Here is a 288,358-nt window from a genome sequence, read left to right as displayed (position 1 = left end):
AATCTACTTTTGATCTCTATGAATTTGCTTATTTTAAATATTTCATATTTGTAGAATTATACAATATTTGTCCTTTTGTGTGTGGCTCATTTCACTTAGCATAATGTCTACAAGCTTCATTCATGTTGTGGCATATATCAGAACTTCATTCCTTTTTATGGCTGAATCATATTCCATTGTATGGACAGATCATACTTTGTTTATTCATCTGTTAATGGACAGTTGGGTTGTTTTCACCTTTTTGCTATTGTGAATAATGCTCCTATGAACAAGTATAAAAGTATCCCCTTGAGTCTCTCCTTTCAATTCTCTTGTTTATATACCTAAGAGTGGAATTACTGGATAAAGTAATAGTTCTATGTTTAACTTTTTGAAGAATTACCAAACTTTGTGGCTTCACCATTTTACATTCCCACAGGCAGTATACACGTGTTCCAATTTCTCCACATCCTCACCAACACTTGTTATTATTTTTAAATGGAAGCAAAATCAAACATCAAAAAATTACCTATGGGAAGACAAAGAATGGGGTGGAGGTGAACATATCCCCATATCTACCTTGTTTTGCAGTTTTAACTTTGTACCATGTGAATACATTAAATAACTTTTGAATAAAAATTAAAACAATCTCTAAAAACAAAAAACAATTTTTTGAATTATGAACTCGACTGTGTATTGACTTGATGGCATATACAAATAAAGAGGAATTATTTCAGATGAATGCCTCATGAGATATCTCCAAAGTACAAAAAGAACTGAATAAATTATTAGTATTTAAGATAGGATCTCACTCTTTCACTCAGGCTGGAGTGCAGTGTTGTAATCATAGCACACTGCTGCAGCCTTGAACTCCTGAGCTCAAGCAATCCTCCTGCTGCAGCCTCCCAAGTAGCTGGGACTACAGGCATGTGCCACCATGCCTGACTAATTTTTGAAACTTTTTGTAGAAATGAGGTCTCACTATGTTGCTCAGGCTGGTCTCAAACTCCTGTCCTCAAGAAGTCCTCCCACTTCAACCTCCCAAAGTGCTGGGATTATAGGCATGAGCCACTGCACCAAGCGAGAATTGAAGAAATTCTGAAACTGCTTTAGTAATCATATTGTTAGCAGTAGTGTTGGGTATTGTCACTGGAGATTGTTCTGTAGATGAATTGTGCGAAAAAGCAAATGATTAATTATGGTGATGTCACTGAAAAATTGAATTAGTTGGTCACGGAAGAAAGGAAATACAAATCAAAGAGTTTAAATAAGAATCTATAGTCTTGAATTTGAATCTGAAGTATCAATATAAACTCATGGTGTATGAGAGGCTTTTTAAAAAAATATATATATATATAAAACATTTCTTAATTTTGTGTCCTAAGGAGATCTGGAGAAAACAAATCGTGATGAGTACACTGTTGTCCTAGTGTTGACCATTCTCACTAAAGGGAACCAGGGTAACTGGGAGAAATGGCTGATTCCTGACCTGGGAAAGGAAATTAAAGATGAATCTGGAATGTCCTGTCACATCAGAAAGTAAGAAAATTATCAAGGACACTAAGCCCAGACAAAAGAACACAGGAGCCAATGGGAAGAGGCTTTCAATTGCCAAAAATAAGATTATACTTGTATCATAAAAATAATAACTGCAGATTGCTGGCAAGATGGTTGAATAGGAACAGCTCCGGTCTGCAGCTCCCCGCTAGACTGACGCAGAAGGCGGGTGATTTCTGCACATCCAACTGAGGTACCCAGTTCATCTCATTGGGACTGGTTGGACACGGGTGCAGCCCACAGAAGGTGAGCTGAAGCAGGGTGGAGTGTTGCCTCACCCACCAAGTGCAAGGAGTCAGGGAATTTTCTCCCCTACCCAAGGGAAGCCATGAAGGACTGAACCTGAGGAACCGTGCACTCCAGCCCAGATACTGCACTATTCCCACAGTCTTTGCAACCCGCAGAACAGGAGATTCCCTCTGGTGCCTACCCCACCAGGGCCCTAGGTTTCAAGCACAAAACTGGGTGGCCATCTAGGCAGACACCGAACTAGCTGCAGAAGTTTTTTTTTTTTTTCCATACCCCAGTGGCACCTGAAAGCCAGTGAGACAGAACCATTCACTCCCCTGGAAAGGGGTGCTGAAGCCAGGGAGCCAAGTGGTCTGGCTCAGTGGGTCCCACCCCCACGAAGCCCAGCAAACTAAGATCCACTGGCTTGAAATTCTTGCTGCCTGCACAGCAGCAGTCTGAGATTGACTTAGGACTCTCAAGCTTGGTGGGAGGAGGGGCGTCTGCCATTGCTGAGGCTTGAGTAGGCAGTTTTACCCTCACAGTGTAAACAAAGCCACTGGGAAGTTGGAACTGGGCAGAGCCCACTGCAGCTCAACCAGGCCGCTGTGGCCAGACTGCCAGATTTCCCCTCTCTGGGCAGGGCATCTCTGAAAAAAAGGCAGCAGTCCCAGTCAGGGACTTAAAGATAAAGCCCCCATCTCCTTCAGACAGAACACCTGGGGGAAGGGGCAGCTGTGGGCGCAGCTTCAGCAGACTTAAACGTCCCTGCCTGATGGCTCTGAAGAGAGAGCGATCTGATCCTCGAGCTCTGCTGAGGATCAAACTGCCTCCTCAAGTGGGTCCTTCACCCCTTTGTATCCTGACTGGGAGATGCCTCCCAGTAGAGGCTGACAGACACCTCATACAGGAGAGCTCTGGCTGGCATCTGGCAGGTGCCCCTCTGGGATGAAGCTTCCAGAGGAAAGAACCGGCAGCAATCTTTGCTGTTCTGCAGCCTCCGCTGGTGATACCCAGGCAAACAGGGTCTGGAGTAGACCTCCAACAAACTCCAGCAGACCTGCAGAAGAGGGGTCTGAGTATTAGAAGGAAAATTAACAGAAAGGAATAGCATGTCCACTCAAAGACCCCATCCACAGATCACCAACATCAAAGACCAAAGGTAGATAAATCCACAAAGATTGGGAGAAACCAGCTCAAAAAGCCAGAAAATGCCGAAAACCAGAATGCCTCTTTTCCTCCAAAGGATCACAACTCCTTGCCAGCAAGGGAACAAAACTGGACAGAGAATGAGTTTGACAAATTGACAGAAGTAGGCTTCAGAAGGTGGGTAATAACAAACTCCTCCCAGCTATAGGAGCATGTTGTAACCCAATGCAAAGAAGCTAAGAACCTTGAAAAAAGGTTAGACAAATTGCTAACTAGAATAAGCAGTTTAGACAAGAAAATAAATGGCCTGATGGAGCTGAAAAACACAGCATGAGAACTTTGTGAAGCATACACAAGTATCAACAGCTGAATCGATCCAGCAGAAGAAAGGATATCAGAGATTGAAGATCAACTTAATGAAATCAAGCGAGAAGACAAGATTAGAGAAAAAAGAATAAAAAGGAACAAACGAAGCCTCCAAGAAATATGGGAATATGTGAAAAGACCAAATCTACGTTTGATTGGTGTACCTAAAAGTGACAGGGAGAATGGAACCAAGTAGGAAAACACTCTTCAAGATATTATCCAGGAGAACTTCCCCAACCTAGCAAGACAGGCCAACATTCAAATTCAGGAAATACAGAGAACATCATAAAGATACTCCTCGGGAAGAGCAACTCCAAGACATATAATCATCGGATTCATCAATGTTGAAATGAAGGAAAAAATGTTGAAGGCAGCCAGACAGAAAGGTCGGGTTACCCACAAAAGGAAGCCCATCAGATTAACAGCAGATCTCTCGGCAGAAACCCTATAAGCCAGAAGAGACTGGGGGCCAATAGTCAACATTCTTAAAGAAAATAATTTTCAACTCAGAATTTCATATCCAGCCAAACGAAACTTAATAAGTGAAGGAAAAATAAAATCCTTTACAAACAAGTGGTGAGAGATTTTGTCACCACCAGGCCTGCCTTATAAGAGCTCCTGAAGGAAGCACTAAACATGGAAAGGAACAACTGGTACCAGCCCACTGCAAAAACATACCAAATTTTAAAGACCATAAATATGAAAAAAACTGCATCAACTAATGGGCAAAATAACCAGCGAGCATCATGACAGGATCAAATTCAAACATAACAATATTAACCTTAAATGTAAATGGGCTAAATGCCCCAATTAAAAGACACAGACTGGCAAATTGGATATAAAGTCAAGACCCATTGGTGTGCTGTATTAAGGAGACCCGTCTCACATGCAAAGACAGAAATAGGCTCAAAATTAAGGGATGGAGGAATATTTACCAAGCAAATGGAAAGCAAAAAAAAGCAGGAATTGCAATCCTAATCTCTTATAAAACAGACTTTAAACCAAAAAAGAGCAAAAGAGACCAGGGCATTACATAACGGTAAAGGGATCAATGCAACAAGAAGACCTAACAATCCTAAACTTATATGCACACAACACAGGAGCATCCAGATTCATAAAGCAAGTTCTTAGAGACCAAAAAAGAGACTTAGACACTCACACAATAATAGTGGGAGGCTTTAACACTCCACTGTCAATGAGACAGAAAATTAACAAGGATATTCAGGACTTGAACTCAGCTCTGCACTAAGCAGACCTAATAGAAACCTACAGAACTCTCCACCCCAAATCAACAGAATATACATTCTTCTCAGCACCAAACAGCACTTATTCTAAAATTGACCACGTAATTGGAAGTAAAACACTCCGCAGCAAATATATAAGAACAGAAATCATAACAAACAGTCTCTCAGACCACAGTACAATCAAATTAGAACTCAGGACTAAGAAACTCACTCAAAACCACACAACTATGTGGAAACTGAACAACCTGCTCCTGAATGAATACTGGGTAAATAATTAAATGAAGGCAGAAATAAAGATGTTCTTTTAAAGCAATGAGAATGAAGACACAACATACCAGAATCTCTGGGACACATTTAAAGCAGTATGTAGAGGGAAACTTATAGCACTAAATGCCCACAAGAGAAAGCAAGAAAGATCTAAAATTGACACCCTAACATCACAATTAAAAGACCTACAGAAGCAACAGCAAACACATTCAAAAGCTAGCAGAAGACAAGAAATAACTAAGATCAGAGCAGAACTGAAGGAGATAGAGATACAAAAAACCCTTCAAAAAATCAATGAATCCAGGAGCTTGTTTTTTGAAAAGATCAACAAAATTGATGTACTGCTAGCTAGACTAATTAAGAAGAAAAGAGAAGAATCAAATAGACACAACAAAAAATGATATAGGGGATATCACCACTGATCCCACAGAAATACAAATTACCATCAGAGAATACTATAAACACCTCTATGCAAATAAACTAGAAAATCTAGAAGAAATGGATAAGTTCCTGGAAGCATACACCCTCCCAAGTCTAAACCAGGAAGAAGTCAAATCCCTGAATAGACCAATAACAAGTTCTGAAATTGAGGCAGTAATTAATAGCCTACCAACCAAAAAAAAATCCAGGAACAGATGAATTCACAGCTGAATTCTACCAGAGGTACAAAAAGGAGCTGGTACCATTCTTTTTGAAACTATTCCAATCAATAGAAAAAGAGGGAATCCTCCCTAACATTTTATGAGGCCAGCATCATCCTGATACCAAAGCCGGGCAGAGACACAACAACAACAAAAAAATTCAGGCCAATATCCCTGATGAACATCAATGCAAAAATCCTCAATAAAATACTGGAAAACCAAATCCAGCAGCACATCAAAAAGCTTATACACCATGATCAAGTCGGCTTCATACCTGGGATGCAAGTTTGGTTCAACATGTGCAAATCAATAAATGTAATCCATGGTATAAGCAGAACCAATGACAAAAACCACATAATTATCTCAATAGATGCAGAAAGGCCTTTGACAAAATTCAACATCCTTTCATGCTAAAAACTCTCAATAAACTAGGTATTGATGGAATGCATCTCAAAATAATAAGAGATATTTATGACAAACCCACAGCCAATAACATACTGAATGGGCAAAAACTGGAAGCATTCCCTTTGAAAACTGGCACAAGAGAAGGATGCCCTCTTTTACCACTCCTATTCAACATAGTATTGGAAGTTCTGGCCAGGGCAGTCAGGCAAGAGAAAGAAATAAAGAGTATTCAATTAGGAAAAGAGGAAGTCAAATTGTCTCTGTTTGCAGATGACATGATTGTATATTTGGAAAACCCCATTGTCTCAGCCCAAAATCTCCTTAAGCTGATAAGCAACTTCAGCAAAGTCTCAGGATACAAAATCAATGTGCAAAAATCACAAGCATTCCTATACACCAATAACAGACAAACAGAGAGCCAAATCATGAGTGGACTCCCATTCACAACTGCTACAAAGAGAATAAAATACCTAGGAATCCAACTTAAAAGGGATGTGAAGGACCTCTTCAAGGAGAACAACAAACCACTGCTCAAGGAAATAAGAAAGGACACAAACAAATGGAAGACCATTCCATGCTCATGGATAGGAAGAATCAATATTGTGAAAATGGCCATTCTGCCCAAAGTAATTTATAGATTCAATGCTATCCCCATCAAGCTACCATTAACTTTCTTCACAGAATTGGAAAAAGCTACTTTAAACTTCAAATGGAACCAAAAAAGAGGCCACATAGCCAAGACAATCCTAAGCAAAAGGAACAAAGCTGGAAGCATCACGCTATCTAACTTCAAACTATACCTCAAGGCTACAGTAACCAAAACAGCATGGTACTTGTACCAAAACAGATATATAGACCAATGAAACAGAGCAGAGGTTTCAGAAATAGCACCACACATCTACAGCTATCTGATCTTTAACAAACCTGACACAAGCAATGGGGAAAGGATTCCCTATCTAATAAATGGTGCTGGGAAAACTGGCTAGCCATATGCAGAAAATTGAAACTGGACCCCTTCTTTACACCTCATACAAAAATCAACTCAAAGTGGATTAAAGACTTAAACATAAGACATAAAACCACAAAAACCCTACAAGAAAACCTAGGCAATACCATTCAGGACATAGGCATGGGGAAAGACTTCATGTCTAAAACACCAAAAGCAATGGCAACAAAAGCCAAAATTAACTAATGGGATCTAATTAAACCGAAGAGCTTCTGCACAGCAAAAGAAACTGTCATCAGAGTGAACAGGTAACCTATAGAATGGCAGAACAATTTTGCAGTCTATCCATCTGACAAAGGGCTAATGTCCAGAATCTACAAAGAGCTTAAACAAATGTACAAGAAAAAAGCAAACAACCCCATCAAAAAGTGGGCAAAGGATATAAACACACACATCTCAAAAGAAGACATTTATGCAGCCAACAAACATATGAAAAAATGCTCATCATCACTGGTCATCAGAGAAATGCAAATCAAAACCACAATGTGATACCTCAGACCAGTTAGAATGGTGATCATTAAAAAGTCGGAAACAACAGATGTTGGAGAGGATGTGGAGAAATAGGAAAACTTTTACACTGTTTGTGGGAGTGTAAATTAGTTCAACCATTGTGGAAGTCAGTGTAGCGATTTCTCAAGGATCTAGAACTTAGAAATGCCATTTGACCCAACAATTTCATTACTGGGTATATACCCAAAGGACTATAAATCATTCTACTATAAAGACACATGTACACGTATGTTTATTGTGGCGCTATTCACAATAGCAAAGACCAACCCAAATGTCCATCAATGACTGACTTGATAAAGAAAATGTGGCACATATACGCCATGGAATACTATGCAGCCATATAAAAGGATGAATTTATGTCCTTTGCAGGGACATGGATGAAGCTGGAAACCATCATTCTCAGCAAACTATCCCAAGAACAGAAAACCAAACACCGCATTTTCTCACTCATAAGTGGGAGTTGAACAATGAGCACACATGGACACAGGGAGGGGAATATCACACACAGGGGTCTGTTGGAGGGTTGGGGGACAGAGGAAGGATAGCATTAGGAGAAATACCTAATGTAGATGATGGGTTGATGGGTGCAGCAAACCACCATGGCATGTGTATACCTAGGTAACAAACCTCCAAGTTCTGCACATGTACCCCAGAACTTAAAGTACAATAAAAATTAATTAAAATAATAATAACTGCAACAATTTAAAAACATTTATTGTCCAGGCAGTATGGCCCACACCTGTAATCCCAGCACTGTGGGAGGCCAAGTTACGAGGATCCCTTGAAGCCAGGAGTTCTGGACCTCAATACCAACCTGGGCAACATAGTGAGACTCTACCTCTACAAAAAATTAAATAATTGGCCAGGCATGTTAGCCCATGCCTGTAGCCCCAGCTACTTGGGAGGCTGAGGAAGGAGGACCGCTTGAGCCCAGGAATTCGAAGTTGCAGTGTGCTATGATTATGCCACTGCACTCCAGCCTAGGCAACAGAATGAGATTCTGCTCTAAAATCAATCAATCAATATTCAATGAGTTCCTATCACACTTGGAAAAAAAGTCCTCATTCCTTACCTGAGCCCTTCAAAGCCTTTCAAAAACTGCCTGTGCCCACCTCTAAGACCAATCCCACACCATATGATCATCATACATGCAATTCCCTCGGGCTGAGTACTCTTCCTGCTGGTCCCCTCATGGCTTCTTCTACTTCTGCTCACAGCCTCACCTGGTCACTTTCTATCACTTCCTATCAGCCTATTTTTTAAAATATATTTTGTTGTCTTGTCTTGTTATCTAACTTCTCTACTATACTTACATATGACAGTATCTGTAGAGCCTAATGACCACTGGCATACAGTATGTACTCAATAAATATTTGTTGATGAAATATTTAAATGAGGAGGTTGCCTACTAAGGAAAGCTTAATAATGACCTGAAACCAACATTATAAATTTTCTTAGCAAAACCAAGGAGGTATTTTATTTGCTCATTTATTTGGCATGGAGTGTCAGATGAAGGGGATCAGGCTAGTAACAGAGATTGGGGAAATAAAAATGTTCTGAAGCCTTAATGTGGAAAGGGAATGGGAAATAAAATTTTCTAGCTGGGGAAAGATACAAGTGTTTTATTCTGTCATATGTATGGAGAAATAATGACTTAACTATGGCTATTTGAAGTAGTAGGATAAAACTTTAGATAAAAGCCTCTAAGGAAAAAAAATAGCTACCCACTAATTACAAATAGATAGTAGATCTTTTAAGATACAAGAAAGATTTTAAAAATTAAAAGCATGGTCAATGCAAACAAAAGCAGAGACAGAAAAAAGATGATTTTAAACAAAGCATGATAAATAATAAACATTAAATAAGATGAAATTAATAAAACAAAAACACAATAAATATTAATGAATTAAACTTCCCTAACAGGAGAGTGTAAGTTTGATTATTTACAAAATCTTAACCATATGCTATTTATAGAGAGGACAAAGAAAGACTGAAATAAAAATTAAGATAAATGTGAAAGGTTTAAGACTACTGTGAAGATGTTTCAGGAACATTCCATTGCTCTCAAATATGCAAACACATATCCAAAGAATTGGGGACAATGAAATGGTGGCTTTTACCCCACTGGAAAGGGATGATACTACTCAACCTGCCTATAGCCCTTGCAGTTCCAGGAATACACCACACTCTCCTGCCTCAACCTTGCCCAGGTTGTTTATCTTCCTAGAACAGCCTCTCTTCCCTCCTCCTTTTCCCTGAATCCTAGTAGACCCTTTGTTTAGAAGTTCCCCTCCCATGAAGACTTCCCTGATTCCTAAATATAGAAGCCCTCCAACAGACTCCATAACGTCTTGTGCTTGTCCCTATTGTAGCACTTGTCACACTGACTCATAATTGCCTATTTACTTGTCTGTCTTTCTCTATACCTATACATTCCTGGAAAGAGGGAATGTGTCATGTTCACTTGCATATCCCCAGGGCCCAACCAAAGAGTAGCTACTTAATAAATATTTGTTGAGAGGTGAGTATGATTTTCTCTCACCTATGACTTCTTTTAAAATCCTTAATGCAATTTCTGTCCTAGGAGGATGTAGGAGGCACCTTAAAGTTTACCAGACACAACCTCCTATTTAGGACTTAAATTCCCTGCAGTCACCTACACCAGGTGGTTATTTAGCCTCTGCTTAGAGCCTCTAATGATGAGAATGTCATTCCTATGAAAAGAGAATTTTGAAATCTTTGAGTTGCTCTAACTATAGGAAACATGGTTTAGAGTTTACACTGCCTGCCTATATCAGATTGTTAAAGACTCTCACTGTTGTTACCTTTACTTTTACTCTTTCATTCTGGGTGTTTCCTTCCTTACCCATACATATTTGAGTGGAGTAGATGATTTAGGTAAATAATGTTGAGTAGTAAGGCAGGAGGAAAAAAGCAAGGCAAGAAAAAAGAGGAAATGATTTTAAAAGTAGCTATAATGCCATTTTAATTTGAAATTTCCTAAAAAAGAATCTGTAATTTATATTGGGCAAATACAAATCAGAGGGCTACTGGTTCTAGGTAAGATGATGCAAGCATACTCCACCCTGTCTCTCAGTAAATGCAGCTATGAAATCTGGAAAGAATGCATGAAGTGGCCACTTGGCCCAGAGAAGTTGCATCCCCATGAAAGGTTTAAAAGAGACCCTTAGCATCTCTAGCCAGATTGGTTGGTAAAGGTGTCTTCAACATGAAGCCAGTTCATAAATACTGGGAGAGGTAGCTATTTTTTCAAATGCAAAAATGATAACAAAATAAAGCATAAAAAGAATCAGGGAAACATGGCCCAATCAAAGAATCAAAATAAATCTCTAGAAACCAACCCTAAAGAAACATAGAACCATGAATTACCCAACAAAGAATTGAAAACAATCATCTTAAGGAAGCTCAATGTATTACAAGGGAACATAGACAATTAAAATCAGAAAAATGTCAGATCAACAAATGAGGATAACAACAAAGAGATGGAAACTACAGAAAAGTGCCAAACAGAAATTCTGGAGCTGAAGAATCCAACAACTAAATTGAAAAATTCCCTAAAGGGAAATCAAGAAAGAATCATCAAAACAGGTCATTTGAAATTATTAAGTCAGAGGAACAAAAAGAAAAATAATGAGGAAAACTGAAGAAAGCCTAAGCATTAAGCAGACCAATTTACATATTATGGGCAACTCAGAAGGAGAAGAGAGAAAAAGAATGGGTAGAAAGCTGATTTTAAGAAATAATGGCCAAAAATGTCCCGAATCTGAGGAAGAAAATAGACATCCAAATTCAAGAAACTCAACACTAGGATGAACCCAAAGAGGCTCACACTAAGACACATTATAATCAAACTGTCAAGAGTTAAACACAAAGAATCTTGAAAGCAGCAAAAGAAAAGTGATTTGTAACAAACAAGTTGAGATTTCATAGATTTCTCAGTGCAGCATTACAAACCAGAAGGGAGTGGACTGATATATTCAAAGACCTGAAAGAAAAAGAACTGCTAGCCAGGCGCGGTGGCTTACGCCTGTAATGCCAGCACTTTGGGAGGCTGAGGCGGGCAGATCACGAGGTCAGGAGATCGAGACCTTCCTGGCTAACATGGTGAAATCCCATCTCTACTAAAAATACAAAAAATTAGCCAGGCATGGTGGCGGGCACCTGTAGTCCCAGCTACTCAGAAGGCTGAGGCAGGAGAATGGCGTGAACCCAGGAGGCAGAGTTTGCAGTGAGCCGAGATTGCACCACTGCACTCCAGCCTGGGTGACAGAGCAAGACTCCTTCTCAAAAAAAAAAAATGAAAAAGAAAAAGAACTGCCAACCAAGAATACTATCTCTAGCAAAAACGTCCTCTAAAAATGAAGGAGAAATAAAGTTCTTCCTGAATAAACAAAAGCTGAAGAAATGTATCACCACTAAACCTGCCTTACAAGAATTGTAAAAGGCAGCCCTTCAAGTTGAAGTGAAAGAATGCTAGCAGCAACATGAAAGTATATGAAAATATAAAGCCTTTGGTAAAGGTAAGTATGTAAACAAATACAGAATTCTGTAAATACTATAGTGATCGTGCATAAATCATTCTCAATTCAGATACAGAGTTTAAAAGACAAAAGCATAAGAAATAGCTACAACTATAAAACTGTGTGTTTCCATCCATTTGGTGCTACTATAACAAAATACCTGAGACTGGGTAATTTATAATGAACAGAAATATATTGGCAGCTCTCAGTTCCGAAAGCTGGGAAGTCCAATATCAAGGTGCCAGCATCCAACAAGGGCCTTCTTCCTGCGCCATCCCTTGGCAGAAAGTAACAGAGTGAGAGGGGGCAAGAGAGGGCAAGAGGGGGCCAACCAAACTCACCCTATCATAACAGCACCAATTCCACCCATGAGTGCAGAACCCTCATTGTCTAATCACCTCTTAAAAGTCCCACCTCTTAACACTATTACAATGGCAATTAAGTTTTAACATGAGTTTTGAAGGGGACAAACATTTAACCATAGCTCTATGGTAATAAATACCAAATATAAAAACATAATTTGTGACACTGATAACATTAAGTGAGGAGAGGTAAAGAAGTACAGATGTGTATGCAATTGAAGTTATTATTATAAGATGTTTTATGTAATTCTCATCATAACCACAAGGAAAATATCTATAGAAGATGCACAAAAGAAAATGAGAAAGGAATCAAAGCATGTCACTATTAAAAATTCAACAAAACACAAAGGAAGGCAGCAAGAGAGAAAAAGGGGAACAAAATAACTACAAGACATATAGAAAACTATGAACAAAGTGTCAATAGTAAATCATTATCATTCCCTAACAATAATTACTTTAAGTGTAAATTAATTAAACTATCCAATCAAAAGGAATAGAGTGGCTGAATGGATTTTTAAAAATCAAAATTCAACTATATGTTGTCTACAAGAGACTCACATTAGACATAAAGGCATTCTCTACTTTCAGTAATGGGTAGATCAACCAAATAGATGACCAACAAGGAAAGAGAGGACTTGATTGACACTATAGACCAATTAGACCTAACAGACAAACAGAACATTCTACCCAACAACAGCAGAATACACACCCTTTTCCAGAATAGATTATCTGTTAGGTCATGGAATAAGTATTAACAAACTTAAGAATGAAATCATACCAAGACTCTTTTCCAACCACAATGTAGTAAAACTAAAAAATCAATAGCAAAAGGCAAAATGGAAAATCCAAAATATGTGGAAATGAAACAACACATAATTTAACAACCAATGGGTCAAAGAAGAAATCACAAGGGAAATTAGAAAATATCTTGAGACAAATTAAAATAAATACATAACATCTCAAAAATTATGGGATACATCAAAGGCAATAGTAAGAGAAATTAATAACAGTAAACACCTAAAGTTAAAAAGAAGAATGATCTCGAATTAACAAGCTAACTTTACATCTCAATCTACTATAAAAAGAAGAACAAACTAAACCCAAAGTTAGTAGAAGGATAGAAATAATAAAGATTAGTTAGAGCCAAAAACCTTCCATTGCAAAAATCCCAGAACCTGATGGCTTCACTGGAGAATTCCACCAAACTTTGAAGAAGAATGAACACCAGTCCTTCTCAAATTATTCCCAAAAATTGAAAAGAAGAGAATACTTCCAAATTCAATCAATGAAGTCAGCATTACACTGATACCAAAATCAGACAAAGATACTATAAGAAAACTAAAGATCAATATTCCTATTGACTATTGATGCAAAAATCCTCAGCAAATATGAGCACAATAAATTCAACAACACATTAAAAGGATAATATATCATAACAAAAGGTGACTTATTCCTGAAATGCAAGGACAGCTCAATATATGGAAATTAATGTAATACATTACACTGACAGAATGAAGGATAAAAAGCATCTGAATAAATACAAAAAGCATTTGAAAAAATTCAACACAATTTTTTGATTTAAAAAACCCAACAAACTAGAAATAGAAGAAATTACCTCACCATACTAAAGGCCATATATGAAAAGGCCATAATAACATCATACTCAATGGTGAAAATCTGAATTTTCCATTTAAGATCAGGAACAAGGCAAAGACACCCTTTCTTGCCACTTCTATTCAACGTAATACTGGAAGTCCTAGTCAGAACACTCAGGCAAGATAAAGAAATAAAATGCATCCAAATAGGAAAGAAATAAGTAAAATTTTCTCTGTTTGCAGATGACAGGATCTTATATGTAGAAAACTCTAAAGATTACACAAAAAACTTACACCTAATGAACAAATTCAGCAAAGTAGCATATGAAATCAACAGATAAAAGGCAGCTGCATTTCTATACATAATGAACAATCTGAATAGGAAATTTACAAATGATCCCATCTACAATAGCATCAAAAAGAATAAAATAGGAATAAAAACCAAGAAGTCTAAAGATTTGTACACAGAAAACTACAAAACATTACTGAAAGATATCGAGGAAGATAGAAATAAATAGAAAGACATACTGTGTTCATGGACTGAAAGACTTAATGTTGTCAAAATATCCATACTATCCACAGCAATCTACAGATTCAACACACTCTTCACCAAAATATCAATGGCACTTTTGCAGAAATAGAAAAAAATCCTAATATTCATATGGAATCTCAACCCTGAAGAGCCAAACCAATCTTGAGAAAGAAATACAAAGCTGGAAGCCTCCCATTTCCTGATTTCAAAACATTATAAAGCTACAATATGGTGCTGGCATTAAGATAGACATGTACACCAAAGGACAGAATTGAAAACCCAGAAATAAATGCTCATGTGTATGGTCACATGATCTTCAACAAAGGTGCCAAGGCTACACAATGGGGAAAAGATAGTCTCTTCAACAAATGATGTTGGTAAAACTTAATATCCACATAACAAATGAATGAAGTTGGACCCCTACCTTACACCATAGGCAAAAATTAAGATGGATTCAAGTCCTCAATATATAATTTGAAAACTGTAAAAATCCTAGAAGAAAACAATGAAAGGCTGCATAACATTGGATTGGCAATGATTTCTTGGATATGTCATCAACAGCACAGACAACAAAAGCACAAATGCACAAACGGGAGTACATCAAACTGAAAAATTCCTGCAAAGCAAAAAGGCAACCACTGGAGGGAAAAGTCAACCTGTGAAATGGCAAAAAATATTTGCAAACCATATCTGATAATGAGTTAATGTCCTGAATATATAAAGAACTTCTGCAACTGAAAACACACAAAACAAACAACTCAAAATGGGCAAAAGACTTGGATTGACATTTCTCTGACGAAGATATACAAATGGCCAACAAGAATCTGAAGAATCCCCAAATCATTAATTGCTGTGATTGGAATGTATCACCTCTAAAATTCAAATGTTGCCAGTGTGACAGTGGGGGATGGGTGGGTCTAAGAGGTGATTAGACCATGAAGGCTCCTCCCTCACGAATGAAATTAAGGAAAAGCTTGAGGGAGAAGGTTCATCCATTTTTGACTTCCAGCTTCTGGCACGTGAGGACACAGCATTCTTTTTTGTTGTTGTTAAAAAAAACAAAATATGAAAATTTTGTGAATTTAGATTTCTTTTTTTTTATTATACTTTAAGTTTTAGTGTACATGTGCACAATGTGCAGGTTTGTTACATGTGTATACGTGTGCCATGTTGGTGTGCTGCACCCATTAACTTGTCATTTACATTAGGTATATCTCCTAATGCTATCCCTCCTCCCTCCCCCCACCCCATGACAGTCCCCGGTGTGTGATGTTCCCCTTCCTCTGTCCATGTGTTCTCATTGTTCAATTCCCACCCATTAGTGAGAACATGCGGTGTTTGGTTTTCTGTCCTTGTGCTAGTTTGCTCAGAATGATGGTTTCCAGCTTCATCCATGTCCCTACAAAGGACATGAACTCATCCTTTTTTATGGCTGCACAGTACTCCATGGTGTATATGTGCCACATTTTCTTAATCCAGTCTATCATTGATGGACATTTGGGTTGGTTCCAAGTCTTTGGTATTGTAAATAATGCTGCAATAAACATACATGTGCATCTGTCTTTATAGCAGCATGATTTATAATCCTTTGGGTATATACCCAGTAATGGGATGGCTGGGTCAAATGGTATTTCTAGTTCTAGATCCCTGAGGAATCACCACACTGACTTCCACAATGGTTGAACTAGTTTACAGTCCCACCAACAGTATAAAAGTGTTCCTATCTCTCCATATCCTCTCCAGCACCTATTGTTTCCTGACTTTTTAATGATCACCATTCTAACTGGTGTGAGATGGTATCTCATTGTGGTTTTGATTTGCATTTCTCTGATGGCTAGTAATGATGAGCATTTTTTCATGTGTCTTTTGGCTGCATAAATGTCTTCTTTTGAGTTGGGTCTGTTCATATCCTTTGCTCACTTATTGATGGGGTGTTTGTTTTTTTCTTGTAAATTTGTTTAAGTTCTTTGTAGATTCTGGATATTAGCCGTTTGTCAGATGAGTAGATTGCAAAAATTTTCTCCCATTCTGTAGGTTGCCTGTTCACTCTGATGGTAGTTTCTTTTGCCGTGCAGAAGCTCTTTAGTTTAATTAGATCCCATTTGTCAATTTTGGCTTTTGTTGCCATTGCTTTTGGTGTTTTAGTCATGAAGTCCTTGCCTATGCCTCTGTCCTGAATGGTATTGCTTAGGTATTCTTCTAGGGTTTTTATGGTTTTAAGTCTAACATTTAAGTCTTTAATCCATCTTAAATTAATTGTTGTATAAGGTGTGAGGAAGGGATCCAGTTCAGCTTTCTATATATGGCTAGCCAGTTTTCCCAGCACCATTTATTAACTAGGGAATCCTTTCCCCATTTCTTGTTTTTGTCAGATTTGTTAAAGATCAGATACTTGTAGATATGTGGCATTATTTCTGAGGGCTCTGTTCTGTTCCATTGGTCTATATCTCCGTTTTGGTAGCAGTACCATGCTGTTTTGGTTACTGTAGCCTTGTAGTATAGTTTGAAGTCAGGTAGCGTGATGCCTCCAGCTTTGTTCTTTTGGCTTCAGATTGACTTGGCGATGCGGGCTCTTTTTCGGTTCCATATGAACTTTAAAGTAGTTTTTTCCAATTCTGTGTAGAAAGTCATTGGTAGCTTGATGGGGATGGCATTGAATCTATAAATTACCTTGGGCAGTATGGCCATTTTCACGATATTGATTTTTCCTACCCATGAGCATGGAATGTTCTTCCATTTGTTTGTATCCTCTTTTATTTCCTTGAGCAGTGGTTTGTAGTTCTCCTTGAAGAGGTCCTTCACATTCCTTGTAAGTTGAATTCCTAGGTATTTTATTCTCTTTGAAGCAATTGTGAATGGGAGTTCACTGATGATTTGGCTCTCTGTCTGTTATTGGTGTATAAGAATGCTTGTGGTTTTTGCACATTGATTTTGTATCCTGAGACTTTGCTGAAGTTGCTTATCAGTTTAAGGAGATTTGGGGATGAGACGATGGGGTTTTCTAGATATACAATCATGTCATCTGCAAACAGAGACAATTTGACTTCCTTTTTTCCTAATTGAATACCCTTTATTTCTTTCTCCTGCCTGACTGCCCTGGCCAGAGCTTCAAACACTATGTTGACTAGGAATGGTGAGAGAGGGCATCCCTGTCTTGTACCAGTTTTCAAAGGGAATGCTTCCAGTTTTTGCCCATTCAGTATGATATTGGCTGTGGGTTTGTCATAGATAGCTCTTATTATTTTGAGATACGTCCCAACAATACCTAATTTATTGAGAGTTTTTAGTGTGAAGGGCTGTTGAATTTTGCCAAAGGCCTTTTCTGCATCTATTGAGATAATCATGTGGTTTTTGTCATTGGTTCTGTTTATATGCTGGATTACGTTTATTGATTTGCATATGTTGAACCAGCCTTGCATCCCAGGGATGAAGCCAACTTGATCATGGTGGATAAGCTTTTTGATGTGCTGCTGAATTCAGTTTGCCACTATCTTATTGAGGACTTTTGCATTGATGTTCATCAGGGATATTGGTCTAAAATTCTCTTTTTCTGTTGTGTCTCTGCCGGGCTTTGGTATCAGGATGATGCTGGTCTCATAAAATGAGTTAGGGAGGATTCCCTCTTTTTCTATTGATTGGAATAGTTTCAGAAGGGATGGTACAATCTCCTCCTTGTACCTCTGGTAGAATTCAGCTGTGAATCCATCTGGTCCTTGACTTTTTTTTTGTTGGTAGGCTATTATTGCCTCAATTTCAGAGCCTGTTATTGGTCTATTCAGGGAATCACTTTCTTCTTGGTTTAGTCTTGGGAGGGTGTATGTGTCGAGGAATTTATCCATTTCTTCTAGATTTTCTGGTTTATTTGCATAGAGGTGTTTATAGTATTCTCTGATGGTAGTTTGTATTTCTGTGGGATCGGTGGTGATATCCCCTTTATCATTTTTTATTGTGTCTATTTGATTTTTCTCTCTTTTCTTCTTTATTAGTCGTGCTAGTGGTCTATCAATTTTGTGGATCTTTTCAAAAAACCAGCTCCTGGATTCATTGATTTTTTTAAGGGTTTTTTGTGTCTCTATCTCCTTCAGTTCTGCTCTGGTCTTAGTTATTTCTTGCCTTCTGCTAGCTTTTGAATGTGTTTGTTCTTGCTTCTCTAGTTCTTTTAATTGTGATGTTAGGGTGTCAATTTTAGATCTTTTCTGCTTTCTCTTGTGGGCATTTAGTGCTATAAATTTCCCTCTACACACTGCTTTGAATGTGTCCCAGAGACTCTGGTATGTTGTGTCTTTGTTCTCATTGGTTTCAAAGAACATCTTTATTTCTGCCTTCATTTCGTTATGTACCCAGTAGTCATTCAGGAGCAGGTGGTTCAGTTTCCATGTAGTTGTGTGGTTTTGAGTGATTTTCTTAATCCTGAGTTCTAGTTTGATTGTACTGTGGTCTGAGAGACAATTTGTTATAATTTCTGTTCTTTTACATTTGCTGAGGAGTTCTTTACTTCCAACTATGTGGTCAATTTTGGAATAAGTACGATGTGGTGCTGAGAAGAATGTATATTCTGTTGATTTGGGGTGGAGAGTTCTGTAGATGTCTATTAGGTCCTCTTGGTGCAGAGCTGAGTTCAATTCCTGGATATCCTTGTTAACTTTCTGTCTCGTTGATCTGTCTAATGTTGACAGTGGTGTGTTAAAGTCTCCCATTATTATTGTGTGGGAGTCTAAGTCTCTTTGTAGGTCTCTAAGGACTTGTTTTATAAATCTGGGTGCTCCTGTATTGGGTGCATATATATTTAGGATAGTTAGCTCTTCTTGTTGAATTGATCCCTTTACCATATGTAATGGCCTTCTTTGTCTCTTTTGGTTTTTGTTGGCTTAAAGTCTGTTTTATCAGAGACTAGGTTTGCAACCCCTGCCTTTTTTTGCTTTCCGTTTGCTTGCTAGATCTTCCTCTATCCCTTTATTTTGAGCCTATGTGTATCTCTGCACGTGAGATGGGTTTCCTGAATACAGCACACTGATGGGTCTTGAGTCTTTATCCAATTTGCCAGTCTGTGTCTTTTCACTGGAGCATTTAGCCAATTTACATTTAAGATGAATATTGTTATATGTGAATTTGATCCTTTCATTATGATGTTAGCTAGTTATCGTGCTCATTAGTTGATGCAGTTTCTTCCTAGCCTTGATGGTCTTTACAATTTGGCATGATTTTGCAGTGGCTGGTACCGGTTGTTCCTTTCCATGTTTAGTGCTTCCTTCAAGCGCTCTTGTAGGGCAGGCCTGGTGCTGACAAAATCTCTCAGCATTTGCTTGTCTATAAAGGATTTTATTTCTCCTTCACTTGTGAAGCTTAGTTTGGCTGGATATGAAATTCTGGGTTGAAAATTCTTTTCTTTAAGAACGTTGAATATTGGTCCCCACTCTCTTCTGGCTTGTAGAGTTTCTGCCAAGAGGTCAGCTGTTAGGCTGATGGGCTTCCCCTTGTGGGTAACCCAACCTTTCTCTCTGGCTGCCCTTAACATTTTTTCCTTCATTTCAACTTTGGTGAATCTGACAGTTATGTGTCTTGGAGCTGCTCTTCTCGAGGAGTATCTCTGTGGTGTTGTCTGTATTTCCTGAACTTGAATATTGGCCTGCCTTGCTAGATTGGGGAAGTTCTCCTGGATAATATCCTGCAGAGTGTTTTCCAACTTGATTCCATTCTCCCCGTCACTTTCAGGTACACCGATCAGACGTAGATTTGGTCTTTTCACATAGTCCCATATTTCTTGGAGGCTTTGTTCATTTCTTTTTATTCTTTTTTCTCTAAACTTCTCTTCCCACTTCATTTCATTCATTTCATCTTCCATCACTGATATCCTTTCTTCCAGTTGATCGAATCGACTACTGAGGCTTGTGCATTCATCACGTAGTTCTCATGCCGTGGTTTTCAGCTCCATCAGGTCCTTTAAGGACTTCTCTGCATTGGTTTTTCTAGTTAGCCATTCATCTAATTTTTTTTTCAATGTTTTTAACTTCCTTGCCATGGGTTCGAACTTCCTCCTTTAGCTCAGGGTAGTTTGACCGTCTGAAGCCTTCTTTTCTCAGCTCATCAAAGTCATTCCCCGTCCAGCTTTGTTCCATTGCTGGTGAAGAGCTGCATTCCTTTGGAGGAGGGGAGGCCCTATGATTTTTAGAGTTTCCAGTTTTTCTGCTCTGTTTTTTCCCCATCTTTGTGGTTTTATCTACCTTTGGTCTTTGATGATGGTGACGCACAGATGGGGTTTTGGTGTGGATGTCCTGTCTATTTGTTAGTTTTCCTTCTAACAGTCAGGACCCTCAGCTGCAGATCTGTTGGAATTTGCTGGAGGTCCACTCCAGACCCTGTTTGCCTGGGTATCAGCAGCGGAGTCTGCAGAACAGTGAATATTGGTGAATAGCAAATGTTGCTGCCTGATCATTCCTCTGGAAATTTTGTCTCAGAGGAGTACCCAGCTGTGTGAGGTGTCAGTTTGCCCCTACTGGGGTGTGCCTCCCAGTTAGGCTACTTGGGGGTCAGGGACCCACTTGAGGAGGCAGTCTGTCCATTCTCAGATCTCAAACTGCGTTCTGGGAGAACCACTACTGTCTTCCAAGCTGTCAGACAGGGACATTTAAGTCTGCAGAGGTTTCTGCTGCCTTTTGTTCGGCTATGCCCTGCCCCCAGAGGTGGAGTCTACAGAGGCAGGCAGGCCTCCTTGAGCTGCAGTTTGAGCTTCCTGGCCACTTTGTTTACCTACTCAAGCCTCAGCCATGGCAGATGTCCCTCCCCCAGCCTCACTGCAGCCTTGCAGTTTGATCTCAGACTGCTGTGCTAGCAATGAGCAAGGCTCCATGGGTGTAGGACCCTCCGAGCCAGGCACGGGATATAATCTCTTGGTGTGCCATTTGCTAAGACCATTGGAAAAGCGCAATATTAGGGTGGGAGTGACCCAATTTTCCAGGTGCCATCTGTCACCCCTTTCCTTGGCTAGGAAAGGGAATTCCCTGACCCCTTGCGCTTCCCAGGTGTGGCAATGCCTCACCCTGCTTTGGCTAAGGCTCAGTGTGCTGCTCCCACTGTCCTGCACCCACTGTTTGACAATCCCCAGTGAGATGAACCCGGTACCTCAGTTGGAAATGCAGAAATCATCCGTCTTCCACGTTGCTCACTCTGGGAGATGTAGACTGGAGCTGTTCCTATTCGGCCATCTTGGACCTGAGACACAGCATTCTTCTCCTCCAGAGGACATAGTTAAAGCCTCCATCTTGGAAGCAGAGACCAGGCACCTGTTTGTGCCTTCCCAGGCACTGGAACTGTGGGAAATAAATTTCTGTTCTTTATAAAGTATTCAGTCTATGGAATTTTTACCAACAGCCCAAAACAGACGAAGACACTTACGCCTGTATTTCCAGCACTTTGGGAAGCCAAGACAGGAGGATCGCTTGGGCCCAGGAGTTCAAGACAAGCCTGGACAACATAGTGAGACACCATCTTTACAAAAAATAAAAATAAAAATAAAATAAAATAAGATAAAAATTAGTCAGGCATGGTGGTGCATGCCTATAGTCCCAGCTACTCAACAGACTGAGTTGGGGTAATTGCCTGATCCCAGGAGCTCAAGGCTGCAGTAAGCCATGACTGTGACACTGCACTCCAGCCTGGGTGACAGAGTAAGACCCAGTCTCAAAAAACAAAAACCCAAACCACAGTGAGATATCACCTTACGCTCATTAGGATATTTAGAATTAAAGAAAATAACAAGTGTTGGTGAGGATGTGGAGAATTTGGAAGTCATGCCCTGTTGGTGGGAATGTAAAATAGTTTCAGCTGCTATGGGAAATGGTATCAAGACTCCTCAAAAAATTGAAAACAGAATTACCGTGTGATCCACCAACTGCACTTTTGGGAATATATCCAAAAGAATTGAAAAGAAGATCTTAAAGAGATATTTGCACTTCATGTTCATTGCAGTATTATTCACAATAGCTAACAGGTGAAAGCAACCTAAATGTCCATCAAACAGATGAATAAAGAAAATGTGACATATACATACAATGGAATATTATTCCACCTTAAAAGGAAGGAAATTCTGTCCTATATGACCCTTGAGAACATTATGCTGAGTGAAATAAGCCAATCACAAAAGGTTAAATACTACATGATTCTACTTATATGAAATATCTAAAGTCGTTAAACTCTTAGAAACAGAAATCAGAATGGTGGTTTCCAGGGGCTGTGGGAATCAGGGAAAAGGAAATTGGCGTTCAATGGCTATAGAGTATCAGTATTGCAAGCTGATAAATTTGAAGATATCCACTGCACTGAAATTCTAGAGATCCGTTACACTTAAATCTATGTGCATATAGTTAATATTATTGTACTGTACACTTAAAAAAAGGTCACAATGGTGAATTTTACATGATGTGTTTTTAACTACAATAAAAAAATACACCTCAAAGGACAAAAGAGACATTAGATAATGTATGTTTCTATTTACATAACATCTCAAAGAGGCAGAACTATAGGAACAGAGAACATAAGTGATTGCCAGAGGCTTGGAGTGGGAAGAGGGATATGAAAGGAAGTGTTTTACAGATGGAACTCTTCTGTCACCTAAGTGTGGTGGTTACAGGAATCTAAACATGTGTTCAAATTCATATAGTTGTTGGCCCCCTAAAAAACTTCAGTCTTTCTATCTGTTGATTTTTCAGTAAAATCAATAAAAATTAAGTGCAAAAATGTATGAATTTGTGCATGTGATTTTATAACTCACATAAACATCTTAATAGTTCTGTGTCTTATTGGTACTTAGGTCAGCAATTTATGTGCCTCCCATGAGAAAAATCACAGAATCATTTTAAGAGAACTCTATAAAATAATGACCATTTTAGCTTCCATACCACATTCAAGTTGCTTTCTATGGCCTCCTTTCGACATTGTTCTTCCTTTACTCATGTTTTTTTCTCCTTTTAGTAACTTGCCATAAATTTGTTCTCATGCTAAACTATCATTTCATACTTTTCCTGATTAATGAAAAACAAGTTTATCATTTTATCTATTCACCTCTTCTAGTCCTTTTCCTCATATCATGTTTAACACTTCCCAGCTTGAAGTCACTTAAACATGTAATTATAGGGTTTTTAAAAATATGTCTTCCAGATTATTTATGAAGATGTTAAACAAAACTGAGTTTGACCTTAAACTCTGCCAGGTCTGCTAATCTAAACCAAGTTCGTTCATCCACATGCTACTTCATTTTAAACTGTACATTGTTTATAGTCCCAAGATTCATTTCATGGTATCAATAACCAAAGGCATGCATTTCCATTTCTCTAATGCATATGCTACCAAATGCTTACCCAAAAGTCCAGATGTTTTATGTCATTTTGTCTATTCATTTGATAATTTTATGAAAAATTTGATCTCACATCCTCTTACTGGCCACCTACGAGGATGCAAACAGCAGTGTGAGTCCATTAGAATGAGTTTGTTCTTAAGATTAGATAATAACTCAGTAAGTAAACAGAAGAAATGAGTAATAAAGTCAGATTCCTTATACAGATAAGCAGTTCTTCAGCTTGGAGTAACAGCATGCCTTAAAAAAACGAAAGAAAGAAAAAACAGGCAGAGAAGTTTCTTATTATGAAAGAATGCTACATTGTTCACAGACACAATCAGAATTAAGTAAAGCCTGTGATTAAAAGCCATAAAATAAATTCTGTGATAGATGACACAATGTGGTGTTTGGCTATAGAGACAAAGAAACAACAGAGAAATAGAATCAAAGCTGCACTTTAAAGAGAAATATGAAATGTGAAGGCTTTGAGCTAGATTTATGTAATGATGAAAGAAAATCATTGAAAAGAAAGAGCATTTGGACTCGTTAAATCCAGACATAAATAAAATGGTGTCCCCAATAAAATGGAGGAAGCTCAAAAATGACAAGCTAAAAAACTAAGAAGAAGCTGAAACAGGGAAATTAAAAAATAACTTCAATCTATATGGTGTCCAAAAGTCTGGTATACAAGGGAATATAGAAAATATGGCCAAAGATGAAAAGAAAGGAAGTGAAATGAAATAACATAAAAACATGTTTCTATATATGAGCTACTGGTAACTCGGCCGGGCGCGGTGGCTCGTGCCTGTAATCCCAGCACTTTCGGAGGCTGAGGAGGGTGGATCACGAGGTCAGGAGATCAAGTCCATCCTGGCTAACACAGTGAAACCCCGTCTCTACTAAAACTACAAAAAATTAGCCAGGCATGGTGGCAGGCACCTGTAGTCCCAGCTACTTGGTAGGCTGAAGCAGAAGGATGGTGTGAACCCGGGAGGCAGAGCTTGCAGTGAGCCGAGATCGTGCCACTGTACTCCAGCCTGGGCGACAGAGCAAGACTCCATCTCAAAAAAAAAAAAAAAAAAAAGGACATACGGGTAACCCAGTTTATGGGAGGAGAATGGTAATATTTGTCACTAACAATGGTAAGTATGCCACGTGACTAGTGAATTACACCGGTCTGATTATGTAACCTTAACTGGATGACCTTCAAAGCCCTTTGCCAAAAGGACTCATCCTCTAGCACCATGACATCTATACCTAATAACTATCTTATTCATTAAGATAAGGTGCCTCATTACTGCCCCATAACATCTTGCTGGAGAGTTAATAATACAGAGTATCTAATATCTAACACATAATAATGTTTACAAGTGCTAATTCTCTTACTTTTCAATTCCCTTTCCTGGGAGCCCTATCATTATGTACACACCATACTGAGATCATGCTGTGCTCATAACAGTTGTGTCTTTTTTCATATCCACTCTCTGAAATATGTTCTTGTCCCTTGCTTTTTTTTTTTTTTTTTTAAGATGGAGTCTCACTCTATTGCCAAGGCTGGAGTGTAATGGTGCAGTCTCGGCTCACTGCAACATCCGCCTCCTGGGTTCAAGCAATTCTCCCACCTCAGCCTCCCGAGTAGCTGGGATTACAGGCACCCGCCATCATGCCTGGCTAATTTTTGTATTTTTGTAGAGAGGAGATTTCCCCATGTTGGCCAAGCTGGTCTTGAACTGCTGACCTCAGGTGATCCACCCACCTTGACCTCCCAAATTGCGGGCATTAAAGGTATGAGCCACCACACCTGGCCCTTGTTCCTTGTTTTTAATTTGGAAAAATGTCATTTATCATAGAGGGCTACCTTCAATGTCAATCTTTTTACCTTGCCAGGCAGAAATGATCACTACTTCTTAACTGTTCCCGTAGCACTCTGGTCCTATTGCCAGAATTTCACTTATTTCATGGTTGTCTCTCCCACTGACTCCAAGTTCCCTGAAGGCAGCAAAGGTGTCTGTTCTCTGCATATCCAGCATTTAGCAAAGTTGATCATTGATGAATTTCATTATTAAACACTAATTAGGCACTATGTTCTAAGCAACATGATCATTGATTCATTTCATTATTAAACACTAATAATGAAGCACTTGATTCATTTCATTATTAAACACTAATTAAGCAATTACTATGTTCTAAGCAACATAGTTGCCAAGTGAAGAAGAAATAGTTACTACTCTTAAAGAATTCCAGTCTACCTACATTCTGGTGAGAAAAGAATGAATGAGCCAGAGTCACTGTCCTCAGAGAACTCACATCCTAGCCAACAGAGGCTTCCGTAGAAGAATAACTTCAGGTCTGTAGATCATGATACAATAATTTCTTACAGGATGTAGTAGTGAAACTCTAGACACCAAAGTTATAATGAGATGTGATCACAAAAAAATGTAATTTGCATGAATTGTTTTTAAGATCAAATATTTTTAAAAAGAAGAGATTTCCATTTAATGAAATAAATACACTTGGACATGATAGAAAGGAAATGTCACTAATTGATATGATTTTCTATATTGATATCTATTTTGTATGAACTTTCAACATAAATTTCACATGCTTTGATATTAAAGTAACATAGTATGCAATTTTATCACCTTCATAAAGAGGATTGTATTATTTCAGAATTGTGTGCTTCACTTTGCTTTTCCTATACTCTTATTTATTTAGAAATATTGCTATATTTTTGAAAATATAAATCAGTGTTACATTTTAACTTTTAAAGTCATGAGCAAAAAGCTTATTTTGTAAATTAGGACAATATTTAAGATAACTGCTTAAGGGTAGTAGAAATTCATCTTATATAAGTTGTGTTGCTCAAAAGGCACATGGAGGTTTCTTCACAAAAATGAAGAGGGCTGACATAATGTTTCAACTACAAATTGTACTCTCCTATTTAGTTTGCTTACAGGATGAGTATATAACTTTAATCTGCATTTATGGAATTAAAAAAATCTACACAATAAAGTTCTCTCAATTGCTTATGGTTTTCAATTTAATGAAACTATTTGCAGCTCTTGGATAGCTTTCTTCCACTGTGCACTTCTCTTTATGTAACTTCTTCCAGCAAGCATGTGGACCGTGCTGAAAAAGAAGGCTAGCCATTCTGCATACTAGGCTACACCAGGCAAAGCACTATTGGGAAGAGCAATTTCCTGTTACTGAAGAAAACTACTCAGTCATGCTATGGTGGAGCCACTAGAGTGGGTTTGGGTAAATGGGATCGAGTAGAAAGAACACTGCAAGACAAGAGCACAATGGATACTATTCAGCCTTAAAAGAAAAAAGAAGGAAATCCTGTCATTTGCAACATCATGGATGAACCTGGGCGATATATGTTAAGTGAAATAAGCCAGTCTCGAAGGTCAAATACCACATGATCTCACTTGTGTGGAATTTTAAAAAGTCAGACTCACAGAAGCAGAGTGAGATGGTGGTTACCAGAGGCTGAGGAGGGGAGAGGCTGAGGGATGGGGAGAGGTAGGTCAACAGGAACAAAATTAAAGATAGATAGGAGGAGTAAGTTCAAGAGATCTAGTATGCAACATGGTGACTATACTAATAACAGTGTATTGCATACTTGAAAATGCTTAGAGTAGATCATAAGTCTTCTAACTACAAAAATGTATATGTGTAATGCATATGTTAATTAGCTTGATTTAGCCAAATTCTACAGTGTATACATATATCAGAACATCATGTTCTGATAACACAAATATATACAATTTTTATTTGTCAATTAAAAAAGGAAAAAAAAATTGGAGGAGAGGTTAGGTAAGTGTGAAGACTAAGCCCTCATCAGACCCCAAATCTGTCAGCTCACTTGCTCTTGGACTTTCCAGTCTCTGGGACTATAAGTAATACATTTCCATTATTTATAAATGATCCAGCCTGTGGTATTTTGTTATAGCAGCAGGAACTAAGACAATAGAGAAAATCAGAAAGACCCAGAGACGTGTCAGCATAGTCCAGCCTCACTGGAGATTGGGGAGCATTGGTCAAGACATGACAGACTTACCATCGCAGTAGTTATTCCTGGTGTTCAATACGTCTGGAGACGTGGCTCCAAGTAGACTTGCACTGCCCCCTATTCTGGTGACTCCACCACATTCATGACACAGCTTCTCTCTGTCGCTTCCTCTTCACTTCTACTCTGTGGGTATCTTGAACACAAGTTCTCAGTGAGGAAGAACCTGACTGGGCTGGGTAATCCCATTTTAGTATGAAGAGCCCTTAATGACGTGTTTTGAAAATTTCCAGAGTCTAATTGATTGTGGCCAAGGCAACAGGACCAGATGGCCCAAAGCATGGCAACTTATGCATAGGCAACAGCTAGAGCCACTTTATCCCAAGACATTTACAAGTATGTCAGGTATCTAGAGTTTTACCGTCTGTCTAGTTCACTTGTATAGCTGGCTTTCATCCCATAACTGTGGCATTATTTATTTTACAGCAGGAACTATCCGGGATGCTAGGCTTTGAATTATTTAGTATAGACTGGAACAAATACCATATTTGATTCAAGAACAAACCACATGTGGCAGTACCCCGAGGGAACTGAATCTTTAGGATGACTCTGGTAGTAAAAATAATAACAGGGAGAGTATTATAAAACAAGGTATCAAAATAGAAAAATCTACCAAACTAGGTTCCATAAAAGGGGGTATTTTATTTTAAATCTAAGTCTTTGGAAAAGTAAAGATACAATTGACAGCATTAATACTGTAGTAAATATAAACTCTTGCTTAAGCCTATATCTGGAAGGGTGTGAAGGCACAATTTCTTACCAGACAGAAAAGTCTTATTAAATAAGCAGATCACAAATATACAAAGACCAAATTAAGTCACAGAACAGATGTTCGGGTTTTTGTGGTGGTGTTTTTTGTTTGTTTGTTTGTTTGTTTGTTTGTTTTGGCCTCAAGTTCCCTCCCAGTACTTAAAGGACGCATCAGACAGGTGTTAGTTAATCTCATCTTTCTGTCTTTTTTCCCTCAGCATTCTTACCCCTATCTCTTCCTCTCTCCATCTTCCAATTCCAGTCAATTGATTAATTTTGTTTCCCCTCGAGAAGGCTAGAGGGGCAGCATCTGTCCTTTGGGAGAGGATCTTAAGTCCCTTGGAGAAGGAAAAACCTACACTACTGTAATGCTCCTCTCTTTGTAACCACACCAGACCAATCTGGGTCAACTTTTATGTAACAAAGTTGTGAGTTGTTTTTTAGTTTCCATGGACTCCCAGGTTGAAGGTCACATAACTTGAGCATGCCCAGTTAAACCAAGCATGCAATCGCAGAGGGAATCTAAGTACTTGCACCAAGGAACTGAATAAACAAGGGGACACTGCATGGCAGGACCTGGGATCCAATCAGACCAAGCTCTAGCATCACCCCATGGCAGGATCCAGTCAGACCATGCCTCCTGGCATCGCCTCATTGCAAGAGCCAATCAGATCACACCTCATTACCCTATGCTTATAAAATCCAACCCAAACTCCAGCTTGGGGAGACAGATTAGAGTGTTTCTTCCGGTCTCCTTGCCAGTTGACTCACAATAAAGCTTTTCTTTTCTCAAAAGCTGATGCCGTGGTATTGGCCTCTATGTGCATCAGACAGTGAGCCCATTGATTGCTCAGTAATATCTTCTCTTGTGGACACTGATCACCTTGATAGCACACATGCATAGTGTCCTTATGCTCTGCTTCTCTTCCCTGATAAAAAAAAAAAAAGACCCCTCCTGGGATGGAGGCTGGGGAGAGAAAGGGAATGAGGGGAGAAGGAAAGCCTGATCTGCCTCGCAATCTTAATGAAAATGAATGGAGAGTAGAATCTGTGAGGCCCTGGCATTGCAATTGCTTCTTTCACATTAAATTAGCTTCCTCTCCCCTAGTGCATGTGTAATTTCCATTAAAGTTGACTCAGTCCCAAACAGGAAAGGGTGAACAGATTATATTATGTTAAAGCCTAGATTCGTGAATGATCCAGGAGCTATTGCAAATATATTGGGAATTTCTTTTGGTTTAAAAAGTAAGTCCAGTTGTGAAGTTTCTACAGTTTTATGTACATGGCTATAAATTTAAGTCAAAGTGAATACCATTGCCTTCATTTGGTGGGTTTTGTATTTAATTTAGTAAAATTTGGATTATAGTAGGAGTTTATAAAACCAAGAGTTTTTATTTAAAAAGGTAAAAATTCACAGGCAGTTAAATGGAAAAAATATAACTCTAAAGCTCATGATATTTTCAAAATCTATCACTGACAAAAAATTGAATATAATGATATTGATTTTCGGTTAAAATGAAAAGCATTTAGAGAGGAGGGATAAAGGAAGTCAATGTGTTAAAGGTAAATTTTCTTTAATATAAGAGATGTGAATTCAAACTATACTATAAGACCTAAGTCATTTTTACTGAAGTAATGTCATCTAATACAGTTATTGAGCCTTCTACCATGAAGATGTATGTGTCCTAATTAGACTTAATATGATTTTATTGTTAGCTTTAATTGTATAGTTATATTTCATTATTAACATCTTTGCTCACCAATCCAATCCAGCTTTCTTATTATCAATCCATCACAAAGCCCTGCCAATTCCAATTTTGAAGTGTCTTTGTCTCTGCTGCTAACATCACCTCTACCATCAGGTCTCACTCAGAGATTATTGGCATAGTCTCCACATTGCAGACAGAAGCAGGGGCTCTCAAATGCACACACATGAAGATAAAGACATACTCTTTCTTGACTGTGGCTTACAGTGACCCTGTGATCTGACCCTTACCTGCTGCCCCGATCTCAGCTTGCAGAAGCTCCTGCTCAGTGTGTTATTTTTCGGAACCTCACGTGGTTCCAGTCATAGGGCCTAAACATGCGTTTAGGACCCTCTGCCCAGAATCTTCTTCCCTCCTCTCTCTCTCTCTCTCTTTTTTTTTTAAGACAGAGCCTAGCTCTGTCGCCCAGGCTGGAGTGCAGTGGCACGATCTTGGTTCACTGCAACCTCTGCCTCCCAGGTTCAAACGATTCTCCTGCCTCAGCTTCCCAAGCAGCTGGGATTACAGGCACAAGCCACCATGCTGGGCTAATTTTTTTTTTTTTTTTTTTTTTTTTTTTGTATTTTTGGTAGAGACAGGGATTTACCATTTTGGCCAGGCTGGCCTCAAACTCCTGAACTCAAGTGATCCACCCGCCTCAGTCTCTCAAAGTGCTGGGATTGCAGGCCCTCCTTTCTTAACCTAATTAACTCCAAGATCTTTAGATCTTCAACCCAAGGGCCATTTCCTCCAAGAAGCCTACCCTGACCTCCTTCCTTGACTAGATCAAATGCCCCTCCTAAGTTAGTACTGCATGATCTCCTTTTTAGCTCTTGTCAGTTAAACTGCTTTCTTGGTTTGGTAATATTATTTTTTAGAGAGACAGGGTCTCACTTTGTTACCCAGGCTGGAGTGTAGCAGCATGATAATAGCTCACTGTAACTTCAAATTCCTGGCCTCCTGGCCTCAAGCAATCCTCCCACCTCAGCCTCCCAAGTAGCCAGGACTACAAGCGGTCACCACTATGCCTGGCTATTTTTTAAACATTTTTGTAGAAATAGAGTCTTGCTGTGTTGCCCAGGCTAGTCTTGAACTGCTAGCCTCAAGTGATCCTCCCATGTTGCCCTCCCAAACAGCTGAGATTACAGGCGTGAGCCACCACACCCAACTAGTAATTATTTAACTAATGTCTGTCTCCCCTACTGAACTAAAAGTTAAATAAAAATAGGTATCACACGTGCTTTTGCTCACACTAAACCTAGAAGAGTATCTGGCACATAATTGGCACTCAATAAGTGTATGTTGTATAAATAACATGAAAATAGCAAAAAGTAAATATAAGTACATTTAGTATATGAATTGAAATATACACATGCAAAATTATTATGTCACAAATCCAACTATTTTAACAATTAAGAGGAAAATTACAAAACCCAGTTTTGGTGTTTGTTTGTCAAAACATTCAAAGAGTTCTTTTACTAAAATATATAGTTTTTCATGCCATCCATGACTATCAAATGATCAAACTATGTGTGTCAACTTCAAACTCCTATGACACCATTTCAACACTCCAAAGTTGTAAAATTTATTGGTTCATGACTCAAATTTAAAGTGACTCCAAATTTTAGCTTTGAGTTTTACAGCTTTTTTAAAAATAAAAAAAATACTGCAAAAAAAAACCCTTAAAATGGAACGTGTTTCTGATGGTAATTATAGTAGGAGAAACAGCACAAATTTAATAAAACATGGAGTCCTGTGTTCTATTTTAAGGTGTCTAGGTGGTTTCTCATAATTTACATTTTTACCTCAATAAATATTGGCGTTTGTGAATTTTTCCTTGCCTGGACCATGTGCAAGTTTAAATGTGGTTAAAGATTTGGATAGTTAACTTTTATGGTCAGAAATATTTGATTCTAAATTTGTAATCCTTGGTGCCTTCAGGGAAGGAGACATGTGTGAACAGTCTGGAATACAAAATTCCATTACAACACTGAACAGAAATGGAATTAACTCCTTAATTTTCTATGCAATCTTTGAGGAGATTTTCCCCTTGCACAGTGTACTATGCAGCCACTAATAGCTTGACTTATTGAAATAGAAATATTTTGCCTAAGTCAGACATTAGCAATTGGATACTTTGATGATGTAAGACAGTACTCTTAAAACAAATCATGCTAATGATTCAAGAGCACTTTGTGTTTCTCGCTTACAGCTTATCTGTATCATCTGAAAATAGTGCCTGGCATAGAGTAGGCATTTAATATTTGTTGACTGATAAAATGTCTATGCACATCTAACTTCAAATATAAATCCTTCTTTTTTGAAATTAATTCTTAATTCCGCTAATCTTAATGGCGGTGCAATGAGTACATCCATAGGTCTTGTCCTTTAGAGGCAATAGAAGCATATTTCATTTGTATGGAAGAGTAATTTTCAGTGGGTTTTTAATGTCTAAAATGGCTGTGGGCCAGAATGAAATACAGTTACATGCAATTTAATTAATATTTAGTTTATTCGGCCTTTAAATTCAGCTTATATATATTGATGTTTTATTTATAAATCTCATATTCATGTGTTCAAATACAAAATAATGGCTTTTACTTTTCCTTTGATTGACAGTTTCATTTCTGCTACTTATTTATTTATTACTCATTCTTTAAATACCAAAGATTCAAATAATGATATAATTACAGCAGTCCCCAACCTTTTTGGTACCAGGGACCAGTTTTTGGGTAGGGGCTGCAAGGATGGTTTCAAGATGAAACTGTTCCACCTCAGACCATCAGGAATCAGTTAGATTCTCATAAGGAGCGTACAACCTAGATTCCCTCACATGTGTAATTCACCATAGGGTTCACACTGCTATAACAATCTAATGCCACCACTGATCCAACAGGAGGCAGGGCAAATGCAGTAATGCTCACTGGCTCCCCATTCACCTGCCACTCACCTCCTGCTGTGTGGCCCTCTTCCTAACAGACCATGGACTGGTACTGGCCCATGGACCTGGGGTTGGGGAGCCCTGACATAATACATACCCACACCCACCATTGGCTTAAGGAATAAAGTATTACAAATGCTTCTGAAGTCCTAGACAACCCCTCCCAAAATGTATCTCCTACCCAACACACCACCGCTATTCTGAATTATATTCTATAAACAATACAGTACATTATTTTGTATGAAACTTTAGATAAAGAGATCATGTTATAGGATGAGCTCTCTAGAAGCAGATGCTAACATTGAGTTTGGGATGTTTCTGTGGCTTGTCTTTTCACTCTTTTTTAAATACTGGAATTTAATTTTTTTACATTTTTATGTAGTCAAATTTATCATGTTTCCTTCATGGTTTGTATTTTTTGTATCTTCTTTTAAAAACCTCTCTCTAGGCCAGGTGCAGTGGCTCATGCCTGTAATCCCAACACTTTGGGAGCCCAAGGTGGGTGGATCACCTGAGGTCAGGAGTTCGAGACCAGCCTGACCAACATGGAGAAATCTCGTTTCTACTAAAAATACAAAATTAGCCAGGCATAGTGGCACATGCCTGTAATCCCAGCTACTCGGGAGGCTGAGGCAGGAGAATCACTTGAACCTGGAGGCAGAGGTTGCAGTGAGCCGAAATTGCACCATTGCACTCCAGCCTGGGTAACAAGAGTGAAACTCCATCTCAAAAAAAATTAAAAAAACTCTCTCTACCTAAGGGTCATAAAGATATCCTCCTACATATTGGATTCCATGTAACGTCTGTGATGGTTAATTTTATGTGTCGATTTGGCTGGGCCATGGAGTGCCCAAATAGTTGGCCAAACATTTTTGTGGGTGTTTCTGTGAGGGTGTTTTTGGATGACATTAACATTTAAATCCATGAACTTTGAGTAAAGCAGACTGCCTTTCCAATGAGGGTGGGCCTCATCTAATCAGTTGAAGGCCTGGATAGAACAAAAAGACCAATCCTCCCCCAACTAAGAAAAAATTCTTCAGCTGATGGTCTTCAGAGTTCAACTGCATCATTGGCTCTTCCTGCTTGACAGCCCTCAAATAGAAATGTTGGCTCTCCCTGGGGTCTCCCACATCATCACCCCATCTTGTAGATTTCAAACTTAGCCTCTATAATTGTGTGAGCCAATGCCTTATCATCTCTCTCTCCCACCAGATATGTATGTGTGTGTGTGTGGCGTGTATGCACTATCGGTTCTATTTCTCTGGAGATCCCTAGCTAATACAATCCCCCTGGAAATAATTTTTGTATTAATATATGTATGGAAGATAAGAATTCAATATTACATTTGTACAATTGGAAATTCATCACTCATTAAACAGTCCATTCTTGGCTCACTGGTCTGCAATGCTACCTCTGTCAAAATCAGTCCAGTGTAGGAAGAGTGTCTTAATTGATGCAGTTTTAAAATGAGTCTTGATATATGGTACAACAAGATCCCCGCTCCCATTTTCTTCTAGTTATTTGGGGACCTTTTCTCTTCTCTCATACATATTTTAGTAGACTTTTCAAGTCTACTAAAAGATATGTCTTTTTTATTATAACTTTATTGTATTTTATTAATTGAGAGATAATTGACATAATTACTAAGTTTTCCTATTCCCAAATTTATTTAGGCCATAACATTCTTACACATCTGTTTTTAATATTTATTAATAAGTATATTTTTTGTATTTTGTTTTGTTGCTGGTATATAAAAATATCACTGATTTTTAAAAAAAAAAATTGACTTAAATTGAATAACCTTATTGAACTCACTTTTTAAGTCTAATAATTTGCCTGTTGATATTTCTTGGATTTTCTTTGTAGACGTCTATGAATAATGTCAGGATTTGTTTGTTTTGTTTTGTTTTACATTCTTTCCAATCTTCATACATTTGATTTATTTTTCTTGTCTTACCACAAAGGTTATTCCTGTCACCCAAGGTGAAAGAGAAGCAACAATTGAAGCTATTCTTACCTCATACTTAATTTTAAAGGGAGTTTTTCCTATGTCTTATCATTAAATATGATGTATGCTATAGATTTTTTTCTATATATCTTTTAGCAGGTTAAGAATGTTTCTTTTTTCTGTACTAATTTACTGTCTTTTTAAATTTAAATAATAGCTTTTATTTTATCAAATGCTTTTCCTGTGTCTATTGAGATAATATGGGTTTTTCACCTTTAATCTGTTAATATGGTACATTAATAAGTGTTATTTTTCTGCATCATTAATTTTTTTTTTTTTACTGTTGAGAGATAATACCCTTAGAAAAAAGTGCATAGCTCCTATATGTATGATTTAAATAATAATTAGAAAACAAATACCTGAGCCAGATGTGGTGGCTCACCCCTGTAATCCCATCATTTTGGGAGGCTGATGCAGATAGATTGCCTGAACCTAAGAGTTTGAAAAGAGCCTAGGCAATATAGTGAGACTCTATCTCTATTAAAACATAAAATAAAATAAAATAAAATAAAATAAAATAAAATAAAATAAAATAAAATAAAATAAAATAAAAAATAAAATAGGTAGGCGCAGTGGCGTGTGCCTGTGGCCTGGCTATTTGGAAGGCTGAGGGGCTGAGGTGGGAGGATCACTTGAGCCTAGGAGGTCAAGGCTGCAGTGAGCCATGATCACACCACTGCAATCCAGTCTGGATGACAGAGGGGAAAGCCTGTCTCAGAACAAAAAAAAAAAAAAAAGGAAAACAAGCACCTGTGTAATTACTGGTTGGGTCAAGATACAGAACAGTGTCTTAAGTTTAGAAGCTGCCTGTGAGCCGTAACACCTGCCTCCTACTTCCATATGCATCACTATCCTGACGCATGTGATGGCCAATTCCTTGCTTGTCTTTATGGTTTGCCACCTGTGTATGAATCTGTAAACAATATAGTTTATTTTCACCTACTTTTGATTTCTTTTCATTTATGATTGTTGCATGAGGCTGTAGTTTGTTCATTTTCATTGCTTTTAAGGGCATCTTCTTTCATTCTTGTTTGCAAAATTTTTAAATAAATTATCAATGCATGCTGAATTTCATCAAACACTGTTGTATGTTTGCTGAGATGACCATATAAATTTTTCCTTTAATGTGGTGGAATTCATTAGTTGATTTTTCTCGTGTCAAACCAGGTTTTCATTCCTGGAACACATACATGTTGGTTATTGTATATATTAGTTATCTATTGCTCCAAAACAAGTTACTCCAAAATGCAACAGCTTAAATAACAAGTATTTATGGTCTCACGCAGCTTCTGTGGGTCAGGAATCTAGAAGGTCCCACATAAGGTTTCAAGTCAGGATGTCAGCCATTGCTGCAGTTCCAAGCTCATCAACATGGCAGTTGGCAGGAGGCTTATACCTCATCACGCAGTCCTCTCAATAGGGCTGCTCGTGACATGGCGGTTGGTTTCCTCCAGAGTGAATGATCTGAGAGAGAAATTAATAAAGATAGAAGCCACCATGTCTTTAATAACCAAATCTCAGAAGTGGCATACCATCATGTCTACTGTATTCTGTTGGTCACATACCTAATAGAATGTGGGAGGGGATGACCCAGAGGTGGTGAACACTGGGGCCTATTTTAGAGACTGGCTACCACAGTCATATTGCTTTATACTTTTTATGTATTGCTAGATTCAGTTTGCTGATTTTTTTTACAATTTTTTATCTATATTCTTGAGTGACACTGACCTATAATTTTTCTCTCTTGCTATCAACTTTATGCTAACTTTATAAAATGAGACTAGCAGCATGCTTTTTTTACTCTCAGAGTTTGTGCATAATATGAAAATAGATCAGAATTATTTGTTCCTTGAATGTCAGAATTCAATGTGAAGCCATCGAAGCCTGAAATTTTCCTTAATTCAATTCTTCAAATGTATTGAAAGGCCATTCAGATTTTAGCACCATTCTGTTTTTCTATTTCAATAGTTTGTGTAAATTGTGCTTTGCTAGAATATGTTCATTTCATCTGCATTTTCAAACTTACTGGCATAAAATTGTTCAAATGACTTTTTATTTTTTTTAATATTTCTAACTTTTTTAGTAATGTCCTCTTTTTCTTTTCTGATACTAGTTATTTGTGTGTTTGTGCTATCACTCTTTTTTGGTCTCACGAGAAGTTCGTTAATTTTATTAGGTATTTCAGAGAATCACTCTGGCATTATTGTCTCCATAGTGTATGGAAACTATTTAATTAGTTTCTGTTCTTATTTCTATCATGTCCTTCTTTCCACCTTCTTTGTTGCTGTTGAGGTTTTGTGTTTTGTTTTTGTTTTTGTTTTTTTGCTATTCTTTTTCTATTTTCTTGAATTATTAATTTTTAGTCATTAATTTTTAGCCTTTTTCTAATATATGCATCTAATATACTTTTCCTTTAAATGTTGCTTTAGCTAAATCTCATAAGTTTTGTTAGGCAGTATTTTCATTATTGCTCAGTTCAAACTATTTTTTTAACACCACTGTAATTTCTTACTTAACCCATGAGATACTTAGATGTGTATTTAATTAATTTCCAAACATATGAAGGTTTTCTTGATGTCTTTTTGTTGTTACTGAGGTCTAACTTGTTGTATTTTGTTAGGAAATATGCTTATGATTATTTCATTTTTGTGACATTTGTTGACACCTGCTTTACAATCCAGTAAATGGTGAATCTCTGTGAATGTGCTTGTTACATGCAGTATTCAATATCTGTTTATTAGATCAAGTTTATTAATCATGATGCTTAAATTATACATATTTTTAGGAATTATTTTCCCATTTGCTCTATCAACTACTGAGTAGCTATATTAAATGCCACATTATGAGTGTGGATTTGTCTATTTCTCTTCATCTGTCAATTTTTAAGGCTAGGTTATTAAGTGCATTCAAATTTAAAATTACCAAAGCTACCATTTGAAACGAACCTTTCATTATTATAAATTATTCCTGTTTATCTTGAGTAACACAGTTTATCTTTGAGGCGATTTAGTCTAAAAGCAATTTGGTTACCTGGGCCCTCTAATTTTCCAATTATACTACAGGTGAATTCTCCCCTTCCTTCCTTATCAAGGCGCAAGTTGGCATCTTCCCTTCATAATAAGCTTCAGCTTATTTCCCTGTTACTTAGTAAAATCATGCTCATCTTTTTCTCCATTTCCCTAAATAATACTGAACTCCACGGGTCTGATTTTTTGCTTTAAATTACAAGTAAAATTCCAGAGTTGGCTCTTAAAAAAGGAAATCTTCATAATTCACAAAAAAGAATCTAAAAGACAGAGGAAGGAAATGTGCTTTCTCCTCTGCAGCTGCAGAAGACTAACCATCTTTGTGTCATAAAACAAATCCAAAGAATCTGATTCGATGTGGCATTGAGACATGTGAATATTTATAACTATACTCGCTAATTCTGTTCTTTAGCCTTACAAATTTATCCTTGGAAGGAAAATACAAACAAAGGCTCTAGAAATCCTTGCCATTTCCTTAAAAGTAATCTCCAAAGAGCCCTGTGATTCTGATGAGTCGTCTTACTCAGTAGCCTGATGCTGTCTTCATGTCATGATTGACGTTTCTGTGTTCCTATATATTATGAATACTCGTAAGATTGTTCTGTCAAAGCAGCAGAAGATTGCTAGCATTTTTTTCTACCCTCACCTGCATGATAAAAAGAATAAATGCGTGTAATTCTACTAGATTTCTTGTTAACAGAGAGATTAATAGTCTTATCTCATTTGTGGCTGGGCTTGGGACAGTTCTGGGGTCTGTGTTCTGCCTGCACTAGAGTTTATTCCTCTAGATCGGGTGTACTTCTGTCTGTTCTGATACTTGAGGAAGGGGTGCTAGGGGAAGGGAAAGCCTCTATTTCCTGATTATGCCTCTAATTCAGGTGTTGCTAAACTTTGGCTACTGTCAGAAGCTGTTAGCCCTAAGGGAGTATTTGCTGTCCGCTCTTTATAACCAAAGCTTTTTTCCTCGCTAAGTAAGGGGAAAAGGAAAGGACAAAGGTAGGGCTTCTAGTTCAGGCTAAGGCACTATTGGTGTGGACAATGAAAGACTGGTTTCACGTGGGACTTTCTATGCACCCAGTATGTCTCTAGCAGTTTTAATTGATTTTTTTTCCATTTTATTTTGTCAAGACTTTTCTTTTTAATGTTTAGGGATAGTTCATATTATACCTCAATTCTTCTCCTGTCTTCCTCCCAGCAAGAGAAAAACAAACCGATGTGATTGGCAGTGTGTGTGGCTTTTGCTAAGTCACCACCACCCTGCTGTGAGGTGCAGATTTCCGGGGCAACTTTCTGTGTCTTTCCTTCTGGGCTGCCTATCCACAACCTGTCACCATCAGCTCTGCTCAACCCCAATGTGGAGGTGTTAGCACAGAGGAGAATTTTGTCTCAACACCTTCCCCTTGCTTTTTTCTCTCTCTCACTCTTGCATATGCAAAATCTATCACGGGTCTAGTATTCCAGCACGTAGCAAGCATTCAATAAATCTTTGGTGAATGGGTGACTAGGGAAATGATGAACACTATTTCTGAATAAGCAACTGAGGATTTGCCTATTAATTCCTACAACTCTCTGTGTCTGGCAACACTTTTCCAAGTTCTTAGAGAAGTGTTTGCTCCTCTCTAGTTTAATAATTCTCTGTGTGGGCATGCTATTTCTATATCTTATTCATTTATTGAGAGGTGAGTGGGAGAAAAGTTCCATGATCTCATCATCTTTCTCTGGAAGTAAAATAATAAACATATACTTTTTATTATAAATTATAAAAGAAAATATGGATTGAAATTAATTTAGAACCTTTCTGGAGGGCAATTTGGCAGAATCTAGCCAACTTTTTTTTGACCTAGTATTTTCACAGTAGGAATTTATCCAAAAGACATACTCATACAGGTAAAAAATGGCACAGGAATAGGGTAATTCATTGTAGTATTATTTGTATTTGCAAAAGATCTGAAAAAAACATGAATATCCATGAAAAGGAAATTTCTCAGATAAATCCTGATATATCTATGCAACTGGATGATACACAGAAGTAAAAAAAAAAAAAGAGATAGCGGGAGAAAGTCCTTTGTGGATTGATATGAAAAATCTCCAAGATTTATGGTTAAGTAAAAAATAATAAGTTGCACAACAATGTGTACAGTATGCTATAGTTTCTGAAAAAAAGAAAAAGGGAAAACTACATGTATCTGTTTTTATATACACATATTAGCTCTGGAATGATTTGGAAAAATACATGAGAAATATACATTGCTTGTTTCCAGCTGGCAGAACTCCATGCCTAGGTGACTGGGGTGTGTTTTTTGTAACGTCGAATTTTTGAACCATGTGAATGTATTACCTAATCAAAATTGAAAAGATAGGAAAAAAAAAGAAATACACCAAAATGTTAATTATCTTTTGTTGCGTAGAATCTGAGCAATCTTTATTCTCTTTTCATGTTCATCAATATTTTCCTAACTTTCTACATTGTATGCATTACATTTATAACAAGGAAAGACAATTTTAAGAATAACAATAATCATGTCTGATAATTTATTTACCAGTGAGTCCCTTTTCCTATGGTTTAAGCATAATTCCTGCCGAGGAATGGAAAGAAAGAATGTGGGTTTAAGAGATGTATGCTTGGCTGGGCGCAGTGGCTCACACCTGTAATCCCAGCACTTTTGGAGGCTGAGGCAGGCGGATCACGAGATCAGGAGATCAAAACCATCCTGGCTAACATAGTGGAACCCCGTATGGTGGCACTTGCCTGTAGTCCCAGCTACTCCCGAGGCTAAGGCAGAAGAATCGCTTGAACCTGGGAGGGAGGGGTTGCAGTGAGCCGAGATCACAGCACTGCAGTCTAGCCTGGTAGACTGGGTGACAAAGTGAGACTCCGTCTCAAGAAAAAAAAAAAAAAAAAAAGATGTATGCTCTTCTACCTTTCTTAACATTTCAAATTAAGAACAGGATACCATCGGTTTTATTTTCTCCCAGCTAAACAATCTAAATCATTCTAATTTTTTGCTTCACTATCTCTAAAGGTAGGTTACAACTATGTATGAAACACAGTACTAAGACATCTTCACTTTCTTTGTGTCCTCACTTGCCTCAGATCTCCACTTTATTTTGACTAAGTTCTAGACCAAGGAAGAATCTAAATATATTCACAATTTTTCCTTTGCACATTAAATCATATGATGATATGCTATTACACCCACATTTTAAAACTTTAAAATTTATGTGAGTTTATCTTCTTAGCACTGGGCCATTGTGACTGATTAATATATTTTAATTAATATATTTTAATTTTAATTAATGTATTTTAATTATCCTCACATAATAAAATTTGACAAAAAGTTGTTGTTCTAAGTAACTTAAATCACTTGTTTATACAGATACTCCATTTGGCATATGAAGTCTTTGAACTGTAGTTACAGAGGTGACAGTTTAGCCAAATGGCTAGGAGTCCTGCCTTCTTATTTATTTATTTTATTTATTTGTTTATTGGGGAGGGGTATGGGGGCTGGTAAGACAGGGTCTCACTATGTCACTCAGGCTGGTCTCAAACTTCTGGCTTCAAGCAATCCTCCCACCTCAACCTCCCAAAGTCCTGAGATTACAGGTGTGAGCCACCATGTCCAGTCTGAGTCCTGCCTTCTTAAGGGAGGCTATGGGCAGGGTAGTCCAAGTGGACACATGTAGAAACTTCCTTCCCCCTGAGACCTTGAGAGAGATGAGGGTACAATGCCCAGTGTTGGCAGAGAATGCTAAGGCTCAGAACATCAACATGGTCTCGTCAGTGGTGGAATTACTGCCATAATTGGTAGACTAAGTTGTCTATGCTTGCTGAATACCAACATGACTGGTGGTATAAAGGCAGCAAGCACACAGTTTGATGCACCTCCAACCAGGCAAATATCTCCGTCACAGCTTGCCCAGCCCTTGGAGCCTCTAGCATGTCTCCACAAAAAATAAGGAAGGTGCCAGCTGCTACGTCCGCTCGCCTGAACACTTATCTCAACATCTTCTGCACCTTGCCACTGGGGCAAACCTAAATAAAAGCTGCTCCAGACTAATCAAAGTCAAAATTCTCACCGATTGTCATCCCAGAACCAGACTCTGTCGTCTGGTCCAGCCCATTCTTAAGTTTAGAAACCAGAAACCACACCCTGTGGAGTTAGATCATAAAATCAGGCAGATCTGAGCTGAACTGGGACTCCCACCACTTACTGTTTTGGTGACCTGAAAAAATTACTTAACATCTCTGAACCTCCATGTTCTTTTCCATAAAATCGCGATAATAATATTTACCTCATGATATAGTTGGGAAATTAAATATATTTGTATAAAGTAGGACATCCTTCTTAATAGTCAATATTTCATTAGTTACTTTCCTACCTGGTGGTTAAATTATAGAGCAGTGTAATCCTAGAATTAAAAAAGCTAAATATATATATTTTATTTAAAGTATTTTTCATACTTGAACCTGAACAGTGATAACATTTAGCTAAATGCCACCAGTTCTACAACTTTACTTTCAGTTCTGTCTCTTTCTTTCACAAATTATTTTTCTAATATTTATTGCTCTGTTTTTAGAAGTTTAAAAAAAGAATACATAGAGAACACCTTTTAGTTTCTAAATATAATATTACACTGGCAACCCATTTTAAAACTGAGTTTGGAGTTGTATTTATTTTCACATTTTCCAAAAATACTCTTCTATTGTGATGTGAAGCAAACAAAAATTCAACCCCCAATTATCTCTTCCTGTAATCAGGTAAATAAAACAGGCTTCTGAGCGACATACAAAAGCATACTAAAATATTAATAGGACTGTTTTTCAGATTTGGTTCTACAAAAACTAACTAAGGTCAGTTTCCCTGGGAAACAGACTGAAATGGAGATTTATGTACAGTCATTTGTTGGGGAGGGCCCTGGGCCACAACACCTGTGGGAAAAGTGAAGGAAATAGGATTGGGCCGTGGAAGAAGCAGAGATGTGGTACAGCCCCATAGGCAGCTCCGGAGCTGGGAGGGCCCTTTAGAGTTCTCCTGACTTGAGTTAGTCAGTATGGTTCCACCTTGTCCAGTCCTCCTCTATAAACTGTTCCAGGAAGAAAGGTAGGGGGCTCAGCTGAGAGCAATTCCCAGAGAGGATGCCACTGAGAGCTGGGGAGTGGTTGGGATGGTAGGGAGGCCTGAGTATTGACCACAACATCCACTGCATGCTTAAAATATATTCAGACTTTCTTAAACTCGTATTTTAGGTGTGTATTGCAAACTAATGTCTACTGAAGAGTTAACAGCAACAACCAAATTCAAGGCAGAGTACTTTTTTAAATCATCAAGAAGAAAATGAAAAGAGAATAAAATGTTTGTTCATTGGCATGGAAATAGCCTTGCAGTGAGCAACATAATTGTTTACCATGCCAATTATTTATAAAACAAGACTATTTCCAAATATACATAGCCCTCTTACTATTGTGCTAGTTTTATTAGTGTATGTCTTGAATATTTAACATTAGAATTACGTAACTCGCCACTCCCTAATGCCCCAGAAGAGAAGCATAGATTTGATACACGTAGCTTCATGTCCAAGGATTATTCATGCAGAATCTCTGACAGTCAAAAGACATGAGGCTTTCAGTGACTGGTGAGGTATTCCATGGTCCAAGAGAGATGAACTTGGGCTAAACCCTTTTGAGGGAATGTATCACTTTCTTAAATTCATGCTAAAGAAAAGCAACGAGGAAAAGCAAAGAGTTGGGGAAGCAGGAATGAAAAGCTCTTTTCAATGGAATGTCAATTAATAAATGCAGAAGGAATCACAGAGTTAGAAAACCCACCATTTTGCAACCATCGTGGTAATTATTTAGTGCTAAAGCTATTGGTTGGTAGTTTAAGGGGAGCAGGATTTTTACACAATCGCAAAGTATCTCCTTAGAGATTATTAACTACAGAGAAGAACACAGGAACCACAGGGAAGAAATCTGGTAGTCTCCACCTTAACTGAATTTGATTAAACTTAATATCACCAATAATGGGAACCAGGTTTAGTTGTGATGCACCAAAAATTACGTCATCATTAATGTAAAATTCCTATCAAAATGCATAATCTTCCATTTAAACATGAGAAAACAATCAAGCAACCCAAATGTAAAAGCAAGCTACAAAGTAACTGGCTTTCATTCTTCAAAACTGCCAATGACATGAAAACAAGAAAGGTTCAGGAATTGTTCCAGATTAAAGGAAATCAAAGTACGTGAGTACTAAATACAATGCATAATCCTGATCTGGCTCTTGAATTAGGAAAAAAATTGCTATGAAGGATATTGTTAAGACATTTTGAAAAATTTAAACATGGAATTTACCATAGATAAAAGTACTATGTCAATGTTAAATTTCCTGGATTTTATTATAGTCTAATAATGTAAAAGAATGTCCTTATTCTGAAGAAGTATATACTGAAGTATTTAGGGATTAATGTTTATGGTCTCTGTAACTTAATATCTCATTAAGTTCAGCTTAATAATATTGACAGTATTAATGTTAATAAATGTATGTACACATAAAATAAGAGAGTGATAAATGCAGCCAAATGTTAACAATTGGTTAATTTAGAAAATAGGTATAAAAAGTTTAAAATAGGTGAAGATATAGATATATTCTAGCTCTGCCTACTGAAAATGGCCTGGGAGTAATCTAACACCTTCAATACAAACTGGATCTGTTCCTCTAGGGTCTGGAATTTGGTCCTTAATACCATTTTCCATTACACATACCTAGAATCCTTGGAAAAAAATGACTGATTCTGTATCTGCTGCACAGAAGGTATAATATAAGTCTGGGATACCTTATCAGGTCAGAAAGAAAGAAAATTTTCATATTATAAAGCTGGGTCCAAAGGACCCAATAAACAGCTAAAAGAATTAAACATTGGCTAGGATAAAACAATTAGAACATCAAAGAAAATGATCGTATGTGAAATAGGTTTTATAGAAAAATTCACGAATTCGTAATAGTACTCAAAAAAGAATATTTAGCATTAAGTTTAAAAAAAGAAAGTAATTACTCTAGAATACATGACTGTTGAAACATATTACTTGACTTACCTTGTTATCACATTAGTATTATTGATTCATTTATTGAATCAGTGAAGGAAGATCTGGGTTGATAGTTTTCTTTTTTCTTTTAGTGCTGTAGCAATGCCACTTTATTGTCAATTGGTCTGCATAGTTTCTGACTAGAAGTCTGCTATAATTTTTACCTTTGTTCTGTACATAATGTGTATTATTTTTCCTCCAGCTATCTTCAAAGTTTTTCTCTTTTTTGTTGGTTTCTGGCAATTGAACATGACGCTTATGTATCTGTAATTCCTGTTTCATTTTGTTTACTTATATGTACTTACTGGTGTTCATTGAGACTCCTAGAGTGTTGATTTGGTATCTCATTAATTTTGGAAAATTCTCAGCCATCATTTCCTCATATACTTATTTTGCCCTGTTCACTCACTCTTCTTCTGGGGTTCCAAATAGATGCTTGATTTTTTCCCCCACAATGCTTGCATGCTCTACGTTGTCTTTTTTGCTCCCTTCTTTGTGTTTTATTTTGGGAGATTTTTATTAACTCATCTTCATATTTAGTGATTATTTAACTGAGTCTGCTGATAAACCTCTTAAAGGTATTCTTCATCTCTGTTAACATGCTACCAATCATTTCCATTTCATTTGTTTTTATAATTTTTATGTCTTTACTGAAATGACTATCTGTCATCGAGGCTGAAGTGGAGTGGCACAATTATAACTCACTGCAGCCTCAAACTTTTGGGTTCCATCAATCCTTACGCCTCAGCCTCCCAGGTAGCCATGACTACAGGCACAAACCACCATGTCTGGTCCACCACTCTATCAATCCAGCTGCTTCAGGATGATGGTGAACACCTGGCTAATTTTTTTTTTTTTTTCTTGTAGAGACAGGATCTTGCCATGTTGACCAGGCTGGCTTCAAATTTCTGGCCTAAAGCAATCCTCCCACCTCAGCTTTCCAAAGTGCTGGGATTACAGGAATGAGCCACTGTGCCAGGCCAGTCATCACTATCTTTAATTCCCTGACTGATAATTCCAACATCTGTGACATATCTGAGCCTAGTTTTGTTGACTGTTTTGTTTCTTCACAGGGTAGTGTTTCTTATTCTTCTACTGAAAAAGACATCATGTGCAGGACAGTAGAAACTGAGGTAAACACTATTTAAGCCTGGAAATAGGCATACCTCATCTTTACTAGGCAATTAGTTTGGGGAGCTGAGTCAATCTAGTCATGAGATAGCCTAAGTTTAAGTTTTGTCATTATGACAGTTATTTTCAATGTGCCACTCTCAATTTTAAATCCCTCCGGAATTAACTTGGGTTTAGAGTGTGGGTTTGGGGGCTGATTTACCAGAGGGTTTTTGTTTGTCTGTAATGACAGCTGCAGCCTCAGCTTCAGATTTTCTCTTTGTGCCTGTGTATGAGCGAAGATCTCTTTCCATTCTCATGAGCTTCCCTCAGAAGTCGACTGTTGGTCAGCATGTACTAGCCTTGTAGTGAGGGACATTTTCTATTGTTCTAGTTCAACTGTAGTCTTAGGCAGGAGCTGTAAATCTGGGTCTCTACATGAGTCCTCCTATCCCTCTCGCATCTGGAAGAAACCTCTAATGGGCCAAACCCAAGATATATTTCTGTCCCTACCCCCAAATTAAAGTTGTTTGTTTTTTTTTTTCTGTTCCGCTCCACCAACTGTAATAGATCTTCACCTACCATAGCCAGATATGGCAGGCGTCCTTTCCTCGCTTTCTATCAGTACAAAACTTTCTTCACTAGGTAATTTGTAATAACTGGTCCTATTATATATTAATAGATAATACATGCATTTGAAAATCCCTGATCTCTTTTAAAAAATCCTGGCACTCAAATCTCTCTCTCTGTCTGTCTGTCTCTCTCTTTGAATTCAAAAAAGAAGTCATCCTTAGGACACGAAGCTGGGAAATGCCCTATTTGTTCTCTACCTGTGGTCTCTTTCCCTGAGATGATTAGGCTTATGGCTCAAACTTGGAGATGGATGGGATGTCATTTAGAGAGGTTTGATATTTTAAAGTGGTGTCTTTATAATAATTATACAGAAAAGCAAGACAATGAAACAACCGTTGGATCCACAAAATGAACAATTAAACTCTTGGCAAATCAGAAAAGCAAAGCAAGAGTAATGAATTACTGAACACTACACAATACAGAGGTTGGGTGTAGCCAGATTGTTCTTAGAGCAGCTCTCAATTCAAGGCAATAGATCCCCTTTAATACATCCAGGGATTTCCAATAGGCAAGAAAATGACCATAAAAGCAGAGAGGCTTGAGAAAGAGGGAGACAGAAGAGCATTGACCCAGTGTGGAGCCCTGTGTAACTGCATGGGTCACAGGCCCGTGAAGCTAACCCAGAATGGCTATTTCAGAGGATATCATGTACTAAGCTATGCAAACCAAGAAAGATAATTTCAAATATTCAGAAAATACTTCCATTTCTTTTGGAATGTAAATCTGAAGAAAATGAATTATCAATTCGATTAATAAACCCAATTCAACGAAAAGCCAGTTTCCTAGCATCTTACTATAGCAAAGAAATATTGACTATCCAGGCAGTTTCTCCAGCATTTGGGCCAAGAATCAGGACTCAGTAAGGGCCTCCTAGGTTTGGCTACATTTTTTTGAAATGAGGAGAAAAAAATATATAGAGAACTACAACAAAGACTAACCCCCTCCCAATGCATATTTGCTCCTCCCTTACAGAAATAGAGATACTGATTCTTAGCTGGATATAAGGCTACTGAGAATAAAGACTACAGTCTCCACAGCAGACTAAGTTTTGTTTTTTTATAAAGACAGAGTCTGGCCACGTTGCCCAGGCTGGTCTTGAACTCCTAGGCTCAAACAGTCCTCCCTCTTTGGCCTCCCAAACTGCTGGGATTACAGGTATGAGCTACCATGCCTGGCCTTGATAAAATTTTACAATGAGAAGTGAATGGAAATGTTTTGTACAATTTACATAATGTATCCTTAAATAGAGTCTATGTGTGGCTTTCCCATCTCTTCCTCCTTCCTGCTGCTTGGAATAAATATATATATAATAGAGACCCATTGTGGATCATTCAGAAAAGGACAACACACTTTAGAAATCATAGCAACAAATTAGAGGAAGCCTCATTACCTGGACAAATCTTCTGAGTAAAAGATCCCTGAGGCCTCCCCAGAAGCAGAAGCCACCACGCTTCCTGTACACACTGCTGAACTATGAGTGTATTAGTCCATTTTCACACTGCTAATAAAGACATCCCTGAGATTGGATAATTTATATAGTTAAAAGGTTTAATGGACTCACAGTTCCACATGGCTGGGGAGGCCTCACAATCATGGCAGAAGGCAAGGAGGAGCAAGTCATGTCTTACATGGATGGCAGCAGGCAAAGAGAAAGAGCTTGTGCAGGGGAACTCCTCTTTATAAAACCATCAGATCTCGTGAGATTTATTCACTATCATGAGAACAGCATGGGAAAGACTTGCCCCCATGATTCAATTACCTCCCACTGGGTCCCTCCCACAACATGAGGGAATTCAAGATGAGACTTGGGTGGGGACACAGCCAAACCATATCAGTGAGCCAACTAAACCGCTTTTCTTTATAAATTACCCAGTCTCAGGTGTTTTTTGTGTTTTTTTGTTGGTTTGTTTGTTTGTTTTTGAGACGGAGTCTCACTTTGTCGCCCAGGCTGGAGTACAGTGGCAAAATCTTGGCTCACTGCAACCTCTGCCTCCTGGGTTCGAGCAATTCTCCTGTCTCAGCCCCCCCAGTAGCTGGGAACTACAGGCACACGCCACCACGCTTGGCTAATTTTTTTGTATTTTTAGTAGAGATGGGATTTCACCATAGTGGTCAGGCTGGTCTCGAACTCCTGACCTCAAATGATCCACCCACCTTGGCCTCCCAAAGTGCTAGGATTACAGGCATGAGCCTCCGCACCCTGCTTTCAGGTATTTTTTTAAATAGCAATGTGGAAACAAACTAAAATGGAAAATTGGTACCAAGGAATGGGGCATTGCTACAAAGATATCTGAAAATGTGGAAGTGACTTTGGAACTTGGTAACAAGCAGACATTGGAATCTAAATCTCCTACTTTCAGAATCTTGAGTAATAAATAAGTAAATTAATTTCTCTCTTTCTAACCTGTTTCTTATACACAGCAAAACATATAATCTAATGAATATAAGAATAATACTCAAGAAGCTCACATATTTGAGAAACTTTTAGAGCAGCAAAAAGTCATTTATTAATTCACTCAACAAATTTGAAACTACTCAGTGTCAGGCACTGTTTTAGACATTGAGGATGCAGCTGTAAACAAGATACATAAAGTCTGCTTTCATGAGCTTACCTTCTAGAAGGGGGAGGCATCCAATCCACAAATAAATATGAAATATAGTGGGAGGTGGTAATATGACCACCAAGTAGGATGAGATCGTTAAGGAGAGTCAGGAAATGCTTTTCTAATAATATTATATTTGGGCAGCGACGTGAAACTACTTTGTTATCTGGGAGAAGAACATTCCAGACAGACATACCAACAAATATTAAGTGGGAAGTGGAAGCAGGATTGACAGGTTTGAATGACAGCAAGGCCACTCTGGCTGGGGCTGAGGGAGCAAGGGGAAGAGTGTAGGAGACCAGAGGGCTTAGATGGTAAAGACCTGTGATTTTCCTCTGCATGAATGATTAGAGGGTTTGGGGATGAGGAATGAAGCAATCTGAGTTATATTTTAGAAGCATTTCTGCAGAGATTAGGTGAGAGGAGGCAAGGGTGGAACCAGAAATTCCAGATGAGAGTTGATGGTGGCATGGATTAGGGTGATGGTTGTGGAGAAATAGTCAGATTCTGGGAAAATTTTGAGTTAGAGAAGACATGATTTGCTGCTGAATTGAATGGGGGGAAGAGAATAAGGACTCAGGAATGACTCTAAGATTTGGCCTGATCTACACTGTCTTGATAAATATCCCTCTATGAATTCCAGGGTGTGGATACAGATCTGGGAAAAGGAAAGGCTTTGTACTTCTTATGACACTTGCTGTAGACTTAACTGCATTCACTATGACCTTGTATGTGCTAAACATACATGTATTATTTAATTTTTACAGCATTCCTATTAGATGGCTGTTATCATCCTCACTTTTATAGATGAGGACACTGAGGTTTAAACAGGTTGTATAACTTGCCCAAGGTCATACACCTAGTGAGTGGAAGAGCCAGTATTCAAACTCATATCTGCCTGATACCAAGTCACAACTTCCAAACCACTCTTCTGTACAGCCTATGATGTTTTTACTCTTCCATCAGTTAGAGCAGGAGCTGACAGACTAAGCCCCACAGGCCAAATCTGGCTCCATCCCTGTTTCTGTAGAGTCCGTGAACTAAGAAAATAATTTTTTTGAAAAAAAAATCAAAACAACATTTTTATAACAGTGCAAATTGATATAAAATTCAAACTTCAGTGTTCACAAATAAAGCTTTGTTGGAACACAGTCATACCTCTTCATTTACTTATTATCTATGGCTGTGTTTGGGCTACAATGGCAGAATAGATTAGTTTCAACAGAGACTACGTGGTCCACAGAATCTAAAATAGTTAATATCTAGCCCATTACAGAAAACGTTTGCCAACCCTGGTTTAGAGAATGAACTCTGTTCTGACGTTCATGAAATACCACGTTTGTGAAACATTTCTACTGTAGTTAATATCTCTAAAGTCAGAGAAGGTAATGCTCTGTGAGAGAGAGTTTATTTAGCCAGTTAAGGATTAATTACTCTTGCAGTTTTGTTCTACTGTGAAAGTGCAACACACAATGGGCAGGAACCCAGTGTCAGAGTAACGGCAAATAACCTTTGGCCTCTCTCTCTCTCTCTCTCTCTCCTTTTCTCTCTCAAATAGAGACCATTCAAATAAGCTATGTATCTCAGAAAATTGTGAGTTCTTGATATTTTGAAATTATTAAAGGATTTGCCTTTAGGAGCTCTTTTTGAAAATGTTCAATTCTCAAATTTCTAGCTTTGAAACTATATCATGCACTGATCTACAGAGGCTAATTGCAATCAAGCTTACTTCTACTGAATGCTGATTGATGGTGAGTAACCACGATAACATTGATCAAGGGACAGCGTTCTATAGTTGAATGAGTCACTCTATTTCTACCAGAAAATAATTACATAAGGTCTAGAAACATGTCTCTCCCATTAGAAAGCTTTGTAATGACCTAGTGTGGAGGGAAGTAAAAGTACAAAACAAGATAAGAGCCACATATGAGGGTGTTTAATCTCTGTGCCAAGTACAGAAAGGAACTCTGCTCTATGGTTTTTATCTGTGAATTTAGAAGCAGCTGAGGTGGTGAACCTCAGTGTATGTATAAATTTCTATCATTGTTATTGGCTTTCTCTTCCAATAAAAGCCTTATCTGAATTGAGCTGAAACAGCTTATTTTCATCCATCCCATTTGGGTCCAGTTCCAGAAAGAGTTGAGAAATCTCATCCTTGGAGTAGACTTGAAAAGAGACCCACCTGGACTGTATTTGTATGTGCATGGTAATGCCACCTAGACTCCTCTGAGAGCTGGCAGGTTCTCCCCTTCCTTCCGACCATGCCAAGTGACCCCTTACCACACTCAACTATGATAGCTCATATCTAACTTTTCTGTACTGTATTATTATGTATCTACTACCTCTGCAACAGATACTTTCTCTGGGACTAAACTTTTGCTTTAAAATGATAGGACCAGTCTCAGAGAGTCACCTATTGTCTGACTCTATTTCTATTGCATTCTTTTTTTAAAAAACACCTTTATTGAGATATAGTTCACGTGCCATGTAATTCACCCATTTAAAGTGTACAATTCAATGGCTTTTAGTATATTCACAGAGGTACAACCATCACCACAATCAATCTTAGAACATTTTTATTAAGCCCTCCCCTCTGGATCACTTAGCCATCACCAACAATTCCCCCTCATCCCACCCAGCCCAGGTCAACTACTAATCTCCTTTCTGTCTCTAAAGATTTGTCTATTCTGGACATTTCAAAAAGAAATGGGGTCACCCATTGTGTGATCCTTTGTGCTTGGCTTCTTTCACGTGGCATATTTTCAAGGTTCATGCATGTTGTGCCATGTGTCAGTACTTTATTTCTTTTAATTGCCAAATGATATTTCAGTGAATGATATACTTCATGACACTCTTGAGATGACATTATAGACTTGGAGAACAGATGTTAGGGGTGGTGGTTTGGAGAAGACTTGACATGCCTGGCTATGAAAGAATAAAGAATAACATGAAGGATCCCTGTGATAGAACCATTATGTAACTTAACTGTGGTAAAATTGCATAGAACTAAACACACCTACTTACGCATACACACACATACACCACATATACACAAGTGAATGTATGCAAATCTGGTAACATCTGAATAAAGTCAATGGATTGCAGCAGTATAAGTTTTCTGGTTAGGATATTGTACTCTAGTTATGCAAGCTGTTACCATAAAAAAAAAAGTGAGTAAAAGGTATATGAGATTTCTTTGTATTACTTCCTACAACTGCAGGTGATTTCATAATTTTGTCAAAATAAAAAGTTAAAAAAATAATAATAGGACCTGGACAATGGTTCAAGGATGGCAGAGTAAGAACCTCTGAAAATTTATTTCTGCATAAAAGCAACAAGAACACTGGCAAAAAAAAAAAAAAAAAAAAAAAACTGTGAAATTCAACTTTTCATAACTCTGAAAATTAACCAAAGGCTTGCAACAATTTGAGGGCTTAGGCCAGAAAAATGGCTGAATCCTGGTAAGAACAGGAGGCTCGATGGCATTTTAACCTACTCTGTCCTCATCCTCCTCTCCCCAGCTCTAGAGTAGCCTTGAAAACAAAGAGAACTGCGATCATGGTGAAAGCTAACAATCTAGAAGCCACTGGAGGGAACAGAATGTTGAAGCCCCATTCCTAGATAATGGTCATTACGTGACCTGTCTGGCAGGTTCCTGGAAAATCTCACTCATAAGACTTGTCTTTATTTGACCTGACTCAGGGAGCACTCACCATGAACAGCATTTTACCCAAAGATATTTGTCAAAAACAATTAGTGGCAATTATTTAACATCACAGCTGCATGAGGCTTGTGATGATAACAGCTAGGACAAACAATAAGCTGACCAAAAACTTAAAAGGAAATGCTGGGGAATAAGATATTAATAATAAGCTTTGAAAAGCTCTGATATATTCCTGGGAAACTAGAAGGCTACACATATGCACAGGGCTGTGTGCATACGCATGCCCAGGAAATAGCCGAGATGGTCCTAAACCCTCACCTCTGACTAACTATCAGTCTCCGTGCAAGCAGGAAGTGAAATTTGAAGCAGAATTGTAAACTGCCTGTCTGAACATTGGAGGCATGTCCCAATATGCACACAACACCCCTCAGCAAAGGCTGGCAGACTTACTGGTTCCAAGAGTTTAAGGAAATCTCTGTATAGTCATTAACTGCCCATTAAGATAACCAAGAACAGATACCGGTGGTCAAACATGAAAAAAATCAGACTTCAGAGAATGAATTCAGGAAACTCACTAAAAAACAAATAGCAACAAGGAACCCTGAGAATTGAAGGGAAATCTGATTTCCAGATTTGTCACATTATATAATTTAAAACATTCCATTTTTAACCAAAAATTATGAGAAATGCAAAGAAATAAGAAAGTATGGACCGACCGCACACAGGAAAAAAGGAGGCAATAGAAATTTTCCCTGAGGAAACTCAGATGTTGGAATAACTAGACAAATACTTTAAATCAACTATTTTAAATATACTCAAAGAACTCAAGGAAACTATGTCTAAAAAAAAAACCAAAAGAAAGTATGTGAATGTCTCACCAAATGGAGAATATAAAAAAGAGGTAGAAATTATATTACAAAAATAAAAAAATTCTGAAGCTGAAAAGTATAATAACTGAAAAGAAAATTAGCCTCTGGGGCTCAACAGAACATTTTAGCTGGCACAAGAGTCTGCAAAACCGAAGACAGTTCATTTCAGATTATCTAGTCCAAGGAACAGAAAGAAAAAAAGAACAAAGAAAAATGAACAGAAACTCAAAGACCTGTAAGACACCAGAAGGATACTGACATACACATAATGAGAATTCCAAGGAAAAAGAAAAAAGGGAAAAACAAATGATGGAAGAAATAATAGCCAAACTTCTAAAATTTGATGTAAACCATTAATCTACACATCCCAGTAGCTCAAGAAACTCTAAGGAGGATAAATTCAAAGAGATATACACCCAGACACATTATAACAAAAGGGACTAAAAGCAAAGACAGAGATAATCTTGAAAGCAGCAAGAGTGAAGAGACATGTCAAGTACAAGGAATCTTCAAAGAGATTAACAGCTGGTTATATATCGGAAATCGTGGAGGCCAGAAGGCAGTGGAATGATATATTCAAAGTGCTGAAAGAAAACACTGTCAATCAAGCATTTTTTCAGAAACACTATCCTTCAAAAATGAAAGAGAAATTAAACATCCTCAGATAAATAAAAATTGAGAGAATATTTATAGCAATATTGTTTATATATTCCCAAAATAGGAATAACTCAAATGTCCATCTACCAATGAATGGATAGGCAAAAGTGATATATCCATACAATGGAACATTATTTGGCCTGAATGAAGTACTGATATATGCTACAACCTGGTTGAACCTTGAAAGCATTATGCTAAGTGAAAGAGCCAGTCACAGAAGACCACAAATGTGATTCCAGTTATATGAAATTTCTAGAATAGGCAGATCTATGGAGACTGAAAGTAGATTAGCAGTTGCCTCAGGCTGGGGAGTTGGGTTGAGAAAAATAGGACATGATAGCTAAATGGTACAGGACGTTTTTTGGAGGTGATGAAAATGTTCTAAAATTAATTGATGGTTACACAACTCTGTGACTGTACTAAATACTATTGAATTGTATACTTTAAATAGATGAATTGTATGGCATATGAATTATATCTCAATAAAGCTATTACCAAAACGGGGGGAAAGGACTAAAATATAAAACTCTTAGAAGGAAACATAGGCATAAATCTTTATGACCGTGGATTAGGCTATGGGTTCCAGAAACACAGCAAGAAAAAAACACAAATTGTACTTCATCATAATTAAAATCTTTTGTGCTTCAAAGGGTACCATCAAGAAAGTGAAAAAGGCCGGGTGTGGTGGCTCACGCTTGTAATCCCAGCACTTTGGGAGGCCAAGGCGGGCGGATCACGAGGTCAGGAGATTGAGACCACGGTGAAACCCCATCTCTAACAAAAATACAAAAAACTTAGCCGGGCATGGTGGCAGGCGCCTGTAGTCCCAGCTACTCGGAGAGGCTGAGGCAGGAGAATGGTGTGAACCCAGGAGGCGGAGCTTGCAGTGAGCCGAGATTGCGCCACTGCACTCCAGCCTGGGAGACAGAGCAAGACTCCGTCTCAAAAAAAAAAAGAGTGGAAAAACACCCACAGAATAAAGAAAATATTTGTATATCTCAGATGAGGAAATTATGTTTGGAATATATAAAGAATTCTTATAACTCATTAATAAAAAGACTACTCAATTTAAAATAAGCAAATGATTTAAGTAGACATTTTTCCAAAGAACATATGCAAATATATAATAAGCATATGAAAAGATGCTTAGTGGCATTAGTCACTAGGAAAATGCAATTAAAACCAAAATGAGATACCACTTCACACCTACTAGGATAGCTATAATTTTAAAAAACAGAAGATAATAAGTGTTGGTGAGGATATAAAATGGGAACCCTCATATATTGCTGGTAGAGAAGTGGAATGATACAACCACTTGGAAAACAGCTTGGCAATTCCTTAAAAACTTAAACATAGAGTGATTAAATGACCTAGAAATTTCACTGATAGCTATGTATGCATCTTGGTCCATTTGTGCTGTTATAACAGAATACCACAGACTGGGTAATTTATAAAGAAAATGAGTTCATTTTTTGACAGTTGCAGAGGCTGGGAAGTCTAAGCTCAAGACACCAGCAGATTTGGTTATCTGGTAAGGGCTGCATCCTCTGGAGGGGAGGAACACTGTGTTCTTACATCACAGAAGGCTGAAAGACAAGAGAGCCCAAGGCTGTGTGAAGCCTCTTGTATAAGAACCTCAATCTCATTCACTAGGGAGAGGTCCTCATGGTTCATGGTCTAACCACCTCTTAAAGGCCCCATATCTTAATACTATCACATTGGCAACTCCTGCATTTTGGAGCGGACACATTCAAACCATACCAGTTATGTTTTGGTTTTAAAATGTACCATGACTCACATTTTAACCAGCCATATGTTAGGGGGATAGGGGAGTTTACGAATGATATATCATGAGATCCAGAGGTCACAGCAGAAGACTCTGGGAAGACAGAAAAAGGTGGGAAGACAGGTCAAATTAGTAGACGTATGATTAATTCAATAGTTATTCTTCTCACCATTTCAGACGTTTCGGGGGGGAAATTTAAATGTTCAACCAGTGATTTTAGAAAGATACATGAATCAACCAAAGTTGATATGGTTGGCAAGCAAGAGTCTCCCCTGAAGGTGGGAAGCACCTTCCTGAGAAGCAGCAGATCCCTTTTTCTATGGGAACAGCCCATCCTGGTTGACCATATACTGAACTGAGCACAGTAGGAGAATTAAAAGTTAGTATGTGTTAGAAGGAACCCCTCTATCCTCCTCTTCATATTTTCAAAGAAAGGAGAAAATGTCCACTCAGTAAGAAAGAGAAATATGGGAGGAACCTTCAGGGTTTTCTCTGTCCCTTCACTCACTTCTCCCCAAACTTGGGAAGTAATTTGTTTTTGAAAGGACAGAGCATGTGTGGTCCAGTCTTCTCTAAACTCTCTTTGTTGATGAAGGTCAACTACTCCTTGCCTGCCTTTCCTGAACCTTTCCAAGGTCAGCATAACCCTGTAGAGAAGGGGACCTTTTAGGGATACTGATAATGGCTATAGCTCAGATTGTGATCTTCAGTTAAGTCTTACCAGTAATAAAGCTGGTATTTTTATGTCAGTATGCTTGATTCTAGCATCTATTTCTTATTTGGTTTTCAGCTAAGAGGGAGAACAAAGGTTTATTACTTAATGGCCTGCAAAATTCCCCAAAACTCTTAACAATGGAAAGCCAGATCAATCAGAAGGACAGGGAACGCTTGAGTAATTATCTTCTGTTGCTGCTAGAGGTAATGGGAGCTAAGAGGTGAGCAAAGGGCATAATCAGGTGCTGTTATTGGTGCTCTGTTGGGCATCAGGAATATGTACAAGGCTCCAGGAAGGTTCTTTGTTCCCCCTGACGGTCATATCTCCTGGGTCAGTGAGATAGAGACTGTCATTTCTTCCGAAGAGTGATGGGGTTGTGGCATGTGACTGAAATATAAATACTAGATTCAGTTAACTTCCCTTCCACTTACTCAGTACACATTTGTTGAGCACACATCATGCACTCATTGCATTGTACAAGGTGCTGGAGATGTGAAGTTGAACATGACAGACAGAGGATCTTGTTCCTTATAGACCTTTCCATCTGCAATGGGAATCTCTTTGCCTCCTGATAACAGCATTTTACCTCCAAAGTGCAGACTGTTTATCCCTCTTAAGCTTCAGACACCTGGGACCTGGAGGAGGAGAGAATCCTCTTTGCGCCCCAAATGCTGTCTCCAGGCTTTATGACTCCTACTGTCCTTCAAAGTTCACGTCATCAAACTTACCATCTGCTGCCCCTCTGCTGCTGGCATCTATCTGTCTTGATCCTCCCCCTCAATCGCTGATGACTTTCACACTGAGCACACTCTCTTCCACGTCTACTCCTGTCTTCATTTTTTGATGACTCCAATGGCCTTGTGGATAATGCATCTGAGACAGGGTGCATCTCTAATTTCCTGAGTGTTTTCTGTGTATTTCTCTCCTCTTTTTGCTCTCTCTAAAAGCCTGAAGGCAGTTTTCCTCTATCCCAGCACACAATGAAGAAGCAAAGACTCAGAGATGCCTCTGCTGTGAATACAAGACAAAAAGATTCTGACACAGGTTTACCTAGAAAGAGAGGGTAATGGAAATGGTTTGCAAAGAAGAGGAAAGCCTAGAAAGAACAGAGTTCTTGAAATGGAAAGGCGGCAGGGGGGGGGGGGGGGGTGCAAGACAGACTCACAGTTGCAAGAACCAGGAAGTGGAGTAGACAGGACTCAGTGCCGAACAAGCATCAAGTGGGAAGGAAGCTCCCACCCACTGGGGACATCCTGTTGTTTCTGGACATTTACTAATGTCCTTGATCAGAAGGTGGAGAACTTGGTCATCTTGTGTAGGGATAGAGGCATGGAGCAAAAATCACATCTCTGGCCAAGGTGGAACTGTGGAGGATCAGATTTGACTGTCCTAAGCCCTGTGCTGCAGTGACATAGCCCCACTGCCACACATTTGTACCATGGCCTCTCAGTCTTGACTTCTCGCCTCCAAATAATCTCTTCCTCAACCCACTTCAGATACCCACTGTTATGATAATGACCTTTTCATCAACAAGGACCCAACCCTGTCTGCACCCTAATATTCTGTTACTACCTTTCACCAATGCACACTTTACAAACCTCATTAACTTCCTCCTTGTCTCTCTCCTCTGCTGTACTTTGGCAAAGCCCAAATCTGGTTAAGACCAACCATCTGGCCTGGCACGGTGGCTCACACTTGTAATCCCAGCACTTTGGGAGGCCGAGGCAGGTGGATCATGAGGTCAGGAGATCGAGACCATGGTGAAACCCCGTCTCTACTAAAAATACAAAAAATTAGCTGGGTGTGGTGGCGGGCGCCTGTAGTCCCAGCTACTCGGAGAGGCTGAGGCAGGAGAATGGCGTGAACCCGGGAGGCGGAGCTTACAGCGAGCCGAGATTGCGCCACTGCACTCCAGCCTGGGCGACAGAGCGAGACTCCGTCTCAAAAAAAAAAAAAAAAGACCAACCATCTGCCTGTGCTGTGCCTGTCCCTGAGTAGCCGAGTGTTGCTGAAGAAAAACACATGGCCCTGCTGAACAGTCTCCCTGTAAATCTGTAACTGCAGATCTCAAAGGGTACTCAGTACTTCCCAGGATCCTCTTACATCCCTGAAATATTTCCTCTTCCAACTCCAAGCTGGGTATGTAATACCTTCTTTCCCATCATGTAACCTATGTACAGCCCTCCTTCCTTCACCTCACTTCATCGGACAAGACCTTCTTCAACCCTCCTTCACCAAAGTCACTGTATTACCTGTCCACACCCCACCCCACTCCTCTCTCTGCCATCTCCTCCCAGTGGCTCTGGACCCTGTCCTCTTTCTTGTGCTCAAGAACTCTGCTTCTACAGTTCCCCTAGATTTTTCCTGCCAGCATCCAAACATGCTGTAATCTGCCATAATAAAACAACAATAACAGGTCGGGCACAGTGACTCATGCCTGTAATCCCAGCACTTCAGGAGGCTGAGGCGGGCAGATCATTTTAGGTCAGGAGATTGAAACCAGCCTGGCCAATATGGTGAAACCACGTCTCTACTTAAAAATACAAAAATTAGCTGGATGTGGTGGCAGGTGCCTGTCATCCCAGCTACTCCCAGCTACTCTGGAGGCTGACAGGAGAATTGCTTTAACCTGGGGGGGGGCGGAGGTTGCAGTGAGCTGAGATCATGCCACTGCACTCCAGCCTGGGCGACAGAGCGAGATTCAGTCTCAAAAAATAAATAAATAAACAAAACAACAACAACATCTAATTTAGCATCATGGCACCTTTCAAATTCCCCTCTCATTCCTGTGCTCCCTTTCAAAGCACAGCATTTTGAAGGCAGTGATATAATTATTGTTTCCACTTCTTCCTGTCATACCCTGTCTTCAATCCACTCCATCCGGTTTCCATCCATATCACACCATGGAGATCACTCTTGCCGAGATCTCTGCTGTCCTTTATGTTGCTAACCCCAGGATCCCATCTCTGCACTTATTATTTTTTAATTTTTAATTTTTAATTTATTAGAGATGGGGTCTCTATTGCCCAGGCTGGAGTGCAGTGGTGCAATCATAGCTCACTGCAACCTTGAACTCCTGGGCTTCAGTGATCCTCCCACCTCAGCCTCCCAAGTAGCTGGGACTACAGGCCTGTGCCACCACACCTGGCTGATTTTGTATTTTTTGTAGAGATGAGGTTTTGCCATGTTGTCCAGGCTGGTCTCCAACTCCTGGGCTCCAGCAATCCTCCAGCTTCGGCCTCCCAAAGTACTGGGATTACAGGCTTGAGCCACCGCACCTGGTACTGCATTTAACTTACTCTCCTGCAAACAGCATTGTACACAGTGAACTACTCTATCTCCCTTTCTTCCTTTTGCTTCCAAGGCACATGCTGTTTTTGTTATTCTCAGACCTTGCTCACTATACCTTGTCAGTCTTTGTTGGCCTCTCTTTTCTTCCTTTCCTTTAAACAAATGGTCCCTCCGAAAGGGTACAGTCCAAGAAGAAAACATTAGGCTTCTATTTTTTTCCTCTGAAAAAAATAAAGAATTAAGCTTTATGTAATATGTAATACACATTTTATGCTGATGCCCTTTCTTGATTGAGATTTCAGAGAACTGCATATCACATATGCCACACAGGGCATGCTGAGGGAAGAGTGGATTTTCCACAGTCAGAGTGGTTACAATGGTATGCTGTAGTTTCTGAGTGCACAGTTGCATGAATTTATGGATTATATATTTTTTAATTTTCTTATTGTGATAAAATATACATAATGTGGAATGTACCATTTTAGGCAATTTTTATTTTTTTGAGATGGAGTTTCGCTCTTGTTGCCCAGGCTGGAGTAAAATGGCATGGTCTCGGCTCACCGTAACCTCTGCCTCCCGGGTTCAAACAAGTATTCTGCCTCAGCCTCCTGAGTAGCTAAGATTACAGTCACGCACCATGGTGCCCGGCTAATTTTGTATTTTTAGTAGAGACAGGGTTTCTACATATTGGTCAGGCTGTTCTCAAACTCCCAATCTCAGGTGATCTACCCAACTCGGCCTCCCAAAGTGCTGAGATTACAGGCATGAGCCACTGTGCCCGGCCTTTTAGGCATTTTTAAGTGTACAGTTCAGTGGCATTAAGTACATTCACATTGTTGTTTGACCATACCACCATCCATCTCCAGAACTCTTTTATCTTATCCACCCGTATCAATTAAACACTAACTCTCCATTCTCCTTTCCCCCAACCCCCTGGCAACCACCATTTTACATTCTGTCCCTATGAATTTGACTACTCTAGGTACCCGTATGGTGTACAAATCATGCAGTATTTGTATTTTTGTGCTTGACTTATTTCACTTAGCATAATGTCTTCAAGGTTCGTCTATGTTGTAGTATGTGTCAGAATTTCATTTCTTTTTGAGGCTGAATGATATTCCACTTTATGTATATGCCACATTTTGTTTATCCATTCATCCATCAATAGACATTTGGATTTCTTCCACTAATTGGTTATTGTGAATAATTGTGCTATGTAAATGGATATACAAATATCTGTTTTAGTCCTTGCTTTAAGTTCTTTTGGGTGTAGACCCAGGAGTGGAATTACTAGATCATTTGTTAATTCTGTTTTGAATGAAGAACTGCTATACCGTTTCCTACAGCAGTTGAACCATTTTACATTCCCACCAGTAATGCATAAAGGTTCCAATGTCTCCACATTCTCACAATACTTCTATTTTCCTTTTTGTTTTGTTTATAACAGGCATACCAATGGGTGTGAAGGGATTTCTCATTGCAGTTTTGATTTGCATTTCCCTAATGATAAGTGATGCTGGACCTCTTTTCATGTGCTTGTGGCCATCTATATATCTTCTTTGAAGAAATATCCATTCAAATCCTTAGCCCATTTTGGGGGTTGTTTTTGCTGTTGTTATTGTAGAATTGCTCCTTATATATTCTGGATATTAATCCCTTATCAGGTATATGATTTGCCTTTTCACTTTGTTGATGGTAACCTTTAATGCACAAAAGGTTTTAATTTTGATAAATTCCAATTTACCTATTTTTCTCCTTTGTTGCCTATACTATTGGTGTCATGTCCAAGAAATAATTGCCAAACCCTCTGTATTTTAAGAGTTATAGTTTTAGCTATTATGTTTAGATCTTTGATTCATTTTTGAGATTGAGTCTCGCTCTATCGCCCAGGTTGGAGTGCAGTGGGGCGATCTCAGCCCCCTGCAACCTGTGCCTCCCGGGTTCAAGTGATTCTTGTGCCTCAGCCTCCTGAGTAGCTGGGATTATAGGCACACACCACCATGCTGGGATAATGGGATAATTTTTGTATTTTTAGTAGAGACGGGGTTTCACCATGTTGGGCAGGCTGGTCTAGAACTCCTGACCTCAGGTGATCCGTCTGCCTCAGTCTCCCAAAGTGCTGGGATTACATGTGTGAGCCACCATGCCCGGCTGATTCATTTTAAGCTAATATTTTATGTGATGTGAAGGAAGGGGTTAACCTTATTATTTGCATGTAGATATCCAGCTTTCCCTGCACTATTTGTTGAAGACTGTTCTTCTCCCATTGAATGGTCTTAGCACCCTTGTGGAATATCATTTGACCATATGGTATATGAGAAGGGTTATTTCTGGCACCATTTGACAATATGGTACATGGGAAGGGTTATTTCATATACCATAAGGTATATGAGAAGGGTTATTTCTCTCTTTTATTCCATTGGTCTATATGTCTGTCTTTATGCCAGTACCACACTGTTTTGATTGCTGTAGCTTTATGGTAAATTTTGAAATCAGGAATTGTGAGTCCTCCAACTCTGTTCTTTTTAAAGATTGTTTTGGCTATTTGGAGTCCTTTGAGATTCCATCTGAATTTTAGTATGGATTTTTCTCCTTTTGCAAAAATCACTGGTGGGATTTTGATAGGGATTACATTGCCTCTGTAGATCACATTGAATAGTATTGACATCTTCACAATATTGTCTTCCAATCCATGAACACAGGATGTCTTTCCATTGATTAGTTTTGTCTTTCATTTCTTTCAGCAATGTTTTATAGTTTTTATAATTCTTTTCCCTTGGCTTGGTTAAGTTTATTCCTAAATTTTTTATTGTTTTTGATGCTATTGAAAATAGAACTGTTTTATAAATTTCCTTTTTAGGTTTTTTATTGTTAGTGTTTAGAAACACAATCAATTTTTGTGTGATTATTTTGTATCCTGCAACTTTGCTGAATTTACTAGTTCTAATAGGGTGTGTGTGTGTATATGTGTGTGTGTGTGTATCTGTAATCTTTAGCCTTGCATTTATCTTTGATTTTTCCCTTTCTCTCTTCTCTCTTGCCTATACATGCAAATAATCACCAGCTCATTTCAGTTTGTTTTGATTTCACAATGTTTCTGATCTTTGACTCTCTCTTTAGTCTTGTTGCAATCCAATGTGATCAAATGACATTTGTATCCAGAATGTCTGGGACGGTGTGTGAAGAATTCATTTTCTAAAATAGTCATTTTATCTTGCTTTCCCACTCAAAACTCTAGGAGTTTCATGTAACAGTAGAGCTTCCAGTCTACTCTCCCCCTCATCTCAGAGGTAGCTCTAGTAGTTAAAAGCTTAGGCTCTGGGGTCAGGAGGACCTGGTGGAGGTGGAGATGCTGCTTACTGGCTGTGTAGCCATAGTTACGTTCCTCAGACCTGCTCATTCTTTTTTCAACTGGAAACTGGTGATCATAATAATAACTCGCTTGTAGGGTTATTGGGAGGCTTAAATGGAATAATGAATGTAAAGCATTTAGTGAAATACTCTCTTTCTTGTCCTCTCTCCCTTTGAGGCCTTTAGCTTGACTGTTTCTCCAGAGACACAGATGAAACTGATCTCCTGGCTCCTCTTATCTGTGTTACTCTTTTGGCACTTACCACCTACTTCCTTGTACTGTTTATTATCTTTTTGTGTGTATCCGTGTTATCTTTCCTATGAAATTGTAAATTCTCCAAGGGCTGAGAGATGGTCTTTTTTTTTTCTCTTCTTGTGTTTGTGGCATGTTGTAATACAATGACTTACAACATGGTAAAAGCTGAGTCAATATTTGCTGTTTAATTGTTTGACATAATGAAATCCTTTGGTGGCCTGATTTCCAACGTCTTGAGAACTGATATTTCATTTATTTTATCTGGGTTTTTTTTTTCAGTGTTTCAGACTTCCGATATTCATCCTGGTCAGAAGTATGAGTTCCCTACTTTGATTTTTAAAAGCTGACAACATTTAAAGTTCACTAACAAGAAAGTAATAAAGATGTCGTCACTTCCTGGAAACCATCTGAGTATATTTCAACCTATGTCTCTATCTAAAGTGGGAAAAACGAAGACAGACCAGGGTGGGCAGATAACATACCCAGTTATATCTGAATGTCAGATAAACAATGAATGATTTTTTCATATAAGTATGTCTCATGCAATAGTTGCTTATCTGACATTCAAATTTAATTAGGTATCCTGTATTTTTATTTGCTAAATCTGACAACCCTACCATGAAGCTTTAAGTTTCAGGGAAAAAGAAAAATGGGAATAAGCATTATTCTTTGTGGAAATGAGACTATTGCTCTGTACTTAAAACAAAAAATTTCTGTGTCAAAAGAATAGAGCTTGAGAGGTCATTATGAAACAACTCTTTACTACAACTATGACCTTACCTAAGATATGTGATGATAAAGCTAATGAAAGATAACATTAACCGAAATATTAACAAACATTGCTTTTGAATATAAATGAAAACATTGTTTCTGTGAAATGCAATTGTGTACCAAATCAAAGAACTGGTTGGGCTTAAAAATCTTTTCTAATGAGTATATGAAATTGTCATAGCATTTGCATAGCTCTGTCTTCCTGAAAATACTGCTGCTCAGTCTGTTGAAAGCATGACCTCGAACTTGCAGGACAAATCTGAGAAATTATCTGTGGCAAGTCCTACTGCAACTGAGAAGAACATAATATAAATCAGAATTTCTTGGCTATATTTACTCACGATGGCAATGAGAATTTTTATGTGATTGAAGAACTTTTGGACATATTATTCATTATGGCACCATCTTAGTATCTAACTTGTTTTTAAGTCATGAATAGTTTAATACATACTAATCAAAAATGAGTAATTGCAAGCAGTGTTTCTGTGGAGTCAGAGTTAACCTTGGACTTGTCACCAATGTAACCAATGATTTTCATCAATACAGCCGGTGAGTCAATTCATCACATCTTTTACCAAGTCCTTCACTTGGCCCTGGGTGGTGAAACATGGACGTCATCTTGGAAGTAGTAGCTTACTCAGAGCTGGATACTTTACTGTAGCTTGAACATGAACAATTCTCCAGTTTACTTGATTGTTTTTTCGTAGGAATCTGATGTAATACAGTCATATATCTGGCAGGAATCTGACATAATACCATCGGTTATAACTCTCAGAGAGAGACAGGAGTCTTCATTTTTAAATTCAATAATATTTATTGAAAGCCCAATGTAAGCTAGCCACTAGTTAGAGGAATGAACAAGATAAAGTCCTCGCTATCATGGAGCTTGCATTCTAGTGAGCAAATCAGACAATAAACAAATGATGCATGAACAAGGGAAATTAACCAAGAGGTAGCAGAGAAGTGCTATGCAGAGAATTTAATAAGGTAGTGATGTTTTTTTAAGTTAGGTGATGTTGGGGCTCAGAAACAGATACCCCAAAATATGGTGCTTTGACATGTGGAACTGAAGACGAAGCCTCAAGGTCTCTCTGACTATCCCCCCACCTTCTGTCTCTCATCTGCTGTCTCTGTCAAAGCAAAGGATGAAGTTATTCTCTGAAGTTCCCTTATCTGCTTAAAATTTGGGCCTGCCAAAGAAAATAGTTACCTCTGGTTCCTTCCCTGAGTTTTCATTAACTGAACTCATAAGGCCGGAAGAAAGACTGAAGTCTGTAAACACACCTGGACAGACTTGTCACAAACCCTTGTCTGTTCTGCAGGCCCAACAGACTTTGTCCCAGGCCATTGTATTTTCTTCAAGACTGTTGAATTCCCCTAAAAATAATTTGCCACTCCCCTAAAATCATTCACACTTCTCCACCTCCCTTTCCCCTAAGAGGAAGGGTATATAACCATCCATACCCCATTGTGTGGTGAGTTAATCACTCAGTGATTCTCCCCCATGCACATGCCTTTTCTCCTATTCATCTGACTTTTGTCCACTGATTTTCAGGAAGCTGGGCCTTTAGAGGGTGAAGGGAAAGTTTTCCCTTGGCCCCTGCAGTGATTAGGGTTGGCCTATGCGGGGTGATGAAATTTAAACGCAGGCCTGAATGAAGGGAAGAAGCCGGTCATGCAAAGATCAGGAAGCAGAGCTTTGGAGCAGAGGAAGTGTGAAGGCCCCAAGACAGATGAGCTTGGTGTGCTCCGAAGGAAGACCAGTGCAGGGAGAGGAAGGCTGGAAAGAGATAAAGCTGAAGGTAGGCAGGAGCCAGGTTATATAGGATTTTAAAGAACAGGAATTTATGGCCAGGCACAGTGGCTCACGCCTGTAATCCTAGCACTTTGGGAGGCCGAGGCGGGCGGATCACGAGGTCAGGAGATCGAGACCATCCTGGTTAACACGGTGAAACCCCGTCTCTACTAAAAATACAAAAAATTAGCCGGGCACGGTGGCGGGCGCCTGTAGTCCCAGCTACTTGGGAGGCTGAGGCAGGAGAATGGCGTGAACTCGGGAGGCGGAGCTTGCAGGGAGCCAAGATCACACCGCTGCACTCCAGCCTGGGCGAAAAGAGCGAGACTCCGTCTCAAAAAACAACAACAACAACAACAAAAAACAGGAATTTATTCTTAGTGTGATGGGAAGCCACAAGGCTTTTCAATTAAATATTAAATAAACATATTTTGAAGCTGGGCATGGTGCCTCATGCATGTAATCCCAGAGCTTTGGGAGGCCAAGGTGGGAAGATTGCTTGAGCCTAGGAGTTTGAGACCAGCCTGGGTAAGATAACAAGATCCCATCTCTACAAAAAATTTAAAAATTAGCTAACTGTTGTGGCACTCACCTGTAGTCCCAGCTACCTGGGAGGCTGAGAGGTAAGAGAATTGCTGGAGTTCACGAGTTTGAAATTACAGTGAGCTATGATAGTGCCACTACATTCCACCCTGGGTGAAAGGGTGAAACCTCATCTCTTAAAAATAAAAAACAAGGTCCAGGTGCGGTGCCTCACACCTGTAATCCCAGCACTTTGGGGGGCCGAGGCAGGTAGATCCCAAGGTCAGGAATTCGAAACCAGCCTGGCCAACACAGTGAAACCCCGTCTCCACTAAAAATACAAAATTAGCCGGACATGGTGGTGGGAGCCTGTAGTCCCAGATACTTGGGAGGCTGAGGCAGGAGAATCCCTTGATCCCAGGAGGCAGAGGTTGCAGTGAGCTGAGATGGCACCACTGCACTCCAGCCTGGGCAACAGAGCAAGACTCTGTCTCAAAAATAAAAAAATTTAAAAAAAGTAAACAAATAAATACACTTCGTGTATTCTTTTGAGATAAAGGGGATGTTCTAACAATGAGAAAAAAGTAGATGTTTTGAAAGAAAATTGAACAATGGATAAAGTACTTTTTGAAAATAAATCAACCTTAAGATCAACCTTCTAATTATTGTATTACAAAGTATTCGTTAAACAGGATTTTCCCAAAAAGTGAAGAATATTACTATCATTTTTTTAAAGAGTGACATGGTTAAAAAATGATGTGTTAATTTTGAAATCTGATTTAACACTTTGTGATAAAGTAAAGGTCTGAGTCCAATTCCAATTTATTTAGATGCCTAGTTTTAGTGGCTGTGGTAGGGAAGAAATATTTCTTGCAAAGAGGTCTAGATCCCAGTGAAAGAAGTGTATGGCTGGCTCTGCCACTAAGCCATAGATTCGTTTTTCAGTTCCATTCAGCAACCCTGTAAAGGTTTTCGCTAAAATTTAGCTTAGTTATTTTCCATCCTCCCTAATGTCAAATAATTGTTCTTCTCATGGACATAGAGAATAGAAGGATGGTTACCAGAGCCTGGGAAGGGTAGTGGGGTGTTGGGGTGGGTTGGGAATGGTTAACGGGTACCAAAAAAATAAAAAGAATGAATAATACCTACTATCTGATAGCACAATAGGGTGGCTATAGTCAATAGTAACTTAATTGTCTATTTTTAAATAACTTAAAGAGTGTAATTGGATTGTTTGTAACTCAAAGGATAAAGGCTTGAGGGGTGGATACCCCATTCCCCGTGACGTATTTATTTCACATTGCATGGTTGATATGCATGCCATATCAAAACATCTCAAGTATCCCATAAACACCTACTATGTATCCACAAAAATTAAAAATAAGAAAAAAATTTTAAAAATTGATTTTGCAAACTAGTTGAAAAGTGAGAATTTCTTATATTTTGAATAAATGGATTTTAATGTTACTGAAAATCTTCATTTGGAAGATTTTAAACAAGTTGTTGGGGACCCAAATATGAGATTGTTTATTGGTGGCATATATCACTTTTGATAAATAAAAAAATCTTATGATAATGGAAATACTTTCAAACATCTGTTTCCATGCTCTCACTATAGTATGAGCTTCTTTGTCATTCATTGTTAAAATATTTCTTATCTTAGCAAAATTCTGTAAGTGCAATTAAACTTTTTAAGAAAATGCCAGGTAGCATATTATTGACAACTATTTGCCATCAAAAAGAGGTCAGAAAATTTGCCCCAAGGCAAAGTGCTGTCAGAGTACACTTACAGGAGCTGGTGTAAGTCAGCATGGGAATGGTCACTTGGCTGAGGCTAGTTTCTGTATGAAGTGGAGAAGGATTAAAAAGATGCTCGGGGGTCACTAAAACAAGATATGATGTACTGGAGTGAAAAGTTTAGCCTTTGAGCAATTGGTGTCTAGGCAACAGCTTAAGGACCCACTCAGTGACAAAAAGCTGATTTTGTCATTTCACACTAAAACGATCTTTTAAAAACCCAATCAACAACAGAGAAAACAAACAAACAAACAAAATAACCCTTTATCTCTAAGTTCCCCTCCATCGCTAATATAACAGGCAGTAGGTCATAGAATGTTTTTTAGTGTGCCTCTAAATAAACCCTTAATACTGACTTTTGCAGCTTCTTTTTCTCCTTATATTTGCTTTCAACATTTATTTCAGTATGACGTCATCTGGATAGAAATGGATTTCACCTGGATTTCATCTTTAGGTGAACAACTCAATTCTGCAGCCCATAGTGACAGCCCTAATGCCAGGGGGCGACAGTGGAAATGATGGCCAGGCTTGGGAGAGCAGTAAAGAGAAAGAAAAAGTAGCAGATCTTGCCAGGCCACTGTGACATCTTCATTCTCCTCCAGCTCTAATTTGAAATAGTGGCATCATTATAATCGATTCAGGGAAATGTGGTCTCAGTGGGTACTTAGGAGCAGGAAGAAGGGAAAACGAACTAAACCAAGAGAAATAAAATGTGGTTGTTTTCCTGTACCACAGATACCTTGATTTAAAAACTCTATTTTGCTTCCATTGATAGAATTTTTTACCAAGTTACAAATCAGAAGTAATCAAATATCCTGAAACTTCAGAATACGATGGACCAAAATTTTCACTAAAGTTATTCTTATCATTGCCTACTACTGATAATATATTATACTGATAATTTTGTTTTTTGTGGTAGTTATTCACAACTCTGGTACTTTATCAAGTTCGGTGTATCAAGCTCTCAAAGGAGATAATTTGTGATTTGATATGTTTATCAGTTATTATCATTTCAGTTATAAAATTAACAAATGGCAAAGCAGTAATCAAAACAAGAGACAATAAATCCAATTTTAGAAGGAGGTAGAAGGCTGGGTGCGGTGGCTCACGCCTTTAATCCCAGCACTTTGGGAGGCTGAGACAGATGGGTCACGAGGTCAGGAGTTCAAGACCAGCCTGGCCAAGATGCTGAAACCCCGTCTCTACTAAAGATACAAAAATTACCTGGGTGTGTTGGTATGCTGCCTGTAATCCCAGCTACTCAGGAGGCTGAGGCAGCAGAATCACTTGAACCTGGGCGGCAGAGGTTGCAATGAGCCGAGATCATGCCACTGCACTCTAGCCTGGGCAACAGAGCAAGACCCTGTCCCCCCAACCCTGCAAAAAAAAAAAAAAAAAAAAAAAAAGAAAAGGAAGAAGTAGACATCTGAGTATATGAGTTAATCATATTAAATTAACAAAGAAAGCAGAGCTGAAATACATGCTTAGAAAGCCAGTAACCAAAATATACTATGTACTAAAAGCAATGTAAAGGCCACCACAAACAAAGGCTACATGGGCATTAAAAAAGTTAAATTCTATTTTTCTGCCTTATGTGCAAATATATGAAAGAAAAGGGTAAAAGGGAGGAAATTTTTTTAAAGCATCTAAAAATTATAGTAAATGGAAAAGCAACAGGTTAATGGTGACTTGTACAATTTTCTTTTATAAACATGATTTCTCCTTAAATTTAAAGGTTTAGGTTCGAATTGGTGTCTTTTAACTTGAAGCTATTGCAATGGTAACAACAACAAAAAATATGTTCACACAAGATCATTCCTTTAGAAAGTTAAAAATATCCTTGGCCTATAAAAATGTTGTTTGCCCCCTGGTGGTGAAATTATTATTATTTAATTTTTTTTTTTTTAAGTTAAAAGACTTTAATTATGGAGTCTTGGCACTAAACATCCTTCTATCACAAGCAAAAATAATACAGCATTCCAATATATATTGGAAGTGGAGAGAGATGAAGTTGGGCTGCTGTATGGATTAGCAAAATGAGAATGATCCAATAGTCATATTTAGGACAGCAAATTTAAATTTCCCATATCTTATCATTTGGAACTAAGTTTTCCTGAATCTATCTCTATTTGTTTCTGTGTTGGTCATATTGCTAGTGCAGTATTGTAAAGAATGCTGCCTCCTTTTAGTAAATGTAATAACAGGTATTTATGAGGCATGGAATTTCTATACATAAACTAGACCTTTGCTGGGACCTGTTGATCGTGGTGAACAGCAACTTTGTACTGTTTTGCCTTGTGTTCCAATTTGGCATCACAAACAATATTAGGGCTCAGCGGCAGAATGCCAAAATCAAGCTGTAAGGCCTGAAAGAATGGATGATGAAGAGGTCTGCAAAAATTTCCTTTTGCAGACTAATTGGAGCCTTTGTATATGAGGAAATGCAATGATTGCTGTGTTCAGGCTGAATTGAGGAGAGTAGAAGAGAATATCTGGGTTGGTTAAAGGAACAAGAACAAAAACTAATTTTGAAATTTTCAAGAGATTTAAGCGAGTTACTAGACAACTTTGAAAAATTAATGATAATTCTGGAACTGTAGATGTTAGAAGAAAGAAATTTTAACATGGATTTTATTGTGACACATTAAAGTCCAGGGAAAGGAGAAAACCTCACTGTCTGAAAATACAGAGCTAAACCAGAGGAAAATGATGACAGCGGCCAACTCTTTAGTGGCTAAATTGCTGAATGTGAATATTTTCCCTTCCTTTTGATCACTTGGGTGCCTGCTCTTAATACAGCATCTACTGTTTAACCTTAAGCTGAATTTAGCAGGGAAATAATGAATAATATGTTTTTATAAAGCCGGAGCAAAAAAAAAAAATTGACTTTTACAACCAGTCATTATTTGGTAAAAATAAAACAAAACTTGTCTCCCACCATCCTGGGCAAACAAGTGATTGGATACATTTTTGATGAAGTAGGCAATTACAGCCCAAGTTTGATAACAAACGCTTTTTTTTTTTTCTTGAGACAGAGTCTCGCTCTGTCACCCAGGCTGGAGTGCAATGGCAGGATCTCAGCTCACAGCAACCTCCGCCTCCCGGGTTAAAGTGATTCTCCTGCCTCAGTCTCCTGAGTAGCTGGCACTACAGGCGCATGCCACCACACCTGACTAATTTTTGTATTTTTTTTTTTTTTTTTTAGTAGAGACAGGGTTTCACCATGTTTGCCAGGCTGGTCTTGAACTCCTGACCTCATGATCCGCCCATCTCGGCCTCCCAAAGTGCTAGGATTACAGGCATGAGCCACCGCACCCAGCAACAAATGCCTTTAAAGACACATCTAAACATTTAAAAACAGATGAGTTATTTATAGAAACCTTAATACGGTATAGATGGAGACTTCCCATAAAATAACAGTAACATTTAAACAGCAATTACTATATACCAGGCACTAATTATTCCACTTCATTCCCACAAGAACCTTATGATTCGGGGAGTAGTCTGATTCTAATTTTAGAGATGTGGAAACTGAAACTCGGAGATCACCCTAAGTGGTAGAGCGGGGGTGCAAATGTAATCAATCTGGCTCTAGAATCTGTGCTCCTCTTCACCAGGAGATTATTTAAGTAAATAGTACATTATTCAGGGAAGTGAAAACCATAGTGTCAACATGTTAGAAACATATTTATTATTTATAACATGAAGAGCATCTGTATTTATTTATGAAGACCTTCAAAATGATTAAAATTCAATACTGCAATACAAAAGGGATTATTTTCTAAGAAGGTGCTCCACCAAAACAGTATTTTTCTAACCTTTGTCAACTCAATGTAAGCTAGTGAATGGTGTTTGGATAAATACGTTACTGAGTGAAGATAATGTTCCATTAAAGAACAATGATATCTTAGAATTTCAAGCTCATATATTTGAGAAACAGCCATATAGGAGCTAATGAGAATATTTTAAGATGTAATGAGGGCCAGGATTTTTAAAATCATGGGGTAAACAGGACACTAATGATGATTTAAGGAGACATTTGGACTTAGTCAATTATATATATTCAATTTTGTTTGATATAGTTAAATTTGATCTTACCCAAAAGCGAAGGATAGACTACCAGACGGTTTATTTAAACCTCTTTGAGTCCTACTGGTCTATTAAATTACCAGTATTCTTTCACCTTTTTCTCCAGAAAGTGGTGGTCATTATGATGTTGAAGTTCTCATGTAACAAGATCAAAACTCCCATCAACCTTTATGTGAGTGACCCACCCAACACTCTGGATTCTCCCTCCTCTCCTCATTGCCAATGGCATATTCTTCCAATGTATCTTAGCCATACATGATCATAGCCACACCTTGAATGTTGGCAATACCAGAACCTACAAAATGATGACATAAAAAAAAAATTATGCATGAGCTGATATGCTCCCAGCTCACCTGCATAAGCACCATGATAAAAACAACTAGATGTCTTCACTGAAATATTCACTTGAATTTATCCTGTAGTTATTTGTGTAACTCCTTATGATGAACACATAGCTCATTAATTTTCTGCCTTCCTTCCTTAAGACATTTAAGGGTACAAATGTTTTTGTTTGTTTGTTTGTTTGTTTTTACAAGACAGAGTCTCACTCTGTGGCCCAGGCTGGAGTGCAGTGGCACACTCTCACCTCACTGCAATCTCCATCTCCCAGGTTCAAGCAATTCTGGTGACTCAGCCTCCCTAGTAGCTAGGATTACAGGCGCACGCCACCATGCCCAGCTAATTTTCTTTTGTAATTTTGGTAAAGATGGGGTTTCACCATGCTGGCCAGGCTGGTCTCAAACTCCTGACCTCAAGTGATCTGCCCCACCTTGGCCTCCCAAAGTGCTAGGATTACAGGCGTGAGCCACAGTGCCCTGCCACAAATGTTCTTTGAAGTTACTGCCTTCACTACATCCCACAAGCTTTGCTACAGTTTGGCGATGATATACTTAGATTTGCTTTGCTTTGTTGCATTTATCCATTTTGGGGTTTGTTGAGCGTATTGTATTTGTGAGTGGTTGTTTCGTTCTTTCTGTTTTAACAGCCTTAGTGAGATATAATTGACATACCACACAATTCACCTATTTAAAGTATATTTAGGTCAGTGTTATTTTAGTATTTAATATACTAAACTGGGTTATACAATCATTGCCATAATCCAATTTTAGAACATTTTCATATCCCCTAAAAGAAATCTTACAGCCATTAGCAGTAATCTGTAACCTTATCTACTCCCTATCCCTAAGTAACCACTAACCTACTTTCTGTCTTTATAAGTTTGTCTATTCTGGACATTTCATATAACTGGAATTATACAATAGATAATTTTTTTGTGACTGGCTTGTTTCACATGGCATAATGTTTTCAAGATTCATCAATGTCACAGCATATATCCATACTTCATTTCATTTTATTGCCGAATAATATTCCACTGCATAGATATACCACACTTTGTTTATTCCTTCTTCAGTTGAGCATTTGGATTGTTTACAAACTTTTTGATTATTGTGAATAATGCTGCTATGAACATTTGTGTACAAGTTTTGGTGTGGCCATATATTTCTTTTCTCTAGAAGTGGAATTGTTGGGTAATATAGTAACTCTACATTTAGCTTTTGGAGGAACTGTCAAATTGTTTTCCTAAGGGGCTCCATCATTTTGAGTTCCTAGCAGTAATGTGAGAGGGTTCCAATTTCTCCACATGTTTAACACTTTTTATTGTCTATCTTTTTTATTATAGCCGTCCTACTTGGTGAGAAGTAGCATGTCATTGTAGTCTTGATTTGCATTTCCCTGATGACTACAGATGCTGAGCATCTTTTCATATGATTATTGGTCATTTCCATATTTTTGAAGAAATGTCTATTCAACTCGTTTGCCCATTAACAAAAAGAGGGGGGTTGTTTTAGTTGTTGAGTTGTAAGAATCTTTTATTACAAATTCTGAATCTAGGTCCCTTATCAAGTATGTGATTAACAAATATTGTCTCCCATTCTCTTGTCTTTTTACTTTGTTGATAATATTGTTTGCGGCATAAAGGCTTTTAATTTCTATGCAGTCCAATTTATCTATTTTTTTTCTTTTGTCATTTATGTTTCTGTGTCATATATAAGAAACCATTGGCTAACCCAAGGTCACTAAGATTTACTCCTGTTTTTTTTTTTTTACAAGAGTTTGGTAGCATTAACTCATACATTCAGGTCTAGGATTCATTTTGAGTTATTTTTCTCATCTGTGGTTTTATGTCTTTCATTACTTTTGTAAAATTCTTGGCTATTATATCTTCAAATATTGCTTCTGCTTCATTCTCTCTCCCCTCTTTTTCTAGGGCTCCAGTTACACTTATCCTGGGTTTAGTCACAGTGCACATGCCTATTAAGCTCTGTTCTATTCTTTCCATTTGTTTTTCTCTCTGTCCTTGAGTTTAGGTATTTTTTTCTTGCCCAGTCTCCAAATTTACTAACCCTCTGTTCTGCTGTGTCCAGGTTGCTATTAAACTGATCCATTGAAATATTCCTTTCAGAAATTACATTTGTCAGTTAAATATTTTCCATTGATTATTTTTTATGGATTTTAATACTCTTAAAATTCTGCATATTTTAATCCATCTTGTTCATGTTTTCTTCTATTTTATAATCTATGGCTTTATTTCATAATAGTTATTTTAAAGTTCTTATCTAAACTTCAATATCTGGTTTATCTGTGGATCTTCTATTACTTATTTTCTTGATTATTGGTCAAATTTTCCTGCTCTTCTCACACCTCATAATTTTTTTTTTACAAACGTTAGACTTTTATATTAAAGATCTATAGACAATTTAGATGATGTTATTTTCTTCTAGGGATAAACACAGACAAATAGGGTGATGTTCTGATTACCTCTGTCTAATCAAGGACGAGCTGGGTTGGGATTGGGGTGCGGTTTCAGTAAGACGGTTCTCTTATGGTTTCTCTCTCTTCTTCATGTGTGATTCCTCTGGGCTTTTGATCAAGAGCCTGGACGGCTCCTGTCTCCTCTGCTCTGAGATTCAGTCCTGCCTTTGAGAGGTTTTAAACGTAGATTTTCAGCCTCCTCATACAACTTCAAAAATAGTGTAAATGTCTTGAAGTGGGAGAATGCTTGTATATTTGAGGCAGGCTCCTTCTAAGCAGAATTAGCTTTCTATGCACTAGAACATGGGGTAATTTTACTCTGCCTATCACGCACAGCTGCTCAGCCTCCTGCACCACCCCAGAACTTAGCGAATGTCCTGTGGGAAAACTGGCTATATGTTTGGGGCTCCTCTATATTTCCAATCCATTACACAACTCACATGATGGTTAAACATCTCACTGGTTCCTCTTTTTCTGTGTAAACTCCCTCTGCCCAGGCCAAACTGGATGAGTCTATGCCCAGAATTAGTACATGTCACCAGGGAAGAAAACAGTGGATATTGTCACTCAGTTCAGACCTCAGCAAAAGATTTATTCAATTGCATTGTAATTTTTGGGACAATGACTGCATAGGTAAAGAGGCCAAGCTAGAAGTCTAAATATGAATATCACTGTGGTCTTTGCAGGAACCTAGACAAGCAAGAAGATCATTTCAGGGTGGACAAGTTTCATTGGAGCTGGGCAGGATGAATCTTCAAGTAATACCTTATGTCCATGATAAGTATTATTAATAGAATCCAATTCTGTTTCAGCATGGCCTTAGAAAGAGGATGGGCTATCTTTAGACGGAGTAAGTCCCCGAGGTTCTCAGACAACATAAAGGTAAAATTCAAAAAAGGAAATACTAGACTGTCTGCTAAAAGATCAGGGTAAGAATCCTAGATTTGTGGCAATATGGCACCAGTATCAAATGTTTTATTGCACTTAATCTAATGATCAAATTAGGAGAAAAGATGAATGTTACTATAATATGTAAAAGTAATGCTTCAGATCATTAATTTCATCTTATTTCGATGTTTTGTTCATTGAATAAACAGTAACCTAATTTAGGGACTTGGTGATGACATTCAAGACGACATTCACTTTAAGAAAACTGATATAACAAAAAATAAAATAGGCTGGGGGTGGTGGCTCATGCCTATAATCCCAGCACTTTGGGAGGCCGAGGTGGGTGGATGACATCATGTGAGGTCAGGAGTTTGAGACCAGTCTGGCCAACATGGTGAAACCCCGTCTCTACTAAAAATACAAAAAATTAGCCAGGCATGGTGGCAGGAGTGTGTAATCCTAGCTACTCGGGAGGCTGAGGCAGGAGAATCGCTTGAACGTGGGAGGCTGAGGTTGCAGTGAGCCGAGATGGCGTCATTGCACTCCAGCCTGGGCAACAAGAGCAAAACTCCGTCTCTAAATAAATAAATAAATAAACTAAAAATCTGTGGTAGGGGGAATGGTGGTAGGGAAGTAGTCACAGGATTCAGTTCAACTAATTGAGTGCTCTCATGTGCTATGCATTGTGCTAAGCACTGGAGATACCCAGAAAAGGCAATGCCGCTTGCTATGGACTGAATGTTTGGATCCTTCCAAAATTCATGTGTTGAAGTTCTAATCTACAGTGTGATGATATTTGGAGGCTGGGCCTTTGGGAGATAATTAGGTTTAGATGAACTTATGGAGGTGAAGCCCCCATAAAGGGATTAGTGCACTTATAAGAAGAGACATGAGAATTTTTTTCTTTTTTTGAGACAGAGTCCCACTCTGTCACTGAGGCTGGAGTGCAGTGGTGTGAGATCTCTACTCACTGCAACCTCTGCCTCCCGGTTTCAAGCGATTCTCCTGCCTCAGCCTCCTGAGTAGCTGGGACTACAGGCGTGAGCTAACCCCAGCTAATTTTTGTATTTCTAGTAGAAACAGGGTTTCATCATATTGATAAGGCTGGTCTCAAACTCCTGGCCTCAAGTGATCCGCCTGCCTCAGCCTCTCAAAGTTCTGGGATTACAGGCATGAGCCAGCAGGCCTGGCGGAGAACTCTTATTTATCTACCCATCCATCCATCACCCCTTCTTCCCTGGCCACCTGAGGATACATCAAGAAGACAGCCATCTGCAAACCAGGAAGAAGGCTTCATCAGCACCCAACCATGCTGGCACCCTGACCCTGGACTTCTCAGCCTCCAAAAGTGTGAGAAATAAATATCTTGTTTAAGTCACCCAGTCTAAAGTATTTTGTTATAGCAGCCCTCATGATAGATTAAAATGTGAGTAATTCAAGCATACCTATTATTTTTAAGCAAGATATACTTGCATTCATTTATGAATTCATTCAAAAATATTTCTAAAACTCCATACCAAGATTTGCATTTATCTATGACTTTATTTAAAAATATTTTTAAAACTCCATATTAGGATTTTCTCAGTAAGATTTGCTTCCTAGTGTTTTTCTAACCTTTATCAAACATAGTATATTCTGACTATGAGAGGGAAGTAGCTTTATCATTACGCTATTGAGCTTGATTAACTAACTAGATCCAAGATGGAAAGAGCATGAGGTCAAACTTTCAAAATTGAGCCAACTTTCTGAGTTTTACTAGCTATTTTGCTTCCTTCTTCCTCAACAAGAGTAGAGAGTTCAGGGAAGAGAAATGTGAGACAGCCAAAAGGAAAATAAAGTCCACACAACAGAATTGTGGTGGAGAAAATAACTTGAAAAGAGATTGAACAGAAGCAATGCAAGACTAGGAGGTGAGACATTGCTATGGGAGGAGAGGTTTTTAGCCTGTCTTTTAAAACAGAAACATCTCAATTGAGGTCTGTTTTCAAAGGAACCCCAACTGGAGGTGGGCTAAGGTGGATAAACTACATTTCTCCTCCAACTATGATTGAGTCACCATTATTAACTATTAATTCTACCAGGCCATTTTATGGTATTATGCCTGTAAATCTTAATTCATAATTAGAAGTATACTTTTTGTTTTGAATTCTTTTCTGCTCTACATCTCTCTACTTACTAGATTTGCCCCTTTTAGAACCTGGTTCAACTTGTCCTGTCTTCTTTGCTGATGGACTAATTAAATGCATGGAAGCCATAATCAATTAATCAGGCTTCAAATATGCTTTTAGTGTTCGATAGCTAGGGGAGAGGAAGACAGTAGCTATTTCGGGGGAAGTCCACGTGGAGCGTTCCAGCTAGACGCGTGATGGCTATAACCGTCCCTGTCTCTCAGCCCGTTTGGGCGCAGGTACAGTTCCTCGGTGTGCGCAACCGATTGAGAGGCATTTCACCCAGGCCCAGATCTGGGGCGCCAGGCGTCCAGGCTTCCGGCCACGCCCCCTTCCCGCGGTTGCTAGGAGACATGATGTCACCGGAAGCGAGGCCTGGGATAGGCTGAGGCGAAGGGAAGCCTCACCCCCTGTGCAGCCCAGGCGCCGGGCGCTGGCTCTCCAGCTGTGTGTAGGCCTGGGGGCGAGGGTCCGTGGAACGTAGCGCCTGCTGCGGCCCCGCCCGCCCGCCGGTCTGGCCGCCGGCTCCCGCCACCTCCGCGCGCTGTCCGGGACCAGCCGCCTGGCGGGCCGCTCCGGTGCGCCTGCCCGCGCTTTTCACTGACAGGCGCTGTTCCCCACAGCCAGCGCCGCCCGCCACGTCCCAGCTCTCGGCCAACGGAGCGGCGCGGCGGGTGACCTTTTTGAGCCCAGCGCGATGAGGGCTCCTTGCTCCCGGCCGGCGCAGCTTCCTGGGCGCCGCCAGCTCGGGCTGGTGCGGTTCCCGCCGCCGCCGCCGCGGACGCCGCTGCTGTGGCCGCCGCTGCTGCTGCTGCTGGCCGCCGTGGCGCCGGCGCGCGGCTGGGAGAGCGGAGACCTGGAGTTGTTTGACTTGGTGGAGGAGGTGCAGCTCAACTTCTACCAGTTCCTCAGGGTGCAGCAGGTAAACAAGAAGGCGCGCGGGGCCGGGCGGAGACGGGCCAGGGCAGGCGGCAGGCGACCCCGGTTCCTCAGAGAGAGCCGGACACGGAGGGCAGAGCTTGGTCATCCCGGGCTCTGTTAGCCCTCAGCCTGGGTCACCGGGGTCCTCAGCCTCGGAAGGACGTGTCCGTCTTCCCCAGATCCTTACTCCTGCTTCAACTTTTCTAGTCCCAGCCCCAGTGACAGGCTGGACCGCGCCGCTAGGCTGGGGTGGCGATGTCTTCTCTCTGCTCTGGCGTTCTGGGGAAGAGCCTTCCCCCTCCAGCTGTGCTGGAGGAAGAAGGAAGAGTGGTGTGGGTAGACTTTTTTTTTTTTTAACACCTACCTTTTGCCTTCCTGTCCCCCTGAATGTGAGAAAGGGCAGCCACTTCTCACCCTAAACTGTCATCTTCCACCGATACTTACCTTATCCTTATTCTTATTTCAGCTGCCTCCCCTCCTCTTCCCTTTTGGGAAAGTAGGAATGCACTGTGGCCAGTGTCTGCGTTGCAAAAGTTTTTCTTACCTTGTACTTTGTCATCTTTTTAGCCTGTTAGATAGATGTTTGTTTCGCAGTTTAGAAATCTGGAGGAATCTGAAGCCTCTACCAGGTTGGAGGTGTTAAGTTTTTTGAGCAGCAAAGGACTTGGGGTGCGATTGGAAGAGAAGCCCCCAATCAGTAATGTAGGAATGGGTTTTTTTTTCCTTTTCCTTTTGTTTCATTTCGTTTTCTTTTTTAGCTTGAAACATTAACTTGTAAAATCCATTTGTTGCTTTTTAGTTCTACCATCGAGGGTGGTTGAGTGAGGGTAGATATCCAGTCTCTACCTGAAGCCTTGTGGGAAGGAAAAGATAACATTTCGCTGATTTCAGGCTTATGGGGTGAAAAATGTACATTTCACACTATCTGATTGAGCCCTTTGTACAATGCTTTGAATAGTTATGGGAGTAAAAAATTAATGTTTACGATAGTTGTCATTCAAGGCACACTTCACGTGACTAGATATGAAATGCACATCCCCCTCCCCCATAGGTTATCATAAATGTGGGTGAACTCTTGAACTTTTACTGAATTTTAATTTTCAGACATTTCATTTTCATTCCATCACTGAATATAAAATTGCTGGGTTGCCAGAGTACCATGAGTCTAGCAATTTTTTATTTTTGTAAGAGTTATAAAGTATAGGCATTTCACACTTCAGATTCATATGTGCAAGCAACTTTGTAATAACTATATTTATGATCTGTTACCTGGAGCCCCTCCCTGCTCATAGACACACTATATATCTCATTTTCAAAGCAAATGATGGAGTATGTGTAAAAATAATTAGTGAAGCTCTGATGACTTTTAAGAATTATTTTAATACTGGGAATAATTAGAATTTATCATCATTGATTACATTCTGTAGGTAAAGCGTCTTAAACATAACCTATCCAAAAATCTTGAAGATCCAGTTATTCATGAAAAATTAAGTGCCTTTAAGAGAACAGAAATTTAGTAGCAGTTTAAAATTTAGATTATGTAATCTAGCTTTGCATGTGAACACTCATAGAATTTTCATTTATAATTTCATGTAACTTGATTTGCATAGTTAATTAGGCAGTATGAACAACCAGAGCACTTGATTCTCTGGACAAAGATGAGAAAATAAAGAAGCATAGATAATCAAGAAGATTCTTTGTCAAGGTAGAATCTGAAAAGAAGGATCCAGAAAATTGTTTTAACCTGTGTTTCTCTATCCAGCTGTATTAAAATTGGAAAGAATGCCAGAAGGAATTTTATTCTGTCCAAGCAGAGAAACTGAATGGAACGAGTTTTTTTCTTTACATTGAATCTTAACTTTGTTAGATGACTTTCAGGGACCAGAAATTTGGTGGAGACAAACGCAACCTGTCCAGGGTCTTTCATGTGCAGTTTTCAAGCTAGAGCCATTTGGTGACTAGTCAAACATGAGGGACCAGAACAAAGTAGGTAGGCTACTGAAAGTGGTGACCTGGCTCTATGCACTAATGTCTTCTTGTTCACGCAGCAGAGATTTATTTGGTGCCTATTGGATTTTAAGCATTGGGAGTTGACCTTTATATAAAACAAAACCCTTAACCTTATAATTCAGTAGGGAGAAACAGACAGTAAACAGCCAGGTAAGTAAATATAAATGTTATATGGTCAGAGCAGGCCTCTGAGAGAAGTTAGGGAGTAAGCCATGTGGGTAATTGTGTTGTAGGCCATTTGGGCTGCCATAGCAAAATGCCATGAACTGGACAACTTTTCAACAGCAGAACTTGATTTCTCACAATTGTGGAGGCTAGGAAATCCAAGATTAAGGCACTGGCAGATTCTGTTTCTGGTGAGGGCCTTCTGGTTCATAGATGGCACCATCTTGCTGTGTCCTCACATGGTGGTAGGGGCAGGGCAGCTTTCTGGGGCTTCTTTTATAAGGACACTAATCTCATCCATTAGGACTCCACCTTCGTGATATAGTCACCTCACAGAGGCCCCACCTTGTATTACTGTCACACTGGGGATTAGATTTCAACATAAGAATTTTGAGGGACGAAAACATTCAGACCATAGCATAGTAGAAGGACATTCAAGGAAGAGCAGACAGTAAGCACAAAGGCCAGGAGGCAGGAGCTTGCTTAGCGTTTGAGGAATAGCAAGGCAGGCAGTGTGGCTGGAGCAGAGTGATCAAGGAGAACAGTAACAGGAGACGAGATCTGAGTCATAGGTGGAAAGGGAAGACCATGTAGGGCTTTGTAGGCCATTGTAAGGACTTCAGCTTTTACTTATAAGTGAGTTGGGGGAGGTGGTGTTTGAACAGAAAAGATACATGGTTTGACTTGAATTTCAAAATGATCTCTTTAGTGTGCTGAGTATAGTCTGTGAGGCATTAGTTGCTTAGAGGGATAGATTGGACCTGGGTGGTAGCAGTGGAGGTGGTGCAAAGTGGTCAGATTCTGGATTTAATTTCAACATGGAGTGAACAGAATTTTACTGATGGCTTGAATGTGGTATGTGAGAGAAAAAGAGAAACTGAAGATAATTCTAAAGATTTTGGCTTCAGTAACTGGAAGGATGCAATTGCCATTTATTGAGATGGAGAAACCTGGACTAGGAGCCTGGTTTGGAGAACATCAGTAATTTGGTTTTTGGACATGCTAAATTTGGGGTGTCTATTAAACATTGAAGTTGAGCTGGTATGTAGGCAATTGGTTATTCAGGTGTAGAGTTACAAGAAGAAAGGTTAGGGCTGTAGATAGGAATTTGGGAGTCCGAGGCACTTAGAGAGTAACTTGAAGCCACAAAATTGGATGAGTTCACCAAGGGAGTGAATGTAAAAGAGAAGAGAAGAGATCTGGGAGCTAAGCCTTGGGGATTCCAGACTTTAAGAGTCAAGGAGCTGGGTGTTTACAGGCTCACGCCTGTAATCCCAGCACTTTGGGAGGCTGAGGCAGGTGGATCACGAGGTTAGGTGTTCAAGACCAGCCTGAACAACATGGTAAAACCCCGTCTTTACTAAAAAGATAAAAATTAGCCAGGCGTGGTGGCAGGCTCCTGTAATCCCAGCTACTCGGGAGGCTGAGTTAGAGAATTGCTTGAACCCGGGAGGCGGAGGTTGCAGTGAGCCAAGATCGTGCCACTGCACTCCAGCCTGGGCAACAGAGCGAGACTCCGTCTCAAAAAAAAAAGAGTCAAGGAGATGGAGGGGAATCAACAAAGGAGATAGAGCAGGAACGACCAGTAAGGTAGGAGGCAAACCAATAGAAGGTTCTCTTCAGTCAAGTGAAAAAAGTGTTTCAAAGAGAAAGGAATCAGCTGAGTTAAATGATGATGATAATTCAAATAAGATGAGCTCTGAGACTTCACCGTTGGAATTAACCATATGGAGGTCACAGGCTACCTCAGTAAGAACTGTTTCGATGAGGTGGTGAGATCAATAGTCTGGATAGATTGGGTTCAGGAGAGAATGAAAGGGAAGCATTGGAGACAATTAATATAGAACATTCTTTTGAGATATCCATATCCTAAACTAGAAGCCAGAGATGGTAGTGACTGACTGTGGCATCTTCTTTATCCCCTTATCCACCAGGTCTATGATAACTCAGTTACTCTCTAAGCTCTGTAATTTGAATAACAGATGACTTAGAACTTGGACCAGACCACCTTATGACCTTGGACAAGTTAGTTGCCTTACTTTTAGGACAGATGGTAGCTTTTTATTTTCTTCATAGTAAGGCACATAGTAGACACCTAAATATTTATTGAATCAAACATTGTAAACATTGTAACTAACTGTAAACTGTAATTCCCCAAACAAGTAGTTGCTTGACAATTTTTACTCAACAGGTTTTACTTCTATGTAATCTTTCACAGCCTTCAGGCAGCAGAAGAATCTTCTTCCATGTATTCTTAGATTTCACATCCATTCTAGAAGTCTAGAAAGGGGTTGCAGAAGTCTTTGTTGGGGGATATATACAGATGATTTATTAGTCATTCATACCATGTTTAGAATGACTTTAATAATAGGGCATTCCAATTTGGATATTGCATCTTTTCAGAGGAGATGGGGGGAAGATGAGAGAGGAGTGTAGGAAAAAAGATGTGCTATTGAAAGATCTTTCGTTACCAACTTAAATTATAGGTTCCTGCACAGTATTTATGTTTTGTGTAATGGCACTTGCTTCTTGGACACCTGTACTTCTTGTGGGGTCAGTGGCCATTTTGTATTTCTTTTTTTTTTTTTTTTTTTTTTTTTTTTTGAGATGGAGTCTCGCTCTGTCGCCCAGGCTGGAGTGCAGTGGCACGATCTTGGCTCATTGCAACCTCTGCCTCCTGGGTTCAAGCAATTCTCCTGCCTCAGCCTCCCGAGTAACTGGGATTACAGGCACCTGCCACCATGCCTGGCTAATTTTGTATTTTTAGTAGGGATGGGGTTTTGCCATGTTGGTCAGGCCGATCTTGCACTCCTGACCACGGGTGATCCACCCACCTCGGCCTCCCAAAGTGTTGAGATTACAGCCGTGAACCACTGCGCCCAGCCTCTATATTTCTTTTAATTGTCTTTTGGGACCACGACTTTCCTTATCCTTTGTATACAGTAATTCTAGCCAACAGTAAACACTTCATATTCATTTAAAAAATCTGTGAGTTGAAATAATGACAAGCTAAATTATCTTAAATTTTGTAGTATTTACTTTATGCTGAAGTCAGAGTTGTCTTCATGGTGCCAGTCAGTCATTACAGACTTCTATTTATATAGCTAGAAAATGTGCTTCATTCTCTTTCTCTCGTGTTTTATAACTGAATCCTTATATTCAAAGGAATGCTGAAACTTGGTTAACAGAAGAAAAGCAGAACAGGAATGTGCTTATAAAATATTTGGATTTTAATTTTTAAATAGGAATTAATAAACCTTTTAAGCCTGTATTTTCAAATGTACAGATTAGCCAGCCTGTTTAGAGGAGGGACAATTATTGCCCATTCATCCGTGCCCCATGGTTGGGAGAAACTTCCTGAAAAAAACACCACTGATCACTAGACCCATCTCTCACATCTTACCATGGCGGTGTGAGTTACCTTGCTGGAGGGTGTTTGCCTTTGCTCTGTTTTGCTTGATTAGGAAGAGCTAATCAATCAGAAAGCTATGAGCAGTGGGAATCAGTCTCTTTGCACCTCTCTGCCCAGACCAATAAGGCAATTATCCTAACCAGACTTACCCTTGAGCATACTGTCTCAAAGTCTAGAACGTAGAGGAGAGGGCACAAATTGCTAGCAAGCCCGTTTGGCCATCACATCTAACCTGTATTCTTCAATAGCTGTATCAGTTATAAAGGTTCATCTCTTGTCTGCACGACTCCTGTGTCCACTCAGTTTTTTGAATGGGAAAAACCAGTTAATGGGTCCTCTCCAAAGCCCATCACAGTCCTTTTTAGAAATGAAGATGATGATTTCATTCATGAATGATGGTGAATTTGTACTGTGATTATCAATTTTGTCCAGTGATTCTTGCAGTGGAATCCACTGAGCTTGTGGTGTTGAGTGTAGTTCAGTCTTTCTCTGTGGAGTCTATTCCTTTGTATATGTGTGTTGTGTAATAATAGCTTCCCCATTTTTATTGTAGGATCCATTCTTTTTTAATTTGGAGAAAGAGATACACAAAATCTAGAATGGTAGATAACCTTTCAGTCATTTATATTTCTGATGTAGGCATGCATAGCGTTAGAGCTGAATAAGTACTTGTTTAATTGTATACATCTTTGAATTAGATAGAATTATAAAATTAGTTTTCTTATATACACACTCATTTTGTGATATGTGTAGTTTAGTGGAAGTTGCCTGAGCCAATTTTGTGGGATAAAGCAGGTCTATTGTGGAAATTTTGCCACGTGTAATCTAGAGCTGATGGAACAGAGACTTTCTTTTTTTAAGTTTCCTTTTTCCTTTTATGCTATTCTCAGTTTTTTCTTTACGCTTATTATGAGAACACTCTTAGAATATTGTATCTTTTGTTGTTCATAGACACTAGCTTAAGTTGAACTGGGAAAGTGGAATGGCTTCTGCTATTACAATTATTCCTAGAAATATATTCTAAAATATTATATGGGTCACCATTTTACCTAGTGAATCGTTTAATGTGGTTAATTTCACAATCATATTTTGTTCAATGTTAAGAATAAAACAGAGGTTAAGGTTATTTGACTTGATTGCTGAGAGGAGAATTTATATGGCAGTTGTAAGTAATGCCAATAAAAGTTGTTTGATAAAATGCCTAGTGTCTATAATAAACCTTTTCTCAGCTTTGTTATGCTCTCTCTCAGGAAACTGCTTATTCCACAAATGGTACTATGTGACTTTCAGAACTGTTTTCTACTGTGGGCATTATTGGGTCTATTTAGACAGTAATGATACCAGTTAATTCCACCTAGTTAAAAACAATTCCAAAGCCTTTCTTACAGAGTTATACAAAAATAAAGGAAAGGAATTGCAGTGGAAAGAGATTTCTGATTGGATGAAGCAGGACTCTAGATCATTTTGTAATGAAGTCACAGTCATATTTTCAGAAATCTTTATTTTCATCAAAACACTTAATTGTAAAAGATGGGCCCTATAGTAATGAATGTAAAAGTATGATTACATGTTTTAAATAACAGCATAGTATTTCATTTTAAGAACTGAATAGTTGATATTTAAGTATTACTTATATTTACTGAAATTTTTTGTCTAAAGGTGTCATTAGGACCTAATTAGAAATTTAATCTAGAATTTATGTTTCATTCCGAATCTATCTTATGTAATACTAAATTAAGCAAGGTTAGGATTCATTCACCATATTTGATAAGTGTTTCTGATTACGTCATCCAGCAACTGAAATCTCATATGTAACCAGGCATATTGCAAAAGCAAGGGTGTGCCACGTTCTACATTTTCGTTAGAATATGTGTATAAAACAATATACTTCATTATCAGATAGATGCCTGTTTTATTGCTACTGAGGCAGTAGGCATTAAGCTCTGTACAGCTACACAGTCAACTAATAGTATTTGAGTTGTTTAATATTAAAGCTAATAATCTGAGATCAAGAATTAAAGGACATGCCATAGTATATGCAGCAGCGTTAAAATGGAGAAAAGCAACATTAAGGTGCCACTAAGAGCAAATGCTAGAATTCTAAAACGTAGTAATTTCCTTGTTTAAACACATTCTGGAATACATACAACTCCTGGTTATAGAAGGAACAAGAATTTTAAACTGTTACATGAAACCCAACTGTGGCATGTATAGTGAGCGGTAGTCAAAATGAGTTATGACCAGAAAGAAAAAGATCATTGTTGCCATTTACGGGGAAAGTATGAATAGACCATGAAGAAATCTTAGGGTCCATACACATGAGGAAGGTAGAAACTTCTTATTTCTAGTCAATCCTTAAGGACTTTATTTATACCATTAAAACAGGTCAGGTTAAGGAATCTATTCCATGACCAACTGAATTTATACTTTAAAAAGAAACCTCTGACTTTTAGAAAAAATTTTTTAATTGTAAATCTTATTAGCAGTTATTTTCAATTACCACACTTTTCGTTAACAGATAAGATTACTATTTAGGTTATTTTCTGGCTTTAAGTGGTGTTTTGTATTGATAGTTGGTGATTAAATTTGATTTGCAGAAGTTAACATGTATAAATATATATAATATATTAATATATATAAGTATATATAATATAAATATATATAAAGTAGGAAGTCTGGAAATTGTGATTTAATTATATCATACAGTGTATTTCTTTATGGATCTTTTATATGTAGTAGGAAATAGACTTCTTGTGTGTTTTTTTGTTTGTTTTTTTTGAGATGGAGTCTCGCTTTGTCACCCAGGCTGGAGTGCAATGGCGCAATCTCGGCTCACTGCAAGCTCCACCTCCCAGGTTCATGCCATTCTCCTGCCTCAGCCTCCCGAGTAGCTGGGAGTACAGGCGCCCGCCACCATGCCTGGCTAATTTTTTTTTGTATTTTTAGTGTAGACGGGGTTTCACCGTGTTAGCCAGGATGGTCTCGATCTCCTGACCTCGTGATCCACCTGTCTCGGCCTCCCAAAGTGCTGGGATTACAGGTGTGAGCCACCGCACCCGGCCGACTTCTTGTGTTTAAAGCATTTTAGTTTAGACATTTGATAAAGTTCAAATGACAGCCATATTGTGCAGTTCTATAGTAGTTTTATGCAATCAATGTGTGACTTGTTATGTCACACGTTTGGAAGTATATAAGATTTAACTTAAAGTAAATTAGATTGATTTTGCAAGTGTTTATTGTGGAAAGCTTCACAGTTTTTCAACATGCTGCCATCTCTTAAAACATCACTGAAGCTTCTTGTTTTGAATTGCCTTCAAAGCTTGCTGCATATTCTTCACATTAGTCTCATTAGTAGTAAATCTTAAAGTTCGGTTTGATTTTTGGCTATAGCTAATAGTCATTTGGAGCTAAATTTGGTGACTAAATTAGGTTAGCAAGCTCGGATAAATAGTTTGTATTGATAAAAAGATCTGAATATAAATTTCATGTAGTGCTCAAAGACTGCCTTGAGGACTGTTCTCAAAGAAAAGTTCCAGAGAAGTTTTGAGTGATATTGACACAAAGTAATAAATCTGTAGCTTTACAAGGTAATAGAATGTATTAGAGCAAATGACTCATGGACTACTTATTACTTCGTGGGTAGCAATTTTTTTTTAAAAAGTTTGCCCGCAGGATAAAAATGTGTAAATAAAAGTGATCTTAATTTTAGAGAAGTGGGAAAATATAGAGCTAGAAAAAAAATTTCAATTATCTGCCTGCTTTTAATAAAAAACAAAGATCATGATAGTATTCATTATATATTTTTATAATAAAGCAAGTTAAAACCGAGTGGCAGAGGAATTAGAATAAATGTTAGAGATAGAGGCAGTAGCTGAGAATACCACTGAGGAAGAAAGCAGGATACACAGAGAGAGAAAACGTATACAGAAAAATGCATAAATACAAATATAAATGAAAATGGAGTAATATCTCCATCTTGTGGCCTTCTTTGGATATTGCTGTTAAAAATGTTGAGGGGTTGTATTTTCACAACTGTAGGCATAAGTAAGAATAAAATATGAGACAGATGAAAACAAAACATGAGTCAGAGAGAGTTCTTGCAGTATTTTGCAGGGCCTTTTAAGACCGAGCTTCCCAACTGGTGTGCTGCAAGCGTGCTGAGATAGTGATGCCCTCCCTTGAGCAGCCTTAACAGTTTACTCCAGTCTGTCTTACAAATACAATTTTCTGTTACGTGCCATGGAATGAAAGAAGTTGGGAAAGCACTGCTAAGGCATGCAGTTCTGATGCTTTTCTTCCAGGGGAAAATTTGTGAGAGAGAGAGGGTGCATGTGTGTGTGTGTATTCATTTATATACTTGTAAGTATGTGTGTATAGTAAATATATTTATAAATTTATGAGTGTATAGGCTGAGTATATAAATTTATGAGTATAAAATGTTCAGCTTGTAAAGTATATATATATGGTGAATATAAAAGTATATATGTAAACATAAAATTGTTTTGTAAAATGATTCTTATCAAAATCTTTCCTATACTAAAGATCCTTGTTTAGCTCTTGTAGAAACAAAAGTATTGTTAAAGTATGGGTGAGGGAATTTAGATAGAGACGAAATCAGTAAGTCTTTGATTAATTAGCATTCCTTACTTGATTACTTAGCCTGGATGTCGGAATGGCCATTAAATGTTACCAAAGTTTACAATAACTCTAGAGTAATACTTTAATGATCTGTAATGATCCGCTGTATGAAGAGGATACAAATGACTTTGAAATGTATAAGTATTCAAATTCTGGGTAGCCTAATGAAATATTTTGTGACACTAGGGGATAAGATAATATTTTACATACAAATCTTGACTGACAGATATTTCAGATTTTTGACAGCTGACAGACTTTTTCAAGCCATTGATCCCTTAGAGCAGCACTGTGCAATAGATTTGTGATACAAAACACAGAGGTGATGTTAAATTTTCTAAAAGTCACATTTAAGAATGTAAAAAACAGGTGAAATTAATTTTTTTTTTGGAAATGGAGTCTTTCTCTGTTGCCCAGGCTGGAGTGCAGTGGCACAATCTCTGCTCACTGCAACCTCCTCCTACTGGGTTCAAGCGATTCTCCTACCTCAGCCTCCCTAGTAGCTAGGATTACAGGAGTGTACCACCATGCCCAGCCTGAAATTAATTTTGATAATGTATTTTATTTAACCCAATATACTAAAATATTATTCCAACATGGAGTCACATTTTCAAAAATTATTATTATTTTTTGATACAGAGTCTCGTTCTGTTGCCCAGGCTGGAGTGCAATGGCACGATCTCAGATCACTGCAACCTCCGCCTCCCGGGTTCAAGCAATTCTCCTGTCTCAGCCTCCCAAGTAACTGGGACTATGGGCACATACCACCACGCCCAGCTAATTTTTGTATTTTTAGTAGAGACGGGGTTTCACCATATTGGTCAGGGTGGTCTCGAACTCCTGACGTCAGGTGATCTGCCCACCTTGGCTTCCCAGAGTGCTGGGATTACAGGCGTGAGCCACTGTGTCCAGCCAAAAATTATTAATGAAGTATTTCACATTTTAGTTTTTTGTACTAAGTCAGCAAAATCCGTGTATTTTACATTTATACTTCTAGCACACCTTAATTTGGAAGCCAAATTTTGATTGAAAATACTTGATCTGTATTGAGATTTCATAAGGCATATAGCTAACAGGTACATTCACGTACCCAAATCGTTATAAGCAAGTTTCCAGTAACTCAATAGAATATCAGTTTTTCAATTTAAATATAAATTAATTAAAATTAAAATTTTGGTTTCTCAGTTGTACTGGCACATTTTAAGTGCTTAAATATGTCTAATGCTTATTGGATAGCATACATTGGATAGCCTTAGGGAATTAACATTTATATATTGTGTAGATATAGCTAAATGTTTTTGGATAAAATCACTGATTATTGTTTCCACTGATGATTGTTTCCATTTTGTTAGGGACATAGTTTGTAGTTTTAATATTTTTTTAAACGCAGTGTAGCTTTTGTTGTTTTGTTTTTAGGTTGTTCCAATTGTGCTAGCTATCATATTCCTAGTTAGTTATCTATAGTGTACATTTTGACCATGCTTTGTTCTGTAAAGGCTATTGGTATAAAGTTCATGCTGTTCTAGGAACATTGGTTGTCTGAACTTCCATGCATAGGCTTGTCTGCTAAGGGTGGTTTCAGGTAATCACTTTAATTAAAGTTGGTCATTTGCTTTTGCTAGCTCATCTATTATATTTTATAATTCTTTAAGTGTTATTTATTAACAATATATTAGGTCGTTAGTGATATTTTGACCAAGAAATCACTGGAGTTCCTATTTTGTAGTTTTAGCTTTCAGGGTGCCCATTCTCCCTATTCTGAAACTCATACATCTTATATATTGCTAGCTATGAAATATTCACTATATTCTCTCCTGTCATCTGTTTTGATTATTATAGTATCTTTAATTAAATGATTTAAAATAGAGATTGCTAGGTGCATTTCTGTTTGTGTGCCAGTCTGTTGGCTCTTCATAATACCAATCAGGGATTCTAACATCACCCTTTTTTACTAGCTGCCTCTGCTACCTTTTCATAACTCCTAATGATTACAGCTTTCCTTTGAACTGAATGATTAATTAATGATCTTTTTGCCTTTACCTTTTGTAATTTCTTAAATAGCTGAGAAAAAGAAGTAGATTTTACTGTTGACAGTTCTTACACATACTTAGCTCCTGTTACTTCAAATGGATCTGGTACATCCAGGAAATTGTACTGGTGTCCAAGATCTTAAACATTCTATGCTGAGGGAAAAACAACAACAAAACAAAAATTTTAAAACTGACAATAGAGTCCTGAAGTTTGTGGAGACCTCACGAGTATCTGTTTCCTTACATAGGAGTCTCTTCTGTAGCACTCCCAGCAGATGGTCTTCTAGCCTGCTTGATGGTGTCTAACAATAGGGATTATGAAACAACCTGTTAAGTTTTTGTATACTACTCCTCAGTGGAAATTTTATTCTTAAAGCCCAAATCGTAATTCTTATCTACTTTCAACATACTCACTGTCTTCTGGAGTACCCCTGAATGTATACTTCTTCTAAATAATTTTTCTGTGTGCCTTAAAATAAAATGCACAAGGGAAATAATTATTTGTTGATTTTCTCCATGCAGTAAGGCCTTTTTTTAAAAAAAATACAGCCAGACTGAGGGGGCTACTTGTTTTCATTGACTTTAGATATGTACCAAGGCCACCCTAAAGAAGGCTCAAGCCACCATAGTTATAGTTGTCTTGGCACGGCATTAGGCATGATTTGTGGTTACTATATACAATTCCCAGGGTTTATCAAAGTCAGCAATAGGAAATTTATGGAAGATTGAAAAATAAGATGATTTCTTGTATGACATCTTTGATAACAGAGGCCACAGAATAAACTTAATTAAAAATGTAGCCAGAAATTGCTATAGACTCTTGAAGCAGCACCCCTGTGTACAGTTGTGCAGTTTGTGTATCTGCTTCAAACCTGTCACTGTGTTATAAAAATGTTTTAGACTTTGGCATTGTTAAGAATTGCACATAGGTGGTTAAACTGTGAAGTAAATAATTTCTCTTTGATAATTGAAATATTGTATTTCTGCAGGTGGAATTTTAATTTTCAGGCCCGTCTTGAGTGTGAGTTTCTCTCTCCTCTCTCTTCACCTCTCCCTAGTGGCTTTATAGATGTTTTTACTCTTTTCTCTGAGACACCTAGGCAAGAACTAGGTCTTAAATAGGTGGCTTAGGGCTCCCTCCTGAGGTTACATTGGAGCCATTGCAGATCCAGATACCAAGCCTGCAGGTCCCTTGGCCTGGTCTGGACTGTGGGGCTAAAACCATTGCCTCTTAACATCTCAGATACATAATGTTTTATAAGTTGTAGCCTCAGGCAGTGTCCTTCTCACTTTTCACATTTTTTTTTCCCCACAGGCGGTGGATTGCCACTGCAACCCCTGATTTCAAGCAGCAAGCCTGGCTGTGATCTCAGGCCTTGGCAGAGTACTTTCAGTCCTCACCACTCTATGGGAGTCAGACTTCTGGTTTCGTCTGCCTGCTTGTAGTCATGGAGCCCAGGACGCCTATAGCTTAACCCCTGTTTATGGCTACAGGTTTTCATTTGTTTTTGTCTATAGAGATGCTTAACAAGTTTTTGATCATGGCTATGTGTTTATAATTTTCTCTCTTTAAATTTTAACATTGGTGTATGTTTGGAGTGGGGTTTCGGAGGAAGTCTCTCAAATACTTAGAGTGCAGTTTTCATGTTGGAACATTTTTAAAAGTTATGTTTATTTTATAATTTTTTTTAATGTTCATTTTCTTATTTTTTTTTATTATACTTTAGGTTTTAGGGTACATGTGCACAATGTGCAGGTTTGTTACATATGTATCCATGTGCCATGTTGATTTCCTGCACCCATTAACTCATCATTTAGCATTAGGTATATCTCCTAATGCTGTCCCTCCCCCCTCCTCCAACCCCACAACAGTCCCCGGAGTGTGATGTTCCCCTTCCTGTGTCCATGAGTTCTCATTGTTCAATTCCCACCTATGAGTGAGAACATGCAGTGTTTGGTTTTTTGTCCTTGCGATAGTTTACTGAGAATGATGTTTTCCAGGTTCATCCATGTCCCTACAAAGGACACGAACTCATCATTTTTTATGGCTGCATAGTATTCCATGGTGTATATGTGCCACATTTTCTTAATCCAGTCTATCATTGTTGGACATGTGGGTTGGTTCCAAGTCTTTGCTATTGTGAATAGTGCCGCAATAAACATACGTGTGCATGTGTCTTTATAGCAGCATGATTTATAGTCCTTTAGGTATATACCCAGTAATGGGATGGCTGGGTCAAATGGTGTTTCTAGTTCTAGATCCTTGAGGAATCGCCACACTGACTTCCACAATGGTTGAACTAGTTTACAGTCTCACCAACAGTGTAAAAGTGTTCCTATTTCTCCACATCCTTTCCAGCACCTGTTGTTTCCTGATTTTTTTAATGATGGCCATTCTAACTGGTGTGAGATGGTATCTCACTGTGGTTTTGATTTGCATTTCTCTGATGGCCAGTGATGATGAGCATTTCTTCATGTGTTTTTTGAATGCATAAATGTCTTCTTTTGAGAAGTGTCTGTTCATGTTCTTTGCCCACTTTTTGATGGGGTTGTTTGTTTTTTTCTTGTAAATTTGTTTGAGTTCATTGTAGATTCTGGATATTAGCCCTTTGTCAGATGAGTAGGTTGCAAAAATTTTCTCCCATTCTGTAGGTTGCCTGTTCACTCTGATGGTAGTTTCTTTTGCCGTGCAGAAGCTCTTTAGTTTAATTAGATCCCATTTGTCAATTTTGGCTTTTGTTGCCATTAGTTTTGGTGTTTTAGACATGAAGTCCTTGCCCATGCCTATGTCCTGAATGGTATTGCCTAGGTTTTCTTGTAGGATTTTAATGGTTTTAGGTCTAACATTTAAGTCTTTAATCCATCTCGAATTAATTTTTGTATAAGGTGTAAGGAAGGGATCCAGTTTCAGCTTTCTACATATGGCTAGCCAGTTTTCCCAGCACCATTTATTAAATAGGGAATCCTTTCCCCATTTCTTGTTTTTGTCAGGTTTGTCAAAGATCAGATAGTTGTAGATATGCGGCATCATTTCTGAGGGCTCTGTTCTGTTCCATTTATCTGTGTCTCTGTTGTGGTACCAGTACCATGCTGTTTTGGTTACTGTAGCCTTGTAGTATAGTTTGAAGTCAGGTAGCGTGATGCCTCCAGCTTTGTTCTTTGGGCTTAGGATTGACTTGGTGATGCGGGCTCTTTTTTGGTTCCATATGAACTTTAAAGTAGTTTTTTCCAATTCTGTGAAGAAAGTCATTGGTAGCTTGATGGGGATGGCATTGAATCTATAAATTACCTTGGGCAGTATGGCCATTTTCACGATATTGATTCTTCCAACCCATGAGCATGGAATGTTCTTCCATTTGTTTGTATCCTCTTTTATTTCATTGAGCAGTGGTTTGTAGTTCTCCTTGAAGAGGTCCTTCACATCCCTTGTAAGTTGGATTCCTAGGTATTTTATTCTCTTTGAAGCAATTGTGAATGGGAGTTCACTCATGATTTGGCTCTCTGTTTGTCTGTGGTTGGTGTACAAGAATGCTTGTGATTTTTGTACATTGATTTTGTATCCTGAGACTTTGCTGAAGTTGCTAATCAGCTTCAGGAGATTTTGGGCTGAGACGATGGGGTTTTCTAGATATACAATCATGTCATCTGCAAACAGGGACAATTTGACTTCCTCTTTTCCTAATTGAATACCCTTTATTTCCTTCTCCTGCCTGATTGCTCTGGCCAGAACTTCCAGCACTATGTTGAATAGGAGTGGTGAGAGAGGGCATCCCTGTCTTGTGCCAGTTTTCAGAGGTAATGCTTCCAGTTTTTGCCCATTCAGTATGATATTGGCTGTGGGTTTGTCATAGATAGCTCTTATGATTTTGAGATACGTCCCATCAATACCTAATTTATTGAGAGTTTTTAGCATGAAGGGTTGTTGAATTTTGTCAAAGGCCTTTTCTGCATCTATTGAGATTATCATGTGGTTTTTGTCTTTGGTTCTGTTTATATGCTGGATTACATTTATTGATTTGCATATGTTGAACCAGCCTTGCATCCCAGGGATGAAGCCCAGTTGATTATGGTGGATAAGCTTTTTGATGTGGTGCTGGATTCGGTTTGCCAGTATTTTATTGAGGATTTTTGCATCAATGTTTATCAAGGATATTGGTCTGAAATTCTCTTTTTTGGTTATGTCTCTGCCAGGCTTTGGTATCAGGACGATGCTGGCTTCATAAAATGTGTTAGGGAGGATTCCCTCTTTTTCTGTCGATTGGAATAGTTTCAGAAGGAATGGTACCAGTTCCTCCTTGTACCTCTGGTAGAATTCGGCTGTGAATCCATCTGGTCCTGGACTCTTTTTGGTTGGTAAGCTATTGATTATTGCCACAATTTCAGAACCTGTTATTGGTCTATTCAGAGATTCAACTTCTTCCTGATTTAGTCTTGGGAGGGTGTATTTGTCGAGGAATTTATCCATTTCTTCTAGATTTTCTAGTTTATTTGCATAGAGGTGTTTGTAGTATTCTCTGATGGTAGATTGTATTTCTGTGGGATCAGTGGTGATATCGCCTTTTTCATTTTTTATTGCATCTATTTCATTCTTCTCTCTTTTCTTCTTTATTAGTCTTGCTAGCGGTCTATCAATTTTGTTGATCTTTTCAAAAAGCCAGCTCCTGGATTCATTAATTTTTTGAAGGGTTTTTTGTGTCTCTATTTCCTTCAGTTCTGTTCTGATTTTAGTTATTTCTAGCCTTCTGCTAGCTTTTGAATGTGTTTGCTCTTGCTTTTCTAGTTCTTTTAATTGTGATGTTAGGGTGTCAATTTTGGATCTTTCCTGCTTTCTCTTGTGGGCATTTAGTGCTATAAATTTCCCTCTACACACTGCTTTAAATGTGTCCCAGAGATTCTGGTATGTTGTGTCTTTGTTCTCATTGGTTTCAAAGAACATCTTTATTTCTGCCTTCATTTCATTATGTACCCAATAGTCATTCAGGAGCAGGTTGTTGAGTTTCCATGTAGTTGAGCGGTTTTGAGTGAGTTTCTTAATCCTGAGTTCTAGTTTGATTGCACTGTAGTCTGAGAGACAGTTTGTTATAATTTCTGTTCTTTTACATTTGCCAAGGAGAGCTTTACTTCCAACTATGTGGACAATTTTGGAATAGGTGTGGTGTGGTTCTGAAAAAAATGTATATTCTGTTGATTTGGGGTGGAGAGTTCTGTAGATGTCTATTAGGTCCACTTTGTGCAGAGCTGAGTTCAATTCATGGATATCCTTGTTAACTTTCTGTCTCGTTGATCTGTCTAATGTTGACAGTGGGGTGTTAAAATCTCCCATTATTATTGTGTGGGAGTTTAAGTCCCTTTGTAGGTCACTCAGGAGTTGCTTTATGAATCTGGGTGCTCCTGTGTTGGGTGCATATATATTTAGGATAGTTAGCTCTTCTTGTTGAATTGATCCCTTTACCATTATATAATGGCCATCTTTGTCTCTTTTGATCTTTGTTGGTTTAAAGTCTATTTTATCAGAGACTAGGATTGCAACCCCTGCCTTTTTTTGTTTTCCATTTGCTTGATAGATCTTCCTCCATCCCTTTATTTTGAGTCTATGTGTGTCTCTGCACGTGAGATGGGTTTCCTGAATACAGCACACTGATGGGTCCTGACTCCTTATCCAGTTTGCCAGTCTGTGTCTTTTAATTGGAGCATTTAGCCCATTTACATTTAATGTTAATATTGTTATGTGTGAATATGATCCTGTCATTATGATGTTAGTTGGTTATTTTGCTCGTTAGTTGATGCAGTTTCTTCCTAGCTTTGATGGTCTTTACAATTTGGCATGTTTTTGCAGTGGCTGGTACCAGTTGTTCCTTTCCATGTTTAGTGCTTCCTTCAGGAGCTCTTTTAGGGCAGGCCTGGTGGTGACAAAATCACTCAGCGTTTGCTTATCTGTAAAGTATTTTATTTCTCCTTCACTTATGAAGCTTAGTTTGGCTGGATATGAAATTCTGGATTGAAAATTCTTTTCTTTAAGAATGTTGAATATCGGCCCCCACTCTCTTCTGGCTTGTAGAGTTTCTGCCGAGAGATCAGCTGTTAGTCTGATGGGCTTCCCTTTGTGGGTAACCCAACCTTTCTCTCTGGCTGCCCTTAACATTTTTTCCTTCATTTCAACTTTGGCGAATCTGACAATTATGTGTCTTGGAGTTGCTCTTCTCGAGGAGTATCTTTGTGGCGTTCTCTGTATTTCCTGAATCTGAATGTTGGCCTGCCTTGCTAGATTGGGGAAGTTCTCCTGGATAATATCTTGCAGAGTGTTTTCCAACTTGGTTCCATTCTCCCCGTCATTTTCAGGTACACCAATCAGACGTAGGTTTGGTCTTTTCACATAGTCCCAAATTTCTTGGAGGCTTTGTTCATTTCTTTTTATTCTTTTTTCTCTAAACTTCCCTTCTCGCTTCATTTTATTCATTTCATCTTCCATCAGCGATACCCTTTCTTCCAGTTGATCGCATCTGCTACTGAGGCTTCTGCAATCTTCGCGTAGTTCTCGAAACTTGGCTTTCAGCTCCATCAGCTCCTTTAAGCCCTTCTCTCCATTGGTTATTCTAGTTATCCATTCTTCTAATTTTTTTTTCAAAGTTTTTAACTTCTTTGCTATTGTTTTGAATTTCCTCTCATAGCTCAGAGTAGTTTGATCGTCTGAAGCCTTCTTCTCTCAACTCGTCAAAGTCATCCTCCATCCAGCTTTGTTCCGTTGCTGGTGAGGAACTGCGTTCCTTTGGAGGAGGAGAGGTGTTCTGCTTTTTAGAGTTTCCAGTTTTTCTGCTCTGTTTTTTCCCCATCTTTGTGGTTTTATCTACTTTTGGTCTTTGATGATGGTGATGTACAGGTGGGTTTTTGGTGTGGATGTCCTTTCTGTTTGTTAGTTTTCCTTCTACCAGACAGGACCCTCAGCTGCAGGTCTGTTGGAGTTTACTAGAGGTCCACTCCAGACCCTGTTTGGCTGGGCATCAGCAGCAGTGGCTGCAGAACAGCGGATTTTCGTGAGACCACAAATTCAGCTGTCTGATAGTTCCTCTGGAAGTTTTGTCTCAGAGGAGCACCTGGCCGAGTGAGGTGTCAGTCTGTCCCTACTGAGGGGGGTGCCTCCCAGTTAGGCTGCTCAGGGGTGAGGGACCCACTTTAGGAGGCAGTCTGTCTGTTCTCAGATCTCCAGCTGCATGCTGGGAGAACCACTACTCTCTTCAAAGCTGTCAGTCAGACAGGGACATTTAAGTCTGTGGAGGTTCCTGCTGACTTTTTGTTGGTCTGTGCCCTGCCCCCAGAGTTGGAGCCTACAGAGGCAGGCAGGCCTCCTTGAGCTGTGGTGGGCTCCACCCAGTTTGAGCTTCCTGGCTGCTTTGTTTACCTAAGCAAGCCTGGGCAATGGCGGCGCCCCTCCCCCAGCCTCGCTGCCGCCCTGCAGCTTGATCTCAGACTGCTGTGCTAGCAATCAGTGAGACTCCATGGGCATAGGACCTCCGAACCAGGTGCAGGACACAATCTCCTAGTGTGCCGTTTTCCAGGCCCATTGGAAAAGCGCAGTATTAGGGTGGGACTGACCCGATATTCCAGGTGCCGTCTGTTAACCTCTTTCTTTGACTAGGAAAGGGAACTCCCTGACCCCTTGCGCTTCCCGAGTGAGGCAATGCCTCGCCCTGCTTTGGCTCGCGCACAGTGCGCTTCACCGACTGTCCTGCACCCACTGTTTGGCACTCCCTAGTGAGATGAAACCGGTACCTCAAACAGAAATGCAGACATCACCCGTCTTCTGTGTCGCTCAGGCTGGGAGCTGTAGACCGGAGCTGTTCCTATTCGGCCATCTTGGCTCCTCCCCCCATTTTCTTATTATCTGAGAACCTTTTGCCACTTATCATCCATAACTATGGTCAGGTTGTTTATTCATAGTAATTTAAGAGGCTGTTACTTAGGCATTGAAAGAGACAGTCTACCATTCCATCCCTGTTCCTTTCTAGCCACTATTCCCAGACTTAATTCAAGTCTAGGGGGTAAAACAGTCAAGTAGCATTTCTAAAATAATAAATCCCACAAGGTTTTGAATATAGTGATAAATAAGTCCATTATCTCAGAATGACATATATGTCCCTGTTATTGGAGATACCCAGAGGAGAGTCCTGAACTGTTGTGAAACTATTTAGAAAAATTTGCCAGGTGGGAAAAGAGATACTGAATCTTAGGTGCGTGTCAGAAAAACATGGGCTAGAGAAAATTAATCCTCCTAAAGTTAAATTATATGCAGGCAATTTCATGTTGACCCTTTATAAATATATTTCACTTGCAAACCTCTTAGAAAGACTTTCTGGGCTAAATAACATTTTGTTTTCTTATAATCAGTCTTCAGAGATTCACAAAACAAAACAAAGGACAATGAGGCTAACCCTCACTAAAGACTGTTTTAATAATAACTTAATGGACAATACTAAAATTTTAGAATTCAATGGATATTAGCTTCATAGAATTAAGCATGATCCTTAATTGAAGCTTTAAGCAGTTTATAGAGTACACATTTGGAACATACTTTAAATGATATATTTTTAAGGAAAGAAATATGTAATTCAAATTTACAAGAGAAGATAAAGGGCCCTTTCATTTTGGCATCATAGGATTTAGTCAGTTGTTGTATAATTTGAGGAGCGCATTGATTTTTTAATTATTATTATATGCCCTTAATATTGAATTGTTAATCTAAGAGAAGTCTTTTGAGGGTAACAACATGGAAAAGAACAGTGGTGTAATGATCTTTTAAAAAGACATTTTTACTTATAGGCAGCTGATGCCTTTCTAACATGGATAACAGTACTCTATACCAGTCCTCTGTGTTTTTGTGACACAATAGAATACTCACAGCTACCTAGATTGTGTTAAGAAATTTTGATAATAAAGCCTGCTTTTCATGTTTGTTAATTCATTAGTTCTTTTCACAGTATTACTGTAAAATAGTAAAGCATAGTAAAGAATGAGAAACAATCAAATTCTAATAGTAAGGAGTGTATTTGAGTAAATTATGACACATTCTTGGTGTGTGGTGAAATCAGTAGTAATATATGTGAAAACTGCATAGCAACATGGAAAATACATACAATGTTAGTGAAAAAAAGCCAAATATCAAGTTGTATTCAGATTTTATTGTAATTTTGCAGGATTATGTGTGCACAAGGGCAAGGCAGAAACATGGGCTAATGAGAAGAGTTTGAATTGTGGGACTGGTGGAATTTTATTTATGGGCAAATATTTCAGTTAGAGTTCTGCTAATATTACTAACATATATCCGTGTAGATTATATTACTTTGGTAAGAAGAGTGTCGTACACTTAAAACACATTGTATAAATTAAAGGTTTTCATGTTTATGAGATAAATCACATGGATATTTTTAAGGCTTTAACCTATAATCTATTGAAGATTATAAATGGGAAATTAAATAAGGTAATTTTTTTTCAAACAGCCTGGGTTAAATGAAGTAGATTTGTTGTCTGTGTTCAGTAAAAGTGCTTGCAAGTATACTTACAGTAAGCTGTGGGTATAATTCTACATTCTGGTAAACACCATGTTACCCTGACCAAGAAAGCTAACCTTGAGGATGAGACCACAGTTTAATGCCTCTAATCTTTGTATTACGCTTCTGAATGCTTTCGTAGATACTGTCTCTCTTTAATTCAAATATTGTAGATACTACTGAACAACCAACTATATTATTGTATTTACTCTTTAAATCCTCATAGTGCTTATAGGTTTAGAGCTGTGCTGTCCAGCACTATAGCCACATATGGCTATAGAGCACTTGAAATGTGGCTAGACTAAGAACATTAATTTTACATTGTATTTGATTTTAACTCACTTAAAATTTGAAAAGCTGAGGGAGTATGTTTTCCCATTAAACATAATTTTATTGTTTGGTGAAGACTATATTTCATTTATTTCACTTTAACTATCAAAAATTTGGCTTCCGAATTGAGATATATTGTTAAAAACTATACACTGGGCTGGGCGTGGTGGCTTACGCCTAGTCCCAGCACTTTGGGAGGCCCAGGAGGGTGGATCACTTGAGGTCAGGAGTTTGAGACCAGCCTGGCCAACATGGTGAAACCCCATCTCTACTAAAAATACAAAAAATTGTTGGGTGTGGTGGCAGCTGTCTGTAACCCCAGCTACTTGGGAGGCTGAGGCAGGAGAATCCCTTGAACCTGGGAGGCAGAGTTTGCAGTGAGCCGAGATCGCGCCATTGCACTCCAGCCTGGGTGACAAGAGCAAGACTCTGTCTCAAGAAAAAAAACAAAAACAAAAACAAATTTCCCAGCCAAAGTGTTAGCAAACTGAATCTAGCAACATATAAAATGGATTAAACACCATGATCAAGTGGAATTTATCCTAGGAATGCAAGGTTGATTTAGTACCTAAAAATTGATTAATATAATATTACATATTTATAGAATAAAGAACAAAAAATATGATCATCCCGGCCAGGCGCGGTGGCTCATGCCTGTAATCCCAGCACTTTGGGAGGCCGAGGCGGGCGGATCACAAGGTCAGGAGATCGAGACCATCCTGGCTAACACGGTGAAACCCCGTCTCTACTAAAAATACAAAAAATTAGCTGGGCGAGGTGGTGGATGCGTATAGTCCCAGCTACTCGGGAGGCTGAGGCAGGAGAATGGCGTGAACCCCGGGGGGCGGAGCCTGCAGTGAGCCGAGATCTGGCCACTGCTCTCCAGCCTGGGCGACAGCGAGACTCCGTCTCAAAAAAAAAAAAAAAAAAAAAAAAAGGTCATCCCAGATAGAGAATAAAACTTTTGAAAGACTCAAACATTCATTAATGATGAAAACTCTCAACAAACTAGGAATAGAAGGTAATTTCCTCAGCCTAATAAAGAGAATCCAAAAGCCTATCTGAATAGACTCCTTACCCAAGAAGATATACAAATGCTAATAAGCACATGAAAAGGTACTCAATAGTAGTAGTTATTAAAGAAATGCAAATTAAATCCATAAGGAGATGACATATTATGCGCACTAGCATGGCTGTAATTAACATGAAGGACAGTAAAAAGCACTGGTGAGGATGTGGAAAAACTGAAATACTTATGCATTGATGGTGGCAAGGTAAAATGCAACTACTTTGGAAAACAGTGTGGCAGTTGTTTTTTTGAGACAGAGTCTCGCTTTGTCGCCCAGGCTGGAGTGTAGTGGCGCGATCTCGGCTCACTGCAAGCTTCGCCTCCCGGGTTCACGCCATTCTCCTGCAGTAGCTGGGACTACAGGCGCCTGCCACCACACCCGGCTAATTTTTTGTATTTTTAGTAGAGACGGGGTTTCACCATGTTAGCCAGGATGGTCTCGATCTCCTGACCTTGTGATCTGCCCGCCTCAGCTTCCCAAAGTGCTGGGATTACAGGTGTGAGCCACCGCGCCCGGCCATGGCAGTTGTTTTTTAATAAAAAAGTTAAACTTAACATTCATCTCAATTCCTCCTAGGTATCCACAGGAGAGAAGTGAAAATATATGTCCACACAAAGACTTGTACATGAGTGTTCATAGCAGCATTATTCATAATGTTAGCCAAAAATTGGAAACAATTCCAAATGCCTAGCCACCCTTGAATGGATAAACAAAATGTAGTGTATCCATTCAGTGCAATGCTATTTAATATTTGGTAGAAAAAGAAAGAATTTCTGGGATAAACCACAACATGGATGAATTCCAAGAACATTATGTTAAGTGAAAGGATTCAGACTCAAAACAACTACATGTATGATTTCAGTTATTTGAACTGTCCAGAAAAGGCAAATAATACATAGAGATGGAAAGCAGGTGGCTGGGCGCGGTGGCACATGCCTGTGATCCCAGCACTTTGGGAGGCTGAGGCAGGTGGATCACTTGATGTCAGGAGTTCGAGATCAGCCTGGCCAACATGGTGAAACCCTATCTCTGCTAAAAATACGAAATTAGCTGGGTGCTGTGGTGCATGCCTGTAATCCCAGTTACTCGAGAGGCTGAGGCAGGAGAATCGTTTGAACCTGGAGGCAGAGGTTGCAGTGAGCCAAGATCGTGCCCCTGCACTCCAGCCTGGGCAACCGAGTGAGACTCCATTTCAAAAAAAAAAAGCAGGGTAGTGGTTTGTCTGGGGATGGGGATTGATTGCACATGGATGGGAGAGATCTCTGTAGGATGATAGAAATGTTAGGTGGGATTTTGGTGATGGTTGCACAACTCTATAAATTTATTAAAATGAATTATACTCTTATAATGGGTGGATTTTATGTTATGTAAATGTACCTCAACCAAGCTGTTGGAAAAATAAGACATGTTATTTTATGGGAAATTTTCAGAATTTTCTAAATTGAGTCTTATTTGATAGATTAGTCTGTAAAAGAACTTAAATTGTGAATTATGATATATCTGAGCATTTAAACATTTTCACTCTTTGGCCTCTTCATATGTACACATGCACACACAGACACAACTCTGTGTAAACTGAGTACACAAGGTTATTTCTACTGTTGCATCTATGCTGTCAGAACTTGGTCTCACTATGTTTTTAGTTTTCATATTCATTAAAATGTAATTTCTTTAGTGTACAGTGTCTTAAAGACTGGTTAATATGTTTATATCTTTTGATTAGATTTTATACTTTCCAGAGAAGTTCCCAAATAATAATGCTGAAAGCTGAAATTTCAGAAGAAAAAATGATTTTAAATATATATGGCAGGCTAATCACCTATCCATTCTCCTTTTAGTAGAACTCCTTTATTATTGGATATTGGGGTTTAAAAAGTACATTTTTCTGCCTTCTTTACAGGTAGTGGTGGCCAATGAGCAGAAGACATGGGTTGGGCTTCTGGTAAAGCTCTTAAACGGTGACACACCATTTTACCCTTGTTTATTCCTTCTTTTCTGTTCACTGGGATTGGATAAGATGTATGTAGCTACTGTACCAGATATCTTGCAACTTGAAGTGACCTTCAGAAGCCAAGAGGATAGATATAGTAGTGGCCTGGGTCCTTGTGACCATAACTGCCCCTGGAGCTGCTTTACCTCTCTTCTTCTTCTGTGTAAGAGAAAAATAGACTTCTATCATTTTTTAAGCTGTTATTTGGGGTCTCTGTTTATAAGCAGCCTGTTTCTGATATACCCTTCTTACCTACCTGTATGAGGGGTTGTTCTTTATGTAATTTTTCTATTAAAATTTTTTATGTAAAAGCAAAGAAAAAGTAAATTTAAAAACATTAGAAGAAAACCACTTTTGATATTTTCGTCTATAGAATTTCAGGTTTTTAGTCTTCATATATCTTTTTTATTGGCCTCAGTAACTGCTTATACTGTTAACTGCACCTAAAATTTCTTTTGACTCCTTATGTGAGTTGTGAGTATAGTATGCAAACTGCTTTTTTGTTTTTTATTGTAGTAAAATATACATAATGTAAATTTTACCATTTTAACTGCTTTAAAGTATAAAAACCAGTGGCACTAAGTACATTCACAACATTGTGCAACCATCTTCATTATTCATTTCTAATACTTTTCCATCATCCCAAACAGAAACTCTGCACCGATTAAACAATTTACCGTTCTTTCCTCCCCACCAGCTCCTGGTAACCTCTCATCTACTTTCCTTTTTTGTTTGTTTGTTTGTTTGTTTGTTTGTTTGTTTTTTTGAGACAGAATCTCGCTCTGTTGCCCAGGCTGGAATGTAGTGGCGCAGTCTCTGCTCACTGCAGCCTCTGCCTCCTAGGTTCAAGTCATTCTTGTGCCTCAGCCTCCTCAGTAGCTGGGATTTACAGGCGAGTGCCACCACGCCCAGCTAATTTTTGTATTTTTAGTGGAGATAGGGCTTCGTTTGACAGGCTGGTCTCGAACTCCTGGCCTCAAGTGATCTGCCTGCCTCGGCTTCCCAACGTGCTGGTGTTACAGGTGTGAGCCACTGCATCCAGCCCCTCTAATCTACTTTCTTACTCTTGAATTTGCCTGTTATAAGCACCTGATATAAATTGAGTCATATAATATTTGCCCTTTTGTGTCTGGCTTATTTCACTTGTCTTCATAATGTCTTCAGGTTTCATTCATGTTGTAGTATATCTCAAATTTTCATTCTTTTTTAAGGCTGAATAATATTCCATTGCGTGTATATACCACTTTTATTTATCTGTTTATCTACCGATGGACATTTAGGTTTTCACCTTTGGCTATTGTGAATAATGCTGTTATGAACATTGGTATACAAGTATCTGTTTGAGCCCCTGCTTTCTTTCTTTTAGGTATATACCTAGAGGAAGAATTGCTGGATCGTATAGTAATTATATATTTAACTTCCTTTTTTTTTGAGACAGAGTCTTCCTCTCTTGCCCAGGCTGGAGTTGAGTGGCATGATCATAACTTGCTGCAGCCCCAAACTCCCAGGCTCAAGCAGTCCTCCTGCCTCAGCCTCCCAAGTAGCTGGGATTATAGATGTGTGCCATCATGCCTGGCTAATTTTTAAAAAAAATTTTTGTAGAGAAAGGGTCACACTTTGTTGCCCAGGCAGTATTTAACTTTTTGAGGAACCACCAAATTGTTTTTCATGGCTGCTATGCCATTTTACATTCCTACCAGCAATGTACAAGAGTTCTAATTTCTCCACATCCTCGTCAGCACTTACTTTTTGCTTTCTTTTTTATGATAGCTATCCTAATAGGTGAGAGGTAGTAACTGTTGTGGTTTTGATTTGCATTTCCCTAGTGACTAGTGTTATTGAGCATCTTTTCATGTGGGTTATTGGTCATTTGTCTGTCTTCTTTGGTGAAATGTCTGTTGAAATCCTTTGTCCACTTTTAATTGGATTTTTTTGTTGTTGGTTGTAGGAGTTATTCATATATTCTGGATATTAATCTCTTATCAGATAGATGATTAGCAAATATTTTCTCCCATTCTGTGGGTTGTTTATTTACTCTCTTACTAGTGTCCTTTGATGCACAAAAGGTTTTCATTTTGATTAGGTCCAATTTATTATTTTTTTCTTTTGTTTGCCTGTACTTCTGTCATATCAAAAAATCACCACCAATCTGGTATCATGAAGTTTTTTCCCATATATTTTCTTCTAAGAGTTGTATAGTTTTAACTCTTATGTTAGTCATTGATCTATTTTTTAGTCAATTTATATATATGATGTGAGGCGTCAAAGAAAAATAGAGCCTGACAGTAGTTAAAGCAGTAAAAACAAATTTTAATCAGGAATAGTTGCAGTAGGAGAAAAGAGACTTCGTTATAGAATGAAGCTTAATTCTGAATACAACCTGGAAAGTGAAGATTTATAGCCAACGAACAGGGTCAGTGGATGGAAGATTAGAGGAAACATCAGAGTTAAGGGGGTCTCTGGTGAAACCGATTTAACAAGGTTTTTGCCAAAGGCAGGCCAAGGTAATCAGGTATCGCCTGGAGGTTGGTGGGGAATGAGGAATTTGGTCAGATATATTGAGGGTGATCGGATATCAATGGTAAGGTTTCTGGCTTAACTCTCTTAGCAGAATTCTTGCTAAAATTGGACAATGCAAAGGAGGAGATAGAAGTTCAAAGGTTGAGGCCTAGCTGTGAAGATGGTTTAGAGGAGCCTGACTAGAGTTTGGTCAAGGAGACAGTCTTTGTTAAAGGTAAGGGTTCAATTTTATTCTTTTGCATGCAGATATCCAGTTTTCCTGGCACCATCTGCTGAAAAGGCTGTTTTTGAATACACATATTATCTCATTTAATCTTTAAAACAACCCTACTTAGTTAGGTATTTTATCCCCATTTTACAAATGAGGAAATTGAATTTCAGAGACTTGCCCAGTCTTAGAAAACTAACAACTAGTGGAGCTTATCTGTTAGGCTCAAAGATCATAACCATTATTTTGTAATTGTTTCTTACTATTTAAATGTTACCTGTTCTTAAAGGCCTAGCCCAAATTTAATCCCATTATTAAGATTTTCTCCATTGCTTGATCTTCCAATCAGATATGACTGCTCTCAATTCCATGGCAAATTTTTAATAGATTCTTAATTTATAGTACACCGCAAATGGTATGTGCTCAATACATGCCAAGTGAGTAAATGATAGAATTGTCATTCAGAATAATCTAACTGGTCCCCATACCATCGTAAACTATGAGTTGAAAGGATGGAAGTAATCAGGGAAAGATGTAATTCTACATTTTGCTTAAGAAAATCATTTGCACAAATATAAAACGGGGAGATCTGGTTTGACTTCAGTAAAGATAAACACTCAGGTTTTAGTTGTTTACATGCTGAATTAGGCCAACAGCATTATGCATCTGCTTTTAAAATTCAACTCTAATTTGCATTATAAACATAGAAACAGAGAGTGACTTGATCACAGAAAATGAGAAATTTAATGCAATCTACATCAATGTATTATAAACACTCCTGGTACGATACTTAAGGAGGAATATTAACAAACTGAATCTTTTTTTTAAGGGGAGCTACAAATACAGTAGGGGTTCTGGGAATCTTGCCCAGAAAGAAGAACATATTTAGTCTGAAAAGGAAAGACTAAGGAAATATGTGATCACTGACTTCAAATATTAGACTTAAGAAGTATATTTTAAAACTTTTTATTTATTATTTTTCATTTTGAAATAATTTTAGGCTTAACAAAAGGTGGCAAAAATAATACAGTTCTCATATACCTTTCACCTGGCTTTCTCAGATGTAACCTTAATAAATTGATAAAAACCAGGACATTAACACTGTTATAATGTTATCTACAGATGTTATTCATATTTTCCAGCTGTCCCATTAACATCCTTTTCCTGGTGCAGAATCACACATCTAGTTGTCTTATCTCATTTATGTCCACTCTGGGGCAGTTCCTCAGTCTTTCTTGACCTTGACACTTTTGAAGAGTATTGGACAGTTATATTTTAAAGTGTCCCACAGTTTGGGTTTGTCTAATATTTCCTCATGATTAAATTCAAGCTATGCATGTTTGTTATAAATACTATGGAAGTGCTGTGCCCTTTTCAGTGTATTGTGTCAGGAGGCACATGATATCCATATATCTCATCACAGATGATGTTAACTTTGATCATTTGGTGAAGTGTCTGCCAGGTTTCTCCACTGTAAAGTTACTATTTTCTCTTTGTTAATTTCTTTGTAGGAAATTATTTCTTAATGGACAGAACTAGGAAATATATGTGTGTATATGTGTATATAGTTTGTTCAATATCTGGATTTTGTGTCTGTTTTTGTTCACTGCCATTTCTAGCACTTGTTTAGCACTGTGGTCAGTAGATATTTGTAACTAATAATATAGAATAGTGTGAAGTTAGACTAGATAACCTAAGGACTTCCCAGCCCCACAACTCTGTTAATGTTTTGATTCTGGAAAAATAAGCTGGGGAACAAGACAAAAATAAACTCTGAACAGGGTTCATAATAAGCAGAATGCAAAAGTCATAGGAGCAGAAAACTTGGATTACTATCAAAAACAATAAAGATGTCAAAGGCCTGGAACAAACTTTACTGTGGGTAGGTAAGAAAGAGAAACTTGGTAGTCCTTTTATCCGTTGTACCTTAGCCCGATTGACTTGCAGAAGGTAAAGCCATGGTGAAAAAAAGAAAAAAAAAAAAGAAAAATTATAAATCAGGATATCTCCTTTACAGGTATTCTGTCTTTAATTTGCTTTCCATTATTTCTTACTTTATCCAGGTAGACCAGATCCGAGTACATGTATTCCCGCTGTAAAACCATATATGGCTTCATATTCTGCAAAGTCACACCCTAAAAATAACAGTACCTATGGGAAAAATAGGGTTGAAGTACAGCGTTCAAAATCTGTGGAACCTTATAAGCACTAATGAAAATAATAATACTTTAAAAAATTAATTAAATCTCCTATAGCATTTTAACCTAGCATCATAGTTCTTAAAATCCTCTAAACCCTTGTTCTCATACTTCTTTATTTGGGATATAGATTCTTTAGATCAGTTGAATAAAAATACATATGATTCAGAGAAGAGCCCTTTTGAAAATGGAGGAAATGTCTTTGCAGCTTCTTGAGCTTCACTCAGAGATTCATCAGATAGCTTTACATAGTAGAAACCGTAGAAGTTCTTGAAGCCACAAAACCAGCTACTACTTATATTAATAGAAGGCACGTCTAATAGATTTCTAGCTGGTTGTTTTTAAGATCTTCATATTTTGCTAGGGTTTTGTCTTTAATTGCAAGAAAACTTATCTTGGATTATTAAAAAAAATGAATGTGCCAGGGGGAAAAAAATCAAGTCAAACTTACGTAACTCTGCATTATAAGAATATCATTCCACTGTTTACTAATTGTATATAAGATCATTCAAATTTAAAAAGTCATAGCGGTAATTAATCTGTAATAATCTGAGTAACCGATTACACCTCAGTGACAGTGTATTTAACCAGAGTCGGTATTTCCTGTATATGTATTTTTTATAGCCTTAGATGTTTCTGATAACATTGTATAAACATATCACTTACTGAATTTACAGACTGAATAAGTGGTGGCTTCATGATACAGTTTTTAAAAGTATTTTCACCTTAGGATCCTTGGGTCTTGTATCAACTCTTACGGGAAGTTTGTGTATGTCTTCACAGTCTTTTAACTTCTTTCCCTCTTTTTCCTGTGCCTCATTCTACTTCTTCGTCTACTTTAGTAGTCACTAGCACTGCCAGGTTTTGTGGAATCTTTGACGGAAGTGTATGATTCCTGCCTTTTACATACAGGAAATAATTTGATAGTATTGGAAGACAAAATATAATCAATTGATAGACTGCTACATGTTGTCTGTAAATACTAGGCCTGTGTGTGCTATTCCCTAGCATTGTCTGGTTTTACTGAAAGCACTTCAAGCTTAAGAAATTGCTGAGCCCTGTCTTACTAGGTTCTGAGCCAATCATTTCACTTGCTAATCGACTTTCCCACTTTACTGAAAGGAGAGGCTTTCAAATTCTATACTTTATCAGTGTATTAGTTGTACAAAATCTTGCTTCAAGAAATAGTGGAAAGTCTTAAAGAGTTTGCATGTTGTTGCATGTTTCTCTCTCCCTCTGTTCAAATTTCCCTCTTGATGGAGATGTGCTTCTGGGTGACTGGTTGCCAGGAACTTTTATATTCATAAGTACTTTTTGAATATTGTATTACCTATTTAAAAAGTTAAGAAAAATCTATATATATTTGGATGATGAGGAATGAGATAGATGGAAGAACTTGTGAGGAGTAAAAGAACTTTAGGAAGAGAAACTTGAAGCTTATTTAAATTACAAAATAAGTCAAATGCCCCTATCTAAAAAATAGACATTCTTATTTTAAAAAAACTTTTTACAGTTAAATATCATCTAAATATTGGTTTGATGTGCAAATGTAGAAAAATACCTTGGGCATAGATTTTCTTTCCCTTGTCACTTTGAAAAGAAATTTACTTATTATTTTTCTGTAGGCTTTTCAAAGAATTTTTATATTAGACAATCACATCAGCTTTCCAAAAGAGAAAAAACACTGATTAGGAACCCTCACTATCTAGGTGGGGAAGTGGGGATTTAGAATGATATAATGTTCATATGCAGGGTTGCACTATAACATAAGCCTCCTGACTCTTAACTTAAATATGTATTGGATGTGTTAAGATGTTTTTCTTTTATTTAATGTGAAAAAATCTTAATAATTGACTGTTGGCTCCTGGGCATGTATATTTTGGTCTCCTGCACTGGGAGTCAATTCTAAACTCAAGTTCAAAATTGACTTCCGGAATTAGGGTGGTCAGCCTATAAATAGAGAGGTATCTGTACTTCTTTAAGCCACACAAGTCTTTCTTGGGTTTAGTTAGTAATTACTACTTTGGGAAATTATTTCTCCTTCAGAGTTGTTATTTTGATTCATATTTTAGTTCATGTGGATGTCTACAAAATAAGGAGTAAATTCTTGAAGAAAACCTGCTAATAGTTGTTTTATAGAAACTGAGCTTTGTAGATTAATTAGACTATCTAAATTGCAGCTTTTAGCTAATAATAAAAGTTTACTTGCATAGTCATTTTGTTTGTGTGTGTGTGTGTGTTTTTTTCCTTAAGTGTGGTAGTTTTCTTTTTAAAAAATTGCTAAGATAAGGCCTTGAATGTTGTTCTGGTATTTAAGTACTGAGTCCTAGGATTCTACTTTTGTGTTTGTGAGAATTGCCAGGAGAGTAAGAGGCCAGCAGTGTGAGTGTCCACCATGTTCTCTACCTATGTACAAAGAAGCCTTAGTATGCTCTGACTCATTGATGACAGCAAATTGGAGACTCTCACTGCTTTTTCCTTCTGTTGCTTACCATTGGCCCCATTGCCCCTTTACTGATGCTACTTATTTTGATTGGTTGCTTTTGCAATGTTTGTGCTGTTGTTGTTATGGGAGAAAAGAGAAATACGGGAACCTAGTGGGTGGGCCAGCGGCATTCAAGAAGACTTAGAGAAAGGCAGAAGCTGCAGTGTTTGTCTCTTCCTCCACTGATTTTAACATGGCCACAGGAGTCATTAAACATAGCCTCTGTAGCATAAGGAAGGCGGAATTCTCTAGCTCGTTTGCCTTTTGTTGCTTAGTGAGAAGAGCTGAGAAAAAAAACAGAACTGGAAAACATCCCTTACTCCTAAAATGCAAGGGTAACTTTTTCAGACTTCTATTGATTTTTGATGGGTTAAGAAATACAGTATGTACATATTCCTTTTAACTCTTCCCCACCAATATGGTCTGTTGGCATTGTCCTATTATTTGACTAGCGTCTTAAGAATTATTACTACAAAGATTCAGTGACAAATAACTGGCCAGAAGAAGATGTGGCATGTAATTTCAGATGACAGTAGGATGATGTTGGTACTTTCAGGACCTGTGGGTAGTAGGGAAAAGACAGTGAAACAGTTAATAAATGTTTGTGTAGATTGCCTTAGTTTACGACTGACCAATCACATGCTTTTATTATTGGCCCTACCTCATAGAATCAAAGCCTTTTACATATGCCAACATTTTACAATATGTTCATTACCAAATATTGCATGCCTGGTTGGTATATACTTTTCTAGATTTTGTAGAATATATAAAAAATTTGATCCTTGTTCTCAAATATGGATAAAGAAGATACATGACTGTATTTTGGAATCAGGAAGATAAATACAGTTTCCAGCAATAAATCTATTACTGTCTTTTGAAAAAAAAAATCTTATTGTATGGCCCTTCAAGATTCAAAGTTTCTCTTATAAGTAATAAACTGTAATATAGATAAAGCTGCTTATGCAGCAGCTGACTTATGGACCTCTTCAGTGCATTTTAAGATTTCCCTATTATATTTTTGCCCATCGAAATACATTACTCTTTCCCTAATTTTCCCCTGATTTATCTAGAAGAAATTTGAGGTGAATCTAACTTTTTAAAAAAACCTTAGGCCAAAAAAGTTGAGTAGTAATCAGTTCATAGTTTAATAAAGGACATGTGTAGTTTGAGTTTCTGGATAACCTCTCTTCCTTTGAAAGTGTTTCTTAATTAAAACCAGATGAGAGTAGCAAAGAAGGTATTCAGAACACTAAATAAAATTAATGTGCTTCATGGAATTTGCAGAATTCATCAATACATGTAACAATGATTTATAATTGCATTTGGTCCTAACACTTACCAGTGTAGATGTAACAGAGGCACAGTAAGTAAGATAGCTAGTATAAAACACTAAGGTGAAAGGGTTAATTGGCCTTGCACAGTTCAATTTGCCACTCTAGTGGCACTTTCTATTGTCTGTGTAAACAGAGTTGCTAAGTACTTTCCCACTAAGCTGCCACCCTTTTATTTGTACAGTTGAACCACCAATGAGGAATGGATCAGTTTACCAGTTGTTAGGCCTTTTCTTCCTGCCTTTTCAGCCCACTTCATGCTTTTTTCCCCCAGCTATTGCTGTATAGCTCCCTAATAATTCCTTAGTCTATGATTTTGGTCTCTCTCACTCTCTTTCTCATTTATTTATTTATTTATTGCAGCTTATTTTTTTCTCATATTCATTGATTTGAGCATTGGGATATTGATAACCTGGTTCTACTCCTTTATACCTCATTTCTTCTCACCTCTACTCCCATTTTACCAAGTAAATTCTCAGAACTTGCTGCAACTCTTTCAAATAACTATTTTATAGTAACATGTAAATAGCTCTTTAAAAATGAAAACATTACATATATAATGCTGAAGTCCTCTTTAACCAGCCTATACTGTATGAGTACCCCTAGTCCACGGTGAGTTAATATATTAAAATATATACTTCCATACCATTTTCATAATTTTATATCTGTGTATATATATTCATAAACATAATATGATATTGTTAGAAATTTACATAAATGATATTCTGGGAACATTGTTTCTTGTTTTTTTCACCCTGCATTATATTTTTAAGATGTATACATATTACGTAAGAAGTATACATATTTCTTTACATAGAGAAATCTACTTTAAACCATTAATTACTTCATAATATTACATTGTATTTTGCAGTTATCTACCTATTAATGAATATGTAAGTAACATAGTTTTTTCTCCATTTTAAACAATATCACAGTGAACAACCTTATAAATGTTGTCTTGTATATATTGCTACAGGTTTTTAGAGCAGTGTTTTCCAAACAGCAGGTAATGAAGGCAGTGTAGTAAGTTGGAATCTGTACTTTTAAGAATAAAATGCTGTACAAAGTGTCAGGGTAAAAGGTACTTACTTTTTCATGAAATATATGTAATTGTGTTCTGAGTTGTGATATAAAATGTATTTCCTACTGTAGGTTTCAATAAAAAAGTTTATGGTGTGATACAAAATAAATTTTGTGCTGTGTATCTTAATCATAAATTTTGTGCTGTGCATCTTAATCGGCTCTGGATTATGTACCCAGAATGGGTTAGCTGCATCACAGGTTACATAGTATTTTGAATCTTCCTAGACATAGCAAAATTACTTTCCAAAGTGGCCGTACTAATTTCACTCCCCATACCCTAATCGGTATTTGACATTCTAGTCAGACTTCTACATTTCCTATGTTCTTGAGGGTGAAAATTCCATTTTGTTTAAATTTTCATTTTAACTGATTAGGTTGAGCCTAACTTCCTCATTACTAAAAAGAAAAGTGTTAAGACCTATCTGGTTGGTAGGTTACTATTGAAAATCATATTTCTTTTCCTTTTTTTCTTTTTTCTTTTTTTTTTTTGTTTTTTGTTTTTTTGAGACGGGTCTCACTCGATTGCCCAGGCTGGAGTACAGTGGCATGATCTCGGCTCACTGCAACCTCTGCCTCCCAGGTTGAAGTGATTCTCCTGCCTCAGCCTCCCAAGTAGCTGGGATTACAGGCATGAACCTCCAGGTCTGGCCAATTTTGTATTTTTAGTAGAGATGGGGTTACACCATGTTGTCCAGTGTGGTCTTGAACTCCTGACCTCAGGCGATCTACCCCCCTCGGCCTCCCAGAGTGCTGGGATTACAGGTGTGAGCCACCACACCTGGCCAAAAATCATATTTCAAGCTAGAGAAACTTTCATCTCCAGATCTTTTCTAACACTTCTTTTTTCGTTTTTGTTTCTTTTTTAAGTAGTGAGCATAAAACTATGCAGCCTTAGTAAATAATTACCAAAAATAATTTTGTTAACTATACACATTTAGGTTTTTCACACATTTGTTTTGAAACACAGTTTTTTTACCCAAAAAATCAGGTACAACTGCATATTTGAGGAATACTGATACAGCTCATTTCAGTAATTTAGATTCATTTCATCAAAAAGTTATCATTTTCATCTGTTGTATAAGAGAAGATGGGTTCTAGCCCAGTGCTAGGAAATATTTATCCCTTTGCTAGGATCACAATAGAACAATAGAATCTTGGTATTTAATAGAACATTAGAAAATAATTTTAATCTAATGGTTGGTTATGTACCTTCAGCTGGATTTTCTCTCGTAATAGAAATATAGGACTTTCTTCCTAGACAGCCATTTTCATTGTTTGTGTGGTTATTAAAACTTAACCTAATAACTGTCAGTTTCATTCATTGGTGCTACATTTGCCTTCAGGAGTCACATAGGAAAGACTGCTGCTGTAATTATGACAGTTCAAATATTGGAAGTAACAAGTTTTCTTCTTTGGTTATAGAAATTTTGATTTTTACAGAATTGATAAACCAGAATACACATCCAATAACAGATAGCCCTGTTATTTAGGTAATGTAAATATAAATATGTATTTATTAATTTCATTTCTGGATTTATTGCTTCCTTAAGGCTTATTCACAAATTATCAGTTTTTAATATTTCTTTACTTCAGTTAACTATGTGATTTATAAAATTGTAAACAAAGCTGGAAGCTGATTTGAAAAATGGTTTCGTATTTTGAAGGGCCTTTCAGCTTTCTCTTCTTTTGAATCAAATATATTTTATTGGAAAATATTATTGTATTTAGGTTCTCTGGTTCTGTTTTCAACCTGAAATACCCTATTTTCAGTTTCTTGGTGTAGAACAGGAAATATATCAGCAACTCCTCCAGTAGTAGTTAGGGCAGAAATAGTTCTGTTTTAAAACCAGTGGGTGATCATCAGTTCATTTTATGTGAATCGTGGCTGTAACCTCCTAATCACTCATTTAGAACAAGTAATGTTTTATACTGGACAAATAGGAATTATTTATAGGACCAATTTAACAACCAGTGTTACTCTTAAGGGAAAAGTATTAGATTAATTTAACTTGTAGAGTTTATTTTATCTTCAAGGCCAAATTTTTTTCTCATTTAAATTAATTGCATGTCCAAATATCCTTCAAACTCTATTTGTCGTTAAATGTGATAAAGCTGCTGCTAATTTTGAGAAGAAAGTTATATTGTTGCATTTATTTTAGATTTAAATACGTACTCTTAAGCAGAAAATTCATAGATTATCACTTAAAGCTTTAACTACGAATTCCTAATGAATATTTTTTGTGTAATGTCTTTCTTGATCCCTATCGGGGGCAGTGCTACTCAAAATATGGTCTGTGGACTCGTGCTGGTTTGCAGATTGTTTGTTACTTGTTTGCAATAAAGTAAGTACGGAAATTGAGAATAAACATTTAGAAAATTTTATAGCAATTTTACATGGTAATTGCATGCCCATGGAATCTAATAACAATATTTGGAGTTATATTTTATATGTCTTTGTTTTGTAATTTCATTCTTTTAGTAATTTATGTTATATTTTACAAAAGTCCCCTTGAAAGCAAAACAAAGACTAGGCCACACTCCATATCAGTAAACCACTACAGTAGAATGTAGTTTTTAATTTTATGCAGATATATACAAAATAAAGAAGTTAAAGGAAAAGTGGGGTGAGAGAGGGTGAGCTTAAATTATAGAGTCCAATTTTTGAGTTTTTCTGAGAATTGGAAATTTTTTACATATTTGAAATCTGTTTACATGACACATTCAATCATGTTTTCTCTTAATATCCTCCAGTTATTCCATCAGTTGTAATACCATGAAGGCTGAGCTAAAAGTCTTAAGTTTAGAAAATGATTTAGTTATCTTTAATGTCATATATTCATATTTGTACCATTTGCTCTTTAGTTTTAATGACAGTTTTAACAGAAGTAATTTGAATTATGATGTCAAACTTCTCATTTCAGAATATTTTCAAAATAAGTTTTAGAAGAGTTTCTGACATGAGCAGAAATTTGTTGTGACAAATTATTATTTTTTTAAAGTACAGCATATTTTATGTTTCTCAAAGGAAGGAGCTTAAAGAATTGTCCCTGTTTTTCATATATCATTTATTCTAAGCAAGTATTTCTTATTAAAAGATTCTTGAAATTCTGTTTTCAGTTGCATTTTTGATTTCTCATAGGACTTAAAAACTTCTCTTAAGTTGGTCATTATTAATACATAACAAAGAGAAGAGTAAGATATGACTCTTTGTAATGATTTTAACTTCTAAAGGTAAAATATGTTTAGATAAACAATTCATTACTTGACATAAATAGAAGATATCTAAATAATTATTTATTTCATTGCCAGCTATTACTGAATTGTTGATCAGTCAAATCTAATGTTAAAAGGGAACTATTCACTAGCAGTCATTGGTTTCCTAAATATCTCTAGAGAAATTATAAATTCAAAGGTGTTATGCTACATGTAAGATTAGATAGTTATATATACTCATATATACTTATGTGTCTAGTGTCATATCAGGATAAACTAAAATACTATTTTATTCAGTATGGTATGAAAGTTTGGAAACTAAAAAAAATGTTAAAAGATACTTAGGTAAGGTGATTGATATATTAATTAGCTTGATTGCGGTGACTATTTCATAGCGTATACATATATCAGATCATCAAGTTGTATAACTTAAATATATGCAGTATTTAACTGTCAACTAGACCTCAATAAGGAGGGGGAAAGTTTAGAAGGTATATTTCAAAACTATCGGATGGAATAAAAGGTATGTAAGAGATTAGAAATATAGAAAAATTAGGGTATGATTAGAGAACTCTTTGGCTAACAATTTTTTTTTTCCTACCATAATCAGAGAACGTACTAACTATGCCTGAGAAAATAATTTCAGAATATTTTTGTGGGAGTAGCACAGCAGGCATCAAGTCAACTCTGTATTCCATTATGGTCCATGTCTGAAAATAAATCTTTGGTCTATCACCTTTAGATAGAGATGCTGACATGGGAAAGAGTTTGTCGAGATCTACAAAGGAAAACCTTCATTATAGAAGGACAGGAACAAATATTTGAACAGGATTGCAAGTATTTTCTCCCCTCTTGATAAATTTCAAATCCTTAATTTAAAAATGTTTATTAGCCTATCTTGTAACTGAGAATTTCCTGCTTCTATTTGGTTTCTGGTTCCATTGCTATTTTTAAATTTTTTGGGTTTTTTAAAAGTCATATTTTAATACCTGTTAAGAAATGTGAAATCTTTGTTGTTTTCTTCTGTTGATCTCCTTTAACAACTTAGGAAAAGATGAAAATAAGAGTATTAATTTATTAGATAATTCAGCTTTCAGAATGATACAATTTGGAAGGACACAGAGAATTTACCAAATGTATAGTGTTCGTTCCACTTTTATTAGATAGTACAAAATTATGTTAATATAAATCTGAATTACATTATTTTTAACTTTGTGTTTGTAATTTTTCCAGTCAAGAAAACTGAGAAACACCAAAATGCTGAGTAGTGAGAAATGCTAATACAAATAAATTGTTAAAAGGATAATTTAAGAAAGTAACTTAAATACTTGAAATATTTTTAGTTCTCAGTCTTACAAACTATATGTAGGTTAAGGCGTAAAGAAAATCAGGAACTTAGTAAATTGGAAACTCAGCAGATAAATATACTTTATGAATCTGAAAAAATTGGGAAAGTGCCAAGTGACAAAATGGGTTAATCACCACATTTCCATCCTACATAATGCATAAACTCATGGTCAGAAGATGGGGTTGGGGGTGGGAATATGATTTCGTTGATGTTATATCCTTGAGATATAATACCAATCATAAGGTGCTATATAGTGAATCATAGAGTAATCACTGTTCTGCTATTCATAGTTGGCTGCACCATTGTTTTATGTACTACTTAAAAAGAAAACATACTACCAATGCTTTTTAAAATTTAGAATTTTTATATTTGTTAAAATAACCCTATCAGAATTAGTAAGACATAGACTATATTATTTATAACACTTGTACATACCTGAAAATGAAAATACATTGTGAAATCAGCTGGCTGAGGAATTGCTAACATTCTTTACACTCAGAGTCCGACTCATTTGAATCACATTTTGACTCAGTCATTGGTGTTCAGTTTTTCTACATGCAGTCTTTCTCTATGCAGTATTTCTGAAGAGAATCAAGAACCACTGATGCTGAATTCGTAAGCCAACTTTGCAATTATGATGAGTTAATTTATTTTTTGTACCTATTTTGGAATGTTGCTAAATATGTCTGATATCCCCCACCCTCATCCTCTCTTCACAGTCGTTTGGATTTTAGGAGTTAAAAGATTATTCCAACTCTTTGTCCCTAGGATTTTCCTCCTTTTTTTTTTTTTTTTGAAATGGAGTCTCACTCTATTGCCCAGGTTGGCTTACAGTGGTGCAATCATGGCTCACTGCAACCTCCGCCTCCTGGGTTCAAGCATTTCTCCTGCCTCAGCCTCCTGAGTCGCTGGGATTACAGGCATGTGCTGCCACACCCAGCTAATTTTTAAATTTTTAGTAGATATGGGGTTTCACCATTGTTGGCCAGGCTGGTCTCGAATTCCTGACCCCAAGTGATCTGTCCACCTCAGCCTGGCCCAAAGTGCTGGGATTACAGGCGTGAGCCACTGTGCCCAGCCTCCTAGGATTTTCTTCCAACTCAAATTCTACAGGTTTTATGCACACACAGGGAATGACAGCTGCCTTGTTATTGCCACTTATTATTGCTACAGCAGCGTTTGTAATATGCCAACAATTTCAAGATATGTTGGCTGGGTGTGGTGGCTCACCCCTGTAATCCCAGCACTTTGCGAGGCCTAGGTGGGTGGATCACGAGATCAGGAGATTGAGACCATCCTGGCTAACACGGTGAAACCCCGTCTCTACTAAAAATACAAAAAATTAGCCGGGCGTGGTGGCGGACGCTTGTAGTCCCAGCTACTCAGGAGGCTGAGGCAGGAGAATGGCGTGAACCCAGGAGGCGGAGCTTGCAGTGAGCCGAAATCGGGCCACTGCACTCCAGCCTGGGCGACAGAGTGAGACTCCGTCTCAAAAAAGAAAAAAAAAAAAGATATGTCATGAATTTAGAGAATTTAAAGTATGGAGAAAATACTCACTTTTAAAGCGTAGTGGCTAGGAACTCAAAGTTGGGTTGCCGAAATACTAATTTTACGATCTTGGGTAACATAAGGTCTCTAATCCTTAGTTTTCTCACCTATGAGATAAGAAGCCCTTATCTTATAAGGTGATTGTGAGGTTTCAATGAAATTATATATGTAAAATACACTGCTTAACAAATGTTAGCTAATAGTTTATCTTAGGCTTTATGGCAGCGTACTTTTATTGTTGAACTCCTTGTGTATTCTTTTACTTGTTTAATCCTTTTACTTTGCGAAAGTGGTAACTTGTAGAGAGGAAAAGATACTGATAAATATAAATAATCCGTTGCAAATGGCTTAGTGAAAATCCTGGAAAATGTTTTAATTGAACTTTATTGATGTAATATAAAACTATTCAAATATCTGTCAATAAAGGGTAGGATTGTATGAAGGCTCATTTTAGAAACTTGAGACTAAGTGACTGATCTTTCTATTATTTTAGAAGGTAGTAAGTTAAGCTGTATAGATATATAGCTGTCAAGCTGGAAACAGCATGTACTAACTTTCCTTGAATGTTGGTATGGCCTCTGAGGTTTTGGCAGTGGATTGTGAATAGAAGTCATGTGTGACACCTTTGTGTTTTGCCTTAAAAAGGAATACATGAGTACTGCCCCCTACCTATGTCCTCTTCTTGGGTACTGATAATTGATGAAAACTCGAGTCCGCAGAATTTGGACCCAGAGATTGAAGTATGTGTTGACCTGCCTCACCAGCTCTACACAGCTTATTTCTAGACTGTTACTTGAGAAGGAAATCATTTTCTATCTTATTTAAGCCACGTATTTTAGGATCTCTTTGTTACAGGGTCTTAGCCTATATCCTAACTAATACCTTTTAAAGAACAGCCAAACAGATTTAAAAGGAACCAAATAGTACTTCTAAATATGAAAAAGGGAATTGAAATAAAAACTCAATGGGTAAATAGGGATGCCTAGAGAAATGGTTGATTCCAGGGCTGGGACAGGAAAAACAGAGGATGATCCTGGAACACTGTGGTGCAAGAAAGTAAGGAAGTGCTTAAAAGAATATTGCTTGGCAATTTAAAAAAAGGGAAGAACTGATACATGTGATAGTATGGATGAACCTCAAAAACATTATGCTAAATGAAACAGCCAGACACATAAGACTGCATATTGTATGAAATTTCTAGAAAAGGTAAAACTAAAGACACAGAAAGTGAATCAATGTTTGCCTGCAGTTGGGTATTGGAACAGGGATTGACTGCAGATGGACATTATAGAACTTTTGGAGTGATGAAAGTATTCTAAAACTGGATTGTGATGAATGTTGCACAGCTATATACATTTGTTAAAAATTGTACACTTAAAATTGGTGAATTGTATGTAAATTATATTTCAATAAGACTGTAAAAAATTTTGAGAGATACTGTAAAAAAAAAAGAAAAAGAAAAAGGTGGGCAAGGCCGGGTGCAGTGGCTCACACCTATAATCCCAGCACTTTGGGAGGCTGAGGCAGGTGGATCACCTAAGGTCAGGAGTTCGAGACCAGCCTGGGCAACATGGTGAAATGCTGTATCTACTCAAAATACAAAAAATGAGCTTGATGTGGTGGCACGTGCCTGTAATCCCAGCTACTTGGGAGGCTGAGGCAAGAGAATTGCTTAAATCCAGGAGGCGGAGGTTGAAGTGAGCCAAGATCGCGCCATTGCACTCCAGCCTGGGTAACAAGTGTAAAACTCCACCTCAAAAAAAAAAAAAAAAAAGAAAGAAGAAGAAGAAGAAAGAGGTGGGCAAAAGAACTCAGTAGTTAGCTTGGAGGATCTCTCAATGGCCAAATCTGGGACAACTTGAAGACAACAGAATGATGATAGTAAGGGATTTTAACTTGTAGGATAAAATAAATATCCATGAATTTATACCTACATAAATAAATAACCAAACAAATAGGGGAGAAGGCACAGCTTTTTTATAACAGTAGAATCCCAATTAACAAAGGTAAGACTGATGATGATAAAAAAAAAAATCACCACTAGATAAACACCCCAGCATTTATTGTTACAGACAAGAATGATCAATGGATGCTCAAATTAGTTGGTAAAAGTATGCCCAGAATACTTAGTAAGTATTCCCACAAAATATGTATTAATTATATAGGGAAAAATAGCAACTTCGTAGGGAAGAAACTTGGCAAATACCACTTTAACCAAGTGAACAGTGTTAATATTACCAGTAAGAACATATATCAGCATATTTACCCCCAATAGGATGCACAGAGATGGGTACAATATAACTTACATGGTTGTCTTGACCCCAAAAAAGCATAACCTAAATTTAATCATGAGAAAATGTCAGGCAAACCCAAACTATGGGACATTTCACAAATAACTCACTGGCACTCTTTAGAAGTGTCAAGATCAAGAAACACATGAAAGACTGAAGAACTGTCACAAATTGGAAGTATCCACAGAGATCTGAAAACCAAATTCAGTGATCTTAGACAAAGTCTCTAGATAATAGTGTTATAGGAAAGAGGTACCTGATCCAGACCCCAAGAGAGGGTTTTTGGACCTTGTGCAAGAAAGAATTCAGGGCGAGTCTGCAGTCTGCAAAGTTAAAGCAAGTTTATTAACAAAGTAAAGTGGTGAAAGTACAGCCACTCCATAAACAGAGTAGGACATTGCCAAAAATAGGAGGAACGCGTCCACCCTAGGTATATACTCGTATATATAGGGAGGTGTGTTCTGCTACAAGGGTTTGTGTTAAAGGATTAATTTTCTTAATTACTATATTTTGCAAAATTGATATTATTATCTTTAAAGCAAAATTAGGAATGACTTTGTTCTCCAGATATCAGGATATCTGGACACTCCCAAGTCTGGGTTTGTTTAGTAAGCATTATTAATTTGTTCCCTTAAATGTAAACATCTAGAGGCTAGGAATGCCTAATTTTCTGGGAATGCAGCCCAGCAAGTCCCAGCTTCATTTTCCTAGCCCTCACTTAAAATGTAGTCACTCTGGTTAGAATGCCTCTGACAGTAGTATTGCATCAATGTGAGTTTCCTGGTTTTAGTACTTGTAGTATGGTTAACTTTCAGGAAAGCTGAGGTAAGGGTATATGGAAACTCTGTACTATTTTCACAATTTTTCTGTAAGTCTAAAATTATTTCAAAGTAAGAAGTTTTATAAAATACAAAATAGACTAGACAGCAGATTAGACTCAGCTGAAAAGAGAGTTAGTGAACTGAAAGAGAAAACAGAAAAAATTATCTTGAATTATCTCTAGAGATACAAGGAGATGCAGACATGAGGGACTGAGATATAGAAAATGTGAGAGATAAAAGATATATCTAATTGGAGTTATGGAAGTTGTATAATATTAATAGTAAGAACTAAGAAGTGGCAAGATTGAAAGATAGTGACTGAGATATTTTTGAGAATTGTTATACAATACAATATTTTCAAGAAGCTAAATGAACCATCAACAGAAACATAATAAAAATGCAGAAGAGAGGGAGAAATTTTTGAAAGCAGTCAAAGAGAAAAGACAGATTATCTACAAAGGAATTATAGATTGATGACTTTTCCATAGCAACAGTGAAGAAAAAGAGTGTATTGTCTTCAGGGCATTGAGGAAAATAACATCAATACTGGAATTCTAGAATTCTATGCCAAGTGAAGCTGCCTTTCAAGAAAAAGAACACAATGAAGACAGTTCCTGAAAAACAACAAAAACAGAATTAATTAAAAAAAAAAAAAAACCAGCAGACTTTTTCTGAAGCAAATACCAAAGACTAAACTTCAGGGAGAAGGAAAATGATTAGCAGATGGAAAGTTTGAGATGTAACATTGAATAGTGAATAAACATAATAATAAGTGTATAGATAAATCCTAAGCAAACATTGTCTGTATAAGAGAAATACTTTATTTGTAAAGATGGTAAATAGGATAAAATTAAAATTTTGAATCTGGGCATGGTGGCTCATGCCTGTAATCCCAGCACTGTGGGAGACCAAGGCTGGCAGATGGCTTGTACCCAGGAGTTCAAGACCAGCCTGTACAACATGGCAAAACCTCTTCTAAAAATACAAAAAATGAGCCAGGTGTGGCGGCGTGTACCTGTACCCCCAGCTACTGGGGAGGCTGAGGTGGAAGGGTTGCTTCAGCCCGGGAGGTGGAGGTTGCAGTGGGCTGAGATCGTGCCACTGCACTCCATCCTGAGTGACAGAGTGAGACCCTGTCTAAAAAAATAAAATAATAAAATTCGGGGTAACAGTGGTATATGTTTGATGAGAGTCATCAGAGTTCAAATATTCTAAGGTTTTTATATTTTTCAGAAGGGAACAACATTAATTAACTTTAGACAACTTTGTTTAATATGCATCTAAAATTAACTAGAGTAGCCACTAAATAGAGCATATGACTTCCAAAAATGTATGGGGAGTAGGGATGGGGAAAGAATGCCCTAAGGCCTGTGGTCCCTAAGAGTTTAGAAAAACAAACAGAAAACACTCATTCTAAAATAAATAAAGGCAATAAATAAATAAAGTCAAGAAAGGAAAGGAAAGAAATAGAAACAAAAAAGCGAAAAGGCCCTGATACAATAAATAGGTAGAAAAAATTCAAATGTATCAATAAACACATTAAATGGAAATGAACAAAATTATCTACAGACAAAAATTGACCCAATGAAAAAATAAATGACAAAATTAATGTATGCTGTTTATAAGAGACATACTTAAAATACAAAGACACAAAAAGATAGAAGTCAAGATATGGAAATAAATTAATATGGTTGGACCCACTGGGTACTTAGAAGTAAGGCATAGACTGCACTACTCAGTAGCACTTCCTTTTATGTGTAAGTGTTCACAATTATGTAAAGCAGATTTTTACATAATAGTTTTCTTTATAAACCTTCCACAACTTGTTCAAACCTTCAGCTTTATTCTATCTAACTTAAAACAATCTTTTAACCCTTAAATCTAGGCAAAAAAAATCCACATTTTCACGCCTTTTTATAAGCTTTTACCAAAAGTATATTCTATTTTCCTTACACACCTTGCATGTAAAACTGGTCTTCAGTTATCTCAAGTACGTGTTACAGTGTTAACTCTTAGCAACTTTTACTTCTGGTGAAAACCTTGGTAAGTTTGGGATTCAAATTATGTACTGAGTGTGGAGCTAATTATAAATAGCTGTACTAATTATAAATAGCTATAGTTAGTGAGACATATCCCTATTTCTGTGTATTTCTTTTTATAAAATGTATTTGATTAAATTGACTTTTACCTGCTATATGATATTATTCTCTTTCTTTATGGTTATCAGGAAGAACCACAAAGAAACAGGTTCTTAGGAGCAAGTAGATGTTCTTTGGTCACTTGAACAAAACTGAATGTCTTTCAGCCAACTGATTGTTCTTCATGAAATACTGAATTAAATGAGGGAACTGCTTATTCTAATTCTTTTATCAGTTTAAACCATATTATTTTAAAACAAGAAAACAGAGGATAAGTTCCTAGAGAGAAAATTACATTGGAAATTAGAAGCCTGGTTTTCCCGTTTAATTGTTATATGATATTTTTCAATATGTTACTTTTTTCATCTGTTAAAATGAATAGGGAAATTTTAAATAATGTGCAGGAACAGTGGGAAAGATTTTCAATGCTAAGTTAAACATAACACATGAAAAAAGTCAGGCCAGGCGTGGTGGAGTTCAAGACCCACCTGGGCAAAATGGTAATAACCTGTCTCTACACCAAAAAAAAAAAAAAAAGAAAAGAAAAAAATTAGCCAAGCTTGGTGGCATGCACCTGTGGTCCTGGCTACTCAGGAGGCTGAGGTGGAAGGATCATTTGAGCCCAGGAGGTCAGGGCTGCAGTGAACCATGTGTTGGTGCCACTGCACTCCAGCCTGGGTGACAGAATGAGATCCTGTCTCAGAAAAAAAAAAAAAAAAAAAAAAAAAACAATAAAGTAGCAAGTTTTTTTTTTTTTTTTTTTTTTTTTTTGAGACGGAGTCTTGCTCTGTCGCCCAGGCTGGAGTGCAGTGGCGCGATCTCGGCTCACTGCAACCTCTGCCTCCCGGGTTCAGGCCATTCTCCTGCCTCAGCCTCTCCGAGTAGCTGGGACTACAGGCGCCCGCCACCACGCCCGGCTAATTTTTTTTTGTATTTTTAGTAGAGACGGGGTTTCACCGTGGTCTCGATCTCCTGACCTCGTGATCCGCCCGCCTCGGCCTCCCAAAGTGCTGGGATTACAAGCGTGAGCCACCGCGCCCGGCCCTAAAGTAGCAAGTTTTAATTGCATCCTAGATGGATAGAATAGAATTTAGAGTTTAGAGTAAAAATAGAGCCATCTCCAATTTTGAAGAAGCTTTAAGAAGTGGCAAGTCTTAATAATTGGTCAAAAGTCTTACGTTGGAATTTTGAATAAATTACTATACATTAATTCACAATTATTTATTGGTTGCTTACTATGTGCCTGGCACTGTATTAGGGGCACAGCATTAAACAAAACAGACAAAATGTCTGCCCTTATTGTGTTTACATTCTAGTGGAAGAGAATAAGTGTAAATAAAAAATATGTATTATGTACTAGTTACAATTCTATGGAGAAAAATACAGCAGAGAAGAGGGATAGGAAGTGTGCAAGAGACCGCAGTTTTAGATAAGGGTAGACAAGGGACTCCTCACTGAGAGGGCAATATTTGAGCAAAGACCTGAAGGAGGGAGGATGTGAGTAATGAAGACAAGGGGGAGGACCATTTCAGGCAGAAGGATCAGCAAATGCAGAGGCCATGATGAGGGCCATGCCCAAAGTGTTCAGGGAACATGAGGGAGGCCTGAGTGTGGAGAAAGTTAGAGGAAAAGTGATGGGATATGAGTTCAGAGAGATAATGAGGCGTCAGGTCCCAGTGACTTCAGATGCCATTTAAAAGACTTTGGAGGATGTGATGTGATTGTAAGAACTTTGGCTTTAAAAAACAAAAATAAAATGTGAATAACAAAAATTTACCATTTTACCCATTTTAAGTATACAATTCAGTGCTATTAAGTACAATTATAATGTTGTGCAACTATTACTACTATCCAAAATTTCCAAAATTTTCTCATCACTCCAAACAGAAACTGTACCCTTTAAGCAATAATCCCCCTTTTCCCCCTCCCCCACACCAACCCCTGGTAACCTCCAATCCACTTTCTGTCTCTTTGCCTATTCTAGATATTTCTTATAAGTGGAATCATACAATATTTGTCCTTTTGTATCTGGCTTATTTCACTTAGTATAATGTTTTCAAGGTTCATCTTTGTTGTAGTGTGTGTCAGTACCTCAATCCTTTTTATAGATAAATCATAGCCATTGTATGTATATACTGCATTTTGTTTATCCATTTATCTGTTGATGAACGTTTGGGTTGCTTTCACCTTTGGCTATTGTGAATAATGCTGCTGTGAACGTTGATGTATGAGCATCTGTTTCAGTTTATGCCTTCAGTTCTTTTGGGTATATACCTAGAAATGGAATTGCCGGATCATATGGTAATTCAGTGTTTAACTTTTTGGGGAACTATCTTACTGTTTTTCACAAGCAGTTGCACTATTGGAGCCCACTACCAATGTATAAGGGCTCAAATTTCTCCACATCCTCATAAACACATTATTTTCCTTTTTAAAAATTATGATGATTGTAGGTGTGAAGTGGTATGTATTGTGGCTTTGATTTGCATCTCCCTAATGGCTAATGATGGCATATTTTCATATACTTCATGGCTATTGTATTATCTTCTGTGGAGAAATATCTATTAAAATCCTTTGCCTATTTTTTTTAAATTTTACTTTAAGTTCTGGAATGCATGTGCAGAACGTGCAGGTTTCTTACATATGTATACATGTGCCATAGTGCCTTTGCCTATTTTTTAATTGGATTGTTTGTCTTTTTGTTGTTGAGTTGTAGGAGATCTTTATGTAATCTGGATATTAACTGCTTACCAGACATATGACTTGCAAATATTTTTCTCCTTCTGTAGTTTTCACTGTTTGTTTGGAGGCAGGGTCTTCCCTCTGTCCTCCAGGCTGGAGTGCAGCAGTGCAACTTTGGCTTACTGCAGCTTCAACCTCCAGGGCTCAAGTGATCCTCCCACTTCAGCCTCCAAGTACCATGCTTGGCTAGTATTTGTAATTCTTTTGTAGGGACAAGGTCTCACTATGTGGGCCAGGCTGGTCTTTAACTCCTGGGCTCAAGTAATGCTCCTATCTCAGTCTCCTAAAGTGCTGTGATAATAGGCACCCAGCCTTAGTTGTCACTTTCTTGTTTCCTTTAATGCTGTTTGTTTTCTATATCTTACATGTTTTTATTCCCGAATTCTTCAATTACTGCCTGTTTTTGTATTTAGTTGATTTTTTAAATGGTGTACTATTTTGATTCTGTTCTTTCCTGTTATTTTCTTAATGGTTATCTAGATTAAATTAAACTAGGTTGTTACAAGTTTAAGATGTTAATTGTAATTCCTAAGATAACCACTAAGGAATTTGGCTTTTGATCTGAGTAAAATGGAAAACCATTGGAGGCTTTTAACTGCATCTGTTTTTTGTTTTAATCTCTGTGCTGTGCTGAAAATAGACTGTTGAGAGAAGGTGCCAGGCAGGGGCTGAAGTTGGGAGATGTTAGATTTTGTAATAATCCAGGCAAAAAATCATAGTGGCTTGGCCCATTGTGGTAATGGTAAGGGCGTTAGTATTCAGCTTCTGAGTATGCTTTTGACAGTAGACCCAACAAGACTTATTAATGAATTGAATGTGGACTGTGAGAGAAAGAGGAGTCAAAAGTGACACCAAAATTTTTGGGAGATGGAGTTACATTTGGAGATAACATTACAGATTTTAGGAGATCTGTATAAAATGGATTTCTCTCTTCTTTTTTTTTTTTTTTTTTTTTTTTTTTTTTTTTTTTTTTTGAGATGGAGTCTCCCTCTGTCGCCTAGGCTGAAGTGTAGTGGCACGATCCTGGCTCACTGCAACCTCCGCCTCCCAGGTACAAGTGATTCTCCTGCCCCGGCCTCCCGAGTAGCTGGGACTACAGGCACCTGCCACCAAGCTCGGCTCATTTTTGTATTTTTAGTAGAGACGGAGTTTCACCGTTTTGGCCAGGCTGGTCTCAAACTCCTGACCTCAGGTGATCTGCACAGCGTCCCAAAGTGCTGAGATCACAGGCCTGAGCCATAGTGCCTGGCTGGATTTCTCATCAATATTTTTAAAATGTATTCTACATTCAGGAGAAACTAAAACGTCTCGAGGGTATAATATGTGCAGTATGGCTGGGTGCCGTAGCTCACACCTGTACTCCTAGCACTTTGGGAGGGTGAGGCAGGCAGATCACTTGAGGTCAGGAGTTCAAAACCAGCCTGGCCAACATGGTGAAACCCCGTCTCTATTAAAAATACAAAAAAAAATTAGCCGGGCCTGGTGGCAAACACCTGTAATCCCAGCTACTCAGGAGGCTAAGGCAAGAGAATCGCTTGAACCCAGAAGGCAGAGGTTGCAGCAAGCCAAGGTCTCGCCACTGCACCCTAGCCTAGGTGACCAAGTGAGACTCCATCTCAAAAAAAAAAAAGAAAAAGTTCAGTATGTTGGATTTCTTGGTGTTTTGTTTTCCTGTTAAACTATCAGGATATTTAGTGGAGTTGAACTAGAAAGGCCAATTCCTCATACCTTCCATGCATTCTATACTGAGAAACTGGGGTGTTGAGAGTAAAGATTGTTAAATATTAAAAGAGCATAAACTGGTAAAAGAAAGAGAAGGAAGGGTAGGAAGTAAAGAAGGAAAAGGAGCTGTGTTATATTCATAATGTTCTTACCAAATGAACAAAGCATGTTAATAACTTTTAGAAAGAAGTTCAACAGCAAAATTTTTCTGTAAAAAAGTAGTGACTTTTTTTTCTGCCAAATCTGACGTTTAAATATGTCAGAAAAACCTCATCCCTTCCATTTCTGTGAAATGCCTAGAAAAGGCAAATCTGGGCCAGGCACGGTGGCTCATGCCTGTAATCCCAGCACTTTGGGAGGCCGAGGTAGGTGGATCATGAGGTGAGGAGATCGAGACTGTCCTGGCTAACATGGTGAAACCCCATCTCTACTAAAAATACAAAAAATTAGCTGGGTGTGGTGGCACACACCTATAGTCCTAGCTACTCAGGAGGCTGAGGAAGGAGAATCACTTGAGCCCAGGAGGCAGAGGTTGCAGTGACCGAGATCGCACCACTGCACTCTGGCCTGGGCAACAGAGCGAGACTCTGTCTCAAAAAAAAAAAAAAAAAAAAAAAAAAAAAAAAAAAAACAAATCTGTGGAGACAGGTACAAGGAATCTTTTTGGTTTGATGGAAATATTCTAAAACTAGATTATCGTGATGTTGCAGAACTATATAAATGTACTAAAAATCACTAAACACTTAAAACAGGTGACATTTATGGTTTGTAAATTATACTTAAATAAAGCTGTTAAAAATACATAAATACCAGAAAGAAAGAAAAAACCTTCATTTCTCAATCATTTGGATTAAAATTTTATTAGTATTATATGGAGAAATTTTGGTTGAACTTTTTAATTCCATTATGGTTTTAGTTTCAGGTTTCTACTTATATATTTCTGTTTTAAAATCGTATATCTTTAATACAATGGTATTCTCAATTATATGCTTCTAATAAAAAGCCAAATCCTTGGTAAAACTAGTGTTAGGTAGCATATGTTATATGAAAATGAATATTACAGTAAAGCCCAGTAGAGAAATATGTGAATGGACAGAAGCAGGTATTATGAGCCTGTTTTAATATAAGAAAGGTATTTTGCTTAATAATAGTACATTAAGTTTGCCGTCACGTAATGTACCATCACTTAAAGAAAGTGGAACATTTCTACGTGTACACATATATGAAAGTAAAGGCATTTTAAAAAAAAAAATCGAGAAGTATATGTACCAAACTGATGATAATTACTTCTGTTGAGAGAATGAGGCTTTGAAGAAGAATGTATGTATGTATTTATTCATGTGTTACTTGTGTAACTGATAGAAAGCAAAGTATAAAGAGACTAAATAACTGAAAAGGAAAAAAGATGAGTAAGTCCTAAATAATGGCCGTGGTGATAGAGAAGAAAGTAAACACATGAAAAATGTTTAGTTGCCAATATGATATAGTACAGAACTATTGCAAAGATCAAATATGAATGGGTAAGTAGATTATAGTAAATTAATTCAATGGAGCTATAACATTACTTGACCATAAGCATAAACATTACTTTATTAAATGTATGAAGTAAAATGGAAACTTTTATATATACTGACAAAAGGAAGGTACAATATAATATGTACAATTTATTTACAGCAGTAAAAACAAATAGGATAATAGAGGAAAAGAATTAAGATGACAGTGAAAGTAGTAATGATAAAGTTAAGTGAATAGAGGAGCTTTTATTCTTCCATGCTTTCTTTAAAGGGTTTCTGACTAATCAGAAATAAGAAACATTGCTATAATCAGGGACTGGCAAAATACATATGGTTAAAGTTATTACAAAGAATTCTGGCCGGGTGCGGTGGCTCACACTTATAATCCCAGCACTTTGGGAGGCTGAGGCGGGTGGATCACGAGGTCAGGAGTTCAAGACTAGCTTGGCCAAGATGGTGAAACCCTGTCTCTACTAAAAATACAAAAATTAGTCAGGTGTGGTGGCAGGTATCTGTAATCCCAGTTCCCCACGGGAGGCGGAGGTTGCAGTGAGCCGAGATCGCTGCACTCTAGCCTGGGCAACAGAGCAAAACTCTGTCTCAAAAAAAAAAAAAAAAAGAATTCTAGAAATAAGAATTGTCTGAAAAGGAAAATTTACACCCACTTTTTTATGTGTGTGTGTGTGTGTGTGTTATGTATAAACTGTTGGAGGCTTTTAACTGCATCTGTTTTTTGTTTTAATCTGGTTGCTGTGCTGAAAATAGACTGTTGAGGTAAGGTGACAGGCAGGGTCTGAAGTTGGGAGATATGTTAGATTTTGTAATGATCCAGGCAAAAAATTATAGTAGCTTGGCCCATTGTGGTAATGGGAGAGGTGTTTTATATATAAATAAAAATTATATTTATATAATTTATATACATATATGTTTATATATGTACGTAAGTATATATTTATATATGTATATATATTTATATATGTGTATGTACATAAATTTATATGTGTATGTATAAGCAGCACTCTTGCAGATGCCTCGTGTCCTCTTATTTAATCTATTAACTTTCAAACCTATAGTTAATTAATATTTTTTGTCTAATTAGACACAGTTATTTTTATCATGATAGTATGATGTAAACGTATTTCCTAAAGTTTATGTGTTGGAAACTTAATCCCCAATGCAACAGTGTTGAGGTGAGACTTTTAAAAGGTGATTAGGTCATGAAGGCTCTACCTTCATGAAAGCGTTAGTGCAGTTATGGTGGGCCACGGTTAGTTATTGGGGTGGGTTCCTGGTAAAAGGATAAGTTCAGCCCTCTTCCCTTCTTTCTCCCTCGCGTGCGCTCTCTTCCTCTGTGTTCTGCCATGGGATGATGCAGCGAAAGGCTCTTGCCAGAGGTGAGCCCTTTGACTTTGTACTTCTCAGCCTCCAGAGCTGTAAGAAATAAATCTCTGTTCTTTATAAATTATGCAGTCTCAGGTATTGTTAGAGCATCACAATACAAAGACAATGAGGTTGGCCTGTATATACTGACATGAAAAGAATTCAGAGGTAAAACAACTTTTTTCTTTAAATTTTTTTAAGTGGTTTTTAAAAATCAAGGTATTACATCTACATATTCTGTTACAACAACGCAAAACAGATGGACAAAGACACATGAATTTGTTATTTTCTATGTTAGCACGTGGGAGAGAACATGACACAGAATATGTGAAAATAGCTTACTTTATAAGCATAAGCATATGGAGATGCTAATGTCAAAAAGAAAATGCTTTTCCTAAAATTTGGTTTTTAAAAAACTTAGTAAAAAACAAAATATTGTTTGATAAAAAATTTAATAAAATACAATAGATTTTAAGTGTTCTCATTACAAGAAAATTATATGAGGTAATGAAAATGTTAATTAGCTCTATTTAGCCATTCTACAATGTATGCCTATTTCAAAACATCATGTTTATAAGTATATATAATTTTTTTAATTAGAAAAATGAATCAAAAGGAAAATATTTAATATAGTACAGAAATATGTAAAGTAAAAGGTGATATTTTCATACTTTGGCCCTCAGTCCTATTTGTCAGAGGTAATACTTTACAAAATTTTGATGAAATTTCCGTATACCCTGTATCTCCATTATTTCCAAGTTTGCTTACATAAATTTTACCTGAAGAGGTTTGCCCCTCATATAATTTTTACCTTATATAGTAAGATGTAGAGTGTTACTATTCTAAATCATCTGTAGATTTAAGAATTTCTGTGTTCCAGTAAGTAAGTTAAAATTGGGGAAAACTAATTTCAGGTAAATCATTCATCATTTGTTCCTGCAGTGTTATAACGGATTAAATTTTTATATCAGTGATTCTGAACTGGGGGCTGTTCCCTGCCCCCCCACCCCAGGACATTTGACAATGTCTGGAGACATTTTTGGTTATTAGAACTGGGGGGTCGGGAGTGGGTAATGCTACTGGCATCTGGTAGTAGAGGTTGGGGTGCTGCTAAACATCCTACAGTGCACAGAACAGCCTCCTACAACAAGGAATTACCTGGTTCAAAAATGTCAATAGTGCCAAGGTTGAGAAAACCTGACTTAAAGGAAAGTGGTTAAGAGTGAGGACTACTCTGGCAGACTGCTCGGGTTTTGTATCATAGCCCCACTACTAACTGTGTGACTATGGGTGGTTATTTAACCTCTTTGTGCCCAGTTTCCTCATTATATTATAATAATAGTAGTACCTATCTTACAGGGTTGTTTAGAGGCTGTTAAATACATTTATTATGTGATAAGCTTGGATTTGTGCCTGGTACATAGTAGGAATGTTGGCTGCTATTGTTTTATTGTTTCTCAGTAAAAACTAAAATCTAACCAATTATATAACATCAAAAGGATGGCTGATTAATAAAGGTATCTTAGTAATTTGGGGGAGTTTCTAAACATTGTTGTGAGAGTTACTAAGTTAACTCTATATTTCAGCCTACTATTTCCTATACAAACTTTTTTTTTCATATTTGAAAAATTATGTTTGGGGCGATGCTGCCTCTTTGTAGAGCAGTAGCCCTTCGACTGAGATACTATTTCGTTGGCCTTTTCCCCTAGATTCTGTAGTTGTAGTTTTTGCCTCTTTGAAAGTTTCAGCTCCTGCAATGTAGTGTTAAATTCTTATTCTGATCTTTCTTCACTTCTAGGCTAGTGAAGACATTTTTGAGAAGTATCATTATGACTACATCCTGAGAATACAATGAGAGTGTCTGATTTATGAGATCTAGATTATTTTTAGAGGCAAGAGAAAATACTTAATTTAGTCACATCATGTTTTTTTTTTTTTTTTTTTTTTTGAGACGGAGTCTCGCTCTGTCGCCGAGGCTGGAGCGCAGTGGCGCAATCTCGGCTCACTGCAAGCTCCGCCTCCCGGGTTCACGCCATTCTCCTGCCTCAGCCTCTCCGAGTAGCTGGGACTACAGGCGCCCGCCACCACGCCCGGCTAATTTTTTGTATTTTTGGTAGAGACGAGGTTTCACTGTGGTCTCGATCTCCTGACCTCGTGATCCACCCGCCTCGGCCTCCCAAAGTGCTGGGATTACAAGCGTGAGCCACCGCGCCCGGCCCACATCATGATTTCATTTCCTCTTTTTGTAAGTATTATAGTGTACTATAAAATTCATTAATCCTAAGTAATTATTTGTGTTTCTCATTGCTATTCCTCTCAGTGGAGTAACTCATGAACTGTACTTACATTGAAACACATAATTTAACTAAAGGTTTAATTCAAAATATTTTTATATGCCTTGCAAATATAAAAATGCCCAGAAAAAATTTTAGATTGAGAGACAGGGTATAGTGCTATTTTCTAGAAACATATGGCAACATTATTTTTTATATAATTTGATTTAAACAATAAATAGCAAAGGTTAAAAAGACAAACCCATTTATTAAACTAACAAAAGAAAGTGTGTAAGTGGTGAAGAATACATAGTTGGTTTTTTTTTTTCTCTTCTTTTTTTTTTTTTTTTTTTTTAAAGTTCAGTTTTAGTTTTTTACCACTTGATGGCAGTGATGGAGCTAGAGCTCTACCCTAAGAAGGTTAGGGCAAGAACTCATTATGAATAACAAAAGCGTAGGTACAAAGGAAATCCCTGACGTTTTAATATTATTCACATTTCTAGGTGATATTACTTATATTGCAAGTGACAGTAATAGGGGGAAAAGCCTCTAGATGGAGCTTCAGTTCTAAGGGAAAACGTTTCCTGTATCTTTCCAAATGCATATTTTATATTATTTTACATAATATATTAAGTCCAGAATGGATTTTTAAAAAATAATATTTAAGGGTGAATTTATTTCAGCTGTAATTATGGAAATTAATTCACCAAATTACCTAATAATTTGAAAAAATGGCTATTTAAGTATCTTACATTTTTAAATCATTATTAATATTTGTTGAAAAGTATGTTCAACTTTGAGTCAAACATTTCTATCTAGTATAAATGATTTGCATATCTAACAAGTTAGTAAAAGATATTTAATAAGAAGTCAGGTGCTTAAAATCAATATTGCGCTATAATTAAATCTGACCATCTATATTATTATGCCTAGTATCATTCAATATTTGAGTTCCTAAGAGAACATAACTATTACTCCAACTCAGTTGCCCAATTAAAAAAATTAAAAGCATTAGTAATTTTAATGTAAAATAATTTTTTAAAGAATATATATGTTCTTTAGTAAATATTCTTACTTTCGTCAGTAATGTTTTCCTTTTACAGTGAAGAGAATCTATTATCACTATATATTGAAGGGAAGTTGTCATTTTTATTAGTAGAAATATGATGTTAATGTTCTTAGTGCACTGTTGATTTTAGTGTCTACTTCTTGAATAATAAGAAAACTTGAAACAAGAACAATAAGTTTTCTAAGAAAGACCCTGTATGGTGAATTTAAAAAAAGAAAGAATAGTAATTTTTCCAGCTGGCCTTCTCAGGAGGCTGAGGTGGGAGGATTGCTTGAACCTAGGAGTTTGAGACCAGCCTGGGCAATATGCGAGACCCTGTCTTTATTACCGACTGATTGATTGATTGATTGATTAAGACGGAGTCTTGCTCTGTCACCCAGGCTGGAGTGCAGTGGCGCAATCTCAGCTCACTGCAAGCTCCGCCTCCCAGTTTCAAGTGATTCTCCCACCTCAGCCTACCAAGTAACTGAAATTACAGGCGCACGCCACCATGCCTGGATAATTTTTGTATTTTTTTAGTAGAGATGGGTTTTCACCATGTTGGCTAGGCTAGTCACGAACTCCCAACCCCAGGTGATCGCCCGCCTCAGCTTCCCAAAGTGTTGAGATTACAGGCGTGAGCCACCACGCCTGCCTGACCCTGTCTTTAAAAAACCAAAAAGAATAGTAAGTTTTCTTACTTTTCTACTAGTATGCAATTACCTAGGTTAGTTTTGATGTCTCGTAAAGCATTCAGTGAAGAAAAAAACAGCTATTGCTTTAAGTTGTCCGCTTTTATGGACTCAAAATATTAGAGGGAAGCCTTGGGTAATCTTTGGTTTGAAATTGACATGAGATAATCATTGTTTTATGTTGAAAAAAAGTATAACTGAAAAATTATATGAGAAGCATGAAAAGTAGTTTTTGGGGGTTTTACTTATTTTCAGTTTCATGAATGAATGTTTTATTTATTCTCTACTGAGACAAAAACCTTACTAAAACAGAGTAGTTGCCAGTAATTTTTTATAATTACACTTAACAATAATGTTGGCAACAGTTGATTTTCTATTTGGCTAAGCAAATATGGTCTAAATTCATTTCAGGATGTATAGTCAGCTAAATTTGCAGCATAATTTGCTTGCTAATCACCTCAATAGTAACAATCTCCCAGAAAGCCATGTGTTGCTTTATTTGTTCCTTATCTAATTAAATTTTTTTGGACTTTAGTTAGTAACAAAGGGACACATTTCAAGAACATCACATAAATGTTCAAGTGTTCTTTTATTAATACTTTCTAAACTTACATAATTGCATTAAATTAGCTTTTAATTGTGTAACAAAGTGAACTTGCAAAAGTATGGCCTGTTTCTCAGGGGTAGGAAAACTCCACATTAAGGAACTATTATGCCACTACAAATATTTATCAGTGGTTACCTTGTAGTAGTAGTTACTAATGAAATAAATTTATTTAAAATAGTTATGGGTAAGTTTCGACTTAATTTGTAACTTAAGGAGTCTCTCTGGACAAAGGGAAACTGATATTTTCCATTTCTGTGAAGCACTTGCACTATGAAGGAATGGTTTATATATCAAGTTAATTTTACATTGTTAAACTTTTTTTAAGGGAAAATGAATAAAGCACAAAGTTGTCGTTTGCTATGGAAACAGTTTAAACTGTCTTTAATTTGGTAGGGGAAAATTTTCTCTATTTTATAATCATTTAGGTTGCCAGATTACGTTTTCTGCTTTTTTAACCAGTATATTGGGATTGTGTAGTGTCATCTGTAGTATTTTAGGCTTATCTAGATTACTTTTTTTTTTTTTTTTTTTGAGATGACTCTCACTCTTGTCACCCAGGCTGGAGTGCAGTGGCATGATCTCAGCTCGCTGCAACCTCTGCCTCCCAGGTTCAAGTGATTCTCCTGCCTCAGCCTCCTTAGTAGCTGGGATTACAGATGCGTACCACAATGCCCTGCTAATTTTTGCACTTTTAGTAGAGACGTGGTTTCACCATATTGGTCAGGCTGGTCTCGAACTCCTGACCTTGTGATCCGCCTGCCTTGGCCTCCCAAAGTGGCACCGCGCCTGGCCATCTAGATTACTTTTTTTTATCTATCTGGCAGTAGTGCCAAGTCTGAATTGAAGCATTTCTGCAGCTTCTCCATCAGAACTTTCTGCTGCTGCTTGCACTTTTATGTTGTGGAGACAGCTGCTTTCCTTAAGCCTCATGATCCAACTTCTGCTAGCTTCCAACTTTTCTTCTACAGCTTCCTCACCCTCTTGGCCTTCTCAGAAATGAAGAGAGTTAGGACCTTGCCCTGGATTAGGCTCTGGCTCAAGGGAATGTTGTGGTTGGTTTTATCTTGTATCCACACCACTCACACTCTCTCCATATGAGCATTAAGGTTTTTTCACTTATCATTCATATATTCACTGGAGTAGCACTTAATTTCCTTCAGGAACTTTTCCTTTACATTCATACTTGCCTGTTTGGTGCAAGAGGCCTAGCTGTTGGCCTGTCCTGGCTTTCAACATGCCTTCCTCACTAAACTTAATCATTTCTAGCTTTTGACTTAAAGTGTGAGATATGTGAATCTTCCATTCACTTGAATACTTAGAGATCACTGTAGGGTTATTAATTGGCCTAATTTCAATATTGTTGCGTCTCGGAGAGTAGGGAGGCCCAAAGAGAAAGAGAGAGATGGGGGTACAGCTGGTCGTCGGATCAGTCAGAACACATACAACATTTATTGATTAAATTTACCAATTTATATAGGCATGGTTCGTGACTCCCCAAAATAATTACAATGGTAATATCAGAGATCACTGATCATAGGTCACTATAACAGATGTAATAATAATGAAAATGTTTGAAATGTTGCGAGAGTTACCAAAATGTGATACAGAAACAGGAAGGGAGTACATGCTGTTGGAAAAATGGCACCCATACACTTGATTGGCTCAGGATTGCCACAGACCTTCAATTTGTAAAAAGATTCAATAGTTGCAACATGTAGTAAAGCACGATAAAGTGAGGTGGCATGTGCCACTGCACTCCAGCCTGGGCAACAGAGTGAGACCCTGTCTCAAAAAAAAAAAAAAAAAGATTCTGTGGATGACTACATATTTTTGCATGTGTAGACTACCACAGGAGAAAATTATATGACATGGAAAATTGGACTAAGAGCGTTTGTAGTACAGGACACTAATTTAAGCAAAAACTAAAGCAAATTTGAACGAAATCAACCCAGTTCTAAACACTGGTCATCATGCAAAATGACACGCCAGTAAATACGCAACTAGATTAAAAGTGTGCTGTGATTATATTCCATAAAATGGCAGTCCTGGCCGGGCGCGGTGGCTCACGCTTGTAATCCCAGCACTTTGGGAGGCCGAGGCGGGCGGATCACGAGGTCAGGAGATCGAGACCACGGTGAAACCCCGTCTCTACTAAAAATACAAAAAAAATTAGCCGGGTGTGTTGGCGGGCGCCTGTAGTCCCAGCTACTCGGAGAGGCTGAGGCAGGAGAATGGCGTGAACCCGGGAGGCGGAGCTTGCAGTGAGCCGAGACTGCGCCACTGCACTCCAGTCTGGGTGACGGAGCGAGACTCTGTCTCAAAAAAAAAAAAAAAAAAAAAATGGCAGTCCTCTTTAACTCTCTCAATTACCAAATTAACGCCAAAGGTTTTGAGGACTGGTCTACCTAGTTTGTCAACAGAGGGCAATCGCTTATTGGCCAGGCCCGGTGGCTCACGCCTGTAATCCCAACATTTCGGGAGGCCAAGGCAGGCAGATCACTTGAGGTCAAGAGTTCGAAACCAGCCTTGGCAACATGGAAAAAACATGTCTGTACTAAAAATACAAAAATTAGCCGGGCATGGTGGCAGGTGCCTGTAATCTCAGCTACTTGGGAGGCTGAAACACAAGAATCACTTGAACTCTGGAGGCAGAGGTTGCAGTGAGCCAAGATCACGCCACTGCACTCCAGCCTGGGCAACAACGTGAGAGACTCCATCTCAAAAAAAAAAAAAAAAAGAAGAAGAAGAAGAAGAAGAAGGGGGTGGGGGGAGGGGGAAGGGCAAGGGAGAAATCACTTATTGAAGCATAGATACTTCAAAATAGAATAGGACATAACTCTAATTCTGGAAATAATTCAAAATCATCCAATTGGTTAAAAGCAGAGAACAATAAACTATACTCAAATATATCGAAAAATTATTTCAACAATTTATTTCTGGTTCTCATAGGTATGTAATTAGAAGGAAGAAAATTGAACCCTCATTTTAAAACTGGTTAGGTACAGTTAATTTCATTTCCTTTCCTGCAATCTTACTTTTTTTCCTGTTTTTGTTTCTTTGTTTTGCAGTAGTCAGAAAACACTTAACCCAAATATACATACAGATTTTTAAACTTTAACTACTGAAGATGAGCAAAAGTTTAAAAATATTGCCTCCACTGTAGCAGATACGGTCTGACTTCCTGCTGGGACAGATACAATTTGTTTGGCTACTCTTCTGAATTAATTAAATGAGTTTTACTGGCATCTCTATCCTAGAAATTCTCCAGTTGGGAGGGAGTGAAGCATGAAGCTGAGATAAGTGGCAAGCATTTTTAAAAAGAGGTACTTTTAACTTGTCCCAAGCTTTTTTTGAACCTTAACTGGGTTCCTAATGTCCAGTAGTCTCCCATTATCTGTAGGGGATACGTTCTAAAATCCCAAATGGGATCCCAATGGCTGAAACTATGTTTTTTCCTATGTATTCGTATCTTATGATAAAGTTCAATTTATAAATTAGGCACAATAAGATTAACAGGAGTAATAATAAAATAGAACAATTACAACGATATACTATAATAAAATTTACGTGAATACGATCTCTCTTTTGTCTCAAAATGTCTTAATATTTTCAGACTGCAGTTGACCATGGGTAACTGAAACCTCAGAAAGTAAAAGCTCGGCCAAGGGAGCCTGTACTATATACTACAGGTCACCAAACATGCTCTGCCTGGAATTAGAAATTTCCACATTAATTTCAATAATACTGACTTGAAGATTTTTGTGATATTATATCTAAGTGCTTCTTAGAATCAACATTTTATTTACTTTGCTCCTAAAATTATTTTGTGCAATGATTTCTAGCATTCTTGCAAAGTGGTAAATATGCAGAAATTCAAATATTCATATTTGATAAATACTTTAACATTCAAGACTGCAAGTTGGGCCAGGTATGGTGGCTCATGCCTGTAATCCCAGCTACTTGGGAGGCTGAGGCAGGAGAATCAGTTAAACCTGGGAGGCAGATATTGCAGTGAGCCAAGATTGTGCCACTGCACTCCAGCCTGGGTGACAGAGTGAAACTCCATCTCAAAAAAAAAAAAAAAAAAAAAAGACTGCAAGGAAGGAAATAAGGACTGATTAGTATTAATATTTTTACTATATCCCATATTTTTGAATCATGACATTAGAGAGGTATCTGAGAAATCAAACTATGTATTTGCCATGCTTCTTGGTCATTTCTGCAAAGGTTGAATGATAAATTATTAGAAATAATTTGACTACAATTTTGGTCAAAAGTCAGATGTAACAAATATACTGAAATAAAATATTTCAATTATTTTCAGAGATAAGAACTATGAAACACTTCCTGAAGGATAACAATCAGGAAATAATAAGCAGCTATTGCATAATAAAATTCGTCTGAGGAAACAAAAGTCATATACAATTCCTGGCTTCTGGAGCTGCTAAAATTCATAGAAAAGACATGCAGTATCAAATTATAACAGACTCTTGAACAACAGAGGGGTTAGGGGTGCGGATCCCCCAGCACAGTGGAAAGTCCATGAATAGCTTTTGGCTCTGCCAAAACGTAACTACTAGTAGCCTACCACTAACATAAACAATTAACACGTTATATGTATCATATACTGTATTCTTACAATAAAGAAAATGTTATTAAGAAAATCATAAGAGAAAATATACTTACTATTCATTAAGTGGAAGTGGATCATCATGCAGGTCTTCATCTTTGCACCTTATTAAGAAAATCATAAGAGAAAATATACTTACTATTCATTAAGTGGAAGTGGATCATCATGCAGGTCTTCATCTTTGCACCTTCTCATTGAGTAGTCTGAGAGGAGAGGCTAGTCTTGCTGCCTCAAGGATGGCGGAGGCAGAAGAGGTGGAGGAAGTGGAAGGGGAGTCAGGAGAGTCAGGCATACTTGTGTAACTTTTATTGAAAAAAATCTGAATATAAGTGGACCCTCGCAGATCAAACTCCTGGTGTTCAAGGGTCAGCTATGTGTATTCTGATACAGATTTTTGAATTACTTGCTAATTTGCGTCTTAAATTGGCTTCTGTTTCTCAACATCATGCACAGGACATTTTGCACATGACATCACGTGACATTTTGCACATGACATTTTGCACATGACATTTTGCACATGACATTTTGCACATGGCATCATGCACATGAAATTTTGTTTTACTATGACAGAATACCACAGACTGAGTAATTTGTAAAGAAAATACACTTCTTTCCGTTCTGGAACTGGAAAGTCCAGTATCAAGGTGGGAGCATCTGGTGAGGGCCTTCATGCTGCATCATCCCATGGCATGAGAGAGAGCAAGAGATGGAACTGGCAACCTCAAGCCCTTTTATGCCATTAATCCGTTCATGAGGGTGGAGCCCTCATGACCTAAGCACCTCCCATTAGGTTCCTCCTCCCAACATTGTTGCATTGGGGATTAAGTTTCCAACACATACTTTCAGGGGGACACATTCAAACCATAGCAGGATCCCATTTTATTGATAGATACTGCTTTTGATGGATATTTAGGTTGTTTCTAATTTGGGGCTATTATGAACAATGTTTCTATGAACATCCTTGTACATATCTTTTAATGAGCTTATATATGCATTTCTGTTGCATATATACTAAGGAATGAAATTGCCCTATCATTGCTGGGTTTGTGTATGTTCAGCTTTAGTAGATACTGCCAAACCGTTTTCAAATGGTTATAGTAGTTTATCCTCCCTCCAGCAGTGCGTTGGTGTTGCAGTTGCTCCACAGCCTTAACATTGGGAATCATTATCTTTTTTTTTTTTTTTTTTTCTGAGACGGTGTCTCGCTCTGTCGCCCAGGCTGGAGTGCAGTGGCGCAATCTCGGCTCACTGCAAGCTCCGCCTCCCGGATTCACGCCATTCTCCTGCCTCAGCCTTTCCAAGTAGCTGGGACTACAGGCGCCCGCCAGCACGCCCAGCTAATTTTTTGTATTTTTAGTAGAGACGGGGTTTCACCATGGTCTCGATCTCCTGACCTCGTGATCCGCCCGCCTCGGCCTCCCAAAGTGCTGGGATTACAAGCGTGAGCCACCGCGCCCGGCCGGGAATAATTATCTTTTTTATAAAAATAAAATATTTATAAAGATACATTATCTTTTTTATTTTGGCCATTCTGGTAGGTATGTAGTGGTATCTCACTTTGACTTTAATTTGCTTTTTCTCTGTAATTAAGGAAATTGAATACTTTTTATATATTTAATGGCCATTTGGATATAAAATGTGTAGAGATTATAAAATATTTCTATGTGTATCAGCACTTTGGGAGGCTGGGACAGGCAGATCACGAGGTCAGGAAATTGAGACCATCCTGGCTAACACAATGAAACCCCATCTCTACTAAAAATACAAATAATTAGTCGGGCATGGTGGCACACACCTGTAGTCCCAGCTACTCGGGAGGCTGAGGAAGGAGAATCACTTGAACCCGGGAGGTGGAGATTGCAGCGAGCTGAGATCGCGTCACTGCACTCTGGCCTGGGCGACAGAGCCAAAAAAAAAAAAAAGAGGAAAAGAAAGGAATTTGAATTATTTTATTCAGCAATTAGTATGATTTTGATTTTGCATTTATCACTTCTCAAATTACTAAATTATCAGTTATTTTGTATAAAGTTGGAAATATGAAGAAACACTAATTTGGAGAGAAAGGGTTAAGTTAAATGTAGAATTAATCACTATAGATCTTCTTTTAAAGAACAGCTGGGCAAAATTGTACAGACTAGCTTACCAGTCCTATCTCCATTTCATCTACATGTCCATTTTTCTCTTACTGTGACCTTTCAGACACCTCTGATGAAGGGTGTAAAAGATCTCTCTTACTATCAACTTGCACCCTCATGCCTGTTAATTCAAAGAATTCCCCTCGCAACTTTTATTGGCCATGACATCTTATATATGGCCAGGATCTATAACATTTATACTCAAATACTTTCATCTTACAACCAACCTACAGACTTAGACCTACATGTATCCTCTCCTTCTTCCTGCTAATGGTGTCCCCTCTTTGAATGCCAGCTTTTCTCCCATCTTTTGGATTCTATCCCTTACTCTACCCCTTCCTGCTCTGGAAACATACTGTCAGTGCTGCTATCTATCACCTATATTTAAAGTCCTCTCTCAACTATATCTTTCTCATCAGTATTTATGTAGATATGTTTCTTTAAAAAGAAAAGAAAATCCCTCTCAGCCACATATCTTTTTCCATTCAACAGCCAAATTTCTTGAAAATTTCCCTTCGTTTTACACCACTCTTCTTAGGCATCTGTACCCATTACTCTAGCAAAACAGCTGTTCCCAAGGTTCCCAGGGATTTTCATAATAGCTGGTCCAGTTGATAACTTTTAGTGTTCATTTTACCTGACATCAGCAGTACTGACAATGCTAACATTCTTCAAAGCTCATTTAAGCCTTCATATATTACCACTCTTCTGTTTTTCTTTAAGCAATATCCTTCCTGTCTATTTGACTTTTCTTCATATACCAATGGCTTCTACATTTATATATGTCTAATACAAACTACTACTTTGAGTTTCAGACCTGTGTATCCAGATGCTTAGCTGGCAGTTCCACTTGAGTATTTCAAAAACACCTCCTACTTGGCAAGTTCATTGTCTTCTCTGGCCTACGGATTTTCTTCCAGTGTTTTCCTATTTCTGCAGATGTTATCAGTATCCTTGCTTATGCAAGTGTGATACTCACAAGTTGTCTGTCATTTACAACCTTACCCCCAATCTAATTCATCAAAAGTTCTCATAACATTTTTTCTCTTTCCTGTTTATTTTTTATTTTCCAGCTTTATTGAGATATAATTGACAAAAATAGTATATATTAAGGTGTACAACACGATTTGACTAATAACATTTTTTTACAGACTCGATTCTTTCTCCTCTGCAGATTATCCAAGACAAATTCACTGCCACTCTTCCACAGTATTTTAATTCTCTGTCCCCTGTGATTATCCTAGACTTATCCAATCTCTCTTACCTGTGCCATACTGTGATTGCTACAATTAGGAAGTCACTGGGACCAGGAAACTACCATGATCAGTTAGCCACTGCAGCTGCAGTGGGAACTTAAAACAATATATAAATGGAAAGAATTGGTCTGTCTTCAAGAGATTTACAAACCATACTATGAAAAACTTAGAAATTTTCCCTGACAATCTTTGAAGAGAAAGTCAATATGGAATGGAATATTACATGTCTATTTATATGGAGACAAGGATACATCCTTAAAAGGTGAATTAATTTCAGAGATATAAAGAAAAGCATCCAGTATTATTCTATTACATTTACTGGTTTGCACTTTTATTTTGAGAATTTATCAGTCTTTTTACATGCTGTAAAAATTTGCTTATTAAAATTGAAGGATAATATGAAAAGAAAAAAACCTTTACTTGGTGAAAACAATGGATTGGTTTCAACATTTATTTTTCCATGCCAGTGTCCTTTCCTATTTTACATAGTGTTGAAAGCTAATAACTTTCCCAGATCCACTTGCAGCAAGTATTCTGGATATAAGGTAGATTTAGCCATTGAGATGTACTTGTGAATGTTTTAGAAGGTGGAAATGAGATAGAGACCATGCTTCTGCTGCTTTTGCTTTTCCCTTTACAGACATGGGTGCCTATCCATTTTTTTTTGCTGATGTGGCATGGGTTTGAAACCAACATTTGCGGTTGACCACAGCCACCTTTCTCACTTTCCTGACTATATGCAGGGTAGAAACATAACATTGGGTAATTGGACTAGGTAGTTCAGCAACAGCAGTCACTGAAGCGTTTAAGAGATCTACTTTGGGCAGGGGTACAATGCTCTGGGTTGGCTTTCAAGGGTAGGGCTACTGTGTTTGGAAACGAGACAGCCAAGAACAAGATTGTCTGGCAGGAACCACAGCAGAAAAAAGCCCCGTAAAGGCAACTGGAGCTCTGGGATTAGGGATCAGTCTGTGTCTGAAAGGAAATAAATACACAACAGTATTAGGTGAATGACAGATTGTAATGTTCCCTGTGTCACATTTAGAACCAGCTGGGCTGAGCTTTCAGATGAGTTCATTTGACATTGCTATTGGAAGGTACAGTAGGCAGAAGCAGAGGAAAGGAAGGAAGGTAAAGCAAATATGTGACCATTTTCCAGATAAGAAAGCTGAGGTTTAAGTAACTACTGAGGCACTCTCTGTCTGGTATATTTATTTTAATTATGTTTGCTAGGAATTATCTGCTTTGCTTGCCTTTCAAAAGAACTAGCTTTTTTCCCTTTTCTGTTTTATTAATTTCTCCATTAATATTTACCCGTTTCTTCTTCCTATTTTGTTTTGGTGTGTTTTAATTGTTCTTTTTCTGCTTTCTTGGCCTGGGTACTTGGTTCATTCATTTTTAGTTTGTCTTGTTAGCTGCATACGTTTTCCTCTATGTAGAATTTCATTTCTCATAGATTTTGATGTAAAATATTTTCCCTTTCATGAGTTTCTAGGCTATTTGTAATTTAAACTTTTATTTCTGTCTTGAAAAAAAATTTTTTTTTAACTTGTCAGTTGCTGAGGTTTTTAAAAATCATTTTGGTCTCTGATGGTTATTTTATTTGATGATGATGATGATGATGATGATGATGATGATTATTTTTTTTTTTTTTTTTTTTTTTTTTTTTTTTTTTTTTGAGACAGAGTCTCGCTCTGTCGCCCAGGCTGGAGTGCAGTGGCGCAATCTCGGCTCACTGCAAGCTCCGCCTCCCGGGTTCACGCTATTCTCCTGCCTCAGCCTCTCCGAGTAGCTGGGACTACAGGCGCCCGCCACCACGCCCGGCTAATTTTTTTTTTTTTGTATTTTTAGTAGAGACGGAGTTTCACCATGGTCTCAATCTCCTGACCTCGTGATCCGCCCGCCTCGGCCTCCCAAAGTGCTGGGATTACAAGCGTGAGCCACCGCGCCCGGCCTGATTATTATTTTTAAATGTAGTCTGTACTATCTCTAAGTTTTAGAATTAAGACTTCCTCTGTGACCAGACTTATTGCTCATTTTTTAAATGAACCATGAATATAGGCTTGGTATTATCTGCTGGTAATATTTATATTTGTATGCTTATATTTATCTTTTTCTTTCTTTCTTTTTTTTTTTTTTTTTTTTGAGATGGAGTCCTGCTCTGTCACCCAGGCTGGAGTGCAGTGGCACGATCTCAGCTCACTACAAGCTCTGCCTCCCGGGTTCACACCACTCTCCTGCCTCAGCCTCCTGAGTAGCTGGGACTACTGGCACACGCCGCCATGCCTGGCTAATTTTTTGTATTTTTAGTAGAGATGGGGTTTCACTGTGTTAGCCAGGAAGTTCTCGATCTCCTTACCTCGTGATCTGCCCGCCTTGGCCTCCCAAAGTGCTGGGATTACAGGCGTGAGCCACCGCGCCTGGCCGCTTATATTTATCTAATATATATCTTATATTTGTAAACATAAACACCTCAAAGTGTTTTAAAAATTATTATTCAAATTCTCTATAATTTTGCTTATTTTTTGTTTACTTACTGTGTCAGCTCTGGTAAAGGTATATTAAAGTATTCTGCTGTGATTGTTTTTATCAAGTTCTATTTAGGAGTTTTGCTGTTATGTGAATGAATTTGGAGTGTTTAGAACATAAGGGTTTATGACTGTTTTAACTTTTCAATGGATTAGACCTTTTATCATTACTTATTACCACTCTTTGTCCTATTACTTGCTTTTGACCTTTAATTCCCATTTTCCAATGTTAATATCAACACTATTGCTTTTCTTTTGTTTGCGTCTGTTTTTCTTCATCTCTGTTTTCTGCCTTTTTGGTTTTGTTTCAAAGTTAGTTTGTTGATCAGTTGTATTTTGATAAGGGAGCTCAGTATATGTTTGTATAGTTAATGAGAAATGCTTGATTTTGTTTTTTCTCTGTTGTCTGTAGTATTTGTTATGCTTTTTTTATTTTTCTTTTGTTGGCTTAGTAAAATTTCTTTCTATTAATTTGGAAATTTTTATATGCTTTTCTGTTACATAGTGGTTACCTTCTCATCCTTAAAGATGATAATAAAACCTATACTTTTCTATTAATAAATCTAAATCAAATAACAGCTTTTACTTTACCACTTACCCTTCTTGGTCTGCTTCCTCTTCTTTTTTTCTTTTTTGAAAATTCTAGGCCACTATTAGGTTGTCTCTTATGGCATATTTCTTCTGTTTTGAGAACACCTACAGACACGTATGTTACAAATTACAAATAATAATACTTTTGTATTTATTGTTCACTGTACTTTTTAATTATGAAAAACTTAAACAGTAGTAGAGAGAATAGTTTAATGAATTCCTATATTAATCATCACTCACTTAATAATTATCATTTTCCTATATTATCCTTTTTTTTGAAGTATTTTAAAATGAATATCAGACATTATGACATTTTATTCCTGAGTGCTTCACTGTGGATCTCCTTAAAGAGATATTAAATACCCAGGATACTATTATCCCATCCAATATAATGAATAATTCCTTAACAGTGTCTAGTAGCAGTCTTGATTCAGATGTTCCTAGTTGTCACAAATCTGCCTTTTTACTCTGGTTTAATTTGAATCAGGGGCCACACAAGTTCCATACGTTACATTTGGTTGTTCTATCTCTGTTTTTCTTTTTTCTTTTTTTTTTTTTTTTGAGATGGTGCCTTGCTCTGTCGCCCAGGCTGGAGTGCAGTGGCGCGATCTTGGCTCACTGCAAGCTCTGCCTCCCGGGTTCACGCCATTCTCCTGCCTCAGCCTCCCAAGTAGCTGGGACTACAGGTGCCTGCCACCACGCCTGGCTAATTTTTTTTTTTTTTTTTTTGTATTTTAAGTAGAGACGGGGTTTCACCGTGTTAGCCAGGATGGTCTCGATCTCCTGACCTTGTGATCCGCCTGCCACGGCCTCCCAAAGTGCTGGGATTACAGGCGTGAGCTACCGCGCCTGGCCAGTTGTTCTCTCTCTTAAATCTCTTTTTTATAAAACTGTCTGTCCTCTCTCTCTTTCTCCCCCTGCCATTGACTTGTTAAAGGGACCTCCTTTTCAAGATAAATCAGTGGCAAGATTTAGTCTAAGATCTAGTTACCAGATTATACAAATGACAATTTTGTTTTGTGAATAGTTGGTCTGATGTTCCTGCCAACTCAATTCCGCCAGTAATTACATATCAGAAGCAGCTGTCTCTCGAAGCTGGAGTCTTTTGTTTATCTATATTTTGGAGAACGCTTACTTTTTTAATCTTATGGAGAGGACAGAGGTGTATCCAACTCAAATAAATGTGTTATTAATCTAAATTTATTTAGATACTAGTTTAAAATAGGGCACATAATGTATTCCTAAAATAAAGGAGCAGAATACATCCTTCTACTGTGCTCAAAATTATTTTGTCAAGAAATCATTCTTATTGACCTTGACTCTTAAAGAATAATAAATGTTCTCTATCAACAACCAGGATTTGGTATAGATTAACCTTATCACTGGTTAGTATGTATAGTTTAAGGCTAAGAAAATCAATTAAAGTTATAATCTTACATAAATTTGAATACATCTCTCCAAAGGCAGTTGACTTTAACAGTGATCTATTATGGAGAAACCCAAAGCCTCTCCCTACTTCTTTTGTAGCATATTGGCCATAGAAGCCCAGACTTAAAATTTATCATGAAGTAAACTATATTATTGTATTTATTATTTTTATTTTCCCTGGAAAATTAGTTTTTATTTTGAAACTTATTTCTAAAGCATTTTATTTTTTCAATTTATTTTAAATTTTATATGCATCTGGTATAAAATCCTATAATCCTGAAGATACTGTGATGAATCCAAGTTTCCTGCCTTATCCTCCTGATCCACTCACCAGAGACAACTTCCTTTAAATGTCTCTATTATTTAGTTCTTCTAGTGGTGAATGCACTTGTGTACACACACATATGTTTGTTTTGGCTTTTTTGCTGCTTTTTTTTTTTTTTTTTTTGAGAGGTTTGGGGTGGGGTGAGAAAGCTGTGTTGACTGCTAAATTTACATGCGAAGGTCAAAGTAAGGAGGGCAAAGTCATTAGTAAGAGTTTAGCTTGAGCTTTTAATCAATAAATCAGATACAAAAATGACCCAAAGACCCAGTGAGAAAAATTGCATGGAATTACAGTCAAGTACTGCTTAATGATGGGGATATATTTTGAGAAATGCATTGTTAGGCAATTTTCTAGTTGTTCCAGCATCATAGAGTGCACTTTTACAAACCTTCATGGTATAGCCTACCATACACCTAGGCAACATAGTATAGACTATTGTTCCTAGGCTACAGACTTGTACAACATGTTACTAAATACTGCAGGCAATTGTAACACAATGGTGTTTATGTATCTAAACATAGAAATGGTACAGTAAAAATACAGTAAAAAGATTTAAAATGGTACTCCTATATAGGTCAGCTCCATTATAATTTTATGGGAACCACTATCATACATGCAGTCCATCATTGACCAAAATGTCATGCAGTGCATTGACTGTATTAACTTTGAGGCAGTTGGTCTTGATTAATAACACTATACAAATTAAGGGTCCCAGATGTCAATTAGAGTTTGAAGTTCCTAAATATAATTTGGATGAATGTTGTCTTCCTTCCTCAGTGAATCTGATAGCCAAATAGATTATCTTCCCTTCAATTTAATACTCCTGAGTCTTTTTCAAGGGAGTAGAAGTTTCATTAAGAAGAGTTTACTTTGAGCGTGCCAGGAGCAGTGGCTCACACCTGTAATCCCAGCACTTTGGGAGGCTGAGGCAGGCGGATCACAAGGTCAAGAGATCGAGACCATCCTGGCCAACATGGTGAAACCCCGTCTCTACTAAAAATACAAAAACTAGCTCGGCGTGGTGGCACGTGCCTGTGGTCCCAGCTACTGGGGAGGCTGAGGCAAGAGAATCTCTTGAATCTGGGAGGCGGAAGTTGCAGTGAGCTGAGGTCACACACAACTGCATTCCAGCCTGGCAATAGAGCGAGACTCCATCTCAGACAAACAAACAATAAAAACAAACCAAAAAAAACCCGAAGAGTTTCCTTTGGTCAGATCCTGGATAAGATCTTTTGGTTTTGGTTAACTAGCCAAATATTTTTCTGCTACCTGGCACACCTAAAAATGTGGATATCACATTTGTGGATTATTGTCAATCCATTGATTAAAATCAGGGTCAGCAAACTACAGTCCTTGGGCCAAAAGCAGCCACTACCTGATTTTGTAATAAAGTTTTATTGGAACACTACTATATCCATTTGTGTATATATTGTCTGTGGCTGCTTTCTTACTACAATGGCAGGATTTAATAGTTGTAATGAAGACTGACCCACAAAGCCTAAAATATTTACTATCTGTCCCTTTACAGAAACAGTTTGCCAATCCTTGATAAAAAGTAAAATAAAAAATTTCCCTTGAGTCACCTAAGGCAGATTTTTCAGTGCTGTTACGTAGCAAAACTTAGGATAGCGACCATGGAAGGTAGAAAGTTAGGTTGAGATTTTTCTTCTTCTTCTTTTTTTTTTAAGTGTGTTTATAACTGTAAATTTTCTTCTGAGCACTGCTTTTACCACATCCTACGTTTTGGCATGGTATGTTTTCGTTTTCATTCGTATCCTTCTCTAGTGATTTGTTTTTTACTTTAAAAATTAAATATCGTGATTTAATTTTATTCTTGCTTAATCCTCAGTTGTTTTAAATTAGAAAAAATAGTTATGATTAACTGTTAACATTAATGAATTAAAATATTCCAGAAGGAATGAATCCAAAAAGAAATATCTAACAGGTAATGAAACCCTGATATTTTATGGCCTTTCCTATTTTAGTCTCAAACATTCTAAACATAAAGGAATAAAGAGCTTTTAAGTTTTATTCTTTTAAAAAGAGTGTAGGCTTCTCTACTGCTACTGAGGATGGTCTTCTAACACATTCACAATTATCTTAGAGACCACATAGTGGCACGTTCATTCATATCACAGTATTTTCTAATTTCCTTTTTGATTACTTGTTGTTTAAAAATGTGTTGTTTAATTTCCACATGTGAATTTTTCAAATTTCCTTTTGCCATTGATTTCTGATTTCCTTTTGTTATGGTTAGAGAAGATACGTGGTATGATTTCAGTCTTTTTAAATTTATTGAGACCTATTTAATAGCCTAAAATATGGTATATCTTGGCTAATATTCCATATGCACTTCAGAAAAATGTGTATTCTCTTTTGGGGTGGAATATTCTATAGATGTCTGTTAGATGTGTCTAGTTGGTTTATACTATTGTTCAAGTTTTCTGTTTTCATACTGTTCTTTCTGATTGTTCCAGTCATTACTAAAAGTGGAGTATTAAAGTTTCCATTACTGTAGAATTGTCTATTTCTCCTTTCAGTTCTGTTAAATCTTTACTTCATATATTTTGGGGCTCTGTTATGTGCATGTTTATGTTATTTATATTGTTATATCTTCTTGATGGATTGACCTTTTTATTAAGTAATGTCCTTTGTCTTTTGTAACAATTTTTGTGTTAAAATTGATTTTGTCTAATATTGGTATAGCCACCCAGCTCTCTTTTAATTACTGTTTGCAAGGAATATCTTTTTTCATCCATTCACTTTTGATCTATTTATATCTTGGTTCTGAAGTGAGTCTCTTATAGACACCATGTACAGTAAATCCTCTCTTGCCATCATCAGTAGAGTCTTAGAAACTACCACTTGCAGTTAAGTCTTTAAATAGCATGATTTCCTTCAATGTTGTTTCATTATAGCATGAAAAAAATTGTTTTCATTATATGTCATTTTACTTAAAGTTACAGTTTCTAAGAACCTATCAGTGACCTTAAGTGAGGACTTGCTGTGATGGATCATGTTTATTTTAAATTCATTCGCCAGTATCTGCATTTTAATCGGAGAGTTTAACTCATTTAATTTTAAAGTAATTACAGATAAGGAATGACTTACTTTTGCTATTTTGCTATTTGTTTTCTGTATATTATATGTCATCTTTGTTCTCCAGTTCTTCCATTATTACCTTTTTTGTATTCAATTTTTTTTCTAGTGTACTATTTTATTCACTTTTCATTTCTTTTACTGTAGATCTTTACATTCTTAGTTTTTGCCATGGGAATTACAGTTCGCATATTAATTTATAGCAATCCAATTTGGATTAATACCAATTTAGTTTCAATCATGTAAAAATATTTTGCTAGAATGTGAGATGCAAAAAGGAAAAATTTTAAATTAATTTTAAAAAAGAAAATAAAAAATGTTACTCCTATAGCAAGCACTGTTCCCTATTCCTTATGTTGTTTATTGTCACTCTGCACTCCAGATTACATTTTTATGTATATAATGTCTGCCATAGACATAGATTTATATTATTTATTTATGACAGATTTATAATTACTGCTTTATGTAACTGTCTTTTAAATCATATAGAGTAAAATTGAAGTTACTAACCAAAATGCATTAATAATGACTTTTATATTTATCTATGTAGTTAACCTGTTTTAGTCTGTGCTGCTATAACAAAATACTTTTTGCTGGGTAATTTATAAACAACAGAAATTTGTTGCTCATGGTTCTAGAGACTGGGAAGTCCAAGATCAAGGTACAACATATTCACTGTCTGGTGAGGGCCCATTCCTCATAGATGGTCCCTTCTATGTGTCCTCCCAGGGCAGAAGGGCAAAAAAGGGACAGCTCTATGGGACCTCTTTTACAAGGGCACTAATCCCATTTGGCCTAATCACTTCTTAGAGGCCCCACCTCTTAATACCATCACATGGGGGATTAGATTTCAACACGTGAGTTTTGGAGGGACGCAAACATTCAGACCACAGCATTATCTTTACCAGTGTTTTTTATTTCTTTGTTCTGATTTGAATTACTGTCTAGTATCTTTTTCTTTCAGCTTGAAGGACTCCTTATAGCATTTCTTATAAAGCATATCTACTAGCAATGAATTCTAATTTTTTAACTGGGATATCATAATTTCTTTTGTTTTTGAGGGATAGTTTTGTTGGATATAGACTTCTTGGTTGATAGATTTTTTTTTCATGTTAATTTACTACCATCTAGGCTCCATAATCTCTGATGAGAAATTTGCTGTTAACTTTATTGGGGATCCCTTATACATGATAAGTTGCTTCTTTTGCTGCTTTCGAGACTCTTTTTCTTTTAACATTTTGATTATAGTGTTGCTAGGTGTGGATCTCTTTAGTTTTCTCCTACTTGGGGTTTGTTGAGATTCTTAGATATATAGGTTTATGTCTTTCATCAATTTTTGAAGTTTGCTGTCATTTTTTTCTTCAAATATGTATTCTGCCCCCTTTTCTGTTTCTTCTCCCTTTTGGAGATCCATTATGTGTTTGTTGGTACTTTTAATAGTGTTCCACAGGTCTCTTAGGCTTTGTTCATTTTATTCATTTTTTTTCCTTTCTGCTCTCCAGATCAGGAAATCTCTATTGATCTCTGTAAGTGTTCATTGATTATGTCTTCTGCCTACTGAAGCCTGCTGTTGAGCCCCAACTAGTAAAGTTTTCATTTCAGTTATTGTATTTTGCTAGTTCAGAATTTCTGTTTTTTTTTTTAAAGTTTATTTTTGTTGATATTCTCAATTATGTGAGACATTATTCTCATATTTTCCTTTAGTTCTTTGTACATACTCTTTAAGCATATTTAAAATAATTGATTTAGTGTCCTTGCCTAGTAAATGCAATATGTGGACATCCTCAGGGACAATTTCTATTGATTTTTTTTTTCCTCTGATTGAGGACCATACTTTCTTGTTTCTTTGCATGCTTTATAATTTTTTACTGAGTATTAGACATTTTAGATATATAATGTGGCAGTGATATTTTCTACTTTCTTAGAGGTTTTTGTTGCTGCTTATTATAGTTGGTGTTGTCTAGTGACTTTTCTGAAACAGACACTTTTGTAAAGTACATATTCTGTGCTGTGTGGCCACTAGAATTTCTCTTCAGTTAGCTTAGAATCTCTGGTCAACTAATGATTTGGCAGATATTTTCTTAACAGTTGGAGCCAGAAATATATAGTCATGCATCGCTTAATGACAAGGATGCATTCCGAGAAGTGCATCACTTGGCAGTTTTGTCTTTGTGAATATCACAGTGTATTTATACAAATCTAGATGTATTTATACAAATCTGCAAACCTAGGCTGTATGGTATAACCTATTGCTCCTGGGCTACAAATCTGTATAGCATGCTACTGTACTGAACACTGTAGGCAATTGTAACACAAAAGTATTTGTGTATCTAAACATATTTAAACATAGTAAAAATGCAGTATAATAGGTACAAAATGTACGTGTATAGGGTATTTACTGTGAATACATCTTGCAGGAGTGGAAGTTGCTCTGGGTGAGTCACTGAGTAAGTGGTAAGTGAACGTGAAGGCCTAGGACATTTCTGTAGACTATCGTATAAACACTGTACACTTAGACTACACTAAATTTATTAAAAATATGTGATCTCCCCAATAATAAATTAACCATAGCTTACTATGTAACATTTCTACTTTATGAACTTTTTAACTTTTTGACTCTTTTGTAATAACACTTAGCTTAAAACACAAACTCATATATAATTGTATAAAAATATTTTTATATCCTTATAAGCTTTTTTCTATATTTAAAATTATTTACTTTTCTTTAACTTTTTAAACTTTCTTGTTAAAAATTAAGACACAAACATACATTAGCTTAGGCCTACACAGGGTCATGATCATTAATATCACATGTCATTTAATTGGAAGGTCTTCAGGGTCAGTAATGTGCATGGAACTGTCATCTTTTATAACAATGCCCCTTCTGAAATACCTCCTGAAGGACCTGCTTGAGGCTGTTTTACGCTTTATTCCTTCTATATATTTTTTTTAAAATTTCCCTCTGAAATAACCATAATAGTATAGTAAATACATAACCCCGTAACATAGTCGCTTATTATCATCAAATATGATGTACAACACATAATTGTATGTACTATACTTTTATACAACTGGCAGCACAGCAGGTTTGTTTACACCAGCCTCACCACAAACACATGAGTAGATACATTGCACTGTGACATTAGGAAAGGTAACATGTCACTAGAAGATAGGAATTTTAAAGCTCCATTGTATTGTATTCTTATGGGACCACCATCATATATGTGATTCATTGTTGATGGCAACATTGTTATGTGGTGTATGACTAAATATAAATAAATAAATAAATAAATAATATATATAGTTGCATGTTTGCCAGTAGACTATGTATATCTTGGGGCCATGCCTTCCACACTCAGTTGGGTAGTTTACATCTTTCTTAGCTTCAGTTTCTGCTTGTGCAGAGCCTGAATATCAGCTAGAAGTGAGAACTTAGAGCCTTCTCAAGTCTTTCTGAGCATGTGCTCTGTCCTGGGCATGCACATGGCCATCTAGTTTCCAAGGAATATGTAGGAGTTTAAAAGCCCTTAGTCCCCAAAGCATGTCACTTTTCAGTCTGTCTGCCCATGCTTTTTGAGAGCTTGTTTGGAGGTTCTGGCCGGGGAGCGCAGCTACTTGTATACCCTTGACTGAAGACTGGTACTCCTCTATCAGGGATGGTTGTCCTCTTGGACCGAGCATGCAGCTTCGGGAGGGACGCACATGGAGTGGTGAGGGAAGAAGGGGACACCCACCTAGCCAGCCAGATCAGCTGAATCAACCCTGGTGATCAGTGGGGTGACAGATATTGCAGCCAGATCCCCCTCACATCCCCAAGCTTTTTGATAATCAGTTAACCTTAGCTTACCATATAACATTTCTACTTGATGAACTTTTAAATTTTTTATCTTTTTGACTCTTTTGTAATAACACTTAGCTTAAAACAGCTATATGAAAATATTTTTGTGTCCTTTCAAGCTTTTTTCTATATTTATAGAAACAATTTATTATATCCATTGTTTGCCTCAATCGCTACCCCGTACCCCATTCAGCACTGGCTAATACATTTGCCTGTAGGCCCGGCATGGTGGCTCGTGCCTGTAATCCCAGCACTTTGGGAGGCCAAGGAGTTTGAGATCAGCCTGGGCAACATGGCAAAACCCTGTTTCTACAAAAAATAAAAAACACATAAATAAATTTGCCTTTAAATGTTTACGACAAATTGCCTATCTGCTCTGGCAGAGTTCTGAGGGTGGCAAAATAAAAGCAAGCCCTTTACACAGTTTAAGCCAACAGAGTGGTTAAAATAAAACAACCACAGCTCTTTGAGAACAAGGTCAACTCTGATCTCTCTGGCACCAGGAACCTAACCAAGGCCTTAGGTTGGCATCTTTAAGACCCTTAGTGAGAATCATCTTTTTCTTAAGTGCTTGCCTAATTGCTGTAAATTTTGACAGGTTTTCAGAGATCAGATAAAGTTGATTCTGACAGTTTTTTGTCAGGTTATTTTCACTGTTTCTGTGGAGGGATGAACTTGGAGTTCCCTAACAAGCTGTTTTTTGCTGACATGCCATTGCATTGTTTCCATTTTGATAAGCTTACATTATTTTCAGGGTTTGTTGTTGGTGTTGTTTTGGAGACAGGGTTTCACTGTGTCACCCAGGCTGGAGTGTAGTGGTGCAGTCATGGCTCACTGCAGCCTCAACCTCCTGGGCTCAAGTAACACCCCCACCTCAGCCTCCCAAGTAGCTGGGATTACAGGCACATGCCACCACACCCAGCTAATTAAAAAATTTTTTTTGCACAGATTGGGTTTTTCCATGTTGCTCAGGCTGGTCTCAAACTCTTGGGCTCAAGTGATCTGCCTGCCTCAGCCTTCCAAAGTGCTGGGATTATGGGTGTGAGCCACCACACCCAGCCTCAGAGTGTTTTTTTGTTTTGTTTTATTTTGTTTTTGTTTTTTTTTCCCAAAAGTGATGATACATTTCTTCTTCTTAGAGGTCACCTGATTGTTAAAACAATTCATGGTTAGCTTGCCAAAGAGCCATATCACATTTAGAAGGAAAAGAATTCTAACAGATGAATCCAGTAGATCTAATGTGAAAAGAATTAAAGATAGCCATTTCACTCACGTGCTGTCAAAAAATTTTCTCTCCAAGCTAGAGAGATAAAACGTCTAATATGGGAGATTAATGTTCTAACATTCAGGCCTCTAATAGAAATGTGATATCAAATGTATTAGACAAGCCAATACGTACCAGGGTTTTTACCTTTAAAGCTCCAATGGAGCATATTCACATTGTAGTTATGTGGACATGTTCCATATAGTTTATCAGGTCAGGAATGTAATAGGTGTTCTCAACGGCCTTCCCTAAACTCTATCTCATTGGGAAGTTACTCAGCCCAAGTCTGAAGCTAAACAGCCAACATAAAGAGATCTGATTCTGAAGCAATATTTTCTGAGTTTGAATTCATTGAGTACCTAATATTAAATAAATACATAAGCTAGTTTGAAGTACAACTTATCTAGAGCGTGTCTTTGTAGATAAGAAAATCTTCCTGTTTTTCACCTGTATCTACTTGAGGTAGAATTTATTGGTGAAATAACTCAACTGGATAGATTCTCAAAAGGAAAATAGGCAGTATTTGTGTATAAGAAACAGAGCCCTGTTCCTTAGAAGTGAGCTGTCTGTATCTGTAGCTGGGTGAAAAACATGAGATTGGTGAACTGTACCCTAAGGTGTAATAATCTGGGGGACCAGGAGGATGAGCCAAGAGGGTGGGAGATAAGGCTAAAAAAATTGGAAAACACAGGTGACAAAGGCACCTGGTAGCTGCTCAAGGGTTTAGAGCAGAAGAGCCGTCTGACCACATTTACATTTGGGGTACATATGGTGGCAGAAAAATGGAGGATTGGGGGATCAGAATGGTAAGACTAGAAGCAGGGAAATGCCTTAGGTTACTATTAGTTGTTTTTATTTTTAAGTAAGAAATGTTCCGTAGTGAACATGTATTAATTTTGTAATAGAAGAAAATACATAGCTATTATTTTGTATGAAATATACTTGTGGAATAGTTTATTATATAGTCCCAGTTTAAAAAAATATAAGATTAAAATCCCAATTAGAGATTGGTTATTCATTTGACACTTGATGTCTTTGCTCAGCAATAGGATTCATCACAGATTTTCATTAAATAATCATTTATTTCTACCACATTATCTGTAGTCTATGTAGGGAACGTGTCAATTTTATTAAGCAAATTAGAATGAAAATTACAACCATGTTACCTGCAGTACTTTAGTAATTTTTATAGCTCTGCAGCCTTCCACAAGTCACAAAAATACTCACACCCTGGGTAACATACTAGTCTGGGGCAACAAGCCCCAGAAAACTGATAATAAAAATAATGGTTTATAAAGACAAGCCTGACAGACTAATTATAGCCTCACTTTGTCTCTCTCCAACTCTATTTAAAAACTATTGATAATATTTAGTCCCATGTATATAGATTTTTTGTGTTGGTTTGGTTTGGTGTTTTCATCATTTGAACTTCTTAGTAGTTTTTGGAATTAATTAGACAGTCTGCTATCAAATGAGAGACATTTAATAAGCAAGTTTACTATCATTTTGCCCAGTATTAATATGTTATTTGAATACATTTTAAGTTTAATACAGATCAAGTTTTAAACCCCAGCCAGGTGCGGTGGCTCACACCTGTAATCCTAGCACTTTGGGAGGCCGAGGCTGTTGGATCACTTGAGGTCAGGAGTTCGAGACCAGTCTGGCCGACCTGGGGAAACCCCGTTTCTACTAAAAATACAAAAATTAGCTGGGTGTGGTGGCACATGCCTATAATTGCAGCCACTCTGGAGACTGAGGCACAAGAATCTCTTGGACCCAGGAGGTGGAGGTTGCAGTGAGCTGAGATTGTGCCGCCGCACTCCAGCCTGGGTGGCAGAATCAGACTGTCTCAAAAAAAGTTTTAAACCCTACTTGACCGTGTATTCTTTGTTATTATTATGCATTTTATACTGGCCATGTAAAAATGATGTTGTCTGATTTTACCTGTGCACACAGGATTATATAAAATGTAATTTTAATATCCACTTAATCTAAGTACTGAACCACGGTAACCTTTTAAATATATTTAAACTATACAAGTAATACATAAATATTGGGCAAATTTATTTCTATGAACCAGACTGAGGAGGCTGGCCAACATTGCAAATACCCTTTAAAGTACTAAGTAAATTAGTATATTTAACTCTTTCTAATGATAATAATTTTTGATAAATGCTAATTTAACTCCCTTCAGATAGGCATGCTTTTTGACACGTGAAAGTGAGATTCCGTAGGTTGCTGCTAAGATGATAAACTCAATATAAATAACAATAGAGAAACCATATGGTTAGCCCGGGATTCGGAAATTGGCTTTAACATTTGCCAATAAATAAAGAGTTTCTTTGAAGGCACACAGATGTATTAATTTTTAATTTGTTTCTTTTTGATCTGTTAATTACTGAAAAAGATTTATTGGTTAATTTTAGGAAGGCAAGTGTTTGAAAAGTTTCGCCAAATACTGTCTTCTTTAAATGACTGTATGGTAATGAAAAGTTAAGAGGAGAGCCAAATTAGATTGAATAATTGTTCAGTCATGTGGGTCAGGCTTGTTGCATAGCCTGGTTGTTAGACTGATTGCTCAAATTACATTGCCTGGGGTCCTGCACTTGGCTGGCTGTCTTCTCAGATCTTAACAAGGTTCTGGGAATTTCTTTTTCTGACAAAGTTTGCTTTGTATTTTCCCCTCCCCCTACCACCTCCAGGATGCATCATCTGCAGACATCAGAAAAGCATATCGTAAGCTTTCACTAACTTTACATCCAGACAAGAATAAAGATGAAAATGCAGAAACTCAGTTTAGACAAGTAAGTGAAATATGCTATTATGTATATATTTTGTGACAAATGTATTAATATGTTGATGGTAGAAATATTCACTTATATGTAGAATATTTTCATTTGAAAATAAGGTAGTGGTTTAAAATATAGTGTGTATGTTTTTATTCAAGTTTCTACAAAATACATTTTTACCATTTTGTATTAGCATCTCTAAATTCTTGGAGGGTCATAATTGTCATAATTTTCTTGTCTGAATTACAGCTTTTGCTTCTAAATGCACATTTTAAGATAAGTACTACTTTTGTAACTGTCACAAAGATTTATTTTGATATCAAGCATTTTTAACCTCTTAAGTTACTACCAAAACATAAAGTGCTTATAATTGAGATTTCATCTGTTTATTGTCTGTATAGGCACATAGGATTTTCTGCATGTGTATTGTTGTGCCTTCACCCTCCTACGTGATTTCTTATAGTTGAGAGTATTCTTATTTTAAAGTAATGCTTTTATTTTAGTTGGTGGCCATTTATGAAGTTTTAAAGGATGATGAACGAAGGCAGAGGTGAGTGTTCATTTCTGCTTTTGAATTAAGATGTTATAGTTTCATGCTACAGTTTATAAAGAATTAAGTCTCCTTAAACATTTTATTATTATGTTAGCATTTTATTTTTGTTCCTTCCAAGAAATGCAGTGTTTTAAAAATGTGTGTTTGAAGCAGAGTTAATTTTATTGAAAGTATTCACTAGATTGATTCGATACTTACAAGCTTCAGGATTTTGAGTCATAATGTTAGCAAGTCCGGGCTTCCTTAATATGACTTTTAACATGAGTGTTTATGCCCTGGGCAATACAAATACTGCTTGAATTCAAATGAATGTCCATTCTTTCCCATATGTCAGTGATAGCTCCTATCTGTGCCTGATGCTTGGTGCTTTTCCCCTCCTATTCCTTAAATGTTTGAATTAGACTAGCGATAGTCAAGTTAGTACTCTTTCTTGATATTTCCTCACTCTCGGAATAACCCAATTATATAAGCTTCTGTTAGCCTGTAGAAGATAAGGGTGGAAGAAAACTTTGCCTCTTGCGTCTATTTCTTTTGCCTCCTTCCCTTCCTTTACTCTGCTCTGGCGATTCTGCATTCAGGGTTAAACTTCAGAGTGGAGGCAGCCCCTCACACTAAGACTTCTCTGTGCCCCTTTCAGAAGAGTGGCAATATATTTATGTAGTAGTTTATAATGCCAGTGACTTGAGATTACACAGGGGGCCCCTTTCCTCTACTCCTACAGAATGTATGGAATGTAGACATCATTTCAGCAGCCTTCTAAGTTTTTTAAGTCAAACCACAACACATACGCACACACACACAACTAAAACAATAGTTTCACTAAATATTTCTTATTGCATGTTAAACACATTATTTTCTATTCTAGGCTAGACTACTCTTTTGGTGTTTTTTATTTATTTATTTTTAAAAAATGTTGGTTGTGGTTCACTAAGTTGATTTCATGAGACACTAGTGGACCACAATCCAAAATTTAAAAATGTTCTACAGTACAAGAGTACCTGTAAAAAAACAAAACAAAACAACACCTGGCTATTTGACATTTAGGCAAAAGCCAGCTTAAATATCTGTATCCTTCAATAGGGGGGTAATACATCTTCAGACAACCCCATAAATTGTGCTATGTTACATTCTGAATCTTTCCTCAAATGTATTATCTGGAATTAGTCTGTATCCTAAAATGTTAGCTACCATTCTTGATTCTCATCTTAACTGTTTAATTTGAATACCTCTGCTTGTCAGATTGCAAGGCACAAGGATTCAAGATCTTCTCTTAAAGTATTCTTCACTTTATAACAAGGGCTGGCATTGGTCCAGATACCATAGCAGACATTCCTCTGGTTTGAGATAATCCATAGTGTTGAAAGAGTCCAAGAAGTGTGTTGAAAGAAGTTTTGGTCATTCTGTGCATATTTTCTAGTTGGTTTCTCTGTGAACCCTAGTTTTGTTTCACACATCAAGAATGTGCCTGTAAAGGTAGCTTTATTTAGTCTTCTGATAACTTTGGCTTGAGGTTTTTTTCTTTTTGTTATCTTAAAAGTCAGTAAACTTTGTAATTTCTTTCAGTTACCAAAATTATTTCTATCTTTTCAAAACAAATCACTTCTCATATATAAATTGTTTCTTCATTAACATGGAATCATCTATTAATAAATAACATCATCTCTTCAGGATTAGTTCTCTCATTTATTTTAGAGAGTTGATAGAAAAAATGAATGTGACAGTTACACAAACAGCTGCAGTATTTATACCCCTTGAGGCACAAGTAACTCTTTGGTAACTGGTTTTCCTTGAGGCAAAAGTCTTAACTAATCAAGCTAAGAATCACTCCTCTAAAGCTTGTGCCTGAGGCCAGGTGACCTATGAGTATTTAAACATATAGAAGACAGACATCTCTGCAGACATTACTTAATGTTTATAATTCCTTTAGGAAAAAAAAGAGCACAGTCAGCATTATCTTCTAAAAGAAGATTATCTACATATTGATATGAAAAAATGCTTTTTTGTATCACAATTATTTACTATAAATATTCATTAAATAATTCTTTTAAATGTGTAACCTTCCAGGAATTGGTAATTTGGGAAATTGTCATAGACATGTTTCCCATTTATTTCCCTTTTATATAATTGTGTTTTCTCTGAAATCAGATGCATTATTTGAATTTTGCTGGAAAAGGGAATAGCAGTTAAATTGATAAATTAACAAACCAAATAACTTTTTGTTAAAAAAAAAAAAAAAAAAAAGGAAAGGCTGGCTGGGTACAGTGGCTCACATCTGTAATCCTAGCACTTGGGAAGCTGAGGAGGGCAGATCCCTTGAACACAGGAGTTGGAAACCAGCTTAGGCAAGATGACGAAACCTTGTCTCTGCAAAAAATACAAAAGTTAGCCTGGCATGGTGGCACATGCCTACAGTCCCAGCTACTCAGGAGGCTGAGGTGGGAGGATTGCTTGAACCCCGGAGGCAGAAGTTGCAGAGAGCTCTAATTGCACCACTGTGCTCAGCCTGGGTGACAGAGCAAGACCCTGTCTCAAAAGAAAAAAAGAGAAAAAAGAAAAAGCCAGTTTTGTTGGATTTTTTAACATCCTTCTTTGGGTATAATTTGCATACAATAAAAGTCACCTGTTTTAAGTGTACAGTTAAGTGCTTTTTAGTAAATTTACAGGCTTGTGCAAACCATCATCACAGTCCAGTTTTAGAACATTTACATCTTTTCAAAAAACCTTTAGCCCATTTGCAGTAGTTCCTCACCCTGATCTCCAGCTCCAGGCAATTACTGATCTATTTAGTGTGTTATAAATTTGTTTTTCTGGACATTTCGTATAAATGGAATCATGCAATATATAGTTTTTTATATCTGGCTTCTATTAACATAAGGTTTTCGAGATTCATCCATATTGTAACATATACCAGTAGTTCATTCTTTTCTATTGCTGAACAGTATTCCATTGTATGGATATACCACTTAACGTTTATCTATTCACCAGTTGATGGACATGTGGGTTGTTTCCAGTTTGGGGCTATGATGAGCAAGGCTTCTGTGAACATTCACATAAATCTTCAGATGGACATATGTTTTCATTTCTCTTGGGTAGATTCCTAGGAGTGCAATTGTGAATAAACGTTTAAGCCTTTTTCTCCCCCAAGAACATATATAGTATGAAAATACAGTCATGTACTGCATAATGGCATTTCACTCAATGAGGGACCACATACACAGTGCTGGCCGGGCACAGTGGCTCACACCTGTAATCCCAACACTTTGGGAGGCTGAGGTGGGAGGATCGCTTGAGTCCAGGAGTTTGAGACCAGCCCTGGCAACATAGCTAGACCCTATCTCTACAAAAAATAAAAAAATTACCAGGGTGTGGTGTTGCATGCCTATAGTCCAACTACTTGGGTGGCTGAGATGGGAGGATTGCTTGAGCTACTTGTGATGCTGAGATGGGAGGATTGCAAGGCTGCAGTGAGCCATGATCGTGCCATTATACTCCAGCCTGAGTGAGAGAGTGAGACCCCATCTCTAAAACAACCACAACAACAGCAACGAAAAAACCCAGTGCTAGTCCCATAAGATTATAATATGGTATTTTTACTGTACCTTTTCTAAGTTTAGATAGACAAATACTTACCATTGTGTTATAGTTGCCTACAGTGTTTAGTACAGCAACATGCTATACAGGTTTGTAGCCTAGAAGCAATAGGCTACCATATAGCTTACATGTGTAGAAGCTATACCACATAGGTTTGTGTAAGTACACCATGATGTTCACACAGTGAGGAACTTGCCTAACAGTTTGCCTATTACGCATTTTTCAGACCCAATCACTGTCATTAAAGCATGCCTGTAACAGATTTTCCTGGTTATTGTAAGAAAGCCTAGCTTAGCAGCCTTCTCTAAACTCTTTAGCTAACTTGTTTTGGGAAACAGTAGCCCAGCTATGTTCCAACAAATTTTTATGAGTGCCCTGAATGTTAGTTGAGGTAAAATACTGAGTACCAGTCATTACATTTATATACTAGATTGCACTTTAGTAATACTAACATACCTACTTTTGTTCAAAATCTATTATGAATTTTTAACCAGTCTTCTTTTCTAACCCAGTTGTGCAACTTTAAAATTTTTTGTCTATTTCATGTTACTATATTTATAAAAGTTGAATGTGTTTTTTAGTTTACTAAATAACGTTTCATTTACAAATGCAGTTAAAAGTATAATTATTCAGCCTTAATATGTTAAACTTTTATAAATGTATTAACTAGTTATTGTAAATTTGATTACAGGTGTGTTTGAATCAAAATAACCGTTAGTCTGAGAATAGGAAATTTATTTTGGCACCTTTCTTAAATAAAGTGCGGTGTACCACAATTTTTGGCATATATATTTTTTTTTCAAAGAAGAATAAGAGCAATTAATTTAGACATGTTTTCTGTTTATAATCTTTGTACAAGTAGTTTTTATTCAGTTTCAAAATGTGACCTAAATGGAAATTATGTTATTATTGTTTTAAACTAAAAATTCAAGCTTTGTAATACGGAAAATTCATAATTTAGGCACATGCTAGAATTATTTAAATATTCATTTTCATAATATACAGATTTTTAATTTTAGTTTCATAATTACTATTTTATATTTCAAAAAATTGTAACGTTTTAAATTTCCATACATTTTTCTGCTGATAACTTGAAAAAATTTTAAATTTGTTTTCCAGTGTTTGTATTAGCCTAAATATGTTTGATGAATTGCAGATTATAGTATGAAACTCACTAATGAGTATGTAACCATTATTTTATGTTCATGATGTATATTTTAAGAAAATCAAGTGAAATAAACACACATTAGGCCATATGTTGGATGTGTGGAATTGATTAATGTTTTCATTTCCAAAAAAATGCCATTATAATACCCTATGATTTTTAGCATTAGTGATATTTTTTATCATAGAGATTTCTTTTTTTTTTTTTTTTTTTTGCAATTTCTTTTTTTTTTTTTTTTTATTATACTTTAGGGTTTTAGGGTACATGTGCACAATGTGCAGGTTTGTTACATATGTATCCATGTGCCATGTTGATTTCCTGCACCCATTAACTCGTCATTTAGCATTAGGTGTATCTCCTAATGCTGTCCCTCCCCCCTCCCCCCACCCCACAACAGTCCCCGGAGCATGATGTTCCCCTTCCTGTGTCCATGAGTTCTCATTGTTCAATTCCCCTTACAACACATACATTTGTACATTCTTAATCTGGCTTTAACAAATAGTTGAGAACAGTTTGTATGAATCCCAAATACAGAGCATTTTAACAGTGTTATATGTTTAAATATAGAAAAGCCTAATAAAGTGATGTTTTAAATTTTATGTGTTGTCAACACAGTATTTCTTCTTAAATGACTTATGAAAAGTGTCTGTCTGTACTTTAAGAAATGTATTTTCAATGTTTCATCAAGAAAGCAGTGATTTATCTTTTAACAGCATATATTCTAAAAAATGAACTATAATGGAAGCTATCTTTCCTTAAAATGGCCAGTCGTGTGAGCTATAATGTTCATTGATAGTAAAATCAATAGAGCATTGATTCTAAGCTTAATCCTTAGAGACTGTTGTTTAGAGTGACAGACATAGCCTAGTAAATATCTAGTTCTGTTTAATGTGTTCAGTGCATGAGATTTTGCTCTCTTGAATTTGTACACCAAATACAATTTATACGTAGGGTAGAAAATAGTAGCTATTAACAGACACATAGCACTTTCAGTTATGATGGTGATAAAATATTTGATAAGAGATTCTTAGCTATGAGTTCAGCTGTTTTTTCTTCTGCTATAGTTTAGTTATACCCAAAGCAAATTTAATACTTAAGAGTGCTATTAGGGAATTGTCTCCATTTTCTTAGATGTTCTTTATCAATAACTATACTTTTTACCTGAAGTTATTTCATGGGAGAGGTTTGCTGAAAATGATGATTTTTATATTCACCTTTTTCCCCCTCAACAAACCTGAAGTAGAATATGGATTGAGAATAGATTCAGGACTTAAGATTTATTGGACTTCATTTGAATGTTGTAATCTTATGTTAGAGCACTTGAAACCTTTTTACCTATACATTTTCTCATTTAAAATGAATCAGTTTTTGTAAGATAGATTTAAACATAAATTTTTGATAACATGAATGATAGTTTTTATGAAGTCATATTATTATATCTTGATGTTAATATTCAAGAATTTCGATAAATATTGAAAAAGAACAGCACCAAATTTTTCTGGTGTAGCTCCTGCCGAACCATACATTAATTTGTAGGCTCTTGTATATTATACAATTTGCTTTTTAAGAGTTTAGTACTAATTAATGTCCTTTGCTTTCAACATTGGTTATTCCAATTTGATGACACTGTTATTAATAACCTAAGTTGATCGAAAAGTCAGGTTTTCTAGATTTGCTAATAAAATATATTTTGCATTTATATCTGATGGTTTTCTACTGAAAAAAGAAGTTGCCTGTAATAAATCCTCTGCTTTATTTTTTTAGCATATCTCCAAGGTATCAGTTTAATAACTATCAAAGTAGCTACTGCAGTTGTTGCATTTAAATTGATTTACATGTCAAGACTGGCAGTTTAGCAGCTGCGCTATTATTCCTAGATCGGTCAATTTACTTGAGAAAAACCTACTACTGAGTTCTGCTGACCTGCCTGACAATATAGGCCCTATTTCTATTCCTGTAATTAGGCCTGCGACTAACTCAGAATATTTTTAATTAAAATATTTTGGTCAATGTGTTTCACCAAATTAAGCCTTTCAGTGAAGATTTAATTCTGGAAATAGTGTGATTAGAATATTTAATGAGTTGTGTTCAATTAACATGTTGTGTGTGTTGAACACACAGTGTTTGTGTGTGACCATTTTGAGTTTTACAATCATAAATGTTACTCCTTATTTTTAACCTCAAAGATATTTGTTCAATGATTATCTGACAAGTAAATTTAAATTCAGTTGAAAATTTATTTTAAAGTAACTTTTTTATCCTGATAGTACCAAGAAAGCTGATTTAAAATGCATCAGCTTTTTAAAGGACTAGGAAAGCTTTTACTTGTTAATGTTCTTCTCTTCCAGCAAAAGCCAAAAATGAGGAAATTGCCACTTAATTGTTTACAAATAAACAGTTTTATTGAGAAATCCAACATAAACACTGGTTGTTTCCACATCTCTTTCTAATTTGGGAGTTTTTTTATTTTCTGAAGGAATATAGCAATACAAAATTAAAAGACACTCAATTTTATAGGCTTTTACCTCATTAAAAAGCTTTAATAAAATCATGTGTATAAATACCTCAACCTTGAGCCACCATAGTTTAGGGGTAGACATAAAAGCACTGACTAGAAAATTTATTCTGAATTTGATTCAATTAATATGTAATTCACGGTAACAAATAGCTCTTATCTTGATCTTTCTCCCATTGAGATCCTTCTTTTTGTTGCTGACTTCAACGGTAGAGTCTTTACTATAGACTAGTAGACAGGTAGACTACACGTAGCTCCTTTAGTTTAGATGTCACTCCAGGAGTCACATACTTGGGTGCTGTTAAAACATGAGATCTGGTATCCACAGTCTATTACTGGACACTTTTTTGAAGGGTGTCAGTGACTAGAGCTATCTACAGTGCTTTGAATTTACTAGACATTATAATGCTGGGAATGTACATAAACATTATGTATTTTGGATAAATTGTTTTCTTTTTCCCCTTTGTAATATAGGCACAAATAGTTTTTTTTGTTTTTATTGTAAACTCCCCGTGAAAAACTGTTATATTTGTACTGTAGGTATGATGATATTCTGATCAATGGACTTCCAGATTGGCGACAGCCTGTGTTCTACTACAGGCGGGTGAGAAAAATGAGCAATGCTGAGCTGGCATTACTCTTGTTCATTATTCTCACAGTGGGTCATTATGCTGTGGTTTGGTCAATCTACCTGGAAAAACAACTGGTAAGTGTTAGTAATAAATCAAATGAACTAGCCTCCTTAATTTCATATGGAATTTCGGACGTTTATTTTTCAACTGATGAAAATTTCTGTTTCTCTCTGTATACTTCTCATTCTAATAGTTTTACATTCAATGTTTGACATATTTCTAAGTCAAGAAGAACTCATGAAATAAGAAAATATTCTTCTTTTAAAAAATGTGGCACTTAAGTTTGTTATAAAACTTTGTGAAAGCCCAAATACCTAGCTGGGAATTAGAAGGTAGAGCCATGTTTTAATTATCACCTTCCAAATAGAAATATTTTTTATGTAAGACTGATTTTAGATTTCTTTGTGTCACAGGCCTTTGTATAATGAATGTTTACTTTTAAAATGTTTTAAGTAAAATTGGAAATGAATATAATATTCTAACTTCAAAGATCAATTGGTTAAAAAAATTATTACACTTTTCTTGGTTTAATATGCTACTCTATAGTTTATTCTTCTGTTGGTTTTTATTTATATGTTAAAGATAATCAAACATATTTATCAGTATTCATGAATTAGCATCTGTTTACTCATTCCTTTTGAAGTGACATTATTAAAGTTGGATGAATGAGAAAAAGTGAGTTGAATGCTTTCTCTTCTTAGAAAACTTTGATTGCTATGGAGATGCACATGACTGACAGTCCTGAACTTCATGTGTGTTTAAGGCCTGGATACCATGGCAACAGTTATTGTGAAAGATTGATGATTTTACTTAATCATGTTGGACCCTACATACATTTGCATAAGTGTTCCTCTATAATGTTTACCCTTCACAGAAGAGCCTAGATAACATTTGAAGTGTACATGTTAATGATAACCTGTAACTATAATTCTTTCCACATTAAGGATGAGCTACTAAGTAGAAAAAAGAGAGAAAAGAAAAAAAAGACTGGCAGCAAGAGTGTGGATGTATCAAAACTCGGTGCTTCAGAAAAAAATGAAAGGTGAGAGCATATAAAAATACTTTATAATTTGAAGCTGTTTTAAAATAAATCTTTAATATGATTCAACTTCATATGTATGTCTATTTACATGTGCTCTCATTTATATCTGTGGTGGTCCTATAAAAGACTAATAATGTGCCATTGTTTATGAGACAAGTTCTAATTTTAAGCAAAATGTCTTCAGGTTTTTTCTCCCATATAAAGTGTGAATATATATTTAAATAATCCCTCAAATCCTTCTGGTTTGAAATTTTTATGCTGAACTTTAGAAATGAAGTACTATTAAACGGACCTATCACTTAGCTCAGGAGTGACAGTATGTAGAGAGGCAGTGATATGCAGTACACTCAAAAAGATACCACCATTTCTTCTATTGATTCATAGAAAGGAATAAAGGGTTTAAATAGTTCACACAGCAGGGCATGAACTGGGATCAATGTGGGATGGAGATCAGAGACTATTCTGCCTGTCTTCTATTCTGATGACATCAGTGAGTAATGCTTCAGTGAACTGCAAATGACATTAATTTTTATGTAGTGGTTTGTTTATGCTACAGTCTTCATATCTGGTTGTCAGCACTTGGGAGCACTCTGATGATGGTTAGTTTTTTATAGCTGAAGTAATCATAAGGCTTAAGAATTCGTTGTACAAAAGTGATGAAAAGCCCAGGTTAGAAAGAGGGCTTTTGTTTATCTTTGTAACTTGATTAGGAACCTCCTTCCCCAAAATCTTAGCGTAGATTCTCTTACATGCTATATATATTGCATTTGTTGTGACTACTATATTTCGTGATAGAGTAAGTCAGTTATAAATATTTCAGTGAATACTTTCTTCATTTTTTTTGTTGAAGTAGCCATTCAAAAAAGAATTCATGATCTTTACAGAAACATTTTGCCTCCCAACTTTCTCTGTATATTCCTCATATGTTGTATGGTGTTCTTTTTTCTCCCTCCCTTTAGATTGCTGATGAAACCACAGTGGCATGATTTGCTTCCATGCAAACTGGGGATTTGGTTTTGCCTTACACTAAAAGCATTACCTCACCTAATCCAGGTAAAATGTACCTCTTTTATATAACATTAGATCCTTTATTTTTAATCATTCATGAAATAATTTATGCCCATGTTGGCTATCTGAATGCTGATATGCAGTGGATGCTTTATAATGTTGATTGAGTAGGATTTTTATGTTAAACCTAATTTAGATAACTCTAAGATTATTTAGATATGTTTCTGTAATTATCTTTTATAATGGTTTTAGATCACCTTAGAGTCCCAAGATGCTAGAAAAAGAAAAAAATACTATCTTTAGTACAGAGATAAAAGCAATAAAAATTTAATCCACTGTTATCATTAAAAGCATAACCAGTAAAAAGGAACAGCATTCAAGTAGCTTGCCACCCATTATTTTAATAGCATTTAAGTACATAGTGTTAAAAAAAAGAAAAACCAACCTTTACGTGAACATCTGTATAATTATACCAAAATATATATTGCTTTCCATTTTATTTGCAAATTTAAGAGGAGTGAGGACATTTTGTCTTATACAGGTAATCAGTTTCTGTTTCTATTTAGTCTTGATTAAATAACAAAATGTGGATGTATATCATATTTATATGTCAGTTTCTTTAATTTTTTTACGTTTAGTATACCAAAGCATATTTTATTAAATTATTGCTTTGTTAATTTTGATTTTTGCATCAGGTTAGAAAATCCCCAACACATAAATATTTGAAAGTAAATAAAACACTTTTTGGTGTACAGATTTTGAGGTTGAGATTGTAATTTTTGGAGGTAAATGTTTTATTTTAGAAAATAAGTGTTTATAATCTAGAGGACCAGATAATATTCTAATTCAGTTCTACCCACTTTGTAGTTATATATTAGAGCTATTTTTCGTGATTGTTTCAGGAAGCTAATGACTGCAACTTCTGCATTTTCCTTTATTTTTCTCATAATGAAAATTTTATATTTAAAGGGGATATTGAACCAAAATACAAGTGTGCTTCTTTTTATCCTTTGAGAAATTACCAGTTATTCCATCAAAATAGTTCATCTCAATAGTTATTGCTTATAGAATCTTATATTTTGTTTACAGTTAATAGAGAAAAATTACAGCATTTTGGTAATTTAAAAGGTTTGTTTTTAAGTTGTTTAGCATGTTATATTGTTTGCTTGAAAAAATACTCTGCAATGTTTGTATGCTGTCTGTAAGACTTAATGAGGGAAGGAAAGTCTTTATCACACTGGTATGTTTATGAGAAAATGAGACAGAAAAATATTTATAGGGTAGATTTTCTTCTTTTTTTAAGTCTGATTATTTTTTGCCAACTTTAGAATCCATGCAATAGGCAAACCAGAATATAGATGAATTAAAAAGTATATTCATGAGGCAGTATAAATAGAATATTACATAAGATGTCAATATTAAACACTTCTTTGTAATTTTAATTTAATTTGAAATAAAGTTTATTTGGTAAAATGAAACATATTTCTTGTTTAGCATGCAGGGTAATTTGCCAGACTAGAACCAACATATTATTATGGCTTAGATTTATAATTTACTTTAAAATACTTGCCTGTGATAGCTGTTAATTCATGTAACAGATTGATTGTTTTGCCTCATCATAAATTTGTAGAAAATATACAAAAATGAGGAATTTTATAGAAATTCTAAAATAAATAATGTAGAAAATATACCAAAATGAGGAATTTTACAGAAACTTTTTAGTTTCTTTAGAAACTCTGCTTTTTTTAACTTATCAGTTTGAATTTTAAAGTTTTTACTTACTTGATGGTATCTGCTGGCCTTTCGGTTTTGAGATGCTAGCTGAGCATTAGGGTTCCAAGACCTTTTAAATCTAATTTTAAAATTTTATTCTAATTATTTCTTCTTGATAAATGGATTTTAAGAAGAAAATTAAGATGATTTTCCTTTTTAAAGCAAATATTTGATATTTTTGTTCTGCTTTGGGGACCTTAGATTAGTGTATCTAGTGGTCACTAACAATGTAATGCAGTAGACTCTTTTCAATATACATTATAATAGTGAAAGTACTTTAGATTGATAAACATTGCTTATGAAATATATTACCAAAACAATACTGATCAGTTGCTCTCAGGATTAGATTTTTGTCTGCTTTTTGTTTTGTAGTATGCGATGACCTTTGTATTAACTTTGGATCTTCTTAAATAAGATATTTATGAAATTTATGAGCCTTTTTCACCTGAAGTTATCTGGATTGGTAATTGGAACAGTGGTCAAAAAAGAGCCCTGTTAAGGCTCTAAGAATAAAAAATGATAGGTACAACCTTAAACTTTTAAAACGTGTACTTCATGTACAACTTTTGTGATATAGGACCATTGTTTTTTTTTTTTTTTTTTGTTTTGTTTTTTTTTTGAGATGGAGTCTCGCTCTGTCACCCAGGCTGGAGTGCAGTGGCGCAATCTCAGCTCAGTGCAACCTCTGCCTCCCAGGTTCAAGCAATTCTGTCTCAGCCTCCCAAGTAGTTGGGACTACAGGTGCCCACCACCAGTCCTGGCTAATTTTTTGTATTTTTAGTAGAGATGGGGTTTCACCGTGTTAGCCAGGATGGTCTCAATCTCTTGATCTCATGATCCGCCCACCTCAGCCTCCCAAAGTGCTGGGATTACAGGCGTGAGCCACCGCACCTGGCCATTGTTTTATTTTTAAATAAGAGTCCACTGATTGAAGTTTCTTGTACTCTTTCTGGCATAAACTATACCAATAATCTTGCTTTCTTTAAAGAAGAGTCAAACTAGAGTCTTGTGAAACTATGTAATTGTATAATCTTTGTAGACATATATGGTTTTCTCTAAGTCTTTCATAATTGGCTTTCTTAAATCTAGTTAACATCATTTTAATTTAATTTAATTTTTATTTTTTAGAGACAGAGTCTTGCCATGTTGCTCAAGCTGGCCTCATACTCCTGGGCTCAAGTGATCCCCCCATGTCAGCCTTCCAAGTAGCTGGGACTAAAGGCACACACCTCCAAGCCAGACTTTTTTTGCGGGGGAGGTGGGGGGTACCCTAGGTGGGACATTAAAACAGCATTTTTAACAACTCTTATTTTGAACTTGCCAAAGCATTCAACTTGGTTTTCATAGAAACAATTCTTATTTCTTACTCATATCTCATCCTTTTTTAGATAGTAATTAATTGAATCATGTAATTAGAGTAACAAGTGTAACTACCACAAGGAGGTTTAAGAGTTAACAACAAGCAGCTCTTATAAGTATACAGTAAATTGGTTAAGCACATGTAAGTTAAGAGAGTTTTACTTTTGGTGTAAATTCCTTGAATTTTATGAAAAGTTAATTAAAACTGAGCTGCAAATATTTGATGTCTGTATATAGCTATTGGTTAAGAAGCAGGGTCCAAGCTAAAAGTGGGAGATTCAGAGGCTTCCAGCAAGTGACCTTTACACTGGCAGAATCTGTACCCAAATCTTGTCATAGCAATAGTTCTTCAGTCTAATTTCTTTCCTTCCCATTCATCCTCTAAATACCCATTCCTTTGCTACACTTCACATACATAAGGTCGTCTGGTAGGATTGGGAAAGTGGCATTTCTGGCTCACTTGTGCTCCCAAGTTCACTTTTATTACTTAGCATCTAAGAGCCCTAAGAAAACTCCTGTTGCCTGCTTAGTATACCTAAATTATTTTCTATTTCCTCCCAAACAAAATTACAAATGCAAATAATTATTTCCACAATTGATGTGTAAGGCGTCTTTTGATCAGATGTTTAGAAAGACAGTTCAGCCAGTTCAATAGAAAGATATTAAATGTGTATCAGAACAAAGCACTACTAGGGACTATAGAGATAAATATGCCTTCTCTAGGACCTTAATGTCAGGTATCAGTTATTAACACATGAATTTAAATAACCATTCTACAATACGGTATATATGCTTCACATTTTAGTATGAACAGTGACTTCTGTAGATATTCAGAGAAGTAAGGTTGTCTCTATTTGGGATGACCAAAGAAAACTAAAAAGAATATACACTTGAACTGAGTATTGAAAGATGAATAGACACTTAACAGTTAAGTGTCCACTTTGTATACTAGGTGGTATACAAAGATAATTTTGTAGATGCAGTACTTCCCATAAAATCATACTGTGTTAAGGCTAAAAGCATCCTGAGGAAAACATTATACAACAGCCTTTTTTTAAAGAGGGTATCATGTAGCCCATTACTATCTTCTCAGACTGTATTCCAGGTCTGTAGATTCTGAGTATATCTATTTAGGAATTTATATTATAACAGGTAAATCTGATATGACAAGTCTGAAAAGAATATTTAGACAGAATAAAGTTAATTGATAAGACAACAAAGTATTTCTTTGATTACACACACGTCTGTGAAAGATATGTGTACATTGTTAGGAATGGTAGAAATAAAGTACATAAGGACTGTGAAATCAGCAGAAAATAAATGAAGTGGTTCTGTGATTAGGCAAGATAGAGGTAAAAATATCTCTTTGATAGTTCCCCTTGCTGTTTGAAAAGGTCCTTATTACCTCCAGAGCACTGGATTTTGTTCCTTTCCTTTGCTCTGAGAAGGATATTGGGAGAATTATAAGAATTGATAGAAGAACAAAGCCAAAGAGTGAAAAGCTATTATACTTAGTGGATGTTAAATATTTGATAATATTAAATTAATATCAGACATTTCCCAAGTGGATCAGTATTCAAGGACAAGATGCATGGATATTGCTATATTTAGTCAAATGTATGCCCCATATAATCTACATAGGCAGAAAAAGTAAAAGTCAAGTGAGAAATTACAGGAAAAGAATACGGTGTTTGTAAATTGATGAGTGAATGGAAGGCTGGTTTGTGTGTGTTTAGAGAGATGAGAGAACACTGGAGAGGAGTAAAATGCATGACTACATACAAGGAAGCGGGGGAGCTTCGGGAAGTGTGTTGAGATAGCTAACAAAGCAAGTAGAGTGATCCCCAGAAGACGTGGGTATGAGTTAGTATAAAACAAGGAACTTGGACTGTATCAACAGAGGGCTTAAATCCTTTGAGGCAAGAATTTAATTGTAACATTTAAAGTATAGCTCCCGTGACACTTTGACATCTTACCAGTCTGTTTCTGCTCTCCTGGTGGGTTTGAAGAAAGTACACATTCTCTTGGAATCTGACAAAAACCAGTCTTCTTTGTTGGTTGTATTCGGCTTGTAACCCCAGGAAACTTTTCTAACCTCCAAAATGCCCGTCTTGGGTATTTTTAAATTGATCATATGTTCTGTAACCTGGAAAGTAGCAAGTAGTTGATGACATATAATCAATGCTCTGTGCATATTTTCAATTTAGCTCTTATAACTTAGTTTATTTTCACAACTGTTTCAGAACCTTATATATTTGGGCCCATAATAATTTAGATGATTCAGACCATCAGTTTCTCTCATAAAATCAGGAAGTGCCACATATCTCAAGTGATTACCAATCTAAATCATAGACACAGTTCTCTGCATTTTCTGAGATCAAACAGGTCGTCAGCAGTCAGAACTTAATTTGCTTGAGAATTTGTTTGATTTTTCTAGGAATTCACCATTCAAATTTCTCTCTGACTCATATATTACATTTCTCGGTAGCATCATTTATAAAATATAAAATTCATTTGGTTGTGCATTGCCTAAAGTTGTAAATTTTTTACGTTTTTAAGTTCCAGTCCCATCTTTTCTCATTACCAAGCAAATCTAACAAGAACACCATTCAAATAAAAATTGTCATAGGAAGTTTCCAGCATGCATATCCCCACCCCCATCAGGATGTATAGGTTGCCTAGGAGCAGTGGCTGAGAAAATAGAGGAATCTTCTCTGTACAGCTCTGGCTTTTACCTATTAAAAAAAAAAAAAAAAAAAAAATGTCGCCTTAGAGTAAAGGGAGTACTATACTTTATAGAACTGTCTATAAATGGAAACATCCTCCCTCCCAAGAAGCTGTTTCTCCCATGGAGACTACAACTGTGGACAAGCCTGGAGGTCACCCTCCCTGACAATTAGGGCCCTTCCTTTCTAGCCCCTTTGCTTCTGCTTGCTAGGACTCTGTCAGAAACCAAACAAACAAAACATTCACAGCTAATTAGCAGGAAAAAAAGCTTCTAAAAGGCTATGAGGTATTTGTTTCAAGCTGAGTCGCCTGCCCTTCTACTTAAACAGATTTTCCAAGGGATGAGGCAGCTTGCTTTTAATACTCGAAACTTTTTAAAACTTTTCAGACACACACACACAGAAACCTGACACAGGAAATACATAAACAAATGAAAAGAGATGGAGAAGTTCATCTGAATTTTTATAAGCTGAAACTACTGCTACAGGACAAAGGGATACAAGCAAACTGGAACGACCTTACAACATAAGACAGAGATTCCTTACTTCCACCCTCTGAAAGTAAATCGTGTATCTTAACGCAAGTACTCAGAGATCCAAAGACAGACTGTAGAGTTTTGTAGGTTATTACTAGATGTAGAAAAGATAAAAAGCCACAAAATGTTAGGTAGGATGTTAGCAACATATAGTCTCATCAATTCCATATTGTATAGATGAAAATACTTAAGACTCAGATTGGTGAAACAATTTCCCCAAAGTGACACAACTAGTTAATGGTAGAAATGAAACTTAAAGCAGATGAAAATAAATACCAAAATATAAGAAAAAAATACATAAGAAATATAAAAACTAAAAAAGAATAAATTTCACCCCAGGTAGATAACTAGAACTTTATAGTATAAGCTGTCTAATCTTAAACTCCCTGTCAGAATGTTCAGGCTGATTATAATTACAAATTTTCCTCAACTTATCAATTGCACCCTGATAAGCCCATCATAAGGAGAAAATACCCTAAGTTGCAAATACATTAAGTATACCTAACCTCCGGAAACTCATAGCTTAGCCTAGCCTACCTTAAACACGCTCAGAACACTTACATTTATTCTACAGTTGGGTAAAACAATCTAATACAAAGCCTATTTTATTTTAAAAAGCACTGAATATCCCATGTAATTTACTGAATACTGTACTGGAAGAAAAAACAAACAGAATGATTGTATAGGCCCTGAAGTGTGGTTTCTACTGAATGCATATCACTATCTCACCATCATAAAATGGAAAAGTTGTTCTGTTAAACCATCGTTAAGTTGGGGACATCTGTATGACATAAGTTGTAGAAGGATTCTTACATTGAGTTAGGGCTGAATAAATGGCTTCTACAGTCTCTTCTATCTCTTGGAACAAATGGAAAAAATAGTTTTTAGGCTTTGCATCTCCTTGAATATTACCGTCTCAGACCAGAGGAAGACAGTAGCTTCTGGTTTTCTGTTTTATTTTTATTACTTGTGGATTTAGTCTTATTATAGTTCTGTACAGAAATTTTGACTCTTATCAAAATATATAATTTTAAAGTTTTTCTATATTTTTCATTGTAATTTTATTGCATATTGTATGTAATTCTGAGATTATAATATAAGCCAATGGGAGAACAAAACAATATAGAGCATTTGATTTTGTGGGCAGATTTTCAGAAATGTACTTATGGTATTTTCCTATATTGAAGGTTATTTCTTAGCCTCAAACGAAAGAGAAGATTTGGGCTATCAAACAATGAAAAAGAAATAGAGCATCCTCTATATTGTTTCTAGGTATCCTTACTCATAGCTCTTCCATGTTCCTTATTCCCATCAGGACAGGTGGTATTTATTTCCCTGCTCCTACCACTGTAAATCAATGCCTGCCTGCCTGCCCGCATGCCTGCCTGCCCGCCCGCCCGCCCGCCCGCCCGCCCGCCCACCTGTCCGCCTGCCCGCCTGTCCGCCTTCCTGCCTTCCTTCCTTCCTTCCTTCCTTCCTTCCTTCCTTCCTTCCTTCCTTCCTTTCTCTTTTTCTCTCTTTCTTTCTCCCTCTCTCTCTCTTTCTCTCTTCCCCCCTCTTTCTCTTCGTCTCTTTCTCTCTCTCCATCCCTTTCTTCCCTTCCCTTCCCTTCCCTTCCCTTCCCTTCCCTTCCCTCCCCTTCCCTCCCCTCCCCTCCCCTCCTCTCCCCTCCCTTCCCTTCCCTCTTTTTCTATTCTTGGGTACATGTGCCCTCTTTTCTTGTTCTGGGGTACATGTGCAGAATTTACAGGTTTGTTACATAGAGAAACATGTGCCATGGTGGTTTGCTTAATACCCATCACCTAGGTATTAAGCCCCATATGCATTATTAGCTATTTATCCTGAAGCTCTCCCTCTTCCCGCCCCACCACAGACCCCCGTGTGTGTTATTCCCCTTCTTGTGTCCATGTATTCTCATTGTTCAGCTCCCACTTATGAGTGAGAACATGCAGTGTTTGATTTTCTGTTAGTTTAATGCCCTTGTTTCTTAAGCTTTTCTTTGGATTGCTTAATATGTTGACATTTCTATGGAGAGATAAAAGTAAACCAAAACATTACAAACGGTGCCACCTTAGAGTGTTCTCTTATCACTTAATGAACTATCTCAAGAATGTTAAAGGAAGGCCGGGCACAGTGGCTCACACCAGCACTTTGGGAGTCCAAGGTGGGCGGATCACCAGAGATCAAGAGTTCGAGACCAGCCTGGACAACATTGTGAAACTCCGTCTTACTAAAAATATAAATATTAGCCGAGTGTGGTGGCAGGTGCCTGTAGTCCCAGCTATTTGGGAGACTGAGGCAGGAGAATCGTTGAACCCAGAAGGTGGAGGTTGCAGTGAGCCGAGATCTTGCCACTCCACTCCAGCCTGGATGACAGAGCAAGACTCCATCTGAAAAAGAAAAGAAAAGGGTTTAATGTAAGGATATTCTCCATCTCACAGCTTACTAATCTTGGAAATATTGTATCTTCAGGCTTAACTAAATTATCATCATTATGAAGCCTTCCTTCATCAGGCCAACTGAAAAATTCTCATTGTATGTTCTCCATACTAACTTTATAGCGTTTACTATTTGTATTAATCACAATAGACTGATAGACCTTAGTCTGTTTCTGGCATATGCCTCATGTCTGTCACTGGTTGATAGGAAAGTGGGCATTCTGGTCTACCTAACCATTCAGGAGCTCAGAGCAATGATGTCTTCACCATCTTCTAGCTATATCCATCTGGAACATGTGGCCTCCTTGCTCATTATGTCAAGAGTAGAGAGCTGGAGGATTTGCGTGAGCTTTTCTGTGAGTTGGTTTGGAAATGACACATGATATTTCCATCCATAGCCCATCCAGAACTAGTCCTCTGACCCCACCTAATCTTAAAAGGACAAGGGAATATGGGGAAACAGAATGTTGAGTGAGCACCACTTTCTTTGCCAGTAATTCATTCAACAAACTATTTATTGATTGCATTATTTACTTTGTGCCGGGGAAGGGGTAGGGGGTGAAAGACAACAATTCCTGTTCTCATGGAGCTTATATTCTATATTCCATATTTTAGTTAATATTTATAGTTATTTTTACATATTCCTTAAGGGAAACTGTTGTATCTTATATAATCCCCACATATCCTAATAATGTACAACACATATAATAATGGTTCAATAAATAAGCATAAATATCCCTGTTTAATGTGTTCTTGTGCAGGAGCCTATGCTCTATAATTATGTACAAAGAACACTCATACATTCTTTAAGTTAGCCATCGTTTAAATGTAAAACCTGTCCCGTTTGATGTCTATGCAGGCAGGTTTTGAGCTCTTCAAGAAATTTTAAATATTGGCTGGGGGCGGTGGCTCACGCCTGTAATCCCAGCACTTTGGGAGGCCAAAGTGGGCAGATCACCTGCGGTCAGGAGTTCAAGACCAGCCTGGCCAACATGGCAAAAACCCCATCTCTACTAAAAAATACAAAAATTAGCCAGACATGGTGGCGGGCACCTGTTATCCCAGCTACTCAGGAGGCTGAGGCAGGGATAATTGCTTAAACCCGGGAGGTGGAGGTTGCAGTGAGCTGAGATCATGTCACTGCACTCCAGCCTGGGCGACACAGCGAGACTCTGTCTTGGGGGGAAGAAAAAAGAAAGAAATTTTAAGTACTAATACAGTTGCTTCTAGAATAAAAACTTTTGCTCATGGTTCCATTGATAAGGATTATAAACTCCTTGAGAATAGGAGTTCTTTCTGTTTGAAAAAATGTAAATTCCATAATTTTAATACAGTATTATGGGGCAGGCAGTTCAGAGCCCTAATCAATTGCAGTAAGCATTTAATTATTCATTAAATATTTATTAAGCTTCTGTAAGTGCCAGGCAGTGTACTAGGGCTATAAGGATGGATTAGAAGTTTATATCCCCAGGAAATCTAACTTTCTGTGTAGATAAACTGGAGTTTACTCTGGACCCAAATAAGTTTTTGTGCTTATTTTTCCCATTAAACAATTTTATTATAATTTTATTCACTTGAATTCGCCCCCCCATGAAAAATGGGAGGGAAAAAAGGTTGAAAACAATTTATCTTATTCATCCTCTTTTGAATGCTTGAATTCAAAAGCATACCTTACAGAATAGCCATACCTTAGAACATACCTTAAAGAATAGCCACCTGGTTTCTTCTTGAATACTATCTCCAAAATCAGTCTATTTCATTTTCAGGTAATTTTAATTATTAGGAAATTCTTATATATATACATATTAGATATATTATTTATAATATATATAATATACCTTATATATATTTTATATATATTATATAAATATATTTATATATAATATATTTATATATTATATATTAGTATATATTTATATATTATATATTATATATATCAATATATTATATATAATATATATTATATATTATATATATTTTATATATAATATATATTTTATATATTATAGATATATTTTTTATATATTATAGATATATTTTTTATATATTTATATTTATTAATTTTTTGAGACAGAGTCTCACTCTGTGGCCCATGCTGGAGTTCAGTGGTGTGATCTTGGCTCACTGCAACCTCCGCCTCCCAAGTTCAAGCAATTCTCTTGCCTCAGCCTCCTGAGTAGCTGGGATTACAGGTGCCTGCCACCACACCTGGCTAATTTTTTGTATTTTTAGTACAGATGGGGCTTCACCATGTTGGCCAGGCTAGTCTTGAACTCCTGCCCTCAAGTGATCTGCCCACCTTGGCTTCCCAAAGTGCTAGGATTGCAGGTGTGAGCCACCACACCTGGCTTCTTCCTTATATTGATCCAAAATCAAAACTTTCATCTCTGGAATCATATGTAGTAGTTTACAACATTCTTTCCTGTAATAAACCTTGAGATATTCTGTGGTAGTTATGAAGTTATCCCCAATCTTCTTATCTCTAATCCCTTATAAAAATAGAGTTTCAAGCTGCCTCCCTATGTAATCACTTTCCTTTTAAAGTCTTTCTATTTGTCAGTGCATCTTAAAGTGTGATACCCCAAACTGTACACAAGGATGGTTGAAACAATGTAGAGCTGTTTAGTAAAGTAGAATTGCTTGAGTTCATAGATGACTAAGGAAGTAATGTTTCCTGGAGTGGGCATATTGTAATTTGATTTCAAAGCATAGGTAAGGTATGAAAAAAAAAACGTGAGGAATGTTTAAATAAATGCTTAGAAATGGAGCAAAAGGAAGATAAAAACAGTGAATGAAACTAGGGAATGTATTGAAAGTCTCAGATTAAGTAGAGTACGTTAGGGTGATTGGGTGGATTGCAGTCCTCAGATAAGTGAGGATTTGGATTAAATGTGTATTTCAAAGAGGAAGTTTTAGTGGGATTATGTTCCATAGCAGGAAGAAGAAACATTAACAGGGAAAATGTTCAAATTTGGCAGGACTACTAGGGAGAGGTTGCTATTATACAGCAAAATGAAGTGAGAAGGATGCAATTAAAAAGGTCACATAAGCAAGAAGATACAGGATTTGGCAGGGGAATTTTAGTGAAGTATGAAGCACAAAACTCATCCTTTGTGTTGGAAAACAAGATCCTTGTCAAATTAGTAGAAGTAATAATAAAATAGCTAACATACATATAAGGCCTAACTATGCAGAAGATGTCATTCTGTTTCCCAGGTATTAACACATTTAATCTTCATAACAGTCCTATAAGTTAGATACTTTTATTATCCCCATTTTATGGATGAGAAAATGGACCCACAGAGAAGTAAAATAATTTGCTGAATGTCTCATAGCTAGTAAGATGGCAGAGCTGAGATCTTAATTCAGACAGTCTGGCTCCAAATCTGTCCTCTTAATTGCCATATTTCACTGTGCTATACTGTGATGATTGATTTCAGCCTACTTTCTTTTACCTCTCATAAATAACTAATCTGTGCCCTTCTTTTCTTGCATGTGCCACATTTCCTACTCCCCTCAAGGAGCCATTGCCTTCCTGACCTTTTCTTCTTCCCTACTATTAAAACCTACTCTGTGGAAAGAAGCTAATAAGCTCATTCATTCATTCATACCAAGGTATAAATGACTCATATGGCTTAATATAAAATAATACTTCTTCAGGGTTGACTTTTTTAAGGGGGGTGGGGAATGTTAAGGGCTATAAAACCTTAACCCAAAACCCTGTTGAAACTTAAACTATATATGGGCATGAGAGGATGAGTAAGTTGGGTGCATAGCCATCTGTGCTCTTCCAATAGTACCATTGTTTACCTGGCCTAGGGCTTGTGTGAATCCTCATAGGAACGTAAAAGTGGGGATGAAAAGAATTAAGAGATCTTTTACTATATTACTAATATATCTCTATTGTACTGATTCAATGATTTTAGGAATACCTAATTCTTATTAGGTGGAGGAGTTCTGATAGAACCCCAAGAGACACAGACCCCCAGGAAAAAGCTTTAATTTGGACACAGTCATAGATGAAAAGAGTTTCCAGGGTTTAAGTATTTATGTATTTACATCTGAGTCAAAGTAGTGTCAAAGATTTTGTTCCTTTATTTCTTGCAGAAATAAAGCTCTCTCAGGTCTATGATTTATCTGCTCTAGGAATCTTATGGTCTGGGAATGTTACCCTAGAGTTATTCTTAATACCCTTCTTTTTCTTATTTCACTTCAGTTAGTCATCAGGCCCCTTCATTTCTTGCTTTATTAGGTTTCTCGCATATTTCAGTCCAGTTCAATTCAGTAAATACTTATTGAGTACCTGCTTTATGGCAGATACTGTGCTCTGGGCATGTAAGTATCCCTATCTCAATTTCTTATCTGGAAGAGAATATAACATGGTACAAGCAGTTATAGACATGTTTAAATATAGAAGTAGTATACAAGGGAGAATTACACTGCCAGAGAAGGTCAGAAAAACTTGCAAAAGAGATGGGGCTTGAATGGGTTTTCAAGGATTAGTAAGAGTTCATCAGAATAATGCCAGGGAAGTACAATATTGTAGCCAGAGGTCCAAGCAATTGCACAGACATGGAAGCACAGTGTGGGCTGGAAGCTGTTAATACAAGTGGTATTCCTATAGACTATCTGAGGTTTGAGCCAAGGAGTGTGGTAAAAGATCTGTTTTGCTTATTTTCATTGTCAGGGTCTCATACGCCTAGAGCATCAACTTGTTTATTTTTATGTATGTCATTATTTAAGACCTAGGTTTTTCTTTTTTTGGTACACTACTAAAGCCTTACCTGTGTGCCACTCATTAAGACTTCAGTCACCGTATCTTGATACCTAAGTATATGTATGCAGTATGTGTCCTCAGTCCTCAATCCTCAAGACTTCATGGTAATGGTTTTTATACTCGTCTCTAAGGGTGGTAGAAGGAGGAGTGGCAACTTTCACTTTTATATACATGCTCATATAAGTTTTCTAATCAGATTTGAAAATAATTTTGAATATGTATTGTAGTTAAAGGGCTAATATGAAAATAGCAGTAATACTTTGTTAGTCACAGTAATATAATTTACTGTGCCAAGTCAGTTCAGCAAATGAGTTTTTCTGCTCTCTGTACATGCAACAGTATATTATGAAAATAGCATACAATGGAAGAAAACAGGAAGAGGATACCTCCTTTCCATATCTGAGAGAAAAAATAGTTTAAAGTTATACTGATAAAATTTCTCGTTGTAACTGGCTCTCCAGGAGAGAAAAATCATAGAGAAATGTTTAATTTCTGCTCATCATAAAATTTGAAAACAAAAAGAAAGCCTACTTATAAAATGAATATAATGCTTTAAAATTAAGTTATATGGAAAATATTATTGAAGCACACTGATTTTTATGTTAATTTATGTATAACTTTTTTTTTTAAGGATGCTGGGCAGTTTTATGCCAAATATAAAGAAACAAGATTGAAGGAAAAGGAAGATGCACTGACTAGAACTGAACTTGAAACACTTCAAAGTGAGTTTTAAATATTAGTGTTTTAACAATGTCATATAAAATTAATTATTTAAATGTGAATTATCTTTTAAATTCAGCAGTAATTAAATTTTCTGGTTTTCTTTTTTTTTTTCCCACTGCCTAGTGGTGTCACTTGTACTTAATATATTTGACATGGAACATACTACATTATAGCATTACTTTACCACCCAAAGTTTGATATCAGAAGGAAGGATAAAATCAGCTTGAGTCATGTAACTCCTCAAATCTAGGGGCATCTAAAGTCTGCAAAGCCCTAAAATACTTCAGTACTGTAATTACAGTTGATATTTAGTGCTAGTTTAACCAGTTAATCACCCAACTTGCTGTGTAACAGCTGTAGTTAGGAAACCTGAAAATACCAATGATTTTTGTTTTGAAAGTCTTTGTTTCATTTGTAATATTGTTATATAGTATGAACAACTTTGTATAAATTATCAGTATGTTGAAAAGAAATCTTCCATTGAACACAAAGACAGTTCTTGCTGATTTTAGGAGAAGTTGAACATATTATTTAAAAAGGTGTTTTCTCAGCCCCAGTCCTTTTGTCTATTTTTGCCTTATCTACATCTTGGCTCCCACACATGTATACTGTGTCTCTTTGCATTTCTTTATTTTTATTCCAAGCACTTAATACTACTTTAATTTATATATTAGTTTTGTTTACCATCTGATTTCCAACCCCCCACCCCCAGTAGAATGCAAGCTCCATGAGGGTAAGGACTTTATCTGTTTTGTTCACTGTTATGTCCCAGGTTCTAGGGATTTGGGTATGGTCATTTTAGGGGGTCATTTTTCAGTCTATCACAATCCTTCAGGTGTCTGGACAGCTTTAGAACAGAGACTATTCATCTTTGTGTCTGTAGCATCAAACAGGGTCCTGGCACATAATAAATGTTTAGTAAATGGATGGATGTATGAATTCATGTAATGCCATGAATATTAATGAGCATCCGCTGAGCACCTAGCCATGTAAAACACCATCTCAAGAAGCACATAATTTAATTCAAAAAGTTTCAATACTTACAAATACAAAATAATATTCAGATCAACTATATAATTGTTTAAAGTCTGTTAAGAAGAAGGAGTAAGAATGATAGAGGATTATTACATGCCAAGGTTGACATATATGTTAAGAAGTAGGAGTGTGCAAATGAAACTCTTGTCATTTTTATATAATTGTTATTTTAGGAAAAATTGGTACATAACAATTTCTAAGCCTTTTCCGACTAATCACAAGGAGAAGAAAAATTACATTTGTAAGAAAAGAGAAGAATATCGGCCAGGCATAGTGGCTTATGCCTGTAATCCCAGCTCTGTTGGAGGCCGAGGCTGGTGGATCACCTAAGGTCAGGAGACCAGCCTGGCCAACATAAAAACTCCGTCTCTACTAAAAATACAAAAATTAGCCAGGCATGGTGGCGGACACCTGTAATCCCATCTACTCGGGAGGCTGAGGCAGGAGAATCACTTGAACCCAGGAGGTGGAGGTTGCAGTGAGCCAAGATCACGCCATTGCACTCCAGCCTGGGTGACAAGAGTGAAACTCTGTCTCAAAAAAAAGAAAAAAGAAAAATATAGAATTAATCCAAAATTTACCTGTAGAGGCAACGTGAATACACTACATTTCATTGCTCTCATGGACACAGCTTATCATTTCTATGTAATTTTTTGTTAAAAAAAAAACAATTGTTATAATTTTGGTAGATGTATTAGAATTATTTAATAGTAACAAGACTAAGTATATACACTACCCCTTTTGAAATTAGGTTTAACATGAAGTGTTTATCACTATACAAAAGCTCCTTTTGGAGTTAACTATTTTTCCAAAATTGTTCAATGACTTTTGTTCTGCTTAAGAGTTTGATATAATTCTCAAACAGATTTAATAGTCTCCTCTTGGCCGGGCACAGTGGCCCACACCTGTAATCCCAGCATTTTGGGAGGCCAAGACAGGCGGATCACCAGAGGTCAGGAGTTCGAGACCCACCTGGACAACATGGTGAAACCCCATCTCTACTAAAAATACAAAAATTAGCTGGGCGTGGTGGTGGGCGCCTATAATCCCCACTACTCGGGAGGCTGAGGCAGGAGAATCACCTGAACCCGGGAGGCAGACATTGCAGTGAGTTGAGATCATGCCACTGAACTCCAGCCTGGGTGACAGAGCAAGACTCCGTCTGAAAAAAAAGTCTCTTTTAATTTTGTCATTGTCTGATTATGTAAAAATCACAAACTAAAAAATATATAAATATCTGTAAGTGAAAATGTGTAACAGTCTTGTAAAACGTTTGAAAATTAATCACTAGCTTATCAGTTATTGAAACTCAGAATGGAATAAGTAAATACCAGAAAGCATATTAAAAACAATCCTCATACTATGCTCTGAATAATAAGATTGTTATCTTGCGTGCTTCTTTTATCAGTGGTATATTTAGAAAAGGCGATGGTATCAACATTAAGAATGTTAAAGAACAGTCACATTTACTGTTAAGAATGTCAGACTGACATGTATTTTTTAATGTAGTCTCTAATGGTTAGATGCAAAGAATATTTTATTAATTAATTTTGTTAACTTCATTATAGTATTCTGCATTGTATACTTTAGAATTAATACATAAAGGCCCCAAATCCCCCAGCATGCATTTCATTTGCCCCATCCTTCTTAATTTTAAAGACCATCATCAGAATATCAAGTTCATAATAACATTTCCATCTACTTAATTGAGTAAATTCATCTCATGTAGATTAGCAATAGCTGTTTTATGCTGCCTGTTTTTCATGACCTAATTGCTAATCTGCCCTCATCTGCTTTACTGCTTAGATTGTACAGTATTCTCTGAGGGCTGCACTAGAACTACTTTGAGTAGGGTGTGATAGTCTTATTAAAATGGCATTTTAGATATGGGGGGGCAGTGAAAAGGGTGATTTCTTAAAAATAAATATCCTTCTGAGAAGTCTTCCTGTAAAAAAATTATTGATATATGTTTGGGAAATTTGGGGCACTTTTTATTATAAACTTTTGATCAATTTTGTGGTTTAGGTTTAAATAAGTTGAGTACTTATAAATATTAGACTTTTGAGGGTTAATGGTTTTTTACACACTCTCTAATTATATATTTTATTCTAAATTAATAAAAGAGAATTCTATGTACTAAAACAGCCTATATCATGCATGAGAAAAAGACATGTTTGACTTACTTTATAAAGAAATTGTAAAGGTCACAATTTGAATAGACAAGGAAAGGAAAGGATAGAAGTAAACTTGATTATTTCCTTGACTCCTTTCTTTCTACCTTGTATGATTTTAAAACAAAACCAAAATTAAATAATCAAAACTCTTCTGCCAAGTACTTCGTTTAAATATGGAGAAATAGTTCCCAACATTAGTTATGTTTTTCTTCTTGTTTTGTGGTCCTTGTTGCATGCCCCAGAAAGGGACTGAAGTAGGGGTGCCTCAGGGACACCCTGTAAGATGAAACACTTAGTGAGAAAGTGGGGAACAGAATGTGACTTTTCAGTGTGGCAGGATGAGAAAATTTAGTCACCTTCCTTAAGACTAAAGGAAGAGTGATTTTCTAGAAAACTCAGGTTCATGAAGAAAGTAGTTGATTCAGGGGTTGGTAGGGAAGAACTAAAAATAGATTGAGAAAGAGCAGCCGCAGTTTAGGTTAGAACACTTTGCCTGTGGTAACATAGGGTGCTCACGGATGGGAGCATACTCTCTGAGATAACTTATGCAAAGGCATATAACAGATCACTAGCTCCAGCATATCTGAAAACATGACCTAACAGAATCTCTGTACCTTATGCCATTTTATATTATAAAACCTAAAATCTAATAGGAGCCCTCATTCCAAAACAGTTTATATGTAGGCAGATAATATCTAAAGAATATAGTATTTTATCCTAGGTACTTTCACCTAGGATACAGTATAATATCCTAGGATATTTGAACACCAATGGAAGTGTGAAATTTTAAAATCATACAACTCAAATATAAATTTACAATTCCCTTAATATTTCAAATCATAATGCTGTGTATGTACAAATAAAATGCAATCTTAATTTCCCCATGGCAATGATTCAGAAAATTTTTATCCAATTGAATATATGTTTATGGCTATAGATTAATTAGTCAAACTTCTTTATCTTTTTTTTTTTTTGCTTTTTTTTTTTGAGATGGAGTCTCGCTCTGCCACCCAGGCTGAAGTGCAGTGGCGCAATCTTGGCTCACTGCAACCTCTGCCTCCCAGGTTCAAGTGATTCTTCTGTCTCAGCCTCCCGAGTAGCTAGGATTACGGGTGTGCGCCACCATGACTGGCTAATTTTTGTATTTTTAGTAGAAACGGGGTTTCACCATGTTGTCCAGGCTGGTCTCGAACTCCTGACCTCAGGTGATCCACCCGTCTCGGCCTCTCAAAGTGCTGGGATTACAGGTGTGAGCCACTGCACCCGGCCTATTGAAGAAAATTTCTGAAAGTAAATTTGGTGTAGCCTAAGTGTACTGTGTTTACAAAGTCTACCATATTACACAGTAATGTCCGAGGCCTTCACATTCACTCACCAATCACTCACTCACACCCACAGCAACTTCCAGTCCTGGAAAGTTTCCAGCTCTGATCTCTTTCTGAGACGGAGCTCCTAGGCAGAGGGGTGGCCGCCATAATTGCGGTTCAGTAGACAGCTTTGAGTTCCAGCCTGCCAGCTTTGGAGAATCCAAATAGTCTGGACTAGGCAGGGTCCCCCCGCAATGCAGGATACCTGTTCTACCAAAAGGCAGCCAGACTGCTTGTTCAAGTAGGTCCCTGATCCCATTCCCGTCCTGAACAGATCAGAGCTCTGTTCGTAGAACTCTGGCTGGAGTGGCTGAAGCCCCCACAGGGAGGTCCAGCCCAGTGAGGACGGATGAATTGGGGTCCCGCTTAAAGAAGCAGTCTTGCAAGTCTTGGCAAGGCAGCTGTGCTGCGTTGTGGGGGATCCTTCCTCATTTGGACCGTTTGTATACTCCAAAGCCAGCAGGTTGGAATGACCAAGTGTGCTGAATTGCAGAGATGGCACCTGCCCCTTGCCCCAGGTCTTGTCTCAGGTAGACTCCAGCCTGTTGCTGTTGGCCAGCCGGAATTCCGAGCCTCAGTGGGTCTTAACTCGTGAAGTGCCATAGAAGTGGGGCCCACAGAACGATGCTGCTTGTCTCCCTGGATTCAGCCCCTTCCCTAGGGATATGTACAGATGGATCGCCTGCCTTGCCACGGATCCTAGGGCTGGAGTATGTAAAACTCTCAGCCTCTGTGTGTGCCTCATTGGCTGCTTTGCCAAGACTCCACATAGCTCTGTGTATTGCACCCAAGGACCTGGTGGCATGGGCTCTTGAGGGGATCTCTTGATTCATGGATTGCAAAGATATGTGAGAGAAGTGTGGTTTCCCAGGCGTGGTTGCACAGTCACTCACTGCTTCCTTTGGCTGGGGTTGGGGGTTCCTTTAGCTTCGGGCCACTCTCTGGAGGGCCATCACCCCACCCTGCTTTTCTTGATTTTCCATGGGTAAAGTAGTTTGCCTAGTCAGTCCCAATGTGAGAACCTGGATATTTCAGTTGAAGGTGCTGAATTCACTCACCCCTTTTGTTCCTCTCTCTGAGTGTTGTAGATTGCAGCTGCTTCTAATCAGCCATCTTCTTTTTTTTTTTTTTTTTTTTTTTTTTTTTTAGTAAGTAGAAGGAATACTCTCTAAAGTAATGTTAGGAAGTATAGTATAATCTGGCCTGGCTAACATGGCAAAACCTCGTCATGTACTAAATATACATGTACTAAAAAATACAAAAAATATCTGGCTGTGGTGGCACATGTCTATAATCCTTGCTACTTGGGAGGCTGAGGCACAAGAATTGCTTGAACCCGGGAGGTGGAGGTTGCAGTGAGCCAAGATTGCGCCATTGTACTCCAGCCTGGGCAACAAGAGCAAGACTCTGACTGGGAAAAAGAAAAGTATAGTATAGTAAATACATAACCTAATAACATGCTTATTTATTATAATCAAGTGTTATGTACTGTGCACAATTGAATGTGCTATATTTTTATATAACTGGCAGTGCAGTGGGTTTATACCAGCATCACTACAACACATGAGTAATGCATTGCGCCATGACTTTACAGTGGCTCCATTATAATCTTACGGGGCCACCATCATATATGTGGACCATTGTTGACTAAAATATCATAATGTGGTACATGATTATATATCAGTTTGGAGAGGATTGATGTATTTACCATTGAGTATTCCAAATCTATGAATATAGTATGTTTCTTCATTAATTATCTGTATCTTCATTGATTTATTTCTTCAGTCTTTTGTAGTTGTTAGCAAATAAAATCCTGTGTGTGTTTTGTTAGGTTTATGCCTGCTTCTCTTTATTTTGAGTGGTTATAAATGGTGTTGGATTTTAATTTCAGTTTCCACATGTTCACTGTGTGTAAGAAATTCAATTGATTTTTGAATGCAGATATTTATTTTGCTAACTTGCTGAATTTATGTATTAGTGCTAAGATTTTTTTAATGTAGATTCCTTGGATTTTCTCTGTAGACAGCTATGTCATCTGACCATGGGGACAGATTTACTTCTTCTTTTGCAATCTATGCATTTTATTTCGTTTTCCTGCCTTACAGTGCTAGCTAGAATTTTGGTACTATGTACAACAAAGCGTGGTGGGAGTGGGCATCCTTGCCTTGTTCCAAACCTTAGGGGGAAAGCATTTAGTATTACACTGTTAAGTATGATGTAAGCTGTAGGTGTTTTGTAGATGCTTTACATCAGTGGTCCCCGACCTTTTTGTAACCAAGGAACGATTTTGTGGAAGACAGTTTTTCCATGCACCTGGTGGCAGTGGGCGATGGTTTTGTGATGAAACTGTAGTTAGATTCTTATAAGGATTGTGCAACTTAGATCTTTGAGAATCTAATGCCACTGCTGATCTGACAGGAAGCAGAGTGCAGGCACTAATGCTTGCCCTCCCACCACTCACCTGCTACGCGGTCTGGTTCCTAAGAGGCCATGGACTGATAGCAGTCCATGGCCCAGGGGTTGAGGACCCCTGCTGTACATGAAGTTAATGAAGTTCCCCTCTATTCCTAGTTTTCTGAGCATTTTTTAAAATCATGACGGGGTGTTGAATTTTGTGAAATGTTTTTTTCCTGTATCAATAATAGTGATTATGTGATATTTCTTTTTTGGTGTATTAATACGATAGATTACATTAATGGATTTTGAATATTGAACCAGCTATGCGTACTTGGAATAAACACCACGTGGACATGGTGTATAATTCTTATTGCTGAATTCTATTTGGTACTATTTTGTTAAATAGTTTTATATCTATATTCATGAGAGATAATGGTCTGTAATTGTCATTGTCCATTTGTGCTGCTATAACAGAATACCTGGGAAATAACCTGAGACTGGCTAATTTATAATGAACAGAAATTTAATTCTTACTCTTCTTGATGCTGGGGAATCCAAGATCAGGGCCTCAGTAGGTTTGGTGTCTGGCAAAGGTTTCTGTCTGCTTCCAAGATGGCACGTTGTTGCTATATCCTCCGGAGGGCACAAACACATGTCCTCACAAGGAACAGAAGGGGAAGAGGGGCTGAATACTGTGTGAAGTCTCTTTTGTAAGAGTCTTAATTTTTTTCAAGAGGGAAGAGCCCTCATGACCTCATCACCTCCCAGTGGCCTTTTCCTCTTAATACTATTGCATTGGAGGTTGCTTCCACATAAATTTTAGAAGGACTCAAACATTCAAACCATAGCATTTCATTCTGACCCCCCCTTCCAAAATTTATATCCTTCTCACATACAAAACATATTAATTACATACCAATAGCTCCCAAAGCCTTATCTCATTCTAGCATCAACTTTAAAGTTTAAGGTCTATAGTCTTATCTAAATATAATCTAAATCAGATATGGGTGAGACTCAAAGTGTACAATTCATTCTGAGGCCAATTCCCCTCTACCTGTGAACCTGTGAAATCAAACAATTTATATGCTTCCAGATTATAATGATGGGACAGGCATAAAATTGATATTCTCACGCAAAGAGGGAGAAATAGGAAAGAATAAAGGGGTAACAGTCCCCAAGTGAGCTGAAAACCCAATATGGCAAACACCATTAATTTTTGAGGCCTGAGAATAATCAACTTTGACTTCATGTTTCATCTTCCAGACACACGAGAGTAGAGGTTGGGTCCCCAAGGCTCTGGGCAACCCCAGCACTATAATTTTGCTGGTCACAGCCCACAGAGCAGCTATCACAGGCTGGAGTCTCATGCCTGCAAGCTCTCCCAGGCTAGAGTTGCATGCTGGTGGCTCTGCAGTTCTGAGGTCTTAGTGGTGGCCCCACTTCTATTGCTCCACTGGGCATCTCCCTAGCTGGGGCTGTCTCTGGCAGCCCCACCTTTGTGGCATTTCTTTGCCTGGGCCCCAAGGCTCTATGAGGCATCCATTGAAATCTAGGTAGACATGTCTCCACAACTCACGCACTCTGTGCACCTGCAGAGTTAGCACCACATGGATGCTGCCAAGGTTTACTGCTTGTGCCCCCTGAAGTGGTGGCCTGAAGTGGTTGCCTGCATGAGCTGTACCTGAGGTGGCTGAGGAACATTGTGTCTGAATGTGTGGGAAAGAAACAAGACATCCTGAGCAACAAGCCCCACGGTTTCACAAGTGTTTTGGGCCCCTTTTTTGAAACTGTTCTGCCCTCAAGGACCTGGTGCTCTGAACCTGCTATGAGAAGGGCAGCACAGATAATCTCCAAAATGCCTTTGCAGTCATTCTTCCATTGTCTTGATGAATAGCATCTGTCTTCCTTCTATTCATATTAAATCTCCTTATCAAATGTTTGCTTGGCCACACCCTTGGCATTCTCCCTCAAGCATACTTTAAAACCTGACCAGGCTGAGAATTTTTTAAATCTTTAACTTCTGCTTTCCTTTTAATTATAAATTTTATATTTAATTTGTTTCTCTCTTCTTGCATTTTACTATAAGTAGTCAAGAGAAGCCATGAAGCATCCTGAACAATTTACTTAGAGATGTCATCCACAAAATACCCTAGCCCATTGCTCTGAAGTTCTGCCTTCCACAAAGTAATAGGACACAACACACAATTCAGCCAAGTTCATTGCTACTTTGCATCAAGGGTGGCCCTTCTTCCAGTTTCCAATAAACTGCTCCTCGTTTCCAACTAACGCCTTATCAGAATGGCCTTTACTGTCCATATTTCTACCATCATTCTGATCGCAACTACTTAGATCATCTCTAAGATGACTGAGGGTTTCTCTATGGCTGTCCTCTTCAGAGCTCTCACTGGAAGCATGCTTAATGCTTTAGCATGCACTTCAAAGCTGTTCTGGCTTCTACCCATTACCCAATTTCAAAGCCACTTCTACATTTTCAGGTATTTGTTATAGTAGCACCATCGGTTCTCAGTGCTACTTTCTATTTTAGTTTTTTTTGTACTGCTATACAAAATAACTGAGACTGGGTAATTTATGATCAACAGAAATTTATTTCTCACAGTTCTGGAGTCTGAGAAGTCCAAGATCAAGGTACCAGCAAGTTTAGTATCTGATGAGGCCCTGGTCTCTGTTTCCAAGATGGCACCTTGTTGCTGCATCCTCTAGGGGTGATGAATGCTGTGTCCTCACATGGCAGAAAAGATAGAAGAAGAAAGGGGACAGAATGCTGTGTGAAGCCTCTTCTATAAGGGCTTTAATCCTATTTATGAGGGAGGAGCCCTCATGACATAATCACTTTCCAAAGGCTCCACCTCTATGGAGACTGTTTCTATATGAATTTTGGAGGGGACACAAACGTTCAAACCATAGCATTAGCTTTCTCGTCTTGCATTGTCTTTGTATTACCTTGGTATTGGTAATAACAGCTTCATATAATGAAATAGGAAGTTTTCTCTCCTCTTCTATTTTCTTTTTCTTTTGAAAAACAGAGCTTTGCTTTTGTTGCCCAGGCTGGAGTGCAATCGTGCAATCTTGGCTCACTGCAACCTACACCTCCCAGGTTCAAGTGATTCTCTTGCCTTAGCCTCCCAAGTAGCTGGGATTACAGGTGCCCGCCACCATACCTGGCTAATTTTTGTATTTTTAGTAGAGATGAGGTTTCACCATGTTGGCCAGGCTGGTCTCGAACTCGTGACCTGAAGTGATCTGCTTGCCTTGGCCTCCCTAAGTGTTGGGATTACAGGCTTGAGCCATCGTGCCCAGCCTTCCTCTTCTACTTTCTGAAAGGGAATGTCTAACACTGGTATTAATTCTTGAAATGTTTGGCAGAATTCTCCAGTGAGATCATGTGAGCCTGAATATTTCTTTCTTTGGAGTATTAAAATAACAAATTAAATTGGATTTATAGTTATAGAGCTATTTAAATATGTATTTCATGTTTCATTTATCTGTTTCATGAGTGAATTGTGATAGTTTGTGTTTTTTGAGCAATTGGTCTTTTTCATCTAAGTTGTCAAATACATGTATCTAGAGTTGTTCCTAATATTTGCTTTTTATCCTTTTGATGTCTACATGCCCTGTAGTGATTTCTCCTTTTTAATATAGGTAGCTTTTGTCTTCTGTTTCCTTTGTCAGATTTGCCAGATGTTGATCTTTTCAAAGGATCAGTTCTTTGTTTAATTGATTTTCTTTATGGTTTTTGTTTTCAATTTCATTGATTTCTGCTCTTATTTTTATTACTTCTTTCCTTCTGCTTGCTTTTGGATTGTTTTGGTCTTCTTTTTATAGTTTCTTGACGTGGAAGTTTAGATTATTAATTTGAGGCTTTTTTTCTTTTCTAATGTCAGCACTTAAGGCTATACATTTCCCTCTCAGCACTGCTTTGGCTATGTCTCACATCTTTTGATTTTTTTTTTTTTTTTCAGAGTCTCACTCTGTGGCCCAGGCTGAAGTGCAGTGGTGTGATCTCGGCTCACTGCAACCTCTGCCCCCCGGGTTCAAGCAATTCTCTCACCTCAGCCTCCTGAGTAGCTGAGATTACAGCACCTGCCACCATGCCCAGCTAATTTTTTTGTTTTTAGTAGAGATAAGGTTTAACTATGTTGGCCCAGGCTGGTCTTGAACTCCTGACCTCAAGTGATCCACCCACCTTGGCCTTCCAAAGTGCTCGAATTACAGGTGTGAGCCACCGCACTTGGCCACATATTTTGATATGTTTTTATTTGACTCAGTTCAGTATTTTTTTCTTGAGATTTCCTCTTTGATCCATTGATTATTTAAAAGCATATTGCTTAGTTTCCAAATGTTCAGAGACCTTTTTGTTATATTTCTATTAAACATTAGTAGTTTGATTCCCTTTTCATTAGGAAGCATACTCTGTATGAGTTAAATTCCTTTAAGTTTGTTCAGGTCTGTTTTATGGCCCAAGATATGATCCATCTTGGCACATATTCCATGGACATTTGAAAAGAATGTGTATTCTGCTGTGGTGAATTGGAGTGTTCTATAAATGTCAGTTACATCCAGTTGGCTGACGGCATTGTTGAGTTGTATATCATTGCTTATTTATATATTTAGTTATGCTATTAATTATTGAGAGGGGGTATTGGACTTTTTGACTGTAATTATAAATTTGTCTTCAGTTCTGTCAGTTTTTGTTTCACATGTTTTGCAGCTCTGTTGTTTGGTGCACACACATTTAGGATTGCTATGCCATCTTGGTGGATCTTTTTATCATTATATAATGTCTGTCTTCATTCCTGGTCATTTGTTTTTGCCTTATAGTCTACTTTACCTTACCTGATACTAATATAACTACTACTGCTTTCTTTTGATTAATGTTTGTATGGTATATCTTTCCAATCCTTTTACTTTCGAACTACCCATATTGTTATATTTGAAATGAGTTCATTATAGATAGCATATATATGTATATATGTAAAAAAGATGAAAAACCATGTGTGTATATGTTTGTGTGTGTGTATTAAATAGTTTGTATATTTAAACTGTTTACATTTAATATAGTGATTGATGTGTTAGGGCCTAAGTCTGCCATTTTATTTTTACTTTCTATTATTTCTCTCGCATTATCATTTCTCTTTTTTCTCTATTACAGATAGCATTTCTCTGTTATAAATAGCATATATATGTAAAAAAGATGAAAGACCGTGTGTGTGTGTTAGACAATTTGTGTATTTAAACCATTTACATTTAATATAGTGATTGATATGTTAGGGCTTAAGTCTGCTATTGTATTTTTTATTTTCTATTTTTTCTCTCTCATTATCATTTCTCTGTTTTCTTCTTTCTGCCTTCCTGTGGCTCAACATTTTTTAGAATGCCACTTGAATTTATTTATAGTGTTGTTTTTTAAAATATATTTCTTTTTATCACTTTTTAGTGGGTATAATAAGTATAATGTTATATATACATAACATCACAGTCTACTGGTGTCAGATTTTTGCTATTTCAAGTGACATATGAAAACCTTACCGCCCCTTAAATCCCTTTACCTTCTTTATTTATAGTATCATTGTCTTGAGTATTTTCTGTATAACACTGAAGGTTATAATTTTGATTTAGTGGTCAGACATAATTAGAAAACTCAAGAGCAGGAGGAAAGTCTATTGTGTTTACTCATATTTTTACTCTTTTGTCCTTTCTTCTTTCCTTGTTGTCCAATATATTTTGTTTTATGATTCATTTTCTGTTTATAGAGCTTCCTTCAGCCATTATTGCAGGATAGGTCCACTGGTGACGAATTATTTTAGTTTTCCTTCATCTCAGGATGTTTTGGTTTCCCCTTTATGCCGGTAAGATACTGTCACAGGATACTGACTTCAGGTATAACAGTTATTTTCTTTCAGCATTTGAAAAATGCTGTGCCACTTCCTTCTGGCCTCTGTGGTTTGGGGCGAGAAATACACTGTCATTTGAATTGTATTTCTACTACAGATAAGGTCTTGTTTCTCTGTTGCTGCTTTTAAGTTGCTGTTCAGAGTCCCAAAACTTCCCAGGGCTGTGTTCTTTTTTTGTTCTTTTTTTTTTGGTCTACTTTGTTTTTCAGGTTGGGCAATTTATGTTTTTCTATCCTCAAGTTCACTGGTTGTTTTCTCTGTTTGCTTCATTCTGCTGTTGAGCCCATCCAGTAAGTTTTTAACTTCAGTTAGTGTACACACCAATTCTGACATTTCCATTTGGTTCTTCTATATGTCTTCTATTTTTTTGCTGAAACTTTATTTGTTTTAAGAGTGTTCATTATTGCTTGTCATATCATTATTACATGGCTGCTTTAATAGCACAGTCAAGTAATTTTTTATTTATTTGTTTTTTTGAGATGGAGTCTCACTCTGTTGCCCAGGCTGGAATGCAATGGTACTGTCTTGGCTCACTGCAACCTCCACCTCCTGGGTTCAAGTGGTTCTCCTGCCTTAGCCTCCTGAGTAGCTGGGATTACAGGCATGCGCCACCACACCCGGCTAATTTTGTATTTTTAGTAGAGACAGGGTTTCATCGTGTTGGCCAGGCTGGACTCGAACTCCTGACCTCAGGTGATCTGCCCACCTCGGCCTCCCAAAGGACTGGGATTACAGGTGTGAGCCACCACGCCCAGCCAGGTAATTTAAATATCTCTTTTTTCTTGTTGGCATCTGTTACCTTTTCTCATTCAAATTGAGGTATTCTTGGTTCTTGGTGTAACAACTGATTTTTTATTTAAATTTGGACATTTAGGGGTATTATGAAACTTTGGACCTTATTTAATTCTTCTGTTTTACCTGGTCTTCTCTGGCAATACTCTAGCCATGGAAGGGGTAGTGCTGCCTGTTACTGCTAGTTAGAATTGAAGTCCAGGTTTCCTATGTGGTCTGTTTGACAGATGAGGAACGGAGTGTTTGTGGATTCTCAGGTGGGTATGGATATTCCTGCTTGCCTCTAGGCCTCCACTGAAAACCGCTGCCTGGGAGGAGGAGCAGGAATACCTGCTTACTGCACCCCACTTGGCCTCCACTGACATTATGTGGGGATGGCTTTGCTACCATTGGGCAGTTGTGAAAGCCCTGATTCTTCACTAGGCTCCCTTTTTTTTTGGGGGGGGGGGATGGAGTCTCACTATTTCGTCCAGGCTGGAGTGCAGTGGCGCAATCTTGGCTCACTGCAACCTCTGCCTTGCAGGTTCAAGCGATTCTCCTGCCTCAGCCCCCCCAGTAGCTGGGATTACAGGCACACAGCACCACACCCAGCTAATTTTCATATTTTTAGTAGAGACAGGGTTTCACCATGTTGGCCAGGCTGGTCTTGAACTCCTGACCTCAGGTCATCCACCCCCCTCAGCCTCCCAAAGTGCTTAGATTACAGGTGTGAGCCACCACACCAGCCCACTAGACTTCCTCTGTAACCACACTGACTGGTAGAGGAAGAGACACCTATTACTTCTGAGTGGTTATGGAGGTTCAGGCTACCCATATCATCTCCACTGACTTTATTAGCAGGAGAAGGATCCACCTTATCTTTTAGCCTTCTCTCTCATATCACCCTGGTGGGGAGGTTGGGTGCCTCATTACAGGCTGGCAATGGCAGAAGCCTAAGTTTCCCATTAGTCTTTGCTCTCATGCTGGGTGGTGGGATGGGGGTGACACTACTTTCTGTCTTGTTTGCCTGAATTAGAGTGGTTATTGTCTAAAAGCTTTATCTTTTAGACAAAAGATAAATGCCTATGCTGTCTCTTTTTTGATCCTTTAGCTAGAGAGAGCAGGCTTTTGTTTTTGTTTTGCCTGTATGTGTGTGTCTGTGCCTGTTAGTGTTTCTGGGTTGCTAGTTTCTGCAGCACCAAGTCTGAGATATATAAGAAACACAAAGAAAACTCATAGAACTGACCACTCTGGGTATTCTTGAGTCCTACAGTACCTAGCTGGTCAGCCTTCTCTCTAACTTTCAAATTCTTCTTGTGTTTGTTTTATTTATAATGGTTAATATAAGATACGAGTAAACAAATAACTTGTTTACTCTTTTATCTTTTTTATAATTCTTAGTGAGAGGAATGTGGAAAAGTTCTCCATTTTTTCTGAAATGGAAGTTTTATGTTAATTTCTCATATGGTTGGGATCTGTGCTCCCACCCAAATCTCATGTTGAAATATAATCACCAGTATTGGAGGCGGGGTCTGGTGGGAGGTGATTGGATCATGGGGGCAGTGTCTCATGAATGGTTTAGCAAATCCCCTTCGTTCTCTTCTTGAGACAGTGAGTTCTCATGAGATCTGCTTGTTTAAAAGCGTGTAGCACCTCCTCCCTCTCTCTCTCTTGTTTCTGCACCTGCCATGTAAGACACCTGTTCTCCCTTTGCCTTCTGCCATGATTGAAAGCTTCCTGAGGCCTCCCCAGAGGCAGAAGCATTCACACTTTCTGTACAACCTGCAGAGCTGTGAGCCACTTAAACCTCTTTTCTTTATAAGTTACCCAGTCTCAGTTATTTATAGCAATGTGAGAATGAACTAATACATTTTGAAAAAAGATTTTTTTAAAGCTTATTTATTTATGTATTTTTTAAACTTTTAGGTTCAGGGGAACATGTGAACCTAAAAGTTTAAAAAAATACATAAATAAGCTTTAAAAAAGCTTACATAGGTAAACTCATGTCACAGGGACTTGTACAGATTATTTCATCACCCACATATTAAGTCCAGTACCCAATAGTTATCATTTCTACTCCTCTCCCTCCTCCCACCCTCCAACCTCAAGTAGACCCCAGTGTCTTTTGTTTCCTTCTTTGTGCTCATAAGTTCTCATAATTTAGCTCTCACTTGTAAGTGAAAACATATGGTATTTGGTTTTCTATTCTTGCTTTAGTTTGCTAAGGATAACAGCCTCCAGCTCCATCCATGTTCCTGGAAAAGACATGGTCTCACTCTTTTTTATGGCTGCATAGTATTCCATGGTGTATATGTACCACATTGTATGGCTGCATAGTATCCCATGGTGTATATGTACCATATTTTCTTTATCAAATTGGTCATTGATGGGCATTCAGGTTGATTCCATGTCTTTGCTGTTGTGAATAGTGCTGCATTGAACATTTGTGTGCACGTGCCTTTATGGTAGAATGATTTACACTCCTCTGAGTATGTACTCGGTAATGGTATTGCTAGGTTAAATAGTAGTTCTGCTTTTAGTTCTTTGAGGAATCACCATACTGTCTTCCATAATGGTTGAACTGATTTTCACTCCCACCAACAGTGTAGAGGTGTTCCCTTTTCTCCACAATCTTGGCATCATCTGTTATTTTTTGACCTTTTAGTAATAGTCATTCTGACTGGGTAGAGATGGTATCTCATTGTGGTTTTGATTTGCATTTCTCTAATAATCAGTGATATGGAGCTTTTTTCATATGCTTGTTGGCTGCGTGGATGTCTTCTTTTGAAAAGTGTCTGTTTATGTCATTTGCCCACTTTTTAATGGGGTTGTTTGTTTTTCTCTTATACATTTATTGAAGTTCCTTATAGATCCTGGATATTAGACCTTTGTCATATGCAGAGTTTTCAAAAATTTTCTCCTATTCTGTAGGTTGTCTGTTTACTCTGTTGATAGTTTCTTTATGCTGTGCAGAAGCTCTTAAGTTTAAATCTCAGTTGTCAATTTTTGCTTTTGTTTCAATTGCTTTTGGTGTCTTTGTAATGAAATCTTTGCCCATTCCTACAGCCAGGATGCTATTGCCTATGTTGTCTTCCACAGTTTTTATAGTTTTGGGTTTTATGTTTAAATCTTTACTCCATCTTTAGTTGATTTTTGTGTATGGTGTAAAGAAGGAGTCCAGCTTCAATCTTCTGCATATGGCTAGCCAGTTATCCCAGCACCACTTAATGAATAGGGAGTCCTTTCCTTATTGCTTGTTTTTATCAGCTTTGTCGAAGGTCAGATGGTTATAGATGTGCAGCCTTATTTCTGGGCTCTGTTCTGCTCCGTTGGTCTATGTGCCTGTTTTTGTACCAGTACCATGCTGTTTTGGTTATGTAGCCCTGTAGTATAGTTTGAAGTAAGGTAGCGTGATGCCTCCAGTTTTGTTCTTTTTGCTTAGGATTGCCTTGGCTATTCAGGCTCTTTTTCATTTCGTATGAATTTTAAAATAGTTTTGTCTAGTTCTGTGAAGAATGTCATTGTTAATTTGATAGGAATAACATTGAATCTGTAAATTACTTTGAGCAATATGACCATTTAAATGATACTGATTCTTCCTATCCATGAGCATGGGATGTTTTTCCACTTGTTTGTGTCTTCTCTGATTTCTTTGAGTTTTGTAATTCTCGTCATAGAGCTCTTTCACCTCCCTGGTTGGCTGTATTCCTAGGTATTTTGTTCTTTTTGTGGCAGTTGTGAATAGGATTGCCTTTCTGATTTGACTCTCGGCTTGGCTGTTGTTGGAGTATAGGAATCCTAGTGATTTTTGCACATTGATTTGTATCCTGAAACTTTGCTGAAGATGTTTATCAGCTAAAGGAGCTTTGGGCTGAAACTATGGGGTTTTCTAGATACAGAATCATGTCAGCTGCAAAGAGGGACAGTTTGGCTTCCTCTCTTTTTATTTGAATGCACTTTATTTCTTTCTCTTGCCTAATTGCTTCAGCTAGGACTTCCAATACCGTGTTGAATAGAAGTGGTGAGAAAGGGCATCCTTGTCTTGTGCCAATTTTCAAAGGGAATACCTAGTTTATTGAGAGTTTTTTTTAACATAAAGGGGTGTTGAATTTTATTGAAAGCTTTTTCTGTGTCTATTCAGGTAATCATGCAGTTTTTGTCTTTAGTTCTGTTTATGTGAAGAATCACATTTATTAATTTGCATATGTTGTACCAACCTTGCTATCTGGGGATGAAGAATACTTGATTGAGGTGGATTAGCTTTTTGATGTGCTGCTGGATTCAGTTTGCAAATATTTTGTAATTTTTGCATCACTGTTAATCAAGGATATTGGCCTGAAGTTTTTTTGTTGTTGTGGCTCTGCCAGGTTTTAGTATCAGGATGATGCTGGCCTCATAGAATGATTTTGGGAGGAGTCCTTCCTCAGTTTTTTCGACTCGTTTCTGTAGGAATGATACCAGCTCTTTGTACATCTGGTAGAATTCAGCTGTGAATCCATCAGGTCCTTGCCTTTTTTTAGTTGGGAGCCTAATTTATTACTGATTCAATTTTGGAGCTCGTTATTGGTCTATTCAAGGAATCAATTTCCTTCTGGTTTAGTCTTAGGAGGGTGTATGTGTCCAGGAATTTATCCATCACTTCTGGGTTTTCTAGTTTGTGTGCATAGAGGTTTCTGTAGTAGTTTCTATTGGTTATTTTTACTTCTGTGGGGTCAGTGGTAATGATGATTCCCTTCATCATTTCTAATTGTGTTTTTTTGGACTTTCTCTCTATTAGCCTAGCTAGTAGCTTACCTATCTTGTTAAATTAAAAAAAAAAAATCCATTCCTGGATTTGTTTATCTTTTGAATGGGTTTTCTTGTCTCTGTCTCCTTCATTTCAGCTCTGATTTTGGTTATGTTTTGCCTCCTGCTATCTTTGCAGTTGAGTTGTTCTTGCTTGTCTAATTCTTTCCGTTGTGATGTTAGGTTGTTAATTTGAGATCTTTCTGACTTTTTGATGTGGGCATTTAGTGCTATGAATTTCCCTCGTAACACTGCCTTAGCTGTGTTGCACATATTCTGGTATGTTGTATCTTTGTTTTCATTAGTTTCAAAGAACTTGATTTCTGCCTTTATTTCATGATTTATCTAAAAGTCATTCAGGAGTATGTCATTTAATTTCTGTGTAATTGCATTCTTTTGAGCAAGTTTCTTAGTCTTCTGTTTTCATTGCACTGTGGTTTGAGAGTGTGTTTAGTATGGTTTTGGTTCTTTTGCATTTGCTGAGGATAGTGTTCAATTATGTGATCAATTTTAGAGTATGTGCCATGTGGCAAGGAGAAGAATGTATATTCTGTTGTTTGGGGGTAGAAAGTTCTGTAGAGATCTGTCAGATCCATTTGGTTCACTGTTGAGTTTGGGTCCTGAATATCTTTGTTAATTTTCTGCCTCAGTGATCTGTCTAATACTGTCAATGGAGTGTTGAAGTCTTCGACTATTAATGTGGGTGAGTCTGTGTCTCTTTTTAGGTCTCTAAGAACTTGCTTTATGAATCTGGGTCCTCCTGTGTTGGGTGCATATATATTTAGGATAGTTAAGTCTTGTTGAATTGAACCCTTTACCATTATGTAATGCCCTTTTTTTGTCTTTTTTTAATCTTTAAATTAGGATTGCAACCCCTGCTTTTTTCTGTTTTCCATTTGCTTGGTAGTTTTCCCTTCATTTCTTTGAGGCCAAGGGTATCATTACTTGTGAGATGGGTCTCTTGAAGACAGCATGCCATTGAGTCTTGTTTTTTTATCCAGCTTGCCACTCTGTGACTTTTAAGTCGGGCATTTAGCACATTTACATTCAGGGGTTGTATTGATATGTGTGGATTTGATCCTGTCATTGTATTGTTAGCTGGTTATTATGTTGGCTTCTTTTTGTGGTTGATTTATAGTGACACTGGTCTGTGTATTTTTGTATTAGCTTATAGTAGTCTTTCATTTCTGTATTTAGTGCCCCTTTATAAATGCTTATTTAAAAAGACATCACTTGCAGTTGTGATGAAACACCCCAGAAATAAATACAATTGAATTTATTTGCTTTTTTAAAAAAATAACTGATTCTGTATATGTAGCCCAAATTACTTCTGCTATTGCCCTACTTCAATGGTGATTTCATACTTCTCATTGTAAAAGCATCATCAATAATTATTCAGTCATTTCTCCTAATAGCATTTACTATGTTAATAGTTTCATCTCTCTATGAAGAAATAGTAAATAGTCATACACACACAAATACATACATACCCACGTACAGTTATATTTGAGTACTTTTGTTTCTGGAAGAATTGCTGGGGAAGAGGCTGTATATTTTAATTTTAATGGATATGTTTAGACTGCTTTCCAAAAAGGCTGTAATAGAATAATACCTTTCCTCCACCAATTTAGAAGTAGCCTTTTCCCTGTCAACAGTACATCTGAATTAGATTTTAAATTAGTACCCATATGATTGGTATAAAATTATATCTTGGTATTACTTAATTTATATTTCTTTAACCTTTAGAGTATATGAGCCTCTTTTCTTACTTGTTGGCCACATGGGCACTCAACTGTGGATTGCCCATTTATGACCTTTGCCTATATTTTTCTATTGGGTTGTTGTCCATTTATAAAATCTCTTTATAGCAATCTTCTGTTTATACTCTGAATTGGATACATCCTTTCCAAATCTATTATTTATCTCTTGATTTGTTTACTCTTTTATCTTTTTTGTAATAACATCTGGTTTTCATTCTTAATTAAGATGTCCCTTTCCTTTAAATAGTACAAGTAGTTTTTAAGATTTCTTTTTGCAAAACTTTTATTGTTTTGGCTTTTAAAGTTAACTCTCTTCTCTATCTGGAATTTATTTGTGTATACAGTGTAAGAGTGTGTCCAGTTTTCTTTTAAATGGATATTCAGTTGTGTAAGCATTACTTAATAGTTTTCCCACTAAATTGAAATATAGACAATCCTAGACTTCTAATGATTTGACTTACAATTTTTTGACTTTATGATAGTGCAAAAACAATACTGTACTTTGAATTTTGAATCTTTTCCTGGACTGGCAATATGTGGTGGGATACTTCCTCATAATGCTGGGTAACAGCAGCAAACTGCAGCTTCCGCTTAGCCATATGATCATGAGGATTAAAACTGATCCTCTACAGTGTACTGTGTCACTATGTTATTTTGCCCAACTATAAGCTAATGTAAATGTTCTGAGTACACTTAAGGTAGACTAGGCTAAGCCATGATGTTAGTTTTACTAAATGTATTTTCTAATTAAGGCTGTTTTCAATATATGATAGGTTTATCAGGATTTTAGTCCCTTAATAAGTCAACAAGCATTGGTATTTATGGATTGTCTATTCTCTTCTAGGAATTTGTCTATTCCTATGCCAGTATATATTGATTTTGTTACATTGGCAGTATAGTACATGCAAATGCACACATACACACATACACATGGGGTGGTGAAAATACTCTTATGAGGCTGTTTGAGTTTGACTATAGTAATTAAGAATGGAGTTGCTTCTCAATGTCAAGTCTCCAATTAAAACGGTGTGTGTGTGTGTCTCTGTGTGTGTGTGCGTGTGTGTGTGTGTGCTTTTGAGACAGAATCTCACTCTGTCACCCAGGCTGGAATGCAGTGGTGTGATCTCGGCTAACCCCAGCCTCCACCTCCTGGGCTCAAGTGATTCTCATGCCTCAGCTTCCCAAGTAGTTGGGATTACATGCATGTACCACCACACCCAGCTAATTTTTGCATTTTTAGTAGAAGAAGGGTTTTGCCATTTTGCCCAGGCTGGTCTCGAACTCCTGGCCTCCAGTGATGCACCTGCCTTGGCCTCCCAAAGTGCTGGGATTACAGCCATGAACCACTGCTCCTAGGCCTAAAATGGGATTTAATAAAGAGCCCAATGGATTGCCATCTATTCGTAACTATTCTTGATGTTGCCAGATCATATTTCACCTTTGTAAAATATTGAAAAATAAATGTATACCATTTAGTGAGAGCCAGTTTTTTTTTTTATAGATGAGAAAGTTGATACTGTTCTAAGTGTTATTTGCCCAGTATTATTTAACTATTACATGGTAAAGTTAGGATTACAACATTAAATTGAAGCTCTTTTTATTGTGCCAAAATGAAATATTTTATGAAAAGTACTTTGAAAACAAAGGTATATGCAAATTGATATGATGGCTATCTCATGATCATCTCCACAATAGTAGCAACTCTGAGTTTTATTTAGAAACAATGCAATGGTTTATGTACAATAAAACTTACAGCCAATTATTTATAACAGAACAATTATACTTTGATGTTTTCTTTCAGAATATGGTCTATGAATAAAATGTTAGAAATTAATTTTATTCTTTAAAAATCTCAATAATTGGTTCTTTTAAACATTTTTTAGAACAGAAGAAAGTTAAAAAACCAAAACCTGAATTTCCTGTATACACACCTTTAGAAAGTACATATATTCAGTCTTATGATCATGGAACTTCCATAGAAGAAATTGAGGAACAAATGGATGATTGGTTGGAAAACAGGAACCGAACACAGAAAAAACAGGTAAATAAACTTTATAAAACTTGTTTTGAGTAGAACATGTGCAGAAAAGCACATAAAATACAGGGTTAGCTCACGATATAGTGCTTTGTTTTATTGCACTTCACAAATACTGTTTTTTTGTTTTGTTTTGTTTTGTTTGAGACGGAGTCTCACTCTGTCACCCAGGCTGGAGTGCAGTGGCTCAATCTCAGCTCACTGCAAGCTCTGCCTCCCGGGTTCACGCCATTCTCCTGCCTCAGCTTCCCACGTGTCTGGGACTACAGGTGCCTGCCACCACGCCTGGCTAATTTTTTGTAGAGATGGGGTTTCACCATGTTAGCCAGGATGGTTTTGATATTCTGACCTCATGATCTGCCCCCCTCGGCCTCCCAAAGTGCTGGGATTAAAGGTGTGAGCCACCGTGCCTGGCCGGGTTTTTTGTTGTTGTTGTTTTGTTTTGTTTTGTTTTTTTTACAAATTGAGGGTTTGTGGCAGCCCTAAATTGAGCAAGTTTACAGGTACCATTTTTCCAAAAGCATCTCCTTCCTTTGTGTCTCTATATAACATTTTGGTAATTCTTGTGGTATTTCAAACTTTTCGTTATTATAACATCTGGTATGGTGATCTGTGATCAGTGACCTCTGACGTTACTGTTATAATTATTTGGGGTACCGTGAAGTGCACCCATATAAGACAGCAAACTTAATTGGTAAATATTATGTATATTCTGGCTGCTCCACTAATCATTCATCCTCTAGTCTCTTTCCATCTCCTCTGGTCTCCCTACTCCCTAAGGCACAGCAGTATTGAAATTAGGCCAATTAATAACCCTACCATGGCTTCCAAGTGTTCAAGTGAAAGGAAGAGTTGCATGTGTGTCACTTTACATAAAAATGATTAAGCTTATTTAGGAAGGCATGGTTGAAAGCCAAGATAGGCCAAAAGCTAGGCCTCTTGCACCAAACAGTTAGCTAAATTTTAAATGCAAAGGACACATTTTTGAAGGAAATTAAAAGGGCTATTCCAATGAATACATCAAAGATAAGCAAGCGAAACAACGTTATTGCTGATACGGAGAAAGTTTGAGTAGTCTGGATAGAAGATCAAATCAGCCACAACATTCTCTTGAGCCAAAGCTTAATCCAGAGCAATGCCCTCTTTCTCTTCATTCTAAGAAGGCCAAGAGAAGTGAGGAAGCTGCGGAAGAAAAGTTAGAAGCTAGCAGATGTTGGTTCATTAGGCTTAAGGAAAGCAGCTGTCTCCATAACATAAAAGTACAGTGTGCAGCAGCAAGTGCTGACGGAGAAGCTGCAGCAGGTTATCCAGAGGATCTAGCCAAGATCATTGATGAAGGTGGCTACACCAACCAGTAGATTTTCAATGTAAATGAAACAGCCTTCTGCTGGAAAAAGATGCCATCTAGGACTTTCATGGCTAGAGAGGGGAAGAAGTTGATGCCTGGCTTCAAAGCTTCAAAAGACAGGCTTACTTTCTTGTTAGGGAATAATGCAGCTGGTAACTTTAAGTTGAAGCCAGTGCTCATTTATCATTCTGAAAATCCTAGGGTACTTAAGAATTATGCTAAATCCATTCTATCTGTGCTCTATAAATGGAACAATAAAGTCTGGATGACAGCACATCTGTTTATGGCATGGTTTACTGAAGCCCCATGTTGAGACCTACTGCTCAGAAAAAAAATATTTTTTTCAATATATTACTGCTGATTGACAGTGTACCTAGTCACCCAAGAGCTCTGAGGGAGATATGAAAGGAGATGAACGTTGTCTATATGCCCATACCACAACATCCATTCTGCAGCCCATGAATCAAGGAGCCCTTCCAACTTAAGTTTTATTATTTAAGGCATATATTTTATAAGGCTGTAGTTGCCATAGAGAGTGATTCCTCTGATGGATCTGGGCAAAGTAAATTGAAAACTTTCTGGGAAGGATTTACTATTCTAGATGCGATTACAAACATTCATGATTGATGGGAAGAGGTCAAAATATTGACATTAACAGGAGATTAGAAGAAGTTTATTCTAATCCTCATGGATGACTTTGGGTTCAAGATTTCATTGGAGGAAATAACTGCAGATATAGTGGCAATAGCAAGAGAACTAGAAGTGGAGCCTGAAGATGTGACTGAATTGCTGCAATCTCATGGTCAAACTTGAAGAGATAAGGAGTTGTTTCTTATGGGTGAACAAAGAAAGTGGTTCTCGAGATGGAATCTATTCCTGTTGAAGATGCTGTGAAAGTTGTTGAAGTGACAACAAAGGATTGAGAATATTCTATAAGCACTGATAAAGGAACTAGCAGGGCTGGAGATGGTAAAATGCTATCAAGCAGCATCACATGCTACAGAGAAATATTTTGCGAAAGGAAGAGTTAATGCATCAAACTTCATTATTGTCTTATTTTAGGAAATTGTCACAGACACCCCAGCCTTTACCAACTACCACCCCAGTGAGTCAGCAGCCACTAACATGAATGCAAGACCCTCTACCAACAGAAAGATTATGACTTGTTGAAAGACTCAGATGATTGTTAATACGTTTTAGCAGTAAAGTATTTTTAAATTATGTACATTGTTTTTTGGACATAATGCTATCACACACTTAATAAACTAAGCTATAATGTAAACATAGTTTTAAACATTTTTTTTAATTATTATCATTTTTTTGAGACAGTCTTCCTCTGTTGCCCAGGCCGGAGTGCAGTGGCACGATCTCGGCTCACTGCAACCTCCACCTCCTGGGTTCAAGCGATTCTTATGTCTCAGCCTCCCGAGTAGCTGGGATTACAGGCGAGTGCAGTCACACCCTGCTGATTTTTGTACTTTTGGTAGAGATGGAGTTTCACCGTGTTAGCCAGGCTGGTCTCAAACTCTTGGCCTCAAGTGATCCGCCTGTCTCGGCCTCCTGAAGTGCTGGGATTATAGGTGTGAGTGCCACGCCTGGCTTATAAACAACTTTTGTATGTACTGGGAAACCAAAAAATTTGTGTGGCTCATTTTATTACAATATTAACTTTATTGTGGTAGCCTGGACCTGAACTTGGAATATCTCTGAGGTATGCGTGTATAGATATGCAGCTCAGTGAACTATCGCAGGTGATGCAAGTTAAACATTGCCAAGTTCAATGACTAGAACATTGCCATTGTCCAGAAACCATGCTTTCTGCCACTCACTATTTCCTTTTCTTCCACAAAGATGATGACATTCCTGACTTCAGAGTGGTTTTACCTGCTTGTTAGTTTATAAATAGCATCATTTCCTATGTAGTCCTTTGAGTATGATTTCCTCTATTCAGTATATTTGTGAGATTTATTCATAATTGCATATAGCAGCAATTTTCATTGCTGTATAATACTTTATAAATATAGCACAATTTATTTTTGTTGGAGAAATGTGGTGTTTTCAGTTTGGGACTATAATGAATATTTTTTCTGTGAACAGTCTTGGGCATACCTTTTATTATGTATATGTGTAAATTTCAATTTTTGGAGTTAGTTGCAGGGTTAAAGCTCACCTTCAGTAAATACAGTTGATCCTTGAAAAATAGGGGTTTAAACTGCATAAGTCCACTTATATGTGGATTTTTTCCAAAAAATACTTTGGAAAAATTATAGAAGATTTTGGGTAATTTTTCAAATCTCAAACCATGTAGCCTAGAAATATTGAAAAAATTAAGAAAAAGTTAAGTATGTCATGCATAAAATATATGTAGATAATAGTGTATTTTATCATTTACTACCATAAAATATATACAAGTCTATCATAAAAAGTTAAAACTTATCAAAACGTACACAACTATTTACTGTACATGGCACCATTTGCAGATGAGGGAAATATAAACAAATGTAAAGATGCAGTACTAAATCATAACTGTGTAAAATCAACTGTAGCACACAGTGTACCTACTATACTACTATAATAATTTAAAACACCTTCTGTTGCTGTTGCAGTAGGCTTACATGTTGCAAGTATTGGCTTAAACCTCCCAATGATGCTAATCATCTCTGTGTGAGCAGTTTGTCTCTCCAGTAAATTGTATAGCATAGAAAATGTGATCTCTCTTGGTTCTCATGTATTTTTTATCATGTTTAGTAAAATGCTGTAAACCTTGAGTAACACCATTGGGCCTATAGAAAGTACCACTAGTGATGCTAGGAGTGCTCTCGAGAACCAGAGAAAAGTCATAACATTACAAGAGAAAATCGAATTGCTTTGTAAGTATAGTAGAGTGAGGTCTGCACCTGCTGTTGGCTGCCATTTCAGACAGACAACAACATGAACTTAGGGTATTGATAAATACAGCACATTATTATAAAGGTATTTTCCTTAAGATTTTGTTTTCTCTAGTTTATTGTAAGAATGCAGTACATAAGCTTGCAAAATATGTGTTAACTTACTGTCTACGTTATTATTAAAGCTTCCAGTCAAGAGTAGGCTGTTAGTAGTAAAGTTTTTGGGAAGTCAAAAGTTATACTTAGATTTTCAACTGACCAGGGGTTGGCGCCCCAACCTCCATATTGTTCAAGGGTCAGCTGTACTTTTAAATTGTTTTCCAAAAGTTTGGGTCAATTTATACTTTAGCAGCAGGATATGGGTATTCCAGTTGCGCTATATTTTTGCCAATGCTTGGTCAAGTCTTTTATATTTTATCCATTCTGGTAAGTATGCAGTGATACCTAATTTTGGTCTAATTTGCATCCTTTGATGAATAAGACTGAGCACCTTTTCTTACGGTTATTGGATACTGATATCTTACTATGTGAAGTGCCTTTCCAAATCTTTTTTAATTGTGTTGCCTTTTTGTTTCTGAGACTGGATTATAAAGAGTTCTTTCTGTATTTCAGAAATAAGTGTTTTGCACATATTTTCTCCCATTCTGCTTGGCCTTTTTTTGTTCTTAGTGGTGTCTTTTGATGACCAGAACTTACTAATTATATTAATCAGTCTGCCTTTTCCTTATTTGGTGTTTTCTATGTTCAAATATATATACATATATATATATGTATTTTTTTTTGGAGACAAGGTCTCTGTCACCCAGGCTGAAGGACAATGATGCAATCACGGTTCCCTGCAGCCTCAATTTCCCAGGCTCAAGTGATCCTCACACCTCAACCTCCTGAGTACCTGAAACCGCAAGCATACACCACCACACCTGGCTAATTTTTAAATGTTTTCTAGAGTTTGGGTCTCCCTGTGCTGCCAAGTCTGGTCCAACCTCCTGGGCTTAAGTGATCCTCCTGCCTCAGCCTCCCAAAGTGTTAGGATTACAAGCATGAGCCGCCACGCCTGAACGAACAAATATTTTTCTATCTCAAAATTATAAAGAATTTTCAAATCCTTCCAGAAGCTTTATTATTTGACTTAAACATTTCAATTAACAATATCCTGGAATGTTTTGTTTGTTTGGCGTTAAGTAGTGATCAAGATTAATGTTTTGTTCCAAAAGTTCTCCAAACCCTTGGCCTGCTACAAATTATTTTAAAAACTGCTTCCTACAGCTCTACAAAGGTCACTTTAATCATAATCCAAGTGCCCATAACTGTGTAGGTCTGTTTCCACATGTTCTGCTTAGTTCCATTTATCTACTTGTTCATCCTTGTGCTACTACCACACAGTCTTAATCACTGTAGCTTCATGATAGGTATCTAGAACAGTAATTTTCCAATTTTGTTTTCCTTCTTTAAGATTGCCATTTTACATTTTCATATAAATGTTTAATGCAGCTTGTTGTTTTCCACAAATTATTCAGCTGAGATATTTAATTGGGATAACAATTATATGGATCAGTTGTGGAGAAATTGACATTCAAATTGTATTGACTCTAAAACTCATAAATAGATGCATTAATTTAGATCTTTTAAAGTTTTTTCAGGCTGGGCACAGTAGCTCATGCCTGTAATCTCAGCACTCTGGGAGGCTGAGGCGGGCAGGTCTCTTGGGATTAGGAGTTCCAGACCAGCCTGGGCAACATGGTGAAACCCTGTCTCCACCAAAAAATACAAAAATTAGCCAGGTGTGGTGACACACACCTGTAATCCCAGCTACTCGGGAGCCTGAGGCAGGAGAATCTCTTGAACCCAGGAAGCGGAGGTTGCAGTGAGCAGAGATCATGCCACTGCACTCCAGCGTAGGCGACAGAGCAAGACTGTCTCAAAAAAATAAAAATAAAAAAATAACGTTTTTCAGTAATGTGTTGCAGCTTTTTGTACATAGGGGATATTTTTTCTTAGATTTATTTTGTGTTTTTAGATGATTATTGTAAGTGGCATTGTGTCTCAAATTTCACTTTCTAATTATATTTAGTATATAGAATTAAAACTGATTTTTGTCTAACAACCTTGTTAAATTTTATTTATTTATTTGAGACAGAGTCACACTCTGTCACCCAGGCTGAAATGCAACAGCATGATCTCACCTCGCTGCAATCCCCACCTTCCAGGTTCAGGTGATTTTCCTGCCTCAGCCCCTGGAATAGCTGGGATTACAGACGCCTGCTGCCACGCCCAGCTAGTTTTTGTATTTGTAGTAGAGATGGGGTTTTGCCATGTTGGCCAGGCTGGTCTGAACTCCTGACCTCAGGTGATCTGCCCGCCTCAGCCTCCCAAACTGTTGGGATTACAGGCGTGAGCCACCACGCCTAGCTTATTTTTTAATTCTAATGGTTTCTCTGTATATTATACATTTTTCTCTTATTTGTGTTGATTAGAATCTCCACAAATGGTGATAACAAGTATCCTTGTTTCATTCCCAATCTCAAAGAAAGCTTTCATTGCTGAAAATCTTTATTTCATCATTGAAATTGTTTATTTAACTTGTGGCTGGTTGTGATGGCTCACACCTGTAATCCTAACACTTTGGGAGGCTGAGGTGGGAGGATTGTTTGAGGTCAAGACTTCAAGACCAGCCAGGGCAACCTAGGAAGACCGCATCTCTACAAAAAATAAATGAATTAGCCAGGCTTGGTGGTGCACAACTGTGGTCTCAGCAAGTTGGGAGGCTGGAGCATGAGGATCTCTTGAGTCCAGGAGTTTGAGGCTGCAGTGAGATCTGATCACACCACTGTACTCCATTGTCTCAAAAAAAACTTTTATTGCTGGGCGTGGTGGCTGAAGCCTGTAATCCCAGCACTTTGGGAAGCTGAGGTGGGTGGATCACCTGAGGTCAGGAGTTCAAGACCAGCCTGGCCAATATGGTGAAAGGCCGTCTCTACTACAAATACAAAAAATAGCCGTGTGTGGTGATACGTGCCTGTAATCCCAGCTACTCGGGATGCTGAGGCAGGAGAATCACTTGAACCTGGGATGCAGAGGTTGTAGTGAGCCAAGATCACACCACTGCTCTTGAGCCTGGGTGACAGAGCAAGACTCCATCACACATACACACAAAAAAAGTTTGTCATGTTACTATTAAATATGATATATGCTATAGGCTTTTTATAACATTTTTGTTGAAATGTACTTGACAGAACATAAAATTCACCATTTGAAAATGCATAGACACTTCAGTGGTTTTTAGTCTATTTAGGTTGTGCAACCATTACCACTCTCTGATGCTAGAACATTTTCATCTCATCAGAAAATAAAATAAAACCATATCTTTTAGCAGTTAGCAATTCTGTGATCTTCCCTCTTCTGGCAACCATTAACCAACTTTCTGTCTCTGGATTTGTCTATTCTGGACACTTTATATAATTGAAATTATACAGTATGTAGCCTTTTATGTTTTGCTCCTTTAATTTGGCATAATGTTCTCATGGCTTATTCATGTTGTAGCATATAGCAGTACTTTGTACCTCATCTCTCTCTCTCTTTTTTTTTTTTCTTTTTTACAGACCAGGTCTTACTCTGTTTGCTCTGTTGCCCAGGCTGCTGGGGCGCAGTGGCATAATCATGATCATAGCTCACAGCAACTTAAATCTCCCGGACTCAAGCAGTCCTCTCACCTCAGCCGCTCGAGTAGCTAGGACTACACGCATGTGCCACCAAGCTTGGCTAATTTATTTTTTTGTTTGGACGAGGTCTCGCTATGTTGCCCAGGCTGGGCTTGAACTCCTGGCCTCAAGTGATCCTCCCTCTTCGGCCTCCCAAATTGCTGGGATTACAAGACTGAGCTGCTTTGCCTGGCCTTCATTTCTTTTTTTTTTTTTTTTTTTTTTTTTTGAGATGGAGTCTCGCTCTGTCTCCCAGGCTGGAGTGCAGTGGCGCAATCTCGGCTCACTGCAAGCTCCGCCTCCCAGGTTCACGCCATTCTCTTGCCTCAGCCTCTCCGTGTAGCTGGGACTACAGGTGCCCGCCACCACGCCCGGCTAATTTTTTTGTATTTTTAGTAGAGACGGGGTTTCACCGTGGTCTCGGTCTCCTGACCTCGTGATCCGCCCGCCTCGGCCTCCCAAAGTGCTGGGATTACAAGCGTGAGCCACCATGCCCGGCCCTGGCCTTCATTTCTTTTTGTGGCTGAATAATATTGTATGAATATGTCACATACTATTTATTTGTTAATCAGCTAATGGACATTTAATTACATTCCGGGTCTTTTGGCTATGTTACAGCTGCTGTGAACATTCTAATACAAGTCTGTGTGAACAGAGTTTTGTGGTTTCTCTAGGGATTACAATTAACATCTTAATTTATAGCAGTCTACTTAGAATTAATGCAAATTTTAAAAAGTACAAAAACTTTGCCCCTGTTCCACTCCCCTTTATGCCTGTTCTTATTATTTATTATTGTCACAGATTAAATCTTTTGATATTATGTTCTCATCAACCTAGATTTGTAGTTACTGCTCTATGCAGTTGTCTTTTGAATTAGGTTTTTAAAAAGAAAAGGAATTGCAAGCCAAAAATGCCTTTATAGTGTCTTTTCCACTTACCTATGTTTATACCTTTCTTGGCATTTATTTTTCCATAGGGAGTTGAGTTACTGTCCAGTGTTATTTTATTTCATCCCTAGGGACTCCCTTTCTCATTTGTTGTAGGGCAGGTGTGCCAGCAGTGAACTCTCTCACTTTTTATTTTACTGAGAATATCTTGATTTATCCTTTATTTTGAAGGATAGTTTTTTCCACATATATTAATTCTTGGTAGAATTTTTTTTCACCACTTTTGATTACATAAGCTATTACCTGCTGGCCTTCATCGTTTCTGATTAGAAATCAGCTGTTAATCTTATTGAAGATTTCTCAAAATCATGAGTTACTTCTTTGGGGCTTTCAGTATTCTCCTGTCTTTAGCTTTGATGGTTTGATTATGGTGTTTCCTAATATGGGTCTGTAGCAGGCAAGAACCCCTCTGACACCAAGTTGTAGAAGGAGAGGGCTTCATTTAGCTGGGAGCATTGGTGGGCTCACATCTCCAAAAACCGAGCTCCCCAAGTGAGCAATTCCTGTCCCTAAAAAAGGGCTTACAACTCCAAGGGGGTCCGCATGAGAGGGTCGTGATCGATTGAGCAAGCGGGGTACGTGACTGGGGGATGCATGCACTGGTAATTAGAACGGAACAGAACAGGACAGAGATTTTCACAATGCTTTTCCATACAATGTCTGGAATCTATAGATAACATAACCGGTTAGGTCAGGGGTCGTTCTTTAACTACCAGGCCCGGGGCGCGGCTCCAGGCTGTCTGCCTGTGGATTTCATTTCTGCCTTTTAGTTTTTACTTCTTCGTTCTTTGGAGGCAGAAATTGGGCGTAAGATAGTATGAGGGGTGGTCTCCTCCCTTAGGTCCATTGGAATTTATCCTGCTTGGAGTTCATTGAGCTTCAAATTTTGGAAGGTTTAGACCATTATTTCTCGAAATATTTCTTACCCGCTCTCTCTCCTCTTTCTCCCACTCCTCCCCACCACCTTCTGGCACTTCCATTGTTCATATATTGATATGCTTAATGTTGTTTCTGAAGATTTATTCATTTTTCTTTTATTCCTTTTTTCTGTTCCTCAGCCCAGATCATTTCAATGCACATATCCTCAAGTTTGCTGATTCTTTCATTTGCTGCTCATATCTGCTGTTGAGCCCCTCTAGAGAATTTTTTATCTCAGTTATTACACTTTTCAAGTCCAGAATTTGTTTTGCCCTTTAAATAACTTAATCTGTTGATATTCTGAATTTGGTGGTGCATTGTTCCCATACTTTCATTTAATTCTTTAGACATGGCTTCCTTTAGCTCATTGAACATATTTAAAATAGATGATTGGCCTGGCACGGTGGCTCACGCCTGTAATCACAGTACTTTGGGAGGCCGAGGCAGGCAGTTCACCCGAGGTCAGGAGTTTGAGACCAGCCTGGCCAACATAACCCTGTCTCTACTAAAACCACACAAAAAATTAGCCGGGCGTGGTGGTGGTGGGCACCTGTAATCCCAGCTACTTGAGAGCTTGAGGCAGGAGAATCACTTGAACCCAGGAGGTGGAGGTTGTGGTGAGCCAAGGTCACACCACTGCACTCCAGCCTGGGCAACAGAGTGAGACTCCATCTCAAAAAAAAGAAAATAAAGATGATTTAACGTTTTGTCTAGGAAGTTCATTGTCTGGTCTTCCTCAGGCACAGTTTCTATTTTTATCTTTATGTCGCCCATACTGTCTCATTTCTTTGCATAGCCTGTAATTTTTTGTTGTTGAAAACTGCACATTTTGGCTGGGCACTGACTCACACCTGTAATCCGAGCACTTCGGGAAGCTGAGGCAGGAGGACCACTTGAGGCCAGGAGCTCGAGACCAGCCTGTCCAACATGGTGAAACCCTGTCTCTACTAAAAATACAAAAATAGCTGGGTGTGGTGGCGGACAGCCCTCAGGAGGCTTAACCACAAGAAGCGTCTGAACCCGGGAGTCAGAGGTTGCAGTGAAAAGAGATCACGCCACTGCACTCCAGCCTGGATGACAGAGTGAGACTCTGTCTCAAAAATAATAATAATAGGCCGGGTGCGGTGGCTGAAGCCTGTAATCCCAGCACTTTGGGAGGCCGAGGTGGGCGGATCACGAGGTCAGGAGTTCGAGACCATCCTGGCCAACATAGTGAAACCCTGTCTCTACTAAAAATACAAAAAAAAAAAAATTAGCAGGGCGTGGTGGCGGGCGCCTGTAGTCCCAGCTACTCGGGAGGCTGAGGCAGGAGAATGGCGTGAACCCGGGAGGTGGAGCTTGCAGTGAGCCGAGATGGTGCCACTGCACTCCAGCCTGGGGGACAGAGCCAGACTCTGACTCAAAAAAAAAAAAAAATAAATAAATAAATAAATAATAATAATAATAATAATAAAGAAAATTAGACATTTTAAATGTTATAAATTAGCAATTATGGAAATCAGATCTGTATTTTTTAAAGGACTTGTAGTATTGGGCTTATTGTAGTTGTTTGTTTTTAGTGAGTTTTCTTAACTAATTCTTTGAAGTCTCTATTTTTTGTTATAGAGGTAGCCACTGAAGTCTGTTACATTAGCTGGGTAATCAGCTAATAATTGGAAAGAGATTTTCATAAATGCCTGGAAGCAAAAATTCTTTCCATCTTTGCCTTGGGCTCTGTATTGGTTTACAATTCTGCCTTAACCTTTTTTTTTTCCCCCCCGCTTCCACATAGCCTTAATGTCAGCAGCAGGGGAGAGCTTAGCTCCTTCTCAGAACTTTCCTGAGTATGTGTGCAGCCTTGAACATGCACATGGCCTTCTAGGTTCCCAGGAATGTCAACATTTCATGCCTCAGCCTTTCCTCTCAAACTTTTTGGTTTGCCTGTTGTTTGCACCAACTGTTTTAATAACTTCATGCATCATACAAAGACAATATTCTATAAATTTTTTTAACAAATGCCCCCAGGGAAGCAGCCTTAGCATAATGCTAGTTTTAAGTTAGGGAAAATAAATACAAGCCTTTTAAACCTGTCTTCCAGGGAGGTACCAAACAAGACAGAACAAATAATTTCCATTCTTTGCAAGTTAGTTGATTCTGCTCCTTCTAGTACTGGTAATACAGGTTGTGATGTTCACAGGTTGTGGTCACCCAGGAACAGTGGGTAGAACTAGAATAAATTAATGTGCCATAAAGTTACTGTTCTGATCAAAAATCATATGTCTGTCTTTCTGTCTGTCTTTTGTTCTTTCTTTCTTTTCTCTCTTTCTTTCTCTTTTTTGATATGAGGTCTCGCTCTGTTGCCAAGGCTGGAGTGCTGTGGCTGTGGTCACCCAGGAACAGTGGGTAGGACTAGAATAAATTAATGTGCCATAAAGTTACTGTTCTGTTCAAAAATCATATGTCTGTCTTTCTGTCTGTCTTTTGTTCTTTCTTTCTTTTCTCTCTTTCTTTCTCTTTTTTGATATGAGGTCTCGCTCTGTTGCCAAGGCTGGAGTGCTGTGGCGCCACCATAGCTCACTGCAGCCTTGAACTCCCAGGCTCACGCAATCCTCCCACCTCAGCCTCCCAAGTAGCTGGGACTACAGGCATGTGCCACCATACCTGGCTAATTTTATAATTTTTTTCTAGAGATGGGGTCTCCCTGCATTACCTAGGCTGGTCTCCAACTCTTGGGCTTAAGCAGTCCTCCTATCTCAGCCTCCCCAAGTGTTGGGATTACAGGCACGAGCCACTATACCAGGTTCTAGCCTGGTTTTCTTGAATGTATCTTACTCATGGTGCTGCAAGCCTTTTGTTAATTTCTGGAGTTCAGAAAAAGTCGATTATATAGTTTTGGCTTTTTGTTGTTGTTGTTGCTTTTATGGAGGGGTGGAATTTGGAGTTTCTTACTCTTCTGATTTTGTCCACATCAGTCTAGGTTTTTAAAAAATCAAGTTAAGAAGTTTTCTTTCTAGGTTTGCTAAAAAATTTTTATTTATTACAAATGAATATTGTTAAGTGTTATCAAATGTTTATTTTTGCATCTATTAAGATGATTGTGTGATTTTTCACCTTTATTTTGTTAATGAGATGAAGTATACTGATTGATTTTCTGGTATTCGCTTTATTTTTCTGGAATGAACCCTCTTTGGTCCTATGAAATATTATTCTTTATTATTTGATTTGATTTGCTATCTTTTTAGGATTTTTGCTTTTATGTTTATGAGAGAGATTCACCTGTGATTTTCTTTTCTTATTTGTCAGATGTGGCATCAGTTACACTCTTGACTTATAAAATATGAATTTTTTTATCAAGTTTTTATTTTAAAATAAAATTATAGATTGATGGGAAGTTTCCAAGACAGTACAGAGTTCCTCTGTACCTGTCACCCAGTTTTTCCAAATGGTTACATCTTATGTAACTGTAGTACAATATCAAAACCAGGAAATTGACATTTGTACATTGGCTGTTTATAGTTGTATGTCATTTCATCACCTGTAGATTTATTAACCACTTCTCCAAACAAGGTATAGAACTATTTCATTGCCACAAAAATGTCACTCATACTTCTCCTTTATAATCACACTGTTGATGAAAAAAACCAATCTCTGTAAAATATTTAAAGAGGTTTATTCTGAGCCAAATGTTAGCAACCATGGCCCATGACACAGCCTCAAGATGTCCTGAGAACAGGTGCCCGAGGTGGTTGAGTTACAACTTGGTTTTACACATTTTATGGAGACAAAAGTTACAGGCAAAGGTATAAATCAATACATATAAGGTGTACATTGGTTTAGCTCAGCATGTCAGGACATTTCGAAGTAGGGGCTTCCAAGTCAAAGATTTCCTGATTGGGAATTAATTGAAAGCATTAAGCTTTGTCTGGAGAATTGAAGTCAATATAAAGAAATGCTTGAGTTAAGATAAGGGGAGTTGTAGAAGCCACGGTTCTTGTTATGCAGATGAAGCCTGTAAGTAACAGGCTTCAGAGAGAATAGATGGCAAATATCTCTTTTTTTTTTTTTTTTTTTGAGACATGGTGTCATTCTGTCACCTAGGCTGGAGTGCTGTGGTGTGGGCAACTGTCTCTTATCAGACCTGAAAAGGTGTCATATTCTCCAGAAGAGATATCTGGAAAAGACCTAGTAAGAGAAGGAGATTCTCTGCAGAATACAAATTTTCCCCACAAGAGATGGCTTTGTAGGGCCACTCCAAAATGTGTCAAATAAATCTATTTGGGGACAAAATACTTTGATTTCCTTTAAGGCCTGTTCCTTTCTTGTGATAATATACCACAGGTTGGAATTTGGTATCCTGTTGCTACAGAGATCTGTTTTGTCAGTCTTATGATCTCTATTTTAATGTTAATTTTTGGTCAGTTGTGCCTAAACTCCAAAGGGAGGAGGGTATGATTTCCATCATGGCCTGACCTAGTTTTTCAAGTTTTCTTTGGGATCCCTTGGACCTCAGTGGAGGTCCATAAATTTGGTTTGGAGAGCTTCAAATTTTATTTTTGGTTTACACACCTATCCCCTACTCACCCTCCTTAACCTCTGACAACCAATTCTCTACAGTTTTGTCATTTTGAGGATCTAATGTCATTTTGAGGATCTAAATGGAATCATTCTGTATGTGACCTCTTGAGATCGACTTTTATAGTTAGCATAATGCCCTTGAGATTCATCCAAATGTTTCAGTGTATCACTAGATTTCTTTTTATTGCTGAATATTCCATTGTATGCCTGTACTACATTTCATGTAATTATTTCTCTATTTAAGAATATTTTTGGCCGGGCGTGGTGGCTCACGCCTGTAATCCCAGCACTTTGGGAGGCCGAGGCAGGCGGATCACCTGAGGTCCAGAGTTTGAGACCAGCCTGACCAATATGGACAAACCCATCTCTACTAAAAATACAAAATTAGCCGGGCATGGTGGTGCATGCCTGTAATCCCAGCTACTCGGGAGGCTGAGGCAGGAGAATCGCTTGAACCCAGGAGGCGGAGGTTGTGGTGAGCCAAGATCACGCCATCGCATCGCATTCCAGCCCGGGCAATAAGAGTGAAACTCCATCTCAAAAAAAAAAAAAAGAATATTTTCATTGTTTCCAGGTTGGTGTTTTTTTTTTTTTTTTTTTTTTTTTTTTTTTTGGAGACAGAATCTTGCTCTGTCAGTCACCCAGGCTGGAATGCAGTGGCGCGATCTTCTCAGCTCACTGCAACCTCTGCCTCCTGGGTTCAAGCAATTCTCCTGCCTCAGCCTCCTGAGTAGCTGGCACTACAGGCTCCATGTTATCATGCCCAGCTAATTTTTCTATTTTTAGTAGAGATGGGTGTTATATATATAAAGTTTCGATGCTGCAAAAGGAATAGCATTCGAATAGAAAATTTTCTTTTTAATTCTCAGCAAGGCAAGTTACTTCTATAGGAGGGCACACCCTTACAGATGGAGCAATGGTGACGAGCGCACACTTGGACAAGGGAGGGGAAGGGGTTCTTATCCCTGTGGCCCCTGCTGCTGTGTCGTTCCCCTGTTCTCTAGGGTTAGACCACACAGGCTAAACTAATTCTGATTGGCTAATTTAAAGAGAATGACTGGGCGAGTGCTTTGGGGTGAGTGCTTTGGCAGGAGTCAGGGCAGAGCAGGTAGCAGGAAATCCGAATGAGTTAGGGTGGAGCAGGTGATCAGAATGAGTTAGAGTGGAGGAGGTGATCGAAAAAGATTGCTTTATGAGGAAGTTGTTTAAAAATAGAAGGCAAAGAATTGAACATACTGACATATTCTTTGAAAAGAAATTTAGAATTCATATCTAACACAGGGTTTCGCCGTGTTGACCAGGCTGGTCTCAAACTCCTGACCTCAAATGATATGCCCACCTTCGCCTCCCAAAGTGCTGGGATTGTAAGTGTAAACTACCATGCCTGGCATGTTTCCAGTTTTTACTAATTACAAGTAAAACTGCTGTAAACAAATTTCTTGTTTGAAGAGTTTATTTCTCTTAGGTATAGATCGTCAAGTGGAGTTACTGGGTCATATGGTAGCTCTGTTTAACATTTTGGGGAACTGCCAAGCTTTTTCAAAGGGGCTGTACCATTTTACATTTTTACTAACAATATACAAGAGTTTCAGTTTCTTTGCGAGAGTTTCCGTTTCTTTGCATTCTCACCCATGTTTGGCATCATTTTTTATTTTAGCTATTCTAATGGGCATGTAAAGTGATCACTTTATTTTCCATTTCCCTAATGACTGGCCACATTGAATATCTTTCATGGCTTATTTGCCGACTATATATTCTCTTTAATGAAATCTTTCTTCATGTCTTTTGCCTGTTTTCTAATTGGGTTATTTACTTTTTTGATGTTAAAGTTTGAGAATTCCTTAAATAGTCTTGGTGTGGATCATTTATAAGATTTTTGATGTATAAATATTTTCTCCTAGTTGTTTGTAACTTGTATTTTTGTCTTCTTAACAGGACCTTTGGTAGAACAAGTTTTTAATTATGATAAAGTTCACTTTAATATTTTTTTCTTCTATAGAATGTGCCTTTAGGTCATACCTAACATCTTTTTTTAACCATGCCATAGGTCCCAAAGAGTTTCTCATATGTTTTCTTCTAAAGATTTAATAAGTTCTTTATCTTACATTAACTATATGATCCACTTTGGCTTATATTTCTGTAAGATATGAGGTTTAGGTGAAGGCTTTGGGTTTTTTTGTTTCTGGTTTGTTTTTGCCTATCAATAATCCAACTATTTCAGCACTGTTTGTTTAAAAGACTATCTCCGTTTGGTTTTTGTTTTTATTGCCTGGAAGAGTTGCATAAGATTGAGGTTATTTCTTCCATAAATACATAGAGGCAATCACTGGTAACGCCATCTAGGCTTTCTTGGAGGGTTGATTTTTAATTGGGTTCTCATTTATTTAATACTTACATGATCATTCAGATTTTATATTTCTTCCAGAGTCAGTTTAGGTTAGGTTGTGTTTTTCCCAGAAAATTGTCAGTTTGTTTAAATTATGAAATTAATTGGTATAAAGTTGATCGCAGTGTCTTCTTATTTTAATTTAATGTTTATAGCAGTGCTGTCCAATAGAACTTTCTGTGATATGGAAATATTCTGTGTCTGTGCTGTCTGCTATGGTATTCATACTGTTGGGATGGGGAAGATCCCTGAATGCCAGTGGGACGTCAACCCCAGCTGGTGTCCACGCCCTTGACACTGTTGCAAGAATGAATTCAAGGATAAGTCAGAAAATAGTGAAAATACGGAGATTTATTGCAAAGGGAAAAGTATATACTCAAGAAAGGGGAATGCGAGCATCCTCAAGAGAAAGTCTTACATAGGATGTGGGGTTTCTGTCTTTATGGGTTTCTTTAACCAAGGAGTAGAATATTCATGAAGATTCCTGGAAAAAGGCAGAGATTTCTTAGAACTCTAGTGCCACCCAGTTTTTTTGGTTTTTTTTTTTTTTTTTTTTTTTTTTTTTTTTTTTTGGTTTTTTTGAGACAGAGTTTCACTCTTACTTCCCAGATTTGAGTGAAGTGGTGCGATCTCGGCTCACGGCAACCTCTGCCTCCCGGATTCAAGCAATTCTCCTGTCTCAGCCTCCTGAAGAGCTGGGATTACAGGTGCATGCCACCATGCCCAGCCCATTTTTTGTATTTTTAGTAGAGACAGGGTTTCACCATGTTGGCCAGGCTGGTCTCAAACTCCTGACCTCAGGTGATCCGCCCGCCTCGGCCTCCCAAAGTGCTGGGATTACAGAGTGAGTTACGGCACCCAGCCTGTCATCCAGTTTTACACCAAATATGGATGTTCCTGAAACTGTCATAATACTGGTAGGTGTGTGATTTTTGTATGTTAATGAGCATATAATGAGGTTCTAGGTGAAACCTAGGTCAAATCCAGTTCCATGTTGGGACCAGTTGGTCTTAGCCAGCTTGGTCTACTCCTGGATTTTCAAGGTCTTATCAGTCCCTAGCTGCAGCTGTTTCAATAGATTCCTTTTGCTAGTCATGTGAAACTGCTGCCTGAAATTTTCTGTTCTCCCGCGATCACCTTGTATTATTCCTCTCAGGGACCACCTTGTATTATTCCTCTCTCAGTGTGTGGCTCTTGAGCAATTGAAATTTGACTAGTATGACTGAGAGACTAGATTTTAAATTGTGTTGGCCTGTAAATAATTTAAATTTTACTTTAAATAGCTTCAACTGACTAACAGCTACCATATTAGACAGCACACATCTATAGGCTGTGTAATGATGTCCTCCTTTTCATTCCTAATATTGGGTATTTGTATATTCTTATATTCGCTTGCTGTCTCCTTTTCAGGCCATTAAGTTACTGGTCTTTTCAAAGAACTATCTTTTGCCTTTTTTGAGTCTGCATATTGTATGCTTGTTTTCTTTGTTACTGTCAACTCTTTTATTTTTTCTTTCATTTTACTTTCTTTGAGTTTAATTTGCAATTTTTATCTCTCCTCTAAAGATGGAGAATTACTATACTGATATTTAGACTTTCTTGTAATATAGGTATTAAAGGCTATAAATGTCCCTCTAGGATCAGCATTAGCTGAAAAGCCAGTTTTAATAATTTGTGTTCTCATTTCTCATTTACTTAAAAAATATTTCTAGTTCTCCTTGTGATTGTTTTCTTGACCCATTGACTCTTTATGAGTTTGTTTCTTAATTTACAAATACATGAGGATGTTCTGGTTATCTTTTTGTTATTAGTTTCCAGCTTAATTGTTTTGTAATAGAACACACTCTGATTTCAATCCTTTGAATTGTGTTGACACTGGCTTTATGGACTACTCTATAGTCAGCTGTTTTAAATATTTGATGTACTCCTGAGAGAATTGTATATCTGTGGGTTCAGAATTATATATATGCCAGTTAATTAAAGTCTGTTAACTATGTTTTTAAATCCTTTGATTATTATTAGTTTGGGGTTGCTTGTTTGACCAGCTACAGCCAAAAATGTGTTAAAAACCTGTTGAGATCATATATGTGTCAATTTTTTTCTTGCTCAGTCAGATTTTGCCGAGATAGCGCCATTGCACACCAGCCTGGGTGAGAAGAGTGAGACTCCGTCTCAAAAAAAAAAAAAATTTTTTTTTCTATGTGTCATTAGTGATTTTTTTAAAGGGTAGTTTTCCAACTATCTTGCAATGTAACCAATTTTAAACCAACCCTCTTTATCAAAATTCTAGAATATACCATGAGTGTGTTGGTAATTTTTTTTTAATTGGTTCTTAGGAGGAAAAAAATCCTTGATTTGTGACATTTGCCAGTTTTAGTAGTGTTAATTTCTCCCACCGTGGCTGATTTCAAGCTATCAACGTGAAACATCGAAAGTGGAATTGGAAGTAGATGCATAGTAGTAGATTACCATTATATAGTATTTCCACCGTGCAGCTACAATAGATGTAAATATCCTCAAAGACATACACAATAATAAAATGTAAAATAGGAAGTGATGATTTTTGAGTCATTATTACTTTTTTAGTATAATTTAATTATGTTTACATAATTTAATTTTTAATGATGCATATATTTAACTGGCGTATAGTTTCTGAAAATAGTAGTTGCTGTCATGAGCTGGTATGAGTAGACTTCAGCATACCACTGTTCCTTGGGAAAATCTGGTTTCTTTACCTTTCAAAACAAAACCCTTTAGAGATAATATCTACCTTCAGGAGAATGTATAAAATTCCCACTCTAAGTGTAATTCAACCATCCCTCAGTCTCTGTAACTATCTCTAAGATTGTTCATTATAAATAGTTATGTAGATTATTTTGCTGTATCTAGAGAATATTTAGAGGATATAAACACCAATGTATTTTCTGCTTTTCGTCAGGTTATTCTGTCTTATTAAGTCATCTGTTATATTATTCTGTAGTCACTTAATCTCGTTGCTTCCTGTTAACTTGCCTAGCAAAATGACTTGAAACCTATCAAAATGAACATCTTCCCTATGTCTTAACAATACAACCAAAAAAAAAAGGCGGGCAGGGTGGCAGTGGGGTGGGGGTGTGGGTGGCGGAGCACTGATTACATTGAAGTGTTGGTGAGACTCTTTTTTTGCTAGATCTTCAGCTACCTAAACAGTTTTATTGTTAAGAGCAGAGTTTTTTTTAAGCTTTTAAATGTAATTAGTTTGGTAACAGCTGAAGTCTCCAGTGGTAAGTCTCAATCTGTTACCCTAGCAGTCACCTATTTGTATTCATCATTGATAATATCAACTTGCTACTGAATATTTTCACCATTCATTAGTTTACTCTTTAATAAAAATTGTTTTTTATCACACACATTGTCTAAAACAGTTTTATTTTTTTCAAAAATCTGAGCTTTGCCTAATAGAAAATCATATATGTTACAGAGTTGGCCTTTTGAATTAAAGATATTTATCACGTAAGTAAAGTATCAAGATAAAAAGAATAACTTTCTCTAAACCTTGTCTCTAACTATTGCAAAATGGATGAAAGAAAAGACACCCTAATGAATGAATTATTATATGGCACTATTAAAAATACACTTCAGGGTTCTTTTGATCATCGTGACAGAAAAGGGCCAGTGATTTGAGACCTCAAAAAAATGGGCTATTTATTCACTGTTTATGTGTTTTGTATTCTTGCTTTATTAAAATCCTATTTTAACTCTGTCAGTATTGATTAAATGCCTATATTTTGTAAGATTCTATTAGAGGTAGAACTTTTTAACAATGCAGTACAAAAAAAGTCAGATCTTAACTAGGTGATTTTCTAGAAGAATTAATGGAACTATGGTTAAAGTAGATTTTTATCAGCATGTCTCATTCACTTACTAATACTCTCTAATGTTATCTTTAGTTTCGTAATATCAAAGACTGTATTTCACAGATGGCTGAGAAACTTTACAACCATTTCTCTTGTGATGGCCATTTGACTTTAATTTTTTAGTTATAAATTTATTTTCTTAGAAATTTTCTACAATAAAAAGTTTACAATCAATTTTAAAAATGCCAAGATAATATTGATAATTAAGTCTTTAAAGTAGGTCTTTTGTTAATCCTAATTATAAGCATATCTTATAATTAATGGCTGCTGTCATACCACCTGCTCTCTTCTGCCTTGAATCTTACCACATCTATGTTGCCTTGAAATCTGAGAATGCTTTTCATTTCCTAACAACTGATATGCTACTTGTTCCAGTCAGACATCACATTACTGATCAGGTGAATACTATCCTGTTGTTGTTTTTTTTTTTCCTGTATCTCTAAATGCACCACTTCTGTCTTAGGAATATGACATTACATAAAACAGATACTTTAGTTAGATTTTATTTTTGTAGAGGTAAGGAAATTATAGAAAAGACAAGTTATAGTGTATTAAATGCTTTCCAAAAGTAAAAGTTTGATAATATTTAAAATACAACTATACCTATGGAGGAACAGTTTTTTTTTTTTTTTTTAAAGATACACATTTGTATCTGATAGTCCTTTTATAATGTGAGGTTTTTTCGCCATATTGTATAGGATTTAGTTTTTGTATTTTATGTTGTTTTCCCTGCATCCAGCCTTATTAATATAAATAACTACCTTTTAGGAAGAATTTGAAATATAATTCTTATATTATAATTACCTGGTGACTTATATTTCTCTTCTGTTCTACTATAAACAACCTAATGGTTGAGTTCATGGCCTTTTTATCTTTGTATCCACTGTAGTGTCTATAGGGTAAATGGAATTAAATTGAGTTGGTGAATTAGACTGATGCCACTAATTTGCTTCACTTCATCAGTCAATGCCTATTACATGTTCTTATCCTTTATGTGTTGATCTTTCAAAGGACAATCTTATTTCCGTCATTTTAAAGTTCCTGGGAGTATCTTCTCATATTCACAACTAGGAATAACAGGGGTGGCAGAGCTAACTTGATAAGTTTTGACACTGGATTAGATTCAAATGGATGAACCAGAAAAGCAGTTTCCCCAGTGACAGTCCTTTTTTTTGAGATAGAGTCTCATTCTGTCGCCTGGGCTGGAGTGTGCAATCTCGGCTCACTGCACCCTCCGCCCCCGGGTTCAAGCAGTTCTCCTGCCTCAGCCTCCTGGTTAGCTAGCATTACAGGTGTGCACCACCACACCCAGCTAATTTTTACATTTTTAGTAGAGACAGGGTTTCATCATGTTGGCCAGGCTGTCAGTGACAGTTTTTAAGTAGAGATATTCTGGTACAACAATATGGTTAGTATTGAGGAAATAACTTTTTTTACTGAAATAAAAGGTCAGGGAGGCCAAAGTGTGCTCCTGAATGCTAATTTTTATTCATTTTTAGTGTGTATCAGACTACTTCCATAAATGTGGTCAGTTTGCTCTCTCGCAGGGTTAATCTACATGTTAAGTAAAATTAAATGCAGAAGACCCTTTATCAGTATATAGTACCATGAAAGACTCACTTTCTCATGAACTAACAATACTCAAAGTACAGAGAGTGAATTCTTGGAAGAAACACATGTGGAGCAAAGACACAAAGCCAAGACATTTCAACGGTATGTTCCAAGTAAGATATAGTAGGCCAGAACAACTTCTGGAACATGGCAGGAGTAGAATATGAGATAAAGCTGGAAAGAAAGGTCGGTAACAAAATGTAGAAGTTTTTGAATGCCAAGTTAAGAAATTTAGATTATTTTATGTAGTAGGGAATCTTTGGATTTTTAGCTGGAAGGAATGGGGTATTGACATGCTCTGTTTTGTAAAGACAAAAGTAGCAGCGGTAGACTCAAACTGTGGAGTGAGAGTGGAAAGGAAAGAAATTTTATAATTGATGCAGAAATAAAATTCAGACTTGCTGAAAATCGTAACTAACTAGTAAATGGTGGAGTCAGAACTCAAATGATCTGACTCCAAAACCACTACACTATCCACCCTCCACAATATAAGCATATTGTAATCATTTGTGTGTGTATCTTTATTAGGAGAGCAAACCATATCTTTTCATTTATGTCCTGTTTCTTAGCATAGTACCTAAAAAAAAAAAAATAGTGGGTACTTCGTTAGTTCAATCAATAAATATTTATTGAGCACCTAACCGAGCATTATGCTTGGTATGCATATGGTTTACCTCTGGTAAATGTTGCCAGTCTTCCCAAGTAATTGTAACCAATTTATACATCCACCAGTTCATGAGGATTTGTGTTGCTCCACACCCTGACAACACTTGATATTGTATGTTTCTTTTCATTTTAGCTTTTCTGGTGGATATTACAGTGAGGTATGATTTTGTTGTTGTTGTTGCTATAAGAGTTTTTAAAAATTGAGGTGAAATCCATATAACATAAAATAAATCTTTTAAAATGAACAATTCAGTAGCATTTAGGACATTCACAGTGTTGTCCAACTACCACCTCTGTCTAGCTCCAAAACATTTTATCACCTCAAAAGGAAACTGTACCCATTAAGCAATTGCTTCTCATTGCCCACCTCCACCAGCCCGTGACAACCACCAGTCTGCATTTTGTCTTTGTGAATTTACCTATTCTGAATATTTCATTTAAAGGAACTCATACAGTATGTGACCTTTTGTTTTTGCCTTCTTTCACTTAGCATATTTTGATGGTCATCCACATTGTAGCTAGTATCAATCTTTTTATGGTGAATAATATTCTGTGTGTGTATCTCACAATTTTTTTTTCTTTTTTTTTTTTTTGAGACAGAGTCTCACTCTGTCGCTGAGGCTGGAGTGCAGTGGCGTGATCTTGGCTCACTGCAAGCTCTGCCTTCCGGGTTCACACCATTCTGCTGCCTCAGCCTTCCGAGTAGCTGGGACTATAGGCGCCCGCCACCAGGCCGGCTAATTTTTTGTATTTTTAGTAGAGATGGGGTTTCACCGTGTTAGCCAGGATGGTATCGATCTCCTGACCTAGTGATCCACCCGTCTTGGCCTCCCAAAGTGCTGGGATTACAGGCATGAGCCGCTGCGCCCGGCCGTATCTCACAGTTTGTTTATCCATTCATCCATTGATGGATGTTTCTACCTTTTACATATTGTAAATTATGGTGCTACAATTGTGTGTATGTTTATTTGAGTAAACAATTGCTTTGGGTATATACCTGATTGGAATTGCTAGGTGAAAATGGTAATTTTATGTTTAACTTTTTGATGTACCATCAACCTGTTTTCCACTGCAGCCGAACCATTTTACATTCTCACTAGCAATATACGAGGATTCCATTTTCTCCATATTCTCACCTTCACTTGTAATTTTTCACTTTTGTTGTGGTTGTGATTGTTATAGACACCCTAAGGTGTGCAGTGGTATCTCACTATCTCACTGTGGTTTTGATTTGCATTCCCCTGGTGACTAATGATGTTGAGAATCTTTTCACATGTTTTTTGGCCATTTGTTGTGTAGCTTCTTTGAATAAATGCCCTTTTTTGAATTGGGTTGTCTTTTTGTTGTTGAGTTTGTTATAATTCTGCATACTAGACGCTTATCAGATATATGAATTGTAAATATTTTCTCTCATCCTGTAGGAGCTTTTTTCATTTTCATAATAATGTTCTTTCATGCCCACAGTTTTTAATTTTGATGAAGTCCAATTGATTGACTTCTGTTTTTTTTGTTTGGACTAAGAATGCATTGTCAAATCCAAGGGCATGAATTTTACCCCTATGTTCTCTTCTATGAATTTTATGGTTTTTCTTATTATATTTAGGTTGTTGATTCATTTTGCGTTAATTTTTATTTGAGGTGTGAGTTATGGGTCCTGCTTCATTCTATATGTATAGTCTCAGGACCACTTGTTGAAGAGACTGTTTCTATCTTCATTAAATGGACTTGTCACCTATGTCAAAAACCATTTGATCATATATGCAAGGTTTATTTCTGGCCTCTCTATTATTTTCTATTATTCTATATGTCTGTCTTCATGCCAGTACTACAATATTTTGATTACAATAGCTTTGTAGTAAAATTTGAAATCAGGAAGTATGAATTCTCCAGCTTTGTTCTTTTTCCAGTTCATTTTGGCTATTTAGGGTTCCTTGAGATTTTAATTAATTTTAGCATGGAATTTTTTGTTTCTGCAAAAAATGTCATTGGGGTTTTGTTGGGTATTGCATTGGTGTGCATAGGTGTGCGTAGTAGTCACATCTTAACAATATTGTCTCCCTTGTGCTAGGAAGCACTAAGTAAAAAAAAAAAAAAAACGAAAGAAAGAAAATATTAAGTTTTCCAGTACATGAACATGGGATGTCGTTCCATTTATTTCTGTCTCCTTTAATTTCTTTCAGCAGTGTTTTGTAATTTTCTGTATACAAGTCCTTCACCTCCTTAGTTAAATTTATTCCTAAGTATTTTATTCTGTTTCATGCTGTTGTAAATGGAATTGTTTTCTTAATTTTCATGTTTATATTGTTCATTGTTAGTGTCTAGAAACCCAACTGCATTTTATGTATTTATTTTTGTACCTATAATGTTACTGAATTTGTTAATTCTAGTAGTTTTTTTGGTAGGGTCTTTAGAGTTCTCTACATATCAGATGATATCTGTGAATGGAGATAATTTTACTTTTTCCTTCCAATTCAGATGTCCGTTATTTCTTTTTCTTACACAGATGCCCTGGCTAGAACTTCCAGTACTATGTTTAAACAGGAGTGGCAAAAGTGGGCATCCTTATCTTGTTCCTTATCTCAACGGAAAAGTTTTTAGTCTTTTACCATTGAGTATGATGTTAGCTATGGTTTCTCCACAAATGACCTCTATTATGTTGAGGTAGTTTCCTTCTATTCCTACTTTATTGGGTGTTTTAATTATGAAAGGGTGTTGAATTTTGTCACGTTTTTCTGCATCAATTGAGACGATCATGTGTGGGGGTTTTTTTCCCTTTAATCTATTAATGTGATGTATTATATTGAATGATTTTCTCATGTTGAACCAACCTTGCATTCCTGGGATAAATCTCACTTCATCTTAGTGTATAATTGTTTTCATACACTTTTCGATTTGGGTTGCTAATTTTTTTTATGATTTTTGTATCAATGTTTATAAACAATATTGGTCTATAGTTTCTTTTCTCATGGTGTTTTTGTCTGACTTGGGAATCAGTGTAATACTGGCATCATAAAACGTGTTAGCAAATATTCCCTTCTCTTCAGATTTTTTAAGATTTTGAAAAGGACTGAGTTATTTGCATCTCCCCGCTTTTTTCCGTCTGTCAGTATTGGCTTATCAGTTTTGTCTTTTTAAAAAAAATGACATTTTTTTTCATTGATTCTATTATTTATCTGTTCTCTATTTCATTTTTATTATTTCCTTCTTTTTGCTAGCTTTGGTCTTTGATCTCCTTTTTCTACTTCCTTCAGGAATAAAGTCTAAATTATTAATTTGAAATACTTCTTATCAATGTAGGCATTTACATTTTTTTTTTTTTTTTGAGGCGGAGTCCTGCTCTGTCATCCAGCCTGGAGTGCAGTGGCACAATCTCAGCTCACTGCAACCTCTGACTTCTGGGTTCAAATGATTCTCTTGCCTCATTCTCCTGAGTAGCTGGGATTACAGGTGTGTGCCACCATGCCCGGCTAATTTTTTTTGTATTTTTAGTAGAAACAGGGTTTTGTCATGTTGGCCAGGTTGGTCTTGAACTCCTGACCTCAGGTGATCCACCTGCCTCAGCCTCCCAAAGTACTGGGATTACAGGCATGAACCACTGTGCCTGGCTGGCATTTACTATTATAAGATACCCTTCAAACACTGCTTTCACTGTATTTATACATTTTGGTATGTTTTATTATTATTTTAATTTGTTTCTGAGTGTTTTCAAATTTCCCTTTTGATTTTTCTTGTACTCATTGGTTAAGAGTATTTTAATTTCCACATACTTTGAGTTTTCTAGTTTTTCTTCTGTTGCTGATTTCTAGCTTCATTTCTTGTGATTACAGATGATACTTTGTGTGATTTCAGCAATTTAAAATTTATTGACACTTGTTTTGTGGCTTGATACATGTTTTATCGTGGAGAATGTTCCATGTGCACTGGAGAAGAATGTGTATTCTGCTGTTATTGGATGGATTGTTCTGTGGATATCTGTTAGATCTAGTTGGTTTATAATGTTATTCAAATCCTCTGGTTCCCTATTTATCTTCTTTCTAGATGTTCTATCCATATTGAAAGTGGGGTTATATTGGGGAAATACTTCAGGACATTGGTCTGGGCAAAGATTTTTTTAGGAGTAAGACCTCAAAAGCACAGAAGACAAAAGCAAAAATAGACAAAAAGGATTGCAACAAGCTAAAAAGGTTCACACAACAAAGGAAGCAACAAAGAGACAGCCTACGGAATGGAAGAAACTATTTGCAAACTATTCATCTGACAAGGGATTAATAACTAGAATATATAAGAAACTCAACTCAATAGCAAATAATCTGATTTTAAAATGAGCAAATGATCTTAATAGACATTTTTCAAAAGAAGGCATAGAAATGGCCAACAAGTATATGAAAATAAATGCTTAGTATCACTAATCATCAGGGAAATGCAAATCAAAACCACAATGAGATATAATCTGACCCCAGTTAAAATGACTGTTATCAAAAAGACAAAACAACAAGTGTTGGCAAGGATGTAGAGAAAGGGAAACACTAATAGTTTACTGTTGGTAAGAAAGTTAGTGTAACTGCTATGGAAAACAGTATGGACATTCTTCAAAAAACTACAAATAGATCTACCATCTGATTTAGCAATCTATTTGCTGGGTATGTATCCAAAAGAAAGGAAACCAGGGTATCAGAGTGATATCTGCATGCCCATTTTTGTTGCACCACTATTCACAATAGCCAAGATAACAAAATCAACCTAAGTGTCCATTAGGATATGAATGGATGAAGAAAATGGTGTGTTTGTCCATATATAAATGGACACACACTCAATGGAATATCATTCAACCATAAAAAAGACTGAAATTCTGTTAGTAGCAGCAACATAGATGGAACTAGAGGACGTTATGTTAATTTTGATAAGCCATGCACAAGAAGATAACTATCGTAAGTTCTCAGTCATATGTGACTGCTAAAAAACTTGATCTCACAAAGGTAGAAAGTAGAATGATAGTTACTAGAGGCTGAGAAAGGTAGGAGGGAGTGATGATGAAGAGAGGCTGGTTAGTGGTTGCAAAAATACAGTTAGAATAAGTTCTAGTGTTTGATGGCATGGTAGAGTGACCATAGTTAACAGTAATTTGTTGTATATTTCCAAACAGCTAGAAGATAAGATTTGGAATATTCCCAACACAAAGAAATACATTTTTCAGGTGATGGATATCCTAATTACCCTGATTTAATATATGTATGCATGTATCAGAATATCACATGTGCCCCATAAATATGTTGTCCAATTATTATATATCAATTTTAGAAGAAGAAAATTAGGAGAAAGTAAATGATATTTTGGAGTCACAAAAATAGCTGGATTCTAACTGTGTGACATTTTTATCACTACCTTGCTGGTTCTTTCCTAGAGGTACACAGTCTGGAAGTGACAATGCTTACAACACAATATGAATGTAAAAGTAAAATAATGCATAGATGCAAAGTGACACCTAAGGGGAAAGAAATTACACTTGAGCTGAACATTGAGGAATAAGAGCTAAACAACTAGAAAAGGGGAAAGGACCTAGGAGTAATACATATTTATTTCTAGTAACTGTATTATGTGAAAAACGTATCTCTTTATCGTAGAAGCTTCCTCTCTATTTGTCCTTGACACCTTCAAGCAGGTGTCACCTCTCCTATCTAAGCCAGAACTGAAAACAGAGTTAAAAAATAAAAAAGGTCATTATCCAGTTGTCTTTCATCTTTGATATGGAAATGTTTATTTTTGAAATACAAACAGAGACAACACCAGTTTCATTATTTTGTGTTGTGAAGTGGGAGATAATAGTAGGTTGTTGGGAAGATTAAATCAGTTAGTTAATGTAAAACACTTTGATACTTGGGATATAGTGTTTAATCCCTAACCTCCTTTTGGCTGGCTTTTAAATTTTCTGTCTTCCATCTCACTAATCCTCTTTGTAACATATATATTTAATTTGCTTTTATACCTATCTGCTGAATATTATATTTCAATTTTAAAAAGTTTTAATGGTAGAGGCTCTACTTGGTACTTTATCAAATCCTTTTGGTAAATATTTATATTTTTCTAATACCTCTGCATATGTGGATATTTTCATGCTGGTCTTTTATTTCTTTAAACATAGTAACACCTTATCCACAGATGCATTTAGCCACAGGGATGGTCCAGATACCTGGTCAACCATATTGAGGAAACTTTAAACCTTTGATGTTTTTTTGCCATATTAAATGATTTTTGGCAGAGCCCAAAATTGTTTTCTAAGGGAGTTCCAATAAAGTAGCAGGTAGCTACCTTCACATTAAAAGAGGATGATAATAATAGCGGTTAATGTTTGTTTATTATTTATTACATGACAGGCATTGTGCTTGAACTCCTTCAGTTCACAGACATTGTACGCAAACTACCTCAAGCCTTACATCAACTATATGAGATAATATTATTATTATTTCCCATTTACTGATGAGTTAACATGAGGAGGTTTATTTGACCCCAGTACTTTTAATCATTATACCAGTCTACCTTTAATTGGATCATGGCTGTTGCATTATAGATCTTTCATAATTAAATTTGGTTCAACTATGGATATTCTACTTAGCAATTACAATTTAATCTAGAGGTAGTTAAGGAAATCTGAAGCTGAAATGGTTCTTTTTTCAAAAGTTTCTTAATTCAAATAGGTAAAATTTAATATAGACTCATTTAATGTACTTCTTCCTGGGGGCATATTACCAAGAATATATTTACCTTTTCATATTGTAGTATATTTTATCTACATATTTGATTATCTTACAATCAGATTACCGGAGTGTTTTTTTAATAATTATTTTCTGCATTAAAACAATTGCCTTGGAGCATTTCACAATCAAAAAATAATTGAATTAATACTTTATGCTTCTAAGTGCCACCAGTTAGGGCGCAGTGGCTCATGCCTGTAATCCCAGCACTTTGGGAGGCCGAGGTCAAGATTTCGAGACCAGCCTGGCCAACATGGTGAAACCCTGTCTCTATTAAAAATACAAACATTAGCCGGGCATGGTGGCCACACACCTATAGTCCCAGCTACTCGGGAGGCTGAGGCAGGAGAATCGCTTGAACCCTGGAGGCGGAGGTTGCAGTGAGCCGAGATCACACCACTGTGCTCCAGCCTGGGCAACAGAACAAGACTCAGTCTCAAAAAAAAAAAAAAGTTCTAATTTTTATGTAATTTACGTAGACATAGTTAGGAATTTTAGTGTACCATTTATTAACTACTTAAAAGTGACTTTTTTTCCCCTCCAGCTTGCTTGATGGAGGATCAGGATCTATGCAATGGCACACAAGACAAACAAATTTGCAGTTTATCATCTTTTCACTAGTGCTACTTGAAAGGACAAACAGAAGCCCCCAAAATACAGTGTATTATCTAGGAAGGCTTTTACGGTTATAGCTACATAACTACCAAACCCAGACAATCTCTCCTCCATAGAGAAATTTAAAAATCTGTGTGTACACATATAAATTTTTTGAGACGGAGTCTCATACTCTGTCACCCAGGCTGGAGTGCATTGGCATGATCTAGGCTCACTGCAGCCAAGCAGTGGCTCCTCCTGTGCACAAGCAGTCCTCCTGCTCCAGCCTCCTGGGTAGCTTGGGCTATAGGTAGGCAGTACCATGCCTAATTTTTAAGATTTTTTGTAGAGACAGGGTCTCTTATGTTGCCCAGGCTGGTATTGAGCTCAAGCTCAATTGATCCTCCCACCTCGGCCTCCCAAAGTGTTGGAATTGCAGGCGTGAGTCACTGTGCACAGCCAAAAATCTATTTTTTTAAAAAAAACAGCGATTTTTCCTCTTAAATGATAGTATCTTTAACACCTATCCTAATGGGGTGGCGGGGGGGATAGACTATTCTGGATGTATTAGTAAACTAAACATAAACTGATTTGAAAATCAACATATGTTTCAAAATGATTAATAGGATCAAAAATGCAAAGTTGAATAATAGTTTTTAATTGCAGTATAGTCTCTTTACTGGTGTGTCTCTGCCCGAAACTTTTTAGATTGCCATTATTCTCTATGTACTTCTAAAAATCTTAATATTCATGTCTCCTTATATAACTCAAGCCTGCACAGATGAACTACTGTCCAATAACAGTAAGATTGGGCCAGGCACAGTGGCTCATGCCTGTAATCCCAGCATTTTGGGAGCCTGAGGTGGGTGGATCACTTGAGGCCAGGATTTCTAGACTAGCCTGGGCAACGTTGTGAAACCCAACCTGTACTAAAAATACACACAAAAAAATTAGCTGGGTGTGGTGGCACACAGCTGTAATCCCAGCTACTCAAGAGGCTGAGTATATTGGTCTATTTTCATGCTGCTAATAAAGACATAATCGAGAATGGATAATTTATAAAGGAAAGAGGTTTAATTGACTTACAGTTCCACATGGCTGGGGAAGTCTCATGATCATGGTGGAAGGCAAAAGAGAAGCAAAGGCACATCTTACATGGCAGCAGGCAAGAGAGCTTGTGCTGAGGAACTCCCATTTATAAAACCATCAGATCTTGTAAGACTTACTACCATGAGAACAGTATGGGGGAAACTGCCCCCGTGATTCAGTTATCTCCACCTCACCCTGCCCTTGACAGGTGGGGATTATTACAATTCAAGGTGAGATTTGGGTGAGGACACAGCCAAACCATATCACCGAGGCACAAGAATTACATGAACCCAGGAGCCGGAGGTTGCAGGGAGCTGAGATCACACCACTACACTTCAGCTTGGGTGACAGAGTGAGACTTCCTCTAAAAAAAAAAAAAAAGATTGTAAAATCATTTCTGAATTTTTAGGGCATTAAGGAAACGTCTAAGTAGGCCAGGCACAGTGGCTCACGCATGTAATCCCAGCACTTTGGGAGGCCAAGGCAGTGGATCATGAGGTCAGGAGATCGAGATCATCCTGGCTAACACGGCGAAACCCCGTCTCTACTAAAAATACAAAAAATTAGCCTGGCATGGTGGCTGGTGCCTGTAGTCCCAGCTACTCGGGAGCCTGAGGCAGGACAATGGCGTGAACCCGGGAGGCAGAGCTTGCAGTGAGCCGAGGTCGTGCCACTGCACTCCAGCCTGGGCGACAGAGTGAGTCTCCGTCTCAAAAAAAAAAAAAAAAAAAAAAAGAGTCTCTCTATGCTGCCCAGTCTGGTCTCGAACTCCTGTGCTCAAGTGAATCTCTTGCCATGGCCTCCCAAAGTGCTGGGATCACAGGCATGAGCCACTGCACCCAGCTGGTCAGTTGATTTTTGACAGTAGTGTCAAGGCAATCCAAAAGGAAAAAGGATAATCATTTCTTTCATTCTAGAAGTCTTGCTCTGTCGGCCAGGCTGGAGCACAGTGGCACGATCTTGGCTCACTACAACCTCCTCTTTGGTTCCAGCGATTCTCCTGCCTCAGCCACCCAAGTAGCTGGGATTACAGGTTCAGGTCTGCCTAATTTTTGTGTTTTTAGTAGAGACAGAGTTTTACCATGTCGGCCAGGCTGGTCTCAAACTCCTGACCTCAGGTGATCTGCCCGCCTCAGCCCCCCCAAAGTGCTGGGATCACAGGCGCCCATCTAGGATAGGGTATTGGAACAACTGGGTATCCATATAATAGAAAATGAACCCTGAAGGCTGGGCGCCATGGCTTATGCCTGTAATCCCAGCACTTTGGGAGGCTGATGCAGGCGGATCACTTGAGGTCAGGAGTTCAAGACCAGCCTGGCCAACATGGTGAAACCCCATATCTACTAAAAATACAAAAATTAGCCGGACGTGGTGGTGGGCCTATGATCCCAGCTATTCGGGAGGCTGAGGCAGGAGAATCGCTTGAACCCGGGAGGCAGAGGTTGCAGTGCACCAAGTTCACACCACTGCCCTCCAGCCTGTGCAACAGAGGGAAACTCCATCTCAAAAAAAAAAAAAAGAAAATGAACCTTGACCTCTGCCTCATCGTTGAGAGAGGCAAAGATTTCTTAGGATGCTCTAATCACTAACCATAAAAAAATAGAGAAATAGATATATTGAACTTTATGAAAATGAAAAGCTTCTGCTCTTCAAAAGACACCATTAAGGAAATGAAAAGGCATATATTGCCAACAACTGTGAAGAGTTTGTTTCATGCTATTTATGGACTAAGCCTTCCACAGTTTCATAGATACTGCTGGTAGAAAACTTAAAACTCCTGGGTCAGAGATAGAGGACAGTTTATTACTGATAGCAATAGCAGTTACCAGAATATCAGTATGTTTTTGCCAGCTCCCCAAACCTCAGGTGTAACAGGATGCATTAGCGATTGTACAGATTCCACCTTGGCCCACAAGGAGGACATCTATTGCAGTCCGATCATCAAGAACAACGCCAGGCAGAGAGTTCAGGCTTACCTGAATGACTTCCAGTACCATGGTAGGGTGGTGTCATGGATCAGTTCAAATAGGGAGCTATAGTGGCTCCATGCCATTAAACAAGGCTTAACATTGTTTTTAGTTCTGAGCAGCACAGTACTGTGGCTTGTGGCTTAATGTTTTTGGCCACCCGTGATTTATATGAGATGGCAAGAAGGTCCTAATGTCTGACACCATCTGTTTCAATCTTGAGAGCTCTTTGACACAGTGCCCTAGCCACAGTGCTTTCTAGCTGAGGTCGTGGAGTTTGCCCCTCTGCCTGACTCAAGCTAGCAGTGTGACCTTTGGTGAGTCTACCTTAATCCAGAGCATCTGCTTTCCCATTACTAAGATAAAATCTCTTAAATCCTCCTAGATTTCAACATAAGGGCTAGGGGAGTTTTCCAGAGTGGCGGGGCTGACCGCATAGATTTATATACATTTCTTTGAGTTACTTTTTCATTTTCCATGAGGTTACTTTTGTTCCACTTTCACTGGATTTAACATTCTATTAATAAATCCAATCCAGGGCAGTAAGAGCCTGAATACTCTTCAAGTCGTCATCCTTGGTTTCCTATAATACAAGAGTGTATCTTTCTCTGCGAGATCTCCCTGAAAGGATGAAAGCACCCAGGACCCACTTTGAGACATTTTGCTGTCATTTCCAAATGGATTTAAGGTTGGCATAATAGACTACAGAAGAGGTTGAACTGTAAGACAACCCACCTGATCTCATTCTTCCTTAAGAAGCGTTACACACCCTGCCCCCTAATCTCCCAAGTGAGCCAGCCATTGTTCTAATGATTGGCCTGGTTTGTGCTCATGAATTTCTCTTCTCATGCTCATTATGAGTGTGTATCTCTAATTGTTTTCTGAAAGGGAGTAGACTTTATGGCTACACAAAATGAATCTTAGTACTGTTACTTAGTACTTAGTACTTGTTACAGTGGTACAGATCTGAGGCTGACCAAACCGATGGCAAGGAAGTCCCCCAACCTGGAAGAGATTTAGGAACAATAAGGATGCCTTTATAGCAGCTGTGTTTGAACCTGTTTCCTGGTATTCAGCATGCAGCCACTTCCACAATTCTTCCTTATTAATAGGCAGTAAAAGGAAGTGACATTTATTGCCCAACCAACAATATAACTTAATTAACATGTTCACTGTAGGTGCCCAGGAACTTCTGCAAATCTCTACAAGGCCCTCATTCAGAAGGAGGAAGAGTCTCTGTGAGAATCCCATCCTCATCACCCAAACTGTCAAAAACTGTAAAGTTTGAGATTTTACCTTACTTGTGAGCAAATAAGGTAGCCTGCTACAGTTTCATGAATGCTGGTAGAAGACATGAGACTCCTGGGTCAGAGACAAAGGGCAGTTTATTACTCACAGCAGCAGCAGTAGCTAGAGTATCAGCATTTTTCTGCTTGTTCTCTGAGCTTAGTTCCCACGGAGTAAAGAGGGCCAACTGACTCCTAAACAACCAGTGCGGTGTATTACAGATGAGGAGTCCTGAACTTAGGTAACTCAAATTTTTTACAACAGGCAATAAACATGGCTACCCATTCCTCTGAGGAGGCAATATCTTCACTATACTGGACAATAAGAATGTTTGCCCTGGCTGGGCACAGTGGCTCACATCTGTAATCCCAGCACTTTGGGAGGCTGAGGTGGGTGGATCATGAGATTAGGAGATTGAGACCATCCTGGCTAACACAGTGAAACCCCGTCTCTACTAAAAATACAAAAAAATTAGCTGGGTGTGATGGCGGGCACCTATAGTCCCAGCTACTCGGAAGGCTGAGGCAGGAGAATGGTGTGAACCTGGGAGGCAGAGCTTGCAGTGAGCTGAAATCACGCCCCTGAACTCCACACTCCAGCCTAGGCCACAGAGTGAGACTCTGTCTCAAAAAAAAAAAAGCAAAAAAAAACTGTTTGCTCTTTGACCTTGAGGGAGACACTGTCTCTTCCTATTACTGCCTATCCATTGGGCTGCTTGAGTGGCCTCGCTGTTTGGCAGTTGGCTTCCCCTAGAGACAAGTAACCCAAGAAAGAGCAAGGCAGAAGCTAATATGTGTGTGTGTGTGTATGTATATGTGTGTATATAGGTGTATATATGTCTTTTATCATTTATCTTTGGAAAACACACCCTATCCCTTCCACAGTATCCTATTGGTTTTACACGTCAGCCCTAGCCACTGTGGAAGGAGACTACACAAGGGCATTAATACTAGGAAGTGGGAATCACTGAGGAACACCTCGGAGGCTGACTTATTATCGCAATGGCTGTATAGTTAACACCATAGTTTGCTGAATAAAGAGTATGTGGGAACTCTGTACTATTTTCTAAAACTTTCTATAAACCTAAAGCTATTTCAAAGTAAAAGTTAAAGAATTTTAAATGAAAATATAAGGTCCAGGAGTGGTGGCTCATGTCTGTAATACCAGCACTTTGGGAGGCCAAGGCAGGAAGATCACTTGAGCCCAGGATTTCGAGGCTGCAGTGAGCCATATTGTGCCACTGCGCTCCAGCCTGGGCAACAGAGCAAGGCTCTGTCTCTAAAAAGGAAAAAATCTATTAAGAAAGAAAATATAGATTATAGACCAGAAGAAAATATTTGGTAATACTTATATCTAACAAAGATCTAGTATCTACAAAATATAAAAAAGTCTTAAAACTAATAAGAAGACAACCAATTAACAAATGGTCAAAAGACATGAACACATACTTCAAGAAAGCATTCACTTGGCCAATAAGCCCATGTGAAGATATTCAAGATCATTTGTCTGGCTGGGTGCAGTGGCTCAGGCCTGTAATCCCAGCACTTTGGGAGGCTGAGGCAGGCAGATCATGAGGTCAGGAGTTCAAGACCAGCCTGGCCAACATGGTGAAACCCCGTCTCTACTAAAAATACAAAAATTAGCTGGGCGTGGTGGCGGGCACCTGTAATCCCAGCTACTCGGGAGGCTGAGGCAGGAGAATTGTTTGAATTTGGGAGGCAGAGGTTGCAGTGAGCCAAGATTGCACCATTGCACTCCAGCCTGGGCAATAGGGTGAGACTGCATCTCAAAAAAAAAAAAAACAAAACAAAACAAAAATCATTTGTCATCTGGGAAATGCAAATTATTACCACAGTAAGATATATTTCAGTCCCACCAGAATGGTCAAAATTTAAAACAACTGACAATGTCAAGTGTTGGTAAGGATGTGGAACAACATGAATGCTCATGCATTGCTGGGTAGACTGTAAAATAGCACCTCTTTGGAAAAATACTCCCGTAGTTTCTTACGAAGTTAGATGTACGCTTTCCCTATGACCTTAGCAATTCCACCCCTCTGTATTTATATGTGAGAAATTAAAACATGACCACTAAGAGAGTTTTACACAATATCCATAGCAGCTCTATTCATTCATAAGCTAGCCTTATGAATGCAATATTGGATTGTTTGTAAATGGATTATCAATTATTAGGTAATTTTTAGATGACAATGTATGCAATGCAGTCTGTTTCTGGTTACCTAAGTTTTTTCGTTGTTGTTGTTTGATTTTTTTTTTTTTTTTAACATTGTAAAACTTCTTTGGGGGCATGGTTACAAATTAACAGTTGATGCTAGCCTTATTCTCTTAAATGGAGAAATTTTTTCTGGATGTCTTGGTTAAAGCCAAAAGACGTATTTTACTCTTGTAAAGAAACCAAGGACATTGATACCATATGAACATTTGAGACGGACGTATAAAAATTATTGGTTTTAAGTATGGTTGTATGCACAAATAAATTTAAGAAGCTGCAAAAAAAAATTTGTAACCATCGTTTAAAAAAAATTTGTAACCATGCCCCCCAAAAAGCTGTATTGGGTCCCTTTGGAGGCAAACTGCAGTCAAGAGTGTTGAAATAAGCTAGCCTTATGAATGAAAGCTAGCAGCAACCCAAATATCCATTAATAGGAGAATGGATAGACAGATTGGGATACAGATCTTTCTTCTGATATGTGTTAAGAATATTTGCTGCTAGTTTGTGGTCTTCCTTTTCATTTTTAAAAATAGTTTCTTTAAAAGACTAAAAGTTCAATTTTGGCAAAATTCAAATATTTGTGGTTTTACCATTTCAAGTCATTACTTGCACACAACTCTCACACGGATAGAAGACTGCTAAATCCTCCGCAGTTAAGGAGTCTGTGGGAGACAGGCAGTGGTGTCAGTTGTTTTGCAATTTGGGCAGATTCCAGAACTGTTGGTTAAAAGGGACCCCATTCAAGGTGAGTTGTTTCGCAAGTAAAAACATATATGGGCTTAATACAATTTGTAATGAGAAGTATATTTCCTCCAGAACCCAAAAGAGCCTAAGAGTAACTGTGGGTGCTATGAGAGTCAATAGCTGTTTCTTGACAGTGTCATGGATGGAGTTGCCTTCAGTTTACCCAATGATGTTCAGAAATACAACCAAGGCCTTGCGCTATGTGTAAGGCATTGGGTCACCCCGTGAGCTCCTTTCATTTGTATGTCACGAGTGAGTGTATCAAAGGAATCTCCTTAGCGGAGGAGGTCATTAGTGTGATGTCATACCTGCATTCCTGGGAAAAGTATGATGCAGTTCAATCTTGCCCTCGAAGATTGTATGTTACAGTGAGGCTGTTTAAAGTACCCCGTGGTAGCTGGGTAAAACTGTATTGGGTCCCTTTGGAGGCAAACTGCAGTCAAGGGTGTTGAAATAGGCACTGAACAAAACATATTCACCAAATCTGTAATACCAAAATATTTACCAGTTGCTGGTTAGATGAAGTCAGTAATTTCATTTATATTGGGTATGGGTCCTTAGTGAAGTCCACAGCATTGAGGTTGAAGTAATCCACCAGGAGGCACCATACATTCCTCCCAAGTGTAAAAGCTGGTCAAATTGGGCTGTGAAATGGACAGGCAGTGGGGATAATCACCGCTTTTCTAAATAGGTCTTGTATAGTGGGTTTTAATCATTAAAGGCCCTGTTTTAATTTACATCTGGCTATATTAACTGTTTTAATCAGGAAGCAGTATGTCCATGGGGTCCATTTTAAAAAGGCAATTTGTTAGTGCCAAAGACTTAAAATTAATTCATGACTCATTGGGTCAGAGGGTCCATGACCACTATGGGTATTTTAGAACGATAGGTGTGATGACCATGGGGAATTAAGGCAAGACAGAATTCCTGTGGTTAGGGTGAGGCATGCATACTTGTCCTTTATATTATGTTCAATAACTCCCCTAAGATAATAGGGGGACCCTTTAAATTTAGGGGGATCCCCCATATTGATTAAGGGCACAAAGTTTTGCCAGTTGGTATATTTCAGCAGATGTTAATTCAGAGCCAGTGTCATAGAGGGACAAAAGCCAATTCCTGCCCTTTTATCTATGTATTGTATAAATTCAGTGAATTTTGAAAAACCAGTTGGGCCATATTGTGGCCTTCTGTTTTAGTTTTTGTTTTTTTATGTCCTGCCTATTCTGAACGGAATTGTGTGCCCCCAAATTCACATGTTGAAGCCCTAACTCCCAATGTGACTGTATTTAAAGCTAGGGCCTGTAAGGAGATAATTAAGGCTAATGAAGTTGGAAGGGTGGGGCCCTAAATCGATAGTATTGGTATTCTTAAAAGAAGAGGAAGAGAGACAATAGACTTCCTCATTCCCCCCACCCCGCCACACGCACACATACACACACACACATACGAAAGGCCATGTGAAGACTGAGCAAGAAGGCAGCCAACTGAAAGTCAGGAAGATAGGCCTCAAAAAAGAATTTCTCTTCCTGAGAGTAAAAAGACATTTGAGGTCATTTAGTTTTTAATTTTGTTGTTTTTATACCATGTATTTATATATATTTGTCAAGGGCACGCCTCCATTTTTAAATAGGAAAGGAAAATTGCATAGCTGAAAACTGTGCACTAAATTAAATGCACTAAAAGTGTTTATAGAACTTAACAGGGTAAGAGATAAATTAGATTATTAGACATCCAATCTCATCCCATCCCATCTAATACATATTAGATATATACATCTAATATGTGTATATATATCTATATATCTAATAATGTGTTATGTATATCTAATAATGTGTTATATTATTATTATTATTATTTTTTTTTTTTTTTTTGAGAAGGAGTCTCGCTTTTCACCCAGGCTGGAGTGCAGTGGCGCAATCTCGGCTCACTGCAGGCTCCGCCCCCCGGGGTTCACGCTATTCTCCTGCCTCAGCCTCCCGCGTAGCTGGGACTACAGGCGCCCGCCACCGTGCCTGGCTAATTTTTTTGTATTTTTAGTAGAGACGAGGTTTCACCGTGTTAGCCAGAATGGTCTCGATCTCCTGACCTCGTGATCTGCCCGCCTCGGCCTCCCAAAGTGCTGGGATTACAGGCGTGAGCCACTGCGCCCGGCCAATGTGTTATATTATTATCTATAATTATGTGTTATACATTAACTGGGTGATGCTGTGTAAGAATGCTATTTTCTTGGATAAAATTTCTGAGAATTTATGAGTTGAGCTGAATCTACTAAAAATAGTTGAATCCAAAATTTTAGCTTCTGTATTTATATAAATAATGATTATTAATAGGTCATTTCAATAGAAGTATTGCTCATTAGAGAGTTTCAGTATCTTTATTAGATAGAAATGAGCCTTTTGTCGTTAAAGTATAAAAATACAATAAATAAGTACATTAAAAATTTTTTTAATTTGGCCATAATTTTTAGTGCCAGATAAATTATATGATGCTTTCTAATTAACATTTTATAGTCCAAAGCTGTGAGAGGAAAAGTACATATACATTACTTTAAAAATACAGCCCTACCCCAAGAATATAAAGGATTTTCAGAGACACCAAATCTTTGAACATAGTGGGTTTTATGGCAAAAATCCATCCCAAAGGGACATGATTTGGGAATATAATTTAAGTTTTCATATCAGTTCTTACTTTGGTTGCTATATTTTGAGGTCATTACATTAAAATATTGAATAATTTGAAAACTTTTTATTTTGTATTCAGTATGGAGATTTATTCCCAGAATGGGCTTTTCTGATGCAAAATTGGAATGCTTGTGTAGTCACAACAGCTGTCTCCATACCATGTGGTATCTTCCATTACTTTACTGTAGAGATGAATATTTGGCCTGGTGTTTCGGTAAGATTGGACACACATGGTTTTAAGTGGCAAAGCAGTATGCTTATACATTCATTTGACTTTCACAGCTACAGTTGGCTCCAGATTAGAACAGGGAGAATACATTCATGCCACGGCCACCCTCATGGCTGCTGTAGTAGCTGGATCACAGGAGGCTCTGTTGCTTCTAAAGACACAACTAACTATTGCCGAGGAATTACACATTCACCGAAGTGCCTTACAGCTGTAGGAGGGAGAATAATGCATTGCTAAAAGGGTTCTCTCAGATTTCAGATTATGGCCCTAGTCACTATCGAGCCTCTTTAAAAATATTAATAATAAAAATTATGGCCATAAAATAACTATGAAACTTAAGACTGTCATAGCAGTAGGTGATATTTCAGGAATTCAATCCAAATACTTTATATAAAATTTTTATTTTTCAGAAAAGTGCTATACTTTTACACTCTCGTTAATCTAAGTAAAATCAGATTTGTTTTTAATGCCAGTGTTTATGGATGCAGAGTATTTGGGAAGCCGATCTGTTAAAAATAGGAATTATTTTAAAGACTTAGTTTACCACATGAAACAATGATTTATATTTTAGACATGGTAGACAATTTTTTTGCTCAAAAAATGTTAAAATAACATAGAAATTAGGTAATTTGATTTAGTGTGATTTTGTACATACTATATGGTTTGATCAGTATATATCTTTATGCAGTGATCAACTTCAAGCTCTTCATGGCATGATCTTTTACTGTAAGCTTATTTAAATTCTGCCTAAAACTTAAGTCTTTTGCATTTCTGAAACTGATTGGTCTACTTATTAAAGCTTTTTAGCAATAAAACTACGATTTCCTTGAAAATCCAATTATATTTCTCTAAACAGTAGCTGAATAAGAATAATACTTTTTTCCTTAAATAAAGACAAGGAGAAGGAAAAAACCCTCCGTGTAAATTTTTAAGTCATCTGATATGAAGAATTGGATTTCTGATATTCATTAAATATCAAAGAAATTCCGACCAGACCCAATGTGGGCTACCTTTTTATATAAGTGAATTTATGCATGTATTGTAGAGGCTGTACTGATGAATATGTTTGAGGCTTTCAGCTCTTAGTGGATACAAAATAGAATGATTGATAAAATCCTCCCTACTATTGGCTATTATTTACTGACTCTTAAGTGGCAGGTTGTATTTATGCCAATTTATCTGCTTCAGGGAACATTCTTGATAGCAGAACAAAGTGAATAAAAGTAGTTTGCTTTGCAAATGAATGCAAATGGGAGAGCCTTTCGGAAAGCCCTTTAACAGGGGCAGTGCACTTTGATTATGAGTGAAGCTGCCATTTGGACATGGTGAAAAGAGCACGCTTGAACCATTGATTGGGGGAGACAGTAAAAAGTCAGGAAGGGCCCCGTTAAGCTTGCAGTGAGGCAGGCGGATGTCAGTGTGGTTAGAGCACAGTGGGAGAATGACAGGGAGGATTAGTGTCAGGGAGAAGCTTTGCTGTAGCTGTGGAGATAGTCCCTGGGGTCACTCACCTCTGACTGTTGTTCTGTGCTGATGGTTCTGTAATGCAAACTGCCTGATGTATGCCTGTTCATTATCGGAAATGGTGATTAGAAAAGGTATTTGCCTCAAAGGTTTCCTTCTTTCCCTCTTTCTTTTTCTTTCATTCTTTCGTTTTAATTAAAGGAAAATAAGGTAGGCTTCCTCAGTCTCTCTGCTGGCTACTGGAGTATTGTTTAATACCAGAGTGCTTTATTGCCTCTGGTGGGGAATAGTTCAATACTAAAATGTAATGTGAAATAATTGTAACATGGTTATTTGTCATTTGATAATAATTTATTTCGCTGTGCTCACTTTGGGGTTTGACTACTGCTAGTGCTGAGTAAAATGCAGAGAATATGTTTGCTGTTAGAATTTTTGCATATGCGTGTTTATAATCTCTAAGGTATTTTTAAATTTAGTTTAATAATTTGGTCAAAGCTAAAAGTTGACCAAAATGAAATGGTCAAAATAAAATGAAATACTGCTTTACATGGACTTGATGGTTTGAGTCTTGGCCACAAGAGTTTCTAATTTTCTTTTCCGAAGTTTAAAAAAAAAAAATTAGTGACATTTGACAAGCCAAACTTCTTGAAAAAATATTATTTTAAAATTGAATATCGTTACATAGAATGATCAAAAAGTGTCGTTTTAGTTCTGATTTCAGACCAGTATATTTACTTGTTCACATTTCATTTATACTTATAAGTTTTTTATTTTTTTGCTTTCTTTAAAGTGTGTGTTTAAAAAAAAGAGAGAGCCCTTTAATAGTAACTTTATGTGAGGCATTTATGAGCAGCACTGCATTTTATAGCAAGGATGCATTTCATAAGCTTTGAGAATGGTTTCTCATTTTAATTCGAAACCGAATGGTCTTTTTAAAAAAATATCTACAAAACCTGGTTTTGCAATATTTATGCTTTCTTAGTTAGTATACATAGGAAAATGAAATAGGCTTCTAGAGCGTTGCATTCCAGTGTTAAATATGCAGCTCAAATCTTTATTGAAACTATTAGATACAATTTAGTATTGTTTTTTACAGAAAGCGTATTGCCAATAATTTGCTTCACAGCATTTATCTCCCAATTATCTTCTTTTATTCTTCCAGTTATCTTTTTATTTTCTCCCAATTATCTTTTTTTATTTTCTTTAATGTTTTGCAGGCACCTGAATGGACAGAAGAGGACCTCAGCCAACTGACAAGAAGTATGGTTAAGTTCCCAGGAGGGACTCCAGGTCGATGGGAAAAGATTGCCCACGAATTGGGTCGATCTGTGACAGATGTGAGTTCACTGAGATTTGCACTGTATAGAGAGAGAAACCAGAACAAGTCAACTATGTAGAAGGCAGACATAGGTGGGTTCCACAGTATCTTTGCGGAGGAGCAACAGTCCTTTTAGGACCTGAAAGTGAACCATTAATGAAATAAGCGAGAAGCAGATGTGAGCCAGTCCCCTGGTCCACAGTTAACAGCTGTGTGAGGAATTCTAGTGTTTAGAGGCTTAAGCTACTGTAACCTAATCAAAGGAAAACAATGCCAGTTTTTATGTTTATAGTGACCCCTTTAACTGTGGAAAAAATAGTTCTCAAACTGATCAGAATTAGAAAGGTCATATTTCAGCTGGATCTTTTTAACATTGAAGTACAGATTGCGATTGCTATTTAGACAGGTGGTTCAGATTAATTAAATGAGTAATATTCTCATAATGCAAATGGTGTTGGCCTTTTTGTTTGAAGGATGATAGCAACAGTTCGTTTGATAAGTAGTTTAACCAGAAGAAACTGTGTATGTATGTGTGTGTGTGTGTGTGTGTGTGTGTGTGTGTGTGTGTGTCCATACCTAACATTTAAAAGATAAATTACTTACTTGGAAAGGTTTTGACTTAACGCTTTAGCTGCTTTTATTGAGGAAATTTAGAGCAGAAAATTTTTTAGAAAGCACCTAGCACAGTGCCTGATGTGTAATATACTAAATACACAGTAAATGTTTAATTGAAATTGAGAAAAAATATTATTTTTATCAAATTGATATTTTCATAAGGGATAGTAAATATGCTTTACTAAATTTACTTTAAATAAATCCTATAGATCCAAAAATACTTAGAGGGTCACTGAAAGCAAATATTTAAATTTCCCCTTCCATTCTGTTAGTATACCTTTAGGCCTTTCTTGTACTCACAGTTTTTTAAAACCTGCAAAATGATTACTAATTATGGCTACCAAAAGAAGCTTATAAATGCTATAAGTTACTCTCAATAATAAACTTCCACTTTTTAGTTTAGAAAGAAACTTACAGAAATTATTATGGTTGCGCATCCCTAATCCAACACGTTGGCGCTCAAGTTGCAGATTTTTGAGTAATTTCAGACTTTTGGATTAGGTATGCTTAACTTGTACTGTCAAGTTTTGTATTGTTTTGTTTTGTTTTTGCAATGGACCTGCTTTGAGAATTTTAAATTTTATGTATATGAATATTGTTACTACTGTATAGGTCATTTAAAAGACTACAATCTGAATTTTTATAAGATGTTTAGCAATATTTTTGCTTCAGAGTTGAAGTTTGATCATAGGGGATAATAGCTGTAGTATTTTGTTGTTGTTGTTGTTGTTGTTGTTTTTGCCGTGTTTCATGGGGAGACTAGTTATCTTGAGTTACTAGAAAAGAACCATAAGGATAACTTTTCTTCAGCTAAACATGTTACTGGATGGTGTGTTTTATTATCTCAGTTTTAAGGTTGTTTGTAAAAGATAGGCTAATAATGACATATCAGTAAATATCTGACCAAATTAAAGACATTCCATGGTTTTTGATGTTTTAAGTACTATGACCTTCTAATTACATAGCTGCTATTAATACAGGGATTATCAAAAGAAACTAAAATAATTTTTTAAAGTTATAAAACATTGGTTTAAAAAGGCCCTAAACTTTTAGTTCAATTGCTTAATGAAAAATAATAGTAATACTAATGTATTATCTCCTTTGAAGACCGCACCACGTTTAACTTTTTAGATAATATTTCTGTAAGGCTCTATCTACATTTGATGCTAAAGGCAGATAGGAAACTGAGTAAAGCAATATTTTAATTTTTTGTCATTAAAACCTGGTAAATTTTTATCTGTATTTTTAAGAGGAGAAAGATGAAAATTTTTAAAATGCCAAGAATACACATGATATAACCAACAGAGCCTCATAGATCCTAGTGTATACTTTAATTTACTAGAGTAGTCTTGGTGCAGTCAAAAGCATCTTTTTAAACTTTTGCAAATTCATCCCATATGTCTCCTTTTTTTCCTCCCTAGACTTACCCAAGGCAGAATGATTATGTGTCTGCAATAGATATTTTTTCCCTTTATCATGGAGTGGGAAAACTGACATTGTGAAGTGACTTTTTTTTGTTTTTTGGGTTTTTTTTTTTTTTTTGGCCAAGTATTTGTTCTGTTTTCATAATAACAAAGGTACCTTGGAAATAAATATGTAATAAATCTAAACTTTTGTTGTACAAAAAAATGCCATTATAACTTTTCTTCTATGTCAATATATATATACACCCACACTGCATTTTCATTCTGTAAGCATCATCTCCATGGCTGGACTATTCATTTCAATAACTCTCCTGTCCCCCAACACATGCGCATGTCCACACACACACACACACACACACACACACACAGAAAATCACTCTGTAAAAGAGAACAGGTGTCTGTGGACTCATTTTAGTAACTCACAGGGATGACTTGTAAATTACATTGAAACAGCTGAAATGGTTCAGCTAGTATTGTTTGTCTAGTATAATGTTAAGTGAAAGTTAACCACACTTTAAAAAGACCACTTGTGCCTCTTTTTGGCTTATGGTGTTAATTAGATTTGTTTTCATTAAGTATTCAATTATGAAAAAGTAGCCAGGTTCAGTTGAGTGTCATCAGAACCTCTGCATACTGACCTGATCACCTGCCTAGTTCTCCCTGGCTTTGCACAACTGTTCTTTGACCCGGTTTCCTTGCCAAATTTGTAGCTTCAGGCTTAGTTCTCTTTCCTTCATGAAACAATTGACCTTTTGGGAGAGAGGTGAGTGTGTGCCAGTGGTGGGATTTATGTGATTCTTTATTTGGGTTGTCGGATTACAGTTAAAAACCTTTTTATTCCTCAATTAAGAAAGAAATTAAGTATATTAATTGTCATAATTAGCAGAGTTAGATTGCTAAATTGTACTCTGAACACAAGCAATGTTTTTTTAAGCTTTTTAAAAAATTGACACCAAGTATATTTTAATTCAGATATACCTAAACTGTAAGACCTACTTTATTATGGATTAAATATTTTAAATGTTGATATATGCCTTTCAGCAAATAATTTTGGTAATCACAAAGGACACTCAAATTGTAAAAATAACAGCAGAAACAAAAACTGTCTCGCATGTAAAACCAACTTTAACATGATGATTAACTGCAGGTTTCCTAAATTAAGGTCGGGGGCCCCAGATTTCTTGCCTGTGAAGTAATACTATTCTCTTACCTGAAAGGATGTAAACTGATTCTGCTTCTCTCCCTGGTCACTAATCTCTTGCATTCTGGTTGTGATAACAGACTGATAGGAGATTTTTCTGCCTGTTTGGAAAAGGCCCAGGTAGGCAGCAAAACAAAAGACAGGTGGCTAGATTTAAACAGGCTTTTATAATTAGCTTAGTGCCACAGTGTGAGGTAAGAGGTGTGTAGTTATATAAGTAGCCCATTATGCAAGTGAAGAGGAGGAAGGAAAATCATAAAATTCCCAATTTCATTTGTATAGCTCAAATGCAAGGAGATTCCTATTGGGGGAAATTTATATATTGTTATTATGCTGGTTTCAAAAACACATAAGTGGACTGTTCAATGGAAAATAAGCATTATGGTTTATCAGTGAACTAAATATATAGTTATTATCTTGGCAAATATATTGCTATTACTTTTAGAGTCAGGCTAACCCTACACAAAATTGTAAACATGATAAGGACTGTCCTTTTGATTTTTCTGCCTTCATCCTCACTGCCCCCTTACCAGTTTCCTGCTATAGCAGTTCTCTTGGTCTGAGCCACATCTCATACTCCTCTCCCTTCCTTCTCTTACCCTCTCAACATTACAACTTTTAAAGATATTTAAATTTTAGAAAACATGTGCAGGTTTGTTATATAGGTAAACTCGTCTCACGGGGGCTGGTTGTACAGATTATTTCATCACCCAGGTATTAGGCCTAGTACCCAATAGTTATTTTTTCTGCTCCTCTCCCTCCTCCCACCCTCCAGGCCCCAGTGTCTGTTGTTTCCTTCTTTGTGTTCATGAGTTCTCATCATTTAGCTCCCACTTACAAGTGAGAACATGTGGTATTTGGTTTTCTGTTCCTGCATTAGTTTGCTAAGGATAGTACCCTCTCCAGCTCCATTTATGTTCCCACAAAAGACATGAGCTCTTTCTTTTTTATGGCTACATAGTATTCCATGTTGTATATATAATCACATTTTCTTTGTACTATCTATCATTAATGGGATTTAGGTTGATTGCATCCCTTTGCTACTGTGAATAGTGCTGCTGTGAACATTCACGTGCATGTGTCTTTATGGTAGAATGATTTACATTCCTCTGGGTATATGTCCAGTAATAGGATTGCTGAGTCAAAGAAAGGGTAGTTCTGCTTTTAGCTCTTTGAGGAATCGCCATACTGCTTTCCAGAATGGTTGAACTAATTTACCCTCCTACCTACAGTGTATAATCATTTCCTTTTCTCTGCAACCTTGCCAGCATTTGTTATTTTTTGACTTTTTGATAATAGCCATTCTGACTGGTGTGAGATGGTATCTCATTATGGTTTTGATTTGCATTTCTCTAATGATCAGTGATTGAGCTTTTTTTCATATCCTTGTTGGCTGCATGTATGTCTTCTTTTGAAAAGTGTCTGTTCATGTCCTTTGCCCACTTTTTCATGGGATTATTTAAGTTCCTTATAGATGCTGGATATTAGACCTTTGTCAGATGCAAATATTTTCTCCCATTCTGTAGCAAACCAACATTTATATTTTTAATTGCTTTGGTGATAATATCGATTATTCCATCATTCATTTTTGTAGTATTTTACGCTTTTCAAAACATTTAAATATACTTTTATTTGGTTTTTCACAATGACACTGTGAAGTAGATAGGCAACCATTATTTTTCCCTATTTTACAGCTGAGTAAACTGCTGCTAAGATATTTGTTCAAGGTGACATAGCTGTTAGTAGAACTGGGGCAAGATCACATATTTTGATTCCATACTTACATGTTTTTACCTCTGGTTAATTCTGCTCTATTGATGTTTGTTTGGAAAATACTTTAAATTTGTCTAGAGATTTATATCATTAACCCTTTTTTGATAAAACTCTATGTTCATAGCAAAAAGAAAACATCAAAGAATACACTTAAGCTAAATTTTTTTCTAATCAACCATAATTTTAAAGAGATCTCTGTGAACATTTCTGTGTAACATTGTTGTATATCATTCTAGAGACTTTAGTGTTTCTGTGTATATGTATGGATATGTGTAATTTTAAGAGGATTAATCTACTTTCTGTCCTTTTCACATAGCTCTAGAACATGAGCATCTTTCATGGCAATAAATAAGATCCACATCGTTTTTCTAAAGAGTTACATGATAGCCCATGCTGCCATGATATCATTAAAGAATATCCTATTGATTGACATTTAAATTGCTTCCTTTTTTTGCTTTTTCATTGAGATGGACATGGTGTTTTAAAAAATTGTCTTTTATTATATCTATTCTATCTATATTTTATTATATCTATTCTATTATATCTATTTTATTAGCTTGTGTGCCTAGAAGTAGAGATTGCATTCCTAGAAGCTGCTTAGTTCAATATGAATGTTTTTAGAGCCTCTGAGGGCTCTGAAATTGGCCTGCAGAGAGGTTATAACAATACACATTCCCACTAGTGGTATATGAGAGGCACTTCCTCATACTCTCATAAAAACCAAACACTACATTTTTCACCATTGCCCATCAAGTGAAAAGTGTTACAGTACTGATCTTTGTTAGTTGCGAAAGAAAACACAGAGACTTGGTACAAGGGGTCCACGTCTGATGAGGAGTTCTAGTGTGGGAGAGAGAAAACAGGGGCAAGATCATTGTTCAGTAAATAATACAGTTAAGTTTTCAGGATGTGGGGACACCTGAGACCACTTTGTAAGAGTCTCTCAAAATCAAGGAGGAGACATGGAAAAGATCTTGGGGATATTTATGAACACTGAGCATACACAGATCTTTAAACTTTCTATGGATAAGATGTCTCCAAAGTAAAGGAAATTGGAATGACACAGATCACTCAGCAACACTAGATTCTGGAGGATGAGGGAACAGTGCCTTCACAGTGCTGAGGGGAAATGGTTCTTTATCTAGAACTGACCAAGTGTGATGGTAAATAAGTGGGGTGAGAACTCATACCCTTTCCTAGAAATTTTCCTGAGGTCGTACTCCAGCAACAAAAGGAATAAATCAAAGAGAACAACATGGGATCCAAGAAATGGTGAATCAGGAGAACTAAGGACTGCATGACAGGGACCCTGGGAGGGAGGGAGGTTTCATAGAATAGATAGTATGGCTGAGAACTTGGAAAAATGCATATGTAAAAATGTGGGAAAGAAAAAAAAGGCGAAGCCGGGCGTGGTGGCTCACGCTTGTAATCCCAGTACTTTGGGAGGCCGACGCGGGCGGATCACGAGGTCAGGAGATCGAGACCACGGTGAAACCCCGTCTCTACTAAAAATACAAAAAATTAGCCGGGCGTGTTGGCGGGTGCCTGTAGTCCCAGCTACTCGGAGAGGCTGAGGCAGGAGAATGGCGTGAACCCGGGAGGCGGAGCTTGCAGTGAGCCGAGATTGCGCCACTGCACTCCAACCTGGGTGACAGAGCAAGACTCCGTCTCAAAAAAAAAAAAAAAAAAGGAAAAAAGAAAAAAAAGGCAAAGTGCAGCAACTGATGCCTATAATCCCATCACTTTGATAGGCCAGGACAGGAGGATCACTTGGGACCAGAAGTTTGTGACCAGCCTGGGCAACATAGGGAAATCTTCATCTTTACAAAAAAAGAAAAGAAAAATTAGCCAGGTATGGTTGCACACACCTGTGTGCCAGCTATTTGGGAGGCTCTGAGGCAGGAGAATCACTTGAGCCCAGGAGATCGAGGTTGCAATGAGTCATGATCATGCCACTGCACTCCAGCCTGGGTGATAGAGTGAGCCCCTGTCTCAAAAAAAAAAAAAAAAAAAGTAAAAAGCAACCAGAAATTCCACAAAGAACAGGGAAACCACACGTAAAAAGACATAAATTTAATTATACTAAAAAGTAGATTGGTAGAAAGAGCACTTGTTTCAGTGGTGAATAATATTTACCAGGTCGTAATTATTGTAATATCTTACATGATGGCTTTTTATATTTTAAACATTTTATATGTTTTACAGATTATTTTTCAGTTTTTAAAATCCACACATTGTGGAGGACTGTGTCATGTTGTTCACCAAAGTAAGTTCTGTCCTTCTTCTCTAGCAGTAAATTGTTGGTCAGGCACATATGTGCACAATGACACTGCATTCCCAAGCCTCCCAAACTCTGATATGGCTGTATCACTAATTTCTTTTCAGGAGAACATAAAGTAATGTGTTTTCATATGAGCTCTTATTTATTTTTCCCTCTCACTGAGCTAGAATACTAATATGCCTACAACTAAGTTGCAACCATGCAAGCAAAGATAGTTGCCCTAAGGAGCTGTGAAGAAACAGGCTAGAAAGAACCTGAATGCATGCAATAAAAGAAAATTCTTAGTGACAAGCAACATGAAGAAAAATAAAGCAGGGTAAGCAGATAGAGACTAATGGAGCTGCATTTTAAAATAGGGTTCTGAGGAAAGTCCTCTCAGAGAGGTAGTATTTGAGCAGAGGTACAAAGCAAGTGAAGGAGCAAGGTTGTCTGAGAAGGAGCATTGCTGGCAGAGGAAATAGCACCTACAAAGTCCTGGAGGCAAGAGCATGTCTGGGGTTTGCAAGGCCCAGCAAGGAGGTCCATATGGCTAAGGCATGAGTAGGAGAAGGAGATTACAGGAAATGAGTCTGAGAAGTAGTGGAAGACCAGGCCATATCGGCCCTTTTTGGCCAAGGTGAAAAGTTTGGATTTTACCCTGAGCGAGATGGGAAAGCACTGGAAGATTCTGAGTAAAGCAGTGCAGTGATCTAAAAGCATTGTTCTGACTGCTTGGTGGGGAAGTGTGAAAGCAGGAAGGAAGGCCAGGTAAGAGGCTATTTCAGTTGTCCTTTCAGAACACAATGGTGGTTTGGACGAGAGGTTGTTGGTAGAGGTGGGAAAGAGATTAGATGCAGGATGTGGTATACAAAGCCATGTTAATCAGCAATGTATACTTGTAACTTTGTAACCTTCAGAAGAACTGTGAGCGGAAATGATTGCCTGTGTGTGTAAGGTGCATTGTTTTTTGTCATAAGACCTTGTGTACTGCTTTTATTAAAAAGCTATGTACATGCATGACCTTGATTTTTAAAAACGACTTTTTAAAATGTGAAAAAACAAAACATTTGTCTTTGAATTTTTTTCATGACAGTATGTATATATAGGCCTACCTCATTGTCTGAGTTTGTTTTGTGCTGATGTAACAGACTACCTGAGAATGGATAATTTATGAAGAACTAAGATGTATTTCTTAAAATTCTGGAGGCTGAGAAGTCAAGGGGCCCACGTCTGGCAAGGGCCTTCTTGCTGCATCATCCCACTGTAGAACACAGAAGGACAAGAGAGCACACAACACACAAGGGAAAAAGAAAGGAAGGGGGCTGAACTCATCCTATTATCAGGAACCCACTCCTGCAATAACCCACTCCCGCCATAAGGGCATTAACCCATTCATGAGTACAGAGGCCTCCTGAGCTAATTGCTTCTTAAAGGTCCCACCTCTCAACACTATTGCATTGGGGATTAGGTTTCCAACAAATGAACTTTGGAAGACACATTCAAACCATAGCACTCATTTGTTTTACATTTTTTTTATTTAAAAAAATTATTGATTTACAGAACTAGGAAAACCAATCCTAAAGTGTATATAGAATTACAAAGGACCCCCAATATCCAGAGCAACCTTGAGAAAGAAGAATAAAACTGGAAATACCACATTTCCTGATTTCAACATATATTAGAAAGTTATAGTAATTAAACACTATGGTACTAGCATAAAGACAGACACATAGACCAATGGAACAGAAAAGAGAACCCAGAAATAAACCCACACGTATACAGTCAACTAATCTTCAAAAGGGTACCAAGAATACACATGGGGAAAGAATGGTCTTTTCACCAAAATGGTGCTTGGAAAACTGAATGTCCACATGCAAAAGAATGAAACTGGACCCTTACTTACACCATACAAAAAAAATTTTTTTTAATGGATTAAAGTCTTAACTATAAGACCTGAAGCCATAAAATGCCTAGAAGAAAACAGGAGAAAGCCTCATGACATTGGTCTTCACAGTGATTTATCGGATTATAACACCAAAAACACAAGCAACAAAATGAAAAAATAAAGAAGTGGGACTATATCAAACTAAAAAGCTTCCATACAGCAAAGAAAACAATTAACAGAGTGAAGAGACAAACCATGCACTGGGAGAAAATATTTGCAAACCATTTATCTGATAAGGTGTTAATATCCAAAATATGTAAGGAACTCCTACAACTCAAGAGCAAAAAAATAACCTGATATTTAAATGGGCAAAGGACTTCAAAAGACATTTCTACAAAGATGACATAGAAATGGTCAACAGGTATATGAAAATGTGCTCAACATCTCTAATCATTAGGGAAATACAAATCAAAATGACAATAAGATACTTCACACCTCTTAGGACGGCCGTCATCAAAAAACAAAAACAAAACAAAAAGAAGTATTGGCAGTGATTTAGAGAAATTGGAACCCTTGTACACTGTTGCTGGGAATGTGAAATGGTACCGTTGTTGTAGAAAACAGTATGAAGATTGCTGCAAAAGTTAAAAATAGAATTATATGACCTAGCAATTTTAGAAAAACTTCTAGATGTATATCCAAAAGAAGTGAAATCAAGATCTCAAAGAGGTATCTGCACTTCCACGTTCATTGCACCATTATGCACAATAGCCAAGACATGGAAACAGCCTAAATGTCCATTGATGGATGGATGGCTAGAGAAAATGTGGTATATACGTATAATAGAATATTATTCATTCATGAAAAAGAAGGAATGGCCAGGTGAGGTGGCTCGCACCTGTGTAATCCTAGCACTTTGGGAGGCCGAGGCGGGCAGATCACCTGAGCTCAGGAGTTTGAGACCAGCCTGGCCAACATGGTGAAACCCCGTCTCTACTACAAATACAAAAATTAGCTGGGTATGGTGATGCATGCCTGTAATCCCAGCTACTCGGGAGGCTGAGGCAGGAGAACCGCTTGAACCCAGGAGGTGGCGGTTGCAGTGAGCCAAGATCATGCCGCTACACTCCAGCCTGGGCGACTGAGTGAGACTCTGTCTCAAAAAAAAAAAAAAAAAAAAAAGGAAACCCCACCATATGTGACAACATGGATGAACCCCTGAGAACATTACGCTAAGTGAAATAATCTTCTCCTATAAGGGCAGATACTACATGATTCCATTTTTATGAGATATCTAAAATAACCAAATTCACAGAAGCAAAAAACAGAATGGTGGTTGCCAGGAGCTGAAGGGAGAGAGAAATAGAGAGTTGTTGTTCAATGGATATAAAGTTTTGGTAATATGGATGAGTAAGTTCTAGAGGTCTGCTGTAGGATGTTGTGCATATAGTTAACAGTATTGTATTGTATACCTGATTTAAGAGAGTAAATCTCATGTTATTTTAGTAAATTTGTAGAGTTGTGAAATCGCCACAATCCAGTTTTAGACATTTTCATCACCCGAAGTGTTCCCTCAATCCCATTAGCAGTCATTTACCACTCCTGTTCTCTCAGGCTACACTGATCTATTTTCTTTTCAGGAAATTACATTTAAATGGAATCTTAACAGTATTTAGTCTTCTCCTCCTGTTCTCTCAGGCTACACTGATCTATTTTCAGGAAATTACATTTAAATGGAATCTTAACAGTATTTAGTCTTTCATATATGGCTGCTTTCTCTTGGCAAAAGGTATTTGAAGTTCATCCATGTTGTAGCATGTTTCAACAGTTCATTTCTTCATATTGCTCAATATTTGTGTGGATAAATACTGCATTTTATTTATTCTGTACTAATTGGTCATTTGTCTTATTTCCACTTTGGTTCTATTAGAATAATACTGCCATGAACATTATTAATCTGTATAGTGCTTAGAAGCCATTCCTATGTCTTATTTAGTGAAATACCTATTCATAATTTTTTTTTTTTTTTTTTTTTTTTTTTTTTTTGAAATGGAGTCTCGCTGTCGCCCAGGCTGGAGTGCAGTGGCGCGATCTCGGCTCACTGCAGGCTCTGCCCCCTGGGGTTCACGCCATTCTCCTGCCTCAGCCTCCCAAGTAGCTGGGGCTACAGGCGCCTGCCACCTCACCCGGCTAATTTTTTGTATTTTTAGTAGAGACAGAGTTTCACCGTGTTAGCCAGGATGGTCTCGATCTCCTGACCTCATGATCCGCCCACCTCGGCCTCCCAAAGTGCTGAGATTACAGGCGTGAGCCACCGCACACGGCCCCTATTCATAATTTTTGCCCATATTTTAATTTGGCTGTTTTTCCTGTAATTATTGAGTCGTAAGAGTTCTTTATGGTTAGACATCCCAAATCTGAAAACTTGAAATTTGAAATGCTCAAAATTCCAAAACTTTTTGACCACCAAGATGACAGTCAAAGGAAATGATTATTGGAACATTTCAGATTTCAGATTTTCAGATTCAGAATGCTCAGCTGGTAAATAGAATACAGATATTACAAAATCCAAATAAATCTGAAATCTGAAACACTTTTGGTCACAAGCATTTTGGAGAAGGAATACTCAACCTGTATATTATGGACTCAAGTCTTTCATCAAATATATGATTTGCAAATATGTTCTCCCACTGTGTGGTTTGTCTTTTTATTTTCATTTTTTTATTTATTTATTTTTTGAGACAGAGTTTCGCTCTGTCGCCCAGGCTGGAGTGCAGTGGCACAATCTTGGCTCACTGCAAGCTCCGCCTCCCGGGTTCACGCCATTCTCCTGCCTCAGCCTCTCCAAGTAGCTGGGACTACAGGCGCCTGCCACCACGCCCGGCTAATTTTTTTTTTTTTTTTGTATTTTTAGTAGAGACGGGGTTTCACCATGGTCTCGATCTCCTGACCTCGTGATCCGCCCGCCTCAGCCTCCCAAAGTGCTGGGATTACAAGCGTGAGCCACCGCGCCCGGCCTCAGAATTGTTTGTTTTCTTAATTACACTTTCAAACTGTCCATTGCTGGTGTGTAGAAATACAGTGGGTTTTTATATACTGGGTTTTGGAGCCTGTGGACTTCACCAACGTTGATAGTTTAATAGTTCTGTGGATAAAAAGTTTTTCTTCTTCCTTTCCAATCTGGATGCCTTCAGTCCATTTATTTACTTAATATCTTGCTGCACTGGCTAAAACATCTAGTACAATATTATGCAGAAGTGGTGAGTGCAGGCATACATGCCTTGTTCCTGATCGTGGAGGGAAGACATTCAGTCTTTCACCGTTAGGTATGATTTTAGCTGTAGGTTTTTCACAGATGCTTTTCTTTCCTGGCCCCCCCACCCCTGAAATGGATTGCCCAGTTGCCCAGGCTGGAGTGCAATGGCACAATCTCGGCTCACTGCAACCTCCGCCTCCCAGCTTCAAGTGATTCTCCTGCCTCAGCCTCCTAAGTAGCTGGGATTACAGGCACTCACCACCACGCCCAGCTAATTTTCGTATTTTTAGTAGAGAAAGGGTTTCACCACGTTGGCCAAGCTGGTCTTGAACTCCTGACCTCAGGTGATCTGCCCTCCTTGACCTCCCAAAATGCTGGGATTATAGGCATGAGCCACCGTGCCCGGGCTCATAGATGCTTTTTATCTAAGGAACTTCCCTTCTATTTCTAGCTTGAGCATTTTTATCATGAATAGACATTGGATTTTGTCACATGATTTTGCTTCATCTATTGAGATGATCACATGATTTTTATCCTGTGTTTTATTAATATGGCATAGTATATAAATTGATCTTTGGATGTTAAACCAACCTTACATTCCCACTTGATCATGTTGTATGTACATTTTATATGGTGCTGGATTTGGTTAGCTAATTTTTTTTTTTTTTTTTTTTTTTTTTTTTTTTTTTTTTGAGATGTAGTCTCACTCTGTCACCCAGGCTGGAGACCAGTGGCAGGATCTCAGCTCACTGCAGCCTCTGCCTCCTGGGTTCAAGCAATTCTCCTGCCTGAGCCTCCGGAGCAGCAGGGATTACAGGCACCTGCCACTATGCCTGGCTAACTTTTTTGTATTTTCAGTAGAGACAGGGTTTCACCATGTTGGCCAGGATGGTCTCAAACTCCTGACCTCAAGTGATCCTCCCACCTCAGCCTCCCAAAGTGCTGGGATTACAGGCATAAGCCACCGCACTCGGTCAAGGTTAGCTAATAATTATGGATTTTTGTTTCTTTGTTCATGAGAGCGAATGGTCTATAGTTTTCTTGTGATGTCTTTGTCTGACTTTGATATCAGGGTAATGCTAGCCTCATAGATTAAGTAGAAAGTGTTCCTTCCTCCCCTAATTTCTGAAAGTTTGTGAAAAATTGTTATTATATCTTCTTTGAATATCTGATAGAATTCACCAGTGAAGCCAGCTAGGCCTTGGCTTTTCTTTATGGGAAGACTTTTAGTTATTTTTTTTTTTGAGACGGAGTCTTGCTCTGTCGCCCAGGCTGGAGTGCAGTGGCGCGGTCTTGGCTCACTGCAAGCTCCGCCTCCCAGGTTCACGCCATTCTCCTGCCTCAGCCTCTCCGAGTAGCTGGGACTACAGGCGCCCGCCACCACGCCCGGCTAATTTTTTGTATTTTTAGTAGAGACGGGGTTTCACTGTGGTCTCGATCTCCTGACCTCGTGATCCGCCCACCTCGGCCTCCCAAAGTGCTGGGATTACAAGCGTGAGCCACCACGCCTGGCGTAAGGATTTATTTTATTACTCTGATTTATACATAACAACTTCTTATGTATAGTTAAGAATGCAGCAAGTCAATAGAATGGTGATACCTGAGCTATTACATGTTAATGCAATTTAAAATGGCCTCCTTGTCTTAAAATTTGGGGAAACCATTTAAAAGAGAATAATATGGTGAATATGTGTTATGTTGTTACGGTGTTCACTGGTAGAGTAACAGTATCTACAAAACTACACAATTGTCTTTTTGCATAAGTGTTTTCTCCCAGGAAATGGCTTTCCACATTGCTTATAGAGGTAATCAGTTAATCAAAGACCTTCTCTTTTAAAAGTTAAGATGAACACTATTATCATCTCATATTTTTCTATCTAGACAGATAATCCACAGAAAAGTTTATAGGCATTAGAGAAATAACAAGAATGAGCACCACTGCTTTCTACCAGTTGGAAACATTTTTCAGGTGGCTTATTTAGGAGGAGAAGGGAGAGGAGAAAAAAATAATTTTTCAAAGTGTTTTATTTAATGTTCAGGTAACAGAACATGCTTTGTATGTGAATGCTGTAGTAGTTCTTACTTGTAATGAGGGCTAAATTCAAGTGGAAAGTTGACCAAGAGTTAATTTAACAAATGAAAATAATGAACTTCACAGTTACATAATTTTTTTTACTAGAGTAATACTTAAAATATCACTGACAGCCAGAATTTGAAAAATATGAGTTAAGGTTATTTTCCAGATTCAGTACTTATTTTATGAGTTAGCTGAAGGTGCCAAAAATATGAACATATACTTTATATAGCTCAGAAAATTGGAAAATTCTTCTTTACATTGAACAGAAATATGTAACCATGTAACTGTTGACTGATCCTAGCTCTGGCCTGTGAACTATAGTTTTCATTTTGCTGATTTAATTTTCTGTTGATTTCATCAATGTTTTTACTAGAGGGAGTGCAACCTACAGTGTTTTTATTAGAGGGAATGCAACCTATTTTAGTTTTTTTTCATTCACTCTACCCTTACCTATCATAAGTCACAAACTTAGATCATAGGACCCCAATTTCATAAGCATTCTAAAGATAAATTTGGGCATTAGGAAGAAGAGTTAGAAAGTGTTTTCTGCTTGGAATCACAATGTGGTGAAACATATTCCACCACAGTTACAATCCATGTGACTATTTATTAATACACATTGGATTGTCAAAAAGCCCACCCAAGCCAGTAGCCCACAATATTAGTTTCTTAGATACCAAAGAAGAAGGGGGAGGCCTCATCTGTATGAAACCTATATAAGGAATAAATGTCTTCTCCCAAGACGAGGCTACAAAAAAGTCCTATATCTTCTGAAACTGCACATGATATAAAAATAGAATGACTAGCTGAACAATTTATTATGTACTATATGAGAAAATAAACACTAAACATTTTGAGAGTAAATTGGTACCCACTTTATTGAAAGTCATTCAGATCTAAAGGAGAGACATCAATTTGGCGATGACCGTGGTCATGGAAAGATGAATTTACTTTCCCAAAGTGACTTACTATCTTACTGAGTCACCCTAGGCATTGAGTTTCATATTAGACCACTACTTATTTGGAAACTTCTTTACCTAGAATCATAAATGATCATTTGAGGATGCCAAACCTGCCCCCAAACAAAAATATTTTGCCATCATCTGCCATGGATATGGCTCTTCCCAAGACAAAAACTAGTGAGAGGGGAAATTCTCAAAAAAAAAAAAAAAAAAAGTCACTTGCAGTTAACATTTTTGTGAAACTGTCTTATGACAGCAGGAGATGTAGAGATTGCAAACTAACTTGAATATGAACATTGGACCACACAGAATTGGAAAATCGACTGTGCTTTGCTTCTATCTAATGAACCTGTTGTAAGTTCTAAGTTGCCTTTTAAGTGAGAAAAAAAAAGGTATGGCTGCAAAATGACAACAGTGACATCACATCATTTCCATTATTTGACAATAATGATCTGAAGGACTCAGATTATGTGTGATGGATAAGCTACATTGTGATAGATGCTTTATTCAGAATCTCCTACCAGCATAAGGCAAGCAACTCTAACTATTCTCAAACTGAGTCCTTGACTCTGTAGAAACAGGAAGCTTGTTCTTGACTATGTATCAGGAAACCTTAAGTCAGTAAAGGCTTTGTTGTGATACTAGAATATCAACGCTAGGTGAATGATTCTCTAAGGTAATTCATCCCCACGTGCCATTGGAATGTATTTACTGGGCAGGATTCTGATGTTAGGAATCTATTTGGCTATAAGAAAATATATTAATATGTTTAGGCCACGCACAGTGGCTCACGCCTGTAATCCCAGCACTTTGGGAGGCTGAGGCGGGCGGATCACTAGGTCAGGAGATCGAGACCATCCTGGCTAACATGGTGAAACCCTGTCTCTACTAAAAAATACAACACAAATTAGCCAGGCATGGTGGTGTGCGCCTGTAGTCCCAGCTACTGGGGAGGCTGAGGCAGGAGAATGGCATGAACCTAGGAGGCGGAGCTTGTAGTGAGCTGAGATTGCACCACTGCACTCCAGCCTGGGCAACAGAGAGGAGAAAACATATTAATATGTTTAATATATTAGTTTTTCATATAAGATGAAAAAACAATGTATATGAAAGGCTGTAGCATGACTTTAAGATGTTAGAGAGTTATATGAATCTCAGGTTATGAGATTCTGAGGTCACGTGTATTTGTGACTTTGCCAGTTGACCTCAAATGAAAAGTTTATATGAATTCCTTGTATGACCACATATGTCACAACTTATGGATCCAGGCAGGAAGCAGAGAAAAATTTAAATTCTACAAGATAAAACATAAGCTTTTCTTAGAATTATGCTATTGTGCTTGATTTATTATTTAGGTAAAATGCAATACATTCTGTATCTTTATACATCTTTGTGTGTCCTCTAGTAATCTTTAAAGCAAAAAAAAAAATTACTCGCCGGGCGTGGTGGCTCATGCTTGTAATCCCAGCACTTTGGGAGGCCAAGGCGGGCGGATCACGAGGTCAGGAGATCGAGACCACGGTGAAACCCCGTCTCTACTAAAAATACAAAAAATTAGTCGGGCGTGGTGGCGGGCGCCTGTAGTCCCAGCTACACGGAGAGGTTGAGGCAGGAGAATGGCGTGAACCCGGGAGGCGGATCTTGCAGTGAGCTGAGATCGCGCCACTGCACTCCAGCCTGGGTGACAGAGTGAGACTCCGTCTCAAAAAAAAAAAAAAAAAAAATTACTAAAGAGGGACATTTATAAAAAGGCCAATTCAGGAAGATATAGCAATTATAAATATATATGCACCTGATAACAGAACACCAAAACACATGATGCAAAAACTGACAGAATTGAAGGAAGAGATGGACAGTTAAACAATAATGGTTGGAAATTTCAATACCTCCTTTTCACCTAACGTATTTCTAAAACACGCCATCTAACAATAGAATATACATTTTTCTTTACACATGGAACATTGTCCAGGATACACTATATGCTAGGACATCAACAAACGTCAATAAGTTTAAAAGGATAGAAATAATGCACAGTATGTTCTTTAATTCCAGTGGAATGAAATTAGAAATCAGTATCAGGAAAAAAAAATCTGGGCAAATCAACAGATGTTTGGGAATTAACACACTCCTAAATAATCAGTGGATCATGGAAGAAATCATGAGGGAAATTGGAATATTATCAGAGATGAATGAAAACAAGACATGATATACCAAGACTCAAGGAATGCAGCTAGCACACTTCCTAGAGGGAAATTTATAGCTATAAATGCCTATGTAAGAAAGAAGAAAGATCTCAGATCATTAACCTTTCCACCTTAAGACGCTAGAAGAAGAACAAACTATACCTAAAGCACACAGAAAAAAGAAAATAACAAAAAGCAGGGCAGTGAGTGATATGGTTTGGATCTGTGTCTCCACCAATTCTATATTAAACTGTAATCCCCAGTGTTGGAGGTAGGTCCTTGTGGGAGGTGATTGGACCATGGGGTTGGATTTCCCCCTTTGGTGTTGTTCTCGTGATAGAGGTCTCACACAAGATCTGGTTGTTTAAAAGTATACACCATCTCCCCCTCACTCTCTGTTCCCCCTGCTCTGGCCATGTGAAGTGCTGCCTCCTAGTTTGCCTTCTGCCATGACTGTAAGTTTCCTGAGGCTTCCCCAGAAGCCAAGCAGATGCTGCCATGCTTCCTGTACAGCTTGTGAAACCATGAGCCAATTCCGTCTCTTTTCTTTATAAATTACCAGTCTCAGGCATTTCTTTATAGCCATGCGAGAGCAGACTAATACAAGCAGAAATGGAAGAAATGGAGAACAGTAAAAAAAAAAATAGAGAAAATCAGTGAAACCAAAAGCTGATTATTGGAAAATTTCAAGAAAATTAACATGCATGTAAGTAAGTAATTAACCAAGAAAAAAAGAGAAAGGACTCAAATTTCTAGGGTCAAAAAAAAGGGCATTACTGCCAATCTTATATAAATAAAGAGGATTATAAAGGAATACAACCATGAATAAATGTATGTCAAGAAATTAGATGGCTGTTTTTCTAATAGAAGTGAAATGAATAAATTCCTAGAAAGATACAAACTGCTAAAACTGAATCAGAAACAGAAAATTTTAATAGATAGACTTATAATTAGTAAAAGGGTTGAATTAGTTATCAAAAACCTATATACAATGAAAAGCCCAAGTCCAGATAGTTTCACCACTGAATTCTACCAAACATTTAAAAAATTCCAGCGCTCTCAAAAAAAAAAAGAAAAAGAAGAGGGGTGAATATTTCTCAGCTCATTTTATGATGGGAGTATTACCTTGATGCAAAACCAAAGACATCACAAGAAAACTACTGACCAATGGTTTTATAAATATGGATGCAAAAAAATCTCAAAAAATACCACTAAACTGAATTCAGCAACTTATAAAAAGAATTATCACCATGAAGCTGGGCCTGGTGGTGTGCACCTGTAGTTGCAGCTCCTCAGGGGGCTAAGCATGGGGAATCCCTTGAGCCCAGGAATTGAAGGATGCAGTGAGCTTTGATCACACCACTGTACTTCAGCCTGGGTGAAGATTTATCTAAAAACAAACAAACAAAACGTTTATTACCATGATCAAGTGGCATTTAACCGTGGAACACAAGGTTAGTTAAACATCTCAAGATCAATTAATGTAAATACCTCATGTCAATAGAATAAAAAGCAGCATCACACAATCATCTCAAGAGAAGTGTTTGAACCGGACTCAGTGGCTCCCACCTGTAATACCAACACTTTGGGAGACCAGGGCAGGCTGATCACCTGAGTTCAGTAGTTCAAGGTCAGCCTGGCCAATTGTGGTGAAACCCCATCTCTACTAAAAATACAAAATATAGCCAGGTGTGGTGGCATGCACCTGTAATCCCAGCTACTCGGGAGGCTGAGGCAGGAGAATCACTTGAACCCAGAGACAGAGGTTGCAGTGAGCCGAGATCGTGCTATTGCACTGCAGCCTGGGCAACAGAGCGAGACTGCGTCTCAAAAAAAAAAAGTGTTTGACAAAACCCAACACTGTTGCACTATCAAAACACTCAGCAGACTAGGAATAAAAAAGAAGTATCTCAACCAGATAAAAGACCATCTACTAAAAACCCACAACACCATGTTTACTGGTGAAAGAATGCTTTCCTGCTAAGATCAAGAACAAATTAAGGATGTCTGCGCTTGCTTCTTCTATTCAGCATTGTATTGAAGTCTTAGCCAGGGCATTTAGGTAAGAAAAAGAAATAAGATGGAAAAAAAGAAGTAAAATTATCTATTTGCAGATGGCATGATTTTATATATAGAAAATCTTGAGAAATGCACTAAAAAAAATTGGAACTAATAAATGAGTTTAGCAAGGTTGCAGGATACATAGCAATATTCCAAAAATCAGTTTTATTTTTTTACATTTACAATGAACAACTTGAAAATGAAATTAATAATTACATTCATAATTGCATCAAAAAGAATAAAATACTTAGGAATAAATTAAACAAAAGAAGTGAAAAACTTTAACTTTGAAAACTATATAACATTGTTGAAAGAAATTAAAGTCCAATTTAATTTGGAACTCTTAAGTCTTCTTGACCTTAGATTTGGCAGAGGATTCTTAGATATGACACCAAAGGCACAAGCAACCAAAAACTTCAAAATGTAAAAAATAGATAAATTGGACCTCAGCAAAATTAAAAACTTATGTGAGTCAAAGGACACCATCAAGAAAGTGAAAAGGCAACCCAAAGAATGGGAGAACTTATTTGCACATCTTATGTCTGATAAAAGTACATGTACCTAGAGCACATCAAGAATCTTACAACTCTGGCCAGGTGTGGTGGCTCATGCCTGTAATCCCAGCACTTTGGGAGGCCAAGGCGGGCGGGTCACCTCAGGTCAGGAGTTTGAGACCAGCCTGACCAACATGGTGAAACCCCATCTCTACTAAAAATACAAAAAATTAGCCGGGCATGTTGGCACATGCCTGTAGTCCCTTTACTTGCGAGGCTGAGGTGGGAGAATCACTTGAACCTTGGAGGTGGAGGCTGCAGTGAGCCGAGATCGTGCCACTGCGCTGCAGCCTGGGCGACAGAGCTAGACTCCATCTGAAAAAAAAAAAAAAAAAAAAAAGAAGAAGAAAAAAATAATCTTACAACTCAATAATAAAAAGTTAAATGACCCACATAAGCAATGGATACAGGATATGAATAGATATTCCTCCAAGGAAGATACACAAATGTCCAATAAACACATGAAAAAATGCTCAGTATCAGTCATTAATTATTAACTTTTAATTAAGTTAGGGACCTGTTAGAAGGTGTTATATTAGTTTGGTCAAGTGAGAATGAAGGACTAGTGCAGGTGGTGGAGGTCTGAGAGAGAAGGGAACAAATGGAATTGATACTGTGAAGCAACTGGTTGGGGAAGGAGAGAAAAATCCAAAAATGGACTCTTAGATTTTGAGCCTAAGTGACTTGGATAATAAAACTATTAGGCAATGGAGGAAAAGCAGAGAAGTTTTTTTATTAGAAAAACTGATGAGTTTAGGCCGGGCGCAGTGGCCCACGCCTGTAATCCCAGCACTTTGGGAGGCCAAGGTGGGTGGATCACCTGAGGCTGGGTGTTCAAGACCAGCCTGACAAACATGGAGAAACCCCATCTCTACTAAAAATTCAAAATTAGCCGGGCGTGGTGGCTCATGCCAGTAATCCCAGCTACTCAGGAGGCTGAGGCAGGAGAATTGCTTGAACCTGGGAGGCGGAGGTTGTAGTGAGCTGGGATCACTCCATTGCACTCCAGCCTGGGCAACAAGAGCGGAAACTCCATCTCAAAAGAAAAAAAAAGAAGAAGAAAAACTGTGATGAGTTTAGTTTTTGGTTTGGTTAGTTTCAGGAACTAGGAGACCTCTGAGAGATTTAATGGCAGTTAGAAAGTGAAACCGTGTAGTATAGCAGAAAGAGCACTTGGCTTGTTTCTTCTATAAAATGAAAGATTTGGATTTAAAAGGTGGTTATGTTATGGTAATCGAGAGCAAAAATTTTAGATCCTTGCTTGTTTTAGCTTCTCACTAACTGTTTAACTTGGATATATTATTTATTCTCCCTGGGCCTCAGATTCTGTAAAATCAGGATAACAATTCTATGCCTACCTAATATTGCTACTGTAAGGAATATGTATACATACACAACTTATTTTAGAACAGTGCCTATTGCATAGTAAGCTTAATGTTACCTAGGTGAAGTCCTTTTCAGATCTGAGGATCCATTGTTGCGTGGTCAATTTCTATGAGACTGGCATTCCAAGGTAGAAGTCAGGGCCAGAGACGTAGGTTAATCATTTCTTTTCTAAAGTATTATTGAATAGATGGGATGAGATACCAGTGTAGAAAGTGGAAAGAACATGAATGGCAAGGGTAGAATGTTGAGGAACACTTCTATTAGGGAACAAGAGGCAGGAGTATATAGGAGAGGCCAGTGGAGGAACATTCAGAGAAAGAAGGAAAACTAGGAAAGACTCTCAGGAATGCCAAGTAGAATAGAAAAGATAAGGTCAAGGGAAGATTTTAGAGTAGACTACTTGAGCTAAGTTTGAAGATTTATGGGATGCATCTGATGGACAGGGGAAGTTGAAGATGAAAGCAAGTAATTGATGGAGCACAGCTCTGTGAGGATTCAAGGGGCAGATTTAGCCTCACGGGGAAGGAATGCATTTATTTCTTTGAATTAGGATAAAAGAAGGAATGGATATATGGTGGGGCAATCAAATTTTTGAGCTGGGAAATTCAGAAGTCAAGGAAGCTCATGTTGGATAACTTCAGTTTGTTTACATTAAATAGGAAGCAAGGTCATCTGTAGAGTGGAAGGTAGGGAACAAAATTGAAAAGTGTTTCCAAGCAGCTTTAAATGTTCTAATTCTGCTCTTTGTATGAATGGAAAACAAATGATCTATTTCAATTATAACAGATAATATTTACTGAACCTTTACTGTCTGCCAGGTATCATGCTAAGGGTTTGTTTCAAACTGAAAACATCCATAAGAGGCAAATGGTTTTAGTAGTGGTATCCACACATTACAGAGGGCAATATATGAAACAGAGAAAGGATGGAAAATTGCTGTCTGTTACCCAGCTGAGAGGTGGAACCAAGATTGAAGAGCAGATCTGCCTGACTGTCGGCTCTTAATGATAATGCTTTCTGACGTTTTACTTTCAAATTTCATTAAAGCCATGAAGTGTTGGTTTGATAATATACATGGATTAATGGGATAGAGAAATATAGAAAAATATAATAGCACATGTATACAGCCAAACATAACTTTAATGAAATTCGTATTTTAAATAAATGGAAAGGATGGCTTGTTAGATAAGTGCATTAGGGCAATTAACTATTCATTTGAAAAAAATTAATAACTTTAACCCCATGTTTTTTAAAAATATACAATAGAAGTCTGAACAGTGGTTGTCTGTGGCAGGATAGAGATTGCATTAAGGGCCGGGCGCGGTGGCTCACGCTTGTAATCCCAGCACTTTGGGAGGCCGAGGAGGGCGGATCATGAGGTCAGGAGATCGAGACCACGGTGAAACCCCGTCTCTACTAAAAAATACAAAAAATTAGCCGGGCATGGTGGCGGGCGCCTGTAGTCCCAGCTACTCGGGAGGCTGAGGCAGGAGAATGGCGTGAACCCGGGAGGTGGAGCTTGCAGTGAGCCGAGATTGCGCCACTGCACTCCAGCCTGGGCGACAGAGCGAGACTCCGTCTCAAAAAAAAAAAAAAAAAAAGAGATTGCATTAAGGGGCACAAAGGAACTTTCTGGAGTAATAGGAATGTTCTGTAATTTTTTTTTTTTTTTTTTTTTTTTTTTTTTTTTTTGAGATGGAGTCTGGCTCTGTCGCCCAGGCTGGAGTGTAGTGACGCGATCTCAGCTCACTGCAACCTCTACCACCTGGGTTCAAGCAGTTCTGCTGCCTCAGCCTCCCAAATAGCTGGGATTACAGGCGTGTGCCACCATGCCTGGATAATTTTTGTATTTTTAGTAGAGACAGGTTTTACTATATTGACCAGGCTGGTCTTGAACTCCTGACCTCAAGTGATCTGCCTGCTTTGGCCTCCCAAAGTACTGGGATTACAGGCATGAGCCACTGTGCCTGGTCAATGTTCTGTAATTTGATTGTGATGTTGGTTACATAGGCAGAGATTTTTGGTCAAAACTCATCAAATTGTACATTTAAAGTCTGCACATTACACTCTGTAAATTTTATCTCAATTTTAAAAAAGAAAGCCAAGTGCAGTGACTCATGCCTGTAGTCCCAGCTACTCTGGAGGCTGAGGTGGGAGGATCATTTGAGCCTAGGAGTTACAGGCCATTCTGGGCCACATAGCAAGACTGCAACATAGCAACATCTCTTTAAAAACAAACAAAATAAGGTGACAGAGAAAGAGAAGATAAAAGAAAAATAAGGCAATTCTATATGTAGATCTCAAAGACATTGTTAAATGAAGAAAGAGCAAGCTATAGAATGAGACATGAAATATGATACCATTTATATAAACAAAAAAAATTACCACCAGACCAAATTCTTTCTGTGGATCCACACTCATATGTGTAAAGGTATCCTGGTTCTTGGGTGCAGCTGCCCCACTCCACCAACAGATTCTTCCTCCAGTGTCAATCTCAGATGCTCTTAGGGTTTCCTTCCAGGTTGCAGAAAGGAAGGACTTTTATCTTATAACACTATTAGCATAAATGTCATTTTCCCCGCTGATTCCAATACTCAGTGGTAGAATATTCTCCAGTGAAGAAAGATACTCAATTTCTGGAAATTCTAGGTTTAAAAAATGACCTGTTTGCATAACGAAAGTAGTATCGTTTTTTTTTTTTTTTTTTTTTTTTTTTTTTAGACAGAGTCTCACTCTGATGCCCAGGCTGGAGTGCAGTGGTGCAATGTCAGCTTACTGCAACCTCCACCTCCTGGGTTCAAGCGATTCTCCTGCCTCAGCCTCCCGAGTAGCTGGGATTACAGGCAACCACCGCCTTGCCCAGCTACTTTTTATATTTTAATAAAAACGGGGTTTCCCCATGTTGGACAGGTTGGTCTTGAGCTCCTGACCTCAAGTGATCCACCCGCCTTGGCCTCCCAAAGTGCTAGGATTACAGGCATGAGCCACCATGCCCCGCCTTGAAAGTAGTATCTTTTAAGAGGCAACCCCCTTGGCCGGGCGCGGTGGCTCACGCCTGTAATCCCAGCACTTTGGGAGGCCGAGGCGGGCAGATCACGAGGTCAGGAGATCGAGACCATCCTGGCTAACACAGTGAAACCCCGTCTCTACTAAAAATACAAAAAAATTAGCCGGGCGAGGTGGCGGGCACCTGTAGTCCAAGCTACTCGGGAGGCTGAGGCAGGAGAATGGCGTGAACCCCGGGGGGCGGAGCCTGCAGTGAGCCGAGATCGCGCCACTGCACTCCAGCCTGGGCGACAGCAAGACTCTGTCTCAAAAAAAAAAGAGGCAGCCCCCGTTGTGCATATGTACCCCAGAAATTAAAGTATTAAAAAAATAAAAATAAAAAGAGGCAGCCTTGTATAACGGAACTGTCATTGAACTAGAAGGAGTCCAGGGATGTGAGTTCTTGTCCTGAAGCAGCTGCTGAGTGGATGGGTGTTTTGGAGCAATCCATTTAATCTCTCTGGGCGTCAGTTTTCTTGTTAACTACATTAATGGATGGGACAGATGACTGAGGGTCTTTCAGGCCTAAGATCCAATGAACCGTGTTCATTCACATGGAGCTTACATGGAATAGTTTCACTCAGCATATAGTAGGTACATGGAAAGTAAGATTTTTGCTTTTATGTTTTGAAATAGGTGACAACCAAAGCCAAGCAACTGAAGGATTCAGTGACCTGCTCCCCAGGTGAGTTCATACTTCCTCTATCTCATTAATCTAAAGTGGTTTCTTCTAAATTAATCCCTTTTTATAATAACTTCTTTAAATACAAGGGTCTAGAAGTTTTGCCTAATGAACTCTAAATCTGGTCGTATCTCCAAAAGGGGTTGAAATATGTGTACCAGCAAGGCAGTCCAGCCCTGCACATACTGGTGCCGAGAAGATGTATTTAATTAACAAGGTTAAATAAGTATACAGATGGTCTTCTGTAGTTTAATTTGTGGGGACGAGGAACACAGGAGAAAGCCTGTCTGCACACCACGCAAATGCTGTGTGCACACTGTTTCCCTGCACTGTCCACCCCTGTCACTGCCGTACTTGCAGAGCTACCCTTTGGGATAAATGACTAACAGCTTTCCCAGGCATTTATATTTCCTTTTTTTTTGGAGACGGAGTCTTGCTCTGTTGCCCAGGCCAGTGTGCAATGGTGCAATCTCGGCTCACTGCAACCTCTGCCTCCCGGGTTCAAGCCATTCTCCTGCCTCAGCCCCCGAGTAGCTGGGATTACAGGCACCCGCCACTGCACCTGACTGATTTTTGTATTTTTAGTAGAGACGGGGTTTCACCATCTTGGCCAGGCTGGTGTTGAACTCCTGACCTCTTGATCCTCTCACCTCAACCTCCCAAATTGCTGGGATTACAGGCGTGAGCCACGGTGCTCAGCCACATTTATGTTTCTTAAAATCAATTTCCTCCAAGATTAACTGGAATTTTGTTAGAGTCTCCATATTCTTTGCTTAGAACTAGGCAGCAAGAACATGCCTCAGAAACTTTCCAACCTAACTCAAATACAGGTCCCAGGCAGAGTAATGCAGACGAACAAGCCAACGATTAGCAAACCCAGAGATCTCAAGCCATCACAGCTGGGCGTGATGGCACAGCTATAGTTTCAACTACTCTAGAGGCCAAGGCGGGAGGATCAGTTGAGCCCAGGAGTTCAAAACCAGCCTGGGCAACATAGTGAGACCCCCATTTCTGAAAAATAAACATAAAAAATAAAATAATTTTTAAAAAAGAATTCAACTTGGAGTTCTCCAGGCTTTAGCAAAGAGGAAATTTCCGGATTTCTTTTTCTGCTAATGAAGTTATTTCTGTGGGCATGGAGGCAGAGATGGGGCAGTGGGATGTTATATGACAGAAGCCTACTTCAAGACATTCTCCAAAATCATACCATTGAAAAGGCAGTGCAGCTCAGAGTAAGGAACTGACGTAGATCTTCCTGGAGCTTTAGTGGAGGGGGTCAGAAGTATGAAGAAAACAGGAAATGTGGAGTTGAATATTTAAGTGCATCTCTGAGGCAACACCTGTGGCTGAGAGAAGGCACCAGAAGCAGCTTTGAGCAGAGAGCAGATCCAGCATCAGGACAGAGAGGAAAAGAAGCAAATCCGATGTGATATTTGGCCACTTCCAAACATCCTGTGACTCTCTAAAAGCACCATAAGGTCTTTGTCACAAATATATTCATTAAATTCTGTGTTTTATTTTGTTTTTTAATAGCCTTTAAGAAGCCAAAGAATTTTGAAATAAAAGTATTTCTTCTGATTATGTTCACACATGAACAAAGAATCCATAAGCAGTGTGATCCATTTAAGCCATAAAGCTGTGCTTCTGAAGTATTATTAGAAATTCTAAAATTGTTTCCTAAGATTTTGGATATCTTTCAAAGAGTTTGAAATGGATGGTTTAGAAAACACAGCTGGCTTAATAGGCTAGCACAGGGGAAAATGACCTTCTACAGATAAGAACACACCCAGATGGAGGTATTTGGCTGTTTCTTAAGAGAGTTGCGTTAGTGAGCATGGAAAGAAATGTTCGCTAATAGAAACTCAAAAAAGTACAGATAAACAAAAGGAAGAAAATAACAATTACATGCAACCTGCCAATTGTTGTTATTTTGAGAGAGATATTTCTTCAGACTTTTCTGATGCACATATGTGCATATAATATTTTTACAAGAATGGGGCTGTACTACAATACTGTTTTATATTTTTTCATTCCGTATACTCATATGTCTGTATCGTCTTAATGGCTCCATAGTAGTCCATAATATAGATATCTGCATAGTTTAACAAGTTTCTGTTGTTGGACATTTTCTTTGTTTCTATTTTTTTTTTTTTTTTTGTTATGAAGCGTGGTCTCCAAAGTGAGGTAGACAAGATGATTCTTTGGAATATAAGAAGACTGTATTTGAATTTCTATTGATCTTTATTTTTACCTTAAGGCAGTGAGAGAGGAATTAAGCTTTCTCATCTTTGATATTCAGACTTATGCCAGCACCCTCACTGTGCCCATTAGCAGAGATTATGTGTTACATAGGGCACCAACGTTTCCCAAGGGAAAAATGGGATTTCCACAGCGCTCACAGGCTGATAGTGGCCTCGTCACTTGGCATCATCCCATGTTCTTTCACGCTCAAGATATTGCAACAAGATACCCAGTTGAGTGGATGTATAGATATAACCCCAGAGTTTCAGTGACATCTTTTTATAAGGTGGAGGGCAACCATGGGAATATTTCCCATCACACAGAGGCTTCCTAGTATTTTGACAAAGTACTTTTAAAAGTTTTTGAATTTAAAGATCCTCAATTTTATACTTTACTTTTACCAAATAAATTCTTGGTGTAGGGTCTAAAAAAAAACAACAACCTGCACACACTTAAAAAATTAAAACAGTACAAAAGGGAATGCAATGAAAAATGTCTGAGTCTGGGTTCCTGGCCCCCTTCCACAGAGGGAATAATGAATTGGAGTGTGAGGCCGTACACGTACGTCTGGAAGTATAACTAGTCATGCACACACTGTCTGTATTTGCCTCCCTCTTTCTTATGTTAATAGCAGCATACTCGCTGAAGACTAATATATTTAATCATTTTATTAAAATGTTTTTACAAAATAAAGGTGGATTTTTAACAATGAATGTGAAAGTGTTTTGAAAGGTATTTATGCTGTAGAAAGGACGTTTGAAAGTAGATGCTTGGCTGGGCACGGTGGCTCACGCCTGTAATCCTGACACTTTGGGAGGCCAAGACGGGTGGATCACCTGAGGTCAGGAGTTCGAAACCAGCCTGGCCAACATAGTGAAACCCGGTCTCTACTAAAAATACAAAAATTAGTCGGGTGTCGTGGCCCATGCCTGTAGTCCCAGCTACTCAGGAAGCTGAGGCAGGAGAATCACTTGAACCCAGGAGGCAGAGGTTGCAGTGAGCCGAGATCACATCACTGAACTCCAGCCTGGGCAACAGAGCGAGACTGGCTCAAAAAACAAAAAAAGACAAAGTCGATGCTTGAAAGTATTTTCTTTGTTATGTGTTATTCTATGGCCAAAACAATGTGACCTATAAAAACTCTTATTTTTACGGATTTAAAAATGTTGAAAATAGAATTTTAACCTGTAAATCTTTCAAACAAAGTGAACTCATTTGATAAAAATACAGCCAGGCGTGATGGTGTAGGCCTGTAGTCCCAGCTGCTCAGGAGGCTGAGGTGGGAGGATCACTTGAGCCCAGAAGCTGGAGGCTGCAGTGAGCTATGATCACACCACTGCACTCCAGCCTGGGTGACAGAGCAAGAGCCCCATCTCAGATAAATAAGTAACACTTTCTATTTAGTTTGCAAGAACAAATGATTGGCTTGGGGAAGATTTTTATGGAAATGTTTTCATAATTTGTATTGCACAATGAATACCAGAGCATGGTAAACATGGCCAGCAGGATGCTACACGTGGAGAGATGTATCCTTTTGGGTCATCTTTTCCAACTAGGATGGCCATTCAAAGTTAGGTGCCAAAATAAAGCAAATTTGGAGCCAGGCCTTTAATTGAGTATCCAGTATTAAGCAATTTTTTAATCTCATTGTTTTTTAATATTAATATTTTCATGAGAATGTTTCATGTCACTCAACTGATGTTTTTAAATTGTGATGGATACAATTGAATAAGTAAATATAAGTAAATATACATATATTAGAATTGTATTTTCGGCTGGGTGTGGTGGCTCATGCCTGTAATCCCAACACCTTGGGAGGCCGAGGCGGGCAGATCATGAGGTCAAGAGATCGCGACCATCCTGGCCAACATGGTGAAACCTCATCTGTTCTATAAATACAAAAATTAGCTGGGCATGGTGGTGCGTACCTGTAGTCCCAGCTACTCGAGAGGCTGACGCCTGTAGTCCCAACTACTCGAGAGGCTGAGCCAGGAGAATCATTTGAACCCAGGAGGCAGAGGTTGCAGGGAGGCAAAATCGCGCCCCTTCACTCCAGCCTGGTGAAAGAGCGAGACTCCATCTCAAAAAATAAAAATAAAAAAATAATAATAATTGCATTTTCAAAGATGTTTTATTGATGGGGTACATAATAAAAAATATGGAGGAGATAATGATTATGAAATGCCACTTGTTTGTAGTAACAAAAGACTAGGACCTGGAACTTTAGTGAGCTAATACAGAATAACCTCCAGGGGGTTTGTTTCCATTAACATAAGAAAGGAGAAAGCAAATGCAGCTGCATAGGGTGTGTGAGACTCTATTTCTAGACGTTCACACACTCACACTCCAGCTCATTTTTGCCTCTTACAAAGCAGACAAGGAACGCAGACTAAGCCACTTTTCATTGTATTCCTTTTTGTAGTTTTTACATTTTTAAAAATTATATCCAGATTTTTTTTTTTTTTTTTTTTTTTTTAGACAGAGTCTCGCTCTGTCACCCAGGCTGGAGTGCAGTGGTAAGATCTCGGTACACCGCAACCTCTGCCTCCCAGGTTCAAGCGATTCTCCTGCCTCAGCCTCCTGAGTAGCTGGAATTACAGGCACATGCCACCACACCCGGCTAATTTTTGCATTTTTGTAGAGACAGGGTTTCACCATGTTGGCCAGGCTGGTCTCGAACTCCTGACCTCAGGTGATCCCCCCTGCCTTGGCCTCCCAAAGTGTTGGGATTACAGGCGTGAGCCACCATGTACAGCTGGGATTTTGTTTTTTATTAAATAAAAGCCTAGTATAAAAAATAGGAAACATTACTGTAGAAAAGGAAATAAAATATTGCCCCCTTTTTTGTTGTTTTGAGACAGAGCAAGACTTTGTTTCCCAGGCTGGAGTGCAGTGGCACAGTCTCGGCTCACTGGAGCCTCTGCCTCTGCCAGTTCAAGCAATTTTCATGCCTCAGCCACCCAAGTAGTTGGGATGATAGGCATGCGCCACCACACCCAGCTAATTTTTTGTATTTTTAGTAGAGACGGGGTTTTGCCATGTTGCCCAAGCTGGTCTGGAACTCCTGGCCTCAAGTGATCCACCTCGCCTTGGCCTCCCAAAGTCCTGGAATTACACGCGTGAGCCACACTGCACCTGACCTAAAATATTGCCTCTTTGTAGCTAAATTTTTATATACATCTGTAATTATTTCCATAGGAGAACCTCCTCTAAGTAAAATTACAGAGTCACAAGTAAATACATTCTTAAGGTTCACCTCCATTTGACAAATTGTTCTTTAAAAAGGCTAGACCTGCCGGGCGCTGTGGCTCACGCCTGTAATCCCAGCACTTTGGGAGGCCGAAGCGGGCGGATCACGAGGTCAGGAGATCGAGACCACAGTGAAACCCCGTCTCTACTAAAAATACAAAAAATTAGCTGGGCGTGGTGGCGGGCGCCTGTAGTCCCAGCTACTCGGGGAGGCTGAGGCAGGAGAATGGCGTGAACCCGGGAGGCGGAGCTTGCAGTGAGCCGAGATCGCGCCACTGCACTCCAGCCTGGGTGACAGAGCGAGACTCCGTCTCAAAAAAAAAAAGGCTTAGACCTGTGCTGTCTAGCCACTTGCCACATGTAGCTATTTATATTAAAGTTTAAATTAATTAAAATTAAATAAAGTTAAAAATTTAATTCCTCAGTGCTACACCAAGTGGTTTATATAATTGTATAACAGCATGTTTCATTGGCCAGCTCTGGGCTGGGCCAATTTCTGCTCCCACTCCCCGTGTCCAAATGTACCTATTTCCCTGCATTTTGCCAGCACTGGGTATTGTTGTACTTTCTAATCTTTGCCAATTTAATAATTGAAAAGTGGTGATTCATTGTTTTAGTTCTCTGATACTCATCAGCTACTGTAGTTCTTCCTTTGTGAGCTGTGTTCTTTGTCCTTTTATCTTACTGAGTTGTAACTGCTACTGTATTGAGGATATCAGTGCTCTGTCATCTATTCTGTCCTATTAAAAGGTTTAAAGCTTTTATTATTTATTATTATTACTTTTAGAGACAAGATCTCATTCTGTTGCCCAGGCTGAAGCACAGTGGCATGATCATAGCTGACTGCAGCCTGAAACTCCTGGGCTCAAGCAGTCCTCCCTCCTTAGCCTCCCTAACAGCTAGAAATACAGGTGTATACCACCAGGCCCAGCTAATTAACTTTTTAATAAAATGTTTCTTTTCCATGTTTAAAAATTCTTACTGTAGCTACTATTTATAAGTGCATAATTTACTCATACACTTGCCTTCCAGAGGCAGTACAGTTTAAGGTTTGACCAGTTGACTTTTGTCTTTCCAGTGGAGCCAGTGAGTCCTTTCTTATACTGAGCAGCAGGTTATTCTTTCTCAAAGAGATTTTTGCATTCTCGTTCACAATCTGATTCTTTATATACCCATTATTCCTCACAGTAGAGAAAGGGACAAAGGCTTGGAATCAGACAAAAGTGGGTTCAAATCCCACTCTAGTGCTTTCTGAGTCTTCTTTTTCTCATCTGTAACATTAGGGTAATGATCCCTATCTTTCTAGAATAGAGTAGTGTGGAAATGAAATTAAACCGTGCATGCAAAATGCCTAGTGTGCTGCCTGCTGTGTGCCCGGCAGCTGCTCTTCTCACCGTCTCCTTAATTCATCTTGCCCTTCACCTCTGTGTGGTGCACCCTCTTTCCTAGGAATGGTTAGACTCTCTGAACTCAAATCGACAGTTCAGAATTCCAGGCCCATCAAAACGGCCACCACCTTGCCCGATGACATGATCACCCAGCGAGAGGACGCAGAGGGGGTGGTGGCGGAGGAGGAGCAGGAGGGAGACTCTGGTGAGCAGGAGACGGGGGCCACTGATGCCCGGCCTCGGAGGCGGAAGCCAGCCAGGCTGCTGGAGGCTACAGTGAAGCTGGAGCCAGAGGAGAAGTCCAGAGCCAAGCGGCAGAAGGACTTTGACGTAGCAGAACAAAACGAGTCCAGCGACGAGGAGAGCCTGAAAAAAGAGAGAGCTCGGGCTGCAGAGGAGCCGTGGACTCAGAATCAACAGAAACTTCTGGAACTGGCGTTGCAGCAGTACCCAAAGGGATCCTCTGACCGCTGGGACAAAATAGCCAGATGTGTCCCTTCCAAGAGCAAGGTGAGTGACGGGGAAAGAGGCCTCTGCACAGGTGTGGCACCAGAGGAGCCACAGCTTGTCTGCCTGCGGCTTCTTCCCTCATTCCTATCTACTGACACTTGCCCTGTGATCTCTTCTTTCCCAGTTGTCTTCCAGTATATTTCTCCCTAGAGCATGTGAATCTGTGCATTCAGGTGCTTCATGTGTGTAGATGAGCTCAAGATTCTAAGTTTCATCATCACACAGGGCAGCTGGTTATAGAAACTTCACCCACAGCACCTGCCTGCCTTTTTGAGAACTCGCCCACTCGGGCTAGGGTTTAAGGCCACATGAGAGGCTCAGCTGGCGCTGCCTCACCATGAAATGCAGCAGCTGGGAAGGGTCAGGATGGGAAGCTCCTTTGAACCAGGCTGAGGGTTCATAAATCACAAGGCCCATTGACTGTGTAGCAAATCTTTGACCAAAGGGATAGCTGGTATAGATGGTATTACCGTGATCATCTTCGATTCTGCCATGTGAATAACTTTGGACTTAGCGGGTGCACCTGGTGGCTGTCCAGAGGCCCTGAGGCCATCTCCGTATGTGGTCAGTGCCAGGTGACAGGTAGGGTTTGGCTTACTTGCCACGGCCGTGGCCGTTTGTAGTTGGCCTTTCTCCCTGCTTGTAGCTCTTGGTGCCTGCTCAGATATAGTCTGAGATGGTCCTCAGATAAAAACTCAGATGGGAGGAGGGGGCGGGAGGGCCCTGTGGAGAGCCCACCCACCGGGTTTGGGCAGCCTCTTTCCTGTGATCTGGCCATGAGGCGCTGCAGAGAGCCCCAGGGTGTGATCCTAACACAGTGTCTCTCGAGGCTTCTTTCCCTGTAGCTAGATTGTTAGTCGAGGAACCAGGAACAGTGAGAATCAAAAGCCCCGATCTCTTCCGCTGTCTGTGCCTCCCTCAGTCGCCTCTGGGCACACTCATGCTCATTTACATTCTTTTTTTTTTAATTGAAATTCTATGTTGGAAAATCTAGCTCATGGCCATGCATGTCCCTGAGTGTACAGGTCTAGTTTTCTCCACCTACTTTAAAATGATGAAAGTTGAGAGTTCCTGGGGAGAAAAATAAACCGTTAGCTGTTGATCTATTTGAGAAGCGCAGATTCTCCCAGCCTCTCCAACTGGTTTGCAGAAGTAACTATTCTCCCCAAATTTCTCTAGCATCTGTCAGGACACAGGCAGACGTCTCCATGTGTGATGAGTCCACACTGGCTTATAAACGAAGGGGCTGGAGCTTGGATTCCTAAGGATAGAACATCCAGAAACTAATACCTGGGGGGCTGGAAACCTTCTGGTTTTCAACCAGCAATGAGCAGGGCTTCATCAGCCTGCAGGTGTTCCCCTCAAGCCTTGACTTGAGAGCCAGCCAGGGCTGAGCTGCCTGCTGTCCTGGAGCCTGGGCCTGGCTGCCACGGCTCAGCTCAGAGCTCCGCTGTCCTTCCAGGGTTAAGTGCTGGGTCTGGCCACATCTGGTTTCGGCACTATGTTGTTAGGGACAGCATAGCTACTAAGGAAAGACTGATACCTTTAAAGACCTTAGGCAAGTAATCTTTGGGGATGCAGAAAAAACCCTAAGAGACTCTTATAATACCACTAAGCTAAAATCCTAGGAGAGTAAACATCCCTTCTTTGCCCCAGGCAGCTGATAAAGTCACTTCGCACTGGACCCTAAGTCAGCAAAAGCTACAGAACCACAGGGTCATTATTTTTGGAACAGAAACAGAATAGATTCTGGAAAGTTCCTGTGATCAATGTGAGAATAATGAGGCCTCTCCCCACCATCACCCCACCTCTGCTTTGGTCCTGAGACCCAGCCCAGGGCATGACAGCTGTGGCCAGCTGAGGTCTGAAGTGGGTGGCTCTGCAGCCTGTAGGGTGGGATGGAGGTGGGGCCGGGAGGAGCAGGAGTGAGTATTCCAGCACAAGTTCTGCCGGTGTCCTGGGGGCTGGCTCCCCATGAGAAAGGTCTTAGCAGCGCCTAGGGGAAGCCAGACCCACGGAAGAAGACTATTGTGGCTACCTGGCCCCAGGGTTTTTGATTTCTTTAAAGTAGCATGTTGGGATAAAAGAGTGAAATGTTAACATGAAAATAAGAGTTAGCAGGCTGAAAGACCCGATTATGATGCTAGTACGCCTCACAAACGGCCGCCCCAGCCCCTCACTCCACGCCAAGCACCTTGCCTTTGGGCTGGGCTTGCAGGAGCCCTTCTCGCACTGCCCAGACAGGTCTGCCTTGTGAGCGACTGGACTCCAGGACATCCCGAGAACTCTGGGCAGAGGGACTGGACGCGAGGCTCTTCATGAGCAGAAGCCAGCATACAGGCCACACGAGGACCACACTGACTTGTGCAAGTGACTGTTTTCACCTCTCTTTTTTTCTTCCTACAGGAAGACTGTATCGCTAGGTACAAGTTGCTGGTTGAACTGGTCCAAAAGAAAAAACAAGCTAAAAGCTGAATATTCTGGGAGATGATGTTCACCTTCATTTTCCAGAATGAATATCTTAAAAATCTTATGCAGAAATTTGCATTTTGTACCTCAATATTTCTACGTCATGTGCCTTAGTAAAAATAAATAAATAAATAAATAAATAAAAGATGAGTGTTGTGCTATACTGTTTAAACAAATACTGTGCTGGGGGAAAAAGGATTTGGGTATGTTGCAGATTATTTTGTTTCTCATCACTTCAACATTTACTTTCTTTTTTTTTTTTTTTTTTTTTGAGACGGAGTCTTGCTCTGTCGCCCAGACTGGAGTGCAATGGTGCAATCTCGGCTCACTGCAAGCTCCGCCTCCGGGGTTCACGCCATTCTCCTGCCTCAGCGTCCCGAGTAGCTGGGACTACAGGTGCCTGCCGCTACACCCGGCTAATTTTTTGTATTTTTAGTAGAGACGGGGTTTCACCGCATTAGCCAGGATGGTCTTGATCTCCTGACCTTGTGATCCGCCCGCCTCGGCCTCATAAAGTGCTGGGATTACA

At 37.8% G+C, this 288,358-nt stretch overlaps 1 protein-coding gene across 1 annotated transcript; it reads left to right on the top strand.

The window, feature by feature from the left end:
- The first annotated feature begins 79,476 nt into the window (after nucleotides 1–79,476).
- DNAJC1 (DnaJ heat shock protein family (Hsp40) member C1) lies at nucleotides 79,477–287,973 on the top strand. Its single transcript, XM_055296733.2, has 12 exons — nucleotides 79,477–80,040; nucleotides 162,182–162,283; nucleotides 162,772–162,818; nucleotides 170,633–170,798; nucleotides 171,669–171,766; nucleotides 172,726–172,819; nucleotides 187,015–187,105; nucleotides 209,191–209,348; nucleotides 252,508–252,627; nucleotides 277,927–277,975; nucleotides 284,912–285,360; nucleotides 287,767–287,973. The coding sequence occupies exons 1-12, from the start codon at nucleotides 79,816–79,818 to the stop codon at nucleotides 287,833–287,835; spliced, it is 1,668 nt and encodes a 555-aa protein (XP_055152708.1). The 5' UTR covers nucleotides 79,477–79,815; the 3' UTR covers nucleotides 287,836–287,973.
- The last annotated feature ends 385 nt before the right edge of the window (nucleotides 287,974–288,358 follow it).

This window comes from Symphalangus syndactylus, chromosome 10 (assembly GCF_028878055.3).
Source record: "Symphalangus syndactylus isolate Jambi chromosome 10, NHGRI_mSymSyn1-v2.1_pri, whole genome shotgun sequence".
In the NCBI taxonomy this organism is placed as follows: Eukaryota; Metazoa; Chordata; class Mammalia; order Primates; family Hylobatidae; genus Symphalangus; species Symphalangus syndactylus.
This window is presented reverse-complemented; position numbering and strand designations above follow the sequence as displayed.

What these genes read in the sequence shown, in the direction of transcription:
- DNAJC1 (XM_055296733.2), top strand. Translation starts at nt 79,816, where the DNA reads ATGAGGGCTCCTTGCTCCCGGCCGGCGCAGCTTCCTGGGCGCCGCCAG. An exon ending in AGTTCCTCAGGGTGCAGCAG is followed by an intron (nt 80,041 to 162,181) that starts GTAAACAAGAAG and finishes TACCACCTCCAG; the next exon opens with GATGCATCATCTGCAGACAT. An exon ending in CAGAAACTCAGTTTAGACAA is followed by an intron (nt 162,284 to 162,771) that starts GTAAGTGAAATA and finishes CTTTTATTTTAG; the next exon opens with TTGGTGGCCATTTATGAAGT.